General features: G+C 47.5%; 4 protein-coding genes across 13 annotated transcripts; 2 read left to right on the forward strand and 2 right to left on the reverse strand.

The window, feature by feature from the left end:
- Positions 1 to 3983: 3983 nt before the first annotated feature.
- GSN (gelsolin) lies at positions 3984 to 25070 on the forward strand. Of its 2 annotated transcripts, none has more exons than XM_066562696.1 (17): positions 3984 to 4063; positions 16239 to 16440; positions 16972 to 17126; positions 17950 to 18111; positions 18314 to 18463; positions 18708 to 18797; positions 19705 to 19837; positions 20062 to 20150; positions 20458 to 20673; positions 21284 to 21417; positions 21895 to 21985; positions 22220 to 22390; positions 23006 to 23180; positions 23456 to 23580; positions 23748 to 23825; positions 24252 to 24312; positions 24555 to 25070. In XM_066562696.1, exons 2-17 carry the CDS (start codon positions 16248 to 16250, stop codon positions 24722 to 24724), a joined length of 2193 nt encoding a protein of 730 aa, XP_066418793.1. In that variant the 5' UTR covers positions 3984 to 4063; positions 16239 to 16247; the 3' UTR covers positions 24725 to 25070. The 2 variants fall into 2 exon arrangements, with proteins under 2 accessions (XP_066418793.1, XP_066418791.1); XM_066562694.1 differs by lacking the exon at positions 3984 to 4063 and adding an exon at positions 14915 to 15109.
- Positions 25071 to 25171: 101 nt separating this feature from the next.
- STOM (stomatin) lies at positions 25172 to 35254 on the reverse strand. Its single transcript, XM_066562697.1, has 8 exons — positions 35096 to 35254; positions 31738 to 31841; positions 30842 to 30914; positions 29858 to 29940; positions 27936 to 28139; positions 27307 to 27441; positions 26681 to 26861; positions 25172 to 25790 (listed from the first exon to the last, which is right to left on the reverse strand). The coding sequence occupies exons 1-8, from the start codon at positions 35142 to 35144 to the stop codon at positions 25660 to 25662; spliced, it is 960 nt and encodes a 319-aa protein (XP_066418794.1). The 5' UTR covers positions 35145 to 35254; the 3' UTR covers positions 25172 to 25659.
- Positions 35255 to 60744: 25490 nt separating this feature from the next.
- Positions 60745 to 217459, forward strand: DAB2IP (DAB2 interacting protein). 8 transcript variants are annotated; one of them, XM_066562630.1, is made up of 17 exons: positions 60805 to 60935; positions 105186 to 105289; positions 122019 to 122137; positions 179402 to 179555; positions 184651 to 184749; positions 186876 to 187430; positions 195016 to 195160; positions 197297 to 197441; positions 200412 to 200648; positions 202118 to 202319; positions 202483 to 202661; positions 203800 to 204673; positions 206806 to 206958; positions 209796 to 209998; positions 210579 to 210666; positions 212166 to 212236; positions 213488 to 217459. In XM_066562630.1, exons 1-17 carry the CDS (start codon positions 60878 to 60880, stop codon positions 213495 to 213497), a joined length of 3396 nt encoding a protein of 1131 aa, XP_066418727.1. In that variant the 5' UTR covers positions 60805 to 60877; the 3' UTR covers positions 213498 to 217459. The 8 variants fall into 8 exon arrangements, with proteins under 8 accessions (XP_066418725.1, XP_066418727.1, XP_066418724.1 ...); XM_066562628.1 differs by having other exon boundaries at positions 60745 to 60814; positions 212166 to 217459; XM_066562627.1 differs by having other exon boundaries at positions 212166 to 217459.
- Positions 217460 to 222583: 5124 nt separating this feature from the next.
- Positions 222584 to 257192, reverse strand: TTLL11 (tubulin tyrosine ligase like 11). 2 transcript variants are annotated; one of them, XM_066562934.1, is made up of 9 exons: positions 256688 to 257192; positions 251392 to 251488; positions 249893 to 250026; positions 243986 to 244561; positions 243332 to 243427; positions 242695 to 242813; positions 229672 to 229899; positions 227581 to 227696; positions 222584 to 225690 (listed from the first exon to the last, which is right to left on the reverse strand). In XM_066562934.1, exons 1-9 carry the CDS (start codon positions 257042 to 257044, stop codon positions 225389 to 225391), a joined length of 2025 nt encoding a protein of 674 aa, XP_066419031.1. In that variant the 5' UTR covers positions 257045 to 257192; the 3' UTR covers positions 222584 to 225388. The 2 variants fall into 2 exon arrangements, with proteins under 2 accessions (XP_066419031.1, XP_066419030.1); XM_066562933.1 differs by having other exon boundaries at positions 227590 to 227696; positions 256688 to 257150.
- Positions 257193 to 263608: the final 6416 nt, after the last annotated feature.

The following is a 263608-nucleotide window of genomic DNA, read 5'->3' on the forward strand; positions in this document are numbered from 1 at the left end:
TTCACTTCAGTCTGGAGTCTGGCTTGTGGGGAATCTTCATTGTGAACAGAAATGAGAAGCAGTTTTGGGATTGAATTACTTTTGTTTCTTACCTGCAACAAAATTAAAAGCCATTACCCAAATGTGAATGAGATTCTGGTTTTTAACTGAAATTCCCAAATATATTTTATGTAAAAGTGCCTTCCTTTCTGAGCTGATGTAAAAGGCAATACAGATTTGCTTCAAAACCCCTGCTTTTGAATCATTTTATATGCTTTCCTCAAATATTCCTACTAAGTTTAAAGTTAACAGAAGACATGAGCGAGAAGGATTGAGTAACAGCATCTGCATTTCTTTGGTTCTTTATTCTTGTGAGTGCTTGAAAGCCTGCAGCAGTTTTTCCACAACAGTTATTGAGAAAAGGCTGACTTCAGCCCGTTCATTGTGAACATCTGGACAGAACCTAACAACAGTAATTAAAACCCACTAAATTGGTAACAATACCAAATTGCCAGGGATGGGATCCTCCTCTATGGCCCCACCCTTCCCTGTGCATTTCTGCTGGGTCAGTCCACTCTTCAAAAGCCTTTTCCACGTGTCTGTTTCTGAGGCCTCTGTCAAGAGGGAACAGCATCCAAATGTTCTGCTCACGTGAGCCTTGCTCTTGGGTTTATTTCTGTACCACAAACCCCAGGAAAAGTAAAGACTGAGTTAATGCAGTTGATAGAAGGTTTGAGGATTTTCTTCTTTGCAAATAAATTACATAGAGTGATCTGTAGGATCTGCTTCCTTCTTTAGAATGCATCCTTGTAAGAAAACAAATCTAAATATGATTAAATTACACATCAGCATTCATGAAGAGCATGGGATTGAATGGAGTTTTTTATCTGCAACACTCTTTTCCCTGAGGACTGCAGTAAGCAGGACAGGCTGTCAGAATTTAAACTGTCAGGCCACAAACAGACAATAAAAAGCAGCTAAAGTCAGGTTTGTCTGTCTTCATCCCCTGAACCCCAGCTTCATCTTCTGGCTTTGCTCAAGCTTCTCTAGACAGAGTCAGAAGGGAGAACACGGGATTTTTCAGGAACTGCTTTGAAATGCACTTCTGTGGGAGTTGATCACGTAACTCTGGATTGGTCACAGATGACTAACTGGTCTTTACTTGTATTTTATTTTTGAGTTGCCCAGTTCTCCTTTCATCTCTTACCATTTCAGTTTTGTGGTGTCTGTAGAAATGTTCCTGTGGTCAAGGTTTTTTTTTTAGTTCCTTCTTTATCTTTTTTAGTTCCTTCATCTCATGTAAAATAGGCAGCCCAAGCCCACTGGCACTTCACAAACCTCAAAGCTTCAAATTAAACTGATTAATGATAGAAGAACATTTGGGCCAGTGGTAATTCTGGTGTCGGTAGATGCAGCTCAGTGGATTTTCTCTGTCAATATTTTGTGGGAATGGCACTATGGAAGAGAAGTGTTCCCCTTTCCACAGGAACTTCAACATTAATACTGAGGAGTATTTCCCAATACATACAGCAGTGAGCCCACTTGATGGGTCAGTGCTCACCATGACTCCTTTTGTCCTGACTGAAGATAAATCTGAGCTTTGCTGACTTCATTTGTCTCATTTTGGAGTTCACCTTTCAACACTGACGCCTTGAGCGTAATCCTCAAGCATTCATACTCTGATGTGTCCTTAGCAAGCTGCTTATATTTTAGCACAAAACCAAATTGTAGAAATGCCTGCAAAGTAGCAGCATCTGCTTTTCAAAGGCATGCAAGTGCTGTGGTTTCCTGGCTGACATGGCAACATGCCCAGAGACCAGATCCTGGCAGTGCTGAAAGACTTTGTGAGTCAATCATCTTGCACAAGGCAAGGATTGATCCACACAGAGCTGCTTCTGGGCAGAAAGAATCCTCTGGAGCTGACAGCAACAGCCTGTAGGGCTTTGTGCCCCACCTCAAGGTGTTTCCTTGCTGAAGGGCTCTGCAGGGCCACAGCAGAAGGCTCCCTGAAAACCTTTCTGCCCTTCTCTTCAACCACAGTGGTTTCTGACATCAGGAGACTCTCTTGGTTCTGCTCTGAACCTCTGTGGTTCTACATCTCACTTGCTTATTGGAAAGAAACTCCCTCAAATGGTTCAGCATGCCAAGGTCCCTCAACAGCACAACTGTAGCTGCATTTCCAGCTGAATGGTGTAAAAGGGGACCTAGAATTTCCATGGAAACATTACAATTTAACAGTACTTAAACTAATTGAACACAGTGTTTCTAAAAGGCTAACTCATTTTGCATTAATCATATTTGATGGACAGGTGAAGAATTTTTGGTTTAGCTGTGTAGTGATGTTACAAATGCACGATAGAATATGAACATGATGCAGCACATCAAGTAGATGAGTTATGGGAACAGAATCTGTGTGATTGTGCAGTGTCAGTGCCTCTTTGTAAAGGATCTTCCTGATTTAATGAAAGGTTTGCTCCAGCCTTGGTTATGCACAGTTCTCCCAGACTTCAGAATCAAAATGGCAGATGGTTCTTAGCCCACCTAAAATATTCTGGTCAATAATGTTCTCATACACAAAAGCATAACAAAAAACTTCTTCAGTTACAGCCATGACAGAGGAGAAATACCCACCACTGGCTTTATCAATAACCATGTCTTTGTTCCACACAATTCCAGCAGCAAGGGGAGGCATTGTTGGTGGCATAGAAACCTTTTTTGTGAGGACCCACTGCAGGGTGGCACTGTCTCGGTACAGTGCTCCTCTCAAGAGCACAAGGCAGTTCTCTGATTACATGATGGAGAGAGCAAAGGAAAAACAACAGCTGTCTGTGGCCTGCCTGCCTGTCTTAGATTTACCACAACTCACTGGTAGTGCTGAGGAAAAGCTCCATGAGAAACACAAGAAGTTAGAAATTTCTGTTGTTTGTGAGTGCTGTTGGAGGTGTCTGACTCGCTCTCAGATGTGTTGTTACATACAATGTTTCACAGAAAATGGAAAATGCTCCCTGGTAAATTGCTCTGAGGGATTGTGTTCCTTTCTCCAGCTTCAAACACAACCACCATGGGAGGGATGAGTGTGCTCTGTGTGATATTCCCAAGCACATGAGCCACGAGGTCCACGTCTTCATGTGTGCTTTTAACAGTGTTCAAGTAATTTATTCTTACACCAAAAACTTCTTGGGAGCTTAAAGGGCTTATCTAACCAACAATTATAACTTGTTACCCAAGTCTCATCCCAATTTGTTCCCCAGATCTCTGCTCACACAGTGCCCGGGGTGGCAAGGGAGATGTTCTGAGGGACACTGTAGCTGGTGAGCATCAGAACTTGGAGTGGCTCAGGGCCAAGAGGACGTCTGTGCACACTGATCTGTGCATCCACACACCACACAAGGCCTGGAGCATTTATAGGGTCACTATAAATAGGGGACAGGAAGGAAGAGGTCCCTGGCCTCCCTCGGGATCAGGGTGTGCACGGACACTGACAGCTCCCAGCCCTCGGGGATGGTTACTGGGACATCCCCCACTGGATCCTGGAGTGATGTTTGATTAATGACTGTCATCCATAGGGACTGTACTACAGACCCCCTGGACGTGTGCTCTGGTGTGGACATACCAGTAACTGCATGAAAACTACAAAACAAGCAAAGAAATTCATGCAATAAAGCATTAAAACATTATCTGGAATTGAAGAGGTGGGAAGGGGTGGCAGCGGAAGGGCAGGAGAAGCGGGGATCCCGTGCAGGGACTCCAGGAACACACGGGGGCCGAGGGGCTCGGCAGCTCCCGCCCCACCGGGCCCGGGGGGCACGGGCGGTACCAGCGCCGTGTCTGGGCTCGCCAATGCGGGGTACCTGTGCCAGGCCAACTGCCCGGCCACCCGTGCCGGGTACCCGTGCCCAGGCGAGCCCTGCCCGCGTCCCGGTGCCCACGTCCCCGTGTCCCCGCGGTCCCGCGGCCGCGCCCAGGGAGGCGGGCGGAGGCGGGGGAGCTGCGGGGCCCGCCCCTGGGGCTGCCCGGCTCTGCCCGGCCCTGCCCTGCCCTGCCCGGCCCCGCAGCTGCCTCTGCCCGCGAGTGCCAGCACCAGGTAGGGCCGGGCGCGGCTGCCGGGGCTTCCCCCGGGCCCTCGGCGCACGGCCGGGCGGAGGGCACGGGGACTCGGAGGGACGGAGGGAGGGGGCCGCGCTGCCGGGTCCTGTCCCCGCTCCTGTCCCGGGGCGGTTCCCGCGGCATCTGCGGGGCTGTGCCGGGCTCCGCGGGAGCGCTGCCCCCGTCCCGAGGGAGCAGTTCCCGTCCCGAGGAGCCCCCGCAAGCCCGGTGCGCCTGTGAGCGCCGGTGGAAGCGGTGCGAGTGGTGATGGGAACGGCGGGGGCTTGTTTGTTTTGTTCCTTGCCTGGGGGAAGAACGTTTGAAAGCTCTGTTTGAATAGAAATTCAAAAAATGTAGACACTGAAAACATATTTAAAATGTTTCCTAGGAAGAGTGTTAAAAAAAAAAAGTTATGGGGATGACTTGTTTCAAGGAGGCCTCATTAGTAAGTAGATCCCTCTTGGAATAAAACTGCTTTGAATGTTATTTGCTCTTGGATGTAAAAAATCCGACTTTGCTAACAAGGATGATACTAGCATTGTTTCCCCTTAAGTCTCTTATTTTTCTTACTGATCATTAGAATTTCCATTTTCCACTACCAACTCTGCATGATGCAAGTTTATCGGCAAAAAAAAAATTCCTTTATTTCCTTTGTGGGAGTAGAGCATGGCTCAGCTCAGGGTGTCCTGCTCTGGAGTCAGAGGGGGTGGGGGTTCCTTAAATGCCTCTCCTCCTTTGGGTCTCTCAAACTGTTTTACAGAGAACCTTATAACATCCATCTGGAAAAATGAAGTGAAACCTGAGTACTGAGGAATGGGTCTCTCACAGGTTATTGCAGCTGCTTTCTCTTGGCCACGAGACAGTTTATTCCATAGTTCCTACCACGGAGAGATGGGAGATGGAAGCTTAGTCTGTGCAGGAGCAGGGAGGAGCAGAAGTGAGCCCCGTTTGACATCTGCTCCGTGGGATGGGTGCTGCTGGCATTGCTGCCTCCCTGCCCAGCCCAGTGCCCGGGCTGGCCGTGGTGCCAGGCTCTGTTGAGCTCTGTCCATCTCCAGAGTGGATAATGGGAATGCTGGCCTGGCACCAGCCCGGGCTGTCAGTGCCCATCTGTGCCATCACCAGCTTGTTGAGTGCTGGGGAGTCCAGCTCCTGGATTTCACTGGAATTCAGCATGAAGACAGAGTGGGAATTTTAGTTACACCTTGTTAGTGGCATGGGTGGGTGGTGAGCACCTGAAATGTTCCGTGTTTAAAGAGAGGGAGAGATTTCCCAGTGGTTGTCTGAGAGTTCAGCTGAGTTTTAGTGGGAGCTGAGTACCTGCAGTGTCCCCAGAGGAATGACTCTGGCTCTTGGCAGAGCAGAGGCTTTCTCTGGCTGGATGGAATTCCAGGGCTGTGGGGAAAACAGTGGGGAAATTGAACCAGCCATCAATCTCTGGCTGCTTCTGAATGTCAAAAGGGTGAAAGGCAGAAATGCTACTGCTGCTGCTGCTAGTTTAACTTGGATTTTACAGGCACAAATCCAGCCCGCTGTGAATTTGTTCCTTTCATCAGCAGAGCAGGGATGGGAGCACTCTGCAATCCAGGTTCATGACTCTGATCATGTCACCAGGGGGATTGCTTCCAGCTCTGGCTGAAAGGCTGCCTGGTGTGTTCCAGTGCAGGGCTGGTTCTGTAGTGATTGCTGTCATTGTGGGAGTGCTGCAGCCCATGCAGCCCTGGTGGTGTGGGCAGCAGTGCCACTGAGCCTCTGTGCCAGGGAAGGGGTCAGGACCTTCCTCAGGGACCCAGGCTGGGCCAGAGCTTTCCCCCATCCCATATTCAGATAAAACAACTTTTTGTTGTAGCTTGGGTGTTTTACAGAACTCCGGTGGGAACCAAACAATTTTTAAAATAGCCCTGTGACGTATTAAGTGCTTTATATTTGGATTTATATTTGCTTTCAGCTCACTTACAAATACAAGCTTTCCATTTTAATCCAGCCCCAGACATTAGTGTTGCTGCTGAGTGGCATGCATGGGAAAGAGGATTTTGGACAGAAATATGCAGCTTCACAAAACAACTATTTCCCTGCTTTACTTTGGAATCTGGAGACCTAAAGAAACTTTTTTTTTGTTATTCTTTAAGCTGAGGTGATGGAGTTTTGCAGCTTGATTGCAGTAAAGCAGAACATGATTAAACACAGATATGAAGTGGCTTGGGTACAATGACTCCTGCCTAGAGAGAAGCAGCTGCTCTTGTTTTCTGTTCCATTCCACAGCACTCGGGAATCATCATGTGAATAATCAAGTTCTGAGCGTGTCTCTGCCTCTGCTTGATTATTATCAAATGTTTTTCCTGAAAAGGCAGAAGATTCTGATATGGACAATTTGTCTGAAACAAGCTGTGTATTATTTCTGTTGGTTAGTGATTGTCTGGTTCTCTGGACCAGGTATTTGATATCCCTTCTAGCAATTTCAGCTGCAAAGAAAACTGTATGCATTGATATTTCATATGTTTACTTCTAATCTCTTTTGGATCTTTTTAAACTCAAGACTCAAAGGATGTTTTATGCAGTGGCTTTCAGAGGTCACTTAGGTTTTGCATTAGGAAGAAAACCTCGTTATTTTTTGGTGAAGCTTTTGTGCAGCTCTTTGTGTACCTCTGTCACTTCATTTGTTCTGCTTCTCACAGCATTAGTTCAAGTGTGTGTCTATTCAGTCCCTTAATCATTAATTAATCACTTCAGACACTAAGAAGCCTAAGGGAATCAGAAAGAAACGCTCTGGATGATTAATTCCTTTCCCATAAAAGCACTAAACTTGCTGGAGCTGTGAGCCATGCTGGAACTATTTTCCCTGTGTCAGGCACAAGCTCCCTAGGTGGGGATAGTGCACAGCTCTTGAGCTGAAAGCTGGGCTTGGGCACTTGGGGAAGTGTTTTCCTGCAGGAGGCTGCGCAGAGCAGTGGGAGAAGGGAATGCAGCCGGGGCCAGCCCCGGGGCACGGCAGAGCTGGCTCAGCGCTGTCTCACAGCAGATGTTTGCACAGACATGAGAATGGAAGAGTGTTCAGGCACTCTCCCTCGGGTCTGTCCTTGTGACTGGGCAGTGGGGAAGTGTCTGGATCAGGGATTTCTGACTTGGTTCAGGTGTTTCAGTGAGGAGGAGAAAGGTAAAGCCCCAGCGGTGGGAGTGTCCCGGCACCGCGTGTGCACCGGGCCTGCATTTCACGGGCTTTGCCTCTGCCTCATCTCTGCTCCCCAGGGAGGCACAGGCGTTGGCAGATTTTCAATATTTACACTGCGTCCTACACCCTGATAGCACCAATGGCCAGACAGATTCATCGGGCCCCTTATCAGCTGTCAGACGCTGCTGGTGCCTGTTTGCCCTGCAGCAGGCTGTTCCTGCCCTGCGGATCCAGCTGCCCTGCTCAGCAGAGGGAAATGCGGGAATGCCTCCCTGCACAGCAGGGCAGGCTGTGTCCCTCGGTGTGTGCCCCTGCTGCTCCAGGGCTGTGCCAGGGCTCTGTTACTGTGGCGCTGAGAAACCCAGCAGAGATGAAATCGGGGTAGGCAGTGCCCGTTAAATGTCAGCCCAGACCTTCACACCTGCTCAGGGAAGGAAAGGGTGCCCAGAGAAGCCGGGGAAGGCAGTAGCAGCCTGTCTCAGCAGGACACCCAGGTATTTATCTCTGCTTATCCACTGATGATGCATTTGCAAGGTTAAATAGAGCTCTGACATGAGTGGGGTTAAGCAGAGCTCCGGGTGCTTTGCAGTGCTGGGCTGTCTGGAAATGCCAGCTTGGAATGGCCATGCTGGATCCGGGCCCTCAGGGAGCCTGGTGCTGCTGCTGCCATGGGAGTGGCTGATTTGGTTCTGGGGATCTCACACTGCCCTCTGCAGAACAACCTTCGTTTTACTTCGTTCAGTTTCCCCAGCTCCGGGACTTAGTGAGCAGCTCCGTTCTCAGTCAGGATATTCCAGGCTTTTGTGATCAATATTTGGGATGTGATGGTGTCTGGATGATATGGACTCTGAAGATTTATATATTTTTTCCTTTTGCCGGTTTCAAAGTGTTCTTTTCTGAATACAGACTGTGGTTTTGGTCTTTTCTCTTTTTTTGTTCCTCATTCACCTCCCACTGAGAACCTGGAGAGCTGGAACCGATCTCAGCAGAGGTCCCAGCACAACTGGAGTGGGAGAAACAACAGTTTGTCTGTATTCAGGCAGTGGGACACTGTCCAAACCCAAAGTTTAGACATATGTTGTTTACTCAGTGTTTCCACATGCAGTAAAAGTACAGCTACAATTCAAAACAGCATCTTTAAAACACTGGAGGAAATGAATCATCCCGGGATCTCAAGATGGATGGAGGCTGCTGCAGTGAGCACTGACACCGGGAGGACTTTCCCTTCTTTTGGGCTGTCTGCTCCGACAGATCAGACCCAATCCTTGTGGCTCCTCCACACCAGAGCCCGAATCCTGCTTGAAATGAAATGAAATGAAATGAAATGAAATGAAATGAAATGAAATGAAACCCTCTCCCGTTAACCCCGTAGCTTCCCGGAGGAAGGGATGGTTGTGGCCCGAGTGTTTCCAGCATTGCCCTCTTGTGGCTGTGCCCGGCGGGATGGGAGCTCCGGCCGTTCCTCCTGTGCTGTTCCCGTGCCTGCTGTTGGGGGGCTCTGGAGCTCACGGAACTCCTGCATGAGAAGCTCTGGATGTTCAGCCACGGTCATTAACGCCCTGTCCACACCCGTCTGTGTCAGGAGCGCTGGGGCAAAATGGAGAGGAGAACTCGGAGAACTCCCTTCCCACAGTGATGACTTGGAAGTTGGTGTTTGTGAAGGAAGCCACTGCGTGGGGAGTGGGGAAAGGGGGGAGTCCTGTCTCCCTGAGGAGGAGTGTGGTGGAGATGTGTGTGTGCTGGGCAGGACTGGAGGAAGCTTTCACTCACAGGTCTGTGACTGTTCCCTGCCAGCAGGTGAGCACAGGAACCTGGAACCCTCAGCCTCACACTCTTGGCTGATCTAGAAGGAGCACTTTGATTTTTATTGTGTATTAAGTAAGCTTTTTTTTTTTTTGTTAATCCTGAGTTGCTTCATGGCTTGTGGAGGCTTTTGATGAGGAAAGTTGAATTCTGTGTGGAGCTGATGTGGAAGGCAGGAACTGATGGACTCCCACTGGCTCTGCGGTGACACCAGACCTGCTGTGCCCCATCACTGTGGCCTCAGCAAAATTCATTTATGTGCTTTTTACTCACTTGTACTCAACCCTGCCATCTGCCTGCAGCTCTCCTGCCCTCATCCCACGTGTGGCAGTGACTCCTAAGTCCCTTCACGCCCTTGCCTGGGCCTGGTGCTGCACAAGGAGTGCAAGGCCACGCTCTGTGCTTCCCTTTTGGATTGTCTGAGGCCACTCTCCTGCTTTCCAGCCTTTCTCTGGCAATAACGTGTTGCTTTTGGGTTATGGATCACAGATTGAACAACTTCTGTGCTGCAGAGGAATGTATCAGCTTGTTCTCTGGGGAAGAAGAGTTTGCATAAAGTTGCAGATGATTTTCCCTGAACCTGGAGACTGGAGGAAGAACATCTGTGTCATTTCCCTGCAGCTGACCACAGGCATGTCTTCAGTGCCTTCCTCAATGTGTTCTGGCTGTCACCAGCAGCTCTCTCTCTGGGACATAACTTGGGGAGGTGGTCATATTTTAATGTGCTGGTTTATGTCTTATGTGTTACATAAACACTCCTTAAATATTTTTTCAGCACTGAACAATGATTTGTGTTGGAGCATAATTCAGGATTTATTTTTGCTCCCCAGTGAATGAAAGTGGTTGGTGGTTTCCACTGATCCAGCCTTCCCTGTGCTGTGTATGTTTAAGTGCATGATTCAGCTCTCACTTATGCTCAAGGCAGGGCTCTGAACCAGCTGATCGTATCAGCAAATTTCCCTGGGTGTGTTTCAGATGGCAGACCTGTCTAATCTCCAAAGCTTTCTCCTGTGCAAGTAATATTCTTCCCAATTTACATCACTGCAACTGAGAAGAAACTCAGGTTTTTGGTTGAAGTTTTCTGCCTGGGTGCATGGGGCTGGAAGCTCTGTGTTTACTAAGTGGGTTTGAATTCAAAAGGTACAGAGCCCAGAATAGAGCTGATGTGACTCATAGTGCAAACAAACAGCTGGAAAAAGTGAACAATACTCAAATCTTCTGGGCCTTCTAACTTGCTCAAGTGGTTTAGTAGGAGTCTTAATTTAACAAATGCAGAAAATCTGCTTGCCAGTTGCACAGCTAATGCTGGACTTCATGTCCTGGACTCTTGATCTGACTTAGGCAGCTCAGTTGGAATTTTTTTGGATTTGTGGCTTTTCTGTTAGGATGTAGCTGCAGGGAGTGCCATTAACTGTGCTGCTCCTCACCCAGGGAGCTGAAATAGTTTATGGAGTCACCATGGCTGGGGAGGAGGAGGCTCTACCATGCCAGTTTCTTCTTATCCCAAATAACCTTTGTTTATTGGCTTCTTCAAGGGATGGAAGGAAAGGGGTTGGGCTTAGATTTGTATATATGAGTTTAGGGCTGTCTGGAGACTGAAAACTGAGCTAATCTATCACTTTAGATATTTTTCAATGCCTGTCCCCTTGGTAACAAAGCTGAAGTCCTGCCAGAGTTATTTTCAATGGTTTACTGAAGAATTATTGATATTCTATACTGGTTTGGCAGGGAAGCTGAATGAATAAACAAATATTTCCATTTTCAGGGTGTGCTGTCATCGCTGTGGATCCTGTGCTGAACTTTCTCTGTGTTCAGCAGCATCATGTCCTGAGTTTTGGATTGTCAGAACTCAAATGGTCCTGTGCTGTTCACTCTTACAAGCTTTGTAAATTCATCAGAGTTTTTATGGGCAGCAGCAGAGCAGAGAGTAAAGAAATGGCTACATGGGTAGTCAGACAGTGTAGACTGTGTTCAAAGTGCACAAAGGGCTGAACCTTTGTGCAAATAACTTTATTGGGGTTTTGTTCATGTGATCTCTTCAGTGGCGCTGTTACAGACCTGGGGAGTGCAGCCCTTGCTCTGGGCTGTTACTGTGGCAAGCACAACCTGTAGATTTCCTCTAACTGATCATGCCAGGAGGATTATACCCCTTTGCCTCTTGCAAAACAAGGATTTAGGGTTTTCCTGTTGTTGCAGCAGAAATACAGCAGTGATTTACCTCTGCTGGCACTTGATGTAGGCAGCCTGGAATGCTGTGAGATAAAGGAGGCTTTCTTTTTTTAGGACATATATTGCTGTTTATCTGGAGCAGTTCATATTCTCCAGGCAATGCTTGACAAATAAATAAAAGGAAAGAGAGACTTGGTGGGAATGCAAACGTGTGCCCCTGAGGTACAAAAGGGATTGGTGCATGAGGGGCATTTTTGCAGCATGACTGTAGTGTGGACACAGACTCTACTCAGATTTACTGTTCTCCTCATATTTAAGAAACTCAGTTTGTATTTGCAACCTGTTTTGATGTTCTGCAAGTGCCATCCATTCAAATCAAAAATCCAGCCTTTGCCATGTCAAAAGGCAGGAATTGATCCAGCAGTGAGAGCAGGTGGTTTGGATGCTCTGTGGTGAAGTGTTGTGTTGGCTGCAGCCGTTCCTGTGTGGGTTTTGTTTATGCAGCAGATTTAGACAAATTATCTGAACCCACTGACGCCGGAGCTGCAAATGAGCACAAGCACATGGGCATGTGGGCTACCCTTGTGTCTGTCTCATTTAGTTCAGCCAAGCTTTCCTGAGCAGCCCTGTGCAGGTAAGTCCTGACTGTATTTGTGGGTATATTCAGGTGTGAATTGCCACAAATTATTAGGAATTAACCGGGTCTCACAAAAATTGTTGTGCTCATTTTTCTCTTGTTAGTGGCCAGTTACTGAATGAAATAAAGATTTTTTTTCTTTCTTTCCCTGCTGCGAGTATTGGGTGATATTATCTTGTAGAAAGTTACTTTAGTGACATCATTAAGCTTTAGATGGTGATAGATGTGAAGATGTGTATTTGATGTGGAGGAACCACACATTAATTATTCCCTGTAATGGATTTTGCAGTGTGATGAGGCAGAGTAAGAGATTCCAGGCTCAGTGTCCACGGGTTTTTCCTGAAGGCAGCAGCACATTCCTCTCAGTATGGCTGTGCTGGGCAGTGCAGAGCTGGGCACCTCCTTGGCAGCAATTCAGAGAGTGAAGGCAAACAGCCAAAGGGCTGCTGGTGTCAGTCTGGGAGGGCAGAGGTGACTGTGACAGATGGGAGGGAGGCACAGCCCCAGGGATGGGTGAGCAGAGCAGAAATGAAGAATTTAGGGAGGGAGGCCAAGAGAGCTGTTTGTTACAAGCTGCAGGGTGGAAATAGGAGAGGTGGTGTGGGTTGGATGCCAGGAGAGGCAGGAGCTGAGTCCGGGTCGGAGGGGATGGAAGCTGCAGCAGCAGTCAGGGCACCAGGAGGATGCACAGCAGGGCTGGGATTGCTGAGCTCAGGCACTGGGGCCTCTCTGCCTTTCCTGGCCTTCCCCTGAAGCAAACAGCTTCCAGCCTCAGGGAGATCATTCATTCCACACTTCCCTGGAGCAGCAGCTCCAGGCTGCCACTGGGCTGTGGCCAGGCACAGACTTTGATCAGTGGTTGCCTTTCCTGTTGGGTGCCCTGGGATTGTTCCTGCAGGCCAGACTCCATCCCAGGGCATTCCTGGGCTGGCCTGTCCTGCTGCTGTGACTGCACATCTGGAGACCATCATGAACTTGTTGTCTTCCAGTGGTTGCTCAAATCATTGGGTAATTTTCCCAAGTCCTTGTTTTCATCGCTATGCAGCCAAGTGTCATTTAGCTGATCCATCTGCACTGAAATCCTGTATTCCAAGCCCTTTCCATGTTTTCCTTAAACAACTTTCCTTTGCATAAGACATTGGCTGTGCATAGCACCCTTTCTGGGACCAAGCTGGACACTTTTATGAGCAGCAGCTTGAGAAGTGCCTGTTTTCCATGTCTCCATCAGGACACCCTTTCAGCAGGGCCCTGGCGGTCTCAGCTGGCAAATGCCCTCAGAACAATGTCCAGAGCAAACATTTCTGGGGCTTGATTTAACAATGCAACACTTGCTGCCAGCAGTGATAACCCAAACCAGCTGTTGGGGTAGATTTACACCTTTTCCCTCCAGGAATGGCTCAGATTAATTAATTTTATAAAAGAGCACTAAAATATACAATTTATGTAACCCTCTTTCAGTTTTTTGCCTGTATTTATATATTGCAGCTCATTGGCAATGCAAGCTTGGACTTAAAAAATGCCAAATTAATTAGGAGGCTAAATAAATGCTTTTCAAAAATATTGTATCTACATATATCTGTGGATTACAATATCCTACAGTAGGATGTTAAAGAAGATTATCCTGGGTCTTTGTGCCTTCAGTCTGTGAGGTTTGCCCAGGTGTGGGACTATACAGGTATTTCATTTAGTAATAAGAAGTCCAGAGTATTTTTCCATTTGGAAAGGACCCATCTCTTTCTAATGTTATGCAACCCAGTCATTTTGGTTTGGGTTTGCTGCAGCTGCCAAAGCCTTTCACAGCTGCCTTCCTTAGAGTCAGGGTTCCAACATGTTTTTCACTGAGACTTAGACCTCTGACACTCTGAACTTCCTTCAGAGAGATCAGAAATACCAGCAGGACTAGCACATTGTTTTTATTGTCTGTTTCAGTTTGAGACTTTCCAGTGAAATTTTCAAAGGTACATTGCCAAGGTGACATTTCAAATTAAAATGCATCAGCTTGGACAAGAGAGCAGCAGAGTGTTCTCGGGAGAGAGGGAAAGAAAATATCCTCATGGAGAGTGGGGAAAGCACAAAGCAGGGTCTGCTCTTTCCTTCGTGGAAATTTTGTTGTGGAGTTTTATGGGTGGAGGGTTTGGCCCCTTGTTTAAGAGTCTTATGAGAGATTCTGACCATGGCAAGCTCAGCCTGTCAGGAATTGTCCCCTGGGTGTGTTGAGAGCAAAAGTGCCCAGCAGCTCCACATTGTGTGGCTGCTCCATTCCTGAGGGCCACAGGGAAAGGTTCCTGCTCAGGTCACTCACTGCAAACACTTGGGAAATGTGATAGATGAACTTGCTGCAGTGTGACATAGTTGGAAGAATAATCTCTTTATTGGTGGCAGATTGTTGGGTGCTACAATCAGCCCTGTTGTAATTCCTTTGGCCTGAGCAGGTTTGATGGCTCTTGTGTTCCTGTCACAGGGTGTTGCTACACCCTCAGAAATACTTGGTTGTGAAATGATTGAATTGCTGAATGAGCTTTTGTTCTGTCACCTCCAGACTCTGAATGCTCGGTTGTGCTCTGGGAGCTGAGATCCATCGGTGCATCCCCCAACCCTCCCGAGCTGTCGGTGCCGGTGCTGCGTGCGAGGCTCATTGGGCGCACAGCACGGGCTGAGCTCTGCTGCTCTGACAGCTTCAGGGAGCGGAGGGTGCATTCCCCATCCTCAGGCTGCTCCCTTGCATCCTCCTCTTCCCAAATCTCTGTCCCTGCGCCCCCTGCCAGCTGGAGCCGCCGTGCTGTTCTCTGTGTCTCATCAGCTTCCCAGCTCTCAGCTGACAAAACGTTGCCTCTGTTGCTGATGTCTCTGAGTTTCCCCGTGCGGGGACGCTTGGCCCGTGTGACCCTGAGTGCTGTGGGTAATGGATCGCACATTGTGCCGGGCTCTGGCTCGGGAGAGGCTGCGGGAGGCTCTGGGATTCCAGCAGGGCTGTTTGCACAAACGCGTTACGCCCCTGGGCTGCCGAGGGGGTGGATGTGTTTGTCCCCGATAAAAGATTGGCTTCTGCTCCTCATCTCCCCCAGCAGCCAGAGGAGCTGGGACTCCCCACAGCTCTGCAGGAGGAGGGAGAAGCCCATTTGCTCCTAGAAATGGGCAGGAAGGACTTCAATTATCTTTTCCTCACCATTTGCTGCACAATGGCTCTGAAGCTGCACTGTGTCAGCTCCATGTCTGTGGCAGGGCTGGGATGTGTTGTTACAGCGGCTCTTGTGCTTTCAGCTGTGGTAAGTGAGGAACATCACAATTAAACACTGAAAAACTTCTGGTTCCAGCGACTTACAGGAGTCCCTCTCCTCTAACTCTTTGTCAGGTTTTAGTGGGAATTTGGTAGGATTCAGGCAGACTGGAATCATAATGATAAAGTTCTTTCCCATCTTTTGATATCTGATTTCAGCTTAGGAACCACTCTGATACCTAACTTACTGTTTTGCTTTCTAGCTTGTAACATTCTTTATTTCTGCCTTGAAAACTGAGCATATTTTACTTTTGTCCATCAGCTGCTGTGAACCATCTTCTTTGTCAAAGTACTGAATGCTTCTCATGTAATACTGTAATGTTTTCTTCCCTGTTACCTGATTGCTCTCAAAGGTGTGATGTGATCAATGGACAGACTTCATTGCCAATACACCAGAAATGTTTTATTTCCTTTCAGAATTACCAAAGTGAATTATTTTATAAGAAAGTGTTCATTATGTTTATTAAAAAAAAAAAAAAAAGAAAAAAAAAGGATATTGCACTGTGTTGATATATTGCATAAGGATGGCAGTAAACATATTAAACCAAAATTGCAATGTTTTTAGGACAGGATGTTGTGTAAATTAATGTAATTCCTACAGGGGAGCAGTTAAGTAACAGGTCAGAACAGAAGAGCTTTAAGAAGCCTGTTAATTACCTAAATATTCAATGATATTCACAGCATTTTCCATTTGGTTTTAGAAAACCTGTAAATCATGTTTGTGCAGGATGTACAACAAGTGGAGTTAAAGGGGGTTTCTTTCCCACAGCCTGGAATGACAAGCTTCACTTATGTGCCATACTAAGAAGTTATAAATTAGTAAGAAAAATGCAGAGATTAAAATCCAGAGAGAGAGGCAATAGAGTCTAGAAGAGGATAAGCCAGTAATAAGCCAGGAAGTAGAAGTGATTGGAAGTGAAAATTAACAGTGATCAGTGGAGAGGGATTCTTTCCACACACATCCTTATTTTTTTCCCCCTTCAAAACTCAGTGTACGAGAGAAAAAGGAAACTTTCCACTTTTTGCCTGGCACACCAAGTTAGGAGATGAGAAGCAATTTAATTTAGAGACTTCCTTGAGTCTTGCCCACTGAGCAGCACCCTCTGTCTCGCCCCCAGCCTGTCAGCATGGTGGAGCACGCCGAGTTTCTGAAGGCTGGGAAGGAACCCGGCCTTCAGATCTGGAGGGTCGAGAAATTTGATTTGGTCCCAGTGCCAAAAAACCTGTATGGAGACTTCTTCACCGGTGATTCCTACCTGGTGCTGAACACCATCAAGCAGCGCAGCGGGAACCTCCAGTACGACCTGCACTTCTGGCTGGGTGAGTGCTGGAGCGTCCCTGCACAGCTGGGAGCCCAGAGGGACCCCTGGGCCTCTCTGCCCCAGCCATGGCCACGAAATGTTACCCAAGGAAAGAGAAGGCAGCACAGTGAGAATGCAGTCTGGGGGTAAATAGCCCTACTTGTGTCAAATATTTGTGTGGTCTCTGCAATAGAGAGTACAGCCACCTCTGAGCCTAAACCTAAACCCTAAAATCCCTTTTCCTGGGCAATAGGACAGGTAAGTTCTGCAGAGGTTCACAGGGAAGACAAGATCTCAGGTGAAAAGCCTGGCTGAAATCCTTTCTGCCTGAGAGGAGGGAGGTCAGGTGTGTTGCTCCTGATCAGGGATTTTTCCCTCTCCCAAGTGCCCTCTGCTGTCCATGTCACCATGCCATGGCTTCCCCCGCAGCCTGCAAACCCAGGCTCTTTGACAACATCACAGTTAAATCTGCTTTCTCCTCGTGTGTTTGCACAGTTGAATGCAGAAGCAGACCCTGCATCCCCTCCCAACGTCTCTCTCCACGTTTCAGGTGATGAAAGCTCTCAGGATGAGCGTGGGGCTGCTGCCATCTTCACTGTGCAGATGGATGAGCACCTGCAGGGCAGGGCTGTGCAGCACCGCGAGGTGCAGGGCCACGAGTCCCCCACCTTCCTGGGCTACTTCAAATCTGGCATCAAGTACAAGGTGGGTGACAACTGAGTCTGCAAGAAATGGCATCCTGCCCAATTCCCAGGAGAGTGAGAATTGCCCTTTTTCCAGTTGCTTAAAAGCCATTCTCAGCCAGATGTTTTCAATGAGTTGGAACTGAACAGGGTGGAGAACAGCAGATCCCAGTGGGAGAGATTTGGCTGAATTAATAATACACAAGGAAAGCCCCAGAAAGTTTTAGGAATCGAGGTTTTGTTTTTCTTGAAGAGGCAGAGGAAAGAACAGTCCCAAGGCACCTGGAATGAATTTAAGAAGCAGCAAAGTTAGTGGGAAACGCCTACCCAGGAGATTTGATTTCTCCCCACTTGCATAACAGTTTGACCTTGCAGTCTCTGTGCTTAGCCCACCCTCCCAGCATGTGCAATGTTTTGGTAAAGGAGATGAACAGTAGTGGGAGTTACTCCTCCCTGCCATCACAATAAAGTGGGATAGAAGTGAAAACATGCAGTCAAGCAGTTGTGTCTGTTAGGAATCCAAAGGCACAAGGAAAGTGATAGCAGGTCACTTGCTTGCAAAGTGCTGACATTTCCTCATGTCTGAGACTTTCCTGATCTTTCTGGTTTATTTATTTCCCACTTGCTTGTTGTTACTTTCATTCATTTAAAGTTGGTTGTGCTTTTTTTGAGGGTAACTGACATGGGTCCTGTTGCCTGCATTGATAAATAATTCCCAGTTCTATCAGCAGAGAAAGTGAATCCTGAGCTTGGGATAATTTCTGGTAGGCAGGACATGCTATCCACATGGGAACACACTCTTCCCCCAGTCCTGGTGTGAATCCTTGCTCCTGTGTTTCCCCCAGGCTGGTGGTGTGGCTTCTGGCTTCAGGCACGTGGTTCCCAACGAGGTCACAGTGCAGAGGCTGCTGCAGGTCAAAGGCAGGCGGACAGTCCGGGCCACGGAGGTCCCTGTGAGCTGGGACAGCTTCAACACAGGGGACTGCTTCATCCTGGACCTGGGCAGTGTGAGTACCACGTCAAGGCAGGGGTGGCAGAATTCAAGGGGCAGGAGGTGTTTGACCTTCACATAAGTTTTGTTTTCCCCAGTCTGCTGAAGCCATCTCATTGCTGATCGTCCTGAACCACTGACACTGTTCAGTCCCAGCTGAGTCCTGTCTCACCTAGGGAGGGGCTGTCATGCTCTGACACAACTTTCTCCTCCCCCAGAACATCTTCCAATGGTGTGGCTCCCAGAGCAACCGGCAGGAGCGGCTGAAGGCCACAGTGCTGGCCAAGGGCATCCGGGACAATGAGCGCAACGGCCGCGCCAAGGTCTACGTGTCAGAGGAGGGATCCGAGCGCGAGGAAATGCTCCAGGTTATTCCCTCTGTGCCTTTGTCCCTGCTGGAGTGGCACGTGGGGCGTGAAAGAAAGGTGGGGTGGGTGCTGTGTGTGGTATAAACACACAGCTCAGTGCAGAGCTGGTCCTTGTCCCGCTGGGACATCAGAGGGAATTTACGTGACTGATCTGGAATTCTCTTCCACTCATTCTCTTGACTGGAGCACCTGGGAAGGAAGATCCTCTTGGGCTGGCTAGTAATGATTTTTCTCTCCCTCACAGGTTCTGGGACCAAAGCCCAATTTGCCAGCAGGAGCTTCTGATGAGACCAAAACCGACACAGCCAACAGGAAGCTGGCTAAGCTGTACAAGGTAGTGAGGAACCCTGACAGAACTCTGGGGAGAGTGGAGTGATCTTTGTGAAATTGGATGGAGCTGCAATACAGAGAGGAGCTGAGCTGCTCTGAGTCCTACTCCTGCCTCACTCTACTTCTTAAATTTTATGCATGAACCTCTGTTGCTTGCTCACATTGCATGTCCATGTACTTTCTGTTGGTTTGTCACCACTTATGACTGTAGTGAGACAGCTGGGACTTCCAGAATTTTTGAAAGAGAAGTGGAGTGTGAAACAAATAAGGGGGAAAAGGGAGTTTTCCTCTGTGCTGTCAGGCATTGTGTTAGGAAAGTGACAGGAAAGAACTAGAAACTGAGCCTGAGAAGCAGGACCTGCCCCTTTCTAACACCCAGATGAAGCCATGACTTGGAAGGTGCCATTTGCCATCAGCTGTGTGAGTGGAGAAGAGTGTCCAAGACTTTTTGGGAGGAATCTTCTCTGAGCAGCCTCTGGTATCCATGGGGTGAATATCTGCTAAGATGGTTTGTTATGTGGCACTTTATGCATCAGTCAGTAGAGGAACTCAGATTTTTAACCCCACTTGATACAGGGAGGCTGTTCCTGTTACCCTTCGGTCCCTGTGTGCTGTTGGCTTGCTTTAGAAGATATTTCCTTTGCACTGAGGATATTTCCCATTTTGGACCAATCTCTCCTTGGTCCCAGCAGTATGTACTTTGCTAGAAATAGTTGAAATCTTTGGAGTAAGTGTTATGTTTTTGCCATATTGTTACTGTGTCAGAGGTATCCTGTTTGAAAACAATAGTGCCTGAAGCAGCCAGCACATTTAAATGGATTTCCCTTCCCCTCCCTGAGTTCTGAGCTATGGCCACGGAGCAGCAGGGAGCAGAGGGTGCCTTATGTGACCTCTGTGCTGTGTTGTCACAGGTCTCCAATGGGGCTGGGAACATGGCAGTGTCCTTGGTGGCAGATGAGAACCCCTTCTCCCAGGCAGCCCTGAGTACAGATGACTGCTTCATCCTGGACCACGGCACAGATGGAAAGATCTTTGTTTGGAAAGGTACCTGAGAGAACTGGGAGAAAAGAATTCATACCATAAATAGAAAGGCAGTTGTTCCCTCTCAGCCATCACAACAGGCACGAAAGAGATCCAGCAATGGTCATTTGTTATATGGCATCATTTATCTGGAAGGTTGGGCCCTTCTACTTTGGCAGAAGGTACCTGGGACAGTTTCTTCTCTGGGTAAAAAATCCTTACCCCCTTTCCCTCTATTTTCATTAAAGGCAAAGGTGCCAACTCTGAAGAGAAGAAGGCAGCACTGAAAACAGCCTCAGAGTTCATTGACAAGATGGGTTATCCCAAACACACCCAGGTAAGGACCTGTGGCAGCCCCAAGCACTGGGGTCACTTTTCTGCCACATGGCCCAGGGACTGTGGAGCTCGGATGGCTCGTGGCACATGTCCCTGTCTAGTGGCTCCTGTTGTGGGAGACCTGCTCTGTTTTGGGAGATTCTGCAGTGCTGCTCCTGGGCTAAAGCAGCATTTACCCCAGCACAGCTGGTGAAATTTCTTCCTCTCAGATACTCTTTTACCTTTTCCATGACCTCTTCTAAGACTGAGGAAGAGTAGATAAACCTGCTGTTCTTAGGGACATGGTTCTAAAGGCTCATTCCTTTCAGATCCAAGTCCTCCCTGAGAGTGGTGAGACACCTTTGTTCAAGCAATTCTTCAAGAACTGGCGGGACAAGGACCAGACAGAAGGGCTGGGGCAGCCTCACGTGTCTGGCCATGTTGCCAAGATCGAGCAGGTCCCTTTCGACGCTGCCACCCTGCACAGCTCCAAGGCCATGGCTGCCCAGCACGGCATGGAGGATGATGGCTCTGGCAAGAAACAGGTCAGTGGTGGCACAATCCCTCTGGGAAGCTTTCCAGACTTTTCTTTGCTACTTGATGGCATTGCTGCAAGAGCCAGGAGGCCAGAGAGCCATCAACGCTGAGTCTTGTAACTACTGGGGCAATTTCTGACACCAGAAATAGCAGCAGGGTCGTGAAAGCACTGCAGGAAAGCGGGGTTGATTCTGACTCCACAATTTCCCAGCACTGTGGACATGGGTTTATTCCTCCTCCTCCTGATTATTCTCCCTGTTGCCATCACATATAGGAATGTCTTGGAGCACCTGGGTTCATGACTTTGCGCATAGAAGCAGGGGTGGAGCTGGGCTTGTACGGGCTGGGGGCTGTCCAGAAGCCCGCAGCGGGCTCGGCCGAGGTTTGGCAGTTTAAAAACTCCCCGGAAAACCTCAAAGCTCCGTTCGGGACCCGCCACTGGAGCGGATGGGAATTGTCCCCTCAGGTCCCGGCAGAGGGCGCGGCAGCACCGCCGGCTCCGGGATGCGGAACTCGGGGATAATTCGGGGATAATTCGGGGATAATTCGGGGATAATTTGGGATAACGCGGGCCGGCGATGGGCTCGCTCTGCAGCGCCTCTGCTCCTCTTCCGCCAGATCTGGAGAATAGAAGGCTCCGAGAAGGTGCCAGTGGACCCCGCCACGTACGGGCAGTTCTACGGCGGGGACAGCTACATCATCCTGTACGATTACCAGCACGACGGGAAGCAGGGACAGATCATCTACACCTGGTACGGGACTTACCCTGGGGCAAGTCAGGAAACGCTGGGGCTGCGAGTCCATTCAGAAAATCGATCACTGCTGGTTCCCACTTCAGAGGATCTTTGGGGGATAAAGTTTCACTCTGGATAACTTTCCCTTGCAAACAAAACGATACCAGAAGTCTGGGATGTTTCAATTGAAGTGGAACAATGGAGGGAATTACTGTGTGAACATTTTTTTTTCCATTCCCCCCCACCCCCCGGTTATTACTCCCTTCTTTGGACCAAGCTCTTCTTATCTAGGAAAGTGCTGCTTATCTAGGAAAGGTTCTTATCTCCCTCTGTACTCCCTGTGCTACAATAGAGGATAAGGAATTTCTCCTTTGTGTTGAAGGAAGTGCTGCAGAGATTCAGTAACAAAAGGTTCCCTTACTCCTCTTGATCTCTGTAAGGTGTGTGTGGGGGGAAAGGCTGAGAATAAAGCTGGGATTTGGCCTTGTTCTCCAGGCAGGGCGCCGACTCCACGCAGGATGAAATTGCAACTTCTGCATTCCTCACAGTGCAGCTGGATGAGGAGCTGGGAGGCACCCCTGTGCAGGTAAAGAGAGCCAGCAGAAACCAACCCCAACACTGGGGGCATAAAGTGTGTATATGTATATGTATATGTATATGTATATGTATATGTATATGTATATGTATATGTATATGTATATATTAAACACCTGGCCCAGCTGGGTGCTCTGTGAATATTCCAGCTCGACAGAGGGTTGTAAAAGCCATTTCTGGTTAGACTTGCACTCCTCAAAACTGACAGGAAGTTTCCTTTTTTCAGAAACGAGTAGTGCAAGGGAAAGAGCCCCCTCACCTGATGAGCATGTTTGGTGGAAAGCCCTTGGTTGTCTACAAGGGTGGAACCTCAAGGGAAGGAGGCCAGACTGCTCCTGCGGCAATGCGGCTGTTCCAGGTGCGCTCCAGCACCTCCGGAGCCACCAGAGCAGTGGAGGTACGTGGAGGGACAGTCAGCCTTGGGGTGGTGTGTACAGCCCATGATGGGAACAGGATCCACTGGGGATTTCAGTTCCCTCCATGGAAGAGGAACTTGGGCCAGGACACGGGTTTGAGAGAAAACGCACACAAACGTCTCTGTGCAACGACAAAGGGGAGAGTAAATCCTGGTGAGGAGAGGGCGGTGGTTTATGGCTGCAGGAACTGCCCACGTTTCCAGCTTCAAGAGGCCGGTCCTTGTTGACACAGAGGGGTTGATGTTAATGATTGATCAGTGTTGGCAGCAGGGGCTGCTCTGCCATGGGCTCCCTGGTGAGCTCCTCAATCTCCTGCCATAACCACCAGGACTGGCACAATGACAGCCAGGCATTCCTGCTATAGATCATGTGTACCTGTAATCACACACTGAAAGAGTTATTTACTCTTCCCATGTGGAAAATCTAACTCATCACTTGGATACAGGGAATACACAACACATCTAACAGCTTTACATGCTCATATGGAAAATCTTGTTTGCAGTTTATTCAACTGTAGGTTCTGGTTTGATTTTGAAGTAACAGGCTCCCTGTAGAGGATGGTTACACCTGACACCTGCAGTGTTCCTTCTTTTCAGCTGGATCCTACAGCCAGTCAGCTGAACTCCAATGATGCCTTTGTCCTGAAAACTCCCTCTGCTGCCTACCTGTGGGTTGGCCAAGGAGCCAGCAACGCTGAGAAATCAGGAGCACAGGAGCTGCTGAAGATACTGGGAGCTCGCCCAGTACAGGTTGCTGAGGGCAAAGAGCCAGGTGAGGGGGTCACAGTGGAGTCAGATCATTTTGTGTAGCTGCACATGCTCAGCAATTATTTCATGGGTATTTTGTCTCCCAGACCAAGATGTGGACATGGGCAAGAGGGGCTTCTCCAATATATTTTCATTGTTTAACAGCGCTCTTACGTATGTCTGCAGGCATTGGGACTTTCTGACCTGGAAGAATGCTTCAAGTCCTGCCCAAACCATAACCCTGGTGTGGTTCCATGACCAGGAGAAGCATCAGTCTCTCTCTCTCTCTGTGTTTTCCAGACAATTTCTGGGCAGCCTTGGGTGGCAAAGCTCCGTACCGCACCTCGCCCCGCCTCAAGGACAAGAAGATGGACGCTCACCCCCCGCGCCTCTTCGCGTGCTCCAACAAGAGCGGCCGCTTCACCGTGAGTGTCTGGGGGATTCATCCAGCACCCACCTGGCAGGGGGGACAAGCTCAGGCCCAGCTGCTCTGAGCCCCCCACCAGCTTACACCTGATCTTTCTTTGTGTCGTCTGTCCTGTGCAGATAAAGTAAATGAAGCCTGTGTTTATCTGAACCCTCTGTTTTCTAGATTGAAGAAGTTCCTGGAGATCTGACTCAGGATGACCTTGCCACAGATGATGTGATGCTCCTGGACACGTGGGATCAGGTATGTCATGTTTACAGGGGGATAAGAGGAGCAAAGGATAGGCACAGATTGGCTTTTGATTGAGACCTGAACCACAATAGCCAGAGGTGCTATTTTATTACAGATTCAGCACACATCAGCCACAAGGCAACTCAGAGCTGAATTCTGATGTTTTATGGAAAAATGTTCATACATCTGCTACTTTCCCCTGATGTTAAGCTGCTGTAGAATTTGTTCAAGGGTCTACAATGCATGTAGATAAAATGCAGACAAAAAACTTCCCATTATTGACCAACAGAGCTTTGGTCATGTTGGTTGACAACCCAGGCACACCCAACACAAGGATTTTCTGGTTTGTGTCATACTCTGTTCACTGAGGCTTCATCTAAATTATCCCTTCATAAAGGGAATGATTGATGCTGAAGTAATTAATATTTTTATCTTTAGGTCTTTGTATGGATTGGGAAAGATGCCCAAGAAGAAGAAAAGACTGAAGCACTCAAGTCTGGTAATGTCACATTTTCCTCTCTGAACTATCCCTTTCTCATTTTCCCACTGTGTGATCATGACTCAGGCAATTTATATTCTGACAGGCATAGATAAAACCATAGGGTTTTATCTAAAAACTTTCAGCGGGTGTTTTTGTTCAAATGGCCAATGTGAAGCTGCCTCTGTGGCAGCCCTTTAGCCCCAGCTGAGCTGCTGCTCTGCAGGGCTGGTGCTCAGCGAGCTCCCTCCCTGTGTCCCCAGCCAAGCGCTACATTGACACAGACCCCTCCACGCGGGACAAGAGGACCCCGGTGACCATCGTCAAGCAGGGCTTTGAGCCTCCCACCTTCTCTGGCTGGTTCCTGGGCTGGGATGATGACTACTGGGCCGTGGATCCCCTGCAGAGAGCAATGGCAGATGTGGATGTGTGAGCAATGTTTGAAACAGAGCAAGTTCAGTGCCTTCAATGCCTTCAAGAGCTCCTTCCTCCTGCAGGATGTATGTTAACGAGGGAATGATGTTAATAGCCAATTAGCTGTGCAATAATTTCCGAAAACAATCATGACCAGTCATTGACCCTACTCCTTGCTTTGATTATATTTAATACAATAAAGCTTGTATGAAATATGGGAAGAACAGAAATGGTGGGGTTTGTTACGAAGAGGAAAACATTAAAGACCAGCTGTAGATCTCATGTTTCAACACACCTTAGAAACCAAAACCTTCTTTGTGCCATCTTTTGCACGTGGACTTTTTAGTAAAACATTACAGAAATTATTTTGAGGAGTTTGAGACTGCTTTGCTTTCCCTCTTCAGAATTATATGCATTTGAGACCCCGATAAACAGTATTTTACTCTTTCAGAAACTCACTCATTAGTAAACAGCATGTTTTTTTATTCAGGATGAGAGCAAAAAAGCATCTTGTGCTATCAACAAGAATTCACAGGGGTGGCACCTGCAGCAGCAGCGGGAGTTACAGGGTGACTCATCTTCCCCAAGGATTAACCTGGAGCTGTGCTGTGGCTCTGCTTCCCACTCCAAGTGCCTGAGCACAGCAATGCTAATTATTCCAGCTTTGTTAACTGTTTCTCCTGCTCCCAGCCAGAAGTTAAGCTCAGCTTACATCAGCTGCCACCTTGACAAACACAGAGTATATTGCTTTGGTGATGCAGAGGAAAACCTGCCCAGCAGACAGGCAGAAAAACAACAGCAATTGGGCATCTCCTGCCAGTGACAAAGGCACAGCGTGTCGAGGCACAGGTACCCAGGCCTAAATCACCTGTAAATACAGAGCTGATTGGAGCAGAAGGGGCATAAGAAACTACTTATGGAGTTATGCTGGCCAGTGGGAGAAGGGCACTTACATCAGTGATCTTGGCATTTCAGTTCCACTGCCTCGTCCCAGATTTTATGGATGTCAGACTCAATACTGGTGGCAGCCTGACGAGTCTTAGTCTTCCCTACGCTGTCTCCATCTCTTCTCTTATTAATCCGTTCTACAGGGGTACAAAACAGGAAGTTCAACAGCTTGGGTTATGTGAGCTGAGGCCCAGCTGCTTTGAGGTTGAAATGTAAGCCCTTATTGACACAACAGCCACTCCAGGTCTGCACAGAGCAGCACCAACAGGTAAAGCACCAGTGCAGCGCCTTCTGTTAAACACCACTCGTCCCTGCTGCTGGTTACAGACGTGTCATTTCCTAGAGAAATATGGTTGTAGATCTGGATGAAATGCAGCACTCTGGTTTTTAAAACATATTTTTAGGAGAAACAGATGTAGAGCCTTTTCAGTGCTTTAAAGCAGTGCAACTCTATGCAGACACAGCCTAATAACAACGGCAGCCCATCAGTGACCACAAGCACGTTGTATCCATAACTACGGCATGTTTGTGCCATTCCTGGGTGGCAGAAAGCCAGAAAGTTTCACTAACAACTGTTTCTCATCAATGGGGACTGGTTTAGAGAACACAAGCCTGATTTTCAGGAGCCCCCAGGACAGTATTCTACTTCCCTTGCAGGGCTACAGACCCGTTTTGTAGAAGGAATAATCCCAAATGTTGGATCACCTCTACCACAACTGGTTTCTCTTCTGTTTGAAAAGGAGGTTTTGGATTAGAGGTGTTCCATCCAGGACAATATGGATAAAGTTTACTTAAGATCACAACCTGCTTGTACTCCTTCTGAGAGGCTTTCAACTTCAGATATTGTGATTGTCCACATTCACAAACATTACATACAAGTTCTATAACACACTCAGTAAAACAAAAAGGTTCCTCAGCAAACCCACTTTGCTAACACTGCCACAAGCTACAATACACAGGGAACTCAGTGCTGCAAACGTGGGCTGACCCCGAGCTCGCCCCTCCCAGTCTCCCTACTCCGTCACACCTAGCAGGCCCTGCAGGATGTTTATGGGCAGGGGGAAGACGATGGTGGAATTCTTCTCGGCAGCGATGGTGGTCAGGGTCTGCAGGTAGCGCAGCTGGAGAGCAGCAGGAGACTCCGTGATCACCATGGACGCCTCCTTCAGCGCCCTGGACGCGTTCATCTCCCCCTCGGCCGCGATCACCTGCGGAGGCAAACGGGTCAGACTGAGCTCAGTCCTCAAACTGAGCTCCAAACAGGAGGAACAGGGAATGCACAGGCTGATCTCGGCCCTAGGCAGGTACCACAGGCACCCTGCTCATGACCTGCCCTGGGCACGTGCTTCCACCCGTCACAAGCTGCTCCTGTTTGCTCTCCAGGCCCCAGTGCCTGGTATCCTCCCACCCAGAATGCAGGATCACAAAAGCTGGCATCAGGTCTTGAGAATGCAATGCAAGTATTTATTCTGTCTTCAAAAGCTTTTGGGCTTCTTCCAGCACTGCCTCTCAAAAGCAGAGGCACTCCCCACAGATAGCTGAAATTACTTTCTCCCTCAAGCTGTACTTTCTGTATCTACACGGGCTTGAGAGGGAATGGTGTATTTCTTACTTGGGAAAAACCAAATCCAGCCCCCAGGCTGATGTCATTACCTTGGCTCTTGCCTCCCGGGCAGCCTCTGCTTCTGCAGCCATGGCTCTCTGCAGCTGGACAGGTAACTTCACATCCTTGATCTCCACACGTTCCACCTTAATCCCCCAATCATCTGTTGCCTCATCAAGTGTGACCTACAGAAGGCAGGACAGGTAAGTGAAGCCACACACCTGCCTCAAACTAATGCCCAAATATGAAGAATGACCAATAAACCAAATGAATTCTCTTCAAATTCTCAGACCTTCAGGGCTTTAGTATTTGTACTATGATGTGACAGCTAAAAGAGCACAACTGTTTTAAAGTAACAAAAACTCCCAGAGCTTGATTAATGTATTGAAGGAATTCTGTGGCACAGTTTCCTCCCACATTCAAGGACTGACACAAGGATCCAGGGAAGCCATCCTCTCCTGTATCCCTCATTCCCACATGCTAACCCCACTGACCCTTAGTGCTTTAGTCCCTCATTCTTATTTTACAGAGTGCCCTCCCAAGAGATCTTGTCAGGGCTTTTCCTACAGCTCCAAATCACAACTGATCACTTAGAGATAAAACAAATCCCCACCTTTAAGTGATCCATGGGATTGCTGCTTTACCTGCTGTGTGATGCAGTGCTCCAAGATGCTCCTACCTGCATGCTGCGGGCAATTTCCTCACGGTCAGAGAGGATCTCAGAGAGGCTTTTGGTGCCCAGGACGTTCCTCAGGGTGGTCTGTGCCAGGAGCCGGGTGGCTGAGTCGGCGTTGGTGACGTTTGCCACGGCCAGGGTGGCGTTCTGCACCCTGTAATAAACCACTCCATCCACGTTGATTGTCACCGAGTCCTTGGTCAGGATCTGAAAAGCAGTGGGGAAAGTACAGAATATTCCATAAATACCAGGTTAATTATTAAGACAATCACGTATTTGTTTTACTACACCAAGCCCTGGTTTCCCACTGTCTTGAACACAAAAGTCCTTATACACATATGCTGCATGGGAATGTGCCCCAGTGTTCACAAACTTCCCAGTACAGCTCTGAAAAGCTGAGACTAAATATGGGATTAGAAACTTCTCAGTGAAAAGCACATTCCATTCACTTTGCCTCAATGTTATTTTTAACCCACTTCATCGAAATCACAGAGGAATCTGCAAGTCGTATCAGTGACAGGAAAAAGAGAAAAGGCGGAAATTATTTACTCTGAAATTCATCTTCACCTGAGAAGGTTTAACCCGTGATTCTGGCAAGGAATCACACCCAGGCAGGTCCCTGGGCTGTCTTTCAGTGAGGTTTCCCCAGGGCTGTGTGAGGCAGCCTGACAGCAGGGCCCTGGGACTGTGCTGCAGAACTGCACCTCCTGGGACAGGAGGGTGGCACTGCACAGGGGAGCTCAGAGAACCTTGTTCCATGGTACACAATTCCCTTCAAGACTCACCTGCCCTGTCCCTTCCCAAACGACCTCTTTTAGCAGGCTTTTCTAACACAAAGCTAAAGAATGAGTAGCATGCACAGAAATCATGTTGAACAAATAAAAATTGATTTCTGCCTCTACGTAAGGAACACAAACAAACCTAAATCCATAAGCGTAATTTAATCAAGCCAAAAGAAAAACTGGATTACTGATGGCCTCACTAATGGTACATCAGCAGCTGCAAGCACATTCTGCCTGCCAGTGATTAGGTTTCTCCCAATTACCCTTTAGAGTGTACCAGGACAGCTGCCATTTGTCTCAATCTACAACTAACCATGAGCAACAAGCCCACAGCAGATCTGACAGGAAACAGATGCAGCACACAGCTTGAAGGGAGCATCTCTGTGTCTCAAAATGCACCTGATACATGAGTGATACAGTTATAACCATCAGGATACAATTGTTCACTAGCTTATTTTTAGAGGGACACTTGGGTTTTATTCTTTTGTTATCCATTGAGTTGGCAGCACTGAGTTCAGCTGGCTTAATGCTCTGGAGACATTCTGCTACAAAGTTAGGATGTCCAAGGCAAATCAGACTAGAAATCAAAGTAATTTTTTTGTTCTTTAGGACCTGCCATGAGTGGCAGCACCTTCATCATGTTCCTGTGCAGGGCAAGGCACAGGAGCCACGTGCACACCAACCCAACAAAGGGAGCTGACCACTCATTCCCCCAGCTGCTATAAATAGCATTTGATGTATATTCCAATTTCATCCCATTACTTGAGCCAGTTTATACATGTAGATAAATTGGCACAGGACAGATCCCTGCTGTGCCTGGAAATCTTCCAGATTTCACAGAGGCAATTAGGGGATGTTGTATGAAGCCCAGCAGCCTTCGTTCCAAACCCCTCCCATTCCAGCTCTCAGGCAGTGTTCAATTCTCTCATTTGGTCCTCAGAGCATCATCTGTTTTCTCTCAGTGCTCTTCCCTTACTGGATGACATTTCCAAGGGATATATGTATTCTTCACAATACACTGCACTGCACAGAGAATCTGTATTCAAACTGCACATTACCCAATACTGAGAGGGGAGAAGGAAAAGCAAAGTGCACAAAATTCTGCAAGGGCTTTAGTAGATGCAAAGGCAAATGCAAACTCACCTCCTGAGGAGGGATATCAAAAGAGATGGTTCTCATATCAACTTTGATGAAGCTGTCTGTGCAAGGCAGGACAAAAAACAAACCTGTGCCAAAAAATCCATTCAAGAAGATGTGAAAATGGATCATTAGAGCAGACAAAACTTGTTACTGCAATAAGGTGAAACCCAACTGTTGTGGCTGTGCAGATCTTTGTGAGGAACTCAGCAGCACAACACTTGTTAGTGGCTTCCAAACCAAGGTAAGATTTTCCAAAATACATGCTGAGAAACTTCAATTTATCTGGGGAGCACTTAGAGATTTTTAACATTTGGAAATAAAACAGCCCCAAAACTATTAGCAACTACTTTTAAAAATGTTCCCCACATAGTTACTTGTGGGGCCTAATTCTGGCAAGCACCAATCTCCTGCCTTCTGCTCTGGTGGCTCAGTGAGATTCTTCAGCTTTCCAGCAATGTGGAACATTGCAAAGCCTGGGTGAAAATGAAGGAAGAAGCCATTGCCCCTTGCTGTCACTTTGAGCAGCAGGAGCAACAGCTGAAAATAACATTCTTCCAGGTCTCAGAGTTTCTAACAACTTGTCAAAACTATCAAATACTCCACTGGCTTCTGTTACTTTTGAAGGATATTGAGGCTTTCAGACTCATTGGGTTTAACTGATACATCAACCTTCTTTTTCAAAAAAAACCCATTTGATGCCATTATTCCTCCCTTTACATTTAGTGCTTTTGATTCTGCCTGCAGATCATACATTAACAAAGGAGAGCTGGGTAGAATTAAGTTTGCTGCCTTCTCAATCCAGAGTACAAATCAGAACTTTATGAGCTGGAAGAGACCCACGAGGCTCATAAATTCCTGTTGTAACACATCCTCTTACTGGAAGTTACAGAATTCTTGAGAAATCCATTTGCCACTTTACTGCAATGTCTCTACACCATGATTGTTTTGCTGATGACTAATTGGAGGAAATTGCTGTCCAGGACATACCTGGTCCCTTTGCTCCCCCTTTCAGGATGCGTCCAAGGCGGAAGATGATGGCTCGCTCGTATTCCTTGATAATCTGGAACAGATTGGTGGATGTCATGCACCTGATGGATTCCAAATTATGTACACACCAGGCTAGGACAGGCTTGAGTCTCAAATTTAATACACACTTCTCTACTGGCTGCTTTTGAGAATTTTAGCTAAAACTTTATTGTCAAAAAGCAAAGAGCAAAAGGAAAAAATCAGGACAATAGTCCACAAGAAATATTCCTCAGACTCTCAACAGGAGGGCGCCTGGGCAGGTTCAGGCACCAGCAGAGCCATCAGGAATATCCTGGCAACAACACAACAAAGTGCAGCATTTGTGACCCAGCAGGGATTTTTCCAGCTCCAATTCTGATGCCGCATCAGCCAAGCCAGGAGGAAATAACTCCTCCTGTCTGGAAACTGCAAACATCAACCTCAGAGTGATCACAGATAACACTGTGTCTTCAAATGTGTCACGTGCAGCCACATCCCTGTACAGAATTACAGATTTCCATTTACATACTTCATATTTACATGAGTGATATACAGGGAGATACCTTAAAAAAAATCAGTTCTCTAAGAGTAGTCATGGGTTCTTGCAATTATTCTGATCCTTCAAATGAGCTTATTTTCTAATGACAGCTGGGCAGATGTAGTGAAGACACCAATGCAGGAATTATTTTGACCAAATATTATAATACCACTTTTATTTTTGGTTTGAATGCACTGCAGTGCTGGGGTCTGCTATAGCTCAAGAACGAACAGAACTAGATTAATTTGTGTTTATTTTCTCAATGAATCCAATTGAGAACAATAACAGCCACACTGCATTGCTGAAAGTTTTAATCCACCTTAGCAGTGAACGGTTTTACCTTTATGCACATCCATACTGATATAGGAAATGTAATAACAGTGAAAAAAATCGAGGTCATCACCAGGATCCATCCACAAAAACCGAGGCCAGAGTTGGTATCATCTACAAAAGAGCAGAAATTGTCACTTTTTAAAACCAAGAGTGCCTATTAAAGTGCCTAAATTGGATATTAATATTAAATGTTCCTAGAAGTAAGTCACTGTTAGCACTACTCCTCTGGCCAAATGCATTAGGTTTAGATCAGAAATCAAATTAAAAGCCAAATTCTGCTTTGATTTTCATCGGTCTCTAAGTTGTACAAGACAGCTGAGGGCAGAATGCTGTCCAAGCAGCATTTTTGCAGAAGTGTACCAACACTGAAGTTTCAATTCCCAAATGCCTTTCTCTCCCCCAAGTTCTTGTAGCAGAGTGACTCACAGGCAGCAGTGGGATCATGTTCCTTTGTTTTCTGACAAGTCAGAGGAACCTCGTGTAAGGGGCAGAACACAAATGCCCCCAGCCTGCCAGCTCTGGGACAGCATTGCTGGAACCTGGGTTCTGCTCCAGCTGGAAGGGGTGCACATCTAAGGAAACCACAATTCTCACACCCAGTGGATCTGGGAAGTTGGATAAAATGAGGTGCAAGATTAGCTGGACATGAAATAAAACCTCCATAAAGAATTTCTTGGCCAGAAACTCCTCATGCCTTATTCCTCTGTCAATGGAAGACACCTGAAGGTTACTCTGGGATCAAATAACGAGCTGGTGGTTTCAAAAGCTACCCTGCTAAAGCCATGCCAAAATGTGGCCTGGGAGGCATTCACAGAGCTACAAGAAGTTTCTTATCCTGCCAGCTGAGACTCCTAACGGGCTGCCAGGAGCCTGCTGCCAAGCAGGGATATCCCCAGGTTTCACCCTCCTACTCTGGAGATTTGGAATTTCATGTAGAAGTCACACCTCAAACGATGTCAAATTTCAAGATTGAGCAAAGAGGATGCTTTATTTAGCACCAATGTGTTGTTCTTCACAATACAAGAAGGGAGAGAGATGCTGTCTGGTGGAAAACTCTATGAGATACAAGAACCATGCCTTGCATGTGTGGGATGAGCTGGTTCTGCAGCTCCTGGAGGTGATGCCCATCCCTGCCCGCCCCACAGGCTGAAAACAAGGGCATGACCCTGCCCAAAGTGCTGGCTGACAGTACCCCTAAACCTGCCACTGGAATTTTCCCTGAGCTAAAAGGCAGGCAAGCCCCCACCTTGGATTTATAGCCTGCTGTGGTGGGCAAGTGTAAGCAGGCAATAGAAAAAAATGCAAATATTCTTGAGCAACCTTTTTGAGAAATAAACCACAAGGAGAAGGACTATTAAAAAAATAAAAACAAAAACTTAATTGAATCAGCCTTCAATGCCTTTAAGGCTGACTGGAACAGTTACCATTACTTTAGCAAGAAATTATCACTTGGGCCATCAAACTGTATTAAGAATTTATAATACACACTTAGTGCTAGAGGCTAAGATGGAAGGGGAAAATTCTCGTTACAGCTTGAGGTGTGGCACATGGTTCATTTGTGATTTATTTCCTTCTGCAAAGACTCCACAATCCAAACAAGCACACCACTGTCAAACAGCAAAAATGTGCCCTGATGAAAACAAAACGCCAATTCCAAAGTGAATTACGTGTCTTCACAGATGCTTCACAGAGCATTTCAGATGGGAAAACCCCAAAATTTTGACATCCAATAACCAAAACTACGTCTCATGCCACTTACTCCATATTTTATTGTGATCACATGAGAGCTGCAGGAGAAACCACCTCAGCAGTGTGTTCAGGAAAGGCTTGCAGAGACAAGATTGACACCGATGTGACCGTGGTGAGGTATTAATAACTAAGATAGTTACACTGAAATGGAGATCCTCTCCAAAGATACCAGAGCCAGGATGTGCCACTGGGCACCAGGGCCAAAGAGATCCACAGTTATTTGTACAGCTCAAATTACCCAGCCAAAGGCTTTGTACACAAAGCTTTCTTATAAATACATTTCATTCCTTCTCTGGCTGCAAACAAGGAAAGCATAAAATAAATCAGGACTTTTCTGTTGCCTGTTTCTGAACAATGGAAGTAACAGGAAAACATTCCAGCTTCCAGGGAGTGAAATTGCCAGTTGGGCTATCTCAGTGCATCTTCTCCAAAATGTCCTGGCCCATGTCACACACCTAACACCTCCTAACTGAAAGGACAAATCCCACGTCAATAACGATACCAAGAAGTAAAAATTCAGTGCAACTCATTGCCCCACCTGAGGAATTCTACCACTTCCTCCAGTCACACCTAGACAGGATTTGGCTGTGGTGAAAAGCCACAGTAGTGTGAAAAAACAATCTTTCAGTTCTCCTTGTTCTCCTTTCCTGGTGCAGCGTCCCAGAGATTACTTCTGTTGACTCTGTCATCATTTCCGTAGTTTCCCCCTCAGTGACCCGAGTTACAGCACAGGAAAGGAAACCACACACCACAGAAACCCGCCCGACCTGTGCCACCGGGGCAGCTCCTGGTGCTGCTCCGGCACGGAGCGGGGCGAGGACCTGCCGGGAAGGGAATCACCACCTGCGGCCACGGTACCCGAAGGGGCAGCGGGGTCAGTGCCCCGTTAGCCGGGGCTGGGGGCTCAGCATCCCCCGTTAACCGGGGCTGCGGCTCAGCATCCCTCGTTAACCGGGGCTGCGGCTCAGCATCCCTCGTTAACCGGGGCTGCGGCTCAGCATCCCTCGTTAACCGGGGCTGGGGGCTCAGCATCCCCCGTTAACCGGGGCTGGGGCTCAGCATCCCTCGTTAGCCCGGGCTGGGGGCTCAGCATCCCTCGTTAACTGGGGCTAGGGCTCAGCATCCCCCGTTAACCGGTGCTGAGGCTCAGCATCCTCCGATAGCTGGGGCTCATCAGTCCCCGTTATCCAAGGCTGGGGGCTCCGCACGCCCCGTTAGCCGGGGCTGGGGGCTCCGCACGCCCCGTTAGCCGGGTAACCGGTTCAGCAGCCCCCGTTAGCCGGGGCTGGGGGCTCAGCATGCCCCGTTAGCCGGGTAACCGGTTCAGCAGCCCCCGTTAGCCGGGGCTGGGGTCGCTCCGGGGCCGCCAGTGACGCCGGGGCTCAGGGAAGCGGAGACTGCCCGGGAAGCGAAGCACAACCGCTCCTCGCTCCTCCCGCGGGCTTAACTTCGGTGAAGCATCTTCAAACTTTCCTCCTCGACTAAATGAAGCAATAATTAAAACCGAAACAAAAAAGCGGAGAGAGAGAGAGAGAGACACGAAGGCGCCCCGCGAGGATCGGCCGCTGCGGGGCCGTTTGGGGACAGCTCCTGCCCGCTCCCCCTGCGGCCGTTACCTGCAGGCCGCCGGGGCTTGGCCGCGTACCCCGCTTCCTCGTCTGACATGGTCCCCGAGTCCCCTCAGAGCCGCCTCGGCGTCAGTCCCGCGTCCCCTCCGAGCCGCCTGTGCGCTGCCCCGCTGTCACCACCGCCACCGCTCCCAGCGCCTCAGCACCGCCGCCGCCGTCCCGCCGCGGCTCCCTCAGCGCCGCCTCAGCGCAGCCGCCACGCGCCCGCCCCGCCCCGGCCCGGCCGCGCGCTCCGGGTGGGGCCGCGCGCGCCCGCCCCCGCCGCCAGGGGGCGCCGCTGGCGCTGAGGGCGTGAGGGAGCGGCCATGGAGCGACCCCCGCCCGCCGCCGCGCCCGGCCCGGGACAGCGGAGGGGAAGCGGCTGCAGGGCGGCCCAGGGCTGCAGGCAGGGCAGGGAAGGCATGAGGACCGAAGGAAAAGGCAGAGAGGACCGAAGGGGAAGGCAGGGAGGACCGAAGGAGAAGGCACGGAGGGAGCGGCCGGGCCGGCGGGCAGCCATCGCCTGAGGTGAGTGAGCCCCGGGCATCCCCTCCTGAGGGGAGCAGCGAGGAAAGTTCCAGCTGCCCCGGCCTCGTGCGTCGTTTAATGTTCTGTGAGGTTTTATTACTTTTCTTCTCCACGTTCTCTCACTCTCACGTGGAGAGTTGGGATCTTTCATCCCTTTTGGAAGTGGCCAGAGTAACAATTTCTGCTGCTTTCCAAGGTCCATCCACAGAGACAAAGTCTGTGCAAAAGTACATCACACACACAGGCATTGCATACCAGATTGTTAAACCTGACAAGAGTTCCAAAGTCGAATTCAATATTAGTGTGAGTTATGAAGTCCATTAACAATTACTGGCTATTCTTTAACCTTTATTTCTCTATGGGATATTGGTAATTAGTGGGCACGTGCAAACATGCATCTGTCATGTTACACTGCGTACTGAGAGAGGGCAATTGCTTCTTCATCATAAAACACATTGCAGCCTATGAACAAAAATGGTATTAGACTATTAAAATACTTTTATTTTCAGTGTTGATGTTATTCTTTGTTAAACTCTTCCTTGGAAGAGCCTAAATGGACAGCCTGAATCTTGCTGTCCATTATGTTCCTGATGAGCAAAACTTTTGGTTTGGTAGCACAATTGGTTGAGGCAGAGGTAGGAGTGGAGCTGAATGCTAAATGTACTCGTGGTTCTCGATGTCTCCAAGTGACAAGAACAACCCTGGAGAATGACCAACACTTTCTCCAGTGAGGGTAAGACCCCTCTTGCACACTTTTCCTATTGCTGCTGTGAGCTCCTCCTGCCATGCTTGTGCCAGTTGATTTCAGACTGATCCAGATGAGCAGTACGTGAACCTAAAGACTAAATCTGTCTCTGACCTTTTGAAAGTCCTTCTGTCCATTACCTTTACTCATATCTTTGCTATTAATACATTTATGCATGCTGACACCTGCTGTTCTCATATTAGTAATTCCACAACCTTTTTGTCCTACTGTCTACAACTTTGTGAGTTTAACTATGCTCTGTATGTAACACATGGGGCTAATTCTTCACATAGGTGAAAGGAAGGGAGAACCTGTGAGCTGTCTAAATGAGAACTGATAAATAATCGTTCTATGCTCAAGTTGTCACCTGCAGGCAGCTCGCAAATGCCACGCAAGAAACTTAAAATGCAATGTGATATTTGACCATGGGTTGTAAATATCACCATGCTGTAACTGAATGAAAATCCATGAGATTTCATGGGCTGGTTGACCTTAGGATCTCCTGGCAAATAGGCTGGTTTAGAGTGCATCAGCATTGATAAGGAAGGAAGGAAGGATGTGCTGGAAATGGGAGGGAAAGGCTCTGTGGAAAGAGCAGATGAGCTGGGAGGAGCCCCTGTCCTCCACAGCAAATTTGCCCCTAGAAAAATCTGAGCTATAAGATATGGTTCTATGATTCTATAGGTGCTTTGAAAACTTACCTCATTAAGAGATGTACAGCATGGGTTTACCTGTTTTCAGCAAGAAAGAGAAGCACCTATTCATTTCTCCTCTCTAAAGTAAACAATAAGCAATTAAGACCTCCAAGAGCTGGGAACCCCGGTTCAGCAGTGTCTCAGCAGCAGCTGTGGAGTGATGTACAAATTTGTGTTTGCTTAAAGAGGAAGCTTCTCTCTAATTTTAGAGGCGCCTGCATTCCATTAATTCTATTCTTTGGCCGTTTGCCAGGGAAGTTGGACGAGCCCCTGGGTGGGGTGGGCAAGGACACCACTGTCCTGTAGGGCATTGCTGCCATCTGGTGCCATGGGGTGCTCTTCCACAGGGCATTTCTAGGACACTGACCAGCGGCAGAGCTTCCCTTCCCCTCTTCCCTCCCCTTCCCCTTTCCCTCTCCTCTCCTTCTTTGCTAAATAATAACATTGGAATATCTTCTCTTCTAATTTTTGGTTCAAAAACTAAAGGAAAGGAAGAACTTGATTTCTGTCTGCCTAGAAGAAAACAGTGGACTTGTAAATTGATTTATTAATCTGTAGGTCTTATGAAGAGGAACATTTCATGGGATTTTGACTTTATTATTTCCATAAGTCAGTGTCATTTCAAAGATGAGAGTTCTGGCAGCAGGAACTCCTTGGTACTGCTCTGTAGTGAAGCCTGGTTTATTTAACCTTTGCTTGAATTCCAGCGTGTCTGGTGAGGAGTTAATTAGAGCCCACCCACACGAATCGGGAGCGTTGGGGCGTAGCGAAGGCAATGCTCCGCTCTCGGGATGTTTTTTGGGATGTGCTTTGTCGGCGGGATCTTCCTGCAGTGTCCCAAGCTGCCGTTAGATGTCAGCGGGGCACTGAGCGCAGCCTCCGCTGGCAGCCCTGCCTCAGGCTTCTCTTCAGTGCATGAGTTTTTGTCACCTCAGTGGGTTTTTAAACACAGTTAAGTAAATTGTAGTCCCCGAGGACTGTGGAATAATAGCAAAGGCTATTCCTGAAACTGCTGTTAATTCTTACTTTAAAAAGTAGCTGGATGTGGAATATTCAGATTCATAACTCTGGAGCTGGCTTTTTACACTAAACTGCATGTGAAACCTCAGTTTTACTCATGCTCTTCTAAACACAGGAAGTGCTCTGTGCTGTGAGCTTTCCACAGGATTAGCCGTGGCAGGTTGGCAGTGAGGTGTGCTGGTGTGCCTTATTTCAGTGTGCTTTTCCCAGTTTACAATACCTTTTAAGCAACTCTTACCATTGTTTTCCAGTGCTCTTTGCCATTCCGAGTTTTCAAGGGTGCATTTAAGCATGTCAGGACATCTACTGAGCTCCTGCTACATATGTCTGTAAATATTTTGCTGAATTTTTAATTCTCTGGAGAGCTTTTTCACTTCCCTTTTACATTTCCAGTAGGTCTGTCTCCATATATTTTGGCTTTAATCTTAAAAGCGCTGCTCTGAATCATTTTCCCCTAAAACATCTCGAAGTAATCAAACCCAGAATTGCAAGTTCCACAAACATTTCCCACGCTATAGCAGCCTGCATTTCATTTAGTTGCCTATTTTTATATCATGGGACTATTTGTTTCCAGTGGAAATAGAGTACATATATGTTGGATAATAATCCCAGAATAGGAATGTCCTAAAATCAGGTTTCTTTAAACAGAGTAACTTCTCCCACATTAAAAGATTCATAGTTTAAAATAGCTTTGAGTCTGGGAGTTCATTATTTTGATGTTGTTTACACTTAGAGAATACAAATGGAAGTTCATTCAGAGCAAAGCTCCTCCTGAGGGAATCCCGAGCTTTGGGGCTGCTGTACCTGGATGTACAGGAGAAAGCAGGAATCACAGCAATCCGCCTGCCCTCTGGGGTGCTGCTGCTGGGGGCAGCTGAGCTTTGAAACAAAGCACTGTGCAAAGTAATCTGCATTTTTGTCCTGACTTAGGATACTTGCATTATGACAAGTATCAAGAAAATCTGGTCAAATTTTCAGCAAACTGAAAAACTGCCAAACTATCTATGAGTATTACGAGTATTTTAGAAATCCAGAACATTCTACACAACTCACTCCTTTGAATTCTCCTGTACCTCCTGTTAAGGGATATTCAGGTCCACAAATACAAATCAAAGTCAAATTAAACTGTCCTTGCTGATGGTACTTGCTGACAGAGAGTATTTTGGAGATGGTTTTTGTTTTCTGAAGTGTTTCTCACAGTTCAGTGAGGCAGAGGACTGAGTTTTCAAGAGTCCCAGCAGTCCAAGAGCTCCTCCAGCCCCGGAGCCAGTTTGGGGAGGGGAAGAGAACAGAAGAGGCTGTGGCAGTTGTGAATTTCCAAATTTGCCACAGCCCTCCAGGCCGTTTCTCTAAGGAGAGCCCTTCCTCCTATTTCCTATGCTGGTCGTGTGCACAGAGCCTTTAGTTGTCATTTCTGGGCTTACCCAGGATCCACCTGGGCAGCCAGGGCTCTTCTTGATTTTTCAATATAATGATTTCTTTACTTCTGTAGGTTTGGCAAAAGAGAAACTTTGTGTCTGACAAAACAGAGGAGGCCTGAGGTAACGCACACAAAGCAAGCACATGTGCTAGAACAGCCAAAGTCATCAAGGTGCCTCAAAGCAGCAGTGGAATGTCACTTTGCCATTCCAGAAACCCAGGCTCAGAAGGAATCCTCCTGCAGATGTCACTGGAATTGCAAGTTTGTCTCACACTTAGATTGCCTGGGGGGGGTAGCACTTGTAACTGCTCCATCCCTGGAATTAAGGAGCAGAGCTGCATTCCAGAACACTGGCATGCTTGAAAGATTTAGTTGCAGAGTAAGAGATTATTCTGCTTAAAAACAAGATACTGAAGGGCTGTACATTTCACTCTGTGTATTTAATAGTTCTGTATTTTAAACCAGAGTAACTGTGTGAGACACTGAAAGCAGCTCTGGACAAACAATACAACCTAAACCTGATGATAAAAGTAACAAAACTCTGGGGACTATGTAATAAAAATGTATTTTATTGCAAATACATTTCTGGCAGCAGTGATTAAACTGTACTGGATGCAGAAAAAGAACTAAAGGAAATGTTGAGAAAATGAAGACAAACGTTTGTACTCACTTTTATTGACAACAGAATTGGCTCTGAGCTGGGGGTCAGTGGCAGTAGGCTCTGCTGAGTCACATATTTGTGTCAGAATATTCCTGCAATGACCCAGTGCTGTGATCATCATTTGCATGACATTACTTTTTCCACAGTCAGGGTTCCTATGGGGCTCAGATTTCTGTAAGAGCCTTTGACAGGAGATTTGAAGTGCAAATGGGACTTGACTGGCACTCAGAGATTTTACTGGAAGACCAAACCCCACAATTTTCCCTGTTGTTCCCCCGTCCATGGCAGCTGTTGTTCTTCCCTTGTCTTTTTATAGAATCATAGAATCATTTAGGTTGGAAAAGACTTTCAAGATCTTCGAGTCCAACTGTTACATGAAATGAAAGAGCTAATTGGCGTTTTTGAAAATCTAGCATTAAGTAAAGCTGAAAGTTTAAAAACAGGTTTGATAGAGAAACCGAGAGCCCCATGATGTGTTTCTATGGAAACTCCAGTTTAAGGTTTTATCTGATGGATTCTGAAAAGGGTACAATCTACCTCTTTTTTGTGATTGGGTAGACAGAGGAGAAATACAGCAGAATCAGTGTTGCAAAGTGATCTTTGGAAAGATAGTTAATGAAGTGCTTCAGGATGAAACCTGCTGTATAAATGAAAGGTGACATTTCTGTCTTAATCACTGCCTTTAATGATGAGATTTTTAGGACAGATTGCTGGAGAGAAGCTGCAGCTCAGCAGTCAAAGTTCTGGTATGAGTTTCCATTCAGCTGTTGTTGCTGAAATGTTTGATTGTTTTTTCCGAGTATCTGAGCATTAACTTTGTGCTCAGAGTTGGTCATAGGATGTGGGCATTTCCTGTGCACATCTCTGGGCATTTCCAGTTCTCACTTATCACATTTGTGCCTTCCTCATTCTCTGCTGGTAAATGTCCACCCTGCCCTGCTGAGCCACATCCCTGCAGTCCCAGAGTCCCCACAGCTCTGCCAGTGGCCACTTGGTTTCTCTGATTGTTGTGGAACTCCAGAATGGTTTGGGTTGGAAGGGACCTTCAAGTCCACCAATGAACTGGACCAGGTGCCTCCAAGCTGCAGCCAGCCTGGCCTTGGACACTTGCAGGGATCCAGGGGCATCCTGTGCCAGGGCCTCCCCACCCTCTGAGGGGAGAATTTCCTCCCATACCCCATCCAAGCCTGCCCTCTGTCTGTGGGAAGCCGTTCCCCTTGTCCTGTCCCTCCCTTGTCCTGTCCCTCCCCTGTCCTGTCCCTCCCCTGCCCTGTCCCTCCCCTGCCCTGTCCCTCCCCTGCCCTGTCCCTCCCTTGTCCTGTCTCTCCCCTGTCCTGTCTCTCCCCTGTCCTGTCCCTCCCCTGTCCCTGTCCCTCCCCTGTCCTGTCCCTCCCCTGCCCCGTCCCTGCCCTGCCCTGTCCCTCGTGGTGCTGCAGCAGCCCTGAGGCTCGGGCTGTGCTAACCAGGCCAAGGCTCTGCAGTTCATTCCTCAGAAGGGGAATGTGCTGGTCAGAGGTGAAAGCTGGGATTCACAGAGCCCTTGTGCTCTCTCTGTCCATGCTTTTATTCACTTGATTTCACTTTCTTAATCAACACAGATCAGTTCACAGCCTTAGAATTCATTATGCACCATCCATTCATCCTCACTTTCCACCAGATCTTTCAGTGGTTCATGGCAGAGACTGATTCTTGCTTCATCAAGTTGGAGTTCAGAAGTCAGTGGCACCTTGTGCTGGCTGTGGTTCATTCCCTCACAATTCCATGGCCATACAAATGCTTCATTAGCAACATAGCATATGCTCATGTTTAGAATTGGTTGGGGCTGAGACATCTTCTTTGTCTTCTAATACTGACTGTTAAAGTAAATGAAATTTTTTACTCATTTTTACTCTAATGAGTGCAGGAGCTACTTAGACTCCTTTACAACAAGTATAGATTCACTCCTGAATTGGTGCTTTAAATGGAAGAATAATATGGAAAAGAGCAGAAATTTATTTCCAATTTAAGGAATTTTATTTCTTCCCACCTCCTCATAAAATTTAGAGCTACCTGCAGTTTCTTTCATCTTGATTTGGCTCTTCATCTTTTGTTGAACTATTTCCCATGTTTGCTGCTACTTTCCTTGGGGGAAATATTGTTGCACAAGTAAAATGTGGAATATAATGTAAAGAGCACTGTTTCCAACAGCAGCTACCAGGCAGCCCTAAAGTTCAGGATTTTTCATTCTGACACAAGTGTTTGATACTGGAAATGAAATATTTCTGCTTTGGCTCATTTGATTTGTTCCTTTAAATAGATCAAGTGGAGTACACCAGGTGTTTGGAGCTCTAGCACAAAATAAAAGGAGAAATTAATAAGGGTTTAGATAATTTTAAAGATAGTGAGAGTGGTTTAATGGGAGAAAAATTTACTGTTTCCATTGTCAAAACCAAACAGAAACAGGCTGGTGCCAGCAGCTGAACAATGTAAAATAATGACTGGCTTTGTCTCTGTGAGGCTGTTCAAACCAAATGATTGAAATTATCCCAATGACGTGTTCCCAGTTCAAGAGATAAAAATGAATTCAAGAGTATTGTGCATTTCTGGCCTTCATAATTCCACTCTCACTTCTGGCTGCATTCTCCCTAGAATTTGGGATAGCAGTGCAGGGCTCTGGAAAGGTAAATTGCTGGCAGAGGTTTGAAAAGGATTAATTATCACCATGCCAAGCTAGAAGAGATTTTTTTTTCCTTCCTTGATTTGTAATGTGGTTGCAGAGTGCAGCAGTTGCTGCTCCAGGTGAAATCCCCAGTCCCAGAGAGGTCAGCTTCACTCTGCCTGTCGTGCTGCAGAGGAATTCACACGGATTTCAGACACTGCAGAGTGCTGACAGGACTGCACTAACCAGAATCACTGATCTAACACCCAAACTTCATCCTCAGCAGCTCAGACTCCCTGTCTTGTGACAAAAGGACACTTCCCCAGCATCCAAATCTTCTGTGTTTACTCTGTGTGTTTTGGGAATTATGTCCCCACTATCAATATGGTTAACTACAAGTCCTGGCTGAGCTGAAGTTGCTGCAGTCATTCCCAATATATGATGTGCAATACTCTGCAGTAGAGGTGGGCAATTACAACAAACTGTGGGTCCCCCAGGGCCAGCAGTAACATTATCTGAAAAGAAAACAGAAATGATTAAACCATTATGGCCTCTGACTCTGATCTGTTTGGTCAGAAGGTTTGATAAATTTGATGACTATGTTTAAATTACAAGATAGGATGATAAACTTTTCAAGAGGATATTGCTATATTTAGTAAATCTCTCTAATAAAGCACTGCTTGTAGAAGCTTTTACTCAAGCTTCCTTTAGAGCTGTCAAGACACTCTTTAGTCAGTGACTTTATTGCTTGTCTCTATGCAGTGTTTGTTGAGCAGCTGATTATCTGATCATGGAACAGTTTCTGGTGTGCTTTGTGAAAGAAATATTTTATTTTTATTTCTACTGCTTCAGCAGGACAATTTCATATTGGGTGCATCTGTTCTTATTAGTCATAGCTAAAGTAGCTCGAGGGAGCCCCACAAAGCTGTATAGATTCTTTAAAATCTTCTGTGGCAGATATATTGCTTTATGACTCCCCACTGGGCTGGTTTTTGCTATTTTCTGAAACTTATTTAGTAGAAAGCCTTTTTTAGGGTTATTACTGTTAATTATTTTCCTTAAAGTAATAAGATGCTATTTTTATTTGCAACATGAAAGAAGGTTGGTGTATACATAAAACATCCTAATCTGACTTCGGTGCTATTTTGGTTGAACTAGATGAATTAGAAGCAATTATTTTGTGTATAAATAATGTGGATATTCCTGAAAAGTGTGGGGTTTTTTTGTATAAAGTCTCTTTCCTTGCATTTAACTCAAATCAGTTTCCAAACATTGGACAGGGTCTGATTTTAGGAAGAAATCTCTATGGAACACCCCAAGCCAGGAGGGAATTGTGCTGAAATGTCAATAATGGTAAGAGCTTACTGGCAGTCAGTATAGAGGTTAAAACATTCCAAGTGTAGCATAAAGCAATCCCTGACATCCTCTGCTCCATAAGATCCTGGGACATCTCTTTGGCCTTGGCCTTGTCTGGTTCTGCTCATGAAGAGTTTCCCTGGGCCAGTGAATTTCCCTGCTGTGTGTCAGATGTGCCCACGGTGCTGCTGTGAGTGAGGCTCAGAGCCTGAGGTGATGTGAATTTTACTCCAAGGATGGCTCAGCAGCAGCTGCAGTGTGCCCCTCCGTAGAACTGCTCCACTGTAGCTCCCAGAGCGCATTCAATCTGCAAAGTGCTGCTGCATTCTGGGGCTGGCAGCCTGTTAGTGCACCGTGCTGCATTTTTACTTCGATGTGCCTCTAGCTCCAGGAATGGGGCTGTACTAGCAGCACGGTGGATGTGGTGTGTGACCCTCGGGCTCCGTGCTCCCAACACAGGTCCCTTCATTTGCTGATTGTTTGGTCCTTCTGATACTCCCCCTGTCTCTGTTGTGTTTTGCTGCTGTCTCCAGGGAGTGGGCAGTGGTGTGAATGTCTCTCCTCACACAGCAGCTGAAGATGCATTTCTTTCAAAGCCTGCAGTCGATTTCCTGAGTTACTATTTTTGCTCAATTTGTGATAGACTTGAGGTCTCGTTCCTTATTAAGTTGTTGTAGAGCTCTCTGTGACTCTGGTTAGACTGGAATCAGCACGGACAATGGGGGAAATCCCACTGCTTGCCTCTCCTTTCATCCACAGAACTGTCTTAATGGCTTGCAAACTTTCTCAACTGGAAGGGATTTCTGTTTCTATTTCTTGCTCTATGGATTTGTCCTTTGACTTTTCATGTAGGTTTAAAATACAATGGAAGTTCCTGAACGCTCGGTCCACAGAGATGCCAGTTCACTGAAGTAATTAAACTCGTGCCAGTGTTTCCACTATAAAATGCATTTCTCCAAGTTTTATTACTCGCTTTCAATAGTTTGTTCTTGTAAACAAGATGTACAGTCAGACAAATTGTTTTGAAATGTGTTTTAAATGTCCCTTTGCAAATTTTTTGAGCCGTAACACAACTGAGGAGAGACCTGAGCACTTGGCTGAGTTTTGGCTTTCATAAATCACAGAGAAATGTATTATTTTTCCTAGTGAAATGGTGCAACTTGTACCTAATGAGCCTCACTGCTGGTGGGGACATTAGGCTTAGCATTTGTTTCTACTGTGATTTCAGGGAAACATAAAAAGGAGAAACTATTACTGTTATGCACAGATTAAAAATTCTACTAGGCCTAGGCAGCTATAGGGCATGACTGACTGTTTCATTTTTCCCCCCTTAATTTACAACAACAAAAAAACCTTTACAAGACTTTATGGCACTAGAGGAGGTACAAAGGCTTGAAGGAGAAAAATAATGTCAGTAGGTTAGATGTTAAAGACTGTAGTGCTAATGATAAATATAGCCCAATTAAACTGAGCCACAAACTTTTCCAGCAGGTTCTATCCTGCTTTAATGGCTGGGATTTACTGCCAGCAAACTCCATCTCCTTGAGACTGATATAAATAGAGACATAAAATGTCAAGCTTGACAAGCAGCATTTCATATCAGGCGCTGTCTTGCTCATTGTGTTCTCCAGTCACAGATTGTCCTTTAATACCAAATTGTAAACCCACCTTTTCAATCAGCTTCAAGCCAAATGTTCTCTATTATAGTGTAACAACCTCTGCAGTAAAAAAGATTTTGGCTCTGCTGAGCAAAGAATTTGCCCTGTGCATGACACTCCCCATCTCTGGATTTCCATGTTGATTTTAAATAGAATTTGTCATTATGGAGATTTCTTCCCATTTCTGTTGCTCTTGGGTGCAACCATAACTTTTTGGTAATGAGAAATTATTTTCTTTCTTGCAATTAAAAAAGAATAGAAATAAGATCTATGTCAGTGCACAGGTTAAAGCTGACTAAAAGTTCTAGTGTCATTTAAGTGTGTGCTTACAAGAACTGGAGTGTGAAAAAGAGGGGACACCTGCAGCCTGTGTAAATACCCAAAAGTGTTTGGGATTATCAGAACTCTGTAGGAGGAAATCTCCCAATCTTTACATTGTGGAAAACATGGAGAGAAATTCCATTGAAGAAATTTAATGAATTCAAATACTCATATGAAAATCAGTATTCCAATTATTGTACGAACTAAGAAGAGGCAGTGATCTTCTGTTGAATATTGGAAGTGAAAGAGAGAAATCCCTAAACAGCAGGAGAAATATCCTGTCCTTTGGGGAGTGAGAAGATGCACCCATGAAGGGGACCCAAGGCAGGCATAATGCAGTAGCTGACAGGGTTGAAAGGACAAACAGACCTTTAGAGTAGGAGGCAAGAATGGAAGTGCAGAGTATTTGCACTGAGCAGGACTGGGTGACCCAGTTGCTGTGGGAGGCTTGGCAGGGGGAATGCAGTGGAACACAAGGTCAGGGCACGACTCAGAAACTGCAGAGTAGAGCAAGGTGAGGAAGCTGCAAAACCTGGCTGTGCCAGAGGAAACACTCAACATAATTACCCTCCCAATCTGTATTACATAACCTCAGAGGATGAGGTCTGCATTTCATTTCTGAATGGGATACAATCTGGAAGGATTTGGATGTCTTCTTCCTTCGGTCACTCACGCTGAATATGTAAGTGTACAGGGCCCTGGACCCTCAGCTGAAGTGACTGCTGGTTGTTAAAAATAAATCCAAGGACAAGCAGTTGACTTCAGTTAAAAATACAAGCAGCAAAGGGGTGCAGCTGTACTGGGATAGCATTTGGGCTGCCATGGCCTTGATACCTTGTTCATGATGGTTTAAAGCTTCCTTGTAAGAAATGACTCAAATACTCCTTTTTTTTTCTTGAGCTTATTCTTATGTACAGGTTTTGAATGGGAACATTTCCTGAGTGGTAAATTCTGTTTTGCCTTTGTATCTTCTGTCTCCATCTCTGCCATCTCATAAAATGTTCATTATGTTGAGCCCAAAGTGACTGAGCTGAACTTTCATGGGATGATTTGAGCTCCACAGAAAAGCCCAAGATCCAGACACTTGCCTGAGCTCATAACTCTCAGCAAGAATTGTAATCTCTGAGGATCTGTAGTGCTCCTCTGAGTTTGCAAAGTGTAAAACATTGTGTAGATGTATTGTTTATCTGGTTTGTAAACATTGATGCCCAGAACTACATTGGTATTTTTAGAATTACTCTGCAGTGAATCAAAATGGTGATTTAGCAGTACCTGGGGCTGCAGTTTGTGCTTCCTTTGGGGTACAAACAGAAGAGCCTCTAAAGATACTTCAACCTGATCCTGTATATTTGTTTGCTTTGTCTCACCCTTAGCCTCTCTTCCTCTTGGGAATTGGGACAGTGAAGTACTTTTCCATGTTTCCTGAAGTAATTTGCTGAAAACCTCCTACACGTGATGTCAGCTATGTTTGGAACTAATGAAATTGAGTAGTAGGAAGTTCCTAATGTGCTTCCCTGCTTCTTTTTCCTGCTTCCTGTTCAGACGGGGTCAGCTCTGAGGTCAAATCAGGTTCCTCAAGGCTCTGTCTTGTCTGGTATTGAGATCAACCCATTTTGGAATGGTCAGGGGACAGAGTATGGGGGACATGAAGATTTAAATGCCGTTCATTTCTCACTGTGGTGTTTCTGTTCCAGAAGGGATCCTCCCGAATCCCCCACAAGAGGGAGTTTTAGACTTTGCTATGGGGGAACAAAGGCAGCACCAAAATTCGAAGAGCACCGGTGTCCAAACTGCTTTCTTCAGATAATCCCGCTCAAAAGGGCTCAGTGCCCCCACAGCCATTGCCCCAAATCCCAGGCTAGGCCGGCAGAGTTGTTCACATCACTGCTGTACTCCAGCTGTGGGATCTTTTAGGAAGAGCTGTCTCCGGGTGTCCATGGCCGCTGTTCCGGGGGCTGCTGTCACCGAGCTGTTCCTGTCCTCACCCAGCTGGGCAGTGGAGGTGATGGCTCTCCCTGCTGTGCAGCCCTTGGAACACACGTGGCTGCCGTGCTGTCATGCCAGGCTTGCTCTGCAGGGAACACAGCGTGAGAGGAAAGGCTCTTGAGTGTGCCGGGCCGAGGAGCCTCACCCAGCACGGGCACTGCTGAGCTCTCCCCCTGGGGCAGATGCAGCCCCAGCTGTTGGTCAGGTGTGTCTGACACCCTCTGGCCAGAGGGAATCGGTCCCAAGGCTCAGCACAGTCCGAGGGACACACGGGGATCAATAGCAGATGGGTCTGTGGCCTTGAGCTGACAAGCCAAGTAAATGATGCTGATTGATCCTGAAAGGCTCAGCTGTGAGGAAGCCAGGAATGGGTTTGCTCTTCACCCTTGAACTGAAACTGTTCCCCACTTCTGGGTGCTCCCAGTGTGCTCAGGAAGGTCAGAAACGTAAGGGCAGACTTTGAAAGTTATTCTGAGCAATTGACTATGAAAACAGGGCTGTTATTTATTCTCCTGCTAAAATTATTTGTGCAGAGAGTGAGGCAGAGCACAGTTGTATCATGCCAGCCACCTTCGCTGGTTCTCAACTGCAAATTAAAGTAAAAATCCTAGAGCAACTTCAGTTTAAGTGAATTTGAAAAACCTCTCCTCAGGATGAAAATAAGGAAAAAAGGCAGAAGTCTGTCTCTACAGATCTTCTCTAAAGCAAGAGATCTGAAAAGGGGCCTGTATTGGTAAAAGCTAACTGCTTTTAATCTATTCTAAGGCTGCACTCTTATGAAAAACCTTCTGGCTGAATGATACATTCACTTATGTTTAACCAGAAAATCCATTAGAGGCACAGAATAGATCTTCATTTCAGATTGGGTGAAAGGAAATCAAGGCTGGAACACCAAGAATATGTGGCAGAAGTTCAAAAGAAGCTAAGTTAAAGGAACCAAATTAAGGAATTCAAAGAAATATGAAATTATTCAAAGGCCGAAGAAAGGCTGTTGTGAAAATACAATATTTCTGATGACACATACATTGTTCTGCAGCCCCTATTCGAATATCAGAGTTTTGGGAACACCACCCAGTGATTAGCTGGGACCTGTAAAAGTTCTCCTGTGTTCTCTTCCTGGGAGAAAATGCTGCCTTTGTGGACAAATATGGGGAACTGCTCTTTCTAAGGGCCTTTCCCCAGTTCCTCTCTGGAACTCCTGCACCATGAAGGGGACTTGTGTCCTTAACACCACGAGCAGGCTGCACAGTTTGCTACAAGGAGGAGCTGGGAGCTCAGGAAGGTCTCTGTAACAAACACTGCTGGTTTTATATGGAGACAAACATAATTACTTTCAGCTTAAGTGCCCTTCCTGCTTGAACTACTCACTTCATGTTGATTTAGGAGAATGGGTCTTACATATCAAGTGCAAATGATACTCCTTGAGTGCCATCTCAATCCTTGAGATCAAAAATCAGATTTCTCTTGGGTGAAAATGAGTGGGGTTTATTGCAGGTTAAGTCTCACTGTTGCTACTGTATTAATATGAGGTTCTGCTCTGTGGGAAGGAATTGGATCCTCCTCTGAATCCATGCTCTGGGTGTTCATGCAGTGTGGTTTGTGGGCATGCTGGAAGGGATTGTCCCACCTGAAACCTTTGCTTCTCCTCTTTGGTTTCATTCAACAGCACAGCATCTTTTACTTTGTCAATCCTCACTTTTTTATAAAGGCAAATAACTTCCCATGTTTATTTGTAAAAAAATCTATCAACAAAAAGAGATGTTCTAAATGCATTTTATAAATTCTCATTTTAAAATATGAGGCATAAGTTCCTGTGAGTTTAGAGAAAAGCCAGCACAGATTTTGTGGTAAATCAGTTTGTGAGATTTGTCTAAAGCATTCTGTAACTGTGCAGTCAGTGAACTCAACATCTTTTCTCTTTGTTAAAGAGAATGCTCAAATCCATTAGTTAATTCAAGCTGAATAAACTCTGTGGTGTGCCAAATACTATAAAAGGGAATATTGAATTGTTCCTTGGAAAGGCCCCTAGGATCTGTCATGTCCATTCAATATTTTTTCACTAAGATGCAGATATGCTCCTGTGTCTTTATGAACCATCATAATGTGAGGTTAGTTCTGTGTGACCAAGTAAGAATATGAGCCTGCTGCTTGCTCAGCTGACAGCACTTGGTGAATCCAGGGATTGTGTTGTGAACTGCCAGGTGCTGAGTTCAGGTTCAGTCTGCTGGTGACACAGTTCTGTGTGGGTGTGGGTCTGTGACCTCCTCCTGCAGCAGCTCAGAGCAATCCATTACCCTTGGAGTTATTCATGGCACTGCCACCCCAGCTCAGTCATGTGGCACTTCAGAATTGCCAGAGCCCAGCTGTAGGGCCTGGAGTGAGCAAACACAGGAGTGCAGAGTGTGCTGGGAGGCCCCCAGAGGTGAATATTCACATTTATCTAACTGATAAGGCTCTATCATGTCATCTCTTTGCAGAACAAATCCATCTTGGCTTACTGCTTCTCCCTTGCCCATGTTCTGCTCAGCCACAGTGAGGGCACAAGGCTTTTCCTCCAAAGCAGGGCAAGGATCCAGAACCAGCAGGTCCCTGGGGCAGCAGTGCAGAGGCACTGGCACAGCCTGGCCTCAGCTGCTCCCCTGGGAGGGAGGAGTTGCTGCTCAGCACAGCTGCAGGGACACTGCACAGATATGATTTCTCCATATTTAATGTATGCTGCCTGTATTCAGATAGTGAAAGATCATCCAGGGAGACCTTTTTGCCATTGCAATAGCAATGCCTTTTCTTTCCAGCCTTCTTTGTGCTCTTGGAAACTTCCTGCTATTTTCTGTGACTGTGTGCTACCTTTATATAACCCAGGTAATATTTCACAAGCGTTTCAATGGACAATGGTGCTGTCAAGGACTGTGGTGCTGCTTCTCACATTATATTGCTAAGCAACATACAATACAGCAGCATGATACCTTCTGCACTTGGTAAGGAGTCAAGCTCCAATATTCAGTAAAATTATTCTGATCTACTTTTCTGTTACACAAGAATTCACTCATTTCAGCACATAAAGATTTGTATAATTAGTAACAAAATCATAGAAAAGTTAGACATTTTTGTGGGTTTTTTAAAAGAGTTAAATATATATATATATAAATATTTTTTCCTAATTTCCCCCAGAGAACGTGGTCTTAGCTATTTTGAGGTTGTGTGGCTTTCACTGACTTTGTCAAGATTTGCTTTTATCAAAGTACCAGTTAAGTAAAAAATGCTTCAGCTTTGAAGCAGGTTTGTTTGCTTACCTGCTTAAAATTACAGATGTGGTGGAACACCTCACTCAGAATGGAGCAGCTTGAGAGCAGAGAGATGTCAAATCTCTGTTCAGATCAACACAGATATTTTATAACATCTGCCTGAATACAGACTATGGTATTTGATAAGGTGGAATCTCACTTCTCTCATGTATTCCAAACTCCTCTGTTTAAAGCCAAGGTAATGATGAATTTGAAAAGATCTGATCACTTTGTAAATTCACATCTGACATTTCATAGTGGAGATCGTTTTTGTCAGCTGATCTCCTCTCTAGAGAAACAGATGCATATTTTTGTTTATATTGATATTTTAAATAATTCAATAGGACCATCACTCATAATGTACCCCCTCCTTTGAAGGGGTCTCTCTGAAGTTTTCCGGTAGACCCTGAAAGGAGAATTGTAGCATTTGGAGGTTTAATGAAGCCTTTGCTGTGAGTTGTTTCCAGTGGGAAACATTAGCACCAGTTCCACTTGCTGGCCCTGGCTAAGCAAAACTCTCATGTCGTTGCTATCAAGGATTGTTTCAACATTTTACTCTCAGCATTAGCCACTGTGATAGGGATCAAAGGAGACTTTGTATTATTCATCTTTTATCTTAAAGGCTTTGAGCATGAGGTCAAAATCAGAGTTACTGTCAGTAATGAAATCACAAACTGTGCAATATTGAGCAAGGCAGGATCAGCAAAACCAACGATGTGGAACAGAAATGATTTAGGTGCTTCCAGGAGGGACTGCTGGCAACAGCTGGGCTGATGTGGTGGGAGGGGAGTATTTGGGACTGTGAGAAGCTGTTTCACAAGAGAAAGCTTGATCCCATGGAGGTGGTCTCCATCCCTGGCTGGGTGTGGGATGTGTGGGTGGGAGTGCTGCTCCTCCAACAGCCAGAACGGTGCCAGGCCCTCTCCTTTCTGTGGGTGCCAACGTGCCCACTGTGCTGGGACTGCCTGGGAGGGAGGCAAGGCCTGTGCCTGGGAAACTCACTTCTTCCACATGGATCTTCATTTCCACATCCTAACTCTGAAAAGACAGACTGAATTTTGGGGAGCTGAGTACCTCTGGAGGGGCACTTAGCTCTCCAGGTGGCATATGGAAGAAAATGCAGGCTTTGAGGATAATAACAGTGGGTAGGGGGTGAGGCAGAGCAGCTCAGTGTGTGAGAAATGGTCTTCACTGGAACAGAGCACAGCAAACAGATTGGCTGATAATGCTGAATACCAGGCAATTTCCTTTTAAATTAGCAGATGGGAGGGAAAGGAATATAAAAGGAAGTAAGAGAAAAAGAGAAGCTAATGATGAATGTTGAACGGGAACAAAATGTTGCCAAGACATCACGAGAGAATGAAGAATTGATGAAGAAAGGGAAATTAAATTGGTGCTTGATACAGGAACTCACAGAGCTTTGAAGCCCCGGCTCCAGTGTCTGAGGAGGGCTCCACAGGATCCTGGGACAGGTGTGTTTTACTGACATGCCCCTTGTGGCTGCAGAATTGGACACGGGGAGGATTTTGTGCTGATGAGAAAAACCTGCAGCAGAAGAGAAGCCCAAGAGGGGATCTCATAGTCTGTGCAGCCTGAAAGGCATTTCTGAGCATCAGGCAAAGCCAGTTTCATCTGACACTAAAATTATTCTATCAAGTGATGGGAACTGATTATAGAAATTTGTTGTATCTCCTTGTCAGAATAAGAAGGCAAACGAGGACACAGCTAAATCAGATAAAAGTAGGCTGCTAGAAAGGAGAAGGAAAAAAAGTACTTTTAATTCTTCCAACCATTCTAATAATTTCAGTTAGAACAAGGCTGGAAGACTGGAGAGTCTGGAGATGCTCATCTTGCCTAGGGAGAGGTGGACACACACGTCTGAACAAGCAGCATCAGCAGCTGAGTCTAAAGCAGCTACACACTGCCCCAAGTCAGACTGGAGACAGAAAACGAAGAACTTAATGAAAAGATGAAGAAGCTGAAACACCTTACTGGAGTTTCTAGAGGAGATGAGATATACAGGAAGATCAGTCACAAAACCCAGCCTGTTCCACCAGGAAAGGGCATCTAGAATGAGTGGGTAAAGTAAGCAGAGACAGAATGACAGAATGGGGAAATCCAACTGTATCAATCACCCACATACACAGAAAGAGGAACTTGTTTATTTAATTTGGATTAAAGTAGACTAAAATGGTTTTCTTTCATTTCTTGTCTTTGCCTAAAATACTGTAAGTAAATGTTAATTTGATTTGACCTTCATCTGTGCTGAGCTAAGTATTTCAGGGTAAATGGGTGAAGCATCCCTCACCTGAGGGCTGATCTGTGGTAGAAGCATGAATCAAGAGGGTGGGATTCCCAAATAACTGTTTCAGATTCCCAAAATACTCTATATGAAAGACAAAGGATGAGCTTCACATGGACTAATTGGAGAAGTATCATAGGAGTCAGGAAAGGAAGTGCAGGGTAGGTGATTGATTGGTCAGGATTTTTTGTTCATCAACATAATGAATAGCAGGTCTGAACCTCCCAAGGATGCCAAGATGAGCATTTCTTTTCTGTTTTTTCACCTTATGTTTCCTCTTCCTGTTGATTTCAGCGAGGTTTCGCATTTTCTAGCCAAGTCTGAAATGAGATTTGCTGGAAGTACTTCACACCCACACCAATATCTCAATAATTCTATGGAAACTGGGTTAAAACTGGTTTCTCTGTCAGGTATTTCGATCTGTTTCTGAGGGCTTGGCTCAGGCTGAGCTAATTGAGTAAGAACAGAGACTGTGTTCTCATACTCTTATTCTGCCTAAAGCAAGGGAGAATATTGAAAAGTGAATGTGAAACCAGAAGTTACTGGACAACAAAAAGGAAGACTGACAGTAATATCCCAAAAAGAGACATTATAAGCTTTTTTTTTAAACCAGAAACAGATTAGAAACCCTAAGAAAGAATAAGCCATCATTTATCTTGGGTTTCACTTTCCAAGTGACAGCAACAAACAAAAGTTATCTCAAAACCTTTGCATTTTGTTATGGGAGCTTCACATAATGCAGGAGCCCATATGGAGTAATTTAGCCTCAAAAAGCCACTGAAATGAAGGAGCTGCTTGATCTAGGAGGACAACAATTGGCTGAATCTCTCAACTGAAAGGGAGAGAAGCAGGGAAAGACAGGAAGCACTAAATGAAGGCAAAGAAGGAGCAGGCTCAGAGCAGCCAGACTGACGGCCTTTGGGGGCTCACACTACATTCTAAAGCAGCAGCTTTGTTCACTTGCCCAAACACTATCTGGAATCTTTTCTTCTTTCTAAGTTCCCTGTATTTCTGGAGAGAACTTGCAAATGGAAAGGAGTCCAGCATTTCTATACTGTAACTATGGGTGTATGGGAATCATCTATTGCTCTGTGGACATCAAGATTTCAGGGGACCTGGGTGTCAGTTTTTTACCTCATTTACACTGAGTATGACACTGGCCATACCTGGAAGAGGGAAGAAAAGTTGATATTCAATATGCAAAAAGATGTATTAATGCTACATCAGGACCACTTTTCCAGCAGACATTATTGAGGATTTTGTAGTTTATCTGCATTTTATTTCTTTTAGCCTGAATCTTCACAGAAACATCAGGTAGAATTTCTGCCCATGTTTCAAGAGTCTGCATGTGATTTCCCCAAGGTGCTGTGCAGTAAGATCCCTTCAGAGCTCCAGTCACTATGAATTCAGCTTGGTGCAAGAAGGAAGGGTGAGTAAATTTCAATGTAGTCTACATTTGTAAGCTACTGACCCAATGTTTGGGTATCCTCAGGATCCTGGTTAAGTGTCCAGATGTTTCTGTGAGTATTTCTCTGAATTGCACATTCTGTGGGTACTTTCAGTGTTTTTATTAATGATACATTGGTGTTACACCTGTTGCTGCTGGATCTCATTTTCATAGCACAGCAGTGAGGAGAAATGCCCTGTCCCAGGCTGTCCATCCACACACTGATCCCAGGGCATCCGGAACGTGAGCAGAGCTTTGCAGAGTTTCACAAAAGAGCTGAGAAAACAGCAAATGCTTCTTGTTCCTGTTTCTAGGAGACAACTGCAGGAACACAGTGAGGAATCTGTAGAGTCAGCTCAGATGGAATCTCAGCAGACAGCTTGGTAAATTGGGCACAGAGCTCTGGGTGTTGCAGACCTTTTGTTATTTCTGCCCAGGAGTCAGTTTAGTTTTATTTTCCTCCATTAAACTGCCAGTAGGGTTTTACTAAAGAAGCCCAGAGACACTTTCCTCAGTCTGAGGTTTACAGTAGCAGGAGGTGATGTTATGTTCTAGTGACCCTGAAACAATGTCCTGATGTTATTATCAATTTTGGGGGTCTTTAAAATATTGACTACATTTGATTGTTGGCATTTTTCACAGTAGAATTTTTAATGTGTGCTCCTTTCATAGCAATAGTTGTATTTTCTATAATTACTATGGAGCCTGTAACTCTGAAGCATTTGTTGTTTTCTTTTCTTTAGAATTTTGTTTGTTAATGATTACAAGATTTAGTAGCTTGTGGCAGAGATTTAAATAGAGGTAAAAGGCTCAGTCTGTTCAGCAAATGGCTTCTGAAGGCAAAGGGGGTTCAGGAAGTGCCGTGCTTTGGGCATGTACCAGACACAGAGCTGCTCTTCCACCAGAGACCATGCTGATCCACCAAACTTCTAATGCTTCACAGCACTGAGAGCACTGAGGGAAGGTGTGACAGGAGCCAGTCCTTGCACTGATTTCCTGGGGAATGTCTTTCACATTGCCTCTTTCTCCAGCACTCATCTTGGAGCTTTTCACACTCCATTTAATCATTACACCTTTTTTTGCACATGTTTTTTCTCTGTGGTGGAGCTTTGCTGAGTTCTGGATGAAAAGTTACCACCTCAGATGTGTGATTAGAGCATCACCTTCTTCTGAAAATTAAGATAAAAGCCTGCTGACTTCATAGCAGGTGCATTTCCACAGATAGAATCTTCATAGCTGGGGCTGCTCTGCAGCTGGGGCCTCCTGAAGATCCCACTAATATTTAACTTCTCTAAATGAAATTCTTCCCCCCCAGTATGAAGTAACCAAGGCTGCATCAGTTTCATTTGTGCCTGTGACATATTCAAGCACATTTCTAAGAGCTGTAGTTCAGCTCAAGCAGCAGAGCAGCACAAAAGGGCTTTGGCATGAACTTCTGGAGTCGGATGATCCCTGCACTTGCTGTCCAGGGCAAGATAAGCTGAATCTCAATGGGAACAGCCCCAGCCATGAGCAGTGACTTTGAAAATGTGCCAGGTAAAGCCAAAGAAACTGAAGCTGGTTACTGGGTATGAATTGTTATTCAGCCCTCACAAAAGAGGAGGCTTTGACAACACCCCCGGTAACCTTGGCAAAGGGTTTTGTTAAGCAGGTCTGTGCCTCGCTGGCTTTTCAACCCGCAGGCATTGATTGCTCCCTCCTACATGGGAATTTGTGTTCCGGGAGGGGCCGGGCGGTGGCAGCAGCTGGGGCACCACGCTGCGCCTTTGCTCCGCTCCCAACAGCCGCCTCCAGCCGCCGCCAGGGAGCGGAGCCCGCTCTGCTCCCCGGAAAAGCAGCTGGAACTGCCCTCGCTCCTCCCTGCAGCCTCATCAGGGGCTCTCATGGCTCCTTGGAGAGTCACAGAGTTCCTGAGTCATTGAGGCTGGAAAAGACCTTTAAGATCAGCAAGTCCAACTTGGGTTTCTCCCACAGTGGGACACTACTGAGGATGATGAGTTATCTTCTGGATGAATGGAATATTATTTTGAAGAATGGAGTGTTGTTTTCACAATGTCTCTTGGCTGCACTTGTTTATACAATATTTCGACTTACTTTTTCCTGTAGATCTTTAGGCACCTGGTAGAACAGAAAACAGGCTTTTTATAGACTCTGCTGGCTGTGTTCTATTGCTGCTACACATGAAGTAGGGAAACCTGGTCCAAACAGACCTGCAAAGGAAATCCTTTCCCCTGAAATAAATTCAAGACCAGTTATATCACCACATTACACTGCAAACTTAGGCTATTGCTTAATCTACAAATAAACAATTACTTCATAATAAAGATTCAGTGCTGATCTGTGTGGCTGATAAAAGAGAGATGAGGTGATTTGCCCCAAGCTTTACAGCAAACCAGAAGCAAGGGTCATCTTTCTTCTTTACAATTTCATGTTATGGTGTAAAATAAATGCCAATGTGAGTGATGATTCCATCTGTTAGCAAAAGACATAGGAGTTGGGAAGTAGCAGCTCCCAATTCCTCCAGTGTAGTCTGACATATTGAGCACGACTGGAGCCTGGGACATAAAAGATGCTGAAGCAAACATCATGCAGCCATTAGGCAATTAGATAGAAATTCTTTTTCTGTCTCCAAACCAGCTATTGAGGAGAATGCAGAGATGCTCTGATTAGACATTAACAGAAGACATTTAATTTCCCTTTCCATCTAACAATTTCTAAATTCCTTCCTTGAAGAGTCAGCTTTCCAAAACTCTCCATTTTGTGTTCCATGGACCTCGTGGGCATTGCGGAGAGCGTGCTCGCTGGACTTCTCTTTCCACGCTCATTAGTTCAGTGCGCTTGGCTCATTTCCGAGGATTTGGTCTAGCACAGCCTCTGACCATCCAGGCATTTGTCTGAAAATCATTTCCCTCTTCACTTCTGCAGTTTTCCTTTCAGTGCCTGAGCAATTAAGATCCCGAGTGATCAAAGCCCTGGTCTTCCAACTGTCCCTTGTTTTTCACAATCATGGCATGAGCTCCTTTGCCTCTCTGCATGAGCTGAGCTCAAACAAAGAAGGTATGACAATTGCTCAATTGTTAGGAATTGTGAAGAGTCTTAGCCAAAATATTGACATCATTCTGACTTACACATTAAGAATTAATTTTTACTAGGTCTGTAACTAGAGATTAGCAAATCATTTGGATGTCATTAAAATCAAACTGGTTGTCACAAAAAATCATTGAGGTCTAAACAACTATTGCTTTTCACTTTCCTATCTTGATTTCTTGATCTTAGCTATTCTGTACTATTCCTGGATTATTTCTGACTCTCCACAAGGAAAGACTTCACAGGTGTTTATTCTTTTCTGGCTCAAAATTGTCTCTATTATGTATAAGCAGCATCTGTTTCATGGCAGAATACAAATTGTTTCTCTGTATATAATTTGTCTTGACTCAGATGTTCCTTGCAGAACTATGGGCTCCTTTACGTCGACAGTCCTGATTCTCCTGGCATTTTTAGTCCCTTGTGATCGAGGAGTCAGTGAGTCACAGCCTGTGTTTGTGTATCCCCACATCCTGGGGTACAGAACAGGCACATGATACCTGCTCAGGCCTCCTCACTCCCAAAGGTCTCCAAATCCCTTCCATACCCATTTTTGACATCCTGGAGGGATTCAATGTGTCAGTCAGGAGTTAAGACACCTTCTTGCATCAGGCACTGCTCCTGGCCCATGGACATGACCCAGAGCAGGTGGAGCACTGCTGACAGGCTGTGCCGTGTGCCTGCAGTCCCGAGTAGGTGTTTTTGTGGGGAAGGTGGAAAGAGGGAGGTTTTTTTTGTTTTGTCAGCGAGTGGGAGAAGTATTGAAGTTGTAAAGAACATCAGGAGCGTAGGGTGCAAGGGGGGAGAATAGAGGGTTTGCAGCACTGTAATTTCCCCCAGGGCAGAGATCTCAGAACAGTATTTAACAGGCTATAGACTGTGCAATACTTAAAACAAATAGATGGAAATGAGTCTTTCTTCTATTAATATGGCCTAGCCCTCAGGAACAGTGCTAAAATGGGTTTGCAAGGCACAATTACCGCAGAGTCCTGTCAGGCTGCTGTTAATTCCTCCAGGCAGAGCTCTGTGTTTTGCTGCCTTCAGCCAGCCATTCATTTGTCCGCCCACAGCCCAGAGCCCCCGGCGGCAGCGGGGAGCGCCAGAGCCGCTTCCCTGGCGCTGGGAAGGGGGAGCTGCTGAGGCAGGAGCGTTACCCAGGGCCCGGAATAGCAGCCCCTGCCTGCCTCGGGGCTCTGGCACCAGCCACGGCAACCCCAAAATGCGCTCAGGCTGCTCTAGGTGCTTAGAGCGATTCTTGCCTTGGATTCTGTGAAAAACAGTCTTTTGAAACGAGGTATGTCTTAATGCCTTCGCTGGAGTGTGGAGGAAAGAGTTTGAATTGTGGGTTCGAGGTAAAATTGATCCTGAAAGCTAGATTTGAGGAATTATTTCAGGATTGTTGTAACAGCAATATGAATTTACCTTTTGGAGGCACAGCTTGGTTTAGGGTTGCACTTTGATATATTTTTCTGTTATTTTGTGGACTTGTCTTCGGAGAAAAGGAAATTTTTATTCTCAGCCAGGTGGTGGAGTCTTCTTCCTCAGCCCTTGTACTGTATCATTTATCTGAGAAGTTCAAAACATGCAAAGCTGGGAGGTTTCAGCTCCTTTCCTGTGAGCTCAGATATATTTCAATGTCCCTATCACAGAAGATTGAGGCACAGGGAGCAGTTGTGAATGACAAGAGGTCTCGAGGAGGCAGCGGCAGACCCAAGGAGCAGAGTGAAGGTGACCTGCCTTGCAGTGCTGCGATCCGGCTGTCACCTGATACGGGCTCTGTGCAGAGGCTCTGGTGTCATTTACCCTCCGAGTCCAGCCAAGCTGGGCTCGTCCTTCAGCTCCTTTGCAGGAGCTTTTCCAACGCCAGCCTAGCAGCAGCCCTGGCTTGGCAGAGCAGGGAAATGCAGGACGAGGTCCCCAGCCAAAGGCTGCTGCTGCAGCAAGTTCCCAGCGCCCGGCACAGAGTCCCGGAGCTGCCTCCCAGTCAGGCACGGGCTGGGCTATTCATTGTGCAAACAGCCTCCTTCCCCTCCATGCCAGCCCGAGGGACACGGGGAATGGCAGAGTTTATTATAAACTGAGTGGAGGAACAGACTATTGCTGGAGGAGATCCAGGGTTATAAAAGATTGGAGCGGGGAGGGGGAGGAGGAGGGAACAGGACATAATTTGTGTTTGTGCGTGAGGGGGTGCAGACTGTTGGTTTCAGCGAGGCATTCCCCAAACCCTCAGGACCTCTGCCTGGTTTTGGTGGGATTTTGTGCAGTGCATCCCGTGCTGTGTCAAAGCCTGCTTACTTTTTATTGTATCAATCATGCTCTTTATGCAGCACCACGACTCGGAGAACGCTTGCAGGTCCTGTTCTGAATGAGCTGCGCTTGCTGCCAGCTCAGCCTAGTTACTGCTGTAACTTAGTCTGGGGGATGGGAGAAAAAGGTTGCTGCTACTTTAAATATAATGCATTAAGAGGATGCTGGAAAAAGGCCTGCATGCTGTAATACCCAGCCATCGAGTTGGAAAAGGAGCCAGATGTAATACAAAAGAAGAAACACAGCCTCTTATGGATGCTGCACTAATTCATAAATCAGGTGAATCAGCTTAGGCAACTGCTGTGTTTTTATGCCTCTGCTGCATGGAGAACTGCATGTTGGATGCTTTTATTTGAAGTAATGGAACCAGATAATCCTTTGGACCAGGACAACTCCAATGGTAAGAAGTAGGAAACATAGAAGAGAGAGGGGAAAAAAAGGATAATGAGAGTGTCTGAGTTCCCCATCCTGCTAAAGGCACAGGGGTAGGCATGTGTTTGTGCTGTCTTCTGCATGGATAAGTGGAAATGAATGTGGGAATGTGCTTCACAAGAGCTTAGAAATCCCTCTGTTTACAGGGTCTGGAGACAAACATGTAGTAGACTGATACATTGAGATATTTATTCTACTGGAAGGAGCAGGAAGCAGGCAGCATGAAGCTGTCTCCTGAGCAGTCTGTGCAGAGGGAGCAGGGACCTGTGCATTCCACCTTATTCAGCTTGGGGGGCTTTTTGCCACTGAGGAGAGAATGGAACTTTGTGCCGTATGTGCTGTCAGATGTAACATTTGGGAACAGATTCTTTATCTGCAGAAAGCTTTCCTACAGGCAGATGCATGAGTAATTTACTTAGGAGGATATATTTAGCCAAGGACCACATAAATTCGCCCTGGAATTGAAGTCCATGGTTAAAAATGCAGCTATTCCATGGATTTATAGCATTCCACATGCTGATGTTCTGCTATCCAGTCTATTGGAAAGCACACAAAAAAGCATAAATTGAGGGGAAAAGTTGTTTGCAAGTCTCATTTCTCTGTTAGTGAAGAGAATTGGCTGCAATGAGGACAACAAAGTATTCATGTTTATGAAAACAATTTCAGATGGTGATTTTTGGAATAAATTGATTCTCAACTGCTTAATATGCATTCAGTATATTCTGAATACAGCTTGAAATCCACTAAATATTCCACTTCCCACATAAATATTGTTCAGGAAGTAGTTATGGATTTCCCACAGCATATTCTCTGCTGGTAAACAGAGCTTCAAGTCCGACACAACTGCAGTTTTAATATCACAGAGACATAAAACTGTGTGGAAAGAATGTGGTTAAGGGAATGAAGTAACATTTAAACTATGTGAACAGTTGACTGGGCACATATAAGTAGGCAGAACTGCTTTACTTGGGGCTCTGTGCCTTGCTAAAATAGAACTTAATCAAGGACAGATTTCAGTGGTGTTTCAAATGATGATATTTGCATGAAAATATTAAGAGGGGGGTCTCACACTTCTCATTTATCTTTCTATTCTATTTCATATGTAGTTATATTAATTCCTCTCTAGAAGAACAGCATCTACCTCTCATATCTCTTACCTCCTGTTAGACCACTGAGACACAGAATTAAATCTCATTTTCTTTACAGCAGGAAGTTTTAGGATTTTCAGAGAAGTGCATACATAGTTGAGCTGATATTAACAAACATGTAAGCAGGTGTTCTTGTCCATCCCAGTGTTAGAATCTGGCCTTTAGGAGTCACAGGGAGTGTCTGGGTTCTGAGGGAAATACAAGTTTAACTTTATTTTCTCTAATATGTTAAATTCCTCATTGAATTTAGAATGCATAATTTAAGATACATAGTTCTCATTCTTTTCTTACAGACATCTAAAGTATATTCTGTCACTTTGTGTAGAAACTTACTTTTCCTACAAAATATTTGAATAAGTCGGCAAACACTGGGAAGGTTCATAAGCTGGGAAATGAGAGATAAGCAAGCACTGCTGGTACCAAGGATCTGGGAACAAACTTCATTGCTTCCCCTTCCTATGTAAATCCCCATCTTCCTTTTAGTTGTGTTTAAATTACTTTGATTTAAACTATCTCATTGTAAACAAATGGGTTGAACCATTTATTGATCACAAGGTCAATTCCTTCCCTGTGCTGCCGCTGGAACTTCAGGACTGAGGGACTCAGCTGCTGCTCTGAGATCCCAGGCATTGTTTTGCATGAATTCAGTAAACAGAAAGTTCTCAGAATCAGCCAGCAGAGTGCTGTTCAGGAAGATTTGCCCCTTGAGAACGTTCCCTTGTTCTGGAAGCTGCTCCTCAGTCCCTTGGATATCCAGCAGCTCTGGACATGCTGGGAACTGTTGTGTTTATCCAAGTGGGCTGCTCATGTGACAAGTCTTAATGCCTTGGGGAGTGACCATGACTTAGAACTCTTGTGCTTGCTGTAAAAGTGCCTTTTTACCTCCAAGAATGCCAAATCAAATCCCCTTTTCTGCCAGCCGAATGAAGTCCATTCTTTAGTTTTTGCTCTACCTGCGGGTTAACCATCCACCTTAAAATACAGCCCTGGTTCCTTCTGTGTTGCTTATTGCTAGCACAATCAAGAGATGATTAATGACAGGAAAAGCTGTTCTGAAGAATTTGTGGCAATAATGTACTTGAGGGTTGCTTTTTTTGCCTGCTGCAGCCCTTCCATTTGCTTACTAACGTGCATGAATTCAGCTCACAGGACGGTGGTGGAATATTCAAGACTGGGAAGCTGTGTCTCATTTCTTAGCACAGGGGGTTTTTTTCTTAATCAAATTAAGTTGCCAGCTTTTCATGGAGATGCCTCATAGATTTATTATTTCTTGTAGCTGGAGCAGGGAATCACCACTCATTTATGTGGGGGCCTGACATGAGATTTAAGCTGTGTTGGTTGCCTTGACGTAACAGCCCCTGGAATAAAACCTGTGGGTTTTTCATCACCTGTGGGTGCAGTGGTTACTGGATTTTTCTCTGTGATTCTCCAGGGAGCTGCAGTGCTTGACTGCCTTGAACACAGCCTGACAAGCCGCTCTTCATTTGGAGATTTGTGCAGGGAGTTCTGTAACTTTTCTCCTCCACATGGGATAAAGGCTCACACAAACTTACAGGTTCTCATACGGGTTTTAAAAATCATTAAAGCAACCTCCACGTTATTTTCTCCTTCTCTCCCACCCATTATTTTCTTTCCATTCTCTGGAATGCAGGCATGTAGAGAAACATTAATGTCATTCATTTTGTGGTGGCTCACAGCTCTGAGTTTTTGAAGTGTTTTTTTTTTAATGTAGTGACATGGATTTACTTCTTTTCACCAAAAAAAAAAAAAAGAAAGAAAGAAAAAAATCTTGGAAGAAACTTGCTGAAGAATGTGCTGATTCCGAAACCATAACCCTAAATTACCCATTTTGGAGGGATGACATATCAGAGCTATGGATTTCTCTTTTGTACTATTGCCACTTGCTGCTCCACAAATAAAAGACAGCTCAGCAGCTTTCTGCAAGCTGCTGAAGATTTATAAGATGTTTTATTTGTGTGCAAACTCTTGAGTACAAAATATCTATGAATTATGTATTCTTTGTGTCTTCTAATTGCTCAGATCTCAGTTTGTACAGCTCTTGTCAGCACTGGAACCACCTCTGAGTTTATTCTTTTCTGTGTCCTGACAATATTTCTTTGTGATTCGGTTGTTAATCCTTAAAGAACACAAGATTTTTATTAGACCTTTTGAACAACCTTGTAGACCCGATCCCAGCTACTGGTTTTAGTGGAATCATATTCCCTACACAGTAGGTGTGAATCACAGATGCAGATTTTGTGCCACAAAGAAATAAAATTAAACCATTGTGCTTTAATAATACAATAATTACAGCACATTTTTTTCAGTCTCTGACGTAGACATTGAACCAGGTGAATGACTTGGATGGCAGCCAGGCTTGAACTTTGCTGTTGGTAATTGAGATTCTTCAGGCACTGTTTGAGGGCAGTAATGACATCCTGGCCTCAATGACACCTTGGCCTGCATTAGAAATCACACCTGGTAGAGAGGAAAGCAGAAGCAAGGGCTGGGAACACAGAACTTTTTGTAGGTTATGTGTGATAGCAGAGCTGAGTGGGAAAGCTCCAGAGGAATGGGAGCTGAAATCAGTAGAAGGGCACAGAGCAGTCAATAAATGAGCATCCCACTGGATTATGGGCATTTAACAAGGGAGAACCACCCAGATGGAATCCTGAGAGAGCATCCAACAAATGGAATGTAACCATCCATACTTGGAGGTGCTGGAAATAGTCACAGTCATCTCTTGGTTCTTTGGAACTAAAGAAAAGGGTCTTTTCATAATCAGGCAAATTCAAGGCCTCTTTATATTTCTCCTAAAAGAGAAGAACTTCAGAGCATTGTGAGGGAACCTCCCAGATCCATCTCTTCCACACAGCACTGCCAGTCTCCCTCAGAACTTTCTACATCAGCCATAGCTGGAAGGTGAATTCAGCATAACTGGATGGGATGGAAGAGTGCACAGGCAAGGGATTTCCTGGAGCAGAGATGAGGAGGAGCTCCAAGCATACATTTGATATATTGAGGTGTTCATAGGTGAGAAGCTTTTACATTAATGAGACTCTGGTAGCAGCTGAAAGGAGCTGGAGGAGCCCAGAGGGAAGTGTCCCTTGTTAATGAGATCTGAGCCCCCCTGGGGTTCCTGAGCCCTTCAGCCAAGGATTGTTGGAATGCCATGGGTGAAACAGCTGTTGGCCAAGAGCCTCCTCTTCTGCTGCTGCCCAGAGAGATGGATGGGTGCTGATGCCTCCCATCCCTGGCTAACAAATCCACCCTAGGCAGGGATGTACAGAATGAAGAGCTGCTTACCCTGAGCCAGTGTTCTTTGTCACATCCAAATGGGACGTTTGCCCAGGAGGTTCCTCGGGGCATACACGGGGTTATCCCAGCACTTGGAGCATTGTGGGGATCCTGTTTGGATTCAGATGTGCTTCCTCTCTGAGCATCTCCAAGGAACCAGCACATGGAAAAGCTGTAATTGCAGAGCATTGCTCCTGCTGGTAGAGGCTCAGAGGCCCAGCATATGCCTTGCTCAGTGAGTCAGTTGTCAAAATGATTTTGGCTGCTACAGAGCTTAGTGCAGGGATCAGAAAATACCTGCCAAGATGAGGCTTCAGAAAATGTTTGTTTTCTAGCAGATCTGGATACGCCTCTAGTTTTGTTTTACACCTTTAAACACTTCTCTAGCTGCAGCTGGAGGTTGGTGGGCAGCTGTGGCAGATGTTACAACACGAGCCCTTGTTCTTTGTGCTGGAGCTGCTTGTGTGGGTTTGTTTGCTTAGCCTTGGGTGGGCAGGGCCTGGCTGATGGAGCAAAACGATGCCTCTGGACGTGGGTCCTGCTCTGAGTCCTAGGGAGAAACCCTGATACTTGGTGTTTTGAAAATAGGAAAGTAAAATGCAAATAGAATTCTCTTATTTGGTCCAGAATGAAGAAAAAGAAAAAAAAAGACAAAATAATAATAGTAAAAGTTAGTCCAGAGTTCACAAAATTTTATTGTCTCTCTGACCGGCCCTGTGTTTGCAGGAGTGCTGTTAGAGCCTTTCTCCTGGCAGGGAGAATATCCCTGAAGAGTTTTTCACAGTCCATGTGTCAGACAGGAATGCAAAGGATCAATTTACAGCCAGAGACAAAGATCTGAAAATGTCCGGGGGGACCTGGGGGAATGTTTCTCACCCCAGATAGTTGCAGTGGTGGAAGTGATCCCACTTGCCCGGCTGCAGCCCAGCTTTGCTGGGTTCAGCCCTGAGCAGCAGCAGTAAAAGCAGAGTCTGTGCTGCAGCAGAGCTGGGGCAGGAGCCCCAAGCACAGCACAACCTCCTCACAAACACTTCTGTACAGAGCTGCAGAGAATTCCAGAGTGTTGAGGAGAGCTCAGGAGTGCACCGCGGTATTTCAGGGAGAGCCCTGGTGCTGTGCCTGTTTCCATCAGGAGCTGGCTTTGTTCAGCTGATCATCCTTTATTATTGGGTTGCAGCTGTCAGAAAAACCAGGCATTGAGCTCAGGGGTTGGATTAAAAGTGCCCTCTGGATGGGATGGTTTGGAAGCTGCACAGAGCAGTTGGAAGTAGTTTCCAGTTCAGTTTGGCCAGGTTTTGGATAATGGTTTTACTTTCCCTGAAAGTTGGTAGTCATTTTTATTTCATATGTTCGTAGAGATATTTGTTTTATTGTCATTTAAAGTTTCCTGGTAAACTTCAGGCAAAAGCAGAGGATGTATTAATCTATTTCATGTCATTTGCAACAGGGTCTGTGAAGTCAGGCCTTAATCTTAGAAATGTATATTGATGCATTCAGCAGGAGATGATGGCACGAGGGGCTTGTCTGAGTTGTCTGGAAGAGCGCACACGCACAGATCATCCTTTGTTTTGACTCTTACAAGTGATTGTTGTTTTTAAGACTGGAAAAGAAAAAGAAGGTTTAACTATTGCGACTTTAAACCCAAGATGAAGCTGATCACACAAACTCAAGGCACAGAAAAAGTGATCAGCATTTAGGATTTCGGGAAAAAAGCAGGTGCATTCCAGCTGAACCCAGTGCTGAGCACACTGAGGGCTCTGACCCGCCTGCCTGTGCCTCTGCCGAGGAGAGAGGCAGGTTTTATTTTCCCTGCTTATTCATTTTCTGAGTCATTCATCTTGTGCTATAGCTATTGAAAACTGTAACAGAGTCTGGGAAGCACTTGGCTTTTGAGTGCTGCCTCCTGATTGGGCTGGGGAATGCTGCTGTTCGGGAATAATGTGTGAATACCATCTGCTCCGAGGAGCCGGGAGCCTCCGTGGATTCTGCTGGAGAGGCACCTTCAGCCAGGACTCCAGGCAAGGGGAGCACGCCTGCCTTCCCTCTTTCTTACCCAAACTTTTACTTGTCGCTGGATTTCCTTTCTGTTTCCCTGTGGAACTTTTTTTGTGCTTTGCCCGAAGGCTGAGTCTCCTCTCCTGTGGGTTTTGGAGGTGTTTTTCCTTTATTTTTTTTCCCTGTGTGGGATTCCTTCTGGGGTTCAGCATGCACACCAAGCCGGGAAGTAAATCAGGGAGTTTTGCAGCTGTTTATTGCAGCACGAGAGTTAACGTGGAATGTCTGAGTTGCTTTGAGAAACTACTTCCAAAAATTTGACCTGCTTGTAAAAAGGTAAGCAGGGAAAGACTTTGGAATTTCGAGACTGACTTTCTACTTGCAGGGGGGGTTTGTTTTTTTAGGAATGAATGTGAATCATTTGCAGTGTACAGTTGCCTCCTAGCAATGCCTGGGATCAAAGACTGGGGTTTGTCTCTGAATTTCTTTAATGAGCAGAGTTGGAACAATGATTGTCTCTTTCTCTTTTGTGTAGCAATTGTTTTACAATAAGTCTTAACCCAAACTTTCTGCAGTGTGAGTGTCATTGTAATTCAGACCAGCAGCTCTTTTTTGGGTTCGTATCTTTGTGCAGAGAACTCTCAGGTCTCATTTTCCTGCTTATGGAATCTCTTTTTCTGTTATCTCAGACCAAGCACAGTTAGTTTGCAGCAGTCAGTATTTCCTCTTGCAGAGGACAAGATGTAGTTCGTGAGCCTGTTAAATCCTGCCCACTAATGACCTGCTGAGAGAGCTGGGGCCATTCCTTCACCTCAGGACAGCAGATCTGACACCACAGCCTGGGGCCACCACTCTGCCCCTGTTAGCACATCCTGAACTCTTGCATGTGACCTCTAAAATACGGGTATGAGTTCTTTTTCTGCAGGTTGTGTTCCAGTCAGACTCTTCTATCTACACAAAACAAAGTTAGCAAAGGGAGGGCAAGAAATATTAATGGTTTGTAGAATCCTGTCCCTCCTTCCAGTGAGCCACCTTATTCATTTTACTGTGGTCTGTTCAAGGGCAAAATCTGCAAAAAAATAGTTCTAAGACTTTGCTGAAGACTCATTGTAATTTATTTTTGACAAGTACCTGATTTTCAGCTTTTTTGTGTTGGTGTGTTAATGGTAACTGTGCAGCAAGTGTGTGACTTGTTTACTGGTATGTACTACAAGGCAAATGTTCAGTGCCTGTAATTAAGGGAACAGTAGATTTATGTAACTGATGCTTGATCTGACCTGAGCTTTTCATTTCCACTCAAGTTCAGAAAAACAGGAGAGGGTTGTGCTCTCACTGTGCTTCCTTACACCCAGGCACCAGTGCGGAGCAAATGTTCCAGAGTACAGCAAGAGCTGTTGCATTGACAGGGAGGCATCTTTTCACTTAGTCATTTTCCTGGCCCACTGCCAGATCATCAAAAGCAGCTCCTTTAATGAAGAAAACTTACTTTGCTGTAATTAGGAAAAGTGTGGCAAGTCACGGAAGGAATTAGGAGCTGGCTTTGATGATCCCTGTGGGTCCCTTGCAGCTGAGGATATTCCATGGTTCTGGGAAGGAATGCCTGGATCCCACCAAGCTGCAGCACCAGGACAGTCCATCAGCTGCAGGGCCCTGTGCTTGCTGGGGACATGGGATATGTGGGCTCAGGTCACACAGTGCCACGTGTGCCACTCTTAGGGATGCTCAGAAACCTTTGAGCATCCATAATCCTTTATCAATTATTAATTGATAATAATAATAACAACAACAATAATAAAGGCTCACTTAGTTCTGTTTTGCTGGAATTGTATTGTCAGTCATAGATTTCCCAGCCTGTCACTGAGCCATTGGGTGATGATTATAATGAGGAATGGAATCCTGACCTCTGAAGTCCAGAGGATCTCTTCCATTCCAGACCTGGCTCCAGAAGGTTTCTCAGCCACTGGCAGGGGTGACCAGTAGAATATGGGGTGTGGAAACAGAGATCTGCAATTCCGTGGGATGTCCATATGCATGCTCAGATCAAACACCAGCTGGTTGGAAAAATGTGTTTATTTTTTGCTTTTCATGCTTCATCCAACAGCAGTTCCTTGGTTCACTGGCCTGACTGTGATAAATATTTTTGCAAGGGTAGAGTTTCCTGGTTGTAACCCTTCTGCAGAGGGTTCCTGCTGGATCCCTCCCAAACCCCTCCACAACTTAGCACTGGTCAATATTTCCTTTTAATGGCATCCAGTGTAGCTGCAAAGCACTTTTTGTTTGCTTGCCTATGGCTGATGTGCTGCTCTCATCATCAGCACTGAAATGCTCCAGTGTTTTTCCCTCTCTAATCCAGATAACTTCATGCCAGCTTAAATGTGCTGCTTTTATCCTCTTCTTCCAAAGGGGAGCTGAGTTAGAAGTGCCTTGTCCAGGGTCACACACAGGGAGTTTTTCTCATGGTGTTGCAGTGGCACAGCATCTCCTGTGTTCCCCATTAGTCCTTTGCCATTCTTCTTGCTCCACAGTCTTCCCCCTTGCCCATTTCCCTTTCTTTGCTCTTCTTCCCAGTTAGAAATTGCTGGAGGACATTTGTCGTTTTGCTGTGGAGAGCACATTCCACCTGGCATGTCTTTGGAGTCTGGAAAATCTCAGCACAGGTTTTTCAGCAGACCAGGATTTTTGTTTCCTTGAAGATGAAGAATTCTCAATTTCACTACAAGAAAGTACATTATTTTGATAAAGGACCAATACAACATCATTGTATATTTACAGCTTAATTTCAGAAATCCACTCAAATTCCTTTCCTCTTCTCCTCCACAACTCTCTTGTCTGACTTGGTTGCCAGACTTTCTCTGGGAGTTCAGTCTCACTTAATTCACAAAGAATGTGGCTCCTTCTGCCTTACTCAGTGCCTGGAGTCAAAATCAGGACATTTCTAGTGAACTTCAGCTTAAGATAAGTCTGACCTACCTAGAATTGAGGTTTCCAGTTTGCAGACCCAGAGTGATGAGGCTCTGCCATTACCATGAAGTTCTGCGCCTGTATCTGTGCTAGCCTTGCCTTTTATATAATCTAATAGTCCTTTGCCAAGGAGTAAAATGTAATAGGAGCTATTTTTGTGATCTTGGGAGTATTTTTGCTGGCTCTGAGCTCCCTGGAATAGATGCCGCCTCCTGTTATGATGTCATTGCTCCTGGTGCTTGCCAGTAGACTATCAACATTTTCAAAATCAAGATAAGAAAATCAAGATAAAAAATTGGTATTTTGCCTCCATGTAGGTCAGATGAAGCACAGAAACCAGTTTTGTAACAGAAGAGGAGCACTGATGGGGAGAGAAGGACTTCAGAAAAACTGGGACAATCCAGTGGCAAGCACAGGAGACCAGAGAGTTCCTGGTTTCTGGTTCAGACTATGTGAAACCATTTTGCAGAGCAGCTGTGGAAGTGAAAATCAGCAAAATGAGGGTTGATTTAGAATTTCCTCATGGAAATGTTGGAAGTCCTTCTTTCTCTCAAGGAATTTCAGGCCACATCTTCTCTTTTGTCACAGGAAACTGCCAACAGCCTGCCCTGGGGTGCCTGTCCTGAGATCCCTGACCCAGAATGTCATTTTGGGAACGGTACAGAGCAACTGGAGCAGGGACTCCAACAAATCTTGGGAATTTAGTCTTGGAAGAAGTGTAGCCAGAGCTTCATGGCAATTTTGTGAGGGGCTTTTGAATGCTCAAACCGTGATTTCCTACTCCCTTGTTCTGAGATTGTAATTTTTAATTTAGGAGCAGAGAACTGAAGGCAAAGAATAATGTCAGTGGGGATGAGGCTTGTACTCAACTTCCTTCTGCAGCCCCATCTAACAGTGCTGAAATTAAATGGCTTAAGGACAGTGTGGAAGAACTGAACCTCTGGAGTAAGTCAAGTTTTGAGAATTGGTGTCTTTTTTTAGTATTTTTGGTAAAAAAAATACTAAAGACCTTTTGAGATTGCTGTTGTTTTATGTGCCTTTGGAAAGTGCTGCCTGACTTCTTCATCTCAGGCATTTGAGCCATCTAAGAGCAACTTGATGGATTTTTTTAAAGTTCTCTTTTGAAAATGTTAGTGCTTTGTCAGTAAATCCGTTCAGTTCTGGTTCTTACTATCATTTTCCTTGCAAATGGATCCCTCATCAAGAAATGTTCTTGAATATTTTAAGCTAATTATATATGTACATATTTTGGTGTTGGGTAGAGATTAAATATAAATTAAAAACCAACACAGAGAAACATATTCCCCAATGGATTGTAAGAAACTTTCTCCCACTGTAAAATACTTGTGTCCCAGTAGATATTACATGGATATTTTGAGAGCACTGTAATGTTTAAGGGTTAAGAGATGGCTCTTACAGATGCTCTGGAAGTGTTCTCTAGAGGCCCAGCCAAGGAACAGTGTGTCCTGTCCTTTTGTCTGTCCTGATTTCTAATGAGTCAGTCCCTGATTCTCCTCCAGTGAATGGGCAGATACACACCTTAAGAGAAAAGATACTCATTTCTCTGTTCATGATCTTCCATGTTTGAGGGAGCACTGAAAACTTCCAACCCTTCCCTCGTTGTTTCTTCTTTTACCACTTGAAAATGTTCTTGGGAGATTTTATCTTGCTCTGTGGATTGCTGGGTGCATTAGCACAGCTTCTGCTTGCCAGGGCTCTCACTAAGTAGAACTGGTTTCAATAAATCATTGTAACTTTGGAAAGTCTGGAGTTCCAGTCATGGCAGCTCAGAAGAGGGAGGGGGAAACAGGAATACAAGAGCTTTTGCAGCTGGGGAAAGAGCACAAAGGTAATTCTCCACAGAGGAGTCTGAACAGAGAGGTCTCTGATGGAAGGCTGTGGGTATCATTCTCTTACAGGCTGGATTAATATTTCATCCAGAGAGGTGGAACAAAATCTTGTTCTGGTTGAAAAAGGAGGAAGTGAGTGATTCAGCTTATTTTGTCAGGCATCTCCCTGCCTGTGGCAAGGTGCAGTACAGCATTTTTCTAGCCATGGAGAAGGAGTGCTCTGTCTGGAGTGCCACTTGGAGATCCTGGAGCAGTTGCTTGGCCTTTGTCTCAGATCTGTGCAGCTGATCCCTGCCTTGCTTTCCTGAGCAGTAAAATCCCCACCCCAGATTTAAATCTCCCTTTGTCAGTGATTCAGGTTTGTACCCAGCACCTCTGTTTCATTCACATCCAAACTGCTCAAGATAACCTGTGTCTGTCAAGGTTTGAAGTAGTGATCTTCTTATTTCTAATAAATCCTTTAGCATGAAACTGGCTTTAATCCCCCTTTGCTATTCCTGTTCCCTGTCCAGGGTAAGCTTGGAAGTTGGCTTTTTTGGGGTTGTACTTTTTTTTTATTGCTACTTGCTCTCATAAGCCATACGATGCTTTTGATAACAGTCATCAAATTTTACAGCTCTCACTATAATCTCAGTGCTGTTAGCCATCTGCATCTCTCCTCGTGTTCTATAGAAACTGAGGAGAAAACAAATACATAGTTAATTTTAGCACATCACTCCTCTTAATGGGTTTTGTGTCCCAAGTAGCAGCACTGTTTAATGTGTCTGCAAACAACCTCATGGAGAGGAGGAAGAATCCACACACAAGGACATTCCTCAATGGTTTCCAGCCCTTAGGGCTGTGCTGCAGGGAGCAGGAGTGGCCTGCAAAGGCTTTGAGTCCTACAAAAGGACCTGTTTGTTTGAGTTATAACTTCTGTAAGTTTTAACCTCTGTTTGAGGATTTTAATTCCATGGAATGTGAACTTTTGAGACATCTTCAAACAAGGTCAGGTGGAGAGTCACCTGTGTCTGTGCCTGGTGATGAGCTGTGAGCAGTAACGAGAGAGCAGAGCAGGGAAAGGGGAAAAATCTCACTTGAGTAAAGAGAAACCTGGGCAAAATGTGTGGAGGAGCTGTGCTCTGTGAACAGGCAGGCAGCATGGATCCAGCCTGGGATCCAGCCTGGGATCCTTCCCTTTGATCCTGGAAAAGGCAGAGGCAGCTGGAGAAGAGCAGTGGCCCAGCTACCAGGGCAGCCCGTGCCCACAGCCCAGTCCTGGCTTTAGGGAGCCATTTATCCTCCTCCCCTCCCAGCATCCAGCCCTAAGGAAGGGCTGCCAGATGTCACACCTCATACAGGATTTCCTGTGCTTCACCTCAAATCCTGGGATTTGTTTCAAACCATGTGCAGTATTACCTTTCTTGTGCCTGAGCTGAAAGATGGGAATCACTTGACAGGCAGTGACCTCCCAGGCTGTGCTTTCCCAGCTTCCTGGGCTGCTCAGGAGCCAGAGGAGGTGCCGTGGTGTTGGACAGGTGGAGATGCAGCTCTGCAGGCACCTGGCAGCTCTGCATGGCCAGGGAACACTCCTGGTCCTGGCAGGGCCCTCCCTGGGGAGTGGCAGTCCCTCTGCTCTGACATCCCAGGCATTCCAGGAGAACCACACACTCGACAAAGGTCATTCTGCTGCTGCTGACCTTCAGGGAGTGCCAACTGCTCTGCAGGTGCTGTCTCACCTGAATAATGCACAGGAATTTGCCCTTCATTGAAATATATACGTTAGAGTAGGCTAAAGTTAATTTTTTTTTAAATTACCCCCCCCAAAGAGCATGAAGAGAAAGCTGTATCTCATTGTGTTGTTTAACTTTTTATGTTATGAAAACCACAAAGGAAAGGGTTTATTATTAAAGTAATGATAAAATACAACAGAGGGACTGAGTCAGAGATAGGACTGCCTTGAGTGAAAAGTTACCATTTCATTTAGGCTTCACTGGAGTGGTCAGGATTGGTGTTTAAGATGTCATCTGTGTTCACCAAAACCTTCCAGTATTATATTTAACCATTGTGGAGACATAGAAGGGGCCCCACAATAAAAATGATATATTTTAAATTTCCTGATCATAGTGCTTTGACCTTTATATCACTGACACCTAAGATTCAGATAGAAATGCACACTGAAACACTGTAATTTTATATATTCCAAATTTTTTATAGGAATCCATTTAAAATTACACAAGAAACCTCTCTTCATCTTCTGAGTGTTTCACTGATTAGCATAATTTATAGCCAGTTTTGTGAATAAGGTGATTGTACCCAGGTGATTGCAAAAAGGTCTGTGGATCTCAGCTTTATAAATATTATTCTGAATCTGACTTTGTTAAAGTAATTGATGTAACATGAATCAGTGCTGTGCAGAGCTCTTCAAGTGCAGAGACCACACACTGTGTAATCTCTGGAGCCAGTCCTCATCATGCCTTTGCTTTTCTTAGCAACAAAATTAACTCCATCATTATAAAATTTAGCCAATACTTTACCTCTGCAGTCAGAATCTTCTCACATGAGATTCAGCCCACGCTCTAAATCCTGCCTTCCTTATGTGTCACTCTTTGCCTCAGAGAACTGGAAAAGTGACTTTGCAGTCGCTCAGCAGAGATGTTCTTACACCAGGAGGTGTTGCAGGGGAGCCCTGGGAGGCCCATGAAGCACCTTCCACACTGTCTCTGACAATCAGAAAAACTCCAAGGCCTCTCCTGTGCAGGGTCCAGCCCCAGCTGGGCACTTTGGGAAGGGAGGAAGAGCTTTGTCTCTGCAGGCAAAGCTGGAACTCACGGTCAGCCAGGTGAGAGGAGGTGCCCAAGGCTGAGCAGGGACTTGGACACAGACAGTGAGGGTTGGGCTGGGCTCAGCCTTGTGCTGGGCTGCAGAATGAGCCCTGCAGAGCCTGGGTTACAGAGTGAGCCCTGCAGAGCCTGGGTTACAGAGTGAGCCCTGCAGAGCCTGTGCTGGGTTATAGAATGAGCCCTGCAGAGCCTGTGCTGGGTTATAGAGTGAGCCCTGCAGAGCCTGGGTTACAGAGTGAGCCCTGCAGAGCCTGTGCTGGGTTATAGAATGAGCCCTGCAGAGCCTGGGTTGCAGAATGAGCCCTACTGGGCTCCTCGTGCAGCTGTTTGGCTGCTCAGGCTCCTTGTGCCGTTGGATTCTTTCTCCCACGTTCTCTTCCTCCATGAACACAGAGCTGCCAGAAGGGCTGGACGGCTGCCCAAGAGCTTTTAAATGCTCTGGTTAGGAATTGGTGGGAACCTTGTGTTTGTGTTTCTCTAAAGAAGTTTTATGGCTTTTTCCTGGTGCTGCTCGTGACAAGGTTGCTTTGAGGGAGGAGGATGCAGGTCACCCACTGCCAGAGCCCCCTGTCAGCGTGTGGGGGTGACACAAAGGGGACAGGAGCTACAATCTCCTGCAAACTTTGGGTGACGTTTCATCTTGAAGCAAATTCCTGGAGAACAGCTGAGATGAAAACAGGCACAGCTCTAAACCTGCATGTTTTATAATGATGAGATTCTGGGAGAAGCTGGAATGCTTCTTACAGGAGAGCAGGGAAATAAAGATTCCCAGCTGTTAATAATAACAAGCCAGGGATTCTTCTTGTTCAAGCTGGAGCAGAATTGCCTGGAAGTCCCTGGAGAATTCCAGTGCAGCACTAGACATTTGAAAGATTTGGATCCCGGTCTAAAATATTTCTACTGCTTGAGCGGATTTCCAAACTGAGCTCTTTTTTTATCATAATCCAGACAGAGAAATGAAATTTGTGGTGCAGTCAGCCATCAGTTGAAGTATTTTGAGAGGAGTATGGTGACTGGAGAGTCTGCTGTGTGTGCAGGTCCTGGGCATCCACTTGGGAATGGTTGAGACCTGAACACAACCTCGTGTGGTGCAGCTGGCTTTGAAGAAATCATGGGAATGGGTTTGAGGTTCATTTATAGGAGAAAAAAGAAAGGGAAAAAGAATGCAAAAGCCAGCATGGTTCAGTGTCTGGGCACATTTTCAAGGCCTCTTTTATTTTGAGTAATTAATTCTGTGTTTTATTAGTAATGAAAGCAGGGGCTATTTTGTGCAAGGCTGGAGCAGTTCAGGGTGACTCGGCAGGAAGTTAAACTGATGTAGCATTACTTTTGCAATTTATCACCTGCCTGTAGTGCTTACTCAGGGTATAATACAAGTTTATCATTGTTCAGAGCAATTATATTCTAAATTCACTTACTAATTAACTCTCAAACCAGAATAACTTTAAAAAACTGATTCTTTTATAGGTAACTGGGAAAATCTCTAGTGTGACATCTCTTCTTTGAGGCATCCTTAATGCAAGCTGGCTTTTTGGTGATCTGTTTCAAATTAAGTGATTTCATTGCATAAATGTATGTACTGGGGCTTGAGTGTGGTGTATCCAAATGCTTGCAGCCTTCTTACACATTTGTAATGATTCCAATAATTCCAAATTAGGGAGGTTTTTTATTTGGTGGATGAAAAATCCATTCTGTTTTGTCTTTGGTTAAGGGAACTTGAAATACTGAGTAGTACAAATGTGCAGCTTCAAAACTGGTCACAGTTGTTGGTAGGACTGCTGGGCATGGCAGCTGAGCACAGACCAACCAACTTTTCTTTCCTGAACCTTTTTTCTGCTTCTCCAGGTGTGGAAGGGCCTGGGAGCTGCAGGGTCCCTGCAGCAGCCCTGGTGCAGACCCAGCTCTGATGGATTAGCCCAGCCCAGCTCTGAGGGTCCTGCAGTCCCTGGCCAGGCCCTGCTGAGTTCCTGCACGGCTTTAGGCAGCAGACTTTTACTGACTGCAGCAAATAAATTTGCTGTGCTTTATGGAGCAAGGAGAAGCTTGTTTTCTGAATTTTAATTGTCTCAATAAATCGTGTTAGGATTGTGTTCTATCAGACTGCAGGAAATGAAGGCGAGCGGTTCGGATCTGGACCTTACTGGGAAGGTGTGCTGCTCACAGGGCTGCTGGAAAAAGAGTTCAAATCTGACTGAGCAGTAACGAGGGTGATAAGGATTGTAGAGATCTGGAGTGCAGCTTCCCAGGAATCCCCACTCAGTCTTGGGTTTACCTACAGGGATTCTCTTGTCCCACTGGGGACTAAGTGATGATGATTTCCAGCTTTCCTTCACAGAGGAGAGGAAACATTTGCAATGGTGCTCAGATAGCTCTGGCCCAGGGAATGTGAGAGGGGCACTCGTGTCAGGCTGTAGTTCTGGACCATGCTGAGCCTCTGCTCTGGAGACAGGCTGACAGGGTTGGGGCTCTTCAGCCTGGACAAAAGGCTCCAGGGAGATCTTGGAGCCCCTTCCAGTGCCTTAAGGGGCTCCAAGAGAACTGAAGAAAAATGTTTTGATGCTGTGACTTGAGAGTTTGGTGTTAATGAGAGCAGCAATGAAGATCAGCAGATTTTATTCCCAGCCTCCTCTTGTTCCTGCTCTCAGAGGAGGAATATTGGTTCTTTTCACTGAGGGATGGTTGTGCCCCTTGGGATCAGGAAGGAGCTGCTCTCGTCCTGGCACCGGGACAGAGTCCAGATCTTTATTTGCAGGATTAGAATGTTTCTAAAAGATAGGCCAGGTTGAAAGCTCTCCATTGCTGTATCTCCCAACGTTCTGCTGGAGAGCTGGAATGATTGATGAGCATTTCTCCTTGCAATTACAGATGAGCAACAGCAACCCACAAATCATGGCACGCTGGGTAGGAGTTCCTGAGCCGCTCTCTGTAGTCTGGCCAGCAAATCATTAAATCAAGCAAGGATGAGCAAGGGGCTGCTGGATGTTCTCGCCTCAGCACAGCAGCTGAGAGAGCTGAGTAAGCTGCTGTCTGCCTGAATCAATCCCCACTCTGGGAATTGAAACAGTGCAGACATGAAGCCTGTCCGTGGCCACATAAAAGCTGCATTATGGCTGCGATTTAGGGGACTACGCCTAAAGCAGCTCTTTGAATCCCTAATCCTGGGATCTCTGAGGGAAGAAAGCAGGGAGGCTGTGCTCAGATGTCTAAAACTTTCCTCCTGACCCTGACTCAAAGTGGGAGACCTGGCCTGCAGTGAAGCCAATCCATGGGGAGTTCATGTACAGTGTAAGTTGTAATGGGATTTTACAGTACAGATCCTAGCACATATATTTAATATCTGACAATTCAAATAGCTTGGCTGGCAAACACACTGAACATTGCCAGATTTCTATAAGATCCTGTGAATTCCTGACCTAGATATTCTTTAGAGGAGGGAATTCAAGAGCAGGAGAGAGACATGAACCGAGTTTAGTAGACCGGGCTCTTCACTCCTGACCCATTTCCCTTATTTCTTCTGAGTAGTAAGAGTCTTTAAAAACTGCAAAACTGGGTTAATAAAATGATTTAAGAAGATCAGCTTACTCTTAAAATTGTTCCAAGTTCAGTCTTTATACAATTTACCTTATGCTTGGGGTACAGAATAATGAAAATCTAAACAAACAGAGCACTAAGCCTCAATCCTACATGTAAATCTGTGCACATGTGCTGCAAACAAGATAGCACCCATGGACAGATTTGTTTGTGTTGCCTTATGAGCCAAATGCTGTGGTTTTGCTTCTTTTATTTATTCAGTCCTGAAAGAATTTACTGTGAAATCCCACCAGGCAGAGATAAAGACTGGAAACCTGGTAATCTACAACTGTACAGGAGGGTCAGTTTATGGCCTGAATGTGCTGGAGAATTTAGATGTGGAGAGACTCTTTCATAGTGAACTGACATGAAAACCTGTATTATTTCAGGGCTTTGCAGCATGTAAATTGTGTTTACGATGAAGCTAAAGCTTGGAAAAACCAAATAGATCTAATCCAGATTTGCTATTCTGATGAATTTTTTCCTTCTCAAATGAATTCAGGTTGTCAGATTATTCAGTCCCAACATGACAAGGGCAAGACAAATTAATTAGCTTAAGCTCCGTGAGTTGTGAGGGTTTTGTCTCTGGGTGCTTTGTGTGAGGGTGTGCAGGGCACTGCTGGGTGATTGACCATGGCAGGGGAAAGAGGGGTCCTGCAGCTTCACCCCAGCACCTCTCTCCCAGCCAGGTGACAACACTGTCAGCGAAAAGTTTGAATTCTCCTACAGTCTGGAACTGAAGACCACATTTCTAATGCACTTCCAATATTAAACTACTCTCCTGAGACTGCTCAAGAGTCACAAGCAATGCTTTAAAATGTTTAGTTGTAGAGAAAAAATGGCCAGGTCTGGTCTCAAATGAGCCTGCAATTTTTAAAAAATGCTGGGTTCCACAGTACCTGGAACTCTTGCATGTCATAATCTTGTTAAGATAATTACAGTAGATGGCTTTTCTGCAGGGGAATCCCCTGACATTCTTCCTTGGGAGATTAAATCTCTGCTGCTGCTCTAGACAGATTCTGCGCCTGAGTGAAAGTGTCTCCTACCTCCTTTAAAAATATCAACAACCAAAGAGAAGACAACACTTAATTCCTTTTTACAAAAGGAAAAGAGAGTCATGTCTTGGGAAGAAGGGAAATCAAATAAAAATTTAATGCTAGAGAAGAAAGGCAAGAAATGCAGTTGCCGTGGAAACTGGAGCATAAGTAGAAACTTTGCAGCAAAGAGCAGAAACTAAAAATGAAAAAGCAGAGTGGTGAGGCTTGGCAGATAGCCAGGAGCTGCCTCCACCTCCTCTCCCGTGCTCCTGGTGGGATGTTCTTTGTCATCCTCCCACGGGCTGGAGGCGCTCTGGGCATTTGGAGAGCGAAGCTGGGCCCGTGGGTCAGAGCACCTCACAGGGGACAGCGAGTGACAGCACTGCTTGGGCTGAGGCGGCTGTACCAACATCCTCTGTGGGCTTCAGCTTGGGGCCTCTTCCATGGGACAGGGGAAATTCACTGGGAATGGTCCTCACATCACAGTGGGCTTGAGAGGGAGGGAAGCTGCTTCACCTGATGGTCACAAATCACCAGGCAAGTCCTTGATTCTTCTTGTGTCCAAAGCAAGGTCAGGGAATGCACTGCAGCAATAACTCCTGTTCTTCAATGCTCCTCTGATCCCTTTACACAGGGAAAAGATCCCCTAAAGTCTGCTCCAGGTGCTGCTGTGCCTCAGGCTGGCTAGACACCATACCTCAGCTCTGTGATCCACAGCTCCCACCTGGAGTCACATTCCTTGTCAGGGTTCTCCCTGGGCACAGGCTGTGTTCCGTGGTGGTTGTTGGCTGCGTCCCCCCTGTTTCTGAAAGCAGGGGCCTATTCCAGATGTGCAGTTTTGTCCAGGGCTCTGGGATCATTTGATGCTGGCACGTTTAGCTCAGTTGTACACAGTAAAGTAATGCAGTCATTGGATTAGTAATTATTAAATCCACATATGCTTTTTAGTATGACATGGAAAAAAACAGGTTGGGAAAGCTGGGCAGGTTCCCAGGCAGGGCTGTAAAACCTTTGTGATGGTCGGGAAGTGATTTGGGTGAAAGCTTGGGAGCGTACCCAGGCCTGAGTGCTGTTACAGATGGAAGCAATGAAACCTGGGCTCTTCAGATTTCCTTCAGTCATATTCTTGGAATTAAGCATGGGTGTAAGAGTTTTGTTAATTTGCCCTCAGACCGGTCAGTATCTTATATACTTGACTCTTTTTTCATTAATAAAATAGAAAATGCAGTGCAAGTCCAAAAAACCCACTTGACCTCTTTGTATGTGAAATCTGGGTGAACTTACCTGTTGAGCACCATGAGTTTGGAACTGTTCCTCAATGTGTCACTAGAAATAAAACCTACACCCGTTTAACTCTGCTGCACTGCCACTGACTTCACTCCTCAGCTGACTTGTCATCGTCTCACCTGGACTGTTCCTTATTTGATTATTATTTCAAAACACAAGGATTTGTGGGTTTTTGGGGTTTTTTTAGGCTGGAAGTAATGAAGCTTAGAGTAACAAACTTCACTAAAAGCGATGTTAATTTTTTGATGCTCTTTCGCATTTGGGCAGGGAAAAAAGCAAGGAACATGTTTTCTAATCCCCGAGAAAGGGATTTCTAAGAGGAAGCCCGCTCTTGGGAGGGAGAGGCAATCCCGTCCCGGGGATGTGGCAGCGATCCCAGGCGGAGCCGGCGTCCTCCGGCCTGCGGGCGGCAGCAGAGCCGTGCGGAGCGGAGCGGCTGCAGCGCATCCCCGCCTGCCCCGGGACAGCAGGGACAGCGCTGCTGGGGGACAGCCCTGCCCCGGGACAGCAGGGACAGCGCTCCTGGGGGACAGCCCTGCCCCGGGGACAGCAGGGACAGCGCTCCTGGGGGACAGCCCTGCCCCGGGACAGCAGGGACAGCGCTGCTGGGGGACAGCGCTCCTGGGGGACAGCCCTGCCCCGGGACAGCAGGGACAGCGCTGCTGGGGGACAGCCCTGCCCCGGGACAGCAGGGACAGCGCTCCTGGGGGACAGCCCTGCCCCGGGGACAGCAGGGACAGCGCTGCTGGGGGACAGCCCTGCCCCGGGACAGCAGGGACAGCGCTGCTGGGGGACAGCCCTGCCCCGGGACAGCAGGGACAGCGCTGCTGGGGGACAGCCCTGCCCGGGACAGCAGGGACAGCGCTGCTGGGGGACAGCCCTGCCCGGGGACAGCAGGGACAGCGCTCCTGGGGGACAGCCCTGCCCCTGGACAGCAGGGACAGCGCTGCTGGGGGACAGCCCTGCCCAGGGACAGCAGGGACAGCGCTCCTGGGGGACAGCCCTGCCCCGGGACAGCAGGGACAGCCCTGTCCGGGGACAGCGCTCCTGGGGGACAGCCCTGCCCGGGGACAGCCCTGCTGGGGGACAGCCCTGCCATGGAACAGCCCTGCCCGGGGACAGCCCTGCTGGGGGACAGCCCTGCCATGGAACAGCCCTGCCATGGAACAGCCCTGGGGGACAGCCCTACCAGGGGACAGCCCTGCCATGGAACAGCCCCGGCTGGTGCTCAAATGGGGGAACCTCAGCAGAGTTCACACCTTGGGCACTTCCCGGGTGCTGCCTTGAGAGGGAATTCCCTGGGAGCAGCTGGATTTGCAGCAGGGCCGTGTCCAGAGCAGAGCAGTTTTCCTTAGGCTTTAACGTGCTGACACAGCACTGGCGTTTCTGGTGTTTTCAGCTGGAAAAGCTCCCTCCCTTCTCCCGGGCTCTTCCATGTTCAGTGCGTTTAACAAATGTTTTTCTGAGACCACTGACATTGTATCGGTTTTCTATGGTTTAAATTGAAACTATCTCATTTCTGTTGCAATAGTAACGCAGTGATGGACGCTGAGGAGTTGTTTGTGACCTAGGACTGCTCAGAAAAGTCAAACCAAATTGCAGAGAGGTGTACAGTGTATGTGTGCAAAGCACAGCCTGGTCACAGCTGGGAAAAGCTCCACAATATCCTGTATTACGTGGGTTTATACCCAGCTCAGTGTGTTATGGAAGGAAGTTTATGAGTGACATGACCCAAACAAAAAGAACACTCCAGTGGCTGCCAAGATGGCATTCCAGGCTGCTCCTGGCAGAAACAAGATGCCCTCCATGTAGGATTGCCACTTACTGTGTGAAGGTAACCATGGGCCACTTCCTGGAATTGCAAAGAATGAGCATTTTGGGAAATTCCAGTTCCTGGTGTCTGTTTTCAGCATTGTTGCTAAGTGTTTTACCACCTCACTTGGAAACAGACATCACCCAAGGCTGCTTTTACTGCTCTGCCTAGGGTTAGGGTTATGCTTCGGGTGTGTCCCTGCTTGCCAGGCTTGTTTGGGGGAGATCCTGGAGGAAGTTTGCAGCCCTGCCTTGATGAGTTCTGTTAGAAGCAAAAGTGCCTTTGTATAAAGAGATGAACAGGACCCTCCAAAACGCCCTTAGTAACAGGAATCTGAACAAATCTTGTGTTTGCCCTGACACAGTGAGTGTGGGGCTCCTGGTCCCTGTGAGACTGAAGAAGACAGAATCTGACCTTTTCCAAGGCTAATTCCTGCAAAGACAAACACCACACCTGTGAACATTCCCTGCCCTGCTCAGGATCACAGGAAGTTACATTTTAGCCCTGACCTGCACGAATTCCCTGCACTGGTGAGCTCAGCCCGGGCTCCAGGCCTGCCAGGGTGCTTTGTTTTGGATCCAGGCTGCCCAAACTGTGGTGATGGAGGGATAATCTGTTCCAAAGGTTGTCAGACATCAGGGTTTCAGAAATAGCAAGAAGAATTTGTCAGCTAATGTTCAGACTTGAGAGGTCCTGCTGTCAGAATATTGATCTCAAATTCCTCCAGCATCTCTTCTGTTGGGAGTTGGACCTGAATTTCAGAGTGCAAAATGTGCTTTTCCCAGATTGTTCCCTGATCTCCCCCCTACACCTTCCATTAGCAGTTCTGTGTACATGAGTCTCCCTTGTCATCCTGTCAACCCTCATGGTCTTTAAATAGTCTGTAGGCTCTGGGTGGTGATCACCACATTGTTCCCCCTCCCTCTGCAAGCTGCTCCTGGAAAAGAGGACAGGAATTACTCTCTCATACGCTGCTTGTTCATAGTCCAATTTTAAAATCATCTCCTGCTTGTCTCATTTGCCAAGTCCATCAAACCAATATCCTGCCCAGCTCCCTGCCCTGCCGAGCCCTCAGTGAGCAGCTTAGATCCCCAATTACCCTTGGGATTCCAGGGGGATCCCACTTGGTCCCTGCTGGCAGCAAACCCAGACACAGCAGCATCACTGCTGAAACGGGCTGCACATAGGGAGATCCGTGTTCCTACTAAATTGTTTGGTTGCTATTTTTTCTCCTCGAGGGGAATTCCATTCATCCCCTTTCAGAAGAGCCTGTTAAACTCAGCCAGTCCCCAACTCCCAACAAATGTCCTTTAATAGTTTTGGATTTCATCACAGAGGCCTCTGACTGTGTGTTCCTTTAATACGTTCACAACTCCCCTGGGAGAACTAAGCCAGGAAAAACCAACACTTTTTTTAAGCCAGGCCTCCTGCTTTAGGGTTGTGTTTCTTTTCCTGCCATATATTCCCTTGCTCATCTCCACAGCTCCCACTTTCTCTTGCTTTGCATTGCCCATTCTCAACTCGGGTGTTCTCAGGTGTCCAAGAGGGGAGTGCTGCATCCTCTGCTTTCAATTTTGCTGGCTGAAGGAGCATAAAGGACTCTTAACATTCTCTGCAGTCGCCTCTCAGCTTGGCATACTGATCATTTCAATAATAAAGTGTTTCCTTTCATTCTCCAACAGTCAGGCCCCTGCCAGAGCCATAATTGTTCACAGATGACTCATTTTGGCTGCATGATCAAAACCAGGGAAAAGTGCTGTTTGCACAGGCTTTGAAACGTACAAGATGGGAAGAGATGTTCACGCTTGATATTTGTACCATATGTGCTTTCTAAATTTTATTATAGAACCTTTACATTTCAAAAGAGATTCTAGTCTTGTCCTGGGGATGATTTAAAAAGGAAAAGATAAGTGGAGTTTTGAGTTAGGCCAAGATTAGCAAAGACTGACTGTGTAGTTTGAGCTGGGAGGCTGCATCCTGGTGGGAGCTGTGCAGTGCAGAGGGGCTGTTGCTGCCCTGGGATAAATAGCTCTAGAAATAGATCTAGATCTATGTATGGATATCTGTGCATTGTTTAGGGGCTGCACGCTCACTGGTGTTCTGTATCAAAGTCCCACTGAACTCCTCATTCTTTGTAGCACTTGTTTTGAAATCCTCATTCGGAGTTCCAGCAGGTGTTTGCGTTTTCTTCTCCAAAGAAAACCCCAGGTGTGTCTGCCCAGTGCTTGTGGTGCCCCATCCCCGGTGCTGGGAGTGCTCTGCTCTGCCAGGTGGTGTTCTCTTCTCACAGAGTTCACCTCAGATGTCCCCGTGGGAGGGTCAGCAACCAAGGTCTGGTTTAGGGCGGGAAGAAGGACATGGGAGGATGATTCCTGCACTGCCATTCATCTCCAGGCATGAGCTGTATCAGTGAGAAGCTGCTCTTTGTGTCTCCTCCCAAAATCACTCTGAGGCCACCCAACTGTCTTAGATACAGCACCAAACAAATTTTGCCTTCTTTGATCGGTGTGGCATTTTGACCAATGAATTGTACAAACCCTCTGGGCCAGCTCATACAAGGCTGCTGCATGTGGATGTGATGGTAGACTTGGTAATCCAGGAAAAATGAGTATATTAGAAGAATAAAGGATCTAAATTCAGTTGGAAGAGGGAGCTTTGGTAGCTTTTTCTCTCTAAAAATTTAGCAGGGGTATTAGTGGAATGGGAACATACAGACTCCATACACTTGTCGGTGAAGATCTGTACAAAAAAGCAGGAAGAGAAGCAGAAAAAACCAATTTGAGCTCATGCTGCAATAGAGGAGCACTATTGGTCACTGTGTGCCTTGCTAGATATTTTCTGCTATTTTTATTGCAGTGTCCTTTATCAGATCATCACCCAGTTCCCTGCTCAGGGCTGGTGAGGACCCAGCAGGGTGAGAATTCCCAGCATTGGATCCTGGCTCATGAGAGCTCAGGCACTGGAGGTGTTGGTGCTCTGAGCTTCCACATTTCACAACATCCCAGCCCTTGCTTTGCTCTTGGAGTGTTTTTCATACTTCTGTTGTTTGAAGGAGGCTCTCCACATTTTGCAATCAGCTGCTCTTGGACAATAACATCTCTGAGGGCAGCCCTGTGTTGTTGTGCCAGAAGGAAAAACGTAAATTTAAATAAACCACCCTCACAATGGTATTTAAAAACTGATTGCAGGATTTCCAGTCGCTTTTGTAAAGCCCTCTTTAAAAACAATAGCTACATTTTCATTTTTCAACCTGTTAACAGGGAATTCTTTTAAAACAGAGAGTGTTTTCTGTGCTACTCTGTCATGTCAGCCTGATAAGGAAGATGGCTAAAGATCATTCTTGCCAAAATATTCCTTGGATGAGTCATCTGATGCCAAAAAGCAAGTGAAACGAGCAACTATATTTGTAGTGGAGTTTGCAAATTATGTGGCAAGGAAAGGAAGAAAATAATCTGTCACATGAAAAATGAAGTTTAGATTGTGTGTATATAAATCAGTGATTTGTTCTATGAGCGTGAGATCATTATCAGGCATTTAAACATGAATTGGAAGTGCCTAATCTATTAATTAATCAGGAAATAAGTTTTACATAGCATGTGTAATCAAGTTAATCTTTCATTTCACTTGCCAGCAGAGATGCTGCTGTCAGTGGATGTTGTGATGAGATTAAACACCCCAAGAGCTGATTCTTGCTGAGGGGGAGCCTCAGGTGTCCAGATGGCATCGGGAGGGGAGCGCTGCTTCCCTGGAGCCCAGGGCACTGCTGACAGGGGAGAAGTTCTCTGTGTGCACTGGAGTTCCTGCAAAACCTCTTCTCCCCTCCTTGGGTTAGAACAGGCTCAGCTTCCAGGCAGGCAAGGAGAGTGACGCCCTGCAGGAGCCTCCTGAAGGGTTCATGGCTTCTTCCCTGACCTCTTAGCACACCACACTGGAAAGCCACTGTAACAGAACTCAGGATAAATAGCTGAGCCTTCTGCTAATAATAACCCATAAATCTGGCACAGAAAGGCAGTGATGCCAGACTTTTATCAACTCCTTCCCTGCAGCAACACAACAGCAAGTTTACTGCTGAAATACAAAGTAAAAATATTCTTTAGGAGTTAATTTCTTTTGTTATATGAATATTTTGATCAAGGTCAATGCGGATTTTGTAGTTTATTACAGAAATTTTTTATTACATCTAATAATTGGATTCCTAACCTAGAGGTGGTGTGGGTTTTGTTTATTTAACTGTGCAGATAGGAACGTCAAGATCATCATTTGGGCTCTCTTGCCACTGAAGGTTGGACCAGGTGAGATTTTGAGGTTGCTTTTGAGCCCCTCCAGGATCACAGCAGAGAACTGCCACAGTTTTGTCTTGGAGAGGGAAGTGGGGGATCCTGGGAAACCCAGAGTTGAAGTTACTCTGTTAATCACTCAATGAATCACTGCTAACATTTTATTTTAGTAATGAGGGATATTTGGGAAGAATAGTCCTGCTTAAACAAATATTTCCTGCCAGCAGCTCAGTGTGGAAGACACAGTGCTGGGAAGTGTTGTGCAGCTCCCAGTTATGTCTGAGGGCCTTTGTTTGATTTAGGGATTTGTGCAAGAATTTTTCTTTTCAGTTTGGTATTTTTGCTGTACAGTGGAGACTTCACACTCCTGGGATTTTCCTCCTGTTGAAAGGAGCAGGCTGCTCTGAGGCATTGGATGTTTGATTCTGGTAGAAGTTTCTTCTTCCATTGCATTGGACTCCATGTGTTTTAATTGCTTCGTTAGGTCTGTGGAAATTTAGCACAAGTCTTTAGATGGATTTTGGCTTTGTTGGCATCATTAGCAGTCAGGTCAAAAACCAGCCTACCTGAGTGGGGTGTTCTGTGTCAGCAGAGCAAGTGAAGTGATTTTGTTGTGGTCTCCCGCAGCTGCTGAAAGCTGATGTGAGAAGCTGATGTTCTTTAGCTCTATTGTTCTGCTGGGAAGTGGGCAGGAAATGTGAAATGTGCCGTGCTCTGAGTCAGCCTCGGTGTTTCTGCCCCGCTCCGAGTTCACGGTGGGTGCAGGAAACGTCTCCAGGCTCTCAGACTCGCCGGCTCTGAGAGCCTTCCCCTCTGCCCGCCCGTGTAACACACACAGAAGGTACCAGGTACGCTCTGGCCTCCTCCTGCTGGCCTCTTCAGAGCCAGCCTGTTGGGAATCCCCACCACCAAGGAGCTGCAGAAATTTAAATGTGATCCAAAACTCAGCTTGCTGGGAATTGGAGGTGTCATTCCCGTACTTCCTTTTTGGATAGTGATATCTGAGAAATTATTTCATTCACATTTAAAAAATACATTATGGCTCTTTCTTAAAGAAAGTCAAGACATTATTTATTAGAAGCAAATAACTGACTTCCCTACTTGATATTGGGCACATTCCTTGGATTTCTTTTTTTACCTGAGTGAAAAAGAGGAAGTTTATGTGTTTTAAGTACATTCAACTGAGCAAGTATTTGCAGAAGCAAATATGCAGAAGTGTCTGTGCTCTGGTGGACAAAAGATGCTGTAGGATAAAAAGATAATTATGTTTAATACTTCTTCATCCTGTAGCATCTGAAGTTAAATCCTTCAGAAACATTGTTTAGTGAGAGAGACAGAGCCAAGCTGGTGAAACTGGAACACAACTCCCAAATATTTATTTATGCTTTTATATAGGGCTGCTTTCTCTTGTCATGTAGTTTATGGTCCCTCATTAACCTCTCCTGCTTCGTGGTCACCTGTATGAGTGTTTCTGAAGGTACCTGGCTGATTGAAAATAAAAATCCCCGGGCGTTCCCACCCCACATTCCCTCAGAGCTCGAGGAGATCCCCAGCAGCCGCCTCTGCTGCATCCCCAGAGCTCTGAGCATGAGTCACCTGGCTCCAGTTAAACAAAATCAAACCTTCCCCTTTCACATCATCTAAATTTGGGTGAGCTTTTAAAATGGTTTTCTTTAAACTTTCATTTCCATCAGTACCTTTTTTTTTTTTTTCCATTGGGAATGACAAAAGTAAATTGGATAGGCCATTTTAAAGATATTTCTAATGATAAAAGCATAATTGTGAAAGACTCTTTTCAGAGCTTTCATCCCAGTTATTATGACACAGAATTGCAGAGAGACACCTGAATATTTGGGTTCTCGTCTACAGCAAATCTTTAACCAAACCTCAGTGTTTTCAGTCTTTCCCATCACTGTGTTCTGGATGTTCTCAGCTCCTTTTGGGAATTGAATCAGCTGCACAGGACGAGTCTCTGCTCATCTGGAAAACAGTTAGAGTTGTCCCTGTATTTTTATTTTTTTATGTACCCAATATGCAAAGGAAGATGATTCTGGCTGAGAAGGGGAGGGCAGATGAGCAGCAGTGAAGGCTTTTCCTTGGTGCGGGGTGCGCAGGGCGATGTCCCGGGCCAGCGTCCCCCTGCCGGGCCGGGGAGCCCCCGCTGTCCAGCTGGGCCCTGCCTCCCTGACCTGAACTTGTCGCTGCCCTCCCGAGCGCTCATTCCTGCACTGCCTGAAAGCTGGCGCCGAATTCCTCACGTGTGGCCTCAAAACCAGGCATGGACTTCAGGGAAGAGCGAGGCTTGGGTTTCCTCCTGGAAGGGCCTTTCTCGGCTCACACACACAGCGCGGGTTTTCTTCTCGATGGGAATAGGAAAGCGCGGCTTGGGTGGAATTCTGATGTTTTCCATGGCTGTGGAAATGTGTGAAACCCTAACATCAGGGAGGATGCTTGGTGCTGGGGAAGGGACTCCTGTCCCGGTGCAGTTGCTGAATTGGAGCAGATTCTGCCTCTTGTTACTGGAGGTACAAGACAGGATAACCCAGGGAAGCTTTGCAGCTCCTGCTCCGGGGGAACGGGGCTCATCCACAGCCAAGCCCGTGGCTGATCATAAGACACCACAAAGATAAATTTGCACAGAAGTCTGGGAAAAATGACAACTGAGGACACAACACCGAGAGTTATTGTGCAGATGTTGTTTTGCAGCTCATCCCACTCGGATGAGGTTTCTCTGTTACCTGCCAGCCTGGGGGAAGCAGCAGCCATGCATTCAGTTCTTGGCCACCATTCTGGGTCTCTGAAATGTTTTCTGTCACTTCCTTCAGAGTCATTTTTGTGCCATCAAGGGAAGGAGCTTAGGTGCAGGATTCTGGACAATTCACTTCTGACCTTTTGAAACAGTAAAGGTGGAGTGAAATTTTTTTATCTGTTTAATATATATATATAGTTTCATTTTCTTCCATGGCTTAAAGTGTTAATTCTGCCCATTGAAATGTAATTTTATGGAGCAATATGAGCCGGAGGCAGAATCTTCGCTGCCATCAGGACCCAAATGGTAAATAGGCCCTTTCTCTAATTTGTGGGATGTGCTATAACTCAGTTTGAATGTTGAAAGGAAATGGGCCTCCAGGGGAGTCTGGAGCTCTGTTCATTCAACTTCTAATTAAAGTTTTCCCCTCTCAAATTTCACTTTATTTTCCGGGGCTTTTGCTCCATGATGATTATTAACATGTGTCCCATGGCCAGGAAATCATTATCCCCTTCCCCAGCGCAGCCTTTCCCGATCGCTCCTCAGCAGATGAGCGCGGCTCGGGGCCGCTGCTCGGGGCAGGCAGAGCGGCCGGAGCCGGGGCCGGCAGCGGGGAATCCTTGCAGGACACTTTGATCAGATGTCTGGCGGACAGGATCCAGTCCAGGATTTCTTCCAGCCTATGCTTCACGTTTCAGGAGCCCAGGCCAGCTCTGGCTTCCTATTCCTTCTCCCGCAGCCTTATCTTTTTGGGGACAGGAGTTGTTAGCACAGTTTATCTTGCTCGCTTGGAGTCCTCCCTCGGCTGAGACATGCACTCCGGTGCCGCCTGCTTTTTTTTCCCTCTCTCTCTCCCTTTTATGTTTTCTTCTTGTTGTTTTTCTTTTTAAATGTGTCAAGTGAAGAGTTCCTCTTCCCCCCTCTCCCTTTCCCCTCCAAAGAACCACCCTCCAGTTCATTAAAACGCCGGGACTGTTTTGCTCCTGTACCAGAGGGGAGAGCGAACCCGTGCCTGCATGTGTGTGTGTGTAAAATAGATCCAAAAATGTCCATGAACAGCAGGAAAAGTTCTGGGAGACCGTCCTACTACTACCGACTGCTCCGGAGGTCCCGACTGCAGAGACAGCGCAGCAGATCCCGCAGCCGGAACAGGCTTAGCAGGGGTAATTGCGAGCTCTTTCCTTGCCGTGCTCTGCCCGCTGCCGTAGGTAGGTGAGGATGAGGAGGGGCGCTGGCCCCGCGCCCCGGGAGCGGCCCGGGCTCTGCACAAGGTCAGTGTGCGAGGGACTGGGGCCAGCGTGGCTGCTCTAACCCCGTGTGCTGCCTCTAAGCCCGGCTTTCCAGCTAACCAGGCTCAGCTCTGCGCTCAGTGCCATTGAGGAAACTCTCTGAGCTTCTCCGAGGTGTTTGGAGGCCTCACTGATGCTTGCAGAGCTTTGGAAAGCCGTGCTGAGGAGATGGGGTCTCTCTGCAGAGATGTATGGCTGGAACTTCTTGTTCTTCGTGAGCCGAGTGTCACCAGGGGCTTGAGATGACAAAGCTGAGAACAGTTTAGGGGTAGGATTTTCCAAAGAGCCTAAAGACTGGGCTCCCGAGGCATTGCAGAAACCTGTGGGACTCGAAGCCCCAAATCACTTTGCACTTTTAAAAATCCTGCTCTAAAAGGGCTTATTTGTCCTCAGCAGCAGGAGGGAGGTCCACAGAGGGATGTTTCTGTAGGGCACAGGCAGCCCATTCCTTCTACTGGAGGCAGCAACTGACCCAGTTGCATTTTTAAAACCAGCTATTCTGCCTTTCTCTTTCTTCTGCTGTGAAATAACTGTTTATTGGTTCTTTTCCCTGTCGTTAAAGCAGCCAAAAAGTGGGAGTATGAGAGGGTTTTCCTGTTGAATTTTTTCAGAAAGGAGGGGAGAGGGTTGTGTTTGCCCTGCAGTCTGGCAGTCCTGGTGTATTTATCGTGCTGTGAGCCTAATCAAAGCCATTAACTGAAAAGATTTCCCTTTTTCTTGTTACTGTGTGAATAAAAAGCACAACTGCAACTTTACATCAGGTGTCTGTGCAAATCCAGGCTTGGACTTGTCTCAATGCAGTTAATTCTGATTTATGAAGCAGATTTTAAACTTTACTCTAGCACTGTAAGATCTAGCTCATTGCAATGTCCTCTTTCCTCTTTTCCTGGCACTCAGGACAATTTTAAGGATTTTGAATCATTGCTGAGAAAACAATAGGAAGCTAAATCAGTCCCTGAGCTTCAGCTTTTCCTTCAGACAGTGGTTTTCTTTGCATGATTTTGTGTTGTTTTGCCTGTCAGGGAGGAGTGTTTGTAAACTCCCAAACACGTCCCACTTCCCTTTCCCTCTTTATTTGTGTGCTGTGCAAAACCAAAATATTTTACTGCCATCTCAGTTACTGTGACAAACTAAATGTGTTCAGTTTTGTTTAGGTAACCCAAAGTGAACTTAATGGCATCATTTGTCAAGAACACGAGGAATATTCAGGCAGATTTGATGGAAATGGGAATCAGCCCGAAAGTTTGTAAGAAATTGGATTTGAACCAGCTGAAATCTTGTTGCTGTTCATCTCTCCTGGAGTATTTTGTGTTATCTGTGGGATCCCTGCCTCTCAGCAGTGGCTGAGCTCCTCTTATCTGTACATCTGAAAGGGATTTGCAAAGCTGGATGAGAATTTTCTCTTTATTTCTGATCTGTTTCTGTTGTGCAGTGGTGGTGTCACAGAGTAGGTCAGGGGGAGCTTGTCCAGGCTGGGCAGGGTGATGGAAGGGCTGGAACCATGCAGCAGGAATACTTTCCTTACCAGTTTTGTTCCCACTGGAAAACTGATGAACTGCAGGGATCTGGGGGCTCCAGGAACAGCAGGAAAACTCAGGCTGGGGTTGCACAGCTCTGGGAGGGATGAGACCCAGTTTGGGAAATGAGTTTTGCTTCCTGAGGTACAGAGAGAGCCACTCCCTCAGGAAAGAGCTGCTCTGGTGCTTCCAGCTGGGCAAAGTGAGCAGAGTTTGCATTTTCTGTGCAAGGATCTGAGGGAGGGAGGGAGGGAGGGGAGAGCTTTGTGTTGGGACTCCAGATGGAGCCAGCCTGCTTCAGTGTGCAGAAAAATGTCCAGGACTTGGAGCTGTTGGCAGTGACAGCAGCTTGTTCAATGGTTCATGTGATGGCACCCTCTGTTCTGGAGCTCTCTGGTCAGCCCTGGTGCCTTTAACACATCCATCACATCTCAGTGTGTTTGTCACTCTGCCCCTCTGGGGGCCCAGGCTGCAATATCTGACCAGGGGCACTGCTGGGGAGGGCAAAGCCAAGCAGGAGGGAAAGGCTGCTCTGAGGAGGCTGATGAGGATAGAGATCCTGCCTCCAGCACCTTTAAACTGTGCCTGTTTGGGAGTGGGCAAAGCAGACAGGCTTCACTGCACTGGAAATCTCTGCTGGAAGGAGGACAGTGCCTGAAACGCCCAGCTCTGCTCTCACAGAGAGTCAGGACGTGCTGCAGGTAAACATCAGTTAGATAAAACTCTACCTGCAGAACCCCTGGGCCATCTGTTCAGCTCAGAGATGTGTGGGACTGCAGGAGGAATCATGGCAGTAATTAGAATTACTCCCAGGTGACCCATCTGATGCAGTGGAAGGTACTTGGGAGGCAGAGAGGGGAGAAGGAGAATTTGCAGTGACAGCAGCACCTGCTTGTGGCTGCACTTGGGTCTGTGGCTTTCTTCAGGATCCCTCCCTGCTTCTCCTTCTCATGGACACAATGAAGGAATGGGGGTCAGTGGGAAGTGTTCTGAAAATTCCCTTTGCCACAGAAACTGCTCCATTCCCAGTCCCATCTCTGAGCCAAATGCAGCTTTGGCTTCAGGGCTTTCTTGTGTAAAACTCAGCAGGCAATCAGCTGGCATCAAAGCCCTGAGAATTAGAGAACATTGGAGTTCCTGATCTTGAAGGTTTAGTGTTCCTGATCCTTCTGCCTCTGTCAGCCTCAGACAGAAATGTCTTGCTCTGTGTTCTGTTTATCACAGATGCTTTTCAAGGTGTTTTATGAAAAGGATTTTTATTAAACAGACTTTCTTCTTCCTTTCCTTTGATGGCAGCTGTGAAGAGGAAACCGACTGATCTTCAGCAAAACCCAGAATTTCAGTGCACTGAACACTGAGCTGGGAGGCCAAGGTCAGGCTGGCTTTTTTTCTCAGCACAGGCTATTCAGATACACATCTGTTGAAAACAGCTGGAATTTAGTCTTTGTCTCTCTGTTTGATGAAATCAAAACCTTTTAAGTGATAAATGAGAGATCAGCTTATACCCAAATAATCAATACCTTGGAGCTTGAGGCACTCGCTTGGGACAAGGGAAGCAGCGATTGGAAAATTGTCCCAGCATGTCCCAGAGTGCCATAACAACTAAGGAGGTTTTATTATATTTAAAGCCAACTGATATTGCACTCGCCTCCCACTAATCTTTCCTAGCTGAAAATCTGTTCTGCAGCACGTTAGCAAAAAGTGATGTTGGACAAGGAATGCCAGGTGGAATTTCTCCCTTTCCACCTCTGCAGCACTTTGTTTTTCTTTTAAGGTCTGGGAGCAGGCAAGTGAGGAGCCCAGTACTAAATGTTAGCAATAGGCTTGGGTTTGTTTGGTTGTTTTTTTGTTTTTTTTTCCAAGGGTGGTGTCTTTTAAATGCCAGGAAAAGGAGACCTTCCTGCTTTACACTTTTTAATGATCATTGCTTTGTTTTTCAAGTCTCTTTTGTGGCATTTTCTGTTTCACCACAGAAGTCTTGCAGTCTTTCATTGAAATTTTAACAGCATGGCTGACAGATGCCCATAGAAAAGATATGCAAAATGTTTAAAGCTGTGCTGTTTATAGGAAATATTCACTGACAGCTGTGCTATTTTTAGCACCAGTGCTCCAGCTGAGACTTTGCTGTGTTTGTTCAATGCTTCATTGTCTAGTAAAAATCAAGACTAAATTTAATGACTTGGGAAGTGGTGTGTGGAGGAATTCTGGAATTGTTTTTATATTAAACAATACATTAATCTCAGAATCCCTTTAATAAGCAAAAATTTAGAGTGAATTTATTGCAGGCAAATTTATTGGACTGACCCTTCAGCAGGAAGGAGGTGGCAGCAGTGCCTTGACTCCCTTTGCTCCTACAGCAAACCCTGACCTGCCCCACCTGCTCCAGAAACGCAGGAACATCCACACTCAGTGAGTGTTCTCTCTGAGAAATCCCTACGAGATCAAAAATGAATCCAGTTGTAAAAGTTCCCAGGGGAATCTCTCAGGAGCACTGTCACTTTTTGCTCATCTCTCCCTTTATCCCTGTTTCCAGCCCTCTCCTCCTGGCAGTCCCATCCTTTTCCCCTGACAGAGTTCCTGAGAGGGGCTGACTGCTCTGCAAGGAATGAAGTAGCAGATTTGCTCTCGAGTAATGCAGAATGAGTTTTTATCTACAAGCTGTGGGTACTAAATGAGAAAGAGGTTAAAAACCCTGGTCTGAGTCCAAACTAGAACTGCTTCCAAAAACATGCTTCGAGGGGTTTCAGCAGACTTTTCATGATCACTCATGTATTAGAGTAAGTTTGTCTCCTTACAGCTGTGGCAGTCCAAACAATTTAGACACAGAGCTGCCTTTTAAAGCTTTTAAACCTGTATTTCCCTTGAAGGTCTTCGAGTGTGCCACTAATCCCCTAAGTTATTGCACTGAAGGCACTCTCTAATCCTTTAATTCACTCTGCTCTCAATAGGGATGGGAACGAGCTGGGTCAGGGAATGTTCCCATTTGGGCTTTATCAGTTTTGCTTTTTTCAGCTCAGACACTACTGAGCGTGGTTTGCTCTCCTTTGCAACACTGCAGAGAATATTTTAGAGTCAGACACAAATAGTTTGTGTGTTTGTGTGTATGCTTGTGAAAGAAGGTGCTCAGAACTCCTGACTCCTGTCACTGGTTTGTGCAGCCTCGGGGTCAGGCTTTTACACTGTGTTCCCTCAGGCCCCTTTGGGAATCAGAGAATGGAAAAATGGATGGCTCTTTGAGAACTGTGAACCATTCCCCATCTAGAGCTGCTGAGGGTCAAGGAGCAGTGGCAGCCACAGGTCATTTCTGGAAGCTTTTTTCCCCCAGACCTACACAAGAGAGAGATTCTGACTAATATTTCTTTGATGCTGAAGGTGAAGCTTTGAGGTGATGAGCAATGCCAGACAAGTGTTGTGGTTTTACTAATAAGCATAAACTCTAAAACACTTGTTAGAGCAACACATGGCCTGAATTTTGCAGGTTTGTGCTGCCCATTGGTTTTTTCCTTGCATGAGGGGCATGTTCTTATTGTAGGTCTGGTTTGGAGAGCCAGGCTGGGACCAGGAGCAGCTCCCAGAGGCTCATTAGGAATCCCAGGCTCTCACACTGCTGCAGAAGTTCGTCTTAAGTTGAGCATTGAAGCATTCAATTGGATGAAAAACATGCCCTGCAATTGTATGGACTTGGGGAACACTGACAGGAATAAAGACAACCAAAGTTTTGCTTCATTAACATTTGAACTGAAAGAGGAATCCTCAGATGCTGAGCACTTAATGTTTCCTTTTGAAGAAACCAATTTATGTGAAGTGCAAGTTTCTTTTGTACCTTACATGCTCATATTTTTGGTTTCTTACAGCATTTCTGCATCACTGAATTTCTTTTAGAGTCAGAGATCAAGCCTGGGCTTGTTCTGAAGTACCCAAATGTGCTAATAGGGGGACTGGTGTAAAATTTGGCATCTGGAGTTAAATTACAGGATGCTTCTTGAGCTTCTTGGTTTCTATAGGAACAAGTAATAGTCATCCTTCATGATTAAGCAGTGTCCATGGTAACCAAACGAGCAAGTTTTAAATGAAAGATCTTTTCCCTTTACATTTTTAGCAGTCAAAGGTTACCAATTATTACCTTTATACCCTTAGACAAGAACACATTTTGATGGGGCTGGTGTGTTTGAAGTGAGAACATTTGGTGTTCATTTACATAACTCTGCTTCTAGGATCAGCTAAAAGTCGGGTGAACACCAAAATGAAATTTCAGGGAGTGGGGTGGGATGCATTAACCCCCCCAGGAGGGTGAATGCTGGTCACTAAATTGCTGAATTGCTCTGCAGTGTTGCTGTTCAAGTGCCCATTTGCTCCTTGGAGTGACTGCAGGGCAGTTCTGGAGGGAGAAATTCCAACACAGATCTGGCATATTTTTTAGGATGGAAAATGCAAATGTCAGTGTTGGTGTAGGTAAGAACATTCTCCTGCTCCCTCCTGTTTCAAAAATAGGTTGGGAAGTGAAAACACGACTGGTTTTTAATGTTCCTTGTCTCTCCTTGGCACTGGTGCTGTTTGCTTGAAAACTGCAGAGTGAGTGTGCAGCTGCCACCTGCGAGTGTTTGCAGAGCAGGTTTGTGGGAGAGGAGCAGAAATACCCACCCACCCCCAGAGGAAATAAAAGGATCAGTCACAATAAATTAGGATTTACATTCCACAATTTCTAATAGTGAAACAATTGCTAAGAGAGTCTGAGCAGCCAGGGGAGAGATGGATGGGGAACAGCAGGGAGCAGGGTGGGTTCTCGGCAGCGCTTTGGCACAGGGGGCATTGCCCAGGTGTGCAGAGCTGCTGTGCCTGGCACAGCTGTGCACACACTCACAGCCACACACAGCAAAGGCACATCTGTGGAAGGGATACCACTCGTTCTATAAGCATTATCTTCTGTAATGCCTATTGAAGTGCAGCAGACTTGTTTCTGTTTGCCAGGGGAACTCTGAGGCCTCCTGCATTAATGTTCGGAAAACCAGAAAATCCCTCTCAGCTCTCCCTAACCCTGTCCCCAGTCCTAACCCTCCCTGACTTGAACTGGAGGAAGAACAGTGGTTCCAGGCTTGGCTGTCACTGCTGCTTTGAGTTGCTTCCTCATGACAGTTACTGCATTTTGGGGGGGTACCAAAAATCACTGCCATCCATTACTTAAAATCCAGTATTCTTCTGTGTTTCCAGTGAAACTGTCTCCTAAATAGCCAGTGTTAGATCCCAACCTCCTGCTTTTCTGAGCAGAGTTAAAGTTCCTTGGCTGTTGAGGCAATCTGAGGTGGGTGAGCAGGCTCTGGGCATTGAGACTCTCTGAGGCTGCTCTGAGAGCCACATGCACCATGCAAAATTCAAATCTTAATGTTTGGTCTATTATGCAGATGGATGTGAACAGAGATATGTGTGTGACCCCATTTATCTCTCTAATGAAGTGCCATCAATAGAACATCTGTTTCTTTGCTGTAGAAGATGAAACCTCTGATGAATCATGCTTATAAATTAAGTATTTATTTATTTAATTTGCATTTTACCAGTACAGACCTGTTCCAGCAGCCACTGTGCACGGCTGGAAGAATGGCCTGGGAATGAGCTGTGGGAAGTTTCCATTTCTCCTGAGGGTGCTTCAGGTGAAGGGAGCTGTTCTGGCCTGCTCCGCTCAGCTGTCCAGGTCACTTCTGGGGAAAGGCCCAGCCAACCCTCACAGGCAGGGGACAGAGCCAGCCCTGTCCTGGGTGCTGTGTCCAGGTGACACCTCCAGAGACAGGGACAGGAATTGCAGAGCATGGAAGTTTCTCCTTGCCCTCAGATTGCCTCTGTGGATAAAGTGCTGCAGGAAAGCTCGTGGTGACAGAGCAGAATCTTTGCAGGAAGGTTCAGCATGATGGATGAGCCTAATTTAAATCTCCCCAGAGCTGACTCCTTGTTCTCCACACTCTGTGTTGCTTGTCTTTATCATCACATGGGAGGAAGCTGATGTTCCACTTCACTTTATCATCCTTTCCACTTTAACCAGGGTATTGGCAGTCACCACAGTCTGGACCCCAACCGGGACAGAATTTCAGCTTTTTCTGATGTATTTTTTAAGTCTGAGCTTGATTTCAATTTCACCCTGGAGAAAAGGCTCCTAATGATATGCCGTTAGCAGAGGAGGAATTTGTTCTGTGGATATCATAGCAGAGGAAGATAAATATCATACATATTTTATTTTAGAGACTAATAATGAAAGAATAAAAATACCAGATATATATATACACATATCTAGTTAAAAAATACCAGACAGCAAAACAGAGTTTGTACTACAGGCTGCTCAATCAGCATGATTTGCTGTTTATCTTTAGAAAGGGAGGGTCATTTTCTGGATGCCTTCTGTTCTGTTCCTGGCACCAGGTCTGGGGACCTGTAGCTGTGCCTCATGCATGAGGATTTGATCTGGTCTCCAGGCTTGTAGCACTCAGAAGCTGCTGTATTTTCAGACCTCTCACAATGAGAGTTACCTCAGCTTTCCTTTCCCATTAGTGCTGTTTTCTTTCCCTTTTTCCCTTGGAGAGGGATTTTCCCTTGACAAATGGGTTTAATCTGTCTCCTCAGGTAAAGGATGTGTTCACCTGGATTTCTGGAGGGCAGGACTTGCCCTGTCAGAGTGGCCGGCTGTGCTGGGATGGCTCCACAGCAGGGAAAGTGCAGGGAAAACGCTCTGAGCTCCGCTGACCATCGGGTGCCCCAGAGCCGAAGCGCTGCTGGAGGATTCCCCGCGCTGCAGCGGGGCCGGCCAAGGGCCTCCAGCTCCATCTAGTGAGGCACCGGGCCCGCGGCTGGCGCACACATCCCGCATCCCGCATCCCGCATCCCGCATCCCGCATCCCGCATCCCGCATCCCGCTGCTGGGGCGGGCACTCCCGGCGGCTCCTCCCGGGCTGGGGACATGGAAATCCCAGCCCAGCCAGGGGGCTGAGGCACCCGGCAGCCAGAGCCTGCAGAAAGTCAAGAGAGGAGCCTTTGCTGCTTGCACGCATCAAAAAGCATCGTGGCAGCTGCTGGGAGAGGAGTTCTCTTACTGGGTAATAGAGAAAATAGAGGAATAGATACATATCAAGTACTCAGAAAAATAGCAGAGCTTTTTTCAGTACTAGATTCAAGAGCCATTAATAGCACTGGCTCAGGAGCAGGATGAGGAATATTACATCCATGATATCCAGGAACCTGACACAGAGATGAGGGGAGAGCCATTAAAGTGCACAGTGTGCCATGGCAAAGGTCAGTGCCACTCCAAATCGTTATTTAACAAAGAAAAAGCTCTTCTTTCAGGAGTTCTTAGTCCCACTTTGAGAGAAGATGGGAACAGATTTTAGCTGAGGGGACCAGTTTTCACTGATGTGGAACCATCAGTGTGTTCTGATGTTTTCTGGGATTTGTTTTCTGTATTCCAGCCACTTCTAACAAGGCTCTTCAGTTCACACAACTGTCCCAGCCACCGTACTTGAAGCTGCAGAGAATTGTGTGGCTCTAAGTGGTGCTTCAGGTGAGCTTTGCTGCTTTTAGGCAGGGGCACAGTCATCAGAGACACAGTGAATGTGGTGCTTTTGTACCACTGAAGTCACCTATGGGGGAAGCAAAGGCACTGGTAAGAAGCTGGCTCAGTTTGGTGTCATTGCAGTGGGGAGCATTAACTGTAGGCATAGACTCAGTTGTTTAATTTGAAGTATTTGGTGCCAGAGTGTGGCCCAGAAGGCAAATAATGATCCCAATTTATTTTTTTGTTCTGTATGTAAACAGTTAGATAAGGGAGCGGGGTTTTTACAAGCTGTAGTTCTGTGAACAGTGTCCTTAATTGTCTGGAAAGGTCATGAGAGCATGAGAAAATGTGAAACTATTTCTGCTTGGAGCATGAAATGACTGGGGAGTAAATCGGTGATTCTGATGTGGAAGAGTTGTGGGTACAGCCAGGGGGATTGCTGGGCTTTATGGAAGTTTATGAATGTTTAAGCCAGAGATTCTAAGATGCAAAAAGAAACAATTTTATTCTAAGATAAGAAGCAGGGGTGGCATGGCTTCCCCTAGCCTGGAGAACGCCCTCTCTGTGTTCATTAGCTTTGCTTTCAGAGGAATCTGCTTGTTCAGAGGGCACCAGCACCTGCCCTCAACTTCTGCTTCATGACCATTTTCATTTAAAAGTCTACTTTATTGCCTAATAGAGGTTTGGTTTTTAATTAATTTTGTGTGGTTCTGACATTGCTGTAAGGAATCAGCTGGAATTCACAGGGTCAGCAGGGCTGTGGGTGATACATTCCAATAAATACTGCAGGTACCTGAGCCCCAAAGGTGGCCCTGCAGCTGCACTCCTGGGCCAGCTGATGGGAGCAGGAAGGGCTTTCATAACCTCTCACAGCCTCTGTCACTGGAAATCAGACATTTTGGCACCTCTGTTTCCCACTCAATGTTCTTCATGCCTTGTGAAGAGGAAAGTTGGCTCAGCTCAGTGTTTATTATTTTCTGTCGCTGTCTATTCCGCTTTTTAAAGTGCCTCTATTCCCTTCTAAATCCCCATTTGGATTCAGACTAAAGATCCATCTTTTCTTCTGGGCTCCAGTGGCCACCCAAAGCTGTCTGAAATGTAGATTTTTCTGCAGCCTCTCCTGAGTATGTGGAATCACACAGACACTACAGATACCTGTTCTCCAGGGATTGTTCTTAATTCGTAAATGCTACCGTGAGCCACGTTAAATCACTGTCACCCTTCCTCCTCCTCTCCTCTCTCTCGGGTTTGTAATAAGGACTTATTAGATAATGCAGAAATTAGAGGAATAACACCTAAATTCATTAAGCAATAAAATTAATTCGCGGCCTGTAATTGTACGAGCAGGAGACCGGTAATTCCTGTTCGCTCTGGTTTCACAGAAACTCCACCCTGGCAGCGCTGGGGCAGCGGCGGTGCCGGGCAGTGCCCGGTGGGGCAGGGCCGGGCGGAGCTCAGCGCCAGCGGCGGCTCCGTGCCCGGCTCGGGAGCAGCCTGACCTCTGCAGGGCTGCCCGCGGCACCTTTCCACCGCCTCTGCGCTCCGGGCTACTCGGAGTTTCCTGCATCACCTGCAGAGGATCTGGTGAAGTTTTGTTGTGCTCCAAAGTCTCCCTTCCATAGCCCATCCCGCGGCGGGAGCAGGAACCTGCGCTCCTGCCGTGTCCCGGTGCTGCTGCCTGCTCTGGCATTCCAGGCATTCCTCCCCTTCTCGCTGCCTCTGATGAAGTCATCACCTCTCCTCCTCTCCTTCCCGGCTCCTTCCGAGTGCCATGGCATGAGCGCTGCTCACCAGCCCGGCTTCCTTCTGGTGAGTTCAGGGAGACCATTCTCCTTGCTGACTTCTCTCCCAGCACTCAGGTTGGACCTCCCTTTGTTGTCTGGAGCTGGAGCAGGTTCTTATCAGGAGATCAACTTGCTGGGAAGTGCCTGCTTGTTGTTATTCCATCCAGCAGCCTCGCTTTGCTTTTGTTCCCGCTGTCTCTTCCACTGGCTGATCCCTGGAATTGTGCGAGGGGGGGAGTGTGAAGAGAGATGAACAAACAGCAGTTGAAGTATTTTATTCTCCATAATGAGAGCGTAATCCTGGTGATCTCTTGGACTAGTTGGGATTCTCAGGAGCAGGTAATGCAAATGGAAGAACACCTCACTTGCTAAGTGAAAAGTAAACAGTAGTAACAGCTGTTTGTGCGTTTGTTACACATAACAACCTGCTTGGAGCAGTGTCTGAGAAGTGGAGTCAAAGGAGGCGGTGATGTGGGGTGGGTTAAACAAGAGTTTGGGTGCCGGGAGCTGCTCACAGCCTGTTCTGCTGCTGCCCTGGAGCCCTGGGGAGATTGCTGTGCTGCTCCATAACGATTCCACAGCATGAGAAACAGGCATGGAAGAGTGGAGTGAGGATTAATTATTCTGTCAGTTCCAGTGCCTTGAATAAGTTAACAAACCAAATGTGTTTATTACTGTACAGAAAGAGTTTCAGAAATACTCATAAGCCCGAGGTCCTAAATTAATGTGCAGTGTTTGCAGTGCTGTGTGTCCTCTTGGCAGTGGGATATGTTCAACTTAAAAACCTCCTGGTGCCTTCCACAGCCAACAGCGTGTTGGCCCAGCTGTGTGGGGATAACCTGGGAGAGCTTTCAGGGGCTTGATAATTTCAAGGAAGTTTCTCTTTGAAGATCTTACTCTGCACAGGGGGAGACCCAAAACATTGCAGTCTTCTGTAAATATTTGGGAAAGCAGGAGGCCCTGTTTATTTCTCTCTCTCCTGTGTTGTATAACGTGGCTGAGCCCTGGGCCCTCTGTGCTATTGAAAGGTGACACAGAACTGCCACGGTGTCTGTCCAGAGATGGAAGTTCAGGAGAAGTTGGGAAGAAAAGGCCAAAATCAGACACTGAATCTGATCCCTTGAAGCTTGCTTATTTTATGCACAAGTGGGCAAATTTGACAGAAATCACAGAAAATGGGGCTGGAAGGGATTTCAGGAGGTGTGTGGTATCTGTCTGCCCCAGGAGAGGGGAGGAAAGGCAGCCCATTGTCCCTGAACCTCGCTGGCAGGGAGAGCTCTCCCTCTCTCTGTGACTGTCCATGGCAAGATGGGACTGCTTCCAGTGCCTAACCCAAATATCTTCTGCTGCAAATGAAGACATTTCTTTCTCAACCTCCAGTGATTGTGGAGATTTTTAATTACTGCCTTACAGTGCCCTTTTCCATGGCCCTGGGCTTGCTATGGCAGCGTGGCTGATGCTAGGCCCTGGGCAGAGTGACCCAGCCTGAGATGGTGCCTCCAGCCCTGAAAAAGTAAAAAGGGCCCTTAAAGCTTTATATATTCCTACTGCTCACCAAGTAAATGCTGTACATTCCTGGAGTTACTAATTTACCTGTAAGCTATTTTTATTAACCTTTAAAACAAACAGCTCCCCCCCATCCCCTCCAACACCCACACCCACCCCTCCTTCTGGTTATTTCTGGTTTCTTACAGAGGGTTTTGTAACATCTCTCCTGCATGAAACCCACAGTGCTTAAACAGAGCTAAAATGGAGATTTTACTCCAACCATTTCATGAACCATAAGTTTAATAATTATAGGAGGGTTTAGGTGCTAAGCCAGCTCTGTGTCTGGTCTTGGGTCAGTGATGTGTTTGCTGGTTCTGCTTGGGGTATATTTTAATGATGAAATAAGAAGCTAAGCTGGGGAGCTCTTACCCCCATACAGGGGCTTTCCCTCGGTGCTGAGCAGTGTTTGGGGCTGGGAGCACATGGGGAAAGTAATTTCTTGTAGCTGCCTTTCACATAATGCCATCGTTCCTGTTTTCCAGCCAGGTGTGTGAGAAATGCTTTAAACAAGGTTCATTTTTCCGGTCATTAAGAAAATGCAAAGCAGTTTCTTCAGTTGTCATCTCGAGCTCACTTTCAAAATGCTGAAACCAAGTAGTTTCTTTATGACAGTCCAAAAACAAAAGAAGGTTCAAAGGAATGGGGTGGGAGCCTGAATCTTCTGAGAGGAGATGACACCAAAGGATTTTACTGCTTGAGATTCAAAGTGCAGCTTTCTGCAGAGAAAGTGCCCCAGCCATTTGAAGGCTGGCTGGAAGCTGGGAAGGCAGAGCTGCTGCTTTGGGCTGGCTGAGTTTCACACAGGTTACGTGGCAACCAAGGAAGATGTCACTGAGCCAGCACCTCAGCCCATCCATGGCTGGAATCTCAATCTGTTCTTTTGGAGTGGCTTAAGACACATCTCAGGAATAGTTGGGTGGAATTGCTGGTGTTCCTTGTTTCTGACAGTCGGGCTTTGGCAAGGGCAGAACCTTGCTGAGGAGACAACGACCATGGAAATGCTTGGCTAAGGAGGACTCTGGAATGGTTTTGGGAAGGGGAGCTTGTTACAAGGTCTGGGCATCACTGAATGGCAGCTTGGAAATAAATCTGTTTCTCTGAGTTCCATGGTGCTTTCAGAGAGGGTTTTTGAGCTGAGGGAACACCACCTTACAATGCTGTAGCTGACCTGTCCTAGCATCTTTCTAAATCTCCTCAGTGTTGAGCATAAGTGTTAATTTTACCTTTTCAGCCCCCTCCCTTCCTTGCCAGTGGGGAAGGAGGTAAGTATTCCTATCCTCATTTTATACTTTATCAAAAGCAGGATTTAATTATTTTTTTCCTGGCTCCAAAGCAAATTGCTAGAGGAATTAGAGAGGTAACTTAAGCATCCTGTGCCTCTAACCCCATTAGCAGTTTCCCTGAGGAGGATCAAATCCACGAGTGCACGGGTCTGTACTTTGCATATAATTCTCACTCATCTCAATGCAGTTTCTGTTTACTCATCTGCAGACTGGAAATAATGATAATGCCAACCTGTCAGGCATTATCTGAAGCTTACAGTTGTATAAAAATGCTAATTGTTGAAGGTGAAAGTCCTGCTGGTGGAACGTTGCTCCAGGCAGGGGAAATGCGAGCGGAATCCGTGGGGTGGTCGCGCTGCCTCAGTGGGAGGGAGACCCCGCATTGTGCAGGGGCTGCTGGCACTGCTGGGCTGTCCCTGTGCTGCCGGGTTTGTGACTGTCCCTTGTGCTCTGTCCCCAGAGTCGCCCCCGGAGCGCTGCGGGCAGAGGCGCAGCATGCCCAGCGGCATCGCGGAGAAGAGCCCCAGCATGGAGCCCGCGGGCACCGCGCCCTTCCGCGTCACGGTCAGTGTCTGCCCTCGGCCGGGCCAAGGGGACCTGCTCCCCCTGGGACAAGAGATGCTGTGTGTGAACTGCTGAGAGTGGGACTGCCTGCTCACTCGTTTGTAGGGGATGGCTTCTGTCAGACACTCTTAGCAACAGGCAGCTGGCTGATGGATCCTGGTAGAGCAGCAGGGTTTGAATGGGGGCTGGAGCTTCACCTGGGAAACTTTCCTGGAGAGGTTTCCTTGGTGAGTCCTGGTGCAGTGTATTCCTGGGTGCATTTACCTGTCTGCAGCTGTGCAGTGTGTGCTCACACTCCTACAGAGAGAAAATCTCCTCTGGAGGAACCTGTCATTAACTCACAGGACACCTGCCAAGCTGGCATTGCCCAGAGCCTGGGATCCTCTCCCAGCAGGAGCCTGGAGGAGCCATCCACTTTTTCCATGGCTTCAATCCCTGTGCTTTGAGGTGTCACTGGTTGTTCTGTACCATGACTACCTGTGGTCTTGGTGCTCCATGGGAAGGGCACTGCTGTGTCATTGACAGTCAGGAGCAGGGACCCCAGGAATGGGATCTGTCAGTGCTGAGCCCTGGCTGGCACTGCCTGATGTCAGCACAATGTGAGGAGTGTGAGCACAGAGTCCCCTCCCCACTCCTTGCTCACATCAGGGGCTGGCTCTTAACACACACAGATATTTTTATTCAGAGAAGACAAAAGTGGTCCTGAAGCAGGTTTGCTCCATGCAGGTTTTCTCTGCAGGCCACACCTTCTTTACAGACTCAGCTGCTGCTTACCAAACTCAGGGAGGCAGAACCAGAATTTCAAAGCAAAGACAATGGTGCAATCTGAAAAAAAATAATCTGAGCACACCCAGTTCACCTGGGAACATTTGCATTGGTGAATGAGTCATGATTAGCAGTTTGGACAAGTAGTTTATTTTAGTTCTAGAAATTGTTCTTCCAGCCATCAGAACCTATTGATCTCAGTGAATGAGTATCCTTGAACCCTAAACAACTACTGCTGGTTGGTGAAAACAGCAAAACATGATGGGAAAATCTGGATTCTTCACAGGACAGAGGATTTGGGAATATTTTTCTTAGTGTCCCTGTAGTCAAAGAAAAGAAAAAGCAGTTTATTCCTTTCCAATGGCATATATCCTGCTTTTTGGGTTTTTAGAGGAGCTATTCCAGCTTTGAGCAGCTGGTGGTGGAACAGCTGATGTGGGATGCAGTTCTTTGCTTTAAGCAGCTCTGTTACTCAGTGTGGATTAAATAAGGGCAGCCATCACATGGGTAATACATGACATTTGTCTTCTCTGAGTTCAAACCCAGCCTCATCTCATTTCTCCCCTGCGCCCCCTCCGAGTGTCACTGCATTAATATGAATGGCTTCATTAGGTACAGTTGCTGCTGCTGCCCAGCCTTCAGCAGATGTCTGACTTTAGAAATATATTCTCCCTCACCTTCCTTCATTAACCAGAGGAACATCAGCAGTCAGTCCACTCCAGCCACTGGGAATAGTAATTAGTGCCTTAGTTTAGTGGTAATGGGATTATTACTTTTGAGCCTGCTGTTGTAGGTTTGGAAATTGTAAGCTTTTCATATTTTACAGCTGATTGTTCTTCCCTGACATCTCCATCATTCTGCTGTTGAGTCTCCAAGGGCCTGTGAAGCTCAGGAGCCATTGGTTTCAGCTATTTTGGCAGTGTTGCATTCCCAGATGCTTTCTTTCATTTCAAAACTAGAGCAAACTAGGGTGGAAATTTGGGAACTTCCCTTCCCATACAGAAGTCTGCCAGGCAGGTTACAGATAATTGGGCATTGTGGTTTTTGAAAACAAGAGCTCCTGGTAGTTTTTGAATTACAGAATATAAACCTTGAAAATCAAGTCCTGTTCTTACCCCTTCTCCTGAAAGAAATTTTTAATGAAGCTTCTTAAACATGGAAAAATCTCCTCTAGTCCTGGTTATCTCGTGCTGTACAAGAATTATTTTCCATGTAAATCCCTCCCTTCACTTCCATGCTCTCAGAGCTCTGTGTGAGCTGATGCAGAATGAGAAATTTGAGGCTCCAGCCCCAGTGAGGCTGGACCTGAGCTGAGCTCCTTGTCCTGAGCCTGCTCTCAGAGCCAAGTGTTCAGATTTCAGTCCCCACTTGCTGTGGGCATCTGGCAGCAGCTGCTGATGCTGCAGGGCTGGAGACACCAACGTGGCTTTCTCCATGGCCCTGGTTAAAGCCTTGCTTGTAGGAGAAGGCAGAGAAGTATTTTGCCTCTCTGCATTGAATCCCAATAGCTCAAGCTGTGAGATGGGTTAAACCTGAAGTTTGTGGGGAATTTTGTCAGACTCAGGGGCCAGAAGCTGGGCAAGTCTGCTGAGTGCCAGTAAAACCCCTCCCTGTGCCCCCCTTGCAGGGAAGTGCTGCAGGGGAGGATTTGCTGAGGCTCACTGGGGAGGAATCACTCCCATCCCATCAAGCACTGCCATCTATTGACTCCTTCTGTTAGAGCCCAATTTCCTTCGATTTCTGGGAGAACAACCCAGGCCAGCAAAGTCCAAATTGCCAAAAAACATGAGGAAGCATCTGTATTCTGTCTTTTACTAGACAGAATTTAGGATTTCTTTCTCCAGCCCTTTAATCCTCAATTCTAGCATTAATAATTTGCTTTCCAGGAGCACCAAAAACACCTCAGTGCTTCTTCTGGTTGAAACCACATTGGCCTCAAAAATCCCCCCAAACCACACCAAAACAGTTTTTCTTCTCCCTGTAACATGAACTTGTTTTCCTGCAGTTTTCCTGCCTGGTTGGGCTCAGTACACAGCTGAATTTGCAGTGATCCATCATAAGCTACTCTTACAGCATTCCTCCATCTATCCTGGTTTTAATCCTTGATAAATGAAGTATTAAATACTAATGGCAGTAAATGGAAACTCCTGGAGAGATGAAAGTGAAGAGCCCTTCTGCCATTCCTCTTCACTGAACATAATCCTAAATAATGGGATCCCAGTTCAAGCTGCTGTGGACAAGATACTGAAGGATTTTTTTCCCCAAGTTTTTGCCTGTGCATAATACACTTTATTTTCTTCCTTTTTTTTTTTTTTTTAAGCAATCATGTAATATATATTATAATGATTTGAGAGATTCTTTGGAGAATTTATGTTCCTGTATTATGTGGAGAATGGAATGGCACTTCCCTCGGCATGATCACCCCTCTTTAATTGAAATGTAATTGTTTACTAAACCATTGCAGCTCAAAGGGAAAATTACTGTCATTTTGGTCTGTGGCTGCATACATTAAAGTGCCCCTTTTGCAGGGATTGAATTTTAGGAGAATAGGAACATTATCACAGATGATATATAAACATAAAGCCATTATCATTAAATTGGCAGCTGCAACTGACTTTGGGTAACCAGTGCTAGTGGCAGCAAGAAATATGGAAATTACTTGGAGAATGTATTTGTCAGTTCAGTCACCACTTCTGCAACAGGACATGCTTGGAAGCTTTAGGGTTGTGAGCATTTTAGGGATTGGAAGAAAAATGAGGTCATTTTCAGCCTTTGCAGTTATTCCCAGTCTCCCTGGTACTGCTTGGCAGAAATCAGGAGGGCCCATCTGCCCTCAGGGGGGTTTGCCAGGTACCCCAGCACCAGACCTGGCACCCTGAGCACCCTTTGGTTGGTTCTTACCACCCTCATTTTCCAGCTGGGAAAACTGAGGGAGGGAAAACTCAGCTAACTTAAATTTGATCATTCTCCAAAGCCCAAAAATACATCCTGAGCTGAATTTCTTCATTTCTAATTCCCAATCCTGGTGTTAACCACTAGCTAAGCTATTCCTAATTACCTCTCTGAAATCCTCCTCAGTTTCAAGAGAATTAAATATTCTCCAAATTGATGCTGTAATGAGAAAATGTGTAAGTGGGTTCCTGGACTCCCAAGTCTGTGTTCCTAGGGCAGAAATGCCTTGACTTTCTTACTATCTCTGCCAGCACCTCATGTTGTCAAATTTCTAATTGCTTGTTATTTAAATTAGAGCCCTCTGCCTTATTTTTCTAAGTCATCTTATTAACATAAATCTGTGAATATTTTTGATCTTTAATTTTTGCTGTCCTTTATGAGACATGAGATAAATTCTAGTTAAGGTATGAAGGATAAATTTCATTTTGAAAAAGAGAATCTTTTTCCCTACTCAATACTCCCTAGCACAGGGATTGGAAAGTGAACCTGACTGTAAATATATTTTTAATTCTTTGAGTCTGACCTTGTATCTTGAATTTTTTTTTTAAGTAAGCCTGGAATTTCCAGTTGGGGAGTACTGGAAGGCAGCATGGTCAGAGATAGGAGGGACTGTCAGATTTCAGCACAGAGCTGCAGTCCAAACCACTGAGGATTTATGATGTGCATCAAGCAGGAGACAAGGATGACAGGATAAAAGACATGGGGCTATGACCTGCTTCACTGAAAGGGGCTCAGCAAGGCAGGGTATGGATTTTTTCCCTTTTTGAGCTGAGTATGTTCCAGGGAGGTCTCTTTGTCAGAGCCTGCAGCTGTCTGAAGGACAGTTTTAGAGCAAAGAAGAGCATAAGGCTCATCAACAGCTTAATTCACACACTGAGGCCGTTTCTCTGCAGAGTTATGAGTGATCCTGCTGTAGTTTTTGTGGGGTTCTGCCTGCTTTTGGTTGCTGTCCCTCTGGGGGGCTGGGGCAGCAGAGGGTGGTACCCAGGGCAGGGCTGGCTCTGCTGTGGGGCAGTGAGCAGGGGATGGGACTGACCTGGTGCTGCTGCAGGAGGAGCCTTGTGAGGATCCCTGGGTTAACCTGCAGCTTCCACTGAGAGGGAAATGCCACACATCACCCCATTTCTGTGCCCCAACACCACTGGAATGTGTTCTGGACTAGGGCAGGAGCTCACGTTGTTGCTTCCTGTGTGAAGCTTGGGCAGTGGATAAACAAGGAAATTTCTGCTTCTGGGGAAGATAAAGTCAAATACTGAGTGGGAAAGGGGAAAACAAATGTTTCAGGAAGCTGCCTGCCTCTGCAGAGGGTCCAGACTGGCACAATTCCATTGATTTTGTTCAGCTCCTCCAGATGTTGACACTTTCTCAGCCTCTGAGGATGCTGCACTGATCCCTCTGGGCTGTGTGAAACCCATGACTCCAGGCAGGGCTCAGGGCCCCAGGGGAACAGCAGAAAATCCTCAGAGTGGGACAGATTCCTTGTGCCAGGAATGAGAAGGGAAGGAGGGAGAAAAAGCATCTCCAAACTCCCTCTCCCAGAAAGCCTGAGTGAGTTTTTGTGGGATAAACCTGTGTTGTTCTCCTGATTTCATGACTCTCCTCAGATCCCTCCATTCCTCCACTCCTGGGGAAGCAGTGGTGAAGCCAGATGAGAAATACCAACAGCTCCTATGTGTTTTCATGGAGAGAGCCCATGGGAGGAATATTTAACATTTAGGCAGTAAGTAGGGCTAATAGGAAATGCTAATTCACATTTCATTCTTTTGATCAGTGTATATTGAATGATAATTACAGTGATAGTACTTGGCACTTCTGTAGCACCTTTCATCTGGAGCTGTTAAAGTGTTCTGCCAATCTGAATGAATTCAGGCTTGCAGGCACTGGGGGGTTGCAGTTTTCCATAATGCCTCAAAATAAATGGGAAACTAAGGCCTGGGAGGATGATTCCACTTTCCACATCATTCAAAATCCGTGTGAAACAGTTGGGGCTGTGTAGTTCTGCTGCTGGTTGTCTCAAAAGAAACAAAACCAACTCAAGGCATCACTATAAATGGGGAAAGTGGTTTAAACCAGCCAGGTGACTGGCCTTTACTCTCTAAAACATGTTTGTTTGGCATTTTTGTGGTGTTTTAACAATTCAATATACACTTGGGTGCTCTGGTGTATTTTTGTTTCAATTCCCCCCACAAAGACAGAGCAACCATCTCAGATTCTCCCTGCATTTTTCAGCAACGTACTTGGATCCATTCTTTAGAGACATCTCCTAAGGATGATTTGAACAGAAATGTTCTTTTCAAAGCTACTACAGGAAAACATTTGATACTGTTTCAGTCTCTTCCCAGGAAGCCCAAGTGCAAACAGCCTGGACTAATTGATAGGCTGTAGGGAGGCAAATGGACCTGACTGGTTTCATTTCTGTGGAGTGAATGAGAGGCAGAAGGTAAACAAACAAAAGCTTCAATTTGTTTAAACCTCTGGGCACTGAAAGCTCTCACATTGCTGGTAGCACAGAGAAAAGAGGGCCATTAGAATATCCAACATGACAGTGTTCCTTTAATTTGTTTCTGGGTCACAGATAAAGCATTGTCCTGCAGATATGAAAGGTAGGATAATAAACACATTCCATTCTCCCTTTCAGTAGCACTGGCATTGTGCTTTCAGAAAACAAGCCAGAGTGGAAGGCATTATCTGAATCTCCTGGAGACTGGAAGATGAGTGCCCATTGCATCAGGACCTTCATCTCTGAACTTCTATTGGGGATTTGTACTGCTTTAGCTCAGGGATGTTCAGTATTTGCTTAAATGCTGAATTCATTGCACTGGAATTCATAGAAATCTGTGTCATTGCCACAGTCACCCTGAACAGTTTTCAATACATTTCTACCAAGTTTTGTTTCTGAGACAGATTTTATTCTCTAGTTTAGACTAGACACTTCTCCCCGATTGCCAGAATATATTTTGAGCAATAATTCCTTGTTCTTTCACTGCAGATGGTTCACATGGCACCTGTGGACTTTGGTAATAATGAGGGTGCTGTGAGAGGGAGCCATGGGAGAGATGCCCCATCCCAGCTGGGATCAGATCCCAGTGATCCTGTCTGTGTTGTCACCCCGTGGCCGTGGCTGAGCTTTAACAGACATGGAGGAGCTCATGGCCTTTGACTGGATTGTCTGGAAGTTGTTTTGGAGGTTTCTTTTCCCCTGCATTGCAGCCTCGTGTGAGGCAGTTTGTCCAGGTGGTGCCACTGTTGTTCCAGACCCAGCTGCAGGCACAGCAGGTCTGCTCCCTGCTCTCCTGGTGGCTGCACCGACCCAGGACAGCTGCAGAACTTGGATTCGTGGCTCTGGGTGGAGCACGCTTGGGAAGATGACATTGATTTCTAGATACTTTTTTTCAAACTTTAGTTGCCATGGAAACAAGATTCCCTTTCTCCTCCATGCTGTCACTTTTCCTCAGCACTGCACTCTGATAAGCAATAGGCTGTGTTTGTCCTCCCCACTCTCTTTTCCCAGTGATATTCATGGCTCAGGCATCAAGGATAATTTCAGAGAGTGGGGAAGCTCTGCTGCTTTTCCTGAGGTGTTCAGGTGTTCCCAGGGCTGGCACTCTGCCAGAAACTTTCTTGTCTTTATCTTCCTCCATAATTACAGTGGATCATATCTTCCCTGCAACGTTTTTCAAAGCACCAAGGAAATTAGCTCCAGAACTAATCATGTCTTTATTTCCTGAATGGCTCTGTGCAGTTCCCTACATGGCTCTGCAGAATGGGATTCACCCTGAGCAGTGTAACCTGTCCCTGTCCCTCCCTGTCCCTGCCCTTGTCCCTCCCTTCATTTCTGCCTCTTGCCAGGTCACCTCCATGGCATTCCCATGATGGCACAGCCTGGCCTGGCTGAGTACAGAAATTTACTCTGCATTTCCCAAGGATCCCATGCAAAAGGTGAGGAGTGACGGGTACAGGTTGCTCCTGGACAGAGGCCATTTAGACACAAGAAGAAAAAAGTTTTTGCTGTTCTTAAGGGGTGAAGGAGGAGATTTTCATATCCCTTCCTGGGAAACAAGGGAGTGTCCCAGCTGGTGTGGCACTGGCTGGGACTGAGGGACACGGGCTGGCCCTGCCCTTGGGCCCTCCAGGAACGAAGCCTTCCTTGATAATTAGCAACCAAGTCAAAAATAGTTAAGGAAGAATTGAATGACACTTAAATCTGCCTGATAGAATTGAAATTTCCTGCAGGGTGACAAAGTTCTGCTTTAAAGATAGTAAATCCACTGCTAATAATTAGGCAAGAAATAGTGACTGCTAAAACCCAAAAATAGGTTCTGTCACTTGCAATGTCTGCCTTATTATTTTGAGGGATAAACCAGCAGTGAACTTAATTTTTGCCTCCAGTTCCTGAAGGATATTCTTTTTGGTTTACATCTTTCAATGTGAGTGTTTTAAGAGAATTGTCAGTTGTGCTGCCTCACATCACCTTCCTCAGCACCTCAGCCCAAAATCAGACACAAAGTACGAGCTGAGGAGGGAAAGAAGAGGAGTAAAGGTGGAGAAAAAGAGCAGGGAGTAGTCTTGCCTTGGTTTTCATTTCTCTCTGAGCTTTCTTAATCAAAAAGCTCTCTGATCTGTGTGTTCTGAAGGATGGAGAAAGCATGAAAGCCAGGCTGGTACTCCTGGAAATATCATATGTGTGTTATATTTATCCTCCCATTGTAATTTTTCTCCCTTTTTCCAAAGCTGGAAGTAGGAGCTGAATCAAACTGAAATAATCGTTTTCATAAATTCTGAGATGAGGATAAATGAACTTCATCTTCAGTATTTGCACAATGTCTGGGAAGTGAGTTGTCTAGGGAGGTAGATAGGGGAAATGCAGGGCTGATGTATCATCTGAGTTCCAGTTGGTATTCCCCACACCTTCACAAAAGTGAGCATTTTTGTTTGATTGCAGCTGTAATTATTGCTGAATACAAATGTTCCAATTTAAGCTGCAGAAATGTGGGGAAAGTCTTTGAAGCCAAGAGCATCTGCCTGGAACATGAGTTTCATATTTGAATGAGTAACTTTTACTGCAAAATTACACAATGAATCCCTACATTCAAAAGATAATAATATTTTTTTTACTCTAAACACATCATCTACCAACTGCTTTTTAAAATTTATTGGCTTGGCAGCTGGTTTTGTAGAAAATGTGTCACTAAAAGCACACAAGGTTTGTCAGTGCAAATGAGGCAGTTGGTGTTGGTACCTTCCTGCAGACTCAGAGCTGGCCATCAATTTTGTGGAGAATGGGGTTGTCCCTTCCAGGGTTTGCTCTGCCCCAGAGGTTTCAGGTGGAAGGGAGCAGGGAGGTGCCTGACACAGCAGGACATCCATGTGCTGCTCCAAGACCATACATCAGAGTAGGGAAAGCAGGGCTAAAACACACTCATGAACCAGTTTACTCTGCATCATCCCCAAGGGTGGACTTTAAAAGGGAGCAATAATGCAAAGAGATTGATGGAGATGGTTTTCCCCTCTCCCCTGGGTGTTTATTGCTCATCCTGGTGAGCTCTGGTACCTGTTTTACCAGGATTGGAGGGCTGGCATAGGGGTGAGCCCTTGAGCAGTAAGTAATCCTGGCTTTGCAGCTTATCTGGGCATAGTCAGTGTAGCAAATCACTTGGACAGCTGTGCCTTCACACCCTCCCTCTGTGCCTGCCAAGCCCCTCCATTCTGACAGCAGCTCCCACCTGCTCTCCCACCTCCACCAGCCTGCCCTCCTTTCTCCATCCTTGGACAGCAAGCCTGAAGCATGGATCTGCCTGGGGACTGGCTTTTAAAAGGCATATTCTCATTTCTGAGATTGGAAAGAATTAAATTAATCTCCTTTATATGAAAAAGTACCTTTTTCCTGAAATAGAAGGGCACAATGGTTGATGCCAACTATTCCTAGACGGGTTTTGTGCCTGGTGTAATTGTCCTGAGCCCAGTGACCCACTGGAGCTGCCCCACAGAAACAGCTCCAAAGTGCAGTTCTTGAAAGCTCCTGGGCTCCTTAGCCCTTGGCAAAAGCCCAAGGGACCTGGCTCAGGTTGTTTCAGAGTTTTGGATACAGCAGACTGTGCTCTGGGCTGGGGACTCCCTTGTGCTGTTAAACAAGGAAACTGCTCCCTCCCCCTGGAATCCTCCTGCAGGTGTCAGCCTGGCTTGGTGTCCCTGGGTCAGGCTGTCCCCAGGTCTGCTGTCTTTGGGTGCATCACTGGGTTTGCTCTTCAAGGTTGCTTGCATTCTCCCTGTGTCTCTGTTTCTGCATCTTTCATCCCTGATTGCTCAATTACCCTTCTCCTACCTTCCCAAGGAATGTTTATCTGTCTTGTTGGGATGTGAAATGTTGACAGTGTGATAATTACAGAGCTGGGAACAAATAATCCAGAGTAGTGTGGGTTTGTTTTAATAGGAGAACAAAAGAATCCAAATTGAAGAACCAAGTGATCCCTGAATAACAACAACTGTCAAAGTGTGGTTGTCATCTGGGCTCCTCCTGACTCTTGAATTCCTTTATCCTTTATTAATGTCTCACCTGTTCCCTGTCCATGTTCCATGGAAGTCATCAGTGCTAATGGGACAATCCAGACCCAGACTTCCCAAGGTTTCTGTTACTTTACCAAAGGCTGGGAAGGGAATCTTCCCAGAACAGAGAAGGAAGAGAGTGAAATTCTGCAAAGAAGCAGATAGCTGAAAATACCAGGGAGAATGTGCAGAACTGAGAATTCTTTCTCCAGGGCAGTGGGAGAAGACCCCCTGACCAAGGCAGTTTCCACAAGATAGGTAAAATCTTTATGAAAATAGAGCTCAAGCAGCAATCCTTTATTGGCCAGAGGTGGGAAAGGGATGAGATGTGTGGTAATGTGTTCTGCTACTGCTGCTTCTCTGTGATTTGCTGATACTCACATGTGTGAGATTTGCCACATTCATAATTAACCCCCAGTGCCTCTCATTTGATGTAATTCCAGCTTTCCTGACCCCACACTGTCCCCTGGGTGACCTGGGGGACATCGGTGCATCTTCATCTGATTTTCCAGCTGGGCTGAGCTGGGTGTTTGCAATGACACTGCAGATCTGGCTCATCTCTGGCCGTGGCAGGGCAGTGTTGCTAAGCAGCACTTCCAGCACGAGCTGCTTCTCCCCCTCTGGGGCTGCTCCATGGCCTGGCTCCACACAGCCCCTCTCATGATCCTCACTGCTGGATCTCCATGCTTATCCTCCAGCAAGAGCATGGGTCTGACCACAGAGTGTGCAGCAGCAGGATTGAAGTTTTTACTGCCAGTTACCTCTGGCCAGGCAATGGCTTTGCAGCTGTTTTGTCATTCCTTTGGGGTTTAGCCTAATTCCAAGACACTTCTGTCTCAGAGGGGCTTTCCTTATCCCTTTAGAATAAAGTTTTAGGGTGACATCAGTCAGAGCAAGTAGTGATTCCTTGCTCCTGAGACATCAGGGGAGGTTTAGATGAAATATTAGGAGAAATTTCTTCATGGAAAAGATTGTCCAGTGCTGAAACAGCTGCCCAGGGGTTTGCCATGTAAACAGAATGTGGAGGTGTTGGTTGCTAAACTTGCAGAAGTGTCGTTTCCTAAGGTTTCTGCAGGTTTCTCATAAGTTTAGGGGTGTCTTCAGCCTCAGGGCTGGCACTCTCTTGCCTCCCACGACCCAAGTTCAAACCAGCCCCTGTGCAGCCCTCAGGTATCCTGGAAATGCCCTTTTTGGGGAAGGGAATCCCACAGGGGCCGTGTGCTCGGTCACCTGCACAGAGCCCTCCATCAGCCCTGACAGGAGCAGAGCTGCAGGGTGGCAAAGCAGCTTACAGCACCAAAGTTCAAATCAAAAAGAGCTGGCAGAAATAAATGATATATGAAGTGTTTGAGGGGCTACAGACACTTCCAGCCCTGTGCCTCTAACACTGAACAAATGAAAAATATTTGATCCATAAAGGTCAGTGCTGTAGAGAAATTCCCTTCCTGCTCTGCTTCAGTCCAGGGACCACTCAGGGGATTATTTCTATTCTTGGGCTTCCGAGAGGCACAAATGGTGCCTAAACTCAGCCTCGGGGTTGGTTTGGGCTCTGCATTCCTGGGGTAGCTCAATGCAGTTGTGTTCTACAGAGAGAAGGGTAACAATGTGCACTTAGATGTCTTTACCTTGTAACAAATGGCATCAAATGTTCCCCTAAAAACGTTTCTCTTTTATATTGAAAGCTGGGACTAACATTGGTAATTGTAGAAATGGGTAAACTCACTTGTTTGGAACATTTATGGCTATAAAAGGATGCTTAGTGTTGGCACAGCTCACTTGTTTCCCAAATACAAATATTAATTATCCATTCAGTGGAGCCTCAATAAGAGGGTATTTCCATGTGCTGTGGAGGAACAGAAAAATACCCCAAACTAATTCCAGAATTAAATTAAGTTTAATATAAAAAATAAAAATTGTAAATCCCAGAATGAGGATGGGTCTGGTGGGAAAGATTTACTCCCAGTTTTATACCTTATCCCTGACATAGCAGAACACACGGAGACCTGGGATGAAAGGCTGCATTGCACACTTGTACTCTCAGCAGACACTTATTTATAGCAGTTTCCTTATGATGAGTAGTGAAAAAATTCCTGATGCCCTCTCATGTCCCCCAGAGTTGAGATTTGCTTGAACTAAAACAAAAGATATGGAAGAACTAGAAAAATAACCCCATCTGTTCAGTAGTTCCTGTGATCTGCCTTTGTGGGGGCTGTTCTGTGTGGGTTTGGGGTGAGAGCAGAAGCCAGGTCTGTGTCTGTGCTCCTGTCTGACCATCCCAGAGCCCTCCCAGAGCCCTCCCAGTGCCCTCCCAGAGCCCCAGGCCAGACCCTCACTCTGCCCCAGCCTCTCCCTGTTTTCCTGGCTTAGAGGACATGGGGAGCTGCCAGGACTCTTCCAAAGAAAGCTGCTCATGAGGCATCCAGCCTGATTTATTGATATATCATTCTTAAAATTTCATCTCTATTGTGTTTCCATGGTGCTGAATTTTTACTTTTATAACTTTATCCTGTGGGTTCTCTGCGAGTGAACATTATTGGTGTGGGAGTCAGCTCCAGACACAAGACTTGCATCATTACTTTATGTTTAATAAAACAGGAGCTCCAGATTTTGCTGTCATTAACACTCTGCTCAGTTTTGTCCCCCTCCCTTTTTCTCTCTCCTTTCTAGTTTTTTTTTGTGTTGCCCCAGGGCGTGTAGAATTCTACAGTTCCTGCATCTCAAAGGCATATGGTGCTGATGGGTTTGCACATATGCTTTAAAAGTATTATAATACCAAAAATATTCAAACACTATAATAGAATATAAGATTATTTCCAGGTTCTAGAGTAATTGAAAATACCAAATTTGATAAGGAAGAAAAATTTAAATGAGAGTCCCACCTTCCTCAGTCTGCAGTGAGATGATGGCATTGGATTTTGGGTTTGTCAAATATGTAAGAAAAAGACCCAAATCAGAGCAGATTTAGTTGTGCTGTTTTGAATTGTGCCATCCTGTTTTAGCTGAAGTTGCTGTGGTTGTGATTAAGCCATTCCTCAAAAGGATTTGTTTTGTTTTCTTCTGTCTTCATTCTTTGTGTCTTATTATGACTTCAGTCAGCTCTTGTGATTAGAGCGATTGTACTCCGGGCTCCGAGATGTCAGAGGCAAAACAGCAGAAACAAAGCAAGAAAAGCAACGCCCTTGCCCTTGAAAAGTGAAATCAGTGCTCACTGTGTGTTCCAGAGAAGCTGTGGCTGCCCCTGGATCCCTGGCAGTGTCCCAGGGACACCCCCAGGACGGGGCCTGGAGCACCCTGGGGTCTGGGAGGTGTCCCTGCCATGGCAGGCGTGGCACTGGATGCTGTTGAAGGTCCTCCCAAGCCAAACCACTGTGATTCCATGGTTCACCCCTTTTCCTTGCCAGGCCTGATGAGTTCTGTGCCACTTTGCTCTGTGGGATTTCAGGGATTGCATGGGGCCGTACTCTGACCACAGTGATTGTCTCTAAAGAGCCTAAAAGATTTCCTCTTGCTCAGACCTTAGGCTGTGCAGGGATGAATTTATATAGCTGGTACCTCTGCTTCCATTGTTATAGATGTTTCAAGATTTATTCTAGCTGAAGGGATTCTTGGGCTCTGCAGATTTCTATTTTTTGTCATTTCATCGAGATTATTAACTTCTGAATGAAACCTTTCTCAGTTACTAGTTTAATCTTTGCTATGATATTTTTACTGGTGGTGAATGCTGCCCACACACAGGAAGACACAATTCTGCCCTAGACAGCTCTCAATATAAACTTAAAAGTGTATAAAGAACATGCATGCAAAGGGCAGCACTTTAATTACTGGAACTGCCAAGAATGCAGCTCAGCTAGAGGAGCAGGCAATGCTCAGAGGGTGGGATTAGCCTTGTTTGTCTGGAGATCAGAATCAAATGTTGTTTAAAGTCATAAATGAAGAAGAAATGGATCATGCCCTTATGATCTCACTAGGAAAGCTCGGCGGTCACACCCCAGGTCAGAATATCTCTCTTGTATTTTCACAGACAAACTTCTGTCTTTTTTTCTTACCCCACCTAAAAATTACAGAAGGTATTCATTCACACATTAGGCTTTCTGATCTCTGGTGTGCACTATGGAGGTGCAAAGTATCACTATAGCAGCATCATTTATCAGCATTAAAATCTCTGACATCTCATTCTCCCAAGGAAGCTGGCAATGAAAATGGAAAATGGCTCCGTGTGATCTCCTTCTGGTGGCAACAAATGTAAAAACAATGGCAAACAGAAGTAATGTCTTGCTACAACCCTAAATTCTAATTTCCAAATCCTACACGAATCATGGAACAGTTGTGGAGATGTGGAATACACAACTGAGGGGGAAAATGTCACCATTGGTTGTAGAAGGCATTTGGGTTTTTCCTCAGAGCTCAAATCTACTCTTGGATTGAAGAAGGGGCTTGATAAAATGAGGACATATTTGTGGGTGGACTGGCAGTGGTTAAGGAACTCCAGTCTCTCATTCCTGGGCCAGAACCTTCTCAGCAGCAGAGTTTAGGGCAGTATCAGGTGTTTGGCCAGTTGTATACTTTGAATTTTCCCTTCACAGCAAATATTGGCCAGTGTCCATAGCAGGCAGACAGGGCCTGGTCCAGTCAGAGGAACAAGAACATGGGGAGTTGATAGGGTGAGTGTGGGGCTGATATCACAGTGATACAAACAGTGTGGGGCTGATACCACGCTGATACAAACAGTGTGGGGCTGATACTGCACTGATACCATGAGTATGGGGCTGATACCACACTGATACCATGAGCAGGAGGCTGGCTAAGGTCTGAGTACTGAGGGAAATATCTTAACAATGCTCTAGATAATGCAAATCCTCAAATTTGCTTTTCACAGCCATGTTTCTCTGTACTATAAAATTCTCTAAAAGTATTTCTCAGGGACAGAACCCTTTTGAAAAGGCCTTTGTTATCTGCCACGTTGGCTTTGTGCAGTATGACAGAGTGTACTATGTGATGGCCTGTGTGTTATACCTCCTGCTATTTCAGTCATGCAAATAGCTCCGGGAGAAATATTCAGTCCACACAGATGCATGTTACATAGCTCGTTTGTAAGTAAAGTGGCACTTGATAAATGTGAAACACCTTTGGTTATCTAGATGTTTGAAATTCTTGGTGCACTTACGAACAGGGAAGTCACTTCCATAATAAGAGCCACACAGAGTGCCCAGGGAGATTTTGCAGCTTGAGAAAGACATAATGTGAGCCGTGAATATCCGAGGTGGGGAAGGAGTGTTTAAATGGCATGAACAAATGACAGGCTCCATAGAAGTTAGACTGTGATTATCGCCCTGCAAGACGTATTAAAGGTATTCATTTGTAAAAGTGAGCTGCTAAGGATCCATTCCTGTATGCTGAGTGGAGAAACTCCTGAGGCTCCTGCCTGGAGCAGAGGGTGCGCTGTGGGCATGGCTGGGATGCTGCTCTGGTACTCTCACTCTTCCTTCCTCACACGTGTCAGGATCTGGGCTTGATCCGTGGGTGTCTTCCCCCGTTCCTGGGGCTGGGGAAGGGAAGCAGTGTGTGCAGAGCCTCAGTTCTGCGGGGATTTGCTGAGCTGTTCATGTGGAGCTGATCTGTTTCTTTAGTGTGATGGTCCATAGAAGGAGCACGCCTTCAGGCTTCACCCCCAAATCCTGCTTTCTCTTTAAAATGCCCCCCACTTTCCCTGGCCAAAGTGCTTGACCCTCTCGCACCATTCTCATACACTGCAGATGCCGGCCAGCACAGTAGTATAACGCTTTTATTGCCTTATTTAGCGGAGAGATTAAATGTAATGTTCAGATTATGTAGAACATTAACTCCTAACAATAAGCAAATAACACATTAGAAGCTTTGCTATTAAAACGTTCGGTGCTGGCTCTGCCGTGCAGCTCTCCAGGAGCCGTGACTTATGTTCCGTGAGGGAGGAGGCTCGGCGGAGGAGAAGGAACGAGCCGGGGCCTCTCCTGGAAGGTGCTGCCGGTACCCCGAGCCCACAGGCGCGGTTCGGACGGGCTTTATGGAGCTCCATCCGTGTAGCCGCAGCAGCTGAGCCCGGCTGTGCCGGCCATGGCCGCGGATCCGGGGGGCTCGGAGCAGGTACCGGAGCTCGCCCTGCCCGTGTGCCCGCCGTGGGTGGCGTCTGGGCCGGGGCGGCCGGAGCCGCGGGCGGCCCCCGCTCCCGTCAGAGCCGCCATGTGCCAGTCTTGTCTTTCAGACGGGATTTTATGGGAGCTGATGGTTGCCAGGGCAACGGAGGCTTCGGGGAGTCTGGCGCGCCGCAGCCCCGGCCGGGAGCGCCGGGAGCAGATGTTGGCTGACGCCAGGCGCTGCCAGCGCCGCTCATGCGGGAGCTGCCCAGGACGCTGTGCCCGGCTGCACGGGCGGCTCCGCTCCCGCTTCCCGCTGCCCTTGCCTTGTAATTTAGTATTCTTGTCTCACCCCACAGGGGTTCCTCAGCCGTCGGCTTAAAGGCTCCATCAAAAGGACAAAGAGCCAACCGAAGCTCGATAGGAACAGCAGCTTCCGGCACATTTTACCTGGCTTCAGGAGCGTGGACCATGAAAGGTAAGGGGACGTTTCGCGGAGGGTGTGGGAGAGAGGAGGATATTGATTTTTCCAGCTCTTGTTAAGATCTTGCTTATCTTATTCAGAGCAAGGGCTGCGTCTCTGATAGAAGTAGACTTGGTTAATTGCAAGAGGGGTAGTTTTAATTTGTTGTTGAGGGAACGGTACAAGCCCTCCCTTTTCAGGGTAAATTCCAGGTGCAGAGAAGCCTGATTGCTCTGCTTTCTTTTCTCCAATAAATCCTAAATTGAGGCACCAGCGTATAAATAGCACCGAGATGCAGCAGCCAGAGCCGACTGATGCAGGTGAGGGAGGGAGGGGAGGGATGCTCCTGCACTGGACTGCACCGATCACAACTGGGTTACACACGGTAGGAACAATACCGTGGAACAATAACAGCCATAATCTCCCCAAATCCCTGTCTCCCCCTCACACACATCCGTCTCCATCCCGCCTTGGCTGCCGTCATTACGCGGAGATGGAGCCTCGGCTGTGGCCGGAGCTGCTGCTACTGCCCGAGCCATGGCAGGAGCTCAGCCCAGGAGGGATGTGTTGCAGGGAATGTGCAGATGGATCTGATAAAGCATTTCATGTGGGATGGGCAGTATTGGAGCAAATTGTGAGTAAAATAGACGAGAAATGAGATCTTTGAGGTTCTTCAGCTGGTTAGAAAGTAGAACAGCTCTTTGGTGGATTTATGTGTATTTATGTCTGTGTAGATTATGTTAGTGTGAGCATGAGACAGGCTCCGTTCAAGGTAAATTCATGTGCAAATTCACATGCAGATCAAGGTCATGGTTGGGGAAGATAGATTCCTTTACCAACCACAAACCAGTGGTTTGCTTCCAAAAGGAAGATCTTTCAACCTTACACAAATTATTTTGGGGACTGACAGAAATATTGAAGTGCTAGGAAAAGTCTGTCTGAAAATTCCTCCGGGCTGGACATACCCTGATGTAACCAGTTGAGAGCAGAGCAATTTAATGTACCAGGATGGTACTTGAGAACCCATTGAGTAAATGCTTCACTTTGAAAAGCAATGACAACTTACTTTGTTTTAGCTGTACTTATTCAGTGCAGGGGCCATGAGCTGTTGAAGCTCGCAAACAACAATTGTCAATCTGGATTTTTCCTTACCTGACCTATTGCAGCCTCCTAAGCTTTTCCCTTCTAGATTCTGCAGGTGAAATGATTGTGCTGGTTAGTGCCGAGTAAGATTTCAGGGATTGCTGGCTGGGCAGACAGAGTTGGTTTGATTCCTGAGCTGCAGTTTTCCCAAACGCTCGAGGTAGGGCACTGTGTTCCAGAGGGAAGCGAGAGGAGCCGGGTGCCGGGAATGTGCCCACGGTGCTGCTGGCTGCTCCAGGAACGGGCAGATTAGGCGAGGTTTCCCTTCTACCTGGATGAGTTTTGTTTCGTTTGTGACTTGGCAGGATAGGACACGGGATTTAACTGTTCTGGCCAGCCCTGCAGCCAGAGTCATTTGCCCAAATTAAGCCTTGTAATTTCCCTGCCCTCCCAGCACAGCAGCCCGGGGGCTGGCTGGGCTGCCCGAGACCCAGATGTACTGCACGTTCTCCTTAAAGAGACTCGGGGAATCCTGGAGTGCATTTGCAGTGTAGAGCTTAAAGGGTGGATTAGAGCAGAGGTGGCACTTGGCAGCCTCGAATAACCAAGGATTTGCTTATATGAGTATGAGGATCTGAAAATGAATTATGCCTCTGATGCCCGAGACTAGACCTTCTGTTAGGCAGGCATCTCTCAAAAGTGCATTTCCTCTGTGATTCACAGACATCCCTGAGCTGCAGGACACTGGGACTCAGAGGCTCTGCCAGCAGGCTCTTAGTCCCTCGCTGCCATGGCAGTGTCAGATCTGTCAGGTGAGCAGGAGTCCTCTGCAGGAGAGCTTGGCCTTAGGGACTGTTGCTCTCAGAGAGGTGAAAGCAAAGCAGCAGCTGGGCCTCTCAGTCATGCAGTGAGGCTTTGGTTACAGAAGATAATTTTATCTTTCTGAACATTCCCATCCCATTGTATGTGCACAATGTATATGAAAGAGCTCAGGTCTCTCAGATCATTCTCATGCATTTGCTGCTGTGCTTTTCTTGCTTGTAATCCAAGAACTGCTCCAGAGAAGCATTTGGTATTGGAATATTCGCCTCTTAAATATTTGATTCTTGACTCCATCTTGTATGGAAGCTGATTGTTCAGGAACCACTCCTCTGCTCTGGAAGTCACCATTATAACAGTGCTCTGTTCTGGAGCGTGGGCCAATTTTTGTGGGAATGCCACAGCAAAATGAATAGTGCAGTAAATTCAGTCAAAACACTCCAGGTTGAAATACTGTGCTACAGTAGATCCTAAATGCTTCTGGTACTTGGCTTCTTTGTATCTAAATAGGGAGTGTTCCTGCCTCTTAGTTCTTTTTTCCCCTTCCTTACATGTCCTGTTTATCCTGCAGATGAATATTTGAAATACATGAACTGTGCACATGCATGTTCAGGCAGATAATGACACGGATGTGGTTTGTGTGTGGAGCAGAGGATGTAAACAAATCTATTTCACTAAATTACTGTGGGGTTCACAGGGATGCATTTGGACAAATTTTGCCAGTCTTGTGCACACTGTTTTTTTTCCTGTTACAGTCACAGTAATACCATTACTGATAGTAAAAGGAGCAAATTCACAGCAAGTGTAACTCACCTTCTGTATGAGAGGTGCACTAATATGGTACAATCAGAGTATGTAAATATGGGATTTAAAGGAGGATTGTGGAATGAGTGTTCTTTCAATTTCCTGGCTGGTTATCTTGCTTGTTAGAGCTAAAAAGGGTTCCAAGAAGTGGCTTTTTGCTAACAATGTCTCCTGCCTCCTGATTTATTACAGCAGCTCACTAAGTTTTTATCGTGGAGCACTGAATGCTTGGCTTTGTAGTGGCCTCTGGAATCAGCCACAAATCAAGCATTTGGCAGATGAATTTTTCTTAATTGGACCCACATTTCTCCTACAAAATTTGTGATGGAGAAAATTTCTGGGTTGGCCATGGAGCACAGGGCATACAGCCAGAGAAGGGAGAGAAGGTTGTTCTGCTGCAGTTGTTCATTATTGGTGGGGATGTATTGCTGATGGTTTTCTGGTAGTGGCAAAGGTGATTTTATACCAGCACTGAGAGGGCAGGGCCACAGTAACACCGTGTGGACAAGTGCATTCAGATTGTCTTGATTTGGTGAAAAATGGGTACTCTGGGTAATTCTATGTTCTGATGGAATCCCTGAACTGATCATTGCTGGAGACACATTTCCTCAGTGCACCTAGAATCCATTTAATGCTACTCTGGAGTACCAACATTTGTGATTATTTTGCAAGGTTTTTGTTTTTGTTTTTTATAATTCCAGGAGATAACATTCTATTTAAGCTTTTATTGGCACTACAAAAGCCTGAGCATATGGTTGATTGTTAAATGAGCCTCAGCCTTGGAAGGGGTACAGCCCTGCATTAATAACAGCAGCAAGTTGCACTACTGAGACTTCCTCTTTAAACTCCTTTTTGTCTTTAGCCCATCCAAAATTTTGACTTCTAACCCCCAGAGAGAAGAGGAATTATACAAGTCATACTGCAACTCATTTAGTTTCTACTCTAGTGCCCATGCTGTCTGTTGTGGGAGCTTTCCATGTGCACAGAGCTTATTTTGGTGCACCAGGAACTGATGGTGCTCCTGCAGCAAACTTAGTTTTGGTGTTCTTGGAGATCTGATTTGTTTATTCCCAACAAACCTGATATGCCAAATATTTTTAGGCAGGATGGAATTGGTAAAGTTTGCTGAGAATCTGGTGAGTGCTGCATGGTGAAGGATGAAGTTGCTCTATTTCCTCTGGAACTGGGAAGAGAAATGACTCACCCTGCAGAAGTAGGACACTGGCAGACCCCAGAACCACGGAGGGCTTTCAGATCTGGGTGAACAATGCTGGAGAGCTGCTGCCTCTTCTGGCTCCTGCTTAAATGGTATTATCCAGGGAAGCTGGCTGAGTAGGGAAACTCACAGCAGAGGGAACCCCCAGCAGGGTGGCACTGACAACTTCAGAGAGCCGGGCTCTGGTTTTGAGTGTGATGAAGATATTGAGGGAACACTGTGCAGTTTGTGTGGGGGAACCATCCAGCCCCAGCAGCAGTGACTGAAATGCAGAATAAAACATCTTGCACAGCCAGGCACATCCAGCAGTGTGACACCCCATGTCATTCATGCCAGAGGTGGTGCCTGTCCCCACTCCCCCCACATCAGGGAACAGATTTCAGCAGAAAAATCAAGATTCAAGGACAGTCTCAGAATTCAGACTGCCCTCATGCAGTACCTGCATTTATATCAAGGCTGCTTTGTCCTGGAATAAGCAAATCAGCCTTTTAATGGGGTTCCTTTGCAAAATATTTCTTGAACCAGAAAGTTATTACTGATCTCTAATTAGTGGCTGTGTTAAGAGGCTGGAGTAAAATCAGAGAGAGCTGCTTTGAAGGAGAGATGCAGGAAGAAATTACCATTTCTCTCCATAAACTGGGATGTTCCTCATCTTCTTCTCATGGTATCAGGAAGTTTAGACATTTTAAAAAGGAGAATGTTGTTAATGGAAAGAAGGCGTTTTGAAAGGACTTTTCTGGAAGGCATTGAAAGAATCATAATAACTCCAAGGGGGACAGAGATGGATTGAAAGCAATGTGGGGCCTCTCAGCTTCTCCCAAGGCAGCAGCAAGGTCCCAACTGTTCCTCCTGTTCATTTGACTTTTGCAGATACCTGTGAAATTGTATCAGAAGCTGCCTGAGGTAGATGCATTCCCATTCTCGAGGGATACAGAAACACTTTCCTTTATCCTACACATCCAAACCAGCTTACTGATTGAACAGGGGGTCATACCTAAAGCTTTCAGTAAAGACTGCATTATCTCCTGGTAATTCTTCAAGTCATAATAAACGTCAGGGGGAGGGCTAAGAGGCTGGAATGATTTTCATAGAGTCATGGCAGAATTTTCACAGCCTTTTTCCCAGTTCTGCACTGGCAGCTTCCTGCCAGCCCCGTGCCCCACGGGGTGCAGCCGGCGCGTTGACTCAACTCAGAGTCACGGAGCAGAATTAGAAAATCCTTCCTGCTCGGGCATATGCAGCACTGCTGGGATAATTGGCTTCATGCATCTTACAATTAGCTTGCAAAAATATGTTTTGCATCCCTGACCTTTTCTCTATACGCAAGGCCAATGTTTCCCTGTCCTGCTTAATTACAAAATAGAGCCTTGTGTGAGGAGGGAGATGACATCGTTGGATCGTCGGCTCTAATTTGACGAGACATCATAATGGGGAGTTTTCATACCGAGGGCACTGAATTAGTGTAGCGTGAAGCCACATTTCTGCAAACCTACTAAATAAGGAGAAGTTAATTTTCTGCTCTATCTTTTTGACATTTGTAATCAAAGCATTGTATTCCAGCTGCAGATGGTTAGCACATGAGGGATGTTTGGGAAATGCCGACAATCGCCAGCCATTGTCTGCGCGGCCGAGGATCAGGTTGATTAATGGATACAAGGATGCTCGCTCTCATTTTGCTGCTCTCCCAGCCTGAATGCACTTTATTGACTCGTGTGGCCACTGCCTGGCAGCTGGGATGTGCTGCTGCAGCAGTGCACACCTCAGGGGTACAGGCAGAGAGCTCTGCTCGTGTCCCTGGAGCACAGACTGAGCCAGGGTGACAGCTGCACTGAGCTGTGGCCCGTGGTGTCGGGATACTCTTCAGGTGGAAGACAGATACTGCTACTCCATTGCATCAACGTTTTGTTTCCAAACAGACCATTTATTCTGACTTTGCCCTGGTGAGGTTTTCATGTGCATGAATTTCAGTGCAATTACATTAGCATTACTCTTCATGTCAATAACCTCAAAGGAAAAAAAAGAGAAAGAAAATGCCATCACTGCAGCTTTTCTACCAGAGGATGCTTTCTATTCCTTCTAGACTCTTCTCTGCTTTTCTAATTATCATCTGTTTACAATAGATACTGAGATACTTCTATCCCAGGCTTAAAACATCCCCCTGCTGTGGGCAGGGACACCTCCCACAGCCCTGAGCAACCTGGTCTGTGGAAGGGGGTGGAGTGAGATGAGCTTTAGGGTCCCTTCCAACACAAACCAGTCTGGGGTTCTGTGATTCTGGCATGCAGTGATGCATGATGCTCCTGCTCCTGATGAAACCCTCACTCTTACACTGAGAGGAGCAGTCCTGCTCTCCCCAGCCCATTGCCCCTCCCCACATGTGCCCCTTCCCATCACACAATCTTGGGAAGGGCAGCAAGTGGATTCAATGGGAGATTATTATTTAAGGGGTGATTTTCTGTTTGGTTGGGGCACTGAACCAGCTCCAGTAGCTGCAGAGAAGTGGGAAGATGGCAGAGCAGGGACTTTCCCTGTTTCTGGCATGTGCAGCTGTGTTTAATGGGATGTAACTGTACTCTCAGTTCTGTCCCTGTGCTGTGTGTGCCTGGGGGAGGGATGTCCAGTTGGCATCTGCCTCCAGTTTCCATCTTCCTTGAAATTTCCCATCTCCTAGGAGAGATCCATTGCATGTTGGCTCACACTTTGCTGTCCTCTACTCTGTCATTTGTAGTGGCAATTAGTTTTAGCAATAAATGGTTTTCTCTCTTGGAAGGAAGGAAGGAATGTTTTTAAAAAACTTCTCAAACCAACTTCCGCTCTGTTCTTTATTGAAACCTTGCAAGACCTCAACTGGAAAATCTGTGTGAGGGATAAAAAGTTGCAAGTGAGCATGGAAGTGAGGTGGGGAAGGGTTCCAAGGCTTTGTTCAGAGCTGGGAGACGCCGATGTCTGACGTGTGTTCCTTGTTATCCCAGCTCCTATTGCAGTGCTCGGGCCCTGAAATCCACTGATTGTAGCTGGAGGCAGCAGCTGGAGCTGGAGCTCTCTGCTGGCTCTGACTTGCACAGAGCACTGCCTGTAATGATGCTCAGGACTTGTGAATACCAAATAACTCTGTCAAATTCATCCATCAGCTCAGAGGGAAGGAAAAACCAGATTGAGGAAAAAATATGCTTCTTCCTTACCATGTTCTTTGATAAAACCTTAGGCTACAGTGCCTCTGAAATGGTTATTAGTGAGATTTCAAGTAGTTTGTTCACCTATGGATATCTTATGATAGTGATATCATGATGCTTATCTGGTTGGCAGTGTTTACAATCCAAATCTCCAGTACAACTGCAGAATGTCTCACTTAGGCTCTCTTCCACACAGTTCAGATCTGGTGTGATGAAAAAAAAAGAAAAAAACCTGATTTTAATTGAATTAAACCAATGCATTTTAGCTAGAATTAAAATGTAATTTGTTTTAAAATACTGAACTGATTTGAACTAAAGCCAGAAATATGAATTTAGCTTTAATCCACGTGTGTTATATAAGTAATTATATGAGAAAGGGCTGTGGCATGCCTTGTGTGTGATTGATAGTGTGCAGGAGGGTGTCATTCCCTCATTCCAAAGGGTGGAAATGCAGTAGGAATTAGAAAGCCAGAGCTGTTCCATCAGGCTGTGCCCCTTGCTCACGTTTTTCACAGATGTCTCTGGGATTAAGCTGCCCCCAGTCCAGGGGGGAGTTCCCACGTGCCCATCCCGGCCCCCAGTGCTGCCTCTCTGCAGGAATCCCTGAGCAGAGCAGGCCTGCAGCAGTTCCCAAATGATTTCCATAACTCAGCTCTATGTACCTTGAATTATTAATATTTTGCTGTCCTGGCTGTGTGGGGAGATTTGTTCCATTAGGGATGTGTTTGTTGCTATATAGTAGCACTTTAGATGATGGGAACCCAGGGAGAGAGAGAGAGAGAGAGAGAGAGAGAGAGAGAAGGATTTGTATGTTAAATTCGTTTGGTGAGAGCAGAGTTTTTACCAATGCCTGGCTCTGAGGGTTGGAATGAAAGGCCCAGGGCTGTTGTTGCTCATCTTTAGTCTGGTGTTTATCCTCTGCCTGGGCACCAAGCAAGGCCAAGTGCCACCAGGATGTGGATGGTTTCTCTCATGGCATGGCAGTGTCTGTGATTCCCTTGGATTGTGGCATGTCCTGCCTTTCCCAGTGCTCCCAGGGAAGGTGGCAGTGGGAGCTGTTTGTGCAGTGGCCGTGTGGGTGAGCCAGGAGGTGCAATCAGTGAGTGACCCAGGGCCACGTGCAGGGGGTGCCTTGCAGGGCACCCCGGGGCTCCCAGCGCTGTCCCTGAGCAGGATATTCATCCACAGAGGCCCTGCAGGAACCTCTCCAGCTCCTCTGAATTAATTATTCACTGATCATCACTCAGACCTTATGGATTAGGGGGGGATGGAAGATGGAGCAATTTGGATTGCAATTAGTGTTTCATTCCTTCCCTTGCTCCCTGTTTGCTTAAATTGAAGATTGTGTGTTAGCACCAAGCAAGGATTTACAGCCCAGCAGTGGAAGTTCCCCGTGCACCAGAAACCAGCAAATCCACTGCAGTCCTTAAGCTTCCCCAAGGGATCAAATACTCAGTTTGAGAAGTTGAAACATCAGGGGAACATGTTTTGCTTAGGAAATGGTGTGAGGGAGCAGCAGTGCCTGGTCTGCTGCAGCAGGGACTTCACCAGCCATATCCTCCCCTCACAATAACAGCATTTAGATGTTGTCCCTCTCCATCCTTGAGGGAATGGCACAAAGCTCTGCCAGGGAAGATTTAGGCTGGATTTCAGGAAAGGTTCTTCCCCCAGAGGGTGGTGGGGCACTGAACAGGCTCCCCAGGGAATGGGCACAGCCCCAGGGCTGCCAGAGCTCCAGGAGTGTTTGGACACTGCTCTCACACACAGGGTGGGATTGCTGGGGTGTCTGTGCAGGGCTGGGGTTGGACTGGATGATCCTTGTGGGTCCCTTCCAGCTCAGGACATTCTGTGCTTCTGTGAGCCCTTATCTCTCCCCTTGCCACTCCTGGAGTGTGCTCCTTGCCAGGAATCCTCTCCGGGAGAAGGGAAACCCATCAGGATGAGCAGCCCCAAGGTCACCCCCAGCCCACCAGGGCTGTCCCACTCACAGCCAGTGGCATTGGAAGTTTTGTCATTACAAGAGTTACCAAGAGTTGGGAGCTCTGCTCCACCAGGGAGACTGTGTCTAATTTAGAAACCTCGAGGGTTTTTTTGATTATACCAGTAACCACAGTCTGGGTCACACTTTGCAATAATTATCCTGATGTCTGAGAGCTTGTTAGAACATCCCTGGAGGAAGGGGCCTGGTTGCATCAGAGGAGAATTTAGAGGTATATGCTGGCAAACCTTCAGCACTAGAGATTTATTTAAGTTAGTTCTTTTAATTGCTTTCCAGCATCCCAGTTCTGTTATAAGCTCTCTGAGCCATCTAGGGAAGTGAGTGTAGCTCACATTAATCTCCTCAATCCTTCTCCCTCTAACTAGTTACTCCCAGCTTCATTTACATGGGCATTTGAGCCCTACAGAGCAGGTAATAATTTGGATTCTGTTGAAACATGTTCTAACAGAAGATATAAGATAGGAAAAATCATCAGCTGACTGCAGCATTGGATTCTTTTTAAACTCTCATCTCTTAAGCGTGGCTTATGATCTTTGTATAACCCTGCTGCCTCCCAAGTCTGTTGGCAGCTCTGTGATATGTACTGATAGAGCAATTCCAGTCCTTGAGTGAAGCCTGCAAGAAAAGGGCAGAGAATTATTTGTCTTTTTTTTTCATTATCACGGCCCTCTTGTACCTGCTCTGACACACACTTGAGAGAAGTTTGCCTTGATGCCTTTATAGCTGCAGCTCTCTCTGTACAGGGTGTCTCACCCTCATTAGATAAAGTCACTCATGCTGAGGCTCTCCCTCACTTTGTTAATCACAGTCCCAACCTCTCACACAGCAGCAGAGCCTCCACACACCCTCAGGTGCACCCTGACAGCAGGGAGGGAGGAACACAGGGACTCCAGCATGTCCAAGGGGTGGCCCCTGAGCCAGGGCCAGCTCCCTGTTATTCCCTGCATTGGGAGCTTTGTTCTGTCTTCTGAATGGCAGAACAAGTTATTTTTGTCTCAAAAAATAACAATAATCCTGTTTGATTGGTGTGAAGTTTTTGGTCTCAATTACATCTTGTATCAATGAGTGCCACAGACAGTATCTGATACATAATTTATAGCACTGAGAGTTTTTAATCTAATAAAGTCCATTACCTTTCATCTTTCTTACCTATTCATTGGCCATTTTAGAAAAGACAGTAAATAGAAGCAGGCAATTCATTCCTGATTCTACCATGTGTTATTTGTGTCTCCTTGTCTTTTCCAGCTAAACTTGAACTGTTTTCCATGGTTTTTATCACTTTGACCCATTCCCTGCTCAGTGTGTTTGCTCATGTACAGCATTATGTTGTTGGAAGAAACATCTTTACTACACCTTGAAAGCACTGGCAGGTGTGTTCTGAGCAACTGTGAGCAACAGGGCCAGAGCTCCAGGGCTGACATGGGGACAGAGGCTCCAGGGCTGCCATGGGGACAGAGGCTCCAGGGCTTCCTTTGGGACAGAGGCTCCAGGGCTTCCTTTGGGCCAGAGGCTCCAGGGCTGCCATGGGGACAGAGGCTCCAGGGCTTCCTTTAGGACAGAGGCTCCAGGGCTCCCATGGGGACAGAGGCTCCAGGGCTGACATGGGGCCAGAGGCTCCAGGGCTCCCGTGGGGACAGAGGCTCCAGGGCTCCCATGGGGACAGAGGCTCCAGGGCTGCCATGGGGACACAGGCTCCAGGGCTTCCTTTGGGACAGAGGCTCCAGGGCTTCCTTTGGGACACAGGCTCCAGGGCTGCCATGGGGACAGAGGCTCCAGGGCTTCCTTTGGGACACAGGCTCCAGGGCTCCCATGGGGACAGAGGCTCCAGGGCTGCCGTGGGGACAGAGGCTCCAGGGCTTCCTTTGGGACAGAGGCTCCAGGGCTTCCTTTAGGACAGAGGCTCCAGGGCTCCCATGGGGACAGAGGCTCCAGGGCTGACATGGGGCCAGAGGCTCCAGGGCTCCCGTGGGGACAGAGGCTCCAGGGCTGCCATGGGGACACAGGCTCCAGGGCTCCCATGGGGCCAGAGCTCCAGGGCTCCCATGGGGACAGAGGCTCCAGGGCTGCCATGGGGACACAGGCTCCAGGGCTTCCTTTGGGACAGAGGCTCCAGGGCTTCCTTTGGGACACAGGCTCCAGGGCTGCCATGGGGACAGAGGCTCCAGGGCTTCCTTTGGGACACAGGCTCCAGGGCTCCCATGGGGACAGAGGCTCCAGGGCTCCCATGGGGATAGAGGCTCCAGGGCTGCCATGGGGACAGAGCTCCAGGGCTGCCATGGGGACAGAGGCTCCAGGGCTGCCATGGGGACAGAGGCTCCAGGGCTTCCTTTGGGACAGAGGCTCCAGGGCTCCCATGGGGACAGAGGCTCCAGGGCTCCCATGGGGACAGAGGCTCCAGGGCTCCATGCCCTCAGCCCAGGCACATCATGAGCTGCTGCCTTTCTTCCAGCATCCCTTCCCATCCCTGAGACTCCTCATCCCTGCTGGTGTCAGAGGAACACATCCTTTTGTTCAAATGAAGGGATCAAGAGTCAGCATACACAGAGCAATGAGATATAAAATAACAGAGCCAGTAATGATGGGAATCCCCCCACGGAATGGGAGTGCAGCCTCTGGAACAGCAGCTGCAGCAAAGACATCCAGGTTATCTGTGGCTACTTTGTGCTGAGAGGGCTTAGGTGTAATGAGAGCTGCTGCATCCTGGGAACCTCAGCAATGAATGGTGACATTTTCCAAGAACAACTTCTAGAAATGGGAAAAAAAACATCCTGTGTGTGAATGTGGCCCTGAAGGACAGCTCAGGGATCTCCTCTAGGTCACCAAGCTGCTTTCAGGCAACCAGAAGTGACTCTTAATTGCTTCAGTCCTCTCTGAAAGCTCATCAATAATTTCCTGGGCTGGCTGTCCTGGCATTGGTGTTCTGAAACTCACGTTAGATTTGATTATTTTTTCAAATTAACATGCAAAGCATGACTTGACCTAAATAATTCCACCAGTCCAATTGTAAGTCTGAAGGTTTTGGAAATATCAAGTTCCCTTAAACATTTAAGAGAGGGATTTTTACAAGTGATAGAACAAGGGGGAATGGCTGACAGAGCACAGGGTCAGATGGGATACTGGGAGGGAATCCTTCCCTGTCAGGGTGGGGTGCCCCTGGACCAGTGCCCAAGGCCAGGCTGGAGGGGCTGGAGCAGCCTGGGACAGTGGAAGGTCCCACAGTGTCCCTGCCATGGCAGGGGTGGCACTGGATGGGCTTTCAGGTCCCTCCCACCCCACCCCAGCCTGGGATTCTGTGATAATTCCACAGCCCCTGATGTCTCCCAGCCCATTACCCTACTTGGGCATTGTCAGTGCTGCAGTGAGCCCCAGGCTGGAGCAGAGTCAGAGCTCCCAGAGCTCCTGGGCTCTATCACCTGCATCTTGGCACTTGGATTTCCTGCCTGTGATGTGGTGAAACCACCACCCTGTCCCTGATAAGCTGAGGAGGCATCACTCAGCCCTGAGTGCTTCTGTGGACACTTTTCTTCCTCTGACACGTTTTTCTTTCTGTAAATGTCAGTGCATAAAGAGCACAGGATTCCATTTGATTTGTGCTCCTGGTGTTTGGGACATAGAGAACAACACTTGGGTGTCAGTACCATACATTGGAGGAAGTGACTCCCCCTAACTGTGTTCAACTCTAAAATTGAGATAGCATAAAGAGATCTTCAAAACTCATTGGATGCCTCTGGACATAAAATAGTTTGAAACAGTAATTACAGCTGTTCCTGGCATCTGACCATTATTTACAGCTATTTGTGAATCTTCAAAATCAGACTCATTTTGCCTGAAAAAGTCAACTGAGAAATCTTCATTTTTTGTTGAAAAATTACTTGGGTGACTAATGACCCAGAAAAAGTCATGAAATGCAGCAGTTTGTGGTGATGACTGAGGATGGGCTGTTTTGTCCAGGGATTTTATCTACCATTTCCATCAGAAAGTGCACTGGGAAATGTTTTCTCTCAGTGCAGTGTCTCTCTGTGTTGCTGTTTGTTGTGCTGCTCCTGAGGTCACAGATCTCCCACTTTGCTGTGTCAGGGCATCCAATTTAGAGAAACCTCATCAGAACCAGTTTAAAGGTTCCACATGTCCCTGCCATGGCTGGCTTCATTTTGCATTAACTGGAAGTCCACTGCTGGTAATTTTGGCCAGCAGTGCCCCCTTTTCCCAGAGCTCATCTTTGCACTGCCCTTTTCCATGCTACCAGAGGTCACATTATTCCATGTCAGTAGATTTGTGGGAAAAGTCTGCCTTTTTCATTTATGGCCATGAGCTGCTGCTGCCGAGCTGGAACAAGCTGGGAATGTCCTCGGTGCTAAACTGTGAGATTGCATAATTATGGCTTACACAACAGCACACACAGGCAAACAAACCAGGGACTGCTATGTGGGATGGAGCCTGTGTTGGACGGCTTTCAGCGCTCGTGTTCCCTGCAGAAGGAGTTCCTGCTCCTTAATTTAGTAACCATAGATCTGATTTTCACTTTTCTGGGGAAGGTGGGTGGGTTTGCTCAGAGTTTGGGGAATTTTTGCTTTCCCACTCTCCCTAGTGGCTGGGAAAGGTGGAGCCCACACGGTGCTTTCCATCGTGCCTGGCTCCATGAGGGAGTGGTTTTCCACCACAACAATTGGCAATTACGGTTCTTATTTTAAATAACATGAAAACAAAGCAGGCTGCTCCCACCCTGCACTCTGCAGATGGCCAGGGTTCTGAATCCTGCTGGAATAATCACTGATACTAATTATAGAATTCGGGGAAGACAGCAGGGCTGGACCAGGCTGGGCTGGGCTGAGCTGGGCTGGGCCAGGCTGAGCTGGGCTGGGCTGGGCCGGGCTGAGCCTTCCAGCATGAACTCCAAAGCAGCAAATCCCACTCATTTCTCCACTGTGATTTCTTCTCTTTGCTTTGTCTCTGTTTCCCTCCCCTTTGCTGCCTTTGCATTTCCAGCACAGGAATGTGTAGCAGCATCGTAGTAAGTGCTTGAATGGCTGGAAAATCCTTTCATGGCAAGGATGTGATTGTTACTTATTTATTTTATTTTTGGTTAATACGACTGGAATACAAATGGGGCTCTGGTGCCTAAGGGCCTTGCATTCTTCCAGTAATTCCTTATGACATGTGTCAGGTTCTGTTTTATTCAGGTGGGTGGTGTGATATTAAACAAGAAAGCAAGCTTGCATTTCTCTGCAGCTGTATTTATATGCACACTCCTGGCACAGAGCTGCTTATTAGGAGAATGTCATCTCCACACTGCCTGTACCTGAAACAGTCTGCAAATACTGTGTGGGCTTTAAGAGAAATCATCCTAAATCAATCAGATCTCCCAACAGCAGTGTCCTTCCTGCCTTATCCTTTGTCCAGGCAAAGATGAGGCTGCCAGAGAAGTTCCTTAAGCAATGCTGCAGCCCAAACAGTCATGTCTGAATGGAATATCGATTTTCTAATTGCTTTGCTGCTGTTAAATGAGTTGTTCTGGGGGAGCAGGGGGAAAGCAAACTCAGATGCGTGGCTGGCTGCCTTTGCTTTGGCTCTGCTGAACACACCCAGGGTGTTAATATGGGAAATTCAGCAAAGGGAGGAAGGTGGAATCCTTTTTTTGTGTGGCACAGACATCAAGAGGGCAAATGACACTCACCAGTGGGACAGGCTGATTCTCTCACAAAGCACAAGCAGCCCTTTGGCTTCAGACACCCCGGCTGCAGCCAGGGACAGAACAAAATGCAAAGCAGAGGCATCTTATGCAACGGTCCCCAGGAGGGGGCTGCTGCTCTCCATCAGCCCAGCTCTGCCTGAGCTGCTCCTCACACACACACAGGCTCCAGAGCAGCATCTGAGCCTCCCTGGTGCCTGTCTGCTGCTTATGGATGTGGCCAGATGTGCCTGGTACAGCTGTGGAGGGCTGAGCTGCTGGGAGAGGTCAGCCCTGTGGCCATGGAATCTCCACTAAACACAGGAGGGGCCACCTGGAGAAAAGAACTTCCCTGGGAAAGGGACATACCTGGCAGAGAAACAAACTGGACCTCTCTGGCTTTTTTTTTTAAAGCCTCTGGTCAGGCATTTTGGAAAGTGAAATGCAGTCCCTGTAGTGAAATCTTTATCACAAAGAATCTTCCTGAGACAATAGAAACACTTATCAGCCACATCTAACCAATAAATAATATTTCTTAATATAGTTTCAGAAAATGCAGCATATGTTTATGTGTTCAAACACATCCTCTTAGGAGAAAAATAGCTTCTTTATTTTTCTGAAGATTAAAATGCCAAATCAACTAATTACTTTTCTCTGAAAACCTCTACCACATAAAACACACACACTCTCAGTGAACTAAATTGATTTATATTCCACCATTAATTCTTTAAAGCCCATAATTTGCAGAACAACAAAGCTGGTTGGAAAATGTGCCCTATTAAGGGACAAACAGCTTTCTGAGCAAGATGGAAATGTGTTGGCATGGAAAAGAAACGTGGGTGCAGCTGAGGCTGGGGCAGCCAGGGCTGTGCTGGGGCACAGCCAGGGACTCCGGGCAGCCCTGGGAGAGCCTCCTGAGCTGCTGTGCAAAATCCCTGCAAACTGAGGTGGGATCAGCCTGGGGAGAGCGAGGTCCATCCGTGTCCACCCAGCTGGGACAGTCACTGTCCTCCATGTAAACATCTTTTCCCAAGCTTTTGGATGCTCTCCTGGTGTTCCTGCTCTTCAAGGCCATGTCTGTAATTTAACTAGGTGCCATGACCTTTCCCTTTGGGTGGGGTTTCTATTGGCTTAAGAATATCTGAAATTTCTCCTATGTCTCCGTTGGTCTTGTTTGCATTACCCATAGAAGGTTTTATTTATTTTTATTGGAACAGTCTAGGAAACTGGAAATAAAATTATGTTTGGGTTCTTCCAGTAAATGCATCAGTGACTGGAATCAAGATCTTGGTAATGAAATTGAAATTTGTCTATTGCTGTTTTGGGGTAGTAATAGAATGACCCAGGTACAAACTGCTGTGGTTTGGCTGATGCTGTTACATGAGGGGGTGTCTGCCAGGAGGGCTTGGAGCGAGTGCATGGATTGGAAGTGGAACTGGAGGCTGAAAAGGTCCCATGTTTGCATTCTGCTCCTCCTTCCCCTGGATTTCAGGTGGGATCACAGGCTGCCTGCAAGTCTTGGGGCACTGCATGTTTTTTATGGAAACCTTCTGTTTGTTCCCTGAGATGGGAATCTGTCAGACACTGAATAAATGCAGGCAGAGCTGGCAGGGAGGTGTTACAGCACAGGAAACTGAAACACAGTCTTAAACAAATTAAAAAGATGGTAATTAACCAAATGAATTTCATCCTGAAGATAATCAGACGAATATATTTAGAAGGAAAATAATCCCAATTCTCAGAAAACAGTAATTAAAATATACTCATTTTTGGGAACGGTTAACAAGCTAAATTGGAGGCAGCAAAGTCGGCTGGGCCCTGGTGGCTGCTCCTCGGGACGGTGCCTGACGAGGCCCTGGTGTGTGATCTGAGCACAGCCCTGGCAGCAGCACTCAGAGCTCAGGGAGCAGCTCTGCCTGGGTAGGATGAGCTCCTGAGCTGCTGCAGGATGTGGAGCACAGGCAGGGCTGTTATCTGGGTCGCTGGCAGATAACAGAGCATGCATTTCATAACCTGTGCTTCCGAGGTGTCAACAGGGGGAGGTGGAAGAATTTAAGGTGGATAATTGACAGGTAAACAGGAGACAAGGTGGGGAGCTGCAGCATGCAGGCCCTGGGAATGCACCTGCCTGCACCCACTGTCAGTTGGAGCAGGCTGCCTGGAGAAGCAGGGACAGCTGCCCAGCCCTGGCCCTGCCCTGCCTGGAGGATGTGCTGGAGGAGCCAAGCAGCCAACAGGTCTCTTGTGCTTCCCAGGGCACCAGAGGATCCCAGGGGGGTCATGGGGAGCAGGGGAGGATGTCTGGGGGTGTCCTGGCATGGGGACAGGGTTTGTTCCCTGGGGTTTTTGGTGCTTTCCTTTGGGGTGTGTGTGTCAGCTCAGCTGCTGCCTGTCAGCACCGGAGATGGGCATTGTGCCTGCAAAATATTGACTTGTTCCAGGACATTGAAAGCTACAGAGTTTGGGGGATTTTTGGCCTTTCTCATAGTTGGATCTGTTGAAGAGGAAGTGGTTGGACAGAGCACAGAACTGGAAAAATAATGCATTGGTTTCCCAGAGTAAATTGTTTTCAGGATTTAGTCCATGAAACACAGGGTTGAAACCTCTTTCTGGATGGGCAGATGAACCTTCTCTCCTCTACCAAATATGGATAAATACTGTTTTTTCTAGGAAACACCCAACTGATCTGATCATAGTGATTGTGATTTGACATCTGTGTGCACACACAATAATTGCATTGATCTAATTTATTACTGAAACTGCCAGTAGGTGAATCGATGGTTGATGAGGAGCAGAGTGTTTGGGTATTCATTTCATTTTCTTATCAAAATGCCTGCAGAGAGGACAGATCATGCTGGGATCTCTGGAAACAGACCTCTCCAGGGTTCTGCAGTTTTTACCTGTCCAGTAAATGGACTGAGGGTGGAGAATGCCCCTCAAAGGAGCCCCATCCCCACAGGAGCCTGGACATTCCAAAGGGTGGCTGTGGGAAGGCAATTCCTGTCCCCAGTGTCTCAGATGGACTGAGCCCCATGAAATAATCTGTTAAACAAGCTGCTCCTGGGACTATTAATGAACCTGAGATCCTTAAATTGCATATTAGATTGCATATTAGTGGGTTTCTGTTGGATTAAGCCTTCTGCACATCACAATGCTCTTAACTAGAATTTATCTGCATGCAAGAAAAGGGCTAAAAGCTGAATTAGAAAGAAAATGTCAATAGTAACCACATAAATTAGCATGCAGATTTATAATTTCTAATAATGGCTATTCTTTCAAAGAGTTTATCTATTTTTTGCCATCATCCAAACTTTAAATATTTAATTTTAAATTTATATTTTTGGTCTTGCACCATCTAAATTTACAGCTCTGCCTAACAGCTCATCTGTTGAGGTGCTTCACTGTAGCCTTGTCTTGTCTAAAACAGAAGAGCCAGAGTTCTTGTCTGAAACAGAATTAGTGATGCAGAGGAACTGACTGTTGAAGATAATACTGGTGGTGGGAAATCAGTGTGAGAGCTTGGAAAAGGGGGCTGGGAATGACCCCATGGATACCAGAAAGCAACAAAACCTGTGCATCCCCCTCTCGAGCCGTCCCTGGAGCCATCAGAAACTGTGGGTGCCAAACAGCTCAAAAGTAACATTTAATGAATAGGAATTCTGTGCTCTTGAAATAAATAAATAGCCCCATTTTCCATCTGTTTCTGCAGCACACTGCCCCTCACAACCTCTTGTTAGAGAAGGACTCTTTCAGGCTGGTGTGTTTTCCTTCCCCAGCTAATTATGCTCGGTTGAAGTGGGTGCTCCTGATCCACCAGTGACTGTCATTTAGGAAGTCAGAGTTGGGAGAGATGCAGAGTTTCATGGAACCCTTTGTGACCTTAGAATGTAGCAGACATTTTTCTTATTTTATTTTTTTTTCAAGTTTGACTTCTTCAAAAGAAGACCTTGAGCCCTGCTCAGATTGAGCCAACTCTGTCTTGCAGTCATTAAAAATTCAGTAGCACCTTTTAAGTCCATGTTAGGAAATTCAGATTTTTCAATTTAGTCAAGCTGTGTCTCCTTTTCAAGTACAACACTGCTCAGTTTTGAAGGTCTTCCAGGATTTCCAGTGGCTTCTTGCAGAGCAAGAGCCAGAATGTGTTGTTTTAATCTCAAACCTCAGGACTGCCTGTGTTCCATGGCTGAGCTGCCTACAAAGGTAAAAATGTCACACAGGCTGAGGAGGAGTCCCCCAGGTGAGCAGGGAATTTCTGCTGTGCTGCTGGAGTCCTTGCTGAGCAGGGCTTGGTTATTTATCTCTTATTTATTTATTTCTGTGTTTGGAATTGGACCAGAAGCAGAAGTCTCTTCTCTCCGAGGGCTCATAGCTTTTAAATATTGAAGGTTGAACCTCCTCGTTGTGCTGAGCTAAACTGCTGAGCTAAACTGAGTGTACTTTGAAATCTGCTTCAAGGTCTGAACTTGGTTAAGTGGCCCTTTCTCTATTTAGTCTTAAGAGGAGGAAAACTCTAAGCCTCTGAGTGGATTCATAGTCACACTTTAATTAATCATATCTTTACAGCATGCTGCCAGCAATTGTGGGGAGGAAGGAGATGCCTCTAATCCAAATTCACAACAACAGCAAAATAAATGCGCTGGAAATATCCCTGGCCAATAAACTGCCTCATCCTCTGAGAAATAACACTTCCCACAACCCAAACACAGGAAAACTGATGGGAAGCAGATTTCTTCCACCCTCATCCCAGTGAAACAAGGCCTGTTAGTGAAGCAGGAGTGCCAGCAAACCCCTCTGTGTGACACTGCAAAGCTGCTGTTCCCCAGAGCTCAGCCCCTCAGACTTTTCCTTTCAGTCCTGCAGCTGCTATTGGCTTCTTAATGTGCTCCAAAACATTGGAGATGGGATTTTTCTCCCTCTTTCCAAGTGGCTTCGTTTAGTATCTATTAATGACATTTAGTATTTATTAATGACATCCGGAGGACTGGTGGATTGTGTTGTGGTGGCTGCAGCAAACTCCAGGGCTGGGTACAGGGCAGGGAATGAGTGCAGGAGCTGCACCCCTGGTCCCTCCCAGCTGCCCAGCTCCTGCCTGGGAGCAGCCCCTGCCACTCCTGCTCGGGGACAGTGCCCTGGGTGACACCAGGCAGCTCTGGCACAGCTGCACGAGGGGCAGCTTCGGGGCCTTCATTCCCCAGGGGCCTTTGAAACTTGGATTTTGGGGCTGTATCTGAGAGATTAATCACACAAAGGTCTTTATGGGCTGCCACAAGCTGTGAGTCACCAAACTGAACATCCAGGTTGTTTGCAGCCTTCAAACACGTTGGTTCAGAGAAATCCCCCTCAATGCTGTCCCTGGCTCCAGCCACAGCTCGGGGCACTTGCCCTGTGCAGCTTTTCCAGAACCTCCTCTGATTCACTCCATGCTAATAACTTCCCCCACTTTCATAGGATTATTATATAACTTTGACTACTTTGAGTTTTCACTACTTAAAAGCCAGGACTTTATTTCTTTTCTTACTTCTATTTTTCCCCTTTCTGTGTAGCAAAAATGTAGAAAAAAAAGTCTTGAAATGGTGTCATTGAGTAGGTAGAGACAGAAAAAGCTTCCTGTATTTACAGTTAAAATAGAAAAACCAATATTTTAAGACTCTTTTCACCCAGTTTTGGAGATGAACATGCAAATCTCTGTCATAGTGAAATATGCATAGAGATGTTTTTAAACTTTAGGTTACTATTATTATTGTTTCTTTCATCTTTGCTGGGGTGTGGTAACAGCAGTGTCACACTCGAGCCTGCTGTGTGTTTTCTCACACAGACAGTGATTTTCTTGTGTGAATGGAACATAAGTTCTGCTTAACCCAGAGAGAACAACATGCTGAAAGACAAAACTGCTGCCATTCCTGCTGGGAGCGTTAGTGCCATGCAGGGAACTGGGGGGCAGTGGGGGCTGGACCTGGCAGTGGAGACACATCTGAGCCTTTGGTGCCTGGGTGCAGGTCCCTGGGGCAGGGCAGAGGGGCAGCTGCTCCAAAGACTTCCTGGTATCTTTTCAGTGCTCCAGGCAGGAGGATTCCTCCCTCTTGCCCCCAAGAAAATGATGTTTGATCTGATCCAGTTGCCTCTATTTGCCTTGTCCTGTGACGTTCTAGTTTAATGAGTTCAGAAACATCAGTAAATTTTAAATTAATTTCAAGTGAAGTTTGAAAACAGAGCTGTGACTCTCAGGTATATGGATACATGAAAGATCCATGTGACCTTTAGAGTATTGCCTTGCCTTTAAATTAACTTTGACTTGCATAAAAGTAAAGATTTTCTATATGTTTTATTTTGGGGTTGAGGATGGATTTCATTTTGGGGGGTTTAAATCCTTTAAGCTATTTGCCATTGTCAGTTATGTTTTTTAATCAGTCTCCTTGTCTGAGGACTTCTTCCCATCTGATTTCCAGTGTCAGCTCCCATTAGAAATACAGAGCCTGGCACGTCTCACATTCCCTTGAACAGCTTTAGCTTAAATTTTTGGGGAATGCTGCATCCTGGTGCTGGGAGGGACTGCTGAGAGCAGACCAGATGCTTTTTAAAATGCTCCCTTTCTGGGTTTGTCCAGAGCAGATAAACTCACTGTGTGCAGAGGGAGAGTGTGGCCATGGAAGCAGAGGATCTGCCCCACATGGAAACAGAGGATCTGTCCCCCATGGAAGCAGAGGATCTGTCCCCTGGGCCCGAGGGGCTGGGACAGGGGGGTCACTGTGGGCTCTGAGCCCTGCCTGGGCTTGTGTGGCTCCACACAGCACAATTCCCATTCTCCTGCCTTTCCAGGGATTTGCCTCTTTGTTTCCTCAGAGCTGCTGGAGCACATTCCCACAATAGGTCAGGGTGTCCTTTACAGAGTTGTGTAAAAGAGTTGGACAGGTAATAACAAAAATTTGGCCAGGGTGCATCACTGGTGTTACTCAGGCAGTGCTGCTGGAGCTGCACCATTTTCCCCCTTTGTTTTCTCCTGTAGTTTTCTCCCAGTCAGTTGTCTCCCCTCCCATCCAGATGTAATTTTCTTTATACTTTTACCTGAGGCCAGAAAATGGAAACCTCCAGTTCTTCCTAGGGTAAGTGAAACTTCACAGTCCTTCACTATGGAAACCAAATTAGTTCCCAGTGTTTAACTTGCCTCAAAGTCCAGGTGCTCTGTTTGCCTGTGATTTTTTGGGAAGGCTGCAGCCTAATGTGTCTCTCCATTGTGGCCAAAGTAGAAGGAGGCTGGCAGCATGGAGGGGGACCAAGCAGGCAGAAACATTATTGTGAGGGGTGACCAGGGCTGTGCCACAGTCAGCAGTGTGTAGATATAGATATAGATATAGATATAGATATAGATATAGATATAGATATAGATAGATTTATCATCAGGTTATTGATCCTGCTCTGTGCACAGAGCCTCCTCACAGCACACCAAGACACTCATACCTGCCTACAGGAAATCACAGCAGGGAGCAGCTCCCTGGCAGTGCTTTTGGTCATTAACCTTGGAGTCTCTAATGTCATTTTAGCCCTACCAGTGGGTGACACCACAAATAACCAGCCCAGTCCATCCTGGGGTCTGTCTCCTGCCAGGGCAGGGGTGCAGCTCATCCCAGCATCCTCTGTTGTGAGGAGAGGGGCTGGTTCCCAGCACGGTGTGCTCCACCTGGCTGCCTCCTGCCCACTTAACAAATGGTGCTAATTGTCCAGCAGAGCCCCGGGAGCCGGGGTGCGCCGGCGCAGGGGAACCGCAGCCGCCACCTGTGCCCGTGTCCCCGTGCTCCAAGGAGCTGTCACTGGAGTCTGCTCTGAATAATTCAGGCTCTGAGCTGCAATTTGTAGCATAAAGGGAAATAGAAAGTGCCTGTGGCTGTGTGCAGTGGCAGTAACTCTTCCTCCCGGGGTTCCATGTCCTGGCAGAGCCCTCAGGAGTGAGCAGGAGCGGAGCCCCCAGCCCAGCCCTGCAGCGCTGTCCCTGTGAGCACCTGCACACAAATGCTCCTGCTGGCAGCTCCCTCCTGCTCCTGCCTTTGCCCACGTTCTGGGTTTCCCCCCTCCCATGGACCGTGTCATTCCAGTGGTGAACTCCTGCTGGAAGCAGCTGCAGAAATGTGAAAATGTGGCAGAATGGAGCTCAACTCATTTTAGCTCCTCTCTGGGAAATTCTTTAACTTCTGTGCTTTCACAAACTTGCATTCAGTGCTGTGTAACCAAACCAGCCTGACACAATTGAGGCAGAGGGAAGGAAGATCTGGTGATTTCTGTTCACAGTCAGGGCTGAAGGACTGCAGAGCCCAATCTACCCCACCACGTCTTTTCCTTTCTTTGAATCCATGGATACCTGTCACAATATTTCTATGAGCAGTATTTCACTTCATTAGGTTGCATTGTTAACTGTGAAGGTCCTGTCACTTTTTATCTATTGTTGCCTGCCAAGTGTTTGAAACAATCAGAGGTAAATTATACAGCTCTTTCCTTAAGCAGCCACATGGCGCTTTACTGAGGGGCACTGATTAACACAGAGAAGTTCCAGGGTAAGGAACAGGTTGAGGTTTTGCATCAGCAAAGGGATGGTGCCTCACTGCTTTACACCTGCCCTCCCCAGGGACACCTCCTGCTTGGGGTTTGGCTGCTTCTTCTTTTGCTGCCCCTTCCCTCCCTCCACCCCAGCCCTGCCCAAAACACCCAGCCCTGCACAGTCCTGGAGCCACACAATGCTTTGGGCTGGAAGGAACCTTAAAGCTCACCCAGTCCCTGGGCAGGGAACCTTCCATGGTCCCAGGTTGCTCCAAGCCCCATCCAACCTGGCCTGGAACACCTCTGGAGGGTTTTTTCAGTGTTGTTACCTTGCTGTGCTCTGTAGACCCAAGAACTGTGCAATGTTAGGCTGTTCCTAGGGTAAAGTGATGAGGCAGAAAGAGTCTTCAAGGCTGCTGAGCCATTCCCATCAGGATCAGCAATTTTCTGTGGGGAGACAGAGATTGGTTCCTCATCTCAAGGAGGGCTGTGAGGAAGCTGTTAGCCTTGATTCACTCAAGTGCTTCTCTTCAGGAAGACATTAAGCTGTGCCTAAGTGTTTTGCTAAATAGAGGAGACCTTATTGCAGGAAACTTTAAAGGCACATTTTACAGCTTAAATCTACCTCTGAATGAGCCTTGCTGACAGAAATAAAGGGAATAACAGACTGATGCATGCAGAGTTGTCTCATGATTTTTAAAACATAAGGTCATCATTTACAAACTTGGCTCCTTCAAGTTAGGGATTCAAATGCTTATGTAGGTACATAAATAAGTGGCCTAGTTTTCTGGGATGCTGAATCCATTAAAATCAATGGAAATTTTGCATCTCCGAATAAAATGTCACTTATTTTGCTAGCTAATTTTAGGTACCCAAATACAGAAACTTTGATCTAAAAGAAAAAGATTTTTTAAAAAGCTGCTGAATTTTTGCCATGCTTCTGAAACACCAAGCTCCTGTGTTGGTGTTCCAATTCCTCCTTGAGGCCTGGCCTTTGGGGGAATGCAAAGGAAATCTGGATTGAGTCCTGCATGAAGAATTCACCTGGAATCACCTCTCTGTAGAAGAAGGAAGGTCCTCACCTGTGGAGTGTGCAGTGCACCCCATCCACTCTGTTCAGAGCCTGGGCACAGGGAGAGGATCCAGCAGCACAACAAGTCCAAGCCTGCTGTAACAATCTCCCCATGGGATCAGGAATTCCTGTAAAGGCATTTTTGGTGTCATCACGTTGGTCAGGCCAGATACAATCTCAGTGCATTATCCCTGCACAGAAGTTGCCAGGTTGTGACTTGTTTTCCTGTTGGATCTGACCAGTGCTGCTAAGGTCAGTGTGGTGGCAGTAAAATGAAGTGAGAGATCTGTCACATGCTTTGAGCTTGAGTTTTATAGCACTGAATATAAAAAAGGAGAGGGGAGAGTGTCCTTTTGTCTTGTGAGGGCACTGATTTTCATTGCCTGCTACTGCTGTGCACGGGAGCTGCAGAACATTCAGGCTGAAATTCTACATCGAGGACTTTGCTCCTAATGAATTCCATCTCCTGAAATGAGAGCTTCTCTCTTTAGCATTTGTGCCTCGCACTTGATCCACAGCTTTTGTGCTGCTGCCCTGATGGTGTCACAGATATCCCTTCCTCTGGCTCTCCAGCTTCCCAGCTCCAGCAGCATCACGTTCAGGTTGCTTTTCCCCTTCCCTTCCCAGCCTCAGCACATTTTCCACAGTGTGAATCCTATCCTGAGCTCCTCAGCAGTCTTCTCTTGTATCTTCTTCCTTCCCTGACTCTCGGTTTCACGTCATCTTTGTGCCTTTTTGTCTGACAGTGTCTGTATTTGGAAAGCAGAGCCTGTCCCTCCCACTCACAGCACTCTCCATTTGCCAGGCCCCTGATCCTGGTCCAGATCCTCCCTGAAGCTGTGGCTGCCCCAGCCTTGGAAGTGTCCAAGGCCAGGCTGGACAGGGCTTGGAGCAACCTGGGATAGTGGGAGGTGTCCCTTCCACCCCAAACCATTCTGTGATTCTGTGAAAAACCATTCCTCCCTCTGGACCTGATCTCCACATCCCCTGACCTGGGCAGTTCTGTTCCTTTCCACATCACCTGATTCCCACTTAGATCCAGTCGTGTCTTCTCCTGCTCACAAAGCTCCCTCTGTGAAGAGTGAAGGCCATTAACTCTGTGTCACAGTGTACCTCCTGCTCCTCTGATGTCAGCAGGAAAACTTTTCAGCTAATTCATAATTTACTATATCCTTCCAGATTAAGAAGGAACCCGGAATGGCTTACATACACAAAATATTCAAAGGCCAGAGGGACCGTGCAGAAAGAAAAAAAGTATTCATTTCAGTACATTTATTTTCCAAGAGAACAAAAAAAACTTCTTTTTTTTTAAACTGGGTCAACACTACATCTGCAGCACTCAGCCGTTTGCCATACGACACGATCACCCACTCTGTTTATCTTTAGGCAATATGCTCTTGCAAACTGCCAATTAATTGCAGATTTGGTGCCTGCTCTCTCCCAGCATCCTGGATAAACACGGCAAGGCAATCACGGGGAGCTGCTCTTGGCTGCCAGGGGAAGGAAATCTGTCATTGTCTCAGCCTTGTTATCTGCAACCAAGGCAGACTTTTAGCAGCGTTCTGCTTGTAAACACCCTCTTTAGACACCTTCTGATTTCCAGAGATGGCTTGACAGCCACTCTGCCATGCTACCTGCATCTTCTTAAATCATTGCTTTCCAAAATGTTCAATGCAGATTGTCCTTGGTAAAAGGGCCACTGATACCAATAAATTGTGCTGAGAAAGTCCTTAAAATGAAGCGATAAAGCTGAATCCAAATAAATGTAAGAGACAGAAAAGGGGAGAAGGGGATGTCAGGACTCTGCTCTGCTTTGCTCTGAGGGTTCTTCCTGGGGATTTTATCAGGGTTGCTGTTTGGGAGGTCTGGGGGGACAGATCTGGTTGTGATGTGGCCTTTTCAGAAACGTCCACTCTGTTGGTGTTGGCTCAGGTCCTTCTCCTCCACTCTAAGTTGGAAGTGTCTCCTACTCTGTGCAAGAGTTGTACTAATCTATATCCAGAGAAAATGGTAACCCTAGGAATCCTCTCCATGACATGCAGCATTTTCTGGCAGGCCATGCTTTTCCTTTCTGGTTAGTGGGAGGTGTCCCTGAGCAAGGCAGGAGGGATGGAGATGGGTGATCTTTAAGGTCCCTTCCAACCCAAACCATTCTGACTCCTAATTTCTGTCCCTATTGAAATCACAAGAAAAGGCTCTGGAGAGATGATCCTTCCTTGGGCTGGGATGGTCACCAGCAGATCTTCACTCTTGCTTTATTTCCATCACACTCTAAAACTGAGTGACATCAAAAGAGGCTGACTCTACAGTGGCTGCAAAAGAACTGGGACAAAATCTTCTCCTGGGGCAATCCTCAAGAGGATTTAAACTGCCATCTTGACATTGAGTTGTTGGAAATTAACTGTTGCTTCCAGGCAAGGAGTGATGAATGGTCTGAAATGAAGAGATAAGCCTGCATGTGGATACATTCTCCCAGGCTCTCATGGACCTTCAGTGTTATGAGCAGCTGGAATAATTCCTAAAACAGGGAATATTTGATACTGGGTCAATTCCTATTTTGACATGCTCATGTACGTGGAGAATAAATGAGAATAATTACTTCAAACCAGTGTAATTAGAAGAAAAGCAAGCTCCTTGTGTCTTAGAACAATACAGACACACACACTTGGGAGTCATAGGGGGTTGTAGGAAATGAAACAAAATATTCCAGGTTTTTTTCTTTTATTTCTGTCATATACCAGAACTTTCTCATTGACAGGGTGAAGTAAAATCTGTTGGATTGAGCCTGTTTACCAGGTCACTGTGGATTATTGTAATATTGGGCTACAGTGGAGATGAGATCCATATGTTGCTGTCAGGGACTAGAGTTTATTATCACACTGGGGATGGCTAATAATAAAAGTTTAGATTTCAGGCAGATTTGAGGAGAATGGGCTTTAGTTTCCCTCTGTCTGGTTTGTGGACAAACTCCCGTGTGCCTGGACTTCTTTACAATTTAAAATGTAACTTGTAAATACCAATAGAAGGAGGCTGCAAGCTAAGCTGACAGCAGTTATGGTTTGAGCTTTACAGATTAACTGCCTTCAGGAGGTAATAAAGATCAGAGCTGCCCATCCTGGTGCAGCTGCCTATGGAAAGATGTTGACACTGCACTGACAGGCTTTGGGAGCAGCACCGTGTCAGGGAGGGTTTGGGAATGTGCCCTGCTCTGACACAACCAGCATCCCTGCTCCATCCCTGCTCCATCCCTGCTCCATCCCTGCTCCATCCCTGCTCCATCCCTCCTCCATCCCTGCTCCATCCCTGCTCCATCCCTGCTCCATCCCTGCTCGAATCCATCCTCCCATCCCTCCTCCCAGCCCTTCCCAGTCCTTGGCAGTGGCGTCAGGCCAAGTGTCCCCAGCAGGGATGGTGGATACGGAATGTTTTAAAGTGATGGGAGATAGTTACTGCATAAATAAAGAGGAAAACTTAAAATTAATCAGAGGTGCAGACACAGCAACCCGCGCTCAAACTCTCCCTTCCTACCTCTATGTTTGTTGTTCTGCGCTAATTATGTATGAGACAGAAAAGTGCTGGATGAAGTTTAATTAGGAAGGAGCTGCTTTGTCATGTAAACTCCGTTCTGCAAGCCTGGCCCGCCGCCAGCACCGGTGTGAGCTCCGCGGCAGCAGGGACGGGGCTGGAGCAGATGCCTCTCCTCCAAAACACTGAGCCTCGAGGAAGGGTTTGAATTACAAAGGAAGGGAAGGGGCTGAGCTTCCCAGCCCCCTCCTCCCCTCACAAAGGGCAGCAGTCAGTTTACTTCCATAACCCCGCTATCAGCTGCAGAGGAAGTCTCGCAGTCCCGGAGTCTGCGAGCGGTTCCAGAGCAGCTGGATCCAAAGCGGGCAGAGCCGGCCGAGGGAGGGAGCCGGGGATGGACTCGCTCTGCTCCCGGAGCAGCTGATTTACTGGGGACCTCAGCATTGCTTTTCTGTCCTGATCTTACTCTTCTGTCCTGATCTTATTTCCCTGTCCCGTGGAGGCTTGGGTAAGTGCCTGGTAGTTTTCCACTTACCTTTCTCTTCCGTGGTTCACCGGGATCTGCCGAAGTGCAATGGCACTGCAATGGCAGTGTTACCTGCACATCTGGGAGCTTGCTCTGGAAGTGGATGATCCAGATTGGAAAAGCTGGACCTTTACAATCGTTTGAATTGATACACTGCATTTTCAAAAGGGACAGGGAGCAGATCTGGAGCAAACAGACTTTGCAGCCCGCTGTTTCAGCTGCTGGGGACTGCTGGGGCTGCAGCAGCTTGCAGTGAGGCGGATTTCCCAAGGCTGGAGTGCTCTGCCGAGCTCTGTCCGGCAGCTCGGGGCTGCAGATGTTTCTGCTGTTTCCTGTGGGGGTCGGGGCAGCTGTGCCTGGAGCCAACCTCTGTATTCCATCACCAACACAGTGCCCAGTGCTCCCTCCAGCAGCACGGGACACAGGTGCGTGCAGGAATCAGGTGGTGACAGGGTTTGCTGGGAAGGGGCTTGCTCTGGGCCCTGACGCTCCTGCAGAAGGGATTCAGTGGATTGGGAGCACGGACGCCAGGCAAGAATTCCCTCACATCCGTGGGGAGCGGAGAGGAGGGGCCAGGCAGAATTCACAGATTTTCCAAAGCTGTTGTAAAAGATCTATGTGATTGTAAAGAAAGAAGTGGCCGTGCCTGGGGGTCTGCAGGGAGTGCTGGGGTGTGTGGGTGGCTGGATTCCTGGTAGGAGCAGACAGAACTTGAAAGGGAGATGGACTAAAACTTACGTAATGTGTGAAACCGAATGTCCTTTCCTGCTGTCCCTGCTGTCATCCTGAGAAGGCTAACCCTGAAACGATTTTTAAAGCTGTCTTTGTTAGTCATCCTTTATGCAATTTGTTTCTTTATCATGTTTCATTTTGAGTACAAGGAGACAGGCTGGTTCCACTCCCCTCTCCACTCCTCCTCTATTGTTAGGCTCCCCCAGCTTCCCGTCCGATTGTCCAGCTCTGCTCTTTGCAGAGCCCAGCGGAAAAGGATATGGTTGAAAAGAAAGAAAGTATTTCAAATTAAAATCTGGCAAGTGCTTGTGTCCTCATTAGGCTTCAGACACATTTCTTCCCTCCCATCTCCTTTTTCCCAAAAGTTGCAGGGTGGCCAATATCACTTGCAGTACCTTAAACAGCAGCGGAATCCCTCTTAGCTATGCCCTGGCCAATAAATGCAGCAAATAATAATCCCAGCAAAGCTTAAAAACAAAGCATATTTATAATAATATGAGCAGCCTGGTCTAGTGAAAGGTTCCCTGCCTGTGACAAGGGTTTGGAACATGAATTTTAATCCCAAACTGTTCTGGGATTCTGTGATACCTACAACTAGGAACACCTAAATGTAATGAAAGCAGGGAATGCTTGCTTTAAGCCTCATTCAGATTTGTGAGCTGGTCACAGCTGATGAGTTGTCCCAGCAGTGACACTGAGCATCTACCCCAGGCAGGACCCGGGATCATGGCTCAGAGCATGGGTGTAAGGAAAGGAGTGTGAAGGGAGGGAGGAAAGGTCATGGCCCCATCTCTATTGGTCCTCATTAAGCTCTAGCTTGATGAGCAAGTGGTAATTAATGGTTGTGTTAATGCTCAGAGGTAAGCTGATAGGACTCTCCTTGCTTCCTCTTGATTCCCAGCCATGACTTCAGGACTTGAGCAGCCCTGATGAAGCAGGGTTGGGTCTGGCTGATCTTTGGAGAGGCCCAGCCAGCAGCACGTGTGACCTTGCAGGCTGTTTGCACCTCCTGGCCCCGTCCTCCTTCCCACTGCACAGCAATTAGTGGGAAGTGTCCCTGGGCAGGACTGGAGCTGCTGTGGGGCTTGAGAAGATAACAGAGCCTCTGGTGAGGCTGAGCCACCTCCTGTGGCCTCGTTAGTGCCAATATTGGCACAGGGAGATGGGAGTGGAAGGGCAGAGCTGGAGACAAAGGGGAACCCCAGTTCCTCAGGGGAGCCTCTGTTCCCTGCAGTGACCCCAGTGCATGGAGCTCCACCTCCCTGGGCCACAGCCCCGTGCCTGCTGCTGTCCCAGCCACTCACCAGGCTGTCCTGGGGTGCACTGGGGAAGCTGGGAAGATGAGAAAGCTCTCAGTAATTCCCTGAGTTTCCTTCTGCTCAAAGTGGCAGAAATAACACCTTTCTTATGTAAAAGGCTCCCTCAGCTCCACTGGGTATTGTACAGAAACACCCCCCTGCTTTGCTTCTCTCTGACTTGCACCATTTCAGAGAGCTGCAATTTGATGACAGATTTAATAAGATACAATTGTCACTTGTGTTGAGAGGAGACATTCACAGAACTTGGAGTATCACCTGGGATACCAACATGTAAAGGCACTGCTCTGTTCAGTCACAATTCTAGGTGCTGGAGACCCAGATTTTAAGACTTGTTAAGACCCAGACTTTAACACTTCTAAAGACTTGTCCAGTAGACATAGATGGAAACTTTTTCCAAGAGAGTCTCCCTTCCCCCAGCACTGGTTCCTTCTTCCACCTCTTCACCATATAGGAAATTTCTGTCTTTTTTTAAACAGGCACCATTTTTCTTCATGTCATCCCCTCCACTGTGGTAACAGCAGCAGCCAGGAATGGGGGGGGAGAATGGCCCCAGTTCCACTGGGCCTGACTGGGACCTTGCTGGTGGCACTGGAGATGCTCTGTGTGCTGCTGGGGCTGTGGCACTGAGAGGTGACAGCCTCTGCCCTGCTGCTGCTGTGGGAGGGTCTCACACTCCATTTCCCAGAAAGAGCAGGATGCAAATTGAGCTGCTGCCATGGATTTACAGCAAAGACAATAAAAACAAGAATTAGACTGATAAAATGATTAAAAGGCTTTACAAAAGCCTCTAAGCAGTTTGTCATATCCTGCAAGGTGATTGCCCAGGACACCTGCAGCACAAGCCAGCCCTTTGCAGCATGGCCCCTCGGCCAGGACATCAATAAAAATGAGGATTTATGAGCTCTGTCATGGGCAGCAAGCAAAGCATTGGGCAACAAATTAATCTCTGATTGCAGAGCAGTGCTGACTGGGAGCTTTCTGCTCTCTCTTGGCATCATTGCAAGGTTGTTTGTTAAAAAATTAGTTTGATAAAGAGACCCTTGACTCCCAGTGTGTTCCTCTGTTACCTGCTCACCAAACACGAGGCACTGTGAGCCCAAAAGGTGCTTTTCACTGTTCCAGTGTTCCAGCTTTTAGTCATCAGAATGTGACAGCACTCACAGTTCTACGTGCATGTCTGTTCCTTCCTCTCCAGTAATTTTGGGATTACAGAATTCCAGTTTGGGCTGGGAGGAGCTGGGTGCTGCTGGAAGCACTTGGGTGCCAGAGCTGTGTGTTCCTACTGAGCTGCTTCCCTTTCCTACCACAGAACTTTTGCTCATTGTTCTCTAATTTCAGCAGGCAGGAAAAAGCCCAGTTTGGAGTTCTCTTGGCTGCCCTGTCCCCACAGCTGGTGCCACCATTGTCCCTGGGTTCCTACCCAGACCAACTTCCTTTGTTCTCCACTGGGCAGCTCCACAAGGTGATTGTTTCCACAGTAATTTTATTTACCCTGCCTGAGACCAGGCCATCATTTCTCAGTGACTCATGTCACCTGTTGGTGGCCTTTCCCTGTCCCTCACACAGAGGCAGTGCAGGGTGGGAAGGAGCTGGTGCTCCTCAGGTTAAGGAATGCTCCCACCTTCCAGCAGCCACAGGCAGTGAGGGACACGTGCCAGGGGCTGGGGAGAGGGAGCTCTGTGGGGACAGCATCGTGTGTTGGGGATGTTGTGCCAGACTTGTACCAGCTGATCCCATCCAGCCTGATTTGCCCACGGCTGGTTTAGCCCGGGAGCCTTGGGCTGCTGGGAGCAGATGCTGAGCAGAGCCGTCACTTTTCAAGGCATTGCCTCCAAGAGCTCCACAGGACGAGCTGCCAGCAGCTCTGCCTGAGCTGCAGGCTCAGTTTGGTTCATCAGTCTTGGCTCTTACTTTTTTCTTCCCTTTCTGTTTCCTTTTTTAAGCGTGCTCTTACATCAGAGCCGCGCTCTGTTGCCCATCTTGGGTGCTGGAGGGTGACATCTCCTCTGCTCCTGCTCGTGCTCACAGCACTTGTCAGGCTCTGCACAGGGAACAGGGCATTCTCCAGCTCACATGGAGAAATTTCATCACCTAGGTTTCAAGAAAAATAAACTGTGGCTGGACTTAAAACCTTGTGGTGAGGACTAATGGAGAGAGGCTTTTATGAGCATTGAGAATATTTGTAGCTAAGCAACCAACATCAGCAAGAAGAATAAATCCAAAGTTTCAGGGCTTGGCCTGCCTGCCTTCAAGGGCCAGGAGCTGTGTTCTCCCTCTGTTAACAAGATTGCCTTCCTGCTGGAGGCAGGATCCCATGTTAGATGGAGCTTGTTCTGGGATACTGAGCTGGGAACAGGAGTGAAAGGACAGAGGAGAACCTTGCCAAAGGCCACAAAGCCAGCCAGGCCTCCCAGCAGCTTACAGGAAAGGCTCCTGAAACAGTAACATCTAACATATATAGATAATATTTTCTAATTACTCTTGTATAAGTCCTCCTAGCATCAAAGAGTGACTCTGTATCAGGAAGTGTAGTCACAGGATAAGGAGTAATTGGCTCAAAGTGAAAGCAGAAACACAGCAGCACAGAAATTTCTCCCTGTGAAGCTGGGCAGGCCCTGGCACAGGTGCCCAGAGCAGCTGTGACTGCCCCTGGATCCCTGGGAGTGTCCAAGGCCAGGTTGGAGCAGCCTGGGACAGTGGAAGGTGTCCCTGCCCGTGGCAGGGGTGGGATGGATTGAGCTTTAATGGCCCTTCCAACCCCAACCATTCTGGATTGTCTGATTCTAGGCTCTCCAGCAGGCAGCAGCTCCAGACCATATTGCATTCCACAGATGCAGAGCTGAGTGACTGGATGACTGCAGCAGTTTTTGTTTGAAATGGTGAATCTCTGTGGCTTTGTTCACTTTCTATATTTGCACAGTTCCTGTTGCTCGGGGCACCCATCCCATTGCTACAATTGCAGCACAGATCCAAGGCCTATTAGATAATTGAGCTTTATTTTCTACAAAGATATTATGCAGTGTTCTTCACTGGGTTGCACCAGAAAACCTAGAAGCGAGACATTTTACTTTAAAATATATTTTATTTATTAAAAGAAAATTTCCCAGAAATGCCAATGGGAATGGCAACAAATCAAATCCCAGGAATAATTTCTCAATGGAACTTTAAAAAAAAAAACCAACCATCTTACAACCTCAGGGTATTTTCCATCTCTGCTTCTTCCTCCTGCTTTGTCAAGAGCTGGTTGGAAAAGATGTTCCAGTCCCTACCCTGTCCTGGCAGCCTCATGGATCATCAGGAGCCCTGTGAGTGCCCTCTGTACCGTGGGAAGATCTCCTAAAAGTGCTTTGGAACCAAACTCTTGGATCCCTGAGCCCCCTCTGCACAGCTGCACCACACCACCAATCCAGGCCTTAAACAGAATTGTTCCCTGATCACAGACCCCAGAGACCTCTTTGCTCACATAGACACTAAAGTTAGTGTTAATTAGAAACCTGTGTATTAAGGCCAGATCTGCCAATATTTCTATGGAACTGCATTCCTAAAGCAGGTTTATTGTTTTGATGAGAGGAATGAGGTGCAATACAGGATAACTCCCGTGGTGTTGGGGTTCCAGGCCCTGTCCCAGTACCAGTCACAGGCCGTGTTGGAATGCTCTCCTCAGCAGGACTGTCCACATGGTTTACCACTTCATGTGGCATTTCCTCCACTTTTCTGCCTAGAAATCTTCCTGCAGCACTGAGTGTTTCAGTGCAGTTTAAAATGGGTGTTAATTTGTCTGTGTTGGCAGTTCAGAGCTTGCTGTTACCAATGACAGGCACGAGAGTTCCCGGCGTTTTCCCTTCTCTCGCCGCAGCTGCGGCCTGGCTGGGACTGAGTCACTCAGCTGTGAAAAGCACTCAGGGATCTGAAAGCTGGGGCTGTTCCTGTCCATTAGCACCAGTGCCCACAGCAGCCCAGCTGGGTGGGATCCATTTAGTGCCAGTCTCACAGCTGGGCTCCGAGAGGCGCCTCCAGCCAGCAGGTACACATGGAATGGGGTTTGGAGATAACAGGAGGCCAGCACAACACTGAAGGGTTATTAATGATAGCATTCAGTCAGGAAGGGCTTTATTTTTCTTATTAGGGAAACTATCACTTCTGGAAGTGTTGCAGACACATTTTGGAAGCAGCACCAACTATTTTAAAAGTTAAAAACCGCATTGGCAGGTGTGAGGGAGATGTTCTGGAAAGGGAAGATACAGCCTGGCTTAAGAGAAACCCGATGTATTCAGAGAGATCCAAGCTTTTCCCTTTGATCATCTTCCTCTTCCCACCCACCTTGGATCAGCTCCCACCCGTCCACATGCAGGATCTGAACCATTCCAGCCAGTTCCTGAGCCTTTCCAGCTCCCAGTCCATGTAGACGAGGGCACAGCTCCCTGAGGCACTGCTGGAGTTTGTGAAATGCTTCACAAATGCAGATAAGGACAAAACCAACGTTCTGCAGGAGCTGCAGTGAAGGGGCAGGAGGGCAGACCCAGGAGTGGTGGGGAACAGGGACACCAGCATGGGGACAAGGCCAGCTCCTGCCTCCCCTCCCTGCTGCCTCTGGATTGCCCTCTGGGGCAGGGAATGCGCCCAGAGGAAACAGATTGAGGACACTGACCACAACTTAAAATTCATCTTTGGAGTAGTTGTTTCAACTTTCTTACTCAATGGAGCTTTCCCCCTTGCCTGGTTGTATTTTATTCAGTTGGCTTCTCTCAGTTTTTTATGCTGGGGGTTCCAGGCAGGTTTCTCTCTCTGAACATGACAATTTGTTCTTTAGTGCTTCTTTTAGGGTGTTTATCTCTTTTTAGATCCTGCAAGTGCCTCTTTTTTCCAGTTACTTTTCCCCCCACAAATCACAGCCTCTTGTCTTCAGTTTAATTTTTACATTTAATGAAATAGCTCTGAAATTAAATGTTCTTTAATAAATCCCTGATCAGGGTATCTCACAACAAAAGGTACTTGGATTTTATTATTGTTATTATTACTAATACAAAGTAATGACATGCCTGAATCCTTATCAAGTGTAATTCAGGGGGATTAGTCATTTCAGTTGAAAGGAAAAGTTTGCTCCATCATTTACTGAACTCATCTGCTCCATGTCCTGCTCCTGTTTATTTAGATTTATTATTATTTACTGGTTTTTTAGGTCTTGAGATCAAATTGTTGATCACAATGCTCTGAGGTTTGGGTTTCTGCTTCACTGGGCAAACAGCAATCAACTAAATACAGGAAAACAAGCTAAATATAGAGAAAACTGAATGAGAATATCACATTTTTGATGTGTGTGATGTCAAGCATGACAAACCCACTAAGCACCTCGCTAAGAAAAGCAAAGCAAGCCTCAAAAACCTCAGAACTTGCTGAGATTTTCTCATTGAGAAAAAATTCTGTGTCTTCAACACGAACTACAAAAAAGAGCAACTGTGAATCAGGCAGACATCCCACATTTCTGGCTGGATTGAGCTACAAGCAGTTCCTGCAGTGCCCTTCCCCAGCTCCTCGAGCCCTGGGTGTTGATGAGCCCCAGGCCTGGCTGGAGGCTGAGCAGCAGCTGGGGCAGATGTTGGACACCTGGGCTCCAGGAATGAGGCTTCCCAAAGCTGGGACAGCTTCAGCTCCCACAGCAATGCTTTAGACATGGAACCACTGTCAGAAGTAGGTCAGCTGGATATCAAAAATCTGTGTGTGCTGAGCTCCAGCTCCAGGGCAGTTGTGCCTGGGCAGGCGGCAGCAGCTGCACCATGGAAGGATGGGACTCCCCTGTTGCTGTCAGTGTGAGCTGATGGGGATGGCAACAGCAAGAGTCCTTCTGGAAACCAGAAACCAGTGCAGAGGTTAAAAGCAGCCATTGTTTGCTATGAAGGGGCTTTGCAGACAAAATTGCACATCTCTGGCAAAGGACATCTCCAGCAGATGCAGGGAGCTGGGCGTGTGTTTCATGCAGGGGGTGGGAGCAGGGCTGACAGAGCTGACCAGCCACAAACCTGTGTGTGAGGAGCACTGGGAAAGGGCAGAGAGACAGACAGGGCTGAAACAAGGCACAGGAAAAGGTGAAGCATTCCAGAGGGGCCTGGGCCCTGGCTCTTGGCTCTGTCCCCACTGAACATGAAGCAGCAGCAGAGGGTGCAAGTCCCAGCACCTCAGCACCCCCTTGTCCTGCCTGTGTCCTGCTCCCTCAGCCCTGCCTGAGCAGTGATCCCTCCTGGCAACAGCTCTGGAAAGCCCTGTCCTGCCCATGCTGGGTTCAGCAGCCAGGGGACAGCAATGTCCCTGCTGTCCTGGTGGGTCCAGTGCCACAGACAGGGCTCTGAGCTCTGAGCCTGGTGTCCAGCTCTCCCCATTGAGCAGGGGTGCTGCCAGGAGGGACACAGCCTCCCACGGGGACAGGAGCAGGGCAGGTGTGTCTGGGGAGGCTCTGAGGCAGCAGAGGAGCCACTTCAGCTGGAAGGAGGAGGATGGAGGGTTTGGGTTTGTTTGTTTGCATGTGGCCAGCCAAACGTGGCCAGCCAAGCGTTCCTTTCTTCTCAGCAAACATTCCTTTCTTCTCACCATCCTTCAGCTCCTCTTTGATCTGAACTGCACTTTTTCCTGGAAGACTTCCAGCATTCTCAGTACAGCTATGAAGTTCCCTTTTTTCCTCCCTATTCAGGCCACATCCCTCAAATTTAGGAAAGACGCTGCAGTGGTGACGTGGGACTGTGGTGTGTAAAGTCATTTCTGGAGGAACATGTTTGACTTCTTCAGATGTTCCTGATCTCTCCTCCCAGAACAAACACAGAACAGGCAACAGCAGCACAGGCTCCCACAGTCACCTCAGAGTTTGACTTAATGCAATGTGCAAAATCAGCCCCATAAAAGGCTCAAGCTGTGGTTTGGTGCAGATGTCCAATAAATTGAGAACTTTTGGCGACCCTCATTTCTAGACTGACGTGTCAGACAGATGCACATGCCAGAAGCACACTGGGAAGCAAAGACTGTGTTGGGAGGTATGCCAGGAGCCAAGATGCATTTGCAGAGCTCTGGAGCAGCAGCTTGGCCATCTCTGGCCCAGGCAGCAGGATGATGGAGAGAACCCCCGGGCAGTGTCTGGGTAATGATGTTGCTTTTTAAAAAGACAACAAAAAAGGCGTTGCACCCTCCTCCTGCTAAGGAGGCTTGGAGACAGGAGAGAAAAGGCTTCTCGCTCTAGAGGTGAACAGTCACTTCTTCCTGCAGCAGAAGAATCCTGACACTAGATAAGTAGCTGTGAGAAGATTCATAAAAAAACTAATTTATAATTTGCCAGAATATAATCCTATTTGATCAGTGTTATTCAGTTCCTCTTTCTTTTAAAATTCAGTGCACTTAACTGTTCTACAAGGGTTTATGAATGTTTAAAAATTGCTTTGTGGTCCCTAAAGTAATTTGACAAGTCTGACAGGTATTGATTAAAAACCTGAAATTATTCAGACTGTAGGATGACTTGAGGGATTAGATAGAAAGTTTTTTCAAATGTGAAAGGAAATAAGATGTTGGAAAGTAAATATGTTCTTGAATATTTTTGAAAAATCCATTACAACTGTGAAATTAAATTGAAATGAGATACTTCGTGTGGAGATGAAGGAACTAAATGCTGGCTTTACTATTTAGGCATGGGGTAGAACTGCCCATCCCAGGCTCAACAAAGTTGCTGGAAGTTGCTGGTCTCTGGCACAGATCCCACCTCAGGGCACTGAGGGAGCCCTTGGGGAGCTCCTGCACCTGCCCAGCCCTGGCCAGGGCCCAGGCAGCTCCTTCCATCCTCTGCTCCTGGTGGGGCTGCTGGAACTCAGGGCTCTCTGTCCAGAGTGAACATGATGATCCATAACCAAACATGTCCAGGTCTGAAGAAGTAACTCCCCCAGCCTGCTGCCAGCTGGTTGGGAATAAGGTAAAAACCAGTTCTGAGTGTGTTGTGGGAGAATCCTCCTTCCCTGCTGGGGCAATGGGCTGCTGGGCACAGAACCCCTGTGCCCCCCTGCCCCACTTACAGGAACTGGGGCTGTTCCATTCCAAGGGAAATGCCTGGCTGCTCACTGCAGCACTGGGGCAGGGAACACCCAGTTCAGGGCAGGGATCAGATCCCTGAGCCCGTGGGCTGGTGCAGAGCGTGTGGGCAGCTCTGCAGACTGGTTCTGCCAAGGGGGTGCTCCACAAACACCTGATTCTGCTCTTGATGGTGCTATCACTGCTGCTGTTTAATCAGATAATGGATGGCTGTTGGTATTGGTTAAATTCCGGAGTGATTCCATGCATGGAGAAAATCAAGTGTTTGTTATGGAGATAATCAAGTGGTTTTTCTGATGGTACAGTTCCCTGGACTGAGCAGCAGAGTTCTGGATGTGGAGGTACTCAGCAAGCGGATAATGGAGGGCTTGCTTGGCCTGTTACCTCAGGGCACCACCAGCCCTTTTTCATCTCCAGTAATTCCCAGTTTCACTGGGATCAAAAGCCTTGGTGAGGGGAGTCTGCAGGGCACAAGTGGAGCTGAACCAGGCGTCACCAGGCTGGGCACAGCATTTGAAACCCCTGTGCTATATATGGCCCTTGGTTATATTTCAGTGACAATATTAAACTTTAAAAAGATGAGTGGAAGGAAAGGAGACCTTCAAATTTAGTTACTGCCAGGAAATAATACTCGGCAGCACATAGCTGTCATTCTGCAGCAGACAGGGATTATCCATAAACCCTGTACCTCCAAAGTGAAGGAGAGTAATAAAGCCGACCCCAGGCGCACTTTGAACTTGGCTACCTCTGATTAATTAAGTTTTTCCTTCCTTGAGCCTGATTTAGTACTTATGCTCAGAATGAAGGATTTAAGTTAAGAAACTGTTGAGAAATTGAAGGACAGCTCTCATCCCCTCTTTCCCATCTCATCCCCTTCCCTATCACATGCACACACATGTGGGTAGCAAAGGGCTTGATGTGGCTGCTGAAAATCAGGCTCTGAGGGCATTCCTGTCCCAGAATTCTTGTCATTCCTCCTGCACTTGCACCACTTCCACTGGATTTTTATTCCTGCCAAGCTTGAAATGTCAGCGGGGCATGGCAAACATCAGCTAATTCTGGCTGCAGGTCTCAGGGCAGTGGAAGGTGTAACAGTGATCCTGCATTTATATGGAAAGTAGGAAGGTGTCTGTGCAGCTCTGGAGTATCCTCCTTTCATTCATTTAATGACAGAGCTTCCTGGGACACTTAAAGTCTGTCTGTGGCAGGGCTGAGGCTCAGCACAGGCACACACTCCACGTTCAGAGAGCTCCTCTGCTGCCCACAGAAGCCTGGCACAGTATGGTTCATAATGAGAAGTGCAAATATGAGGCAGAATGGCCCAATTTTGTGTTTGCTGCTTTGGTACTTGGTGACCACATAGAATTCTTTTGGTTTAGAAGGAGTTTGTAGAACATAGCTGGAAATAGGTTTGCTCCTACCAGCTGAATGGATCTTCCCATGTCCTGGCAAGTCCGTCAGCCCCTGGCTTCCTATGGAACTGCTGTGGCTGGTGCTGTATCCCTTAATTACACTTCCTTAACTCACTTCTTTTGGAGGAAAAACAATTGTTTAGAGTAATGAGAGAGTCTATTTTGATTGAAAGATGTACAATAATCTGCCCTGAATCTGCTCTGCTGCATTGTACCAAACTCACTTATTTTCTCTATATTTGTTCATAGTCAAAGCATAAATAATTCAGCATTTTGTCTCTCCCTGTGAATGTGAGAAGCATGCTTGCTGATTCCAGATCAGATGGAGCAGTGATGTTTATTACTCTGATGTTGGGGAATGATTGTTGCATATTTAATATCACCATAAATAAAGCTCCTGTAGCTGTGTTCCCACTCATGGGATCGGCGTGAGGCTCTCTCTGAGCCCTGTGATCTGCAGCCCTCAGAGCTGGGATGGAAGCAGAGGCTTTGCCTGCCCACTGTGACACAGGGCATGAGTGACAACTGCATTTCCAGCGTGCCCAGCCTGGCTGGCATCCACCAGCCCACAGCTCTGCCAGCCCCACCTGCTCCAAAGTCATTTATCTCACCCAGAAATACTCAGAGACTTGCACCGTGTGACAAAGCAAATAGCAGAAGTAAAACAAACCTCATTAAAATAAAGTGGCTGGATGATAAGGGGAATGGTTAACATACCTTTAACAGCAGTATTTCTTTTCTTCATTTTATCTCACTAATGCCTTTAAAAACTGCCTGAAAGTATTTTATAGTAATTACTAAAGGAGCTGGAGTTTTTAGCAGTCTTGTAATGGGGAGCTGAACATCTCTGATTTTAGTGGCTTTTTTTCAAAGCGTGGGGAGGACACCAGGCAGTGAGTGAGGATCTGGGCCATGTCTGTTGTTCCTATTTATAATTAAAATTCCATTCGAAGTGTGGCACAGGTATTGCAGCATCCTGCAGTCCTGGGCTGGGTGTTCTGCCATCCATAACAGCCTTGCAGGACTGTTCCAGCACCTTGCTGAACTCCAGCTGGTCACCCAGCACCCAGTTTTCCATTTTCTCCTCTAAAATTCCCTCCATGGAGAGAAATTCTTGTACATTTTACCAAAGGCACTTGCCAGAATAAAGGGAGTGAGGCACTGCTTGGCAGTGGTGAAAAGCAAGGGAGAGAGCGAGCTTTGTCCACGAGCCATGTGCAAGCCAAGGCTGTCCCGCTGGGTCACATTCCTGTTCTCTCAGCCTTGGCATGGATCACTTCTTTTTAATGGAGTCCAGTGTTCCCAGTGTTTCCAAACTTGTTTTAGTGTTTGCAGCAAGCTGGGATCATCTCTGAGAAACAGTTTGTGTGGATGTGATTGAGGGAAGGAACGTCACTGTGCTGGAAGCAGGGACCCTCTGAGAGCCAAGGGATGGACTTGGCTCTTCCTTAGAATGCTGAGGGCTCCGAGAGGACCCCTGCCAGTGTCACAAGGTGGATTGGGAGGGGACTGTCCCCGCTGTCCCTGTGTGCCATGCTTGGGTCTGCACGGAGCCATCCCAGCGCCTGGAGTGCTCCAGGAGCAGCCTCCTCTCCTCTCAGGGTGCAGACAGTGCAGCAGCACCAAGTCTGCAATGGAAAATTGCTCCTTGCCACCTGCTGATGCGGTCACTGCCCCTGCATGGCATCCTCAGGGTGACAGAGCCGTGCAGAGGGGACAATTCCCCCATCCAGCCCCAGGAGAGGCTCCACTGGAGCCGGCAGTGCTGGCCACTGTCACAGATGTGGATCAGAACTGCTCCAAACCCTGCCTTTACTGGCACACAGCCATTCTGCTTGTTCAGTATTCTAAAAGCACAGTTAATAACTATTTTTGTCTCTATTCTCATTTCTCACGTACATATAAAGGCTCAGTTGATGTTTAGCTTGACAAGCCAGGCTGCAGTTTAGATGCCAAAAATCTCCAAACTGTCATGGAGGGAGACAAGGATAAAGGAAAAAACAACTTAGATAAAAGGGCTGTGGACTCAGAAATGCTGCATGTGGCACACTTCCCAATCCTCAGAGAGACTTATTAATTCACATTGTGGAAGTGTTTATGGTGCACAACTCAAGTGGCTTCCTGGCTCCACTTGGGATCTCACTGCATTTAGGAAGAAGTTGCTTTCACACTTCTAGAGGCAAAGGAATTAAAAAGTTGTTTTGTTTCTTGAAGCGTATAAAGTAATAAAGTGTTTAAGGGATGGAATAAGGGAAGCCACATGTCAAAGGCAGGCCAAGACTGTACTCAGGAGCTGCACATCAACCTAATGCAGGGAGGTTTTTATTGGCTTCTCCCAAACCACAATGTTCAGACTTGGGTATAATATTCAGTCCTTTCCTGCATCCTTGCAGCTCCCAGAACTGAAACTGGTTTTTGCCCAGGGACTGGGCTAACACATTCCTTCAGCTCTAATCACTTTAAAAAAAACAAAGCTAAGGAAAAAAAATCCGTAAGCAAAAAATCTTAAGTTATTATCCTATCATTTGTAACATGGATGTGAGTGTTGTAGGCACTTAACAGACAAGGCACTTGGCAGCTTTTCCCAAATTCTCTGTGTTCTGTGTGGCAGCTGCTGGTGCATCTGGGTTTTGCAAGAGCTGTAGGTTGGAGAGCACAGAGCTTTTAACCCATCCCTCATCCCAGGGAAGATTCCTGCTCTATCCTCACATCAGCCAGCCTGATCCTCATCACTTGTGCTTTTCTCAAGTGTCCAAAGAAGTGAAGAAATCATGGAACATTTTTCTCACTTGGCAGTTGTTTTAATCTCTCAGCAGCGTGCCCTGTGCCAGGCCTGTCCCTGTCCCTGTGCCACCTCTGAGCCCAGCAGTCTGAGCTGTCCCCCTCGTGCCCTGTGAGTGAGACAGGAGTGGAGGTTGTGCAGTGACTCAGTGCCAGCCCGTGCTCGGTCCCTCCCTGGGGCTGGCTCTGTCCCTGTGATCACTGGTGACAGGCTGGAGCTTTGGGGACAGCCAGGACAGGCTGGAGCTTTGCTGGGGACAGCCAGGACAGGCTGGTGGAATGCTGGGGACAGCCAGCCCTGGCAGGGCAGGCACAGCTACGGAGTCAATCACAGCCACGTGCCCAGCTCCAGGAGCCCATTCCCAACCCCCTGTGTGGCTGTGGCTCTGTGTGTCAGCCTGGGCAGGGGACACCTGTCTGTGAGCAGTGACAGCTCCTGGCTGGGGACATGGCACAGCTCTTGCTGAAATGAGCTCCCGTTTCACCTATGTTGTTTCAGAGCTTCAGCTGAATCCCTGGAGTTCAGCTGTGTCCGTGTCCTCCCAGATGAATCCTGCTCTGCCTCCCACCCTGTGACAGGGACATCAGGACATGGCTGAGGATCCTGTCCTGGAGAGGACAGTGCAATCCAGAGCCACACAGGATGTCCTTTTCAAACAGCTCCAGTTGATTTATGGAGCCATTTTAGGCTTTAATGCTGCTGGTGCAGGATGGTGACATCAGAGGCTCGGGGCTGCTGTTTGTGATGGAGCAGGAGGCAGCTGGGGCTGCTCCGGTCAGGATGGGCTTTGCTTTTGCTCTGTCTTTAGAGCACAGTTGCTCTTTTGGAAACTCACCTGGTGCTTTCAGTTCTGGTGCACTGGAATGGAAGATAAAGGCAGCCAGGGCCTCTCCTGGAGCCAGGCAGGGACACGAGGAGCAGCCCCTGTCACTGGAGGGAGGTGAGCCAAGCTCATCCCCAGCTCTGGGATGGGACATTCCCGGGCTGTGCCCACCCAGGCCAGCATCCCCTACTCCCCTCTCTGCCTTCCTTGCTGGCCACAGCACCTGGAAGTTCTGTGCAGCTCCAGCATGGAGCTGTGCACGGGCTCCAGGCAGGGTGTAAATCCAGGACAGCCTCATCAGCTCAGGAGCAGATTGCAGTTTTGTTTCTGGGAACATACGCTGGCCCCGTGTATTCCCAGGGATTTGACCTAAGCTTAGCATCTGTCAGGATAAGAACAAGTGCTTTAGTGCAGTGCCACAGTGGTTTAGAGGAGTTCACTGGATGGGCAGCAGGGCAGAGGGGGTTGTTGGCTCTTCCCACTTGGATGATGGTTTTATATTCCATCAGACGAAGAGAAAATATTTGTGGAAATCGATGTTTTGAGAAATTAAATACAAGAACACAATGTAAACCAGATCCAAACATTTTGCATTTTCTCATAAGAAAGTAAAATAAGAATTTTTGGGCTCTGTCCTGCAGATCTAACCCTGCAGAGTTGGGAACTGCAAAGCACTGCCAGTAGTGGTGAGTGGAAAAGGCAGAGCCTGGACTGGGAGCAAGGAGTGAACCCCAGCAGAAAGGAAGGTGTCTGTGCAACTCTGTTTATTTTAACTCAATCTACTTTACATCAACTCAGGCTCTTAGTGTGTCTGAGTAGTTTTAACTCTTCCTGTCATCAGTACAGGCTAATGGCCTAAAATGTAGACTTAGGCATTAAGAATACAGAAAAATTGTAGGTGAGACAGGCACAGGTTCCCTGAGGGAGTTAACTGAGACCGGGCTGGGTGTGGGGAGCTCTGTGTGACCCTGAACACCCGTCACAAAGGAAAATCCTTCCAGGTTCTGTCTACAAAAGTTCCGCACAACTGTGAGTGTAAAATAAAGTCATTTTTGCAATGATGATGAGCTGGGTTTAATTTGGTTAATAACTGAGGCAAGTTAATCCTGTTCAGGCAAGGATCAAACCAGTTTCAGTGCATCTGTGTCAGTGCTTTGCATGTGTCTAACTAGATTGATTTAAAATAGCTTGGCTAGAAAAGAAAGTTGCTTCTACTGTACAGCTCCTGAACTGGGGCTCACACCTGCCCCTGCTCCTGCCTCCATTCCTTTCCACAGTGAAGCTTTAGGTCAAGCTCCCCCCTGGCTCCCTTGTTTAGAAGATGAGGGTGGAGACATTCATGGGGAGAACTCATTCAGCAATCTCCACATCCCCTCCAGAAGACATGAAAAAACATAAAAAATGTTTCAGGTCAGGATGATTTACTGGGTCTGACTGCCTGGCATTTACAGGAATGGCTCTGCAGCTCCTTCTCCTTTTGCTGGCAGCCAGGCTCTGGGTCTCTTTCCCAGGATTTGTGCTGAGCTGTGGGCTGGGTGCTCGGGGCAGGAGCAGCAGGAGCCCCTGGAAGCTCAGCGGGGCCTGGCTCAGGTGGAGCCAAGGGGGGGCTCAGCTCCCCAGGTGAATTGTCAGCAGCAAAGCTGACACTCTGCTCATTGTCTTCTTTTAATTAATGCATTACTCAGCCGGCCTGAGAGACTCTGCCCTCTCTGAGGGCTGGTGTACATCTGCAGAGCTTGTTGCACCGTGGCTGCTCGGTCCTGCAGGTAGCAGAGTGCACAGAGTGCACAGACATTGGCATTCCCAGAGTCCCATGGCCTCCCTTCCCTGGGGAGAGCAGTCCTGGCCGTGTGCTGGAAGCCAAGCCATGACTCATCTCCAGTGGGATGGGCAGTGTTTCCATCTTGGAGAAGCCACATCCACCCTGGGTAACCCCAGCTGGCTCTTAGCAGACCCCAGCAGCTCTCACAGACTCCCTGTGTCTGCAGTGGGGAAACTGAGGCACACACAGGCAGAGCAACCACACCAACCTTACGTGAGAAAAGACAAAGCCTGCTTTTTTCAGTCTGTACCTACTCCAGGTATCACTGTGATATTCTGTCAGCTCTTGCACAGAGATTTATATGAAATCGTTTCTATTCCATTGAAGCAATTTTCAGAGATTAATTTTTGAGGGTATTAGCATTGATTCCTGAGCACATGTGCTTCCTCCTCCTGCCAGTGGTCCATATCCAGGGAAAGCTGCATTGTCTGAGCTGGAGGAAAGCTCACTTGCCCTAATTTATTGAAAAAATTAATTTTAGATTTAAAATGGGGTTTTCATTTATGAACCCCGCTCAATCTGTTCTTCACTCCTGAGTCTTCACCCTGGCCTCTCCCTTATCTGAAATCCTCTGGGCTGTACACTGTGTTCATTAGTGAAACTTGCAGGAGGGAGCAGCAGGTGTGGACTGTGGATAAGGACTGCACGCACGCTTGGCTCTGTGCTTATCCAGGTACCCCTGGCAGCTCCTGGCTGTAATTTAATTTAGGGCAGTGCCAGGATTTGGACTTTTTTTTAAGAGTTTTTCACAGTTTGTAAGTTTTAATAACAATTTTTACATCAGCTCTGGAAGTAGCAGCCCTTGGCATTGCATGGAGAATGCAGTAATGATACTTGCACTTAAAAAAATGAGCTGGAGAAGTGATGCAGTGCACCCCAGTTCTGCCAGGTTTAATCCCTGCTCGTGGAGTCTGGAATGGTCCAGCAGAGTCAGGATGGGCCCTGGGGCTGACCTGGGTTTGGTGCAGAGCTGTGCCTCACTCTGCTCTGGGGGAAACAAAGGAGTCATTCCCAGAAAAGGCCATAGAAGAACCTCTCATCCCATCTGAAAAGAAGGCTCCCATGAGAGTGATGTGCTTTATATACATCCCTAGAAGACACTAAAACCTATCTGGCTAAAAGGCAGATAGCAATTGGAAGAAATTAGCTTTATATCCTGGTGCCAGCTATGGATAAAAAACCACAAACAAACTTTAAAATGCTTTGAGCTTTTCTTCTTTTTTTTTCTTTAAGGGAAGTTAAGCAGCAGCAAAAGAATATTTCCCCAACTTTATTCTGATTATAAATTTTGCATTCTTTGGATATTGTTTTTTAAGAACAGCATTTTGTTGAACATCATTCAGCCTCCAAAGTCAGCTCTTCCCTATTAAACTGAAGCCATTATACTGGCCAGTGTGGTTAGACAGAAGGACAAATCACAGGAAAATGTAGTTTAGATGCTAAAACACCTATTTGTGTTTGTCAGGCTCAAAGTCATTCGCCACTGGTACCCCTCTGTAGTTTTGATTTGAAATTCAAAACTTGACTCCTGCAAACGCCTTGGCTCAAATTGTGGTTGAATGTTAAGTGGTGTCTCTGAAGCGAGACTAATCACACAGAATGATATTGGATGTTTGCAGGAATGGGACCTCACAAAAAGGTTTAGAAAAATCTGCTGCTAATAACAATGTTCTGTTTTAAATAAAACCTTCAGAAAAGATGAGTGGCATCTCAGTAAAGACAGGTTTCCTGTGGATTTGGATTACATTCCTAGAGGAAAGTCTAATGCTTATCCAGGAGAGCAGAAAAGTGAAGCTAATTATAAGCAGAAAGAGAAATTGGCCAGTCAGATGCACTGTGTGGGTGCTGTGAAAGGGGGATGGAGGCAGAGTGAAATATTCTTTCAGTATAAACACTATTGAAACAGTGCCCCATTTTTCAGGGATGCTCCAGTCAACTCTGCCCCATCACTGCAGCTCAGCTTTGGGGTCAGTGCAGCAGGTGGAGAAGCAGCAATCAGTAACAGCTGTGCAAAGCCATGTATCATACTGTTAATTGTGCTGGAATATGGGATTGTTCCAACTTTATAAAACAAGTGCATTTATGACATCAAAGGCTATTGGAGTTTAAGTGTAAATTTGGAGTAGATGTGGATAATCACAATCCCTTCCACTGCTGACTCCCTGAGGTTATTAGGAAATTGTGTGTTTCCCAGTGATAGACAGCGTGGTCATAAAGCACAAAGCACTGGCTTCACAGTCAATAAAAAGTGAGAGATAGCTGGGTTTAATAGCTCTGAAAGGCAAACATGGCTGGAGTGTGCAAAGGCTGCTGGAGGCAAAGCTGTGACCATCCTCATCCTCCTCTGCCCAGCCAAGGAAACAGAGTCAGCCAGGCCTGGCTGAGAGCAGAGGAGAAAACATGACCCAAGCGAAGGGGACTATAAATAATACAAATAATAACTGGGAATGGAAAACTTCCTCTAATAACCCATGGAAAAATACTCTTTACCTGCCCTGACTGGGCACAGTGGCTTTCCTCTCACAAATGCCATTTGTTGAGCAGTGAGCAGGGTGGGTGGTGCCGGGATCCTGTCAGGAACAGGAGCTGTAAATGTGGAGAAGGGGTGGGGTGGGGTGGAGGTCACACACAGTGCCTGGGGACAACGCCAGCACTGCAGGGGCAGTCACAGCTCTGGCTGTGCCATGCACCTCTGTATCACCTGCTGCACAGAGGAACAGCTGTCTGCAGGGAAACAACACCTTGTGCACACAAGGAGTGAGCTACGAGCTCGCTGGAAGGAAGCTGGAGAAACCCGGGCTTGGACTAAATGAGCTGAGATGTCGATGTACAAGTTCTTCTTGGTGGCAGTAAATGCTCCCTGCAGCAGTATTTGAACACTGAGTCAGTGGAATGTGGCTCCTTCACTGCCTGGCACTCCCTGGGGGCAGGGACAGGGACAGAGCAGTTCCCAAGGCCCGGCTCCTGCAGAGTTTCAGTTTCTTTCTGTATCTCCTGAGCAACACAAGTGTTCAGTCCAGAGACCACGCAGAGGGAGAGGGCAAGGAATGGCCTGTACCAGATCTGTGTCCCAACAGGTTTGTGTGTTTGAGACACCAGCCCAACCCCAGAGCCATCAGTGGGACAGGGGCACAGTGACACTCCCCACGTCACAGTTGGCATTTACTGAGGTGAGCGTGGAGAATCAATGTGCAGCACAACAGTCCCACAGGCTACAAGGTCAAACGTTACCTCATCCCCTGATGCCTGGCTCACTTCCCAGTCCTGCACAGACCAACCATCTGGAATTTCAGGTTTGGGACAGGGGGAATTCAACTGGGCAGTTCCCAGCAGACAGAGCTCTCTGCTGGTCTTTGCTGTCATGTGGAAGCTGTAGCAGAGCTGTGCTGGGTCCTTATGTCAGCTGGAGCTGCCAGCTGCCAGCAGAGCCAGTGCAGGCTTGGTGGGTTCAGTACTTCCTTGCAGAGTGTCCCAGTAAGGTGTCTGAATGTGCAACAGAGACTGTCCCAGTGCTGGGCTGCAGAGAGAACCTGAATTCTCCCTCTGCCACTGCCTTGGGTCTGCTCTGCTCTCCACCCAGCGCAGGTGCGAAGGCTCATTCCAAAGTTCAGGTTCTGCATTCTCGTGCCTTGCCAGAAGATAAAAGGCTTGGTAAAAGTGTAACTTGACCTTAGCATTTCACAGCAGCCACAGAGATAAGCTGCTGAAGGAAATACAGAGAGCAAAACACGGATGGCTCTGGGGAAGGGGACCCCACAAGGCAGGAGCTCCGTGTGAGGAGCCCTGAGCGGGACTGGGGGCAGCCTGGCTGCCAGGGGGGCATGGCCCTGCATTGCTGACTGGCAGCACAGCCTGCTGGGCACTGTAGTTCTGCTCTGCCACACAAAGGACCCCCGTGCTGCTGCTGCTGCAGGTTTGAGAAGGAGAAGATTGACTGAAGCTGCCTGTTATTATTTTTGGCTACTCCAGCAATGTGTCAAAAACCTGAGGCTGGGTTGATGCTGGTGCCCTACTTTATAGAAGCCCTGAAAAGCAGATCAAGGACAGCGAGCTTGTCTCTCTGCATGGCATCTGCCAGCAAACGGTGAGAAAACTTCAAACTTCTGGTGGGGGGAATGAGGGAGGCAAAAATGAGGCAAAATGTGCTAAATCCAGAGCGCTGTTTGCAGACTTCAAGGGAAAGGGGGTCTGCATGTCCTCCACTAAGGAGGGAAGGTGGGACAGGCAGAGACTGGGGTGTTGTCCTGCCAGCGTGGCTGATGAGCTGGTGCCATTGTCCCTGGCACACACTGGGGACCAGTTTGCTCTGGAAGGAAGAAGGGACCCCACTGGCCTTAGGTGACCGCACTCCTTGTTAGCCAAGCCCAGTAATAATGCTGCTTCATGTTTTCTGGATGCTTTGGCAGTGAGAGGGTTATGGCCACCTCTGGCTGAGGAGGAGAGGCACGTAGGGGAGGCTGTGCAGAGAGTTAGTGTTGGAGCTGGGCAGAGAACCTGCGAATTTTGACTGGTTTGTCAGTGCCGTGCACGGTGGCGCTGGCTGGAGGAATGGTCTGTCTGGGAATCCGGCTTGTGTGTCCCAGGAGGAGGCGAGACTTGTGCCTGCTGCCTCGGGCAGGACCTGCTCCTGTGACCTCCTATCCTGAGACCTGCTTCCTTCTCCTGTGCTCCGGAGGAACCTCGACTATTCCTGTCACCTGGGGATGTTTATCGCTGTTGGTGTTTGCCCCTCCAAAGCTGACGAGCGTTTGCAGCCCAGGTGTCGGCTTTCTCTGCTGATCCGGAGCTGCCTTGCATGAGCTGCAGGATTTGTGCTTTGCTGCAGACATGGACAGTAGCCTTTGAAAAGTGGAAGAGGAAGCAGCCATCAATAAGAGGCAGAGGACAGTGCCATGTGGTGGTTTTTCATTTACTAGATAGTCCTACTTTGTTCTTGATGAGTAATGGAGGCATTTGAATACGCCAGGATGACAGCAGCAGTCTGGCTCTGGGAACGTGTCGGCGTGGGCTGGCTGAGGATGGTGGCAGTCGGGACAGTGGGACCATGCCGCGCAGCCTTTCCGTCTCCTCTCCGCTGCCTCACATCTCCTTTGCCGCTCACCTGCTGCCCCGGGCCCCGCGTTCCGTGAGGCCGCCCGGGCCTGAGCCCCGCGCCCCCGGCCCCCGCCTGGGAGCCCGGCCCGGAGCGCCCCGGTGAACTCGGCGCCGATGCGGGCGCGCTCCGTGTGGGGTGCGGACCATGGCTCACGCAGGGGCCGCCGGCTGCTGCTGCAGGCGCTACTCCCTGCTGTGGATCGCGCTGCTGCAAAGGTCAGTGACTCGGCTCTCCCAAACGGGAAAGGAATGCGGTGCGCGGCCGAGGGCAGGGACAGGCGGGCGGCGCCGTCCCTCCCCTCCCGGTGCCGGGCCGGGGGACGCGGCGGGGCCGGCGGCAGCCGCCGCACGACTCGGGCTCCCGAAGAGCTGCGCTGCACCCCAGTTTATCACAACAGAATGAGGGCGACGGGCGGGAGAGGCGGCATGAGGCGAAGGGTGAGCGGCTCGGGGACCGCGGGGCACGGGCGCTGCTGGGCGGCGGCAGCGGGAGCCGAGGGGGTGCTCGGTGCTCCGGGCCGCGGCGGAGAGGGAAACGCACCCGCTGCCCCCCATGGTGAGCCCGCGCTCCGGGGGCGGCGGGCCCGGGGCGCTCTGCCCAGCTACAGCGCAGCCAATGGGCCGCGGCGGGGCGGAGCGGCGGCGGGGCCGGCCCGGGGCGGGGGCCGGGGGCGGCGGGGCCGGGGGCGGCGGGGCCGGGGGTCCCCGCCCGCGGTGGCGGCGGCGGGAGCGCGGCATGGCCCAGCCCGAGCGGGGCGGCGGCGCGGCGGCGGCGGCGGCGCGGCGGGGGCCGGGCCCTGCGGGTGAGTGCGGGGCTGGCGGCCGTGCCCGGGCTGCGCGGGCAGCGCCAACTCCGCGCCCGGCCCCGCGCCCCGACCGGCGGCTCCCGCACCGCGCCCGGAGCGGAGCGGCCGCGGCGGGGCCGGGCGGGCCGGGGCCGGGGCGGGCCGGGGGCGGCGGCAGCGGAGCGGGGCCGGGGCGCGGAGGCCGCCGCGCTGGAGGGACCGGCGCTGACAGCCGCTCCCGGCCCGGCCCGGGGATGTGCGGCCGCGCTCCGTCCCTCGTTCCCCGCGTTCGCGGTTTGTTTCCATCCTGGGCGGCGTTTCATCATCCGCGCCCGGGCTCGGCAGCCGCGCTCTGGAGATGGGCCTTGCGGCTCCATTTCCGTCTGCTTGGTCCAGGAGGACACATCCTGCCTCGCCTTTGCCGCCTTGTCCAGATTCCGCCTCCAGACTGACGTTACGCAAAATTTAGGTGATAAAAATCAAGCCCCTTATCCCCGCCCTGCTCCCCCCGTGGAAGGTGGTGATTGTGGGGTGCAGCTGGCAGCACTCCGGGGTTCTGCCGTGGGTGCTGGCAGGGAGCAGGGGGCTCCGGCTCGGTCCCTGCGTCCCGGTTTTGCTTCTGCTGCCATGGACGTGCCCCCGGTGTTTGTTAGGGCCCTGCGGTCCCTGCTCGCTCCAGAGGCTGTGGAAATGACTTGTTCCGGGGCTGTGCTGTGACTCGGGCTCCAGATTGGAGTGGTGGATCTGTCACTGCTGGTTACATCTGATGTCCCCAGATCTGGCACTATTTTGGCTGGTTTAGGCTGATGTGGTAAAAGTGTTTTTTAATATAAGCATTGATTTCTGTTGAAAGTGTCATGTTGATGTCATTCTGCTTATGGGAAAGAGGCTCCTTGGAAATATTTTTGATGATTGAAATTCAGGTCACCTTTTGCATCCTGCTTCTGATGCCCTTTTCCTCCCGATGCCCTCTCCTCTTGCACATCACAAATGCCATTGGTGTCCTGTGCTGGGCTTGCAGGCTGCCCCGACAAACTTTGCAGTGGCACGTTGTTAAACAAATATCCATGCTCAGGTGAATGTCACAGGTTAAAATCACCCTTCAGGTTTGCTCTGGCAAAAACAACGTTTGGAATCTGGTACGAGCTGACAGAGTCCTTCTGAATGTAATTAATCCTGCTGCCAGTTGAAACTGAGAACAGTCTGAAAACAAGGGCAGGCATTAATAAGTTTAATTACATGTCCTTTGTGTTGCTCAGGGAAGGTGTTGCACTAGTGAGGGCAACCTGTAACGCCAGGTTCCCATCCTGAGTATGCTGAGCAGAGTTTCCCAGGCCGAGATCAGCAGCTGGGGTTCTGGGAACGGCAGGAGAAAGTTCAGGGCAGCAGAACATGGAGAAGGGTGTGCTGCTGCATGCTGAGACTTCATCCCCACGTCCTCTTCTGCAGGAAAACATAACATTCTTCATCTTCTGGAAGCCTGCGAGTTCTCTTGTGTGCTATTGGTGCTGGTTATTCCCATAACAGCGCTTTCATATTTATTTGGTACATTGAAGCAGGATGAGGCGCAGGGGAGGAAGGGATGAGAACGCCCAGCGGTGGTGGGAGGTCAGTGGGAAGCTGGCCCCGGCGGGGCGGTCGCACAGGCGCTGCTGAGCCCTGGGGAGAGCAGAGCTGCTGTGCAGGAGAGTGGGAAGCAGAGGAGAGCAGCGGGGGCCCTGCAGAGCGTAGCCCCGGAGTGAGCCGGCAGCAGAGAGGCCGTGGCACAGGGCAGGGCATGGCGGGTGATTTACTCCCATCTGCGACTGCTAAAATCCTTCTCCCATCTGATGTTGCAAATCAATTTACTGGAGTTGTGCACTTTGTTCTCAGTCATAACAAACCCCTAATCCCCGGGCTGGAGACAGATTTAGATTCTGTCTGTGCTGGGTGTGGATCTGTTCTGCTGTGCTTGGGACCCCTGCAGCGGGCAAGTGCAGGGGAGGGGACCAGGGCTGCCCTAGAGAACCTGCACCCAGCTGGGCACACAAAAGAACTGTCAGCCTCCAAAAGCTGCACTCAGAGAATCTTCCCTGGCCAGGAGAAGTGCCACAGAGTCAAACATAATTTGGGAGATCAAATCCTTCTGACATGGGGAAGCATGCACTGCCAGCTCTGCAGCTGGTGCCAATGGGGCTTCTTCAGCTGAGGGCCTGGACTTCCTTCAGAATTCCCCAATCTGCTCATGTTCTCAGAGCAGAACAGTAGGAGATTTAAGAAAGGTTCTTCATTTTTCCCCCTCTTTGCTTCAGTGTTTTGTGTCTGCTCCATCCCTGTGCAGCCACCCACCAGGTTCTCTGTTTGTTTCTGTCTCTCAGAAATAATCAGGAACGTTTTCATCATAAAACCACAGGAGCAGCAGCCGGGTGGTTTCAGGCAGGTGAGGCTCTGAAATGAGGACTGACAGAGTTGCCTCTTTGCAGCACTGTTTGCTGCCTCCATTGCTCAAAACCCAGCCCTGGAGTTGGGTGAGGAGAGGATGGATTACCTCTCCATCCTTGTTTTCACGAGTCTTCCCTGCAGTCCGTGTGGTCCTGGTTGGATTTGGTGACACTCAAGTGGCTGTGGAGGGCACAGGCAGAGGGGATACATCCCTTCACATGGTAATGTTTTATGACTTTTATTATTTAGCACAACAATCCTCTCTGGTTGCTCTCGGGCAGCAGAGCTCTTTCTTTAATAACCAGAGACTGGTGCTGCTCCGCAGGACTCGCCAGGTCAGTGCCGGTAGCACTAATGTTATTTCTCTTTAGAACTAATGTGGTCTTTTATGAGATTTTTTTCCTCCCCCCTTCATTTCAACTGAACTTTAGGCAAGTAAAAAGGGATTTAAAAAAGGCCCTTGGCAAAAAGAACTGAATGTGCTGTTTGGAAAGAGGGTTCCTGTTGTGAGATGGCTCTGGGCAGCTGGCCGTTCCCAGCTATTAAAACAAAGGTGTAGGATTGGAATTGGATCAGCTGACGTAAACCAGGACAGGACCTGGAGTACACAGCGAGTTACTGGAGCAGGAGATAGGACAGCCCCACAGGCAGCATCTGCACAGGGGTGGTAGGGGGATGGATGTGAGCAAGGTCCCTCTGTCCCCTGGAGGTGTGTTCACTGTCAGCAGATGGTGTTCAGGTGTGTTGGCCTGTTTGGGGGGGCTGATGGCCAGCACAGGTCTGCAGGACTCAGGTGTCCCTGTCGCTGTGGGTGCTGCTCTCAGGCTCAGGAGAGCAGCCTGTGGCCTTTCTCTACTGCTGGTACCAGGGGAAGTCTGTGGGAGCAGCGATGGGGACTGGCAAATGTTGACTGGCAAATGTTCTCCAGTAAACGGGCTCCTGCCACAGTGCCATGTCACCGAGGGACACAAGTGCTCTCTGCCCTGGAACAGGGATTAAAGTGAAAGGACCATGTGCCCTTGGAAGGCAGGGGTGGAACAGAGATGGGACAGAGCCCTGGGAGGGGGGCTCTGCTCGTCCTGCCCTGCCAGGACTGCTCTGGCAGAGAGATCCTCATCCCTGCTGCTGAGATTGCCACAGCTCTAATTAATGACATCTCCCCACTTAGCCCTTGGTACACAGACAGATGCTGGGTTTTAGGGCTGGTTGGAGACCTGCAGCACTCCCCTGCACAGAGCAGCATCTGGTGAGAAATGTGTCTGCTGCTGACCTGGGCTGGATCCCAGCGGCCGGGGGGGGACTGACATCGTGGGAGCAGGTCCTGCTGAGGAGAGGACCTGACAAATAACTCCCTGAAAAAGTCCCCTTCATTTTAGGATTCCCAGAGGCATTTGGCAGAGTGTGGAGGGATATAAACACACATTTGCTGAATCTGGTGGGAGCATAGTGTGTCCTGAGAAACTCCCCCTTGCTAATCCTTCAAACAGCACATCTGCACTCCCACCCGGGGCCATCCAGCTGCAGTCATTTTAAATGAAAAGTAGACTTATTTTGTTTTCATTTTTTACAAAAATTCTTAGGCCAGCATGAGGCGATGCAACTCAGTGATGTACTGAGTTGTGGTTTATTTTGTCAGTATTTATATTTGTGTACACAAGAATGCAAGTCTCAACTTGGTTATTTACCTTTTCTAATTTCATCTGTAAAATATGGAAATAAGATTTACCAGAAATGCCTTGATTCTGGGCTTTTCTGGGCTTATCTGGGCTGGGTGAGAAGTCTGTACTGTCAGTTCTTGAGCTCCTAGATATTAGTTCTGCACTCAGCATCCAGAGGTAACTTGATCTGTCTGCCTGTATTAGAGTTCATTTACAGTATCATTCAGAGGAAAAGGGTAGGGACCCTTTTCTCTGAAGGTAGTGTAAAATTGCCACAAAGTACTGGGAAATGACTGTGCTGGGTTCCTAAAGATCAATTTACTCACCACAGAGCTGTGGGGTGAGTGGGCAGCTGAGAGAATGGCTAATGGCATGGGGAGCCTTAGGGCTTCTGATGCAGCCCAGGACTGGGCCGACCCCAGCAGGGCTTTCAGCACGGGGGGCTGCAGGCTGTCCCCTCAGAAAGGCTGTGCTGGTGGCTGCTGTGCAGATGTTTCAGTGGTGTCACCACAGCTGTCCTGGCTGGTGCCCTGGCAGGTGCAGGGAGCACCCCGGGTGTCCCAGAGCCCTCGGGCAGCGTGTCCCCAGGCTGGTGTCCCTGGGGAGGAGGTGGCCCTGGCACTCAGAGCTGTCCATGGAGCAGCTCAGGCAGGGAACAGCCACAGGCAGTTCCATTATCACCTGGGGCTTGTGCATGGCCTGAATCTTAATGGCAAATCTAGAGAAGCACCTGTTTATCTGCTGCTGCTGTTCATCTGAGGATCTCCTTGGGCTGTTTTCTGCATCCAGCCTGGTGTGTGATTCACTGCAAGCGATGAATTTTGCATGCACTGTTGACATTTCTCTCTGTTTTGGTCAGCTTCATTCTGGAGAACAACAGAACCCAGCGCACACACCAGAGCAAGCTGGGAGCATACTGGGAGCGTTGTTGTTTGACTCATGAAAGACCATGCTGAGAATATCACAAACTCCCCTTCTTGCTGTCCTTCCATGCCTTTGGAGAAGGCGTCACAGCCCCTTTGTGGCAGGGACATTTGGTCTCTTTGGGAGCCCCCAAGTGCTTGCCAGAGGTTTTAAAGGTCAGAGTTACCAGGATCAGAGCTCTGGCCTAGGAACATCTGATGTGGTGCAGGCTATAGAGAAGGCAGCTGCTCCCTTTGCACCCAAGTTATTTTTTCCCTTGCCACTTCATGGGTTTGCTGTGTTTTCCCTGGGAGTACTTAACCATCTTTTTTTTTTCTTCCCCTTGAGCTCTCTGGTTTTGCTTTAAGAGTTACAGCACCATTGATTGTATTGGCTGTCTCAAAAATGGTGCTCTGCTCACTGTCTGTGGGCTCCCCGCTGCTAAATGCTGCCAGTGGGACTCCAGAGCATTTAGATCAATCCATAGGGCTATCACAGCCTCATTTTCCACACTGTCCCCATCCCAGGGGTGTGTGTGACAATCAGAGAGAGCTCACAAGCCCAAGGGTTGTTGGTGACAGAGTGCACGTCCAGATGTGGCTGTTCTGGTGAGGTTCTGGCACCACCAGAGCTCAGCACCTGAGCTGTAGACCTGGTGGTGCAGCTGGCCTCCAATGCATCCCCACTGCTGCACCCCACACCTGGGAAGGCTCCTTTAGGAGCACCCCACACCTGGGAAGGCTCCCTCAGCAGGTGTGGTGGCTATTCAGAGTTTGATTCAGTTGTTCAGAGACCCCACAGTGTGCAAACCTCTAAAGAATTGACTCCTGACTGCATTGGAGTTGGGAAAAATTGTTTTACTGCTCATACTGCCTGTTACAGAACCTTTAGAGCAGAAATTACAAATGGGACAGTGTAACAAGCCTTGTTCTTCAGGGCCCTCGGTTATTTCATGGCAGAACATTCCCAGGAATATTGTGCAGTTGTTGCTAGCAGATGTTGCTGGCAGGGTTCTCTGGGAAGGAGAGCATCCTCTGACGCTGTTCTGTGTTCCTCCAGATCCCATCTAATGCCGAGGCTGAAGGAGTCGCGCTCCCACGAGTCCCTGCTCAGTCCCAGTAGTGCTGTTGAGGCTCTGGATCTCAGCATGGAGGAGGAGGTGGTCATCAAGCCAGTCCACAGTAGCATCCTGGGACAGGACTACTGCTTTGAGGTAAGGAGCCGTGCTGGGGCTGTTCTGGGGAGCCAGGTGTGGGCTGGCATCTGGGGCCTGGCTGTTTCCAAACATTGCTGCTCAGAATTGCTGCACAGAGACCATTTCATAGGCAGAAAATTGCTCCCATCTTTCCAAGGAGGATCATATCCACACAATCAGAGCAATGAGCTCCTTGTAAAGCAGAGTTGCTGGCACAGGTGCTGCACTGCTTAGGGCTGTGTATCAGCAGAGCATGAATTTGTTTATGCCCCTACAGTTTATGTTCATACAGATACTGGGAAGTGCTAATCCCTACTCAGGGTTCCCAGAGACATTGCATGTGGTCACAGAGCCAGCCTGCTGCTGTCAGTGGGAGTGTGGAGGACTTTGTCTAGAAAACTGAAGCTTCCCTTGTTTGGGTAAATAGAAAAATCTGTGAGCATTTCAGATTCCTTTGACATCTGTTATGGCATGTGGTAAGGTCTGTGCTAGCAGGAGGGAGGAGGACACGTACAACCCAGGCTGTAGCTGGATAATTCAGTACAGGATATCTTGGGAATCATTTGTCCTGAATTGTGGATGGCAAAGTATTATTGCTTATGGCAGTGGCTGGGTACAGAACTGGGAAATGGTTTTCTTACAGTAATAAGGCACTGGATATTTGTGTTCCTGTGAAGAGCAGGTAACACCTGTTTGTGCTTGGACACAGAGAAGCAGATAAATGGTGTAGCTGTATTTGGATTGTGCTGTAGGGGTGATGGGGCTGCAGGCTGTCCTTGGATGGGCAGTGCTGGATGAGAATACATGCCAGTGTTCAGAGGAATCAGACTGGAAAGATAAAGACATTTTTCTTTACTGAAATCAGCACATTTTGAAATGAGTGAGTTAAAAGATCTATTTCTTAAAATATAACATGAAAACAGTCTTACAAAAGAATAGCCTCAAACATAAACTCTGTTGGCTGAAGTATAAATTTTGCATTGCTGTTCATTCTTTGTGGAATTGAGCAAGTGCAATGGGTCAGGAGGGGAACAGTTTTGTAAATTATGTGTCCTCTATTACATTCCACTCAAGAAAGATAAAATGAAGCTAGATGGAAAATAGATGTGACATCCATAATATAAGAGTTGTTTACCAATTCTGTTCAGCCCACAAGAGGAGAGGAAGGGATATGAACAGAACTTGTAGAAAGTTGAGTGAGAGGAAAGTTATACAAGCCAAGCACTTGGAAGGAGGAAGAAAATTTTGGGGTTAAATGAGTTGGATAAAGAGAAGTCACACTGTAAAAAAAGAACGTGTTAATTGCTGTTCTGCAAACCCTGCAGAGGAGAGGAAGAATGCCAGGAAACAACAGGGACATTGATTTGTCACTGGTGGCTGCTCACCAGCAAGCTCCAGCAGGAGGCACCGAGGTGAGAGCTAAATGGCACTTTGTGTCAATGCCCTGGTCTGGTGGCTCCTGAGAGCCTCTGGAAGTGGCAGTGAGGTCAGCACTGGAGTGAGTTTGCAGTCTGGGGTCCCAGCTGGGGGCCAGGCAGTGACTACAGCCCACAGCTCTGGGGTACCACTGAGGGACACCGGGAGCTCAGGGGATGTCCTGGAGAAGCAGCCCTGGCCAAGAAATGCCAGGTGAGAAGGATCAGGGATGAGGGGAGCTGAGGTGTTTTCTGTGCAGTGGGTGGGGAAGGTGCTGCAGTTGGTGGTGGTGCCTCATCCCTGCCCCTTGAGGCTGTTGTGGAGCTGCTCCCTCGGGAGAAGTGCTGGGGCCAGGCAGGGCTGGTGTCCCCAGCTGGGCACTGAGGCTCCTGCTGGGCACTGCCAGCCTTGCTCAATCCTTCACCTTCTGGTGGCCAGGCAGGGACAGTGCCCGGAGCTGTTCCATCCCCAGCTGGCCTGGGGCCATCAGTGCTCACCTGACACAGCTCCTCCCCCGGGGACCGGGCCAGGAGGATCTGACACGGCTGCAGATGGAGCAGAGCAGCTTGGAGAGGAACTGGCAGCACACCCAGACGGAGACAAAAGCGAGAGGTGCCAGAGCCATCTGCAGTGGAAAACAACCAAGTGGCTCCTTGGGAGGCAGCTGGTGGATGAAGGTGCAGGGAATTGTTCCTCCCTTCTGTCCCCACCACCCTGCATTCAGACATGCTCAGCCCTGCTCCCCTCAGCTCTGCCAGGGAGCACAATCAGTACCAGGGCAGGGCTTTTCCACAGGCTGCATTTGGCTTTTTCTGCTTACTTAGTTTTGTGAAACTTGCTTTTTTCTCACTTGCTGAGTACTTGGCAGTCGGTATTTACTTGTTTCCTTCATTGATTTTTTTTTTTAAATTACTCAGCATCATCTTCTTTCTCCTTGCAAGACTCCTCAGTCAGCAAATCATCCCGTGCCACTGCACGTGCTGCGTGTGCTAAATATACACTGGGCATCTCAGCCAGGAGCAGAGGCTCAGAGCCCAGGCTCCCAGAGCCTGTTCCTGGCCCTGGATTTTGGAGGCCCTGGGCCAGGCAGGGCCATTAGGGCTGAGGGGCTCTCTTAGGTCTTGGCAGACCAAAGCCTTGTCCCCTTGCACAGTCGTGCATGAACCGTCCCAGGACACAGCTGAGTGAAAGACAAACTCTGATTGCTCCAATACAGCTGAGCTTGTTGCCTCATCCTGGCCTTGCTCAGCAAGGGAGAATTTAGTGGAGCTAAATTTAGCAGCAGCAAATTGGATCCAGCTGTGCAAACGTTGGCCATTGCTCGTGTGGCCCTTCATGCCTGGAGCAGCTGCAGGGCCAGGGGTGCAGCTGAGCCCTGAGTGAGCCTTGGAAAATCCCCTGGACAGGAGTGAAGCACCCTCAGTGCTCAGTTAGCATCCCCTGGTACTCCATGCATGGCCCCTCAAGTGAAGCCACCCTGTACCTCAGGATTGTCTTGAAAAGACAAGATTTTATCTGGACAGATTGTCCATCCAAGGACTGGGGATAATGAATAGGAAAAGTAACATTTCAGGAACTAATGAGTTTTATTAATTGAGTTTGTCCTGTACATTAACAGCATTCCAGTATATCCAAAATCTTGATGAGACCAGAATACTCTCTTTATAAAGTTAATTAATATCTCATAAAGATCATTAATGCCATATGATATTTAAGTCAGAACTCAAAGCTGGGATCTGATTACAAATCTGGGGGAAATTAGATTTTTGGTCACACATGGTAGATGTGATCTTCAGCTCCCATCAGACCAAGACACATTTCGTATCTGACACACAATTTTCCTCTTCTCTCACTTCAGTATGACAGTTACAGTTTTTTTAGGTTTTGAAAGATTAATTTATAATTGATTTAAAATAGAATAAGGAATTTGGCCATGATAATGCATGTGTTTACCTAAGTGTGGCAAGAAAACACAGTGACAGTCCTGTGTGCCAGCAGAGCTCTGTTGGGAAGGCTCAAGGATGGAGGTGAAAGGAGCATCAGCAGCAGTGGAGAGGAGATGGGGCAGGGGGGTTTGTCATGGGAGATTCTGGATAAGCTGGAAATGCTCTGGAGTGTGAAAGGAGGCTGGAAAGGTGACACTGCTGGGCCTGCTGGTATGGAGTCTGTTCTTGGAACTCCAGGAGAGCTGGAGTGCTCAGCTGAATGTATTTTACAGGCAGAATATAAAAGGGTGCAAGGACTGGAAGAATTCCTCTCTGAAAAGGAAGGAGAAAGCCTCTGGAATACCAAGGGTTGGAAGATTCTTTGCGTTTTTGTGTAAAGACAGAACAGCCTCTCCTCATTCTGCCCTGCTCTGTGTTCAAAGGAAGGGATGTGCTCAACTTATCATGGAGGTTTGCTAATGACAAATCTTAGCAAGTGCCAGCTCTGCTGTAAGAACAGGTTGGGCTTCTGGGAGATACATGAAATTAAAGGAGATTGTGTCTCCCAGAAGCTGATAACCCAGTGCACAGTGTGTAAACACAAACACTGGGAGATGATAAAGCACTCACAAATAACTCTGCAGGTTGAGACTGGCGGAAATGAAGCTCAGAGGGGAGTTATTTAAAGTACCAGCCAGGTCCATTCAGCCTCCCAGCAGAGCTGTACATGGTGAATATTGCTGGGCAAAAGAAATGCAAAGGGCAGAGAGCTGGAGCCACGTTCCTGGTGGCCAGGACCAGCATGAGTGGAGGAGGTGGCAGCTTGGGGAATATCTGTGTGTGAGGAGCAGGTGCAGGGAGCTGTTGGCTTTGATGCCAAGGAAGTTTGACATGGGGGCATAGGAAGGAAATTTGGTGCCTGTCATTCTGGGCTGCCAGACAGTGGTGCTTCCATGGGCTCAGCAGGATTGGCTTTCCTTGGGATAGCAGGAGTGTGATGAGGAATAAGGGGCACTTGCACCACTGGAAATGTCACTGCTGTGAGTGTGTTTCTCAAACCCTGGCTATGAACTCCCAATGGCCAGAGAAAGTCACAGAAATACTGCAGAAAATCCCTTGACCTGGAAGCATGAGAGGTGAGAGGAGGGCTCAGCAGCACTTCCAGCCATGTCCAGGTTGGGAGGGCCCCCTTGTTCTCCCCAGCTGGGGATGGGTGCTGTGAGCTCTGAGTGCCCCAGCTGGGCCATGGCCAGGAGGGGCTGGACACACCTGTCCCCATGGTCTTCACAGCAAGGGCTCCAGGAGCCACAGGACACCAAGGGGGAAGGTGGGAAAGCAGGCTTTTTGAGGCAGTGTTCTGCTGGGAACAAGGAATGGGTTGTTACTGTCACAGGCTTTGGGCTGAGCCTGGAGGAATGCCAAGTAACCACTCAGAGTTCCAATTTATCTTTAGTTCATCTGAGGATTTGCATTCCCTCAGTTGTGGAACTTGGTGGTTTAAAGCATCACATGCATGGGGCCCATTATCTAGTGTTTTCTGGTGTGGAAGGGGAGAAGTAATTGGAGTTTGCTTCTATGATTATTTCTGTGACATACAGAGTTGTCCTGTTTTTCCACCAGCCTTAGGGGCTGTTGCTTCATGCTTGGGTAAAGCTGTTCACTTAAAAAAAAAATAAATAAAATCCAGTAGCATCTTCCCTAAGCCCCCCTCTCTCCCCAGCCACACTCTGCAGTGTGCTGGTCAGGACATAATCCTGTTCCTTTCCCTGTAGGTGACGACTTCATCAGGAAGTAAATGCTTCTCGTGTCGTTCGGCAGCAGAGCGAGATAAATGGATGGAGAACCTGCGGCGTGCCGTGCACCCCAACAAGGTAGGGCCGGGAGGAGCTGCCTCTGCTCTAGTTCAGTCCCCAGTTATTACATCCTATAGCCCAGTGCAGGGAGCAGCAGGGGATGTATTGTCATTGGAGTGAGTAAGTGGAGCTCGGGGTCAGCCTTTTTCCATATTGCTTTCTTCCACAATTATATTTACAGACAAGCACCAATTATTCCTTCCCCTCTCTTCTCAGCACATGCTGCTTCAGCTCTTGCTAAGAATTGATCAGATGAATCCTCAGTGCTGCTGTTACTGATGGTCCTTGCCACTTCCATGGGGCTGTCACCTCCAGAAGCCTTGGGACAGATGTCAGGTAGCTGCCAGCAAAGGCACCAGGCTGAACAGCCTGAGGAGTTCACGTGTCAGCTCCTGACACAGCTCCTGCTTTAGTCATGGGGGAGCTCAGATGTCCATTTCCAGAGGTGACAGTGGAATGCAGCTTTCCCTTCTCCAGCCAGTCGAGGTGCAAAGTCTTCCCCTGGGATTTACAGGAACAAATCCTTCTCTTCACCAGAGCACAGGGACACCCAATATGCATTTTTATGGCCCACTAAGACTAAGTACATCCTAAAATAAAATGTACAGCTGTTTCTTCCCTGCTGTGCTGGAGTTGGCTGCAAATATTGGTCAGGATTAATGCAGGATTCCACAGCTGATGAGTTCAACCAAGTCTTCTTCTGCTGGTCAGAGAAGACAGGAATGATGGGATCCTGTGAACTCCTGGCTGTGCACACTAATTCAGTCCAGGCCTGCTGGGTTCTGAAGGGGCCCTCAGTCTCAGGGTTTGTTGTTCCCAGCACAGTGCCAAATGTCAGAATAAAAGATTTCCTGTAATACCAGAGTGTGAGCAGTGGAGGGGAGAAGTGGCCTTCTGCCTCTGGCAGCATGTTGCTCCAGTGAAGTTCAGTTGCTCCAGTACTTTCCCAGGGCTTTTCCTGGTGATCTGACCTGAGAGGGCTCTGTAAGGTTTGTGTGGTCACACTTAGCATGAGAGAACTCCTGGGAATGCAAGCTGGGCTGGGCTGTCACTATGGCTTCAAGGTGCAGTGTTGAGTGGAAATCCATTTGGAAGTGTTTCCATCATCTCAAAACCTGCAGTAACTGATGGCTGACTTTCCATCTTTGTTTGAGTTCACAGACAATACACTCTCAGTGTCCAGCTTGAATTTCTGTCAGGAATTCAGTGTTCTTGTGCAGTTCCTGTGTGTACTTCCTGAACCTACAGTACCCCATTGTGGACTTGCAGCAGAAATGTTCCTGCCCAGACTCCTGGGCTGAGCAGAGAAAGCCGTGGCTGCTGTTTCAGTGAGGGGTTTCCAAACAAAACAGGGTTTGCAGAATCCCAGCAGTGGTGCAGCTGCCAGTGCTTTATCTGTGGAGTCACTCCTGCAGCAAATACCCCTGGATGTTCTTCCAGGATGAGGTCAGCATCACGAGGGAGCTCTGAAAGATCCACGGTATTCTTGGCTCTGGTATTGTTTAAAAGATATCCAAGGCAGATTTCTGTCTCCGAATTGTCTTGATTCTCCCATGGGATGCCCTCTCCCATGATTCCTCTCAGTGTTTAACTTGGGTGCTCTGGACTTCTGCCCTAAAATATGGTGAGGTTTTACAAGCAGGTTTTTCCCTGCCTTTGGTGGATGAGGTGATCCCTGGGTGTGCATTCAGGTCCCCTTGTGTTGCTGTGTTACAGGAAATATCATGAACTCAGTGCTGCTGTAAGGCAGCTCTGCTGAAAAAAGAGGAGGCTGTGAAATACCTGTAACAGCTTCTGCTTTGCACAAACCATTCAGGACCAGTGAGGTTCTTTCAGATTCTTCAGAGGCCCTCTTGGCAGGGAATGGGAAATGGTACATTTATGATTTGGAGGGGTTTTATCTTTCTTGTTCCTTATATTAATTGGCACCAACAGACATGGAGAGCACGATGATATTTTGGAAAATTAACATAAGTAGTGTTATTATGCAGATTCTTGAGAGCCAGTATTTCCTTAAAATAAAGTGTAATTAAGCCTCCGCTCATTTAGCACATCCGAAATAATTAATTCATATCTCCAGTTTTGTTGTTCTTGGCTTTGTGAGGTTTTTTATTGACCTTTTTTTTTCCACCTCTTTTTTACAGGACAACAGCAGAAGGGTAGAGAATATGTTAAAGTTATGGATTATTGAAGCCAAGGACCTGCCAGCTAAGAAAAAGTACTTGTGTGAATTATGCCTGGATGACGTTCTTTATGCACGAACTACGTGTAAATTGAAAACTGATAATGTCTTTTGGGGGGAGCACTTTGAATTTAATAACCTCCCATCGCTCAAAAACATTACTGTGCACTTATACAAAGAGACTGACAAGAAGAAGAAGAAGGACAAGACCAACTTCATTGGGCAGGTGAACATCCCGGTGAGCTCGGTGACGGGCCGGCAGTTTGTGGAGAAATGGTACCCAGTGGTGAGCCCCAACCCTGGCAAGGGCAAGTCCCCAGGGCCCATGATCCGCATCAAATCCCGCTACCAGAGCATGAGCATCCTCCCCATGGAGATGTACAAGGAGTTTGCTGAGTACATCACCAACAACTACATGGTGCTGTGCTCGGTGCTGGAGCCCTCGCTGAGCGTCAAGAACAAGGAGGAGATGGCGTCAGCGCTGGTGCACATCCTGCAGAGCACGGGCAAGGCCAAGGTAGGACCCCTGCCACCTGTGGTGTCCCCTCTGCCACCTGTGGTGTCCCCTCTGCCACCTGTGGTGTCCCCTCTGGCACTGTCAGAGCAGACTCTGGGGTTGGGTTGGGAAAACTCATCAGCTGGGCTTCGGGCCATCATTAATGTGCTCTGTTTTCCTTTTGATTGCAAACCAGTTGGTAGCACACACAGCACAAGTTGCTTAATTAGCAGAGAGGTTGGTGGGACCACGAGACACCAACTGAGCCACTTTGCTTCACTCTTCTCCTTCTGGAGGCTCAGGGGCCAGGCTCTTTCTGTATAAACAGGCACAGTTGTGAAAGTAAGCAAGAAGGCAATTTTCCAGGATGGAATGTAAGCAGTGCTGGCCTGAGCTGTGCAGCCTGTGTGTGCTGGGTGTTCTGGTGCTCCCTCTGTGCTGAGCACTCTGCACAGTGCAGCTGAACGGAGGGAGCAGCCTCTCCAGAATTCCAGACCAAAGTGCCTGCAGGCATGCTTGTCTCTGAACCAGCTCTTGGTCTTCAGGGTCCACCCTATTGCTTTTGGAAGGGGGTCCAGGGGTGCTCCCATGGCAGTGCTCATTGGAGGTTCATGCCACCAACTTGCACATGGTTGGAAGTTCAGCCTTTGTGGATCACTTTGAGCTTCCTTCATGGTTGGGAATGCACTGCCAGGTCTGGGGGAGAAGTAGGCCAGGAGGAGGCAGAGAGTGGGAGTTACTCCTGGTTGTGATCCATGAGGGAGCAGGCAGGGTGGGCAGAGCTGGGATGCCCAGCACACAGGGCAGGGAGTGACCCCACTGCAGAGCATCCTCCATCCCTGTGGCCTGGCACAGACACAGCGGGCAGTGCCCATGTCAGGGCTGCAGGAGTTAAAGCATCGCTGGTTTTGTGTCACCATCTCCCTGCACTCTGCAGGGGAGAGCTGGGGAAGGGCAAGATGTCCAGAGCTTTCTCAGTGCAGAGGAGACGTGGTGAGCTCCTCACCTGAGGGGCAGTCACAAGGCTCTGCTTCCTTGGCAGCTGCTGCTGCTGCCGGGCCCGTGGCTGGGCTCGTGGATTAGGGTGAGTTGCCATCTGTCAGACAGAGAAGTGCCTTGGCTTCCTCATCTGGTTCAAGGCAGGCAAAGCTCGCTGAGAGGATTGGGAGCTGGGGGCCTGCTGCTGCAGCAGCAGAGAAAATAGCCCTGCTAAAGCCTCCTGATCCCAGGAGTGCAGGGAGGGACCTGTGGGGAGTAAGGCTGTGGCTCCACAGGAGCTGTGCTTGGTGTCTCTGCCCACTCCTTGTCCAGGGCTCCAGAGCTGTCAGCCCATGGTTCCTGGGCACAGCCCTGCCTCGTGCTGGCACCAGGAGCTCTGCTGCCCCTCACTGTGGCTCCTGCAGCTCTAATGCCAGAGCTTTGTGTGAATAACATGGCCATGCAAGACCCTGTCCACAGTTTACACGGTTCTGGTGCAAAAGGCTTCAAGTGTCATCCCAGTCTTAATCACCATGGATCATGTGTGGGCATGGCTGAGAGTGGTTGTCACTGCTCCAACCTTTTTCCTCTGCCTCTGTACTGGAGAGGCTCCAGAGGGAGCAAGTGTGTTTCCAGACATGTGTCTGCATCAGTGCTTGAGATCCCAGAGGCTTTATACAGGGGACACAGCAAACAGTAAACAGACTTGATGACTTTTCCCCTAAAATGGAGCTTCTGCTTTCGCTGCCTGTCATCTGCCATCAGCATTAGCGCGGGGTTTGGGAAGCTGTCAGAGCAACAGGAGTTATTGGAGCATGGGAACCAGGTGCTGCATCCTGGGCTGGACAAGCAGGGAGAGGGAAAAGCAGCAGAAAGGTAGAAAAATAATGAATGAGAGAAGAAAGCCCTGCCTGGGGGATGTGAGTGCACCCCAGTACCCCTCAGGAGAGCTCCCCTGGCTGCCCCAGCACCCTGACCCCTGAGTGAGGGACAGCAGGGCAGGGACCCCCCCTTCTCCAGGCCTCGGTCCCCTGGTGACTCTCAGAAGCTTGCCCGGGCTAGAGGTGGGTTCCTCATCCTTGTGCATCACCAGGAGCCTTCCCAGTGAGCCCTGCAAAATCCCCCCTGCCCTGCGGCCGTGGCCATCGGCAGCCACTGATTGATTTCTCTGATAAAGGGGTTTTGTGGCTCTTGGCTGCTGTAGCTGGGCTAAAGCAGCAATTACGGCCGGACTGTGACACAAGTGTCCAGTAGATTATCTTGGAAGACTCGTTAGCAGCTAATTGCTGTTGGGCTGTTTCGGGCCGTGTTTTCCTGCAGCGATTTGCTGTAAATACGGGGTAATCCCTTAATGAGGCCGGGATGGGGCCGTGTCTGCCCGGAGCTGGGGCAGGAGAGGTGCCACGGGAGGGGGGTGATGGTGCCACGTGCCAGACACAGCCAGGTCCCAGTGTCCCTGGAGAGGCAGGGCCACCCCTACCCACGGCCACCGAGGGACACCCTGCCAGCCAGGTGTGGTTACCTGGAGCTGCTGAACCCAGAGTCCCTCCTGCCGGGGGGACAGGAACACCTGGGGCTGCAGGTGGAAGAGGGACAAGGGCTGTAGCTGAATTTTTTTTTTTCCCTAAATCTCTGCTTCTTCCTGGGCTGTAGCTGTATCACAATAGGTTAAAAAGTGGAGCATGAAAGGAGAGTCCCCTCTGGAGTCAAAGTCCGTGCTTCCCTTGATCTCTGTGTGGGAAAGGGCAGAACTTCATCCCTGCAGCGCTGGGTTGGTGTGCACGGGGCACACCTGGAAAGCCCTGAGCAGCTGCCAGGGCAGTGGGTGGAGGGGAGGGGAAGAGGTTTTGATAAGGTTCTGAGTGCAGCCACTCAGGGGGGAGGGAGCTGCCCCAGCCCGCTGGAAAATCTGACAGACATTATCAGCTCTTGGCACACACAAGATGTCCCTTGTCTCTTATGGCAAGAAAGGCTGAAAGAGGGATATGAAAGAGGGATATTTGGTGGTTGAAGCAGAGATGTGGCCTCTCAGCTCAGTCACTTGTTACCTGTTTTCACCTTGCTGGTGAGAGCACTGATGCAGTGTTTGTTCCCTGTAAGGATGTTGAGATGCCCAGTGGTATTCATGTATTTTGCAACCCACAGACAAAAGACACAAAGTCATAAAGCAGTTCTGCTGCCAGGGTTGGAGTTACCAGGAGTGCTCAGTTCTGCCTTACAGGGCTTGGTGTGGCCCCTGTGATGTGGTTGTGGGTAGGTGGCTGCATCCTTCCCAAAGGACTTTTGATGCTTCCGGAATATTTCCATGCTTAGATTTGTTTCAGGGCTGTCTTAGAGCTCTCAGAGCTCAGTTCATGACCATAAATATACAAAAAACTTGTCCTGTCCAGAGCACTGGTAGATCAAACCCAGCATTAGACAAAGCTCTAACTAACCAGCTGCTCACTGGAAATAAATATTTATGGTACTGGGAATGGAGTGAGGAATAAACATGTGTCCCTGTTTGTTTGTGCTGCGAGGATGGGCCTCAGCTGAGCAGATGTAGCTGCTCCCCCCGTGTGGATCTGCTGGAACCCCACGTTCCAGTGGCAGAGCCAGGGCCGGGTCAGGGCTCAGGCAGGGACAGGAGAGGTCACTCAGTGTGTTGGTGTTGTATCCCTCAGGTTTGCTCATTTCCCTGAGCAAGGGGATGGACACAGATCGCTGGGAGTTAACCCTCACATTGCCATTCACCTTTGCCCAAGGAGAATTAGAAAAGGCCCAAAGTGCCATGGGATGAGCTCCAGAGTTCGAAGGAGGGAACATTGCTCTGTTTCCTGGCAGAGAAGTGTCTGGAGCAGATCCTCAGAGGAGCTGTGTGATGGAAGAGTCGAGGACTTGGGGCTGGGCTCCTCAGTTTCACCCCATCTGTCCAGGACCCAGCTGCTGCCCCTCTGCCGCTCTCCTGTCCCTCCTCCTCAGCCTCCTGGGCCGCCGTTCCCTCTCCTGTGGGTGTGTCCCAGTGCTCCTGCACCTGAAACCTACAGCCCTACCGGCCACTGGTGGTTTTCACCTTTGCATAAGGGCCCAGCTGGACTCTGAGCTAGTCTTTGAAATAAGCAATAATCTTATTACCTTTATCAATTCAATCCTCTTAAGGTTAAGTCAATCCTATTAATCAGGCTTGTGATTTGGAGAACCTTATTATTTCCAAGTCAATCTGCCCATCAGTCGGTTCCAATAGCAGGAGTGATCAGCTCCAGCCCAGGGGCTGTGTGACCACCCCGGGCAGTGCAGGGCCATGGGGCTCCTCAGCTCTGGGCACCCCCTGTGCTCCAGCTCTGGACACATCCCAGAGAGGCTGGGCTGGCCAAGTGCAGAATCCTTCCTGGGTTTGGAGAGGACACGTCCTACAAGACTTGTGTTCCTTGTTGGCTCCCTTGGCAGTGCTCCTGCTCCCACCACAGCCCTGCCAGGGAGTAGCTGCCTTGGAATAGCACAGGGTGCTTTATGTGCAAAGTGGAGACCAGTGCAGCCTTGTGCTGTCATGCTCTGAAGTTATTTATTTATGAATTGCTCTTCTTTATCAGCATATGTGCAGCGACTGGGGTCGCACAGGTTCAGATCTGTCCAGTCTGAAGCAAAAAGCCTTAAAATAAGCATGGGAACAAGCCTGAAGAACACTGCCACAGCCCTTAATTTTGACTGTAGACCTCTTCCTTCCCCTCTCGACTCTGATGTAATGAAATAAAGCATCTTATTTTCTTCCATTGCCAGGGGCCCTAACTGAAAACAACCCCCTGCTGATCTCTGCTGCTCAGAAACAGGGAGTTTTATTGGCTTTAGTTATTGCATTTTATTCAGGACCTTGTATGTGGGTGAGTGAGGCCCCTGGAGGGATTCCACAAGTATTTGCATTCCATTTGTGTCTTCTGAGTGCTGGCTGCTGGAGTACTTAGGGCAGAGATAGCAGAAGTGTGATCCAGAGCCGATGTGGCTTTTCCATGGAGGGGGGAAGTGAAGGTCTGGCCAGTGGCAGGGCCAGGGACACCAGGATGTCCTGGGAAGTGACCCTTGCCAGGGCTCCTGGAGCTGCCCAGGGCAGTCCCTGCAGAGGAACTCACCCAGGGATGCTGCCTGGGGCAATTTTGACCCCTGGCACATCCCAGGGCAGCTCCTGCAGCCCGGCTGGATGGCTCTGCAGCCCAGACCTGCAGGGACAGGGAGGATCCTGACCCCTGGGATGCTGCTGGGTGTCCTGGCTCCCCCCTCCTTCCCTGCTCAGTTGCAAGGCCACATTCTGCAGTGTTACTGCTCAGCTTTGGCTGCTGTGCCATCATGGAATTCTCTGGGACTTTAGCAGCTTTCCTTTCCACTTTGGAGACAAGGGGTCCTTTTCCCAGCTGCTGAGCTGCAGATGCTCCATAGGGAATAAAAACAGCAGCAGAGATTTCCAGGGGATCTTTTCTGGCTTTGTGTTGAGTCCTGCCATGGAATCTTGCCTTGTTTTATATTCTAGTGAATTCTGTAGATCAGCCCAAGTCACCCAAATTCACATTAACTCTGGCTCCCACTTGGCCCTGGGTTTGCAGGACTCAGCAGCCAGTGCTCAGCTGACAAGAGGAGGAAAAGCAAACACTTGGCTAAGAGACGCTGTAAAACTCAGTGTTCCTGAGATAATTAGTATGTTGGGAAAGTGACAGGAAAGAGAATCAAGCAAAGCCAAGGTCAGCGGCTGCTAATTAAGAATCAGCACCTTGTGTCAGCCTGAGCAGTGGCTTGGAATTGAAACGTACCCTGGGAGAGCCCCGGGAAGATAAAGGTGATAGAGTTACCCAGATAGCAGCTAACGGGATTTGAGCAGGGTTTAAAGTTTCATTCCAACTTGGCTGATAAAAAGGGCAAAATGAGAGAAAATAGCAGAGGGAGGCACGTGCTTTGCTTCCAGGAGGGATTTTTGCCTCTGCAGCTGCTGGAGCGCTGCAGACGTAGCAGGATTTGAGGAAGGGCATCTTCTGGCTAAAGAAATAATGGAATTGGGGTTTTTTTTTAGCCCAAAGCTCCTCCTCTGGCTTTTTTGGAGGGTCTTGGGGAAGGTCAAGGCAGTGTGTTGGTCCCAGGCACAGTGTTGTGGAAGGTGGGAGCAGTGGGTCCTTGGGTACTGCAGGGATGTTCCTCCCCTCCCCGTGTGCTCTTACACAGGGTTTACCTGCCTGCCCCAGGGTTTGCCTTTGCCTGGGACAGGAGCACAGTGATGGAGGGTCTGTGGATTAAATTATTTGGGCCTCCTGGGTTCAGGGAAAGCTGTTTGTTGAACCTTGATTAAACTTTCAATGCAGAGATGTCCGTGTGAAAAATGAAACGGAGCAAGTTGCATCTGGTGCAGAGCTCCCATCCAGCCACTGGCAGGGAGTAGGATCTGATGTCCCCTGTCCCCAGTGTGGGTTGGAACAGGCTGGACATGGCAGCTCTGCTGTGCCTGGGGACATCAAGAACAGGACCTGGGACGCTGTGTGGCAGCCTGGGGTGCTCCTGCTGCCCCTGCCAGGAACGGGCTGTGACCCACAGGGGAAGTGAAGAATTTCTTAGGGAAGGTTATTACTGAGCAGGTGATGTTGTTTTAATGGAAAGGAGTTGAAGAAGGTGCCCTTGGTTGTGGAAGTGAATGAATGTGTGTGATCATTTCTCTGTCTCCTACATGGGAGGCAGTCAGATGTTTAACATGGGTGATCTGCACAGTAGCAGTGGCCTCTGCCCATTGTCACTCAGGTGAGTGGGGACACCTCAGCACCTGGTGCATCGAGAAGGAGCAGGGGCTGGGCAGAGCTGCTGTGTCCGTGAGCAGTGCAGAGAACAGGTGTCAGCATTAGCATGTGCCTGGCATTCCTCCTGCATCAGGCCTGGCTGCAGCACACTCAGATCAGTGCATGCCCAGGAGCTCCTGACCCCCTGCTCAGTAAATGCTGTGGCTGAAGCAGATCTGGAGCTCACTCTAAAATGCTGATTTTCCTCTGGAATTTGCAGTTGAGGCCAGACTGATGCAGGGGCAGTTGTCAGGGGCTGCTCCTGCTCACCCCTTCCATTGCTCTGCAGCACAGGGGATTATCACCTCCCATGGATTTGGTTGTGTGCACACCAGACCAAAAATGTGCCCAAAATGGGCACTATCAATGCTGTTTATCTCCATGAATAGGGAGGAAATGGGAAATTTGAGTATCTCAGTGCATATCTAAGGCTTGTGTCTCAGCCATTAACTGGGCACAACTCATGACATTGGAGCATGGCCCTGGTTTGCAGCCAGTGCAGTTGGACACCAAACACAGCCATGTTTAAGAGGGAGAAGAGGTTTTGCCCACAGAATGTGAGGCTGACACGACAGCAGCCAAAGAGCAGCACTGATGGAGAGGCAGCTGCGGGTCTGGGATGAGTCATTGTTGGGGTGCAAGAGTTGAGGCTCTCCAGAGGTTTATTTCTCCTCATCTCTGAGGAAGTTTGGGCAGGTGGTGAGGCAGTGTTCACACAGGACCACCTGCAGCACCTTCAGTCCCTCGGGTGGCTCACAAAGGTGGGACCTGTCAGGGCTGGGCAGCTGCAGCTCTGTGGAACCAATGTCAGTGCGTGGTCACCCACCATGGGCTTTGCTTTCCAGGATTTCTTGACTGACCTGATGATGTCTGAAGTTGATCGCTGTGGTGAGAATGAGCATCTCATTTTCAGGGAGAACACACTGGCCACCAAAGCAATCGAAGAATACCTGAAGCTGGTGGGGCAGAAATACTTACAAGATGCCTTAGGTACGTACAGAGCGTTGGCAGGTCTCGCCCAGAGAAGTTCTCCAGGCTGCAGGGTGGGAATGTCAGCTGAGCCCTGATGGCATCAGAGCCCTCAGCATTTTCCTGCTGGAGCGTTTCCCTGGCAGCAGGTCCGAGCCTGGACACGGCCGTGGCCGCAGTGGGCAGCTCCCTGTGCCAGGTGAAGGTGACTGCAGAGCTGGCACCTTCATCTGCTTTCAGAGCAGATCAGCAGTGGATGTTGGGAGGCATTCTGCTGCCTGCCAGGCTCCTGTCTCAGGCCTGGCTGTCAGGGGCTGATTGGATCTCCCCCCTTGCAGCCCCAGCAGAGACGTGCCCGGCTCCTGCAGCGCTCCCGAGTCAGATGAGATCTCCCCGGCCGCAGTGATGCGCTGCCTCCCGGAGCATCCAGCACTGGGAACCCTCCTGGTGGTTCTTTCTCCATGTGCTGCCTCTGTTTATGGCTCCAAAAATACTTCTCTTGATGCAAATGAAAATAATTAGAAGCTTCTGCTTCTGGGCAGGTCAGGAAGGAATTGCTGCATGCAGGGAACACAGCACGAGGATGGGGAGAGGCTGCCTTGGAAGCTCTGTGATCTCCCATTGGATCCACATCCCAGGGCTGGATGAGCAGAGTCTCTATTGAGGTGTTAATTTTTCAGCATGTTAGGTTCCTGCTAGTGGATTTGTATAATTTTAGCAAGGAGCAGAGAAGCATAAATACTTTATTAAGAGAATAATAATAATAATAATGAAAACCTTGAGGAAAGGGAAATAATTGAGCAAATTCAGGCAGAGAGCCCACAAGAATAGCAAAAGAAATACTACTTATTTCTGCCTTGTAATGCTTTCTGGTTGAAGGCAAGTCTGTAAGTAGATTACTCATAAAAATTCTCAAAAGCCAGGAGATTAATGATATCAGAGAATTTTGAAATATTCCCTTTTGGGGGCTCAGTGCTGCCAGGCCAGTTCCATCTCGTGCAGGAGGAGCCTGGGGTTCCTGCTCACTGTGGGGTGCAGGTTCTGAGTGACCTTTTCCCAGGGAGATGAGTCACCTGCATGTCACAAGGTGCCCCAGGGCAGCATGGCACTGTCCTTGGAACCATGGAGCAGGTGATGGGCCCAGGGAAGAACAGCAGGCATCACCTGCAGGCGAGCAGAGCAGCTCCAGAGCTCCCTGGCAGAGCTGAAAATACTCTGGAGAGGCTCTCCAGTATGTAATTAAAATTTGTTTTGGCAATAGGGAAGGAATGCAGATTGGAGAGGGGAAAAAACAGAATGGGAAAATCCAAGACAGTTGGGAATTAGGAGCAAACCAACTGGAATGAGAAGAAAACCAAAGCAAACCATTCTCCCAGAACGTCACCCAAGCTAAATGCTGCCTCCTCATCCCTGTCACCCTGTCCCCAATCTCCCCAGTCACTGCTGGGATGAAGGACTGAGCCCCCAACCCTGAGTGCAGGGGCTGTGCCCAGGTACCCTGTGGTGAAAGGTGGCACAAGAGCAGAAGCTGGTGGAGCAGCTCAGTGTGAGCCTCTGCAAGGGTGAGGAGGAGCAGTCAGGCAGCAAAGAGGAGCACAGGAAGACTCAAGGAAATATTTTAATTTCATTTTATGTGGTGTTCAGCTCAAAATAAGCCAAGTAATTTGTTTCTTTCCTTTAATTACCTATTTTTCCTGTGAATCACAGTGGTTTGTCAGCACCAGGGCACAGGCTGCAGTAGCAGGCCCTGCTACCAATAATTACAGGGCCTGCCAGCATCCTTCCTCCTGGATTAGCCCAAGGGAGCATCTCTGGAGCTGGTGCAAGGGGGCCAGGCAGGTGCTGGGCAGCACAGCCCTGATGCAATACCCCAGGGCCACAGGGACAGCTCTGCCAGCTGGGAACAGGGATGGGATGTGCTGGGTGTGCTGTGCTGGGCATGAGCTCCCAAGGAACTGCCCGGCACTCCTGGGTCCTTTGGGACACATGGAGAGCCAGAGAGCTGCCCCAAGGGCACCACGTGCTCTTGTATCCCTCTCATCTTCCCCCAGGGTGACGGGGAGCCAGGGGCTGCTCGGGCACTGGCGCTTAGGAATGGAGCTGCTTGAAGGCTGCACTTCTCATGTCTCCAAACCCATCACCAACTCTGTTTTACAGGGGAGTTCATCAAGGCATTGTATGAATCAGATGAAAATTGTGAGGTGGATCCCAGCAAATGCTCATCTTCAGACCTCCCCGAACATCAGGGCAACCTGAAGATGTGCTGTGAGCTGGCCTTCTGCAAGATCATCAACTCCTACTGGTGGGTACCCCAGGGGTGGCACTCCCTCCTCTGGAGTGCTGTGTCTGCAGGAGCTGGGACCTGTCTGTGGCTCTGGCAGAGCTGTGGAGGGGGAGCTGCCAGACTTTGGAGTATCTGCTCTGGGGATGTGGCACCCTCCCAGATTCTCTGCCACCCTTGTCTTCAGAGGTGCCAGCGTCACTGGGGCACAGGGACAGGGCAGTGGAGGCGAGGAACACCAAGTGAGATTGATTCAGAGGTAATGATGCCAAATGAGTATGAAATTCTGAAATAAAAGGCAGAGATGCATGTCCTGGATCTTCCACCCATCGAACAATCAGTCTGGATGGGACTGACAGATCTACACCTCCAGGAGCATCCAGCAAAGCTCGGAAATCCTGCAGCAGGCGGGGGCTGTGGCACCTGTGAGGAGCTGCCCCAGCACAGGCAGCTTTTGTTTGGGCAGATGTTCTCTGGTTGCAGAGTGCTGGAGCTGCGAGGAGGATGCTGTTCTCCCTGCTTGGCTCAGCATCCCACATTCCTCTGGGTTAACCCCTGTCTCTCCCAGCCCTGGGCGGCTGCTGGGTGATGGGAGCCCTTTGCCTCCTTGGCCCAAGGCCTGGTATGCAGCTGGAGGCATTTCCCAGTTGTTTGTTCTCAGGGTGAAGGTTCTTGCAACCGGTTGGGACAGGCCCGAATATCCCACATGGGCTGGTGTGAGGCACTGGATCCTGCTGGAGGAGATGGTTGTTTGGCACAGCTGTGCTGGGAGCCAAGAGTCCCTGAGTGTGTGACAGCTGCTGCCTGCAGAGGTGACCTCAAAGGGCAAAAAGATGGACTTGGGACTCTCTTTACTTGGAGAAATAGAAATAATTTCTTTCTGCTTTTTGCTAGCATACCCAGAGTTTTTGGTCCTTATCATGAGAGAAGGAGTCTCACTGCTGGATTTCCAGCCTTTCTGCTTAAAATCTGGGCTTAGTTTTTATTAATGTATTTAGTAGCAGCACTGTTGTTGCAAAGCATCAACAAGGGATAATATTGGAGGAAGGAGGTCTTTGATAACAAGGATTTCTTGTTTTCTCTCCTCTCCTAGCCATTGTGTTGAGGTCAGAAAACTTATTATAAATAATCTCCCAAGATATTGAGTGTACTCTCCTGGAAGCCAGGAAGGGAACTGATCCTGCTCAGGGAGAGAGCAAGGAGCAAGAGGCTTGCTCAGGCTGCCATTATGTACCACAGGTACACAATGGGCAGGTTCTTTACAGGTATCCCATTCCTTATCCTTGGCCAATTAATAACTCTGACTGAGGAATGGCGTTTACCTGCTCTCCAAGGAGGGATTCACCACTTCTAGTCAGCAGTGGATCATAATGGTTTGCATTAATGTCTTCCTAAAAATATCCAAAGCAGCACTCAAAGGTCACTCTAAAAATAGGCTTGTAAAGTGACCCAGGGAAAGTCAGGAATGCACGGGAAGTTTGTTCCTCCCATCCTGCCTTTCCAAGGAAGGCTGGAGCAGCTGAGCTGCTGCTCTGAGTGGTTCCCCCTGAGTCCTTTGAGCTCAGCAGTTCTTGGGGATTAATTGGGCTGATGAGTGTTGGGATTGGCCAAGGTATCCCAAGAGCCAACGATCCCGCTTTAAATAGAGCACTGGAGTGTGTGTGCTCATCTGTGCAGAGAGTCAGGCAGAGGAAAGAGGTTCACAATAACCGAAAATTGTTATAATTATGACATAATTTGGACATCTGGAAAGTTTCAGTGTAAGCAGAATTTCAGCATGTGGAAGCTCGTTACTGGGAAGTTGGGTAATAATTACAGGCCCGTTTGTCACATAAAGCCAACGATCCGGATTCCATCCGCTGTGACACAATTAAACTTCCAGGGCTCCAGCCTGTGACGGGAACGTGCGGGTGCTGCATTTCAAGGGTTGCTCTCCAGTCACTGCACAACCTGTCCTGATCATTCAAGCCTCAAATTGCTTAAAGGATTCTCCTGTTTCTGGGCAAATACCATGAAGTGAAAGGGTTTTGTCCAATTGTGTGGATCAAGCCAAAGATAGAGGAGAATTTATCCAGCCAAAGACATTGGCTAATGTTATTTGTAGAGCTCGGGGTAAAAAAGCTCATGGGGGTGGAAGTGTGAAGGCAGCACAGAGCAGAAGCTGAACAGGATGGCAGCATTTTCCAGGCACATCCATGGAGTGCCATCGCTGTGTCAGAAGGTCAGATGGCCTGGAATGGAGCACAGCCCCCCTCAGTTGCTGTGGTACCCCCACTGTCAGGGAACAGCTCTGGGTGTGACACAAGGACGGTGGTTCCTGGCCAGGGCACTGGGATCTGTGTGCCAGGGACACTGGGACCAGTGGCCAGCCCAGTGCCAGCCTGCTTCTGGGTGGGAGTCTGCAGCTGAATAAATAGCACATGCTGGGAACAGGATGAGGTGGGAGCAGGGAGCTGGGAAGGGCCAAGCAGGAACAGGCAGCAGCTCTCCAGAGATAAGGGCTGCTGCAGTGAGCGTCTGCTGGCCCCCAGGGAATTCTGGCATCCGGGAAAGGCAGGCTGAGGTCTGTGCAGCTACAAGGCTGGAGTAACTCCGGCAGGGCTCTGTGTTTGTACTAGGCACAGTGGGATTTGATCCAGGTGCTTGAACAGGAGTATTACAGTTTGCACAGCCCCCCCTGCAAGCTCCAGCTGTGCCAGAGATTACAGTGCTGCTGGTGATTCTTTAGGAGATGCTCTCCTTGCTGGCTAAGCTTCCTCCAGCTCAGAGTACCCCCATGGCACAGCCACTGAGTGCTGAAGAGCTTCTGTGCACAGTTTGTTTCATATCCCAGTCTTCCCAGTTTTCTGGGATCTTGGCATCCAGCATAAGGTCCAATAGAAGCTGTTTCTCTCGCAACTTTAAAAAGCAGCTTTGCTTTCTCCCCTAGGTGGTTTGAGACTCCTGATGCTCCAACCCTGACAGACACTGCCTGTCCTTGTGTCATTTCAGCGTCTTCCCGAGAGAGCTCAAAGAAGTTTTTGCCTCGTGGAGACAGGAGTGCAGCAACCGAGGCCGCCCCGACATCAGCGAGCGGCTGATCAGCGCCTCCCTGTTCCTGCGCTTCCTGTGCCCGGCCATCATGTCCCCGTCCCTGTTCAGCCTGCTGCAGGAGTACCCCGATGACCGCACCGCGCGCACTTTGACCCTCATCGCCAAGGTCACCCAGAACCTCGCCAACTTTGCCAAGTAAGCCAGGCTGTGGGCAGGGCAGGGCTGGGCAGGGACAGAACCTCCGGGTGCGTGGGCAGAGCACGGCGCCAGCACAGAGTCCCACACTTGGCCACTCCTTTCCTCGCTGGAAAGGGCCTGTTTGCTTCCTGTTGGCTTTTTCCCCACATCTCTCTGGGACTTGTTCCCTCGCTGTCAGGTCAGGGAGATCATTCAAGTTTCCAAAACAGGACATGTTTTATGAGCAGGAAAACAGGCTGTTTTGACCACATGGACAAGCAGCGGGTGGCACTGGGGACTTTGTCCTGTGATGTCCTGCAGATGCAGGACCAGAACCTGATCAGCAGTAGTGATGTGCTCGGCTCAGGAACTGTTCCCTCCCTCCTTTGAGCTCTGGGACCTTCCCTGCTATTAAAATGCAGCTGATTGAACTGGGAAGGCCTGAGAACACAGACACCATCAATTTCTAACTAAGCCCATTGGTTTGATGGAAACAAAGCGAGAGATTTCTGAAAATCTTTCCACTGGCTGTAGCTCTGAGCTACTTATCCTGAGCTCTGATAACAAAATGATGAGCTTTCTGAAACATGAATGGACAGTTTCTATCTAAAGCTCCTTAGATCTGGAAACTGGCTTAGTGCTCACACTCAGAGTCAGCAACGCACAGACGCGCCTGCGGACACCGGCAGGAGATGTACAAGTGTGTTACACTAGATGACAGAAATTCTCTGTATTCCTGACCAATCCCTAACTAAAGGGTTTTCATATTTCCAGCACTTTGCAGGAAAGGCTCTTTAACTAAGCTGACACTAGTCAAGCTGAAGTGATCAAGCCAAGCTGTCCTGTGCATGGCACTGGGCCAAGCCTGTCCCATGGAACCGCTGGCACAGCACCAGCTGCTGCCAGGACAGTCCAACCATGAGGCCCTCCCTGTTGTGCTCTAAATCAGACAAAATACTGAGGGTGAAGAGCTTGGAGGACAGAAGGAGGTGGCAGGAAGCCTGAGGGGACAATGGGGCTGACCCAGCTGCAGGGGGGGCTCTACAGGGTGATCCCAGAGCAGTTGTGCTGGCATTGCTGGAGAGTGCAGGGTTCCTGCCCCCATCTGTCACTGGGCTCCAGTCAGCTGAGGGTGATTGCTGTGACAGCATCTTGATTTCCAGTGACAGGTCCTGTTTCTGGAGGCTGTGCCCTGACCCAGCAGCCAGACACTGGGTCACCAAGAACTCCTTTGTTTCTCCTGCTTTCACCTTTGTTCCTGATGTGCAGATCCCAGACTGATGAGGGCTTAGCTGGATCAGGTGGGGGTTAATTTTGGTTCCACGGTCAGTGAGGTGTCCCAGGTGCCTGCTCACAGCCCAGGGATCCCAAAGGCTTGGAAGGGTTGAGATGCCAGAGGAGAGTTCTTAGCTGCGTTGTATCTCCCCTTTCCATGGACTGCAGTTTTTTTCCTGATTTAGCTGAAATCTGTGTTGCTCTCTCAATAGGTTTGGCAGCAAAGAGGAATACATGTCCTTTATGAATCAGTTCCTGGAACATGAATGGACTAACATGCAGAGATTTCTCCTGGAGATTTCCAATCCTGAAACCATCTCAAACACAGCTGGCTTTGAGGGCTACATTGACCTGGGCCGGGAACTGTCCACGTTGCACTCACTACTCTGGGAAGTCATTTCCCAACTGGAGCAGGTATCCAGGGGATGGCAGGGGACAGCTTTGGGGGCGGGAAACGATGGAGAAAATGTTGTTCATGTGATTCTCTGAAGAGACTCTCCAGCAACTGGCAAAGCTCATAGTTCTCTAGCAAAAAGCACAAGATGGTGGTGGTAATTGTTCTCTCTTTCCTGCCCAGGGCACTGCCACCAAACTGGGGCCTCTGCCCCGGATCCTGCGCGACGTCAACGCCGCTCTCAGTAACCCGGCCTGCGTGCAGGTGTCGGTCACAGCCGAGCACGCTGCCTCCACGCCCAGTGCTGGCAACAGCATCTCTGCAGGGCTGCAGAAAATGGTCATAGAGAATGACTTATCTGGGTAAGAGACCAGCGGGGCCTGGCCACACACCAGGGACACACGGAACAGTCAGGCAGGGACAGGCAGGACAGGGTGCAGCTGATCCACTGACCAGGCTCTCCCATTGCAGAAGTGGTGCTGCATGTAGTTCACTGCTGAGCAGTGATTCACAGACACTGTCACCTACATACTTTTTGGCCTGATTAAGTAAGGAGCTTCATTCATGCAGAGGATGAGGCTTTTGCAGACCTCTAATATTTCTGTTTGTGGAAAATGAAACGGAGCCCACACAAACGGAAAGCCTGTGCTAGTAAAATAGTTTGTAAGTGGAAACTGCATAATATTTAACAGTTTAATTAGGAATGAAAGGCAGCAATGGCCCTGGACTTGCTCTAATCAGAGCTTTCATCTCTAGTGCCTCCCAGCATGAGGTGCAATTATTTAAATCCAATGCTATGGAGGATCTCTGACAATACGCTTCCCCCCCAATACTTGCTTACAATGCACCATCTTTGATCAGCAGAATATTCACATGAAGCTACTGCAAAGCTCTTTCTTCCTATCCCCAAGAAATCAATATTGCATGAATGTGCATTGCAGCAGGAGTGGGGGGATAACCTTCAGCTGCCAGGCTTGAGCTCTGCTGTGTGAGCACTCACTGACCTGGGAGGCCTGGTGTGGACCCGGCCCCCACAGTGTTCTGTGCTGTCCAAATCCTTGCCAGTGTGCCCACAGAGCTTGCTGCCCAGGTACAGAGCAGGCACATGGGACTGGCATGGAGACAGCCTTTGGGAGCAGGAAGGGTGACATGCACTGACCCAGAGCAGAGCAGCCCCCAGGAGTGTGTCCCTGAGCCTCATGACAGTGCAGTGCCCTGTGTGCACACACTGCCCTCACTCACCTGCCCTCATCTGCCTGTTCCCAGGCCAGCCCGGGGCTCCACAGCACCCTCCCCACTCCTCACGCTGTCCCTGGCTGAGCCAGCCCTGTCCCTGCTCCTGTCAGGGCTGGGTCCTGTCCCTGTCCCCATTCCTGTCCCACACAGCTGCGCCACCCTGATTTCTGAGTGATTTCGTTTTCCTGCTCCGGTGGAGCATTCACAACTCTTCTTTTTTGTTTTGTTTTCCTCTCCTCTTCTTACGCACTGACTTCCCCGCAGTCTGATAGATTTCACACGGTTACCATCTCCAACCCCTGAAAACAAGGACTTGTTTTTTGTCACAAGGTCTGCTGGGGCCCAGCCCTCGCCTGCCCGAAGCTCCAGTTACTCAGAGGCCAATGAGCCCGACGTGCAGATGTCTAATGGCAGCAAGAGTTTGTCCATGGTGGACTTGCAGGACAATCGGCTCTTGGACAGTGGGGCCAACGCGCCCGGCACAGCCGACTCGCTCAATGACAGTCAGTCGTCGCTGGGGCAGTTGCAGGGCGTTTGGAGCACACGGACTCAGCAGAACAGTGTGACGGGCATGGCCACCGTGCGCCGGGTGGGCCAGACCCCCACCACGCCGAGCGGCGAGAGCGCGCCCGGCCGGCCGCAGCTGCTGGCGCCGCTGTCCTTCCAGAACCCCGTGTACCAGATGGCCGCCGGGCTGCCGCTGTCCCCCCGCGGCCTGGGCGACTCCGGCTCCGAGTGCCACAGTTCGCTCAGCTCCCACAGCAACAGCGAGGAGCTGACGGCCAACAAGCACGGCTTCGCCGGCCCCGCCGCCGGCGAGGACTTCTCGCGCCGGCCGGGGGAGCTGGCCCGGCGGCAGCTGTCGCTGACCGAGAAGGGCGGCCAGCCCACGATGCCGCGGCAGAACAGCGCGGGGCCGCAGCGCCGCATCGACCAGCCGCCCCCGCCGCCCCCGCCCGTCACCCGCGGCCGCACGCCGCCCTCCCTGCTGAACACGGTGCAGTACCAGCGACCTTCCAGCGGCAGCATGATGTCCTCATCGCCCGACTGGCCCGGCAGCGGGGCGCGGCTCCGGCAGCAGTCCTCCTCCTCCAAAGGTGACAGCCCCGAGATGAAGCAGCGCACGATGCACAAACAGGTGAGTTCGGGCTGTCTGGGCCCTGGCACTGAAGGGGCCAGGTGGGGTTAGCCCGTGGAGATTGCTGCCATGGGAGGGGATGTGGCTCTGAACTGCCACATCAGTGCCAACCCCATAGTGGCATCACATGTGGGGATGTACCTCAGCTCTGGCACCTCTGGCCTGAGACAGAGGCCCTCCAGGGACAGGAACACAGAGCAGCGTCCACTCCCAGTGTCCCTCTGTCACACTGGAGCGTGATGGTGGTAGGTGGCAGAGGCTCGAGGGCAGCGGCAGCCACGCCGCTGTCCTGTGCTACCATCTTGTCACTGCTTTGCCTGTCCATGCCCAGGCTCTCATCCCATGCCATAGCCAACCCCGCGCCATCCCCCAGGCTTGGAACAGACCTTGATCTCCCGTAACTGAGAGCCTCCCGTAGGAGCGGGGAGGAAGGAGCCCAGAGCGACATTCCTGCTGTGCAGAGCTCTGCAGTGATCCTAGTCCCAAACCATGTGCTGGGCTGCACAGAATTCCATCCCACTGTCCCTGGAGGTAAAATGGAAGGCAGTAGGTCACAGGCCTAAGGCCCTCTGGATGTCCTGCCATGGACAAATGGTTTTTATAGTGCTCATTTATTCACTCTGCATTTCAAAACCAGCCCTACAGAACATTATCACAGTAAGACCTCTGTGCCTAAAGAAGAGTTGTAAAAGAAAAGCAAACATGGAGACTGGACAAGCAGCAAGAGCCCACTGCACGCAGACCCTGAGTTAGCTCAGGCCCTTCTCCAGCCCTCAGTGTTGCTGTGTGTGCCTCTCCCACAGAGCAGCTGTGGAGCCTGGTCAGTGCTGCCCACAGAAGCTGTTCGTGCTCCCATCCAGGGCCGCTCCGTGATTCCGGAATCGATCTGTAAGCGCTGGCATTAGCAGCGCTGTGCAGCAGCCTTTGTGTAACACAATCGATGCTCGTTAGGGACAGAGGGCACAGAGCTGTGCAAGGAGCAGAGGCCTGGGTGTAGCAGGCTTTCTTCCAGAAACACAAGGATTCTCCAGGTGGCCATCAGAAAGCTCTGGCCAGGTTCTCTTCACAGAAGATTCCTCCACCCACGCCTGTGGTCCTCTCGAAGTTTCTCTTCAGACCTGAAGTCTCAGAATGCCTCTCCCACCCTCACTCTGCACGTTTTATTTACATGTCAGCAGCATGAGGATTTGTAGCCAGCAATGCTCATGAGCCAAGTCTGATGCTTCTGATTCATAATTCTGGAGGTAGAAGACCAGACTGGAAGATGGCATGGGAAAGCCCCTGACCCCGATGAGGAAATGAAACCAGTGCCCACTCCTTCTGACACAGAACCTCCTGTTCTGCTGCCTGACAGTGACTGGGTTTCTCTATCCAGAGGCTGGAATGAAGGAGAAAGTTTCTGACATTTCTGATTTGTTAACTTGAATTCTCAAGTCATTAACTTGAATGACCAAGTCATGCAGATCCCATGTGTTCATCTCACTGTTTACTGCAGCTTATAACAAGGCAGGATGGAAGGGAAATAGCTGAAGAGTGACTTCCTTGTATTGTGCTTGGAAAATATTTAGGCAGTGCCACTGGCAGTCCCTGCCCAGGCCAGGACTGAAAGGCAGCAGATGTGACTGTAGCTCACTGACCATGGAACATCACTAGTAAGTGATACTGAGCATTTAGACCTCTTCAGCATCCTTAGTGTAGCCTCAGCTGAAAAGAAACTTTACTTCTCCAAGAAGGCACCTGCACGGTCATAAGGAGAGCTTCAGTTTTCAGATCTTGTTTTATGCAATCCATGGAAGCAAAGATGGCTCATAACAAGATGAAGACTTGAGAGAACTCTGCTCGTGGAGTGAAAAAACCACATCCAGTCACTCTGCTCACCTGCAGGATCTGCTCAGACACCAGGGCCATGACTTGGAGCAGGTTCCACTGCTTGACCCAAAATAATGTCCACCTGCAGAACAGGAGTTGTTCCTGCTCCAGCTCCAGCTGCTCTGGTAGCTCAGCCTGGCTCATTGCTGTCTGAGCAGCATGGGAGAGGGTCTGCTTGGAAGGAAACTCTCTCTCTCCAGCTTCATGACCATTTGTGTTACAGGTTTTTCTTTTGTCATGGTTGTATCATTGTTTCATTGTAGGCCCCTTCTCCTGTGAACCCCAATGCCCTGGACCGCACTGCTGCTTGGCTTTTGAATATGAACATGCAGTTTTTAGAAGATGAAAGCATTGACCCAGATTCCAAGCACAGGGATAAGCTCAGGAATAAGGACGAGCTCAGCCAAGCAGAAAAGGTAAAACCTGATTGGATTGAAACAAGTTTCTGAATAGAGAGAGGATTTCCTTGAATGTTATCCCCTGAGCACCCTGGGGAGAAGGTGGGCTGTGTGCAGGTCCCTGCACAGCAGAGAGGGGCCAGGTTGCTCCCTGTCCTACTCAGCCTCCCAGGGAACTTGTGGGGAACGTTTGGGAGGCTTTCAGACACTCAGTGACTGGAATCACCTTCTGATGAAAGCAAGTAAGAAACACAGGAGCCAGGAATCAAATGCTGATGCTGCCCTGAAACAAACTCTGCAGCCAGCCACTGCCTCTTACTCTCCCCATTCCAACTCACCCAGCTTCTGGGAAGAAAGCTTAAAAAGGGGATTAAGCACCCCTGTAACAGAGGTGGAGCAAGGCACAGGCAGCCTCCTGCCTCACAACAGGGACATGGAGCAGGAAGCAGCTTCCATGTCAAAAAGCTGTTCACAGACCTAAAAATTAAGTCCAAATTTTGGTCTCAGAGACAGCACAGGTGCCTGGGGTGACTTTGTGGCACTTCCACAGGCTTATGGCAGTGTCGCACACATCAGGACCTGGCCAGTCAGGTCTGCCAGGAAGCTGTGTGCAGAGTATCCAGTCTCAGCCCCTGGGCCCACAGAGGCTCTGTGCCTCTGAAGCAGAGGGGTGCTGCTCCCTTCCCCTCCTTCCTGGGCAAGTCTGGGGTGGGAGAAGCTGGGAAGAGACAAAGTAGGCCTGGCTAGGATGAAAAAGAAGGATAAAAATGAGGATCCAACAGTCACAATCTGGGAAAATCCCATCTTTGCTGATTGCCACTTCTGCAAGGGTCTTTCTCAGCAGCCTGGCTCTGCCAGGATTGTGGCAGTTGAGCATCAGTAGCATTTGGGATGTTTCCTCAATATGCTTCTCTTGTATCACAGCAGCACTGCAGACTTCATCCTTCCCTCAGCCCCTGTCCTGTTTCCCAGCACAGACACATATCTGGCTTTGTTCCAATAGCCTTCCCGTGCTCATTCTGCTGTGCTGTGTCATTTGGGGCTGTCACCTCTTAAACCCAAGGAAAATGCTGAGGGCAGATGTTGTAGGAGCCAGGAGGTCCAAGGCAGCAGCTCCCAGCTGCCCCAGGAAGATCAGGGCAGTTTTGTGGGTTCAGCCCATCCTGGCTGGGCACAGTGGTGGGGTTCCAAACTCTGATGGCACTGCAACATCCCAGTGCCTGCCCCAAGCCCAGCAGGAGCCCCAGCCCAGGCTGTCTCATTGCCATGCAGCATCTTTCCTTACTCTGCTGTCCCATCAGTCACTGACATTCAAGATCACCATTAGCATAACCTCTCTCCCCATTACTGTAAGACCTGAATGGTAACTGAGAATGAGACAAGTGTTCTAGAGACAGGAGCGACTCCTTCGGGCTCTGAGGCCTCTCCTGCTCTCCTCTGAGCTCACTTACGCTGCTCCTATTTTAAGGCTAGGGTAGGTATTTAATCTTTCCTGTTCAAGCTACTCCCTGCTGTCTGACTCTAGTGCTACTGTGCAGCTTTGTTCCCTCATTGCTTCAGGTTCCGTGTGCAAACCCCGCCATTCCTGTGCTGCAGTAAGAGCTTTGCTAAAGGAAAACCGCCTCGCTCCAGTACTTTTGCAGTTCAGGAAACCATCAGCTTCCTAAGTTTTCAATCCTTGGGAGCTGCAGTTATTTTTGAGTGGAGTGCTGGTCAGTCCCCAGCAGCAGCCTGGCTGCCCTCCCCTCTCCCTAGGGCTGGTCTGGAGGCCAGGAGGACTCAGACGTGGGACATGACCCAGCCCATCATTGCAGTGCCTACCCAGGTATGATGGCCAAAGGGGAAAGGCCAAGTCAAGACACAACAGAGTGCACTTCTCTCAGTTCATTAATAACACTTGTAGCTTTAACAGCCTTCATGACTCAGATGGAAGCCTTTTTCCTGTATCTGACTTTAAAAGCAGCATGCCACATTATCAGCTGCATGTTAATTATTCTGAAGTTATTCCAGTTGAGATGCTTTTTTAAAAGGCTATGTCCAAATATAATTTTTGGAAATTAAAGCAGTTTTCTTGTGCACACACTCACTGGATTTTCCTTTAGCAAAGCAAGTTTACTGAATGCTGTGCTGCTGCAATAGCTGAACCCAGTTTTACCGAGTTCAAAAGCTCTTAATTTTTTAAATTGCTTTATGTAATTCTGCTGCTGATTTATAGCTTCACCCAAATGAACAGTACAACTGTGGGGTCTTGGCTTCATGCAGCGGCTCTTCTTGGACTGAACCCTGGTTTGATATCTGAGTTAAATGCTGGGTCCCAAAAGGCAGCAGTGCTCTGTGCCCTGCTCAGCCGGCGCGGTGCCCTCGGCTAGATGAAGGGTGCTGAGACAGCAGTGTCCTGCATTTGTCACTGCCCTTCGTGTGTGGCGCCCAGCGTGCCCAAAGCCCCCCCATTTACTGCTGCAGACTGAAGAGCTCCTGCACGAACCCCAAATCCCACGCTGCAGCCTCCCTGCCTGTGCGAGCCCCGCGCTGTCAGTGTGAGAAGCTGCCCGCCGCCTTTGCCAGGCCCGCTCTAACCTGCATTTCCCCTGTGAAATGCCAGACTCTGCTAACAGCCCACTCTGTGCACCTGCCAGCGACCTGCCCGCCCCGCGGACCCGGCATCGCCCCTGGCGCCGCGGAGGAGACGGAAGAGGAGGTGTCGGCAGCGGGGTTGTCTGATCCGGGTTTGCAGCTATAGTCTGATACAAGGAGAGGGGCTGAGCGGGCTTGGGGGAAAGCCTGGCGAGGGCAAACCCTACGAGGTAACGTGCCACGTGTGTTTTCTCCTCCTGTGTCTGTCCCTGCGCGCTCAGTACCAGCAGGACCTGGTGGTGCTGCAGGACAAGCTCCGCATCTCCAACAAGAAGCTGGAGGAATATGAGACTCGCTTCAAATGCCAGGAGGAGACCACGCAGAAGCTGGTGCTGGAGTACCAGGCCAGGCTGGAGGAGAGCGAGGAGCGGCTCCGGAGGCAGCAGGAGGATAAGGAGATCCAGATGAAGGGCATCATCAGCAGGTACAGGGAGATGGGAGTGCTGGGGATGGCAGTAAGGCAGGGCAGCCTGCCTGGCATTAGAGCTCACCCCTTCTCAGGAGAAAAAGGATTCTTTGGAGGTGCAGGCAGGTTTCACATATGGGTTTTCCCCTCAGTGTTACCTGGGACCAGGAAAACCCTGATGTTTTCCTGTTGCACAAGGGCAGAAATTCAGGAGGGGAGAGTTTGGAGGCTCTGGCAGGCTTGTTCTGTTCATATAGCTATGGCTCTCACCACCATCTCTTACCTGTAACTCTAAATTCCTTTCTCCCACCCAGTGGGAAGTGGTTTACAGTGGTCCAGGGCTGTTTCAGTGCAGCAGGTTTCACCTTTACCTGAGCCAAGCCCACTTAGTGCTTTCAGTCAGCCCTCACCACTGGGTCAGCCTTTGCTGTGCTGTCAGTTCAGCTTTGGGGCACCCTGCTAGACAGAGCTCCAGGGAAGAGTAAGAGTCAAGAAAAAAAGCTTGGTTTGTGGGTAAGAGGAGGCAGAGTGTGAGTGTAATACCTGGGCTTAGCAGAGCTCGGCCAATGTAATTTTTTCTTGTGTGCTCGGCTCCCAGACTGATGTCGGTTGAGGAGGAGTTAAAGAAGGACCACGCTGAAATGCAGGCTGCTGTGGATTCCAAGCAGAAGATTATTGATGCACAGGTGAGTGCCCCGTGCCAAAGGCTGCTGCAGTTTGCAGGGTGGGTTTGCCAGCACACAGTGCCCCCCTGCAGCAGTGCCAGCCCATGGTGAGACTGTGTGGGTGAGTCAGCACCAAGCTGCAGGCAGGCCCAGGGCAGCTGCAGCAGGACACAGTGACTGTCACAGCTGTGTGCAGCCTTGGAGCATGGCACAGAGGGCGTGGGGTGGTAGACTGGGGAGGGATCGTGCCCACAACTTAGTCAGTGAAAGGATCACATCCCCTGAAGCATTGCTTGGTGCTTCATGTCCCAGTAATGCCCGGATCATCAGAACCTGGACACAAGGAACACACAGCCGGATTGGGCTGGATTGGGAAGCTCAGTTACTGCAATCAGTTACAGTGGAAGAGGAGCATCACATGATGGATGCAAAACACTGTGCTTGGAAAAGAGAATATAAAAATACAGCCCATAAACTTCTAGGTTGTCCAACAGAGACCACCATGTCCTCACCAACCAGGCCTCCCTACAGCTTGTGGCTTAGAAGTGATAGTATATTCTGGCCTTACACTTAACAACCCTATTGATCACTATGCAGGACTAATTCACTGCATAGCTAATTTAAAAGGAGACAGTAGTAACTTTGTAAAACAAACCCCAGCTTTTCTGGGGAGCGATTTGTTCAAAGCTGCTAAATCATCCATCCTATTCTGTTCCTCGCTCCAGAAGAACCATGCATACCCAGGGTTGTCCCTCAGGTGTCAGTGGTGGTACCTGCAGCCTCCCAGCAGCTCTGGGACTTCCTCCTGTCCCCTGCACCTCGGGGGGGTACATGTGAGGTTCTGACCCTGCCCCTGCACGCTCTCTGCTCCTCTCTTTCGGTCACCTCAGGCTGTACACGTGTTGGACGTGTTCATTGCTGGACTTTCAGAGTTACACACAAGCAACTGCTCTGTCCCTGAGCTGGTTCTGTTCCTCTGCTTGTGGCAGTCACAGGAAGATGACATTTGTTCAGTGTCACAAAGAACAGGAGTGGCAGAATCAGGCTGCAACATGCAAGCTCTTGCTCCATACTTACAATGCTGTAATCAGTGAGAGCTGCCATTAAAGACAGCCTGGCAGGCTACAAGTCATTTAAACTATTAATTTATACTAATTAAATACTGACAGGAATAACTATCTTGGGAGAGTTTGGGTTTAGAAATGGAATCCTACCATCTTTTGTAACAACTGAGTTAGAACAAACAGTACAATGTATAACTGAATAATTAGAGCAACTGTGTTACCTCCATTTTCATCAGGATCCTAAAATAAATGTAGCTCACATTGCACAGGCGGGGGATATTTGTAGCCCTGCAGATTTCAAAAAGTGCTGTGTAGCATTTAAAATCCCCCGCCCAGGAATGCCAAAGAGAAAGGTCCTGGTCCAAAAGGCCTCTGGGTCACTGTCTTGGGCTGACGTCCCAGAGGGACAGGGCTCGTTCCTCTCCACTGATCATGCCCTCTGCTGTTTGCTTGCAGGAGAAACGCATTGCTTCCCTGGATGCTGCCAACGCACGGCTAATGAGTGCCCTTACTCAGCTGAAAGAGAGGTACAGCATGCAGACACGTAATGGGATCTCCCCCACAAACCCAACTAAATTGCAGATTACAGAGAATGGAGAATTCAGAAACAGCAGTAATTGTTAACGCGCGGAGGGCGCTGCCGCAGGAGAGGCCTGGCCGGAGGGACCGTGCGCAGCAGGCGTGAGCCGCGGCTTCAGAGAACGGCTGCTCCCCGAGCACCAGCTCCTTACTGCGGACGGCGCCGACTGACCCTGCTGGGAGATGTCCTGCCAGCACTTTGAGGGACGGGAATGTCGAGTGTGAGATGAGTGGCATAAGGAAATAACATATATTTGAGAATCGCTGTCACTGTTGGATTTGAGTCAGTGTTTAATGTTCAAACAAAAGTAACCTTTTCCTTCTAAACTGCCCAAAGGATATGCCTCACCCCTCCCAGCAAGGAGTAACATCCTTGTCATGCAGTAAGCGAAATAAAGGGAGCTGGGCAGAGCCTGCAGCAGGCAGGGGCCCAGTAAGTCCAGTTCAAGTGTGCTGCTGGATGTAGCGTCCGAGGGACGGCAGCAAAGCCTGGCCCGCTCCTCCTGTGACTCCCCCTGGAGCACAGCCCTCCCAAAGTGAACCCCAGCCAAGCCCAGCATCCTTCCTGGGAGCTTTTGTGAGGCCGCTGACTTTCACAGCATCCACAGGGCTTTCATGCAGCTAATTAGTGTTTAATTAACTCCGCCCATGCAGGGAGCACAGTGCAGATGGAAGGTCAGGGCGGTGTGGCGGCCAAAGGGGTGCTGTGTGGGGAGCCCCGGTGGCAGGGGGGCTGGACTGGTGCTGCTGGGGGTCCCTGGGCAGCCCAGGGGCATAGAGCAAGGCCAAGGCTGTGGCACAGGAGTGGAGGGAGGAGCTGGCACCTGGTGAACGGCAACTCGATTCCTTTGGACAGCTTCTGCTCTCTCACAAATAAAGGGGAAGAGTTTTGTAAGCAATAGCCCCAGGCATTGTCCCACGCACACTTCCTGCCACAGAATAAAGTGAATGTTGCCTGAGCTTGGTCCCTTAGCTGTGATTGAGGGACAGGGGCTGGATTTGCTGGTGCCTGTTGTGGTAGAGGGGAGCGAGGGGGCTACGTGGAGTGGCAGCTTCCTGCTTGATCAAGGGTTCATTGTGGGGATGGAATGCTCTGTGCTGAGAGTTTTACTATTTCTGGGGAGAAAAACAGACAAAGAAACAAGAAAAAGCCCTGAAGAACCATGAAGATCGGTAATTGTATTTCTTTTCTTTCACAGTATGCATTAGAAAAAAAAAGATCCCATTTTCTGGAATACTGTCCTCTTTAAATTGGGAATGAGCACTGCATGGAAATTAACCGGCTTGAAGAATGTAAAACATGGTCATAAGGGAGTAACCACCAAGAACAGCAGCCACCACCGAAAGGCCCCTTGTCAGGAGCACTGTGCAGGCATAAGCCAGGATTAGACTTTCCCAGCTTCGGCACAGACACGTTGAGCTCAGCTGGGCGCCCCTTCACGGGGGCTGTGCCGCTGACCTGCCGCCACGGTGTGCTCGTGGGTTTGTGCTTCTTGCAGTTAGCTCTTCACAAGTCCCACTCTCAGAGCAGGTCCCTCGTACCGAGAGCCAGAGGTTTCTCTGAGACACGGACAGTGTACAGTGTACAGGACATCTGCCTATGCTCCCTCTAAAGGTTAACACACTGCTCAACGCCTGTCCTAGCTCCTGCTGCCATGTGTAAATGTACAGCCCAAGGGAATAGGACGTTCCCTGAGCTCTGCTCTGCTTAGGTACCGTCTCCAGCCTCACACTTCCCAGGCTGCCTGAGCAGGACACTTTGCCAGTAAGCTCTGCATTGCCGTGCTGCCCCGCAGCCGTAAGGCTCCTTAACAGCATTCTTCCTCATGCAATCGTTTGCAAAATTTAAGATGCTCTTTTTCCTACACGTTTTTCTGGTCCCTGGAAGCCCTGGGCCAAGCCCAGGAGGAGCGAACGTGTTGCACTGAGGTCTCCACACCCCGCCAACACCTGCCGAGGGGTGCAGCACACAGCAGACCCCAAACGGAGCTCCTCAGAGCAATGTCATAACTCAGTACTTATGGCAAGTACAGTCACCTTTGAATTTTGGAGACTAGCACAGATGGCTTTGAAGAATCTCACAAATCTGACAAGGTTACAACTGGAGAAAGACCCAGACAGGTTAGGAATATACAGGGTACTGTGAACCATTGGGTAATGTAGATTTACACCTGCCACTGTCTCAGAGTCAAATACGTAAGAACCCTGAAAAAAAAGACTATTTTAAATGCTTTTGCCCTAAGATGCCTGTTTAGAGCTGATTGTTTTGAATTCTAAGTATTTGTGTTGCGAGAGACTGGAGTTTTTCAAGACAGAAGTGACATAGAGGAATGGAAACGCTAACAGGGCATGGGGCGGGCGCCCCACCAGCGACGTTTCCATTCATACATGGAAGTAATTTCGGGATGCAGTCAGTGCTCTCCGTAAGAGCTGGAAAAAGAAACACCCACAAGCCAATTGTTTAGTGCTGAAGCTAAGCACAGTACATCTTAATCTTCTCAACCACAAGCCAAGGCACTGCTCCCTCCCCACCCTGATCTGTCACAAACTCCTGGTTCCCCTCAAACTTGCAAATTTCTGAACACATCGTTCTGCTGAAATAGCAGGAATGCTTAAATCCTTCCACTGCCAGTTATTAAAATCTTAAAAGTTCCAGTGCCAACACCTTCTGGAGTTGATGCTTAGTTTCCCAAGCCAGTACGAAAAGAAATTTAAATCAGGATGAAGTCTCGTTACAGTAGAGATTCCCCCCTGTTTTTTCCTGTTTCCTTTTCCTGCAACTGTCAACAACTGGACCTAACCATGACTCTCCCCTAAAAAGGTTTGGGGGCAGGTGTTCAGGCCCAGGCTCAGTTCTGTTCTTCAGTTTGTGTTTTTGTTATTTATAAGCTGTACATTTCTCCGTGTGTGTGCGTGTGAGTGAGTGCAGGAGCCCGCGTGTTCCCTGCCATGGCCTCGGAGCTGGTACCTGGCATAGCAATACCTGGATCCTGAGAGGTGCTGCAGCACCAGAGCAAACCACCACTGTCCCCAAGGTTTTGTGATTGGCTCCATTTCCTTCCTGGTTCTTGCGCTTTCTACAGTGAGAGGCTGTTCTAGTGCAAACTCGTCAAAGTGTAAACAAAGCAAAAACACACCAATTTTTATCTTAATACAAGTCTTAATATTTTTTTGTAAATGTTCTCAGTGTTTACTGTACCGTATCTATCTCACTAACAGTTGTATTATAGTAACTTACTCCTGGTGCTGCTTATTCGGTCGGCATTTGGCTGTATCTCACTGCTGTGTTGGAGAGGTGGGCTCGGGCTGCCAAATCCAGATCCAGACCCATGTTCTGATTCCAGCCTCCTCCCTTGGGGATCTGAGGGAAGGCAGCAAAGCCATGGATCCAGATTTGTGCTGGGCCCACCTCAAAGATTCTGTTTTTAGAGTTTTGATTGGGGGTTTTGTTAAACTGTAGTGAACGCTCCTGAAAAAATGAGCGGGTTTGTGTGAAGGGGGATGAAAGAGACTGAGCGGTATCCCAAGGTCTCTGTGGACTGTAAGTATCATCATTTGGGACAGGGATTATGGCTTCAGTGCCAAAAGATGGGAGGGACCGCAGTCCTTCCCCATGCCCACTAATACTACACTGTAGTCACCAGCCCCTTCTGCACCAGTTTAAGCAAATCCTGCCGCCATCCAAAGAGTCCAGTGTCACTTTGCATTGTCATTTGAGTCTGGTTGGTTTTGTTTTCTGCTTTTGCAGCTGTAAAGCACTGATTGCACTGTGAGAACATGTGGAACCCTCTGGTCTGGGAGCCAGTCCCAGAGGTTGCTGCAAGGTTGCAGGACACAAGTTCTGCTACTATGAATACTCCTAAAGGGCAAAGGGACTTGCTGGACCTCAGTGAGGTGTCACAGGCTCTCTTAGGAAAGCAATCAGCAAGGAATCAATCATTCCCAAAGTTTAGATAGCTCATAAGCTTTTTCCTGTTCCTAATGTCCACACCCAGATGTAACAGAAAATGTGCTGAGGTCTGTTCTGTGATGGACAAGGAGAAAGAGGATTTCCAGTCACAGATGGCAGATGCATTGATGTGTTCAGCCAGGACAGCCACAGGCTGTGGCCCAGGGGTCTGATCTGAAAGGGGCTCATTTGCCCAGCAATCCCAGGGCAGGGGGAGCAGCCTTGGGCCGAGCCCGTTCTGACAGCAGCCTGTGACCAGTGGGTCCAGCAGCTCCACCACAGTCCCTGCCCTGTCCCTCACACAGCTCTGCCTGGACAGTATAAAGCAAAAGTCCAAAGGAAACACCTGTGGCACTGTTCCTAGGTGGACACTCTGTCCTTCCCACCTGCAGTGACTGCTCGGGTCACTTCCTCCCCAAGCTTTGTGTTCAAAGCAATCCAGGCTGGCCAGGACTGGGAGCTGGTGTGGGGCAGAGCCACGGCCTCAGGGCCACCAGGAGCTCCCTTCAGTGGCCACAGGAAGGGACAGTCCCCGCCCATCCCCAGGCAGTCTCTGAGCCTCAGGGCCGTTCAGAGGAGACTGCTCCGCCAGAAGGCTCAGACAGTGGCACCTGCCCTGCTCTGACCCCACACAGACAAACTTCTGCCTTTTCCTTCTCCCTTGGGGAAAATCACCCGTGGGAGAGAGGGAGGACAACAGCAGCATGAGAACATGCAGCTCATGGGCTGTCCAAACCAAATCCAATCCTGAGGGCATTGCACAACATCCAGAAACAACCATGCTTCTGAAAAGGGTGTCACGTTCAAGCATTGACTTTCACAGATCACCTGAGCTGTGACATTGCTGTAAATGCCATGTGGCTCTGCATCAGCTACCAGTACCCCAGAGTGCAGCCTCCATGTTCACATATTCCTTTATCATACATCACTGTGTCTTAAGATATACCTCTCTCTGTATATCTGCTTAGGCTGATACTTGTTCCTGATAAGCAGTCGCTATGTTTTATATCCTCTTATAAAGAAAAACAAATCTTCTTTTGTAAGTATGTTTAAAAAACAAAAATGCAAAGTGGAAGTGTTTGCTGAATCTCCTTCAGCTCCTTTTAAACTATGTAATAATGTACAGAGAAAGTTGTTGGTGTTCAAAGAAATGATGTGGCTGTGCAATTTATGTACATTTGCAATTAGAAATATTAAAGATTTATTTAGATATTTTACATAAGTGCTCCAGCACCTCTACTCAGTCATTTCCAGCTTTTAGGGCATCCTGGTACATGCCACATGCACACACAAACCTGTCTTGTTTGCCTTCCCAAAGAGATCACTGAAATTTGCTCCCAGTAGAATTTTAGCCCTGACTCCACCACTTTGCCTTCACTTGTTTGGGGGGTGTGACAGCCAGGCCTGCTCCTGTCCCCACCAGTCCTTACAAACCACCCTTCTGCCTTCAGTAAAAGAAAACTTGGAGGAAAGTCATTAAAACCCTGGGCAGCATCAGCACCTCTGCCTCATTAACATAATCTTAATTAGCTCCTCCGGGAGAGGTGGAAGTCAAGCTGGCTTCATCGAAATGAGTGGGGATGTGGAGAGTACCTGTGGCTATTCCTGTGCTCAGCAGGGCTGGAGCCGGGCTGGGCACTGGGCTCCTCCCGTTCCTGTCTGGAACCGGCCCCTGCCCAGGGAGGGAAGCCAAAACCCACCCAGGCCAAAATCCTCTCTCAGGGCTCTGCCATTCCTCTCAACACTGTTGATTTTGAAGGCTGAGAGAAAGAAAAATGGAGCCCTGGAAACACAGAAGCTCCGAGAATGCTGCAAGGAAGGATTAGTCAAAACCACCTTGACTTGAATAAAACCTCCTTAGCGGCTGTTCGGCTTCATTAGAGCAGAGCTGAATTCTCAGCCGAAAACACCCAGAACGTCTCTGTGCTCTTGACAGCTCTCAGCACCTGCGGCTCCGCAGCCCGGCTGCAGCCGCTCCCATGGGCCCCGGCAGACGGGCAGGGCTGGGAGGAGTGAGACTGGAATTGCAGATCAGCAGCCAGAACAGCCACGGGAATACGGGGCTGGGAGGCTGGGGAGTGCAGATGTGTTTGCTTGAGGTTTTTAATCTGGAGAGTCATTTTAGCACAAGACTCATCAGCAATAATGATGTTCCAGTAATTGCACCCTTACAAGTACAGGGTTTGTTCAGTTCAGTAAGTGAGAGTCACCAGCCCGTGAGCTGCTCCTGGTGCCAGGCAGCATCTCAGGCAAGGCTGAGGTGGTCCCACTGCATTGTCCCAGCTAAGCCCAGCAGCAACTGGCAGCTGGGAGATGTCAGAACTGGGCATCTTCAAAACACAAGAATCCTGCCCACCACAACTGAGGACAGTGACAACAGTGGCCACTGACAGCTGAGGAAGGGACAGCATTAAGCCAATACTTGCCAAGCTGGGGCTGTAAGAGCACAGAAGAGCCTGTTTGTTTTTTCAGTGGGAGGAAGGCAGGGAGGTGCAGAGATGAGGCTCATACCTAGTGAGGGAAGGAACAGGAACAGCTTGTGCTTGCTCCTCCAGTAACAGTCTCTGCTCTGCTCCTGACAAGCATCTTTCCCTCACAGCTTCCCAAGCCCTTCACAAGCAGTCAGCTCCCACTCCACTGCAGTGGGTGAACGTCAGCATCCCTATTTTCACAACAGGGACGTGCAGTGAGGAGCACAACTTTCCCAAGGCCTCCCAAAAGCTACTAAAGCCAAACAGCTGATTTTCCTTCCGCCCCCACCACCTTCTGCGTGCAGCCATCCCACACACAGCAGCCCAGGCTTCTGAGCAAACATCCTCTGGAGAAGTAATTCAAAGCCAGGCAGTAAACAAACCTCCAAAGCCTTGGCCCCAGAGACGGGAGCGCAGCCGCTCCCTGCTGGAGAGTCAATAACAACAGGAGAGCAGAAAGGAAGGAGCTGGAAGAACAAGAGTCATTAGTGGAAACTTGTTGTTTGTGCTAATTAGATCATTATCTGGAAACTGCTATTGATGTTGCTATTTTAGCTCCTGCTGCTGTTCACAACTTTATTTTACCCATGTCTGTTGACTGCCCACGCTCATCCACATCCTCCAGAAAGGGCCGGCAGTGCCGCCCACAGCCAGGCCAGGATGGAGATGGTTTGTGTCCCGTGCCAGGCAGCACCTCCTTCCCCACCTCAGCACCTGCAGGGTCCTGATACACTCAGGAAAAATGTTTCCCAGCTTGTCACAATGTGCCCTGTGCTATTATTGATCTTAGTCAGACAGTGGATCATGTTACTTCATTATTAAGTGAGAGGAAGAGAGAGAAGGACTTGGACACCTGTAGGATTTCTGCCATTTCCAACCCAACAGCCAGCACAGCCCCATAGCACATAAATAATATTGATGCAGGCCCTGTACATGATCAGATTTCCCCATTGGTGGTATGAGCCATAATTGAATAACCTCAACCATTTGATTTTTGTGCTCTATCATCAAGGAGTGAAGCCTGAATAACAGAGCTCCCAAGTTGACTGACTTTGATTTATTACAGTCACTAACTATTCTTCCTCCTGAAAGCCACAGTGCCTCCTCACCCCCTGAGTGAGAAGAGCTGTGTGCTGGGGGACCAGGGCTGATGGGAGGACAAACATGAGGCTCAGCAAACCACACATCAGGGAGCTGGTTTGCCTCCAAAACTCTCATTCTCCCTCTCTCCAGCTTGTTCACCAATGGATCTGAACCTGACCTGTAGAAGGGCTTTTGTATTTCCACTGATGAGGCAAAGGAAGAGGGAAAATTGCATCACATGACCATAACAGGCTTTCAAATTTGTCTTTTACTGCAAATTCATACCACTTTCACACTACACCTGCAGTAAATTCAGCCATGACACAAGTGAACTTAATTCTGCCATCAGAACTGCAAAAAAACCATTCGTCTGCCACAGAGGCAGTTGAGGCAGAGGGCAGGGGACACTGCCCCCTTCCCGGGCCGTTCCTGAGCGCACGGATGTGCCACATGCCCCCTGGCACTCAGGCTGGCGACAACAGGCAGGCAGAGCACTGCGCCCTCCCGCATCCCTTGCTGCCAGGGGCACTCACTCCCGCTCCCTGACGCTTGCTGCATCTGGGACAGCGCTGAGGAACGGGAGTACCGGGAAGCGTCAGCAGCTGGCGGAGGTGCGAAGCCAGGCTGCCTTCAGCCGTGCCGCGGAGCCCGCCGGGCTCCCTCGCTGAGCTCTGCTTAACGCACTGCCACACCCCCCCCGCTGCACTGCGAATAGAAACGCGCTCCAATAAATCACCTCTAAGTTAAAAGCAGCCATTAGCTATTAGCAAACACCGCAGGCCTGTGGGCCAGGGTAATTCAATGTGATATGCTTGGGCATGCAAGGTAATAGGTTCCAGCTGAATACCATGTGATACAATCTCTTCAATGGGAGGTTAAATGAGGCTGAGACAGAGACCAGATGGATTTATCTGGGTAGCGCTGATGATTTTTTGTGTGTGTGCTTAAGATGAAGTGAAGGTAAGCAAGGCAGAAATAATCGGAGAGAAAAGCACGAGCTGGGCTGTGTGTGGTTGGGGAAGGGATAGTGGGAGCTCGGGACCTCATCCTGCTGGAACAAACCAAGCGAGCCAGAGGATGCTCTCAAGGCAGTACAGATGGAAACAGCCAGAGAGAAATAAATACTTTATCAATTTCCCCTTATGGAGGAACAACCAGAGGGCAGAACGAGACAAGTGGAGCGTAGCTGGGCAGATGTAGACACCTCACTGCTATTTCAGCAGGAATTTGGAGCCCAAACACCATCTCTCATCCACCAGGACATCTGCAGCAGGCAAAGGGACAGAGCCAGTGTGCTCTCTCAGGCTGAGGTGTGGCTGCAGTGCCCGTCAGTGTGGCAAAGGAGGGGCAGCTCCATGAGCAGAGTCAGTACCTAAGAAAATCAAGTGCTCAGCTTTTGCTTGGAGCAGGTTATTCTTGCTCAGGCAGGCCGCAAGGAGCTGTGGGACCCCTGCAAGGCACAGCCAGGTGTCTGCAGAGGCAGCAGGACCTCTGAGACAGCAGAGGAAATCCCTCCCTGTGAGGGTAGGCAGGCCCTGGCACAGGATGCCCAGAGCAGCTGGGGTTATCCCTGGATCCTTGGCAGCGTCCAAGGCCAGGCTGGACAAGGGCTTGGAGAAACCTGGGATAGGGGAGTGTCCTTGCCCATGGCACAGAGTGTGATGAGATTCCCCCACACCGAGCTATGCCATGTAGTGCTCCTTGCTCCAGAAGGTTCCAATCAACCTCCGCAACGACAGAAACGGGAGGTGGAACAAAGCACAAAGCAAAGCATGTTCACCCTCATCACCACGGGCCACTGACAGGCCTCAGTCCAGCACAATGAGGGGAAACCCTGGACATTGCTATGGAAATGCCCCCCCTTCACCCTGGCTGTGCACCAACAACCGCCAGGGCTCCACGACCCCGGCCGCCCCTTCCCTCACGGCCCCGTCCCGCCCTCACGGCCCCGCTGCCAGGAAGGTTCTGGAAGCACCGGGCTGTGCCCGCGCCCTGGATCCTCCCGGGGACATTTTCCTAAGCTGGGCTCTCCCGGAAGGATCCATCGGGAGGATCTGACCGAGGAGTCACTCCATGGTTCTGCTCCGGGAAACCGAAGGGCATCCCAGGCACCGGACCCCCTCCCGTCCCTGCAGAAGGGCTGAGCAGAGCGGGGCTGGCCGGCCTTCATTTTCCGACAATCCCAGCACAGCCTTCGGGGACTCCCACATAAAAGTAGCGCAGGAACCACGCTCCGGTCACCCCAAAATCCCCGCCTGACCGAGCACCCAGCCCAAGGAAGAGTGCACCTACCCCGCCAGGCTGGGGCCGGAGCGGGACGAGATCCCCTCCTCATCGCCGCGGCTCCGAACGCCGTCCCGTGCCCTCCTGAGGGCACAGCCCGTACCCAGCAGACCCTGCCCGCGCTGAGGGTACCAGCCGGGCACAGCTGCGCTGGGCTCTCCCAGCTGGTCATTAACTCTGGGGTCTCCCAGCTGGTCATTAACTCTGTAATTAGCGAGCACCTGCCCCGCCCTTCCTTCCAAGGAAGCGGCCACAGGAGCGCGGCAGGCGGCGGGGTCGGTGTGGGGTCGGTGCAGAGCTCCAGAACGCTCGGCAGGGACGGGGGTGTGGGACAGGGGACAAGGAGTGCCCAGAGCCCAGGGCAGATTGTCCGTGCCTTACCTGCAACAGCCCGATGCAGAGAAAAAACACAAATGCAACAAGGAATCACTGAGCGGGTCTGGGCACAGTCAGGCTGCACACAAGCCTGCAGGGAAGAGGGTTGAAATTCTGGACTCGCTTGCCTCAAATTTTTGTTAGATGTTGTTTTATTCTGATTTCTACTCAAGGATATCAGACCCAGTGTGTCTGATAACAAGAAAGATTTCACTGGTATACAATATTCATATCATATATGTCATAAATAGAATGATGAGTGCAGTGCTGTGGTATTCTCTGAAGAGAATATATACAAAAGTGCTGTTAAAAATCCAATGCCTTTCCTGTATTGTTTCTGTAGCTAGAGAGGTACCTCAGGATTAACAGATTATCAGTGCATTAGCATTCATATCCTGGATAAAGTGTCTCTGGTCATTTGCATGGGCACAGACTGGTAACTTAAAGGCTCTATGCAATTGGATGCTAAATAATATTCAGAGGAAATTGAATTAGACAGGAGGGAAGAGAAATGTGACTGCCATTAAATCTCTAAAGTACATTCCTGGTTTATTCCCTCCCCCCCGAGAATAATATAGCATTCAATTTTCCAATTATATAAATACATGAACAGTGGATTACTAGAGGCAGATAATTGAATATTTTGACTATTCTACAAGGGACCTTTCATATTTGAAGTGGGAGATGAATAGAGCATGCAGCATCAGCCTGTGGATGCACGAGCTATAAAAACCTCTATTAGATCCAGAGAGTATAAAGGTCTCCCATAGAGAGAGGGATCTTATCAGTGTTCAATATACAATAGTTAATTTATTCCACTGATATCAGGGTGAGTTCTACAATTGCAAAACCGGGATATTTCAGGCCACACATCGTAGTACTTCAAAGGTGCAGGGAAAGGCATTCGCAGTCATAGCATTTCAAATCCGACTCCTCTGTAACTCTGTCTTTACAGGACATCAATCATGAGATGAGAGGAACTGTAAGCTATTTTCCAGTAACACACTGCCAATCGCAAGACAAATGTCAGATGTCACAAAAGGAGAAGTAACCATTTTTCAACCTGTGAATGTCTTCAAATATATTACAATGGAAGTGTGAAAAAAATGATCCTTTCAGCTTCATTTGTTCTGACAGGTGCCAGACTTTGGAGTTCTGCATTTTATCTTCATACTGCAATAATCTTTATGACATTTGAACAGGGCTGAGGGCAGTGGCATTAGTTAGTCTACAATTGTCCTCTTATGTATAATACATAAAATTTCAAAGTCTGGCTGTTGAACTAAAAAAGATGATCTACTACTATTTTATTTGTGTTACAGAAAAAGGTAAAGAGAAGGGATGCCCACATCTGAGATTAACACATGCTGGGGACTAGTTCTGTGTGGGCTCAGCCTGACTCCTGCATTGCATTGCCATGCTGCTATTGCCAGTTGGGAAAAACACATGCTGCTTAAAACTGAAATCAGGAAAAAAACTCTACAAAACTCTTCAGTTTCCCTGAACTTAAAACTCACTTGATGTACCATGTGTGCATTTAGTCCCTGACTTGAAACAGGTGGACTCCCCCTCAGTGACACAGCATGTGTTGGGGGCACCAGCCACTGGAACATTTTGACATGGAGCCCAGGGAATGTTCTCCAGCCCAAAGCTCAGTGCCCATGTTACAGCTTTGCCATTTCTGATAGCATGGAGGACACTAAAACATAAGCCAAGTCATTAACATTAAAGAGTAGAACAAAGGAGGAAAATCAAGCTCAGATGTAGCCATTCATTATTGTAATAAATGGGACACCACAAAGAATTTCACTCAACACCCCTGAAGTTCCAAGTTATTCCTGTCCTTCCAGCCAGTCTCATGTTGTGCTTAGCCCTCACAAGAAGTGTGAGATCATGGAAGTCATGGTTCATTTCCTGGATAATAAAACCCCTCTGTCCAATTCCAGCAGTACAGCCCAGCAGTTCTGACACAACATCCTTAGATCTAATTCGTACAGAGTTACACGGTTATTTAAGGAAAAAATTAAGAATATGAGCAAAGACTCAAAGAAGATCTGCTCTAGATGTTACTGCAAGTCTCAAGAGGGTAACAAGCATGCAAAAGACAAAAAATGAGCAAACCTAGAATACAGTTAGTTTAGGCTAAAGTCAGTGACAGGGTTGGTTCCACTGGAATTTAGATGACCTCTTAGGCCTTTACACTGTACAGCTTTCTGCAGAAGCAGTGCTGAATCCCTGAAGACAAAACCACCACTTGATTCACCAAATTTGACTTGAGAAAGTAAATCTTTTTCTGTGAATAAGTGTGAGCTTATTGGTTCTGTGGAAGCAAAAGGATAAACAGTTTTAGCTCTTCTTTAAAAAACTAACAGTACTTGTCATGGCAAAGACATGTACAAAGAAGTAGAAGCCAAAATATTATTTCAGTGCTTTAAGACTGACTTTAAAAAATAAGTACATAGATATTGACCAGATCTGTATCGATTCCAACACCTACAGTCCAAGCCACGGAAAGAAGAGAGTCAAGGCCTGAAAGTCTGACCACAAGTGCAATTTCAGATTTCAGTTCTCCAGTCTGGTATTTGTGACTGCAGTTCCTTCCTTGGCTGCTGTGACATGTCCTGTGCACACAAAGCAATGTAATTCCTCAGTCAGTGCAGCCAATCCCATGATGCTGGTTATCATCCCCTGTGGGTTGGTCCTTCTTTTCCACACACTCAGGATGAATGCACAGTTTGTCACGGGATGTGCACAGTAAATCCCACAGAGAGGTGAAGAAATAGCCATTGCCAGAGTCATTATTTGAAAACGGGAGGTTGCAGTAGACTTTTTGAAAAGCATAAATAAAAAATACAGCTGAAAATAAATAGTAGTCACTCTGAAATGAAGGGATTCCATCGCCAGTCTCTCCTCCAGCAGTACCCGTGCCTGGCTGGGGATTAACTCCCCGTTCTGTCCCGGCACATGAGCGCCCGTAGCTGATGCGATGATTTCTGCAGCCGGAGCACCTGGTGGCCGTGGGGCCGGGCGGGGCCGGGGCCGGGCGCGGTGCCCGTGGCCCGCAGAGCCCCGCGGGGCTGGGCGAGCCCGCAGCCCCACACCAGGCGCTTCCCGTGCAGCGCGGCCAGGCGGCACTCGCAGAGCTCGAGCAGCGACAGCACCTGCTTGTGCAGCGGCAGCGCCTTGTACTTCTTCTGGGCCAGGCAGAAGAAAGCTTCCACAAAGGCTTGCAGACACATTCCTGCAAGGAAAAGGAGCTCACGGGAGACTGGAGCGTGGCATTTCCAGCAGCCTGCATTCCTCAGGGACAATACTATCTCTTGTTTGTTGTGGCAGCAGGGCCAAATGAGTGTGTGATGGGTGTGAATGCAAACAATCCTGCTCCTTCACATCTTTTCATTTAAATGGCAGCAATCTGGAATGCTCAGAAAGCAAAGAAATTGTCCTTCAAAGACCAAAAGCCAAGGTTTTATTTGTGTCACACTCATTGGGTGTTTCAGGGCAGGCTAAGCCCCAGGCTGGGTTACAGATGGGTGACATTGCCTATCACTGAGGCAGATTCTGGCTTTGCAGACCTCAGCCTGCAATCCAGAGGCAAAGTGGTACAGCAAGAACCCATTTTAGGATATCACACCCTTAAACTGATGTAGTATTAGCCTTGATTTCTCCTGCCAAAATTATTAAGTTGAAACCAAATGAGACACACTGAGCATCAAGGAAAACACACACATACTGAGCATCAAGGAAAACAATCCAGCTGGAGAGAAAAACAAGTTTTTGTCGGCAGCTGAATGGAGTCTTTTAGAGATGGATCTGACCCAAAAGTTCACACCAGTGTGTTATTTCAGTCTGTAGCACTATGAAGGTAACCCCATTACCAAGTATCACCTTAGCAAAATATGAGTTTGTTTGAAGCACTACTTCCTTCCTACACAGCCTGTACCAGGTACAAACCCTTTTGAAGTTGAACAGGCCATTTTTTCAGTCATACCCAGCAACTCCACAATAGTTGTTTCAGCTGAATGAAAAACAAACAGCTGAAGACAGCAGTGCCAAAAAATGTCTCTGCTATAATACAACTGCTCTATCCCTTCCCACACAAAAGTCCCCTGCAGAAGCCCCGTGCTGCAGGGGAGACTCTTCAGCTGCTGTTCGATCACATCTCGCTAATAGCACATTACCAGAGCCAAGGGGAAGAGGAGCTGAGTATTAACACTAATTATTGTATTTAAAACCTTGATGTAATACCTACTCAAATTCTTAATTAAGAAGCCAGACCCCAATTGGTTGTGCAGAATGCCACAAGCTCTCCCAGTTTGAACATACACTTAAGAAGATTATTTTAGGACGAGATATTGAAAGGTTTGGGGTTTTTAACTGTGTTGGCTTATTGATGTTGTAGGAAAGGCACCTTTTCAAAATACAACAATTACATTCTGAAGTATAATTTCTCTCAACCAAGGCTGCAGCTGGGGTCGTTTACGATCTTGGCTGTAGAACAGCTTGCAAAGGAATTGTTGAGTTATCTGAAAGCAGCAGCTGCCAGCTCAGTAAATTATTTTATCAGTCACGGTGAGCTGCAGGCAGGGAAAGCACCTCTGGTAACACACACACTTTCTCCCCAGAAGTGACACTCATTGAAGCATATTATGGAAAAAGTTAGAAGCTGTTCTAGAACAACAGAATCATGCTTGTCTTGGTTACAGCTGGGAGTGGGCTAAGCCAGCAAAACAGGTGGGCAGTTTGCATTTGAACACCTCAAAAGCATCTGGTTCATTGACATCATACACAATCTCTTCATTTTTGAAAGCCTGAAGATTCAGTTGCAAATCTGTTATTTTTCCTGATGAAATTCTACCAGCCAACCATGTAAGTGATTTATATCCATTCTGAAATGCAAATACTCAGATTTTATATAGCTGTGAAATTGAGGTGACCCTCATGTACCCAGAGTAATACGGCCCTGAAGGGTAACTGCCACAGCACTAACCAGGAGAATTGGTTGTGTATGAGCATGCCTCAGGTGTACATGGCTTCTTCCCATTTCTATCTATGCTTGAGGTGTACCTGAGCAACTAAAATTGAAAAAAATAACCCCAAAAGTCAGATTTCATAGTTTTTGAATACAAGCCTGGGTTACCTGATTCCTTGTGGTCAATGCCCATGCTGTTCCACCTCCTTGTGATATCAATATACAGGATATCTACAGCAGCCATTGAAAAATTGCTGTTACTCAGTTTGCAGTTTCTGTTAAAAAGAAACAAAATAAAGATGAGATTCTCATTACATCCAAACTCCCAAGTTAGGAAAAATTCTGCAAGGGCAACTTGCAGGAGAAAAGTTTACCCATGTCATGTGTACAGACCTACTGTAACGTGCTCAGTCTAATAAAACACACACAGCAGAGAGCAAACAAACCAGCATCCATTAAATGCTCCTATCTGAATGGAACAGGCCCAAACATGGAATATTTCAATTAAAAATATGACCTGACTGTTACACAGAGCTTTCTTCCAGGGTATTGCTAGTACTCCGAGGCTGTAAGAGATGGAATTAATTGGTACAGTGCAAAACCCACCACAAATCTGCACAGACTTTCTGCACGAGGCAGGGTTTGCACAGAGAAATATCCTTTTATTTGTCTGCCTGATCCTGTTTGGAAAGGGCTGGAGGAAGCTTTCAGGCACAGCCTTGCTCCTCCATGCCTGAGCACTGACAGGATTTCCCCTGGTGGAATGGAACCTGTGTGGAGAGCAGCTTTGGGTGCAGCTCTGGTGCAGAGCTGGCACTTTGTGTGTCTGAGTGTGCAGTGTGGTGCTGATCAGCCCTGGGAACAGCCCCATTTCCAGCATTTCCAGATGTCTGGCAGCCTGGCTCCCACCACTGCCCATGCCAAAGAGCTGGCCAAAATTTCTTGCCAGAAAAGAAACAAAAAAAATTTTTAAATCCACCCCAAACTCGGCCAATTGAAGCAAATCTCACTCTTCAGTAACCTCAACAGAGCTCCCTTAAAATAGAATAAGGCCTTGCCTGGATAGCCCAGAATGTCCCAGGCAGCATCCAAGCAAGGACTAGAGACAGTCAGTGTTTCCCTTTTAGCTACTTTTTTAGAATGAAGAAAACATAAAAGGAAAACAGATTTTGATGAGCCAGAATTTGGGTGGACATTCTTTGCAAGCACCTGCCCACACACGAAATCCCACTCGTGTACCATTTTTTCCCTGAAAAGTGATACAACACATGGAAACCTGACCTCCCTTCTGAAATGAACAGCAATGACAGCTCTTCAAAAAAGGGCCTTATAGCTGGAATAGATGCACTGGGAGAAAATAAACAAAAATAACTGCCAGTATTAAAAAGTTTAATTTAACATGCGTTAAGAAACTGCAAATGCTATTTCATTGAGCTACAGCAATTTATCTGAATATTCTTGAAAGAAAATGTTGGCATTTATTCTGTGTTCCTCTGACAAGTGCCAAAATAAGGCTGGATAAAACTACAAAAAATACAGAACTGGATGCAATCCTGTGCTGGTCTGTGGATAGAGCAGATGCCTTCAGACATTTTCTATATATCATCATTTGTATAAACCAAGTTGTTTTATATTCATTCCTGAATGCTAAATGCATCTGCATAGAAACAGGATCTGTGCTTTAGGAGTACATCTGCTGCTGCTGCTCATTTCTTTTGTCATAGTCAATGAAAGACAGAAAATGAGGTATTTGTACCATGACTAGAACAGATATGGCCATAAAAAACAATGAAAAAACCCTCCTAAATAAAAAGTATGTGAAAAAATAAATTGAGTTCCTTGACATTGCAAGGTGCAATTTCACAATGCAAATCCTCCCTGCACAGTGCATCAGGAACTGGCATTTGGGAATCCTTCCTGCAGCCTGGGGCGGCCAGCAGTGCCCCCACAGCCAACAGAATCACATCAAGTGACCTAATTTCAGTTGTCACTTCCCCACAATGATATTTCCACCATTTACTGGGAACATGACATGTTGACGAAGACGGCAAATTGTATCTGCCAAAGTATCGCTGATCTGCTGTCAAATAAAGACCCAGCTTCCTCCCAGACACACACTCATAGGTCAGGTACTCCAGGAGCTCGGATTGATGCGATGTATTTGAGAACAGAACAGGCTCCTCGCTGGAAAGCATCACACAGCCTGCAAGCTGAGGGGTACAACTGACAGGGACCCCTTTCCCCACTGACCTTATGAAGGTGCGGAACCCCGTTGGGCCCAGCTTGGTCGTCCCTTTGACGCCGAGGAAGCGGATGAAGAGTGCAGCCACCCTGTCCACGAGGCGCAGGTAGCTGAAGTGCCTGGCGTACTTGGGGAACACCTGCTTGAGGCACAGCGAGGGCAGCGCGGCCTCGGGGCCGGGGGCGGCGTCCGGCGGCTCCTCGCTCGCTGCCGGCGCCCGCTCCGGACTCTGGCACCTGCAGCACAGAACACACAGGGGTCAGCCTGGGAGGGAGCTCAGAGCTCATCCTGCCCCTGCCATGGGGACACCTCAGCCTGGGAGGGAGCTCAGAGCTCATCCTGCCCCTGCCATGGGGACACCTCAGCCTGGGAGGGAGCTCAGAGCTCATCCTGCCCCTGCCATGGGGACACCTCAGCCTGGGAGGGAGCTCAGAGCTCATCCTGCCCCTGCCATGGGGACACCTCAGCCTGGGAGGGAGCTCAGAGCTCATCCTGCCCCTGCCATGGGGACACCTCAGCCTGGGAGGGAGCTCAGAGCTCATCCTGCCCCTGCCATGGGGCCACCTCAGCCTGGGAGGGAGCTCAGAGCTCATCCTGCCCCTGCCATGGGGACACCTCAGCCTGGGAGGGAGCTCAGAGCTCATCCTGCCCCTGCCATGGGGACACCTCAGCCTGGGAGGGAGCTCAGAGCTCATCCTGCCCCTGCCATGGGGACACCTCAGCCTGGGAGGGAGCTCAGAGCTCATCCTGCCCCTGCCATGGGGACACCTCAGCCTGGGAGGGAGCTCAGAGCTCATCCTGCCCCTGCCATGGGGACACCTCAGCCTGGGAGGGAGCTCAGAGCTCATCCTGCCCCTGCCATGGGGCCACCTCAGCCTGGGAGGGAGCTCAGAGCTCATCCTGCCCCTGCCATGGGGCCACCTCAGCCTGGGAGGGAGCTCAGAGCTCATCCTGCCCCTGCCATGGGGACACCTCAGCCTGTGCCAGGGTTGGGGGGTGTGCCAACCTCAGGGACTCACTGAGGGCTGCACTGGGGCTCTGGAGAAGGGACCAGGGACTCCCCATTTCCAGAGAACCCTGCCCAGCTTCCCTCCATTTTCTCCTCTGCTGTGGGATTTCCAACAGGCCAGGGAAGGAGAAGAGAGCTGAGCCCCACTCTCTAAAGCTGCTCGTTAGAATTAATTGTTTTGACTGACACAGCTGAGTCAGGCAAATGAATGAAAGGTCAAATATAAGGTAATGCTTCTGTTGCCACACAGAAAAAAAGCAAAGCTTCATTTACATACTAATGTCTGACCTCAATACATTCGTTTCTCTAATTCTGCAGCTTATGAAAGATCACTCTTTAGAAAAGATCAACTGTAGTGCAGCCTTAAAAAAATTTAAATTTTAATAAAGCTTATGGAAATGATATCTAAGACTACTTATCTTTTATACATGATTACTCATTTATTAATGTTTCCTCCATCTATGTTTTATTCCTTTATTTCTGACCAGCCTTAATCTTTATGCAAATACAAGTTGCTAAGGGACAAACAAATTTGCAACTACTAATTAAAGGCTTCAAAATTTGCAGCATTTTGTACACTTGTATATAAAATTTAGCTGTCAAAATTCAGAGTAAAATGAGGTAAGAATCACAATATTAATATTTCTAAGAATGCTTACTTGATGTATTTTACATTTAGGGCATTGCTAGAAGTATAAATTAAGCAATTTCAGTATCAGCTTACAACTGCTTACCTAATAAAAGAAAATACTATGTTCTGGATTCTGAAGCTATAATTATTCCCTCAGCTGAGCCTCTATTCTCCAAGCAAGGACTATGTTAACATAGTTAAAAGCAGAGAATATTTTGCATGACAAATGTATCTATCCACCCATTTATCACCACAGAATATGGACCTCCCAAAGAACAGGTAAGTGTTGTACCTGGAGCATGTAGGAAGGGAATCTATGTGTGTGCTCATTCACAGAAATAAATCATTTAGGAAACTAAGGCCAAGCCAGAGCACTGTCTCTGCATTATCAACCATTCATGAATTTGCTTTTATGGACTAATCCCATTATTTTATTAACACAGAGACTTTCAGCACTCCCAGGATGTCATAGCAAGCAGTTTCATGGTTTGCCTGCATGTTGTGTCAGTAATCAGCTTTTGTTTTGTTCTGGCCACTCTGAGTGCCATTTGTAGAAAATTAATATTCATCCCCTCTTCCACCCTCTGGCAAAGTAAAAAAGCATCAATAGCACAAGAATTTCCACCTTTCAAAATAATAATATAGTTCCACAAAGATAGAAATATCAAAAGAATGTTAAACCTACAAAGTAAGAGATTTTTGACATTATGTTGGAATAATTATGGCTCTTACATAGAGTTTATTCAACACTTTGGAGAATGCTTTGAGGCAGGCAGAGCAGCCCCAGTAAAGAGTCCATATTTCAAAGAGCAGAATCAATCAAACAGAAGGATTGATAATCACCATGGTGTTGGCAGACAATGAACTTCTGATCACACCAAATACATTTGGAAAACACAGCAGCTGTCCTGTCTCTGGGAAGCAGAAAATGCTGAAAGCAGAATTTCCATCTCTCTCTGAGAGAAAAAAAACCCAGTATCTCAGTTAAAGAAATAAATTGGGTAAATCACCTCAGTTAGATTTTGAAGCTCACCTGCAGCTTCCAGGCCTGACAGTGGTGTCCCTGCAGAAGGGTGAGAGGCACAGAGCACACTGCTTGCTTTGGAGAGCTGGCAAACACATTTTAGGTGAATCCATGGGTAAAATGTACTCCATAGCTTTGCCACTGGAGTAAGAAACCCAAAATAATTGATGAGACTGTTGGAAAAGAGAAGGCCAAGCCCCTGCAGCCTGCCAGCAGCCATCCCAGCAGCTCTGGGCTCTCTGCTCTGTCCCTCGAGTGCTGTTTGTCTGCCACAGCCATCAGCCCCCTTTCTGAGAAGGATGGTTCACTGCCTCTTCAGACTGATGGATTTATTATAAAAATAAACACTTCTCATTAAAGATTAAATAGCTTTTGGCAGAAAACAGAAGACTGGAAAGTTTGCTGCCTTCACACAGTGTTAATGAGTGTTTCCAAGATGTAGAAACTTGGCAGGGATCCCGCTCTGCTCCACGCCAGGGACACAAAGCCAGGGATGAGAACATTACTGACATTTTCATTTCATATGCAGAGAAGTCTAGAGCTGTGGTTTGATCTCTATAGCCCTCCCTAATTCATAGTTTAAATAATTAAAGGAGAAATGCATCTGAGGAGTCTCAGGTGCTGAAAAAACCCAGCTATTTCCTAATTATTAATCGAGATTCTTTACTTCCAACTTTCTCCTCTTAAAAATAATGGTGCTATCATTCTGTATTCACTACAGATTTATTACTCTTAATGTAACACAAGCAGTGAATGCTTATGTTATTACCTGTCAGCTATGAGTGCAGCAGAAAATATGGCATTACTGTAATGAAATAATGGATAGGCAATGCAAATCCTGCATCCAAAGACTTTGTTCCACTGTAGCAAAAATTATTACAGAACAAAGATCATTAAATATAGTCCCCAATACTTTATTTTCTGTGAAGGTAGCTGTTATTATTCCTAGTAGATTTATTTGTGTTCACTATTTGCTTTCAAGGTACTTATGTGCCTCATTATTTCTCCAGAGTTTCTTTTGTTTCTTTAGAAAAGTGTGCCTGAAAAATAATAATGCAGGATAGTGCAAAGGCAAAGCAGCTGTAAAGCCTGGGAATACACTGAAATTAGACCACCAAGTGTCTTACATTAGAACAGAAAAAAAAATAAAACCCCAGGATATTTCTTCCCATGTGGAAATTATTCTTAGAAAGCAGTTGTGCTTATGCTGGACAGAAAAGGAGCTTTACCCTGTCAGCCAAGGGAGCAGAAAGCAGCACTGCAATTGCATTTTATCAGCTTTAATCCTCCTATTAAAGCAGGTGAATTCTCATACACAAAATAACACTCCTGATGATTACACTGCTATTAAGTCATGTGACTTCATGCTTTCATTTTGTGGCCACTGGGTGCTAGGCAGTTTTATTGCTTTCTCAGTGTTTCAGAGACTAGAGACCAATTATTACTTAAAAATAAGCCAATCATCTCTCTTGCTGAAAGATGACTTGCAGCAGAAGCTAAATTATAGAGAACATCACTGCCCCCAATACATTAATTTCTGTCACTCTGTCACTGTAAAAATTTACAGCAGATATAATCTCTTTGAAGGGGGATCAAGTCAAAGAAAGTACAAGCCTAGTTTTAAATAGAATTTTAATTTTAATGAAAGCTTCAGGGAATGATGTTTATGCTGCTTATCTTTCATACCTGGTGATTAAGTTAATTTATACTTAATGGAAGAGGATATTTCCAATCCCCAGACAGGCTCAACATCTGTCTGTGACTATGTTTTTGGAAGCCTTAAGCTGCTTGTGATTGATGTAATAAAACCAGGATCCTGCAGAACTGACACCTGAAGGATATCTGTAAGAGGGAAAATGTTATTTTTCTGCTCAATGCCTCTGCTTAAGTCAAACCAAAATCCAAGCACTTAATATTGCTGTCCCTTAAAAACCTGCTTTGCACTCCCTCACCATTATTTGAGTATGAACAGGGCAATAAGCAAACAGTTCTCAAATATGTTTATGATCCAATATTCACTCATCATGTGCAGTGCCTGAGACATGGAACTTTCTGATGGCCTGAAGCTAATGAGAATAATAAACCTCCTGCAAAAAAATCTATGAAATGGTCTCCATTTTTCCTTTACTTCTCTTTCCATGTCTATTTAAAACCAAATGTTAGCAAAAATAAATGGTTGCATTTATCACATAATTATAACAGGGAAAAAAAGTCTTGAAATGTAAACACCTTGCCAGAAAAAGGTAAAATTTTCAACTTTATCCCAAGAAATCACAGTACTTTCAAAGGAAAAAAGACAGGCATTTCAGCTGTCATTTATATCCATGTTATTTTAAATTCTAATTCTTACAAGGCACCTGCATGTAAGGACTTTGCACTGGTGTTCAGGGATATAATCTGTGTGTGCACATCCATTTATTCCATTCACTGTTCCCTCTCTGAGCCTGTGCTGGGGCCCAGGAGCCCCAGTCCAAGGAGGGATTTGTTTCCTTCCTGGTGAGGTGATGCACCTCAGCCTGACCTTGCCTGATCAATTGGTTCTAACATCTTCTAGGCTGCATGAAATCTGATTTTTGAAATCAATTTGTTCATGGCTTGTGCCATTCCTGAGAGAACACAGAGTACACACCACAACTCAGGAGTCACATGAGGAACTGCTAACCAGGACAAAGCATTCAAGGCTCCCCCAGATATTTTATACAAAACTCTCACAGCTGGTTGCAGTTTTACTTACACCTAACACAGAGATTGTAAAGATGTCAAGGAGACAGGTAAGAAATAAGACATTTTTATACCATACACACATAGCCCTGCTGTACATACAGACATAAACACACACTGTAACTACAATTTCTGTTTGTGGTATATACCTGTACACTTATGCTGTGTAAACTATCTGGTGGAAAGCAATTCAGTATAAGAGAGATTACAGAAAATTAGAAGTTATTGGAGTTTACATTACAGAGCAACTGGGAAAACTGATTTAAAGGCAGAGTTGCTTCTGTGCAGGACAAACACTCCAGAAGGTAAAAGGGAAAAAAAAGTCAAATTAAATACACATATTTCTTTCATTTTACACAAGGCAATTAAGCTAATATTCTGAAAATCAAATTTCATTCAAGAAGCATTTAACTGAAGATTAGTAATGGAAATTGTGCATATACAAAAGCCAGGAAAAAACTCTACAGTCGAGAGTGCAGCTGAATCACTGCTCCTGCAGTAAGATACCACCCAAAAACTAGATTATGTTAGCAAGCTACAGGCTACCTAGAGGTGAAGATGATTTTGCTGATAGCAGAAACTCAGCTCAAATGATTAACATATTGAAGTGTCAGGAAAAAACACTTTGTACTCAAACCTACCTCTTAATGCCCTTCCCTGTGTGAACACAAAATTCAGTGAACCCCCCTGGACAGGGAAGGCACCCACAGATGTTGCCTTTAGCTTTAAGAGAGGGGAAAAAATGTGGTTTTAGCTTCAAACTACAACAGCTTTCTTGTGCTGAAAACTAAAGAGGAAATTATAGGGATGATCTCTAAGGTGCCTTCCAGCAGAAGGCTGGCTCCACCAAACACTCCAGTAAACACTTCAGTACTTGATGAATAAGGTCAGAATTGCTTTTGTTTTATACCCTCCCCAATGTAACTGGAGCACATCTCTGACCATATTTAACCTGAATTTTCACTGGTTCCAGCTGAAGCTGCCCCTCAGCAACGCCTGGATACAGCAAACATCTGCATGCAACACAGCTCCCAGGGATGCTCTGAAGTCCTGCTGAATTCATGGTTTAAAACACAAAGCAAAGCAACACAAAGCAGCCTAATTTGTCAGAATTTAGCCAAAGCAGGAGCAGGCAGCAGAGGAGCTCCAAGATCCACGTGGCAGTTTGGGAAGGAGGCTCAGAGAGCAGAGCTGAGCCCCAGCCAGAGCTGCTGGGACAGGGACACAAAGTGCATCTCAACCTGTGTGAACCCAGGCTCTCCCACCACCAAGACTCACTGACAATCTCTAATCAAATTACTGAATCCAAAGATGCATTTAGAGCTGCTGGCTCCATGTTCATTTTGAAGCCATGTGGAAGGAGATGAAGCAGCCACTCCTTTACTCCTGACCTCCCTTCTTTCTGGGCAAACCTTGGACATTTCAGCAGTCCTGTGGCTGCTCTACTAAAACTTGAGGAAAGTGACAGTTTTCCTTTTCTCTGTACTTTATCACAAAGGCTTTCTTTTTATGTAAGAATCATTGTAAGAGAGGAAAAAGCAAAAAAAAAAAACCCCAACCCTTCTTAATGATCAACTCAAAATGTAATATGGTGTGAATATCTAAGAGATGTAATTGCTAGAGCATGTTTTGATACATTCAAATGTTGGGAAAGTTCAGTTTTTATGGAGACACAGGTCACATTCCCTAGCTTATCTCCATTCCTTCCTCTACTGCTCACAAGAGAGAAAAAAGAAAGAAAAGAGATGTCAATAAAAAGCTAATTAGATTAGCTGCATCTCAAAACACTGTGATTCAAGTCTAATTGGCCAAAGTAGTCTCCAGTCCCAATTTGATAGCACAGACCCAGAGCTGGGCTCACCCCAGAGCCAGGGGCACTGCACACACCAATTACTGCTAAAGCACACCATGGGCTTGGGCCAATTAATTCCACAGTGCTGAAAATGAAACCTTTTCAAGTCCTGCAGCCCATATCAGTTCTTGTCTATTAAAATTTCCAAATGAGCTGGGCCTGTCATCCTCTCACTTGCTGAGTACATTGGAAGCACTTCCAGCTGTCCTTCAATACGGGGTCATTCCAAGAGATTCAGGATAAGACTGAACTCACTCTTTATGTGCAAGCTAAAGTACAGCCTGTCCAGTCAAGATGTGAGTGCTTGGAATACAGTGTGTGAGCAAACACAGCCCTGCTTGCAAAACTGGACTGTGAACAACAGCACTTTTTGCAGTGGTGAAGGCTAAAATAGGAATAATCATAAATTAATCTGTATCTATGCAAGGGAGGTGGTTTTAGCTATTTTAAAAGAAATATTATCACCCATTATTACCCATTTTTAGTCAATTAAAACATTTCAGATTATATTTCAGATTATAGCCACTCAGAAATTAAAATATCTATCATCACATTTAATTATCTTTTCTGTGCTGGGATTTCTGCCACAGCACATTCAAATTATTTGCCAATGTTCTGCACTAAGTAGTGTATTTTTTGTTGTTGCAGTACAACATAAGTGGCTCTTAAAAGCAATGTAGAACTGTTCTGTCAGTCAAGCACTACCAGATCCTTCCCTTTATGGAGGGACATCTCACACTGTAGTTCATAGAATTTCCAATAGGGCCTGTCCTAATCAATAGGAGAAAGGTTAAATGCTCTTAAGGATGTAGCAGATAAATAATTGGAAAAGCAAGAACAGAGAGCAAGGATCAAGATACCACAACATCTGCTTCACAAAACTGAAGAGAGTCATTGAGGCAAGTTCCTTGAGCAGGATGAGAAATAGCAGTAGAAATAAATACTCTCAACTACAGAAAAACCAAGTTAACGTTTCAGTAATCTGAACTGAAGGAACATTGACAAACATCACATTTAAAAGTCTCCCTCACATGTCTAACTCATGAAAAGCTGCCTGGGCTAACGTAACAGACACGAATTGATAGTGGAGCTGGCAGATTGCCTGATGAAGGACTGAACCAGAAAGCCCTGTAGGAAAGAGAAAGGGGCTAATTCAATGTGCTTCCAAAGGGCTTTGGCAGAATGAGCCTCAGTATGAACGCTGGGTCATCTTGACTGATGGAGAAAAGAATTGTGTCAGCCTCCAAAATGAACCAGAGGAGAAAGATCAATCTCAGGAAAGCCACACATATGAGTTTATACAGTCTCAGGCAGAAAGAAGGCTTGGAGTGAAGAGGTGGTGCTTGAGAGGCATTTGAACAGCTGCAAACCTGAGCAGACTTGCAGGATGCAGGAATCAACCAAAAGCTCTGGCAGTCAGCCCATAAAGTCAATTAGCAAATGGAAACCCAAACACTGATATTTCCATAGCTGGGTTTATTACATGCTTATTTTGATAGGCACTAAACTCACTCCATATAATGCAAAAGGCACTGACAGCCCTGAGTAATGAATCCCTGAGGAACAGAACGCAGCTGCTCACAGCAGCAGAAAGGAAGATGCATTACAGGCAGCCTGAAGAACAGCCATTATTTCCTGATCAGTGATAGCTGCAGCACCAGCAGCCCCCATCCAGCCTCTCCACATGTCTGTGCTCTGAGTTTCTGACCCTCTTCAGCCACCCCTGTCACCCAATCACAACCCTGCAATGCAGATAGTGAGATAAACACAGTAATAAATGGCAAGAATGACTTTATCACCAACACAATCTAGGCTAATCACACTCTCGAGACATCTCTACAGTGTATTTTCATTTTTCCATTAAACATGACTCTAACATCAGGGGAGGTTATGAAACTGAAGAAAAATATCTGGAAAATAAATGGAATAGATCTGAACAGGTGATTTCCTGACTTTCCTTAAGAAAGTACAAAATTGCTCCTAAATATCAAGAAATTAAAAACAGCATTAGGATTTGGAAAACGTCTTTGGAACATACGAAAGGATGACCAGAAATAAATTCATGTTTTCATTAAATACAGATCCCATTCTCCTCCTAGAAACTATTCACTTTTTCCTCTCTCAGGGAAAGGAATCATTTCAAGAGCTCAAGTTGTGTAATCAACACAGTGGAAAAAATGAGCCACCCTGTTTCGTGCAAGAAAAGAGGAAGATCTTTTGTGTGGCAATTTCTACAAAACCTTGTTTTGACTGAATTTCTTCCTAACACCAAAAGAATAAAATAAAAAAGTCAGTCTGACAGACATTAATATTTACAGGGTGCTCACAGAACAGAGTGACATTAGCCAGTGTTTGCATGCTGATCTTGCAAAAATGTGAGAGCAACCACATTGGGGTTCTTCCTGCTCAGGAAATTAGTTAATCATATTTGACATTTTCTAGAGCCACAGGACCCAGAGAAGAGAATTGTACCTGACATCTTTTAAAAAGAAGGGGAAAAAAAATCAGAACATCACAAATAAATTTCAAGGCTGGTTTCAAATGGAAAAAAAGCACTGCAGTGGCATGTACAGAGAAAGGACCCAAGAAAAGATAAACTAGCAATGAAACACAAGGGCGTGCTAGGTAATAAACCAAAAGCATTCCATTTGGAGGGCACAAGGAATTGATTGTTTTTGTAACAGCCATAGATTAAATTACATTTCATTTCCAAAGTGTTTCAATTCTTTCTTCTGTCAATGGCTATTTCAGAGCTGAATAAAAGTCATTATATTACTTAGGGGCTGCACCTTCATCATCTCGAGCAGGGAAAAAGCAGATTTTATTCCATGAGAAATAAACTCATATTTCTAATGACACACATGCCATAGTGCTATGATTTCTTTATCAAGAGAATAAAATGGTTCTATTCTGTCTTGAAATATGTAAGAAACTAGGCATGGAAATGCAAGAGATCACAGCAGGACACAGAGTAAACAACAGCAATCGAAATACAAAGGAGTCCTTATTGCTGGATTAATTAGCATTAATAAACCAGGGCATAAATATTTTTGACAGGACAGGAAAGCAGGTCATTAGCACTTTTGGGATGATATAAATGTTCCTCCTACAACATGCTGAGCACTCCTGCTCCAAATGATCCTGCCAGCTTGCCTTTATACCTCCAAACATCTGACATCCAGTGCAGAATACACAGCATTTACATGAGACTGAGACTCCTTTTTGCTCCTCCAATCTAATGCTATTTGAGGAAGAATAAATTGCTAATAATTAAACAAACAGTGAAGCTAAAACCTTTTTACTACTATCAAGATTCCAAATTAGGCACAGAAAAATAGAAGTTTGCAAAGCCTTTTGAAATGGATTTTCTGTTGGAGGCACAACATACACAATGATTTGCATCAGTGATTATCTTAATTAAACTGCTGTTTACATAAGTAACGTTGATTTACTTTACATGTTGTTCAGTGTCATTAGACCATTCACTTAATTGTGCAAATTTCCTTTAGCTGAAGCCTTCTCCCACCTTCAGCAGGCTGTGAACAGCACCTCTGGTGTAAGGAGTGAATCCAGAGCAAGTTTAATAATTACTACACAAGCTTCAGACAAGTTTCAGTCACACAAATCACTGGGTTAGCTCCAGCATCTCAATGGCCTGGATGTTTGCCATCACCTGCTCAAGCCTTAAAATCCATGAGGACAGCACTGCCACACAGACAGAGCAAACATCAGTACCTGCCATGAGATTTTATTAATGTTTTTATTTCTTAATGATGAGCGAAACTTGAGTTCCACATAAGTGACTTAAAACGAGGAAAAGGTAATTTCTGCTGTGGAAGAAAAGCCACCATGTATATTTAATTCCTTTGATTTGAACATGTATCAATGCAGATTTTCAATCACTAATTGCTGGCAGTGCCAAGACAGTTACTACCAATCCCTGCATGTAACGACTGGAGCTGTGTTGGAAAAATTAAGAGATATGTATGGAATGAGAAGCTGATCTTATTCAGCTTAGTTTTTTTTTCCAATATTGTACATCATATGATAGGAAGGAGGAAACCAATATCAAAACACCATGAAGATGAGGGAAAATTAAACTAAAAAAACTCTGAGCTATTAATCCTTCCTGATAATGAAGTACTTCAGGATGACTTCTAAAACTCACTTTCATTTAGATGCCTCATTTATTTTAATCTGGGAGATAATTAGAAGGAAATCAAATTCTCCACAGCAGAATATTTACCTGAGATGCAGCTCAGACTTCTCAGTATTTCCCCTGTGTGTTCAAAGTCTATGTTATATATATTGCTAAAACCTTACTGAGATTAATGCCCCTTACTTAATTAGCATCCAAATTTGAGTCTGTGAGGCTTGCTGCTGGTTTGCTGTCAGAACAGCAATTCTTCCAGATTTTTTTTCTGTCAATACTTGGCCAAGTTTTGGTCAAGAAGTTCCAGACACTGTTTCCAGTTCAGTAAAAAGCACGTGGAGGCAGAAGGGGGGGATGCCAGGGGAAGGAGGGGCAGCTGTGCCAGAGCTCCTGCACATCCCCCCCAGCAGGTGCCAGGGCACTGCCCTGGGCAGTGACTTTTGGTGCACACACCAATATTCATCTCCAAGGTGCTCTGTTAACCAGATCACCCTGGAAGAAAAGCTGCACCACTGATGAATTCGTGCTGTGAAGAGCCAGTGGTTTATCTCATCACCAACTAATCCTGTTAGGAATTATTTAACACTCTAAATGTATCAGAGAAGAATCCTCTGCTGAATGAGCCTTCCCCGCACACTGGCGTCCTCTAGCAATTTATTTGTAATTATCACTTGCCTTTTTTCCATATCTAATATGAAGTTAATGAATGCCTGACATAACTTCAGCAGAAAAAACCACCACGACTAGTTACTTAATTACAGGTTAAAAAATGATCTTTTTCAGCTCCATGCACTGAAGTAATCTTTAAGGGTAGAGGTTAAGTACAGGCAACACAGAGTATAAATTGCTTTGCAAAATGTTCTGTACACTGACCACAGCAACTTCTCTGTGTGGCACAGGCTTTGAAGGAAGAGTTTGATCTCATAATAATATTGCAGTAATACAGAACTTGTTAGTATTATCAGTCATGTCTTGTTCATGGGCCTCTGTCTACAAAAGGACAGCAAATTTGCACTTGAAATCATCATAGAATGTGAAGAACATTTCAGGTTACCACTAAGTGCCAAGAGAAGAGCAAAATGGATACTTTAGCATGGAGGCAGACCTATGAGCAAGAATTTCTAGGGGAAAAATAAGAGAAAAAAAAAATCACCCTTTCATGTCTTCAAGAACTGCTTAAAATGAAGTGTTTCATCAAAAAAAGATATGATTTCTCTCAGCCTGATCCCACCACAGGCATTCCTGTGCAAGCTGCTGCAGCCAGTTCTCATTTCTAGATCATAGATTTAACTCTGTTTATTATCACAGATTAAGGAAGCAATTTTTAAATACAATATTCATACTTTTCAGCTCCAATGGGGCAATTCATTCAGAGTAATTTGTGACTTTCAAGCAAATTAATACACAAATTTATGTCTCATTACTGTTTTGAATAAAAAAAGAAAGAGGCCTCAAGTGGAAGCGTAAATAAATAAATTTGACTTTCTAAACTGTTTGCACCAGTTAAGAGTAAGATATTCCAGGGAAACTGGTATATCCTCATTTACAATCAGCTTGTGGACCTTCTCAGGGAAAAACAATCTCATTTTTCTATTTATTGCAAGGCACTGATGCAAAACCAGGGAAAATCAGCAGACTTACTGAGTATCCTTCCTCTTCTTTTTCTGAGGGTCCATCAGCCGCAGGGTGTCTCTGATGACAGCAACTTTCACTTTTTCATCAACAGGGCTTGGGACATTTTCAAATACTCCAGGAGAAAGCTTTACATCACAGAGGGATACAGTTATTCACTACAGAACTAAGGGGAATTTATTCCACATTTGCTCAAACTTCATGTGCTTCATCTATATTTTAAATACACCATGATGGATTACAAAATACTTCTTCAAGGATGCACAAATACCTGCACATTTTCAGTATGATGTTACAACAAATTCCTCTAGTAAACTGAAATATTATAAAAAAGATTGTTGCTGATGTTATCATTTATATTATGTATACAAACATGAAAAAGATTATTAACAATCCCCTAAACACAATTAACGACTGCAGGAGATGATGAATAAATGCATTTATGACAGAGATGATGGAGAGCTTTCACAATTCCAATAAGTCATATTTCCTATGTATAAGATTAGCAATGATTTCAAAGCAGAAAATTACAGAGAACCTTGGAGGTTTCACATTAGCAGACAGCTTTCATCTTTCAAAGAAGGAAAAAAGCCCAGAAAACCCAACCTAAGCAATTTCATTCCAGTATCACATTGAGAACTCTTACCTCTTGCTCATGTTCTATTCTCATGCTGGGGTTTGCATTTACTTCCAGTAACACGGGCTTCAAGTCTTTCATCAGGAGAATGTCAAACCCTAAAATCTGTGCATAACAAGCAATATGTCACTTCAGTTCTACTCAGGGTGTTCTGCAGAATGCAGTGTTTGTCCATATGGCAGCACTGAGGAGGAATAAACATTTGAGGGGCAGAAAAGAAGTAACTGAGAAACTCTCCAGAGTGCTGAATAACTCCAGAAGCCACTTGGCTCCCATGGCAGTGGCTCCTTTCACAGCACCCCCATCCCTGAACACTGCATCTACCAACATGGAACCTTGGCACCCATGATGAGGGGATCTGGAAATTGCCAGGATCAAAACAGTGTTAGGAACCTGCAAAGCTTCACTTCTAACATGTAGAAGATGGAATCTGGAGTGAAAACTGTCACTAACAACCTACACCCATTGAAAATTCTCTGTATCTGCTTAGGGCTGGCAGTAACACAGGTCGGGAGATTGAGGTTTGACTTGGGTGAGGAGCTCTGAGCTCCCACCAGTGAGCAGCACCATAACTAGAGAAACCTTTCAGAAAAGTCATTAACCACCCAGAAAATTAATCTATGCACAGAAGCAACTGCATTCCTGGCAGAAATTCCAACTTACCTGGAAGCAAGTTGGCCCAGGCTTTCCTGCTGGTATGTCAGACTGATAGTAAACTTTCAGTTCTGGTGTCAGTGCAATAATTGTTTTAATCACCAATGAAATTATATCTGACCAGAGCTTTTTGACATCAGCTCCTCTGGAAGACAGTCTGCAGAGAATGCTTGAAAAAGTCCTCTTGCTGCCAGTGTTTGCACTGGCAGAATGGATGAAATTCCCACTATGGATATTTAGTGAATAGTTGGTTAAGTGCATAAAAACCTGGTGCAAATTTTTGAGAGTGGGTTCTTGATAGGGCTCTGTACAAAATCTAGAAAGTCCATCTTTGGCTATATAAATCTCTAAGGGCTCTAAGGACTTCAGCAGGACATAGAGGCGAATATCAAATTTCAGTTTGTCCACGAGCAGCGGTTTGCAGATGTACTCCTGCACCACAGCTGGCCGGCTCTGGATGCTCCCTGTCAGCCTGATGTCACTTGGGTCTTTGATGAGGTAGATTCCATCCCCCTGGCAGCCTCCATCAGGCTTTACAATGAAAGTGGGCTTCCAGGATGGATTGCTGTCTTTCATCGTACGAACCTACAAGGAAAAGCATTACAGTCAGAGGCACTAACTGGGGAAGGCAAAAAGGGCTGGTCCTGGGAAAGCCAGGCAACAAAAATAAATAAAAATAGCATGGATACATCACCAGAGTAGTAAACAGCATGCAAAAAAAGGCAGAAGATGAACAGTGCTGACAAGCACAAGGAGAAACAAAAAAGCACGAGTAGGGAATTACTAGTACAGATAAAAGGTCATTTTATTTAACAAGCCACTGTATAAATAATTTCAGGAACTTTTTTTTAACGTTCTGTTCCAATTTACAGAAGGAAATGGAGTATATCTCATGAGATCCATTTTAGTAGTCACTAATGTATATGAAACTGCAAAGTTAAAATTTCATGCTGCATTTTGAACAACTACTGACAAAGACAATCATTAACTTAACGAAAGGTGCCTTAGTATTGAGGTATGAATGCAAATACTACCCGAAGGAAAACTGAAGTAAAAATTTGTCACTAACAATACCTTTTTCCACCATCAGATACTCAGTGTTAATAAAACTGGGGAATGCTGAACCATGCACAGGTATAACTATGTCACTGACACTTCTGCTGAACATCAGAGCTTTCGTGTTACATGTGTATTTCCCACTACCTAAATAAATTCTAGGTTATTTATTAGTTGTACAGCAAAAGTCAGAACTGCACACATGGGGATGCCTCAATCAGAAATGAAATTGAGAAAGAAAGGGGAGCCCTAACAAAGAAAGCAGCTGGAGAAATGCAGGATGCAGACCAGCAGGTTTATCAGCTACTCATGGGATTCAGGACTATATAGCACTCAAATAAAGCACTCAAAACCTCTTCCTCCCAAAACAGAGGGATGTCCCAGCACTGACCACTCCTTTCTTGCACTCCCACATTTTAGGGCCCCACCTGCAGCTGCCCTCCCTCTCCCTGCAGCCAGGCCCATGCTGAGCCCAATTGGAGATCTGGTTTTACCCTGTGGCTCACCAGCAACAACTGGAGATTGACTTTTAGAAGCCTGAGGACAAAAGCTAACAAAGAAAGAACAAATCAGGTGCCACCATCAGCCCTGGAGAATGAAAGAGGAAAAAAACAGCCCACAGGAAAAGGCTGAGCATGGTCAGATCATTGAGAGAACAGCAACCTCTGCTGTACCATCAGGCTGCTGACCCCCAGGACAAGCCTCAGGACAGCTCTGTCAGCAGGGACATTCCCAAGGCCTCAAGGACTTCTGGCTCCACCCCACCCAGTTATTTATTTCACTCAGAGTCACACTGCTAAAAGCCTTCCTACCAGCTGCAGCAGGAATTCAAGATCCATTATCCAGAGTAGGATTTTTCTCAGGGACAGGTGTCACACTGACTCAGTAAAAGATCCTTCTGCAAAATAGGTCACTGTGAGGGATAAATGCCTCAGTGGAGGTCAGGCTTACATAAATGGCATGTGGATAAATAGGTCCAAGCAGATCAGCAGGCCTAGATGAGCAAAGAAGGAAAGCAGGATTTATGTCCTAGTCTTTTTAGCACTATAGAATAATCTTCCTCTGATGTGACATTACCCTGCAGAGCAGAGGAGTTCTCTGGTTCACTGTTGTTAAAGCCAGCACCACGGAGAGACACCTTCAGATTAACCCTCTGTGACCAAACACAGCCTCTGGGACTCCTGCTGAACACACAAAGAGCCAATTGTGCCCTCCTAGGGCAGAAAATAGTGAAGAACCTCAGTGGAACCAGGAGGAAGAATCTTCCCCCAGCCCCACATCTGCAGCTCACCCCTCAGGCTGCGTCTGCTCTGCTCCAGCAGCACCTTTCCAGCTGATGCTTTCCAAAGGAGATGATGCCTTCCAAAGGAGATGATGCCTTCCAAAAGAGATGATGCTTCCCAGAGACTATTGTGAAGATGAGAAAGAACCTGCCTTTCAAAATACTGCATTCTAACTGGTTTCTGAGATCGCTCTTCTCTTAAAATAAGAAGCAAATAATTTTCTCCATCATATTCTATTCCATTTTTTAAATGGACTAAAAGGCCTGGATATTATTCAGGATTTCTAGTCCATCAAAACCTACACATGGCAGATAAAGATAGGCTGCTAGGGAAAGGGGGAGTAGTAATCCAGAGTCAGTCTCAGTCTGTTTTTCAGCAGATTTACTGTCTTGAAGAAAACAGATGGTTTCTTGATCTTCAAGGAAATTCCCAACAGTCGTCTTCAAATTCTCTGCAATCCCCTCAACTATATTCTTTCAAATTCTCATTATAAGGGGGCTTGTCCAGACTTAGAAAATTCGGTCATGTAGGAAAATGAGTTTATATGAAATGAGATATTTCTGTGTCCTTTGCTTGACAGAAGGAAATTATCTTTAAAAAACATGTTAACTATTTACAGTCAACCGCAAGAGAAGAGTTGGTGAAAATCTGCAGGTTTGGCTTTCACAAGGAAACACAGGCTGAATGAATATAGTATTCTGGAAAAAATGCATATAATGGGCTAGAAGATCTGGCAGCACAAAGACTGGAATATTCATGCCTATGCCTAAGAGGTATCCAAAAGCTGAAAACCTGATTAAACCACCAAAAATATGCTGTGCTGGAAATGAGACCATCCAAATTAGATTCTTATTAAAAATTAATCACACTGGCCTATTCATCATCCTCACAGACAACACAAAGAAGGAAGTATGAGAACAATCACAGTCCTGGTTTGAATCCCAAGCTAATTACTCTTCAGAAATTGGGATTTCATGTTAGAAGTAAGTCCTTAGCACACCCAATGACTGCAGCACCTGAGAGATTTGCTTATCTGTAATTCATCTTTTGTTACAGTGACATGTTAGTACAAAACCTTTTAGAAAATAAAAAATTGGTGAATATTGAGAATACCTAAATAGATATTTATTTAGTAAAATGAAATTTTAAGCCCTTGATGAAAACACCTATCACCATCTCATTTCAATACAAATGACACTAAGGGAACTACTTTTTGTTGGTGTTTCCAGTATGAAGCCCATCCACCACAACTCCAGTGCAGTTTTCTCAATTACTGGCTTTCAAAGCACAGAAGATTAATATTAGATTACCTGTAGTGTTTTCTACCTGAATCTAGGTATAGGGGAGAGCTGACAGCATTTGATTTCATTATGATAGATTTGTATGAAGAAGTTCACTATCATGACTACAGAAGTGAGGCACAATAAGGACATTTGAGAGATAAATTGTTTTGAAACGCTTTAAATTCTCATGGTTTAAATTCTCATGGAGTTTCTTCTTTCAATAATCATTTCTGTTACAGGCAAAATCTCACAGGTGTTCATTTCTCATCCAGCCCTTTGCAACAAAATCCTACACTACAAACAGCACCAAACCATCTTCTCGTGTCTAACCTACACCTGCACTGACACAATCTGACTTTTGATAATTAACATATTCCAGAGTGTTCCAGCTCCTCAGGGACATGTCTGACATGCAGCCCCACCAAAGCTCTCCCCACGTGTCTGCTGTGAACAAGCTGAAATGCAGGCTCAGAGAGCTGACAGTTTTTGGCAGCATTAGGGTGGCAAAGCAAACAAAACCACATATGAACAAATAAACAACAGAAAAGACTTGAGAACTCCTGCTGAGAACTCACCAAACTGCAAGTGAAAAGTGCTCTGAACCTTTTATGGTTCACAGGGGGTTTGGAATGTTTTGGGTTGTATTTTTTCTTGTTCTGGAGGGGTTACACTCCAAACTTGTGTTAAGTAGAACATAAACTCTTACAACATAAAATATAATGTTTGATAACAAGAACTATGCTTTTCTCCAACACAGATGGAAGAACATATGCAAAGGAAACTCCTAGGAGTGTGTTAGTGGACATCTGTTCCTCTTGGAACACAAGCGGCAGCGTTTGCAGAGCGGGAGCGGAGCAGCGTTAACTCGCAGTGCCACCTGGTGCCAGCTCACAGCTGAGCGTGTCCCCGGCAGCTCGGTGTCACCTGCGGTAGTGTCACCTGCGGTAGTGTCACCTGCGGTAGTGTCCCCGGCAGCTCGGTGTCACCTGCGGTAGTGTCACCTGCGGTAGTGTCACCGGCAGCCCGGCCCGGCCCGCACTGCCTGTGCTCCCAAAAGGCTCATCCCAGCCCCACTGCACCCTCCTCACCCTCTGCTTCATCCCAGCCCCACTGCACCCTCCTCACCCTCTGCTTCATCCCAGCCCCACTGCACCCTCCTCACCCTCTGCTTCATCCCAGCCCCACTGCACCCTCCTCACCCTCTGCCTCATCCCAGCCCCACTGCACCCTCCTCACCCTCTGCTTCATCCCAGCCCCACTGCACCCTCCTCAGCCTCTGCTTCATCCCAGCCCCACTGCACCCTCCTCAGCCTCTGCCTCATCCCAGCCCCACTGCACCCTCCTCAGCCTCTGCCTCATCCCAGCCCCACTGCACCCTCCTCACCCTCTGCTTCATCCCAGCCCCACTGCACCCTCCTCAGCCTCTGCCTCATCCCAGCCCCACTGCACCCTCCTCACCCTCTGCTTCATCCCAGCCCCACTGCACCCTCCTCACCCTCTGCCTCCCAGTCCTGTGCACTCATCTCCCTGCCCTTGTTAAACTACTTGGGTTGTTTACACTCCTTTTACAGCCTGGTCTTACAGCAGTGCCACAGCAGTGACCCAGCCCACCTGAGAGTAGCTATTAAAATATGTTAATGAATTCGATTGGATTATGGATATAGTAATTAGCTAAAAAGTTGCACCCAGTGCAAAAGTCTGTTAAAGCCCAGATCTCTCTTCTCTCATATTTCCAAGCACAGCATACTCTAGGATGCAAGAACACCCTGGGCAATTCAGACAGGGTTAAACAAAAACATATCATATTTTAAAATATTTGTAATAACAGAACCAAACAGCAACACACAGCATCACTCTTAAAAAAAAAAAAAGCTGAAAAATAATGGCATTTTATTACATTCTGAATATTTAAACAAAAGAGCAATTTGACATGAGATAGTGTGAGTGTATTTAACAATAATTAACAAAGCAAAATGCTGTTCAGCAGGGTTTGGGTACAACAGGCCAAGTGGATTAAAATTATTTCAGTGACAATGAACCTGGTGAAGCACCACACAACCCACACTGTACTGGAACCTCCTTAGGCCAGCAGAAAATACAGGGAAAGGGCTGATGCTTCCAGAACATAACAAACAAAGCTAACATCCAAACCATGACTGATCCCAGGCAAACTGGAAAAGATGTCATCCACATCCCCAGGTGTGATTTTAAATAATCTGGTAGGTATAGAAGACTAAAGAATGACATGGATCCAATATCCACCAATGGCAGTATTCTGAGAGTCAGTTGTGTACCTCAGCCACAAAGAGAGGCAGCTCCTCTGGCAGGATCCAGGAGCGGGGGTAGAAGTTGTACTCCAGGGGAAACAGATCCCGCATGGTTCTCATGGCCCGGCTCAGGGTGATTTTCCGAACCGCCTCCGTCATGCCTGGGAAGGGAACAAAGTTACAGAAACCCCACACTGCAGCCTCCTCCTAACAGCAAATGTATCATTGCAGAGTGTCATCACTCACCTGCTGGGAAGGAACTCTGGGCATTGCTGTCCATCAAGCTGAACATCTTTTGAGATTTTAAATCTGACACAATAATTGTGCCATTGCCCTGCCATATTTACTATTGCAAGTGTTTCTGTATAATATTAGAAAAAAATTAATTCTCAAAAATACAGCTCAGAATAAAAAGACAGCTTTAGTCAAATACTTACTAGTGCCTTTGCCATAATCCAAAATTATTTTTCTAATCTATCATTCCAGGAATACGTACAAATGTAACTTAAATGTAATCAACCACTTTGGTTTATTTCGCTGTTATTTAAGTATCTGCATCACAAAGAACAGGTTATTTTGTGAAATAAACCAACCAACCAAACATTTGCTGAAGTCTTATGCCCATTGGGAACACGGCTAAAAAGTTATTTTTATGGAAAAGTTTCTGGTAAAACCCTGCATCAAATTAGCACAACATTGCTGGAAATCAGGTCTAGTTCAGAAGGGCTCTGGTTTGATTTCTGTGCAGCCACTTGTTCACCAGGTAGAAGCCAAAACACAGACAGGTAACATTCATCTAACACGGATTTAAACCATCAGAAAACAACAACACCATCCTACACCTGAGTGGGAACTTCCCTCAGGCAGAGAAAGTCAGGGTAAATAAAGCCTGGAGTTCAATAGCTGAGGTTCTTATGCTCACAGCACACTAACAGCAGCCATAAATCTGAAGTAAAGGGCTTAGATAAGTCAATACCTAAGCTCTTAGCTCTTATTTAGAGAGATCTCAACAGGGATTAAATGAGAAAAAAAGGAGCTTAAAAAAATAGAAGAGTCATCATAAGATGAGGGCTGACATGAACTCTTCAATATTAAAAAATCCATTTAAGGAATTCTGCTTCGAGCTTCTCCCTGAGATAAGCCAGAGTATGAAACAAAACAGATTCTTTCCACTTTGAATCAAAACCAAATCCAAAGATACAGCACTGTTATCAGTGCCTGATAACAGTCAGTAATTGCATACTTCACTTAAATTAGAGCCTAACACTCTGCTTTTTCCTAACTTCACATGTATGAAGTGTTCTTCTCAACAAAACCATTTTCTCTCCAAAGCAAATTTCAGTTCAGAAACTGTTTAAGACACCCACTGTGATACTCTCACCCCCTCACCAAACCCAGTAATATGCCAAATATACTATCAGCTGATTAGGCAGATAATTCACATGAAAAACCAGTAAAACACAGAACTAGGTTCCATAACACTGTTTTTAAAGCATTTGTTTAAACTAGAAAGAGAAGTGAGGTACCTGGGAACTTGTTGACCTGCCCTGAGAAGATGTTGCTGTCGTGGAAGGACACCCCGTGCCAGTAGATGTCACACGGAAGGCGGCGGCCAAACGGAAACTGCAGAAGAGAGCAGACAAGTTTGGAGCAATCTGGGAATACCTCCTCATTCCTGTCTGGTTTAAACACTCATCTTCAGCACAAACCACTCAAGAACAGTCTTCTGACTGTCAAAAGAAAACTCTGTATACTGGTTGCAAAACTGAGTATATTTGGATCGTCTCAAAGACTTCAAAGTGAACAAACCAAGAGAGGATTTTAAAAACCAAACCCAAACGACTGAGGCATGGCTGTAGTGAGAACCCCTGAGCTTCTGATCAGCCACAGTCAAGTTATAAAGTGGACACTCAAAACAGGACATTTAAGTGCATTATTCATTCATATATATCCAGTTATAAGTATTAATTTCTACAGCATTAATTCCTTTCTGGTACTAATAGCCTGTAATTAAAATGAAAGCTTGTAATTCAATTAATCATTTGTTGAACATATATATTCCCACTATCAAGAACTAAGGTGATTATTTCAACAATATTAAACATTCCAGGTTCTCTTCCCATTCAGGCAAGATTTCACCGTAAATTGTCGAACTGCAGTTTGTTTTCTATTATCAAAAAGATCACCTTTTTTAAGCAGTCTGAAGAGCTCAGAAGCAGCACTGCCAATTACTGAGAGCAAGTTTCTAATAGTAGTAAAGTGGTTTATAAAAAACCCAATTAGTTTTGTGTAAAGAAGGTGCTCTTCTTTTTCACCCTCATTCTCTTTGACACAGCCCCATTTATCAATCCAAAAATCCCCATTTTATCTGCAGCTCCATGAAGATGCCATTTAACTACCATATGGAATACAGTCACAGGAATAGCTTCTATTACTAGGCTACATCTTTTTCAAATAAATCTGCTATATTTAGCATTTTAGGACACATTTGCATTAAATATCTACCACCCTCATCACCCAGTGCCATTTACTTATTGAAGGAACCACAGTATTTTGCAGAAACTTCTTGTTCTTTACTTGATATGTAATTTTTCTTATTTTAAAATATTTCTCTATGCAGTGGATCATTTTTCTTTGAGCATGACAGAAAAAAGAATTGCATAAACCTTTTGAGTGCATTACTTTATTTGCTACTTTAATTAAAATTTCAGTTTCCTCAGTAAATAGCCTTGAAAAATTAATTTAAAATGTTAATTGAGCAATGCATCCTTTCTGTTTCCTTACTTGCAGGGATGAGAAACCCAATTTAACAAGAACCAGTGGATTCTGCACTTATTTCATTATTATTCAGCCTGCAAAATCTGGTTTTGTACAAGTGAAAATTAATTCTGTTGGGCTCTGAAAGACAATCAGTGGCCTTAACCTCTCTCCACAGGTATATCCAGAATACAGATGCAGCATTCGGTCTCAGAGCGCCCTTCCCACTAACACCTGAACAATTTATTTATTTATTAAAAGAAATTGAAATGAAAGGAACAAAATTTGCATTTATATAACACCTTTCATCAGAGGATATCAAAGCTCTCTACAAACACTGCACAGAAATCATTTCACAACATATGAGGAGTGAGCAGCTCTGGACAGGAAGATGGAAGCACTGCACCCCCTTGTTGGAAATTTGGGACAGCACAGCAAGGGCCCTGCTCCTGAGAAATCAAGATTATCTGGATTTATCCAAGAATGGGATCAAACTCACCTCCTGAATGAGCTGGGCTGGATTCTGTAACCTCTGCACTACACTTTACATAAGAGTGGTGTTTGGAGAGGAGCCAACAAGTTCGATTATTTGGTGCCTCTGGCAGTGCCAGGCAGATATTAATTAATCTTATAATGGGGGGAGAGGCCTTTGCACCACATTTCCAGCTCCTGGTGTGCGACAGAGGCTGAAAAAGGAAGGTGGCTGGAGCCATCCTTTTTTAAAATCTTTTAAATCTTTTTTTAGACAGATTTGGGTAACATTTGTCAGAAAAGAATAAACAAGGAGCCATAAAGAGAATAGAGTTGTTTCCACGGCTTTGACATGATTAATAATCCATCCCATTCAAATCTGTCTGACAGGTCATTTCTACCTTTGGATTAGAAGCCAATAATTTAAATTGTCTCACAGGTCCCATCAGTCTGTTCCATCATGTTTAATGACAAGTTAAATGACTCATTTTCCCCTCAGCTTTTCCCAGCATAAAACCTGAAACTCTCCGGAACAGCGAGACAAATGAAACGCTCGGCGCTGGGATATTTGATGCCTGGGACATCTGCTTCTTCCATTTTCCTGGTAATTGAAAGCTTGCTGAAGAAATAATTTATTAAGAGATGAATAAACTCGGGATGCAAGCTCAATTTGTGCCCATTATTTCATTTGGCATATCATGTTCATTTAAAGAACGTGACACGCTGCATCAGATGGTCCAGCCTAGCGCAGGGCAACTCTGCAATGCTTCTTGGAAGGTCCACCCACACAGCCCTGTCAAACCTCAGTGCTTCATTTACTCAAAATTCCCTCAGCTGAAAAAAAATTAAAAATTGGGGTTTTTTTCTGTCTTTTGCTTCTGAGAACAGAATCTCAATGGTCAGTTTGCTGTCTTGCACTCCTTCGCCTCTTCCCCACATATCAGTACCACAGAACATGTCACCAATGTTTCTTCTTCCCTTTTTTGTGTGTCTTATAATGACATTTACCATATGTCAGTTCACTAATGAATAATAAAATAATAAAAAGGGATATGTGGCACTGTAAGAATGCTATACATTAGATAGAAAAAGCTATGGATCAAAAGATGCCTACTTGAAAAAGCACATTATATTGTCTCCTCCCAACAAAATATTCCAGCCAACACACCCAGCAGCAAACAGCAGAAATGAAACAAAAGCAATGGGAAAATGTAAAAGTAGAGAGGAAAAAGGATCAAAAGTATTATACAAGGGATAACAGTAGAACAGCAGTCCCCGACACATCACTATTTAAAATACGTGCATTTCATTACTACTTCCAGGACTTTTTTTTGCATTATTTTCATGGATCCTGGAAGCAACACCCGTGTTCCCTCTGCTGGTCCTGCTGTAACAGTGCAACCAGCTCCAAGGCTCTGGTCATCCCTGACTGAGGTCTGAAAAAGTATTTTACTGCTATTTCTCTAAATGTCTGAAAGGGAGAGCTTCCAGAACTACATGAGGCTTGAATAAAGAGTTTACCTTGGATTTATCTTCTCAATTTTGTTAATTTTTCTCTTCAAACCTTACCCAGATCTTATTTATAAGCTGAAGATACACAGCAATACATGACAGTGAGTTGTTTAGTTATCAGCCACCCAGATGGTGCAGTCAAGCAGCACAAAATTCCATATTAGGCCTCTTCTTTATTAAGAGACAAAGTGGCCAGAGGAGGAAGCAACAAACTAAATGAAAAATATTGACCCAAGAAAGAGATGGAGGAGAGAGGATATCGAGGGAGACAGGGAACAAAGAGAGATGAAGTAAAGGCAGCAGCAATTGCTTTTGGGAGATGCAAAGCAGGAAGGAAAAAGCTGATTAATGCAGCACAGAGATTCATGAGAGGAGCAGGAGCTTGTGAAACAAGTCAATTAGTAGGAAAGGCTATCAAGTGCAAGACAAATGCAAAACAGTGAAGTCTCAGGAAACTATAAAGACAAAATTTCCACTAAGTGTGGCTCATTCCCAGCACAATCTGCAAGGCTAACTGATATTCGTGATCCAGAAACCCTCTCTGGAATGGCTCCCCGCCCTCAGAACATAAAACTCAACCCTAAAAAACAAAGAAATTAAGTATGAAGTGCCCCTGCTCTGCATGTCACTGCATAAAACATGGAGCAAGGCTGCTGACAGACACCCCACAGGTGCACTGAGGGCTAAGAGAGGTAATTGTAGCAGGTTTGAATTTCAGGGCTCTGGTATGTTGTTACTATTTTGCTGTACAAGCAGGAGTCGAGAACTGGGGCGCTGGTGCAAAGCGGTTTTGAAATCCTGCCACTGGATTTAAATAACAAAAATACTGAAATAGAATTTTATGAAGTCAGAGAAGGAGAAAGCACCACTCTTCCTGACACGGAGCATACGTATCCTTGTGGGATTAGGTATGCAGGACATTATGAATAAACATGGAAAACATTTACTGCCACTCAGTCCTCCAGAAAATAAATTTGCAGTATTTAACTCTGAGGTTAGGAACAGCACAGAATATACTGTCTACCCCAAGTCTGTACAGATTTTGCTTAATAGGCATCAGGTGGACAAAAATATAATCTTGTAAGTGGGAATCCCACAGGCAGCTTTGTAAAGTGGAGTAGCTGCAGGTCAGAGATCACACAGCTCTGTCCTAGCTCTGCACGTGAGAAACAGCTCATCCTCGGGTTTTATTCCTCCTTTCCCTCCAACTTCCTTCTTACAAATGGACTACAAGTACCCTTTTTCTTACACAAAGCTCCTAGAAGCCATCTCAACTTCTATAAAGCCATTTATAAAGTTGTTAGGTAAAGCAAATCTTTACAGTTGCAGAACAATTCACCATCTATAGTAAGATATATCTAAGAAATCTCTCCAGGATTTAAACAAGGAGTTGCAAAGCATCAGTTCTATGCCAGTTCCCCTACTGTCCTGATTCCAGTTCAGCACATACTGGCAGTCACAGAAATCCTCACAAAGCCATGAGAAAACACATGACTCGAGCAGCAGGAGAAAAAAACAGCTATAGCTGCTCTACATAAAGTAAATTAGCAGGCTAAAGCCCGTTATGTGTGCATTATCAGCATTCATACATCGTGCGGTCCGACACGCCTCGTTCACAAGGGCAGCGGCTCTGCCGGGCCAGAGCTTCCTGCGCTGCCCTGAGGGAGGTGGGAGGGAAGAAATGCAAATCCACACAACGCGTCAATCGCTTCCCGGGGGAGCGGGGCTCTGTCTTGCCCTTTCCCCGATCAGTTTAACCTGGGAAGCGCAATACCCGATTACCCCTGTTCTGGCTTGCATAACTGGCCGTGCCAGTCGTGATCATGAACCCAATCAGTTCCGGACCCGGCATCTGGGTAGAAAGAGCCCGAGGGTCGGGGGGCACAGCCGGGAGACCCCCGGCTGCAGCGGCCCTCAGGAGGCACGGAGGAGGAGGAGGAGGAGGAGGAGGAGAATGGAGGAAGGCTTTGCCGGGGGCAGACCCGAGACAAGGGAGGCCAGTGTGGGCAGGACCGGCGCTAGGCCGGAGCAGGGGCAGGGATGGGGACGCGGCCCCGCACGGTCCCGCTGGCGAGCGCTCACCTCCTTCCAGCGGAGCTGCCGCAGGCTGATTTTCAGCGCCTCCAGGGAGGTCTTGGCCTTGGAGCTGTCCACCGTGACCCCGGGCCGCCGGGCGCTCTCGGCCCCGCTGCGGCGGCCCGGGGCCCGCCGGGCCCTGCCCCGCGCCGCCCGCCCGGCCGAGCCCGGCGCTCCGGCCCCGCGCCGGCCCCGCTCCTGCTCCCGGTCCCGTTCCCGGCCGGGCAGCGCCCCTTCCCTCGAGAGCGCCGCGGCGGGCGGGCCGCCCTGCGGGGCCTCAGCGGGCAGGGCCGGGGACCCCGGGGGCTCCTCCGCCTCGCGGGCCGGCTCCATCTCCGCCGGTTCCAGCCCGGCCGGCTCCATTTCCGCTATCCCCAACCCGGCCGGTTCCAGCCCGGCCAGCTCTATTCCCTCCGTCCCCTTCCCCGCCGGTTCTATCCCCTCTGTCCCCGTCCCCGCCGTCCGCAGCCCGGCCGGTTCCAGCCCGGCCGGTTCCAGCCCGGCCGGCTCCACTGCCTCTGTCCCCATCCCCGCCTGTTCTATCCCCTCCGTCCCCATCCCCGCCGGTTCTATCCCCTCTGTCCCCGTCAGTTCTGTCCCCGCCGGTTCTGTCCCCTCTGTCCCTGTCCCCAGCCCGACCGGCTCCATTGTCTCTGTCCCCATCCCCGCCGGTTGTATCCCCTCTGTCCCTGTCCCTGTCCCCGTCCCCGCCGGTTCTGTCCCCTCTGTCCCCGTTCCCAGCCCGGCCGGCTCCATCCCCGCCGGTTCCATCCCGCCCCCGCTCCCCGCCCGTTGCCATGGCAGCGGCGCGGCCGGTGACCCGCTAGCCCCGCCCCGCCGCCGTGAGGCGCTGACGCCGCCCCCGCCATTTTGGGACCGGGCACAGGCCCCGCCCCGCGCAGCCCGAAATGGCCTCCGGGGCGGGCGGGGCCGCCATGTTGGAAGCGGGCGAGGCACTGCCTCAGGCCGGGCTGTGGGGCGGGCGCGGTGCCCGCCGTGCCCTTCGCCACCGAACCGCCCGGGCGGCTCCGGCACTCGGTCCGCTCCTTACCGTGCGCCCGAGAGCTTCTCATGTCAGACGGGGCTCGGGCCGCCGTTACAAAGCGCTGCCTCTCACAAAGGGTGTTGCCATGGACCCTTCAGGTTCAGCTGCTTCGGTGCTGGGAGAGCCCATCTGCGGAGTTTGAACTCTCTCAGGCACGGCAGGAAAATAGGAAACCGGTTTCTGGATCACAGCAATGAAATTAATAACCTTAACAGCAGCTCCGTGACCAACCTGAGCAAGCTGGAAGGTTCCCTGCCTAGGGCAGCGGGTTGGAACTATATAAACTTTAACGTCCCTTCCCACCCAAAGCACTCCAAAACCGTGACTCTATAGCACATTAATCCCTCACGGTACGGTTGTGAGGCGGTGAAATGCAGAACGTGTCGGTGAAGCGGCTGCGGAGCACAACCCGGGTTTATGAACGCGGGGCTGCGGGCAGGCGGTGGCGCTGCGCCCTGGGAAATCCGGCCGGGAGCCGGGATCGGGGGAAAAACGGGAATAATCGGGGTTCTGTGTCAAGGAGCGATCACCAGAGTCGTGATCTGGAACAGGATCTCAGCAGATATTATTTAGACTACAGCAAAATTTAAGTAAATGCAGAAAAAGTTGGCACTGCCAGTTAGCTGCGAGATAATAGAACAAGGTCGTGTCAAGATGCTTATTTTTTTAGTGCCTCACCAGTCTTCCATCATTTACCCTTGCAGGCAACGATAAACAATTAAAAAATTAATTAATTAAATAGAGTGGTGTCTTGCAACGTGAAGGAACCAGGAAGGCCGAGGTCAGGTAGCTCGCTCTTGGGTGCTCTCATGTTGCTATTAAAAGATGTACATTCCTTTTTTATAGCTGTGGCAGTGTTTAATTAAAATCTTGGGAGTGTTTCCATGTTCCAGCAGGAGCTCAGGGGGGCTGGTAATGTTGGCAGGATGAGCTGTCTGGGTGGTGTCTTTTCCATGTCCATCAGTGAAGGCACATCCTTGGTTTCACCATCACCGCCAGATCACAGAAAGGTTTGGACTGGGAGGAACCTTATAGATGATCTCATTCCAAACCTCTTCCATGGGCAGGTACAAATCGGAAAGAAAAATTAATATTTTGCTTATGTTCAACACTGGCATAAAAATTCAGTTGTAAGAAAAGCAATACAGAGATGTTGGAGTGTGATTTAAAGCAGTGACCTGACTCTGACTGTCTCTTATTTTACTGCCAGGCTCCCAGATGAATATTTTTAACCCAGAAATTTATCCTCACCAATGTCAGCAGTGCTGAAAGAAAGCCAGGGATAGAGTTAAGATGGGCCAAAGCATTAAGAAAGCATTAAGAGACATTGGAGCATGGGAAATACCAAACAAAATGATTGCAAAGGGGAAATATTTTTATATCTAATTATCATATATCCACATTTCTTACAGGCTAATAACAGACTAGTTGCTCCTCTACCAGAGAAGCTGTAATAGATCCCATACCTGGTTTGCCTGTGTGGTGTGAATAAAACCCTCATTTCCTGCTGGGATAAACAGGGATGGGCTGCAGTGTGCAGCGTGGGGTCAGGCTGCACGTGGCAGTCAGGTACAGCAAGGTGGGCAGCAATGAGGCACAGGGTAATGCAGGAGGAGAATCCTGCTGAATACAGCAAGCTGGGTCCAGCAGCGGGAGAGAAATGGGGAACTTGAGATCATCTGTCCCCTGTGAGGAGAGGGGAAATTTAGTTACAGGGCACTCTTAAACACAAGGCTGTTTCCTGAGACCCTTGCTCAGAGGGAGTTGTTGATAAGAACAGACTGTTACTATCTTGTGATAATAAGTGAACAAGAATGTGGATTCCATCCAGGAGAACTGTAATCACCCTATGCTTTCATTAATTAAATTCAGGATATCAAAGACAGCAGAGGCACTGGCCAAATTTAATGGGAGTGGGGAAGGATCCTGTTTGATTGGACACTCATCTCTCAGACTAACAACTTCACTCTCATTTACCCAAAATCACCACTTCCCTGATGCCTGTGTGTGCACAGGTAAGTGCCAGGTCCAAGGAGGAATCCAGGAATAAAGCAGTTTTACAGATGCAGCAACCTGAACAGTTTTCCATCATGCCACCATGCAGATCCCAGCAGCTCACACTGAGGGACTGTACTGCAACCTGTGGTATATGGAATTCGTGAGTTGGGCATGTGAACATGTCAAGCTTATGAGGTTAACAAGTAACATTTTTCTTTACTAATATATTTCCCTTCCTCTAGTAAGCATTTTTGTTTCCAAGTTGGGATCAACATTTTTAGCTTTTATGTAGCATCATAAGGTCAATAACTGTATTCTTTTCTATACTTCTCTTTTTTAAAGACAGCCAAGATAAGAAAAACAAAGTAGCATGTAATTTGCAAAAAGAACATACCATCTTTTTAAAATATCATATTAAACTGGCCTCCTGCCAAATGCAAATTTGCATAAATACTTCAGTGTACCCTTTTGAAAAAGAACACATTCCTTAAGCTATTGTTAAAAAAAAAGTTACTCATGAAGAACTATCCATCTGTGTCTGAAGTTAATAATTCCTTTTGCAACGATGCTATCTCCTGTCAGTTGTTCTTTCACAAATCCATGAGAAAGCAATGCTCTATAAAATGAAAAGTCAGAAGAAAACAAATCTAGCAAGCAGACTCCACTTGGAAAACGTCTGTGGTGGGCTTATGCTTCAGCCTGGATTTAAATCCACATACATCACTCCGTGCTGCCCATGTTTATGTTCAACCACAGAAGATTTGTGGTTGACCTACATATGCAAACAAAACATTTGGTGCATATTTGGGGTGGGGGGATTTGCATGATAGAAGATGATGAAAATATGCATAATTGTAGATGACATTTTTGGTTGCCAAGTCCTGCTGCACAGCCCTTTGGAGCTGGCCATGCATGAAAGAGGCTTGCAGTCCTGACGGGCACATTGCCTGGCCATGCCGCAGAGCTGAACCGCCCTGACATGGAGCTTCTGCTTCTTCTTGAGCAACACAAACCTGCTGTAATCATCCCACCAAGCAGCCCCTGTGCTCGCAGAGACACGTGTGACACTCGCTGAGGGGGCTGAAACCATCAGTTCCACATGTCACCTCTGAGTTCCCTTCATGGGGCAGCTCAGCAGACTCAAAGATTTTGTTTAGGAGTTTTCTTGGTATTCTTGAAATCCCCAATGCATCAGGGGTAACATCACACAGCTTAGTCAACAGCAGCTGGTCTGTCTGTCCTTGCCCCCACATTTCATCCCACAGCAGCATTTCTAGCAAGTCTGCTAGTGTGTTAGTACACTTTAGAGCTTTACTCCAAAAATTGCACCAGCACAAGTACATATTAATAATGTTGATAAAGTGGCATGACAAACCCAGATCTCCTAGGACAGTAAGCATGCACAGACCTCACAGCTCTTATGTGTGATATGGAAGGGCTCTCCTGTAAAAGAGGTTTTGTCTGCCATTACTGGATGTTTGTCTGGTTGCTCTTCCTATGTCACATCTTATTTGTCATTCAAAATATCTGCACCTCTGCTGTGCAGAAATAAATGCTTAAAAGGGTTAGCAGAAAGGAGGAAAATTCCATGGCATCAAGACCAGGTCTCCTCCTTTATCTGTGAAGGTGGCTTTGGAAAAATCTGACAGGATCAGAGAGGAGCAAAAGCTCCCTTCCCTACAAACCAACCAAGGACTGATTAAAGAACACCCTGCATGTAACACCCACCACCCATTTACACCACCTTCAAGGTCTCCTCAAAAGATGAAGCTATGTAAGAAGAGGGACTTCATGCAGAGTCCTGGGGCAGGCAAGAATGTGCGCCCATGTGAGAGAAAGAGAAGGAAGGAAATCTTGGGAGCCTGTGCCCGAGAAAGAAAGCTGATACAAACCTGGTCCCTGCAAAAACAGTTGCGGATCCGAGCCAAGAAGCTGTCTTGGGGCTTCACTCCTACTGTGTTCAGAGAATCAGGACTTTCTGTGAGTGCTTTGCACATCAAAGGAATAACTCTCTCAGTACCTCCATGTGATGCAAACACCCACCATGAGGTTTGGCCAACTGTTCAGTGCTACTCAGGGTTTGTTTATACTAAATCCATGACGATGTCCCGTGTAAAGGCTTCATTCCACATATTTGCCCAGTTTCATTGTCCAGAAGAAAAGGCATACAGCTTTCTTACTTCCAGTGGAGTCAAAGAATTTTCTTTGCCCAACAAACAAACTAGAAAATTAATGGCTTTTTAAGTTTAGCAGCCTTCAAACTCAATTCTCAAACACAGATCCAAACCATTAACATCAGGAGATTTAAGCCCTATGAAAAGTTCACAGAAGTTCATGAACAGGGAGTATTAAACACCTCCATTCAATTGTGATCTAACAGAAACTGGCACTGCAAGCTTTATTAAATAACAGTTGCCTTCTTTTTCTCAGGATTCCCATGAGATATTTCTTTCCTCCTACCCAAAGGATTTTATAATCTGCGGGATACTGGAGAGCACCAGAATGGAATTAAAAAGACCATTCTTGTTATTTCATCCTGGTCTTTCTATGAGATTTAAAAATTTAACTATCCCAAGTGAAGTCCATATGCTCCCACGTACATAGGAATGCTCTTGTGGCAATGGGAGGGTAATGAGGAGAAGCTTTGAGCAGCTCAGCACGATGGCAGGTTCCTGCACGCCTCAGCTGAAATGCAGTATTGCAGAATCAATGCAGACACTCACCAGTGGCTGTGTTAGGTTTTTCCCCATATGAGTTGAGCTTTGCTGGCGTTAGCATCAAAGGAAGCATGAGCATAGCCTGACTGGGTGGCATCTCCTCCTCCTTGGGCTTAGGAGAACCAAAGACCTGAACATTGCTCAATCAGTCCAAGGACATTTGCACACAAAATCTAGGTTATTCATTCAGGTCAACAAATATTTTTTTGATCAAGATATGCACAAGATAAGAAAAGTGCCATGAAATGTTAGTACATGTAAGTACACATTAAACATCAGCACAGACCACACAAAAAATCCCCAACAAAGAACTAAACCAATGCATCTGCAGGCGATATGTGTATCTAGAGGAGCATCTTGGACAGAAACCAACTGACAAAACCCATATTGAGTTATGCTGTATGAAAGTGGGATTAGCATAAACTTGTGAATATTTAAAAGAGAAGATAATGCAGTGCTATAGATTGGAAGAAAAGAAGTCTGTCTGGAAACAGAAAAACTTCACAAAAACAGAAGGCTGACCACAGAACCCTCCCAAGAAAGAGCTGCTAATACCTCAAAATATTTGAACATGTAGGGTCATAGTCTGTGAACCAATATTAATTCCTTGGGTTTTTTCTCCCTCTCTTAATTATAAGTTTCAGGATTCTTGGCTCTTGCCCATCTCCCGCTGACCTGCAAGTACTCAGAAATGCCAAGAAGCTCAGGGTGATCACGCTCCTGAGATGGATACTGGGAACTGTGCACTGTCTGCCTGTGGTTAAACTTTTCTTTCTTGCTAATGCAAAAGCCATATAAAAGGTGGTGTCCAAAAACATTCAAACACCTGGCTGGGAGTTACTTTTAAGACTCAAAAATTAATTTGAGGGAACACAGATGAGATCCATTGGTGCACATGGGTGGTAACCCTCCACCTGTTGGATTCTACACAATTCACATTTCTGATCATCCCTGTAAATGGAGTGTGGCTGTACTAAGAGTGAGGAAGACAAACCTTAGGCCGTGCCATCACAGCTGTGCACACCTCATCCCTTCCCTGTGCTGGTACCCACTGAGGAATGTAATGCTCAGGTGTGCCAGGTGTCCCAGAGGGGCATCTGCAGGGCTCACCTGGGCCTGGCAGCGCCTTGTCACCAAGACAAAGCTGGGAGGAAAGAACACCGTGAG

Source organism: Molothrus aeneus, chromosome 19 (assembly GCF_037042795.1).
Source record: "Molothrus aeneus isolate 106 chromosome 19, BPBGC_Maene_1.0, whole genome shotgun sequence".
NCBI lineage: Eukaryota > Metazoa > Chordata > Aves > Passeriformes > Icteridae > Molothrus > Molothrus aeneus.

What these genes read in the sequence shown, in the direction of transcription:
- GSN (XM_066562694.1), top strand. Translation starts at nt 14,975, where the DNA reads ATGGGCAGGAAGGACTTCAATTATCTTTTCCTCACCATTTGCTGCACA. An exon ending in AGCGCGAGGAAATGCTCCAG is followed by an intron (nt 18,464 to 18,707) that starts GTTATTCCCTCT and finishes TCTCCCTCACAG; the next exon opens with GTTCTGGGACCAAAGCCCAA. An exon ending in AAAGATCTTTGTTTGGAAAG is followed by an intron (nt 19,838 to 20,061) that starts GTACCTGAGAGA and finishes TTTTCATTAAAG; the next exon opens with GCAAAGGTGCCAACTCTGAA.
- STOM (XM_066562697.1), bottom strand. Translation starts at nt 35,144, where the DNA reads ATGTCAGACGAGGAAGCGGGGTACGCGGCCAAGCCCCGGCGGCCTGCA. An exon ending in AAATTGCCCGCAGCATGCAG is followed by an intron (nt 27,442 to 27,935) that starts GTAGGAGCATCT and finishes TGCCTTCTGTAG; the next exon opens with GTCACACTTGATGAGGCAAC. An exon ending in CATCCTGCAGGGCCTGCTAG is followed by an intron (nt 25,791 to 26,680) that starts GTGTGACGGAGT and finishes GTACCCCTGTAG; the next exon opens with AACGGATTAATAAGAGAAGA.
- DAB2IP (XM_066562627.1), top strand. Translation starts at nt 60,878, where the DNA reads ATGCTTTTATTTGAAGTAATGGAACCAGATAATCCTTTGGACCAGGAC. An exon ending in GTGCCGTGCACCCCAACAAG is followed by an intron (nt 184,750 to 186,875) that starts GTAGGGCCGGGA and finishes TCTTTTTTACAG; the next exon opens with GACAACAGCAGAAGGGTAGA. An exon ending in ATGAAGGGCATCATCAGCAG is followed by an intron (nt 209,999 to 210,578) that starts GTACAGGGAGAT and finishes CTCGGCTCCCAG; the next exon opens with ACTGATGTCGGTTGAGGAGG.
- TTLL11 (XM_066562934.1), bottom strand. Translation starts at nt 257,044, where the DNA reads ATGGAGCCGGCCGGGCTGGAACCGGCGGAGATGGAGCCGGCCCGCGAG. An exon ending in GCAGGTCAACAAGTTCCCAG is followed by an intron (nt 250,027 to 251,391) that starts GTACCTCACTTC and finishes TTCCCTTCCCAG; the next exon opens with GCATGACGGAGGCGGTTCGG. An exon ending in AAGAAGAGGAAGGATACTCA is followed by an intron (nt 229,900 to 242,694) that starts GTAAGTCTGCTG and finishes TCTGTGCTGCAG; the next exon opens with GTGCCAGAGTCCGGAGCGGG.